This window comes from Heptranchias perlo, chromosome 14 (assembly GCF_035084215.1).
Source record: "Heptranchias perlo isolate sHepPer1 chromosome 14, sHepPer1.hap1, whole genome shotgun sequence".
NCBI lineage: Eukaryota > Metazoa > Chordata > Chondrichthyes > Hexanchiformes > Hexanchidae > Heptranchias > Heptranchias perlo.
Genome location: NC_090338.1, coordinates 61,360,528 through 61,648,885, shown reverse-complemented (window position 1 = coordinate 61,648,885; position 288,358 = coordinate 61,360,528). Strand labels below are relative to the sequence as shown.

The 288,358-nt window shown below is 46.6% G+C and overlaps 1 protein-coding gene, 2 long non-coding RNA genes, 1 other non-coding gene and 1 pseudogene across 4 annotated transcripts; 3 read left to right on the top strand and 2 right to left on the bottom strand.

Moving 5' to 3' along the window:
- LOC137332224 (protein FAM200A-like) overlaps positions 1 to 3,444 on the bottom strand; it is a 10,367-nt pseudogene extending 6,923 nt beyond the window's left edge.
- Positions 3,445 to 127,341: 123,897 nt separating this feature from the next.
- LOC137332650 (small nucleolar RNA SNORA74) lies at positions 127,342 to 127,540 on the top strand. Its single transcript, XR_010965705.1, has one exon. It is a non-coding gene; the product is annotated as a small nucleolar RNA SNORA74 (small nucleolar RNA).
- A 119-nt stretch (positions 127,541 to 127,659) lies between these two features.
- On the top strand, positions 127,660 to 132,720 carry LOC137332577 (uncharacterized). The gene is made up of 4 exons (XR_010965699.1): positions 127,660 to 127,769; positions 128,628 to 128,689; positions 131,275 to 131,383; positions 132,097 to 132,720. It is a non-coding gene; the product is annotated as an uncharacterized lncRNA (long non-coding RNA).
- Positions 132,721 to 141,744: 9,024 nt separating this feature from the next.
- Positions 141,745 to 283,796, top strand: LOC137332573 (fibroblast growth factor receptor-like 1). Its single transcript, XM_067996502.1, has 7 exons — positions 141,745 to 142,184; positions 145,900 to 146,002; positions 209,355 to 209,627; positions 278,423 to 278,512; positions 279,297 to 279,566; positions 280,830 to 281,183; positions 282,072 to 283,796. The coding sequence occupies exons 2-7, from the start codon at positions 145,918 to 145,920 to the stop codon at positions 282,458 to 282,460; spliced, it is 1,461 nt and encodes a 486-aa protein (XP_067852603.1). The 5' UTR covers positions 141,745 to 142,184; positions 145,900 to 145,917; the 3' UTR covers positions 282,461 to 283,796.
- On the bottom strand, positions 201,496 to 206,909 carry LOC137332174 (uncharacterized). The gene is made up of 3 exons (XR_010965608.1): positions 206,838 to 206,909; positions 205,808 to 205,917; positions 201,496 to 201,756 (listed from the first exon to the last, which is right to left on the bottom strand). It is a non-coding gene; the product is annotated as an uncharacterized lncRNA (long non-coding RNA).
- Positions 283,797 to 288,358: the final 4,562 nt, after the last annotated feature.

Genomic DNA, 288,358 nt, shown 5'->3' with positions numbered 1-288,358 from the left:
GTATTATCTCTCTACACCTTTTGTTCTTTCTCCGTCAATCTCTACCCTCGAACTGCAATATTATTAGTCCCCTTGTACACTCTCTCCTTCACAAAGCATCAGAATATCACTCCAGTAAGCAGTCAGAGCAATTTTAGCATTGTTACAATGCTAGCATGGCTATAAACTCCTATTAAAATAATATATAGAGATTGTTACAATCTGAAACAAGATGAATCCTTCATATTTGTCAGTATTAAACTTCCTTTACCATCTGTCTGCCCAATTGCATAACTGACCTACGTTCTCTGGGGTAGAAATTGGTATGTGTTGTGCCTGTTTTTTGGGCACAAAGCAATCCAAATTATCAGTGGGGCAGCCTGTGCCCAATTTGCTTTTTTCCCCTCTCTTTGTTGTCTCCCCGTAGAGCCAATTTCTGCTATAATCAAGGGGTTGCTCACTTTCATCTTCTGCCCTTCCCAAGTTTTCTCTCCTCATTTATCAACTGGATACTCATCACATCATAGGGTTGGCCCTGTCCTCACCTTTTATCCACAAAGCACACTTTCCTGCAGACGTCAATAGATAGTGATTCAGGGGAGAAAGCTTTGCTGATTTTCTTTTCCCTCTCCATTGTCCACAGGTACTTAAGCCAATCATTGTGCCCTATCACTAACACTAACGAGTGCAAGCTTGAGTTCAATACTGCGACCTTCATAGTCTCTGAGCTCAGTACCTGCATTTAAAAAACTGAGCCATTGGGAGCTCTGTGCATTTCAAGCCTTCTTCTCTCCTCACCACTTTGTCTTTCCTTAATGCACTGTTTCTTAAAGAGAAGGGAATACTTGAGTGCATTCCAGGGCCCCAAAATTCCTGGGTCCCATCTCTGCCAACTGAAATGCAGCAGAGCGGGACAGCAATATGCTGACAGGGAAGTGCACAGATCCCATCACTGAAAATTCTTGCCGGACTTTGCCACTTCTCTCCTGTATTGTGTGTGTGTGAGAGAGAGAGAAACAAGATGGACTGACTAAAATTAGAGAATGAGAAACTGTGACTAGACAGAAAGAGGGAATAGGGAATCAGGATAGGGATTTGGAAGACAGAAAGAAAGAGAAAGGAGAAAAAGAGAAGAGGAAAGACAGATTGGAGAGAGACAGGCAGTGGGGACCAGAGAGAAGAAAACTGAAGGAAAGAGAAGGGATTGAAATGGAGAGGGATATGTTATATTCTGAACTGGTCAGTGCCGGTTCTGGTATTCTAGTCATTATTTGGTTCTGGATTTGAAGCAGCTTTTCACCCTGAAGAATTCAATTCACAGCACACAGGATGAGAGCCAGTGGTAGGTCTCAAAAACATCTTAAAATTAACGTTAATATTTATATGCTGTCTGGAGTGCTGCCTGAGACCACATTCATCAGTTTGGATCTAATGTTTGAAACACTGTCAGAGATAGCCTGTGTTGGCTATTCGTTAATGAGTGATTCTGGTTAACAATAAACCCACCTGAGTCAGTTATTGAACACAACAGAACAGTTACGTTTTTAATTGTTAGTCTTCTACTGACAATGAATTAACACGTTGGAATGACAATCGTGATCATTATTTGACAACTCAAGATGTCTAGGCTGATTGCAATTGTGCCTTATGATAAGATGAGCCAAGCATATTGTCTGCAGAGGTTGCACCGTACTTTGCAGTTACCGGAGACCTGCATACATTGAGCTGTGTGCCATCCACACTGCTGGTCTCACAATGTCAGGCAGCTGAAGGGATTGGAGCAGATTACATGAATGAGAAAGAATTCATCATCACAAAGTAGGAGTGTAGCAACAATGGTTATTTGAACAAAGTCTAACCTATGTGTTATTCATTTGCTTGCTTCACACACTCTCTCTCTCTCTCTCTCTCTGCTGCCCTTTCACTCTTTCTCTTTCTCTCAAATTGATCTTCCTAGTTCTGTCTGATCAGTTCCTTTTGGACAGATCTTTCTATTTTTTATTTTCTCTCTTACCTATTTGGCATTTCTTGTTGTCTCCACCCTGCCATGAAGAATCCTTTCTCATTCACCTTACTCAGTCAGTTCCTTCACCTGCCTCGCAAGGTGAGACTGACGCTATAGGAACATAGGAACAGGAGTAGACCATTTAACCCCATGAGCCTGTTCCACCATTCAATGAGATCATGGCTGATCTGTGACCTAACACCATATACTCACCTGAGCCCCATATACGTTAATACCTTTGATTAACAAAAAAATTTCTCTGAATCTTGCTGAAGATATTTTACTTGTTCCAAGAGGGCTAGCAGAGAATTTAATTGACATGTGGCGTAAGTGCTGAGAAAATAATATGAAAAAATTAACTGTAAGAACAAAACTCAAGTAGTTTATCAATATTATCTCAAATCTGCAATGCATTACCTTCCTGAACACATTTGAATTCCAGGTACTGTATATAACTTATAGAGCTGGTGTTTGTGGAAATAATATTATTGCATTTTTAGCAAATTCCTCTCCCTCCCCCCAGCTGGTGGTCTGTGTCCTGGCAGATAACGATTCCCTTGTGAATAAACTATAGAGTTTGGGGACCCCAGTTTGATAATCAGTGCCACAGTTCTAATGTTGTTCTCTATAATACGGTTCTGTTAAACTGCTGAAAGCGTTCACATATTTTGTTATTTTCCCTGTGGAGCCTTTCCGTATTATACAGATTCACAGAGTCTGAGTAGGCAGAGACTCTTTTCTCCTGATTTCTGTTTTTGCAACAAGTGGCCAAGTTGCTGATTCTCAGCCAACTTCATCCTAAACAAGCCCCTGAGGAAAGATCTGCACCCGAGGTGGATTTCAATTAAATACTCTAAGCCTATTGATAAAAAGCTATGGCTATATATATATATATATATATATATGTGTATATATATGTTAGATGTTCGATGTTCTAAAGTTGTTAGGAGATCATATATTTTTTTCCAGTAAGTGTCATCATATTCTTGGTATATGATAGTCCTCATAACAAACTAATCATCTCTCCCATAAAACTTTACCAAACACTAATTCATAAATTGGCCACCTTGAAGATTTTGGGGAGCACATTGAATTTTTGGGGGAGAAACAAGGGCTCTTTCTCGATCTGATCTGTAACTCGGGTCTCTCCCTTTTCCTTACCTGTCTATACACAGGACGGTAATGATGCCCACTGTAGTGAACTGGTTGGTGACATCCAAGACCGTTACCATCTTGCACATGAACAGTCCGAAGACCCAGTGTCTGTCCCTGACCAGCTGATGGATAGTGAAGGGCATTCCCAATAGAAACAGCAAGTCGGCGATGGCCAGACTGAGCACGTAGATGTCTGACACCCCTTTGGTTTTGCACGCCAGTAGTGTGTAGATGACCAGGCTGTTTGCACCGACCCCTGTGGTGCATAGGATCCCATACACCGTGGGCAAGATGTGCATCGCCATGGTGTCGACGAAATCTCCCTAGCAGCAATAGCCACATGCATCGTGATCACCCCCCACCGCCCACCCCCACCTGCCCACTCTAAATCCCCTCCTGGGACTTACCTGAGAGCCGCAGCCAGCGAGGTAGGTGGTGCTAAATTCTTTCTCATTGGACGAGCTGCCTGTGGTCCTCTTGGTTCAGGCGCGTGCCCAAAAACAGGCCCAGGCTAATTTCTACCCTTCTGTCTCTATTGCTCTCCCCATTTTGGTGTCATTTGTAGGCCTTACAAACTTACAATTGGCTTCAGCATCTAATTTGTGTATGTCGATTAAAACAACAGGAGTCCAATAAAGATCAAGGTCATGCTAGTTTCAGCTGTCACACTGGCAATGTACTGTGCTATCTTTTATGCATTTAAATTGAAAACACAGCTTCATACGTAGCCCATCCAGCAATGCCGTCATCCAAACTGCAATTGCAAATTGTTATGGGGTGTTTTGTTTAGTGTTCCCTCAACAACAACAATTTGCATTTAATTAGGGCCTTTAACATAGCAAAATGTTCCAAGGTCTTTCACAGGAGCGTTATCCAACAAAACTTGACATCGAGCCACTTAAGGAAATATTAGGACAGGTGAGGTCAAAGCGGTAGGTTTTAAGGAGTGTCTTAAAGAAGGAGAGAGAGGTAGAGAGGCAGAGAGGTTTAGAGTTGGAATTCCAGAGCTTATGGCCTAGGCCAGCTGAAGGCACGGCCGCCAATGGAGGAACAATTAAAATCGGGAATGCGCAAGAGGCAAGAATTGGAACAGCGCAGAGATTTCGGAGGGTTGCAGGGCTGGAGGAGATTACAGAGATAGGGAGGGGTGAGACCATGGAGGGAATTGAAAACAACGGTGAGAATTTTACAATCGTGACATTGCTGGATCAGGAACCAATGTAGGTCAGCAAGCACAGAATGATGGGAGAACAGGACTTGGTGTGAGTTAGTATACAGGCAGCAGAGTTTGGATGATAGTCATGATAGCTCATGGCTGAAAGTCATGTAGTGCTTTGCTTTGGGATGAACATGTGACAAGCTCTTTGAAGTTGTGCAAAGGATGCCTCACTGTACCATTTCTTTAGCACTTAGCCAATCTATCCCCACTGATAGTGGAACGAAAGCAGATAAAGGAGCACACCACTTCTCAAAGATTAAGATGCTTTGCTCAATCATGTGACAGGTTCTGATGCAGTTAAAGCTAGTACGTGAATTTCACCTTTTTGTTCTTTCTGCACTGTGTGATTCAAACTACCTCTGCTACAAATGTTTGTATTATGTCGGGAATTCCTTATTTCCTGTGATTCTTGGAACTGGACGAATAGTCAATCAAAGAAAGTCACCCTCACTCACGGTAGTTTCGTTAATCAAAAGTAATTATTTAATAATGTTTTCATTCATATGAGCTTTCATGAAGCAAAATCAAACCATACATATACTTTTCCTCTATAAAATCTCATTATACACTTAATAATTCACAACATCTTTATGTAATGACTTAACAATTCATACACACATCAGGCAATATATACAACCTTAAACCAAGGATTTTGTTCATCGGGCCCAAAGGTTGATCAGCTCTTCAGAACTCAAGGTCCTCTTCTTCTTACGTGATGTTCAACTGCAGTGTGCATTCCTTGTGACTGTTGTGTGGTGAAGAGACTGTTCTCTCAAAGTCTTCTTTTTATATTGTTTTTACCAATAGGATGTAGGTTTAGGGAGTGCCATTCTTTTTGTCTAATCGCTCCCTGTTGCTATGCCTCAATCATTAACATACCCCAATGATTGACAGTTTAGGCTTTGATCATGTGACTGGAGACCCTTTGATGTAGAAAAGACCATGTGCTCAATCCATGGAACAAAAAAGCCCCCTTTACTGTCTCTGTTTATGGCCTTTCATGTAAAGATAGCCCTTTACATTTCTGTGCACAGACATTCTTAATGGGCGTGATGTCCCCAATTTTGATTGCTTCAGTGACTTCAAATCCATTCCTTATACCATTTGACCGTATGCTGGATGCAATACTATTTGATGTTTTACAAATCCCAGTTCTTTGAACAGATTACCAGATAGGAATGAGAGGCCCATGCCCTTTTCACACCTCTCATTGCTTTCCTGATCCAAAGCCTTTGATATATGTCCTTGTTGCCTTTTCTTACATTACACCCTGCTGTGTTGAAAAGCTTGTGTTTCCAAAAGCCTATGTGTTTTAAAAGCCTATCAACCCTTTAAGCTTGATATTATCCTTCCAGCTTATGTATTTAATAATCTAGAAAACTATCCACAGTACAATGTTTTCCATCCCAAAACTCATACTTCTCCAATGCCATCAGCATCACTGAGGAAAAAACAGGATTTGCGAGAACACAGTTTACCTCATTACTGTATTTGCAGGTTTTCAAATGTTTTTGTTCAAAGGGGACACAGTTAACCCTTTCCTTCAAATGTCTTTTGTTAAAAGGGTTTGAAACTACACTTCCTACATCTCAAACATGCTCAGCTCTTAAATGGTCCTTTTGTGGCTTTCTTCAAGCAATGCATTTCCTCTCTCTGTTGGACCTCACAACTTCTCCTCAGACTTACTGTTAGGCTTCACTCAGTCCCACTCACTCACATCTTAATCTTCTTCCTTCCACTCCCAGACTTTTTTAATCCTCCCAGGCTTGTAGCCACAAACCATGTCCTTCTTAGAGCAACAATCTCAACTCATTAATCTGAGGGAGGTCAATAACCACAGGTAAAACATCCAAGAGGAGAAAACTCTGAAATGTCTCCCTGACCCCATAAATAATCAAGCAAAAATCTCCAGGATATCAATCCATAAACACAATTTATATCATCAAACCCTGGCCACTTGCATCCCACAAATGACATTCCCACAATCCTAACAGAGGTAAAATCACAGTTCTGCAGTGCAACATTTAATCATTTGTTCAATCAACACACTCTGGGAATATAATTTACATATTTAATACTCGGTGAGAACAATTCTGACCTTTAGTCTTAGTTGCAGCTTCGATACTCCTGTAATCAAAATTTAATTTAAGTAACTTTTACATCCGCATTCCCCCACCTTTCAGTATTCTAAAGACTGGAATCATCCTTATCACTGTCCTTTGAACCCTCCCCAATGCATCAATATCCTTTTGAAAGTGGGGTAATTAAAATAACTCAGTTTAAATTTTATACAGATGGTATTTATATAATGCCTTATCACATCTCTCAGAAGTATCTTTATTTAAGGAATTATTTTGAAGTGCAGTGACTGTTATATAGACAAAAACAGACAATGTTCTGCTATTGCTTTTTCAAGATTGCACAAACAGTAATAAGATGAATGACCAGTTAATCTTTTTCTGTTGGTGTTGATTGAAGAATATGGGCTAAGCTACTGGTAGAATTACCTGCTCTTCTTTGAATGGTGCCATGTGAGCTTTATTGTCCAACTGAATTACTGGGACATACGGACACGGCCTTGATTTAATTTTTTATCCAAAGGATGGAACCTCCAGCAATGCATCAGTCCCTTAGTACTACACTGGAGTGTCAGTCTAGATTACATGCTCAACTCCTGGAGTGGGGTCCTAACCCACAGCCTTCTGACTCAGAGGCAAGTGTGGTGCCAACTGAGACAAGTTGACATCAATGAGTTACATTACATAAAATTACATAGAATGCACAGCACAGAAACAGGCCATATGGCCCAACAGGTTTATGCTCCACCAACATATCCTTCTATTACTTTCTTCCTCTGTGTTTATCTAGCTTTCCCTTGAGGCTATTCGCCTCAACTACTCCTTGTGGTAGCCAGTTCCACATTCTAACAAGTCTCTGGGTAAAGAAGTTACTCCTGAATTATTAATATTGCATTTATTAGTGGCTATTTTTGATATACTCGTGGGACAGTGTTCCCAGTGAATGAGTGCTCGTTTCGAGGTTTTACGTGGCTCGTCCATGTTGCAATATCCAGCCTCACCACAGCCAAGTTGGGCCAGCTACTAGTGAATCACAGGTACTTTAGGTAGGGAGGAGGGGTTGATCTGTGATCGGGAAAACAAAGTTACCGCCAGGTTCACTTGGCATGGAATCCACCATAATGGAGAAACGCGACTGAGCTAGTGTCGTTTGGTTAGTGGCCTTGCTTGCCGATTACCCACGATCATCATCTGATGGTTACGCTTTATTACTAATTATCACACACCAGATAACGTAATATAACATAACAACAACGGATTTAACATGTAACATATTTACAGAGAGTCCGATTAGCGGCTCTTTAGTTGACCCATCAACTATGTCATTTCAACGTCCATATTAGCGTCTCTTGTTTCAGGGACCCTCCGCGGGGTTGCTTCTATTCTGGTTTCCATACCCACTGAACTGGGGATTGAATGGTGTATCGGCTCTCCTCTCGGAACGCCTTCCTCGAGGCTCTGTGGAGCTCTCTTAGACATCCCCGACTGAGAACTACTTTCGCGGTCCCCGGGTCTTCAGAATTGACTGACAGTCCGTTCCAGTCCAGTCTTCCATGATTTGGTTTACGGCTGAGCACTTGTAGATCTTGACTGGTTGCCATCCTCCATCTCGATCTACTTGATGGAGGCTTGTGATGCTAGTACTGCAGGAGTCAGTCTAGCGGGGCAGCTTTTGTATTTTACAAAATTGGTTAGCTGCCACCATTCGGCGGGGAGGTTTGTTGCCCGGTGCCAATCCCATCCGGCCGTAAGCGAACACACATATTTTTGTTTTAGAAGGTTCCCCTCCTGAGGGAGTGTGATCTCCGTCAGATCACCCTTTGTGCATTCTTTGAGCAGTCACAACAGCCACGTGCCGTAAGGAGGCTGGCGGGAACACGACTCACTGTGACCGAGAACACACAAGACAATCACAGTTACAGTAAGACGAAGACTTCAATAAATGCCTGCTAGTTTGGTCACGATTTAACAGCAGAGCTGTACGACTACAGCTACCATACTACTGTAACCGCACTTACTAAAACAAACACCAGTTGAGGCCAAGTCATTACCCCCAACTTTTGGTTCCAAACCAGACATCTGCCTGGGCTCTTGCCTGGACAGGTCAAGAGAGAAATCGCTTACCTCCGCGGATCTATGCAGATCACCCTTTAAGCAAGTTCTTTGAGCAGCCCATTCAGCCAACGATGTTATGTTGTTTCCAACAGGACCACGTGGAGACACGGCTCTCTGTGACCGAGAACTTACAAGACTGTCACAGCTACAGCAACCAGAGGGCAAAACTCCGAGACCACCTACTAAGGCCTCAGAGAGTCATAGTTTCATATATTTAAGGCTCCTAGTTCTGGCCTCCCCCGCAACTGGAAACATTGGGGTCTAAATTGGGCCATGTAGAGCCCGTTGTGTAGGTGCTACGCGGACTCCTAAGGACCCAAAATGGTGCCCAGAATGCGCACGCACACTTCTAGCATGACGTGCACTGGATGCCATCTTGGTAAAGGTGTTCACGCATGCGCAGATAACGAACACCGACACCATGTAAAGTAGGGAGAATTTGCGGTAGATCAATGTGCAACGCTGATTTAAAGGGACTAATGTGATTTTGGAACTTAATGCTCCAGCCAACGCACTGTCTTAACCTCACACAGCTGAACAGGTCTTAAACAGCATGGAGGACCCCCAACCACCAGCGCTATTTAAAGGAATCATGCAGGTTCATTGCTGGATTATTGCTTCTGGCTGCTGATGCATTTGTACTTGTTTTTGGAGGTCTCCTATACTTGAATGCTGGGACTAGAGGACATAGCCTAAAAATTAGAGCCAGGACTTGGAAGAGTGAAGTCAGGAAACGCAGAGGGTGGGTAGATGTTTGGAACGCTCTTCCGTAAACGGCAGTTGATACTTGCTCAAATGTTAATTTTAAATGTGAGATTGTTAGATTTTTGTTCACCAGAAGTATTAAGGGATATGGGGCTAAGGTGGGTATATGGAGTTAGTTCACAGATCAACCATGATCTCATTGAATGGCGGAACAGGCTTGAGGGGCTAAATGGCTTATATCTGTTCCTATCTTCCTATGTTTCTATGAGAAAGTTTCAACACTCTACAGGGAATGGGCTAGCCAGCTGACAGGCAACAGAAAGGGCACTGGCTGTGTGGCAGGGGTGGGACAGGAATGCTGTCATCCTGAGAGAGGACAGCGGGTTCATGTTCCAGGGAGCCACTGCCACTTGCTGCCTCCTATTATGATCCACGTTCTCCTGCAAGAAAGCAGGACATGTGTCCGTGAGTGTCCTACAAGATGTTTGGGTGATGTGGCTGTCATGGTTAAATAGCTGCCAGTACTGAAAGACTATACCACTACGTATCAAACCTGTATCATGTGTATTTTATTAATCAAGCATAGATGACCGTTGGCATATATTGATCCAATGTACCCATGTATCTTTGATTTGTAGCCTTTATTGTTTTATATTACATTGTTTAGTATTAATCAGACAGCATATAGTAGTTAACTTACTCAAATGTGTTTTCAAGTTTGTTTTGTAAGTTTTACAAAGCCACTGAGTGTACATATGTTGGAAATATGCTATTATTAATGCTGCCAATGGTTGTTAATCCTTCTTAATAATAACTTTCACAATGATTCAGGCCCGAGTGTGACTGAACATGCAAGCTTTATTATAGACACAAGAACGATGTTCTAATGCGGTTATACCAAACAACAAGTATTTATATACAGTTATAGCAAATAAACAAGGATGGTACAAACCTGTCCCTAGGAAGTTTCAAGCTGATCAGGCCTGGTATCGTAGGGTGTGTGTGGACCTCAGTCGTCCCAGGAAACTGCTTTTAACTATAGTGGGACAGTGCCTCAGTTTATATATCATTCTGAAGCGTATTTGTTTCTGGTAGCTTAATGACATTAGTCTCATGATGTCGCCTGTCCAGGACATCTCTCCCCACCAGGGTGCCCATTGTTCCAGGCACCTTTCTGATATCCAATCAATGGTGTTAAACTGTTGTCAATTCTATCTAGCTTATGTGGGACATATCCTTATCTTTCTGTGTATTTGGATTGTTCGGATGCAGACATTTAAGATGTCTCATCCTGTATGCGCTAATGTGTTAATTAACTGAACAAAGCTCCTGCAATTAACATAACAGGATTAGTCTGTGTCCAGTTCCTGAGTCTTTGATTATGCCTTGGGACATTTTGTTATATTTCTGACAATTTGGTCTTCAATGTGTCTGTTCACAGTTTTATTGATGTGGAGACAGTTTTATTGTCTTTGTAATATTCTCAATTACTTTGCCTGATGTCAGGCATACTATTTTCTATAGGACGCTGGTTCTCTTTATATTCTCACAGACGCAAGGTCTGCCCACAGCCTCACTTTGCAGGATGGGATACATGTCTATGACTTGGTCTAGAAATCATATTTCTTACATCTCCCTCCTTTTGACCGAGTGCAACCACAATGGGTCACATATCACCTTACCTCCCCCTTTAACGTCTATTTGGTCTTAACTAAGATCACCTTGGGTTTACATTGTATCAATATTATGTTCACATAAACACACATAGACATATATATATACATATTGCTTCGGCGGGCCCCGTTTGTCAATAATACGCACAAAATAATTACTAGCCACAATACACAGCATTGAAAAATAATTAATAGTTGTACCACCATTCTTGTCCACAGATGGACAGAGAAATTCGTGTCTTCAGCTTTTTATACATTGAAAATACTACACAAAACATTATAACAACAATTATAATCAGAACAAACTAAGCAAGGATTAAAACCTGAGAGAATTCAGGCCCAAGCATGTTGTCCTACCTTATATACTATTTTCCACCATTTAGGTTCCTCTAGCTGTCATATTTTGCTTTCTATGGCCGCATTTTGTTGTTGTAGGTCAATTAGGTGACGCACTGAGGTGACTGTCCGGTCGAGTACAGTTTTAAGATTCAGTGACAGTGGTGGAATCGGATGTCTGAATTGTATAATCGTCTTCTGAGTTTCTCCTCTTAAACCGATTTCCATCTGAATTTCCATCGCATTATGAATGTTCGCTGGGATCAGGACTGAGCTCACAACTCTCGTGGGTAACTCAGGGGTAAAGCAAAACAATGGAGTTAGTACAGGGCACTCCTGTTTCCCATGGCCGTAAGCCAAGTCTGATGTGGTCACGCAGTAGCGACCTTTTCCCATGTATCCATAGTTTGCCTGTCCTGATGCCCATCTTCTAATACTAACAGTACAGTTAGGGGAGTGCTCATCAAGGGTGAAACCACAAGCCAGGGCACTATTCTGGGTGACATATCCATGTGCCCTTGATCTGAGTACAGCAAGATAAATCTGGTACCACCCAGCTTTCACCATCCTTTGTCAATTCCTTTTGGATAGCTGACAAATTCTTTATGTATGTCACCTTCAAGGACACCTATGGACTCCACCTTGAAGACCTCTGAAGGCTTCTGATCGGGTGAAAGGTGTGGAATGGCCATAGTCACTGCGAAAACATGTCCGTCTTTTCTGTCTTCACAAGAGGGTTTCACTGGGTATACAGATCCCAGGCGCCTGATGTTACAATGATTTCCTCCATTCTCCCCAGCCCATTTATTTATCTGTTTGTCCGTTATAAAAGAAGGGCTGCGATTTTCCTCAATGTTTTCCAATCCTTTCTGCACCTGAGACAGCATAAACCCGCCACACATGCTGAACGTGATTCCTTTGGAGATCTGAATCTTAGATGCCTCCACGTCACTGATCATTGTACTAACTTTTTCCTGCGTCCGTTGAAAGTTGTCGACCATCTCCTTCAGAGACATTAAAACTTATTGCTGTTCATACACTGAACCTGTCACTACCCTATTCTCTCCTTTCATAACGCCTTTTAATTGCTTTCGCATGGCTTCATCGCGTTCCCACATGATCTCTATGTCTATCCTGTTCCAAGTGGCCGTTCCTGTTATAACCCCAATACCCAACCATTCAGCCACTTCCCATTTTCCTTTCTGTCTACTGGAGGGTGTGGGGTTATCCCTTGCGACTTTGTCTATGTCCGACCTGAAGTTCTCTCCATAAACTGTCTAAGTTCTCGGACGACATCTGTTGTTAGAATCGCTCATAAGTTTCATTACACAAACCTGGTAACAGAGCAACTTTTGAAAAATTAAACAGAACAGGGAAGATGTCAAATCTCACATCATTGTATAGGGTCTGATATGTATTGAAAACCAACAAGCCATTGCTGGGACCTTTGTCTGCAACCGGGCACCCGGTGGAGGCCGAATGGGCGATTGCTTCTGACAACTTTACATTCTCGATTAATTTAAAGCAAATGGACCAGGATGACAGCATTCTGGTTTCTTCTCTGAGCAGGCACCAATAGCAATCGGCATATCGCTTCCAGACCTGAGGGAAATTCAGAGTGCTTGTCGTAGCCCATGTCCCATTAGGGAACACAAAGGTGTCCTTAGTGTCCCCCATATAGGACATTCCAAAAGGCACCAGGTCCCTGTCCTTACTGGTGTTCGCACTCATCCAATACCACTTGATAGTAGCTGGTTCTTCTCCCTCGCCGATACACGTACATGTCAATCGGAGCCCTATTCCTGCGGGTACGTGTGCCAAAAAGTCCTGTGTTAACCATGGCCTGGTCTCATCGGTGGTATAATTCATAACAACACAAAGCCCAACACGACAGGTCACCAAAACGTTCATGATCCAACCTTGGTAATGTGTGATATACCTGCAAGGTGTAATATATGCTCTTGGTGAATATCTGATAACATTAATTATTTATTTACACGACAAGCGTATAAGATATTACTTGCCTTGACCAAATTAATAAAACGGTGTTTTGTACCCATGTAAAGCACAAAAGTTTTCCTAAAATTAAATTTGAAATGAACATCTTTTATACACTCGTAGCAAGAATCCTTTTAAAATCCTGTCATGAAAGACAAGACCACAAAGGGTTAAACTGCATTCAGCTCTGTGGGAAGAAAAGGGGGCGGAGCCGACACCAAAAAGAGGGTGGAGCCGACACCGAAAACAACTTCACACAAATATGTTTTAAAAATAGACTTTTAAACGAAAGAAATGCTGCAGCTTTTTAAACATTTGTAGCAAGCTTGATGTTAATCTTGACTGGAACCCCATCCACCACCATAAACATTCACTCCCTTCACCACCAGTGCACCGTGGCTGCAGTGTGTACCATCCACAGGATGCACTGCAGCAACTCGCCAAGGCTTCTTCGACAGCACCTCCCAAACCCGCAACCTCTACCACCTAGAAGGACAAGAGCAGCAGGCACATGGGAACAACACCACCTACACGTTCCCCTCCAAGTCACACACCATCCCGACTTGAAAATATATCGCCGTTCCTTCATCGTCGCTGGGTCAAAATCCTGGAAATCCCTACCTAACAGCACTGAGGAGAACCTTCACCAGACGGACTGCAGCGGTTCAAGAAGGCGGCTCACCACCACCTTCTCAAGGGCAATTAGCGATGGGCAATAAATGCCGGCTTTGCCAGCAATGCCCACATCCCATGAACGAATAAAAAAAGCCATCAGCAAATTTAGTATTTACTGAATCGGGGATTAATCGACACCCTTCTAACCTTCCTCCTTAGTCTCCGTTGAGGGTTCATCACATTACAGACGTATTCGCCTGAGGCAAGCCATTGTGGCTTCGTGCTAGGTCAAGCTCAAAGCTCCATGTTTGTTACGTTCATAGGATCGTTCATAGATAGCCACCAGTCATCCGCACTCTCTTTTGTTGTAAGGCTCATGCTGGCCACACTATCCCTAAGTTCGGGTCTGTTGTACCGTTTTAGCTGATTTGAATGAACCCAGCGATCGTGGGATCGGCGGGTAGGTCCTTGGCAGTGTATTTTGTATATCTGTGGACTTAATTTATCAATAATGGGATACGGGCCATCAAATTTTGCTTTCCATTTTCCCTCACACCTGTTAAGGCGGACCATCACATGGTTGCCTATCTCATACCCTTCTGAGGTGGTCTGAGTCTGGCCCAGTGGGCCTACTCAGGTGTGTCCCATATTCCGGGCTGCTGATAGTTGAACTTGTTGTAAGTGCTGTTGTAACTACTGCATCCGGGTGTCCATTTTTACACCATCCATCTGAGGTCCTGATAAATGACCTGCCATCCACACTTCAGGGAAGCACATTTTTCTACCGGTCATTATTTCGAACGGGCTTTACCCCATGCTTTTAGAGGGGGTGCCACGAATGACCATTAGAAGAAGGGATAGTAAGCTATCCCATTGTTTTCCTGAATTAGAGAGGGACTTGGCTAATCTATTCTTTATCATTCGATTCATTCGTTCTTCTATTCCTGCCACTTGAGGTTATATGGAATGTGGAATGGCTGCTGGATTCCTAACAATCGGAGTGTGTCTTGTATAATTTCCCCAGTGAAATGAGTTCCTCTATTTGATTCAATTGTGCCTGGCAACCATCACCGGATGAATACGTGTTCAATCAAGACCCTCGCTGTATGATAGACGGTGTTTCTTATCACTGGGAAGGCCTCTACCCATTTCGAGAAACAGTCTACCACTACTAGGGCATATTCCTTTCTTCACACAGTGTGAGGGAAGGGCCCAATGTAGTCGATCTGCAGCCATTTCCATGGCCCTGATGTGGCTTTAACATGTCGCGGTAGAATTTAAATTTTTGGACCGGGGTCATATTGGGCACAAGTGATACATTGGTTTACCACTTCCCCAAGAACATCAGCCTTTGCGGGCCACCACATATTCTAGAGTAGCCTCTGAATCAAAGTATCTCCCTTCTAATGTCTGCTGGACGTATGAGTTCACAGGACAATTTCCGTGCATAATGGGGTAGGAACTATCGTTCATTCTTGGTAACATACCAAGCTACCCGGGCTCACTGTGAGTCCCTCACCATTTTTAGGGGCTTTAGGAGGCCACGATGCCATGCCCATAATGGGCTCTTTAATCTGTTTGATCCAGGAATCCTGGTCCTGTAATTCTATTAATTTCAGAGGGTTTGGTGTAGGGTCAATGGGGGTCATTGGGGCATAATCAGGGAGGTTTGGACACCAACTTTCATCACTCTGCTGAAAAGTGCGGGCGAGTTTGTCTGCTACTCCATTTTCATCTGCCCAGGGGGTGTTTTTAGAGTGTGCCTTTACCTTTACTTTAGCAATTGGAAGCGCACGCCCCTTGGCCATGTACGTGGTTTTCTCGGGCGGACTGAAAACACACCTCTTACTATAAGTGCTGGAACGATAGGGATTATAAGGACAGATCAGACACACGTTTTCGGGCTCAACCGTGTTGTGTTTAATAAGATTAAAAATAACACTAGTAAACAGTACAAACCGTACAACCCTGGCTTGTCCAATAAGCCCTACCGTGCTAAATTACCACGGCCTAATAAGGGAAACCCCTCCCTTGAAATAAACACAGGACCCCCCCCAGCACTAAAACCCTTTGGTTGGGACTTACAATCACCCCCTCACACAGCTAAGTGGTCTTGTGGATGTGTCGGCGCAGGCAATATGCTCACCCCGATTGCCCGTTGTCTTTCTTGCAGTTTCTTCCTGCACGTCTCTCTCCTGGTTCCGTACCGCCGACACAGTATCCCAGTTCCAGTTTGAGTCGAGGTCCGTTGATGAGGGATGAAGAGCAGCGCTCAGCTTCTGGCGGTGTTCCACTGAATCACGCAGAGCCCCACTCAGGAGACTCGCTGTAAATTGAACGCTGTGGAGCAGAGAGAAGAACAGAGCAGGAAGAAGAGCTCGGACCAGAGCCAAGCCGATACGATACTGTTCGATGTATTGACTCAGGCGATCTGTCTGGCCCCCACTGTGGCCTGGAGTGACTCATAACCTTTGAAATCTTTGTGATAAATGCTATTTCGTCATCGCACTCCCAGGCCTTGCACCTGGAGAGACAATGGGTGCTGATTACTGGGTGTCTGTCGTTTCCTGAGTTGATGGGTTTCGATCTCAAACCGATCTTGCTTAACTGGCTTCTCTCCTGGAAGACAATGGCCCGGCCATCTCCTGCCATCCACCAGATCGGTTGGGACTGAGTGTCTCTGAGTTCCCTCTCGGGGTATTGTTCCCAGTAATCATGTTAATGGTGATAACATCAATCGGCCTGGGTTCCCTTCCACCCAGTCTGTCAGTGTGAAATGTTCCTTTTCATATGAATACACCTTAGTCAGGTTAGTCTGGCTCGAAACTCCTGCCAGTCAATCCTATTCCCAAGCCACTCCCACAGGCTTGCCAAACAGTACTGTTCTTTCTTGGGGGTACTGGATTTAAAATATAATTCATAAAAATGGCCGGAACCCTGGTTCTACAGCCATCGCCAAGATATCTTGCAATAGGTTAGTCGTGGGGAGTGGTTTACCGTCAGCTGGGGTAAAACCTCGCTTTTCCCAAATGGGCAAATAATCCGTTAGCGATAGGCATGTGAATTGGCTGTCGGAGAAAATTGTTAGGGATCTCTGGCCTAAGTTCATCTGGAGAACATATCCCACGGCTGCCAGTTCTGCCTGTTGGGCCGAGCGGCCTCCCGTAAGGATTACTGCTTTTTCTATCCCGAGTTCTGGGACTTAAACGCTGAAGCCAGCTACCGGGCCTGTAGGAGTTAAGACGCTGGAGCCGTCTACAAACACCTGCACGGAGTCAGGCAGTGGGTGAGCACCAAAGGGGCCCTCCCCAGGCTCCGGGATGTTAATCGTACGTTCATGGGGGGTATTCCCAGGATTAACAATCCTTGTGCCAAATACAAGGGGGTGGAAATGTGTCAGGCCTCCAAGTTGCGTTCTTGGAGACCCAACATCCACCGTGCGATGCAATTATTAGATATGGTCCCATCTCCCAATTTGCCGGATAGTAATAACTCGGTGGGGGTATGGGCTGTGAATAGCATCACTTTGTCAAGCCCTGTGATACAGGCAAATTTATTGATGGCCCAATACACCGCCAGCAAGTGACGCTCGCAAGCGTTGTAAGTTTGTTCCACCAGGGTCAGCCCATGTGAAGCATATGAGCATATGCCACCAGCACCTGGCGACCATGCCTCTCCTGTAACAGAACTGCCAAGATTGCCGTGTCATTGGTGGCCACCTCCATGGAGTAGTCCCTCCCGGCTTCTGGTGTTTCAAGCTCAGCTGCCTGGGCTATAGATTGCTTCACAGCTACCACCGCTTGATCTTGTTGGGGTCCCCACTCCCATTTTTTTAGTAGCGCGTATAATGGGGCAGTTTGGGCTGTGAAATCTTCAACAGGCTTCCTGTGGTATCCCACCATCCCTAGAAATGACCTTAGGGAGGGAATATCGTCTGGGGTAGGGATACCTTTTATTGTGGCCATTTTTTTCCTCTGTGATCTGTCGGCATTCCTGGCTTGTTTTTACCTCCGTGAAGGTCGACCTGGGTTCGAGCAACCTGCGCCTTACGTGGGTTTTATTTTAATCCACTCTAAGTTATTATTTCTAACAGCTCTTGCAGCAGTTCCACAGGGTCCTGTAAGGTTTCGGTATGGAGTAGAAGTTCATCTACATACTGGACTAGGGCGTGTGGTCGCGAGAAGTTTGTCAATTGATGTCGTAAAATTTGATGTAAGATCGATGAGGAGTTCTGAAATCCCTGGGTAAACAGGTCCACGTATATTGCTTCTCGCTTAAGGTAAAAGCAAACTTATACTGGCACTCTTGGGTCAGGGGAATGGACCAAAATCCATTTGAAACATCCAGCACTGAGAAGACGGCGGATTCCGCCGAGGTCTTTATGAGGGTTTCGGGCGATGAGGCAACAGTTGGGGCTATGGCCGAGGGGTATTTATTAACCTCCCTGTAATCTGTGGTCAAACACCATGAACTGTCAGGTTTCCTGACTGGCCAGATTGGGGAATTACAAGGACTGGCCGTTTTGCATAGTACGCCCTTCTCAACTAGGGAGCGCACTATGGTCCTCACTGGCCCTTCCGCCTCCCTTGGGAAGCGGTATTGCCTAGCTGGCCGCGGGGGAGTCAGGTCCTGATATCTGGACCTCGCGATCCACCCTACCACACTCATTCTTATGTGTAGCCCAGCAACCCACATTCCTCAATATGGTCTCATTTCGTAAAAGGCACCTCAGGTCATACATTTGTTTTGTCCCCACAGACCAGATCTCCCGCTCATTTTGATAACTATTCCCCCTTGTTTTGCGCCTTTTTCTAATAGCCACAGACAGCGATTAACCATATCCACCATAATGGCATGGCTACCTAACCAGTCCACTCCCAAAATACCATCCTCTGACTCTCCCTTCTTCTAGTGTGCATTATATTATGACGCGTCCTCATATTTCCTAGGGTTAGGCCTGTTTCCACTATTTCCCCTTTCTCTCCGCTGCCTCCAAACCCTCCTAATTCTATAAATCCCTTAAAACCAAACCGTTGTAGTATGTCTCTCCACAGACACATGTGAGATGCCCCAATGTCAACTAGTAATACTCTGGGACGGCCTCCTGCCCATGCGTCTACATGGGGTCTACCGTGAGGGTCCATATGTAATCGATTGATGGATCCCTCTACTGGGGAGAACGAGGATTGTCAACTTGTATGCTGACCGTGATCATCCGTATTGAACGGCTGGGTGCCATCTATCCGGCCCCCTTTTCTAGAATTACCCAAATACTTTTCCAGTTGTTCCACCTTTTTCCTCAAGCGTTCTATCTCTGATTCCCCTTCCTTATTATTTCCGTTTGGGCAAGTTGCGCACACCACCTTCTTCGGACATTACCGAGAGAAATGACCTGCCTGACCACAACACCAACACTCTGGTCCTGACCGGTCTCTGGTTGGGGCCGATGGGGCAGGACAGTACTGGGATCTTCCCTCATTCCTCCAGGTCAGAGCCGTTGGGCCTCTCTGGGGTTGTATCGCGTGCATCTTGGCCGCCCTTGCCTTATAGTGTTCCTATTTGCGGTTCATCCGTCCCACTACCCATGGCTCATCATGGACTGCTACCACGGGATCATCAATGTCATTAATGGAATCGTAGAATCATAGAAAGGTTACAGCACGGAAGGAGGCCATTCGGCCCATCGAGTCTGTGCCAGCCCTATGCAAGAACAGTCCAGCTCGTCCCACTCCCCCGCACTATCACCGTAGCCCTGCAAATGTTTTCCCTTCAAGTACTCATCCAGTTCCCTTTTGAAGACCATGATTGAATCTGCCTCCACCACCCCTTCGGGCAGTGCATTCCAGATCCTAACTACTTACTGTGTGAAAAAGGTTTTCTCATGTCACCTTTGGTTCTTTTGCCAATCACCTTGAATCTATGTCCTCTGGTTCTTGACCCTTCTGCCAATGGGAACAGTTTCTCTCTATCTACTCTGTCTAGACCCTTCATGATTTTAAATACCTCTATCAAATCTCCTCTCAATCTTTTTTGTTCCAAGGAGAACAACCCCAGCTTCTCCATTCTATCCACGTAACTAAAGTCCCTCATCCCTGGAATCATTCTAGTAAATCTTTTCTGCACGCTCTCTAAGGCCTTCACATCTTTCCTAAAGTGCGGTGCCCAGAACTGGACACAGTACTCCAGTTGTGGTCAAACCAGTGTTTTATAAAGGTCCAACGTGACTTCCTTGCTTTTGTACTCTCTGCCTCTATTTATAAAGCTCAGGATTCCGTATGCTTTCTTAACTGCTTTCTCAACCTGCCCTGCCACCTTCAATGATTTGTGCACATATCGCTCTGTTCCTGTGCCCCTTTTAGAATTGTGCCCTCTGGTTTATATTGCCTGTCCTCGTTCTTCCTATCAAAATATATCACTTTGCATTTTTCTGTGTTAAATTTCATCTGCCACGTGTCCGTCCATGCCACCAGCCTGTTTATATCCTCTTGAAGTCTATCACTATCCTCCTCACTGTTCACTACACTTCCAAATTTTGTGTCATCTGCAAATTTGGAAATTGTGCCCTGTACACTCAAGTCCAAGTCATTAATATATATCAAGAAAAGCAGGGTTCCCAGTACCGACCCCTGGGGAACACCACTGTACACCTCCCTCCAGTCCGAAAAACAATCATTCACCGCTACTCTCTGCTTCCTGTTGCTTAGCCAATTTTGTATCCGTGCTGCTATTGCCCCCTTTATTCCATGTGCTTCAATCTTGATGACAAGCCTATTATGCGGCAATTTATCAACCGCCTTTTGAAAGTCCATATACACCACATCAACCGCATTGCCCTCATCTACCCTCCGTTACCTCATCAAAAAACTCTATCAAGTTAGTTAAACACGACTTGCCTTTGGCTTTCCCTAATCAATCCACACAAGTCCAAGTGACTGCTAATTCTGTCCCGGATTATCATTTCTAAAAGTTTCCCCACCACTGAGGTTAAACTGACTGGCCTGTAGTTGCTGGGTTTATCCTCACACCTTTTCTTGAACAAGGGTGTAACATTTGCAATTCTCCAGTCCTCTGGCACCACCCCTGTATCTAACAGTCCCATATTTATCATTTAATGCCGCTAGGAGGTACAGAACCCACTGCCTTGTGCCGGGGAGGTCCAAACCATTCCGGTCTTCTGCCAGGAAGGCACCTTTATAATGGTTCCATAACCTGTCTGCAAAACCCTGTGGGCTTTCGTTATTTTCCTGCCTACATTCTAGTAACCCTTTCAAGGCTGTCCGGTTTGAATCTGTTCCGTGCCCCTTGGCTTTCCATACCATCCCTCTAGCTTCCTCCCAGGTACCTTTCGCACTTATAAAGTCTTCTGGTGGTGCCTTTTATACCTCGGGGTGACATACATGAAGTAATAACTTTACCCTTTCCTTGTGATCACATTCGTGTAGATCGGAGGCTTGCTCGATCATGGCCAGGCTGGTACCAGGATCCTCTCAAACCTTTATTACCGGGATGTCATGCACCATCTCTTTTAACTGCTGGCTATCTTTTGGGATGATCGTTTCCCCTATGGGCAGCCCTGTCCCACTCAGCTTAAGTGCCTTTATCGGCATCATACGAGCCTTGGGACCTTGACCAGTTTTTCCCTCGTTCGGTGGCTCCCTCTCTCTTTCTTTCCCCTGCCTGTTCTCATACTCATAGGCTGCCTTAGTCAAATCCTGATCGTGTATCTCCTCCCAGGGGGACCCACTCCCACTATTATCAGTACTAATTTGTCTTTTGGTTACTGCAAACATTATACCCTTATGGTGTTTCAATTGATCTTTTAATTCACTAATCTCTTTTTGACATTGCTCGTGAATGCCCTATTTGTCAGCCTTACGCTGATCTTCTTGATTCTGACTAAGCAGAGCCGAATTCCTCCACTTTTACATCAGGTTTCTCTGCTAGCTCCATTTTTTCCTCTAGGACTGCCTGTTATTCTCCCATTTTCCATGCCTTATAGCGACTATCTGTCTGCGACCAGGATACTGACGCCATCAGAGCTTCGCAACACAATGTTTTGTCAGCTAGTAATTTCTGATTATTTTTCACTTCTGCCTCATGTTTACTTGATTCTGACTTTAACTTCCTTATCTGTAGAGTTTACCACAGTAAGAGTACTGCTTTCCAACTACCTCCGTACCAGGACCTCAAAGACTTCTATACTATCAATATCTTTTACCACGGTTCTACATAACCCGAATTTACCATCCACATAGTTCTGAAGTGTCAACACCAAACCATTTTGCATCTTTGCCATGGTGTCTGTAAAGATATATATATATATATCTATACCTCTTCCGAGGAATCGGTCACCGCTTTTCGGTTCCAAACGTACCCTTCTCCAGAGGAATCGGCTACAACTGTACACTCCTCCAGAGGAATCGGCTACAACCGTACACTCCTCCAGAGGAATCGGCTACAACCGTACCCTCCTCCAGAGGAATCGGCTACAACCGTACCCTCCTCCAGAGGAATCGGCTACCACCGTACCCTCCTCCAGAGGAATCGGCTACAACCGTACACTCCTCCAGAGGAATCGGCTACCACCGTACCCTCCTCCAGAGGAATCGGCTACAACCGTACACTCCTCCAGAGGAATCGGCTACCACCGTACCCTCCTCCAGAGGAATCGGCTACAACCGTACACTCCTCCAGAGGAATCGGCTACAACCGTACCCTCCTCCAGAGGAATCGGCTACAACCGTACACTCCTCCAGAGGAATCGGCTACAACCGTACCCTCCTCCAGAGGAATCGGCTACAACCGTACCCTCCTCCAGACGAATCGGCTACCACCGTACCCTCCTCCAGAGGAATCGGCTACAACCGTACCCTCCTCCAGAGGAATCGGCTACCACCGTACCCTCCTCCAGAGGAATCGGCTACCACCGTACACTTCTCCAGAGGAATCGGCTACCACCGTACACTTCTCCAGAGGAATCGGCTACCACCGTACCCTCCTCCAGAGGAATCGGCTACCACCGTACCCTCCTCCAGAGGAATCGGCTACAACCGTACCCTCCTCCAGAGGAATCGGCTACAACCGTACCCTCCTCCAGAGGAATCGGCTACCACCGTCCCCTCCTCCAGAGGAATCGGCTACAACCGTACACTCCTCCAGAGGAATCGGCTACAACCGTACCCTCCTCCAGAGGAATCGGCTACCACCGTACCCTCCTCCAGAGGAATCGGCTACAACCGTACCCTCCTCCAGAGGAATCGGCTACCACCGTACCCTCCTCCAGAGGAATCGGCTACCACCGTACCCTCCTCCAGAGGAATCGGCTACCACCGTACCCTCCTCCAGAGGAATCGGCTACCACCGTACCCTCCTCCAGAGGAATCGGCTACCACCGTACCCTCCTCCAGAGGAATCGGCTACCACCGTACCCTCCTCCAGAGGAATCGGCTACAACCGTCCCCTCCTCCAGAGGAATCGGCTACCACCGTACCCTCCTCCAGAGGAATCAGCTACAACCGTACCCTCCTCCAGAGGAATCAGCTACAACCGTACCCTCCTCTCAGACGTCTAATTTACCACGGAATCGTCTTATAACAAATCTCACATATTACAATCACTTAAAACTCGAGACCACCCAGGGACACCAGAAATGTTGGAAATATGCTATTTATTAATGCTACCAAGAGTTGTTAATCCTTCTTAATAATAACTTTCACAATGATTCGGGCCTGAGTGTGACCGAACTAATACAGTTATATCAAATAAACAAGGATGGTACAACCTGTCCCTAGGCAGTTTCAAGCTGATCAGGCCTGGTATGGTAGGGTGTGTGTGGACCTCCGCCGTTCCAGGAAACTGCTTTTAACTATAGTGGGACAGTGCCTCAGTTTATATATCATTCTGAAGCTTCTGGTAGCTTAATGACATTAGTCTCATGATGTCGCCTGTCCAAGACATCTCTCCCCACCAGGGTGCCCATTGTTCCAGACACCTTTCTGATATCCAATCAATGGTGTTAACTGTTGTCAATTCTATCTAGCTTATGGGGCCATGATGTGGAGATGCCGGTGTTGGACTGGGGTTGACAAATGTAAGGAATCTTACAACACCAGGTTATAGTCCAACTGTTTTATTTGAAAATCACAAGCTTTCGGAGGCTTTCTCCTTTGTCAGGTGAGCGAGTGTGGGATTCCATGGAAGGTTACCGCATTTATAGTCAGAGAATAATACCTGGTGATTACAGATAATCTTTCCAACTGCCCGTTGTCAAGGCAATCAAAGTGTTCAGACAGAGTGATGTTACCTACAGGACCACCGAATACACAAACGGCCATAACAAAAGACAGACAGAGAGAGAGAGAGAGAAACATCCAAAAGGAAGAGAAAGACAGAGAATGTCCAGTTGTGTTAAAAACAGATAACTTTTTTTCGCTGGTGGGGTTATGTGTAGCGTGACATGAACCCAAGATCCCGATTGAGGCCGTCCTCATGGGTGCGGAACTTGGCTATCAATTTCTGTTCGACGATTTTGCGTTGTCGTGTGTCTCGAAGGCTGCCTTGGAGAACGCTTACCCGAAGATCGGTGGCTGAATGTCCTTGATTGCTGAAGTGTTCCCCGACTGGGAGGGAACCCTCCTGTCTGGTGATTGTTGCGCGGTGTCCGTTCATCCGTTGTCGCAGTGTCTGCATGTTCTCGCCAATGTACCATGCTCTGGGGCATCCTTTCCTGCAACGTATGAGGTAGACAACGTTGGCCGAGTCACAGGAGTATGAACCATGTACCTGGTGGGTGGTGTCCTCTCGTGTGATGGTGGTATCTGTGTCGATGATCTGGCATGTCTTGCAGAGGTTACCGTGGCAGGGTTGTGTGGTGTCGTGGACGCTGTTCTCCTGAAAGCTGGGTAATTTGCTGCGAACGATGGTCTGTTTGAGGTTGGGTGGCTGTTTGAAGGCGAGTAGTGGAGGCGTGGGGATGGCCTTAGCGAGGTGTTTGTCGTCATCGATGACATGTTGAAGGCTGCGAAGAACATGGCGTAGTTTCTCCGCACCGGGGAAGTACTGGACGACGAAGGGTACTCTGTTGGTTGCGTCCCGTGTTAGTCTTCTGAGGAGGTCTATGCGATTTTTCGCTGTAGCCCGTCGGAACTGTCGATCGACAAGTCGAGCGTCATATCCCATTCTTACGAGGGCGTCTTTCAGCGTCTGTAGGTGTCCATCGCGTTCCTCCTCGTCTGAGCAGATCCTGTGTATTCGCAGGGCCTGTCCATAGGGGATGGCCTCTTTGACGTGGTTAGGGTAGAGCTGGAAAAGTGGAGCACCGTGAGGTTGTCCGTGGGCTTGTGGTAGAGTGAGGTGCTGAGGTGCCCGTCTTTGATGGAGATTCGTGTGTCCAAGAAAGAAACCGATTCTGAGGAGTAGTCCATGGTGAGCTTGATGGTGGGATGGAACTTGTTGATGTTATCGTGTAGTCTCTTCAGTGATCCTTCGCCATGGGTCCATAGGAAGAAAATGTCGTCGATGTATCTGGTGTATAGCGTTGGTTAGAGGTCCTGTGCAGTGAAGAAGTCGTGCTCGAACTTGTGCATGAAAATGATGGCTTATTGGGGTGCGAATTTGGTCCGTGTGTTTGGGTAAAGAACTGGTTGTCGAAGGTGAAGACATTGTGATCCAGGATGAAGCGGATGAGTTGTAGGATGGCGTCTGGAGATTGGCTGTTGTTGGTGTTGAGTACTGATGCTGTCGCAGCGATGCCGTCATCGTGGGGGATACTGGTGTAGAGTGCCGAGACATCCATCGTGGTGAGAAATGTTCCTGGTTCAACTGGTCCGTGGGTGCTGAGTTTTTGTAGGAAGTCTGTGGTGTCGCGACAGAAGCTGGGGGTTCTGTTTTATTTGAAAATCACAAGCTTTCGGAGGCTTTCTCCTTCGTCAGGTGTTGTAAGATTCCTTACATTTGTCAACCCCAGTCCATCACCAGCATCTCCACATCATAATTAACTGAACAAAGCTCCTGAAATTAACATAACAGGATTAGTCTGTGTCCAGATCCTGAGTCTTTGATAATGCCTTGGGATGTTTTGTTATCTGTTTCTGACAATTTGGTCTTCAATGTGTCTGTTCACAGTTTTATTGTCTTTGCAATATTCTGAATCACTCTGCCTGATGTTAGGCATACTATTTTCTGTAGGATGCTGGTTCCCTTTGTATTCTCACAGTATTCACCTGAGGAAGGAGGAAGCCTCCGAAAGCTTGTGAATTTTAAAATAAAATTGTTGGACTCTAACTTGGTGTTGTAAAATTGTCTACTATTCTCACAGACGCAAGGTCTGCCCACAGTCTCACTTTGCAGGATGGGATACATGTCTATGACTTGATCTAGAAATCGGATTTCTTACAACATATGAGAAACAAAGCATTTTGATTCTAATATAATTAACAGAATTGTGAAATTGCTAATGTAACAGTAGCTGTAGCCGCACTAACAAGATGTAGTTCTAGCCATAAGAGGAGATAGCTGTTCAAATCGCCAAAGGTCAACCCGAACATAACAGTGGGGCCTTAGAATTGGTAGCTTGAGAACAGACGTAGAATGTGAGCTAACAGGCCAAAAGTTGCTGACTCCAGCCTTGAGAAAAGCATAACGAAATAGGCTGGAGAGGCAGCCCCTTTCTGGAGTTGTAAGCTAAGGATTGGTCAACTAAGGGGAATGGCATCTTGAGGGCCACTCAATCATCTTCTGCCTAAGAAAGGTAGAGATAAGGAATAGGCTAACTCTTCTTCCTTTGTTTGGAAGATACACAACATCTTACTGGTCACCTTGCCCTTTGGAAAGGCCTCGATAGGGTGATGACCTGTGTCAATACCAGCCCTGTACCCACCCTCGTAAGTGGCATAAAAGAGAGACCCATTGTGAAAGTTAGGTTGTAGAGAACCAGGACAGGAGCAAGGGCTGACCCTGAAGAGGAACCAGGCAACAGCGGCCAAACAAGGAGAGGATCTGGATCTGAACAGACGAAACTTTAGGCAGGGTAGGGCCGACGGACGGAAGAGACCCCAGCCAGGCTGGAAGCTTCCTTCACAACTCCTGCAAAGTGGGCATGAACTCTACCCAGCACAGAACGGGTGATATAGTTCTCATTCTGTACTAATAACCACTGCTTAGGCACCTATAGATGCTGACCATTGTGTAAAGCTTAATAAAACACCATTGCACCATATTGGAGTCACGCTGATCATTGGGAAAGGGCAAGTACCCCACACAGTGTGTGTGACCTGTGAATTGTGGGTGTGCGGCTTGCAACAGTGGTAAAGTGTGAGGGTGAGAGGAAGCATCTGATTGGACGAGTTGAGTACAGATTGAAAGAGTTTGTTGTTGTGTGGGTGATGGAGGGTGTGGTATGTGGAGCAGTGGATGCGGCTAGTGGTGTAGTTGGTAGGAGATGCCACTTAACAGTTGACCTCACTCACCTTGACCAAAGCATTGAACTTCTTCCTGCACTGCATCCACGTTTGTGGTGCTATGTGCTTGGCGTGGACTTTGTCCCCTACTGCCTCCCACTGCCTCAGGACCATATGTCTGGAGGGCCTCTTGCTGCCGTCCCCCCCCCCCCCCCACCACCCCTCCCCACGGATATATGATGCCCCTCCTTCTGTCTACTTCTTGCACCAAGGCCTCTAGTGCATCAGCAGAGAACCTTGGTGCATGCACTCCCGCAGGCCTGGTACAAACTCAGATCGGCAGACTGGTGGAGTCTGGCATGCAGATTGGAGGATGTGAGATTTAGTAGTGTGCAACCTTTATTCAATGTTTTAAAATAATACAACAGTTTGTAAACATAGGGGCGGGACCTGCATCTGTGTTTTACATGTGCGATGTCTGATCTCCGTTCAGACCCCGTGCAGACCCTTATCTTATATTTCGCAAATATCAGAGTCCCGCAAACTTTGAGCAGCCCAGTTGTTGCTCATTCAAAATTCCACAGGTCCTCTCATCACCATGTTGCACTATATTGCAGCACAGATTCACTTCCCATTGGCTTCCACCACTTCCTGCAGCCACAATACACCTTCCCTCTAAGAGGTACAGGCTGCCTTTAAGTGGTGCTCGCCACTCGCGATATCAGGGCCCTCTGCTGGTAAGCAGTCACTCAACAACACAGGTAGTGCTGGCTGGACACAGCAATCAGGTAAATCACCAGGCAGCACGAATGTTACGTACTGCCTGCATCTCAACAACCAGGTGTTGGTTAACTGTGCACCGCAACCCCCATGTTATCCATATAACCCCCATATTCTCAACGTCTACCCTATCAAACCCTTTTATAATCCTAATGACCTCTATCAGGCCACCCCTCCGTCTTCTCTTTTCTAGAGAAAAAAGCCCCAGCCTGTTCACCCTTTCCTGATAGCTTTAACCTCGCAGTTCTGGTATCATCCTAGTAAATCTTTTTTGCACCATCTCCAGTGCCTCTATATCCATTTTTATAATATAGAGACCAGAACTCCAAGTGTGGTCTAACCACGGTTCTATACAAGTTTAACAAGTTTCTGTGCTTTTCAATTCTATCCCTGTACAAATGAACCCCAGTGCTTGGTTTGCTTTTTATATGGCCTTATTAACCTGCATTGCTACTTTTAGTGATTTGTGTGTCTGTACCCCCAGATTCCTCTGCTTCTGCACCCCATTTAGACTCTTATTTTCCAAGGAATATGTGGCCTCCTTATCCTTGCTATTAAAATGTAATACCTCATGTTTATCTATATTGAAATTCATTTGCCAATTTCACACCCATTCTGCAAGTTTATTAATGTCTTCCTGTATTTTGTTGCAGTCCTCCTCAGTATTAACTATACCCCCAGTTTGGTGTTGTCTGCAAGTTTTGAAATTGTACTTCCCATTTCTGAGTGCAAATCATTTATGTAAATGGTGAACAACAGTGGTCCCAGCACCGATCCTTGCGGAACACCACTTCCCACCTTTTGCCAGTCTGAATAACTACCTTTAACCCCTACTCACTGTTTTCTGTTATAAAGAGGATTAAAATAATCTCTCGTAACATAATCATGGACTGTTGATTACTTTTCCCATTAACACTGTTAGACTAACTGGACTATAATTCCTCAATTACAGAACGTTATTACCAGAGCCTCACCTTTATCTTCACTCATATGTTGAGGATTAAGATGTATCCCATTTTATCCAGTAGATACTTAAGTACTTTGGGTTTTTTTCTAAGACATGCTTCACTGTGTTATACACGGCTTATACATTCCTGAGCTAGTTTGGTTGAGTAAGGAATTTGAAGAATTCATTGAAGAATATCAGCCATTTCCTGATCCTCTGTGATATTTTTGACTAACTTATCCTTAAAGGGCCTACCTTTAGTACTCCATCTTCTTCATAAATAACTAAAAAAAATTTGATCTGTCGTGCTGGTATTGATAATTTACCTCTAAAGCTTTCTAAGTCTTCTTTTCATAACCCTTAACTGGCTTTTGTTGAACTCCCTCACTTTAAGTTATTTTTGACTACCTTATTTATTCACTGTGGCCTTGGGCTTACTACTTTTTTGTTGTTGATTCCTCCCTGAGACTCTCTCTCATTTGACCCTTGGCCATACTCCCTCTGTCTCCCTGGCCCGTGGTCATGCAGCCACTGTGTACATGTATGACATACAAGCACATATTCAACAGTCAGACAAATTACACATGAACACACACATACACAGCACAGACATAGGCATACATATTGCTAAAGTCCTCAGTGTTGACAATTGATTGGTTTGAAGTGGATACAACAGGGTAACAGCAGCTCTTGTGTGTTTTCCAATCTCCAGGTGCATTCCCATGACAGAGTCTGAAATAAACCCCGCAATCGTGTTAACCTGTAAACCTGTGACTAGCTTTTATTATCACCGTTGTTATTTGTAGAGTAGAGTGAATCCTTCCAATTGAACAGCTGGCACTGGCACTGATGTAATGAGTCAAATGACCTCCTTATGTGCTGTAAGGGACATTGCGATCTTGCAAAACTATTACGGAGAGAAGAGAAAAAGAAAATGCTTCATCAACAAGTTCAAAAGGGGTATTATCACATCAGTGAACATTTTTCAAGCAAACTCCACCGTAAGCACAGCCAGGAGCACGCTTCATTGCAAACTACCACTTCACACTGGCATGATGTGGTAAGGGACTTTTGTTAGGCAGTTTTCTGCCAAAATTTAAGCTTAATTTTTTTTTCCAAGTTTATTCTTTTTTATCCCTTCTTCTCCTTGAGGTGTGAATCACGATGAGGATCCCAGCAGTTCTCCAGTACTTACTAAGGTTTGCCACCCACCCTGTTTTGGTCCAGAGTAGGCTGTTCAGCAATATTTGATACCATTAATATGAAGTTATTAAGGACCAGTGCTTTCAACACATTTTATCATCAACAAAGCATTTTGTGAGCTTCAATTGGCTAGTCAGTGACGTCATTGCTTCACCAATCCCATCATTATGCTGCTGCTTTAAAAAAAATTCCAGCAAAACATTTTGCAAATGACAGTGACTAATTTATTCATTCTGGTATTACATGGCATATTTATTGAAAGTATAAACATGCTTATTTACATTTTTGTGAATAATTGTCGGAGCCAATCCATACAATGCAAAAATGGAATATGAACCAAGCTGGCAGATTGTGTCAAAGTTAATAGCAAAAGTCTTTACAAATACAATGAAAAAAGGAGACTGGGAACAGAAGAGGTAGGTCCATTAAAGTAAATTAAGGCACGTCAGTAGTAGAGATAAGGACATGCCAAGAATCTTTTGCTTTCATCTTCACAGTGGAAAAGGAAAATCTGATACCAGAGGTTCACAAAAGACTAGGGACTCGTGAAGGGAAGGATACATTGGTATTAACAGAAAAAATAATGGTTAATGGGATTGAAGCCTGACAAATTTTCAAGCACAGCTGGTTCTTAGGAAATTAAGCGAATCATAGAATGTTACAGCACCGAAGGAGGCCATTAAACCCATCGAGTCTGTGCCTGCTGTTTGAAAGAGCTATCCAATTAGTCTCACATTCCGGCTTTTTCCCCATAGCCCTTCAAATTTCTCCTTTTCAAGTATATATCCAGTTGCCTTTTGAAAGTTACTAATGAATCTGCTTCCAATGCATTTCAGATCATAATTCCTCCTCATTTCCCCCTGGAATTTTTGCCAATTGTCTTAAATCTGTGTCCTCTGGCCATCCTGCCAGTGGAAACAGTTTCTCCCTATCTACTCTATCAAAACCCCTCATAATTTTGAACACCTCTATTAAATCTCCCCTTAACCTTCTCTGCTCTAAGGAGAACAATCCCAGCTTCTCCAATCTCTCCCATAACTGAAGTCCCTCATCCATGGTAATATTCTGGTAAATCTCCACTGCGCCCTCTCCAAGGCCTTGACATCCTTCCTAAAGTGTGGTGCCCAGAATTGGACACAATACTCCAGCTGAGACTTAACCAATGATTTATAAAGGTATAAAGGTTCACCATAACTTCCATGCTTTTGGACTGTATGCCTCTATTTATAAAGTCAAGGATTCCGTATGCTTTTTTAACAATCTTCTGAACTTGTCCTGCCACCTTGAAAGATTTTTGAATGTGAACCCCCCCCTCCCCCACCCCAAGTCTCTTTGTTCCTGCACCCCTTTTAATATTGTACCATTTAATTTATATTGCTTCTCCTCATTTTTTCTTCCAGGAAATCAATGAAGAAATCAGGAATGCATTAGTTATAATCATCTAAGCTCAGTGGATTCAGAGATTGTACCAGAGCATTGAAAAGTAGCAAATGTTACACCATTATTTTAAAAAATAGGAAGGGGGAAATCAGGATAAAGTAAGTGTGCACTTGAAAAAGTGTTAGCTGATTGGGGAGAGTGCATGGATTTATAAATGATAGGTCATATTTAAGTAATCTGAATTGTTTGATAAAGGAGGATCAATGGATGTCATTGCGACAGATTCAACATCGGTCTTGTTTCAAATTACCCGTATCACATTATCGGTCCCACAATCTACCTTTACACATGAAGAATGGGAACTTGGAGGAGGGACTGCAGGGCACATGCCACTTGTAGAACTATCCTCCTGTAACAGTCAGCATGTTCAGTTGAAGATGGAAGAAAGCGTCATCACACTGGAAAAAGAACAAGTGAATGAAGACAGTTGCTTTTGTATTTCGGATTGGTTTCACTGCATTCTGCACACTTGATGCAATTTATGCAAAATGTCACTGAAGAAACAGCGATTAGGTGAGAATAGTTCTGCAGCTAGAGGGCACTGTTGCCAGAGTTCAAGGGACTCTGCATGAGGTACTCGAGCGGTGTGTATCATTCAGGTGCTGTGCCTGATTGACAAGTGTAACAATGCGTGGGTTGGAAGTGGTCGTACCAAGTTGTCAATCAGAAGTGTAGAATTTAGAAAAAAGTATGAGAATTTGTGAAGATGCGAGTAAAAATTAATATTTCAGCTACCACCTCCAGAATAAATTGATTGCAGTAAATACTCAGAAGGAGGATCCAAATGAATAAGAAGTCTGAGTTGAGTGAGAAAGATCAAGTAAATCAGGAACATTGTTTGGGAGAAAATAGGATAAGATTGGAGAGGGAGAAAGGCAATTTGTACTGGGGAGATTGACTAACACATGCCAACATTCCAGATTCAGTCACACCATAGACATTTGTAAACAATTTTACAACACCAAGTTATAGTCCAGCAATTTTATTTTAAATTCACAAGCTATCGGAGACTTCCTCCTTCCTCAGGTAAATGTTCAGGAGCTCCTGAACATTTACCTGAGGAAGGAGGAAGTCTCCGAAAGCTTGTGAATTTAAAATAAAATTGCTGGACTATAACTTGGTGTTGTAAAATTGTTTACAATTGTCAACCCCAGTCCATCACCGGCATCTCCACATCATGACCATAGACATTGTATTGGAAGGTTGGGATAGGTCCTCTCATAACTTAAAACAAATGCTGTAAGGACTTGAATGGAATAGCAAAATGAAGTCAATTTCTAGGTATATTGACAATTGAAAAAATAGTGATGGAAATCAATGTTATGCGAGGATTATGCTGAGTAATCCAACGGTGTCTTCTTAGGAGATCATCTGGCTTTCAGGTGGGATGGGGAGTGTATATATTGTGATGCACAGGCTGGATGGGCCAGAGGGTCTTTTCCTGTCCGTCATTGCTTCTTGACCATTGGCGGCCTTGCCTTCAGCTGTCTGGGCCCTAAGTTCTGGAATTCCCTCCCTAAACCTCTCCACCTCTCTCTCCTCCTTTAAGACGCTCCTTTAAACCTACCTCTTTGACCAAGCTTTTGGTCACCTGTCCTAATATCTCCTTATGTGGCTCGGTGTCAAATTTTGTTTGATAATCGCTCCTGTGAAGCGCCTTGGGATGTTTTACCACATTAAAGGCGCTATATAAATACCTGTTGTTGTTGTTGGTTGCTGTATGTTCATATGTTTGTACATCAGTCATCCAGTTTCAATTTCACAGAGAGTCCTTCGGTAACAAGAAGCTGAATCTGCAGCCAGCAGGACCTGATCTCTGAGGTCACTGGTTGCTGTGTGGGAAACTGTGAGTCCAAGAAAAACAGTTGATTTATCAGGTGCTGCAGTGCAAACTGATTTGTAACAGGAATGAGCTGGAGGTAGGCGTCTATCTGTAGCCTGGGGCCTGGGGTCGATGTCCTGGTCGGGTTGCCAACTTTGATTGGGTTTATTCCAGTAGTTTCATCAGATAGCTTCCTGCCTCCAACTGCCCTGCTCCTCGCTCCCACCAGCGGGAGACACTTCTGGAGGGGTTGGCAGGTGTAACTTGCCAGACACATCCATCCTTGCAGAACACCACCTTCCCACGGCCAATTGGAAAGCGAACAAACTCTTCGTTACCCAATTGGATGATTCTTGACGGTCAGTCGAACAAACTTTTATTTCCCATCGCTGATATTTTTTTACGCCCCTGTGATTTTTCTCCCGAGTTGCCCGCAGCAGTGTCCAGGAGATTAATCTAGTACCCTTGACACATACTCAGAATAGTGACAACGAATCAACTGCTGATTACTTTCATTATTATTTGGAGTAGATATTTCTTACTATTGCCTACCATTCGAAAAATTGCATCCCAAAAACATTATGCAAAGAAAATCTCATCTTCTGGAGGGGTTGAAAGGCATGACTTGCCAACTGGATGATTGCCTGGCATTTGGAAAAATTCAGCAGGTGCCTAATATGTAATGCAAAACCATTGAATCTCATATCAATTTGAGTGCAGAGAAATACGAGTTTTGTAAAGGTGCAGTTGAGTTCATGGGATGTATTATTGACAGTAAATAGAATCAGAATGGAGCTGTTAAGAGCACAAGCTATCAGTGATATGAAACAATCAAGCTGTGTATGTGAATAACATATATATATATATATATATATATTTTCCTCTATGCAGCAACAGCTTGCTTTTATATAAACAACAACAAATTGAATTTATAAAGTGCCTTTAACACAGAATAACATCCACGGCATTTTAGAGGGGCAAGGTATAAAGGAATGGATGCCAAGCCATGTTGGGAGCTTTAGCAAAGGCAACCAAAAGCTTGGTTGAAAAGATGGATTTTAAGAAGGCTTTTAAGGTGAAGATAGGAGTGGAGAGGTTTAGGGAGGGAGTTCCAGAGAATAGGGTCAAGGTGGCCGAAGGCTTTGGTACTAATGGTGGATAAAGGAAGGGGTGAATGCACAATGGTTCTTCCTGCCCCTTCAATTAGGTGCGTGTATGAATTTCCAGAAAGCTCTTCTCATGTCGACTATTAAATGTGGGCAGCTTCCCAAGTCATCACCGTGAAGACCAGTTTCCGAGAAGCTCAGCCATTATCTGTGACTTCCTGGAGATGTTTGGCAGCCTGATACAGTCAGGAGAGATACATATTTGATTTTCTATGTTCACTAGTGGCATTTCAAAAGAATTAAAAAGTATATCTTGGGGAACCTTATCCTCATTCAGCAACCCTTCAGATAGAGAAAGAGGCAAGAGGCTCTGTAGTAGGTTAGCAGCGAAGCCCCCATGTGAACATACAGTCGGGGGCCCTGTTTCAAGTCCAGTTGTACTTTGAGTTTTAGTGCAGGAGAAGTAACTGTTACTTTCTATATTTTGATGGATAGTCAAGCTCTGTACATTACTGTAAATCTGCTGTCTGCTTTTGCTCTGTTTAGTTATCTATTTACCATTAATAAATCTGTTTGAGTATTTATAGTCTGAGCTATGATAGTGTGTTTATTTTACCACTTTTCAAAGTTAAGGAATTAACATGTAAGCATATAATATACACAGTAAGCTGAAGGAAGCAACAAAGAGTTTATGTTCAGCCCCTGGAACATGACATTACCCAATATTGTGCATTTAAAGTCACACTCCAGCTTGCAGGGAGTAAGGTCTCACTTAGAGGAGTGGTCTTTGACACTAAGCAGAGGAAAACATTGAGGTCAAAGTCCAGAAACCTAACCGAGGGAGGGGGGAACAATGTTAGATCCTTGGGGGAAATGAGAAGTGACTGTGCAAGGGTGGGACGAGAAGCCAGTTCTGGAGATGTGCTTGCTGTGTTGGAGCAGATAGTGGGTCATTGCAAGGACAGTCCTACAGAGCTTGGCAAGAAAGGAGAAGTGATGAAGAAGGTCAGTCATGTTGAATGTCACAGAGAAGTCAAGGTGGAATAACACACCATGGGCACAGTCACACAGGATGTAATTTGTGACTTTGGGTTTAGGTGACCTAAATGCTTTGATCAAGGTAGAATTGGATTGAAGGGAATCAAACAGGAAGTTTGAGAGAGCTAGGCATTTGAGAGATGACTACACATTAAAGAACCTCAGAGAGGAAAGGGAGGCAAAATGGAAGAGAAAAACTACAGAGTATTGGGGGGGGGGGTGGGTAAGGTGAGAGGAGAGTGGTTAAGAGTAGTGGGAAGTGAAGGCAAAGGCAGCTGCATGGACCTTCTCAGTTTTAAAGATGAAGAAATCTATGAGCTCTTCTCACTTGGTCTTGAAGGTGAGGGCGGAAGGACAGGGGATGAAGTTTGAGGAGCCAGCTCATCGTAGAATTGCTAGCGGATCTTTCCGGTACTGTTGTTAATCCTTCAACAATAATTTCTGCTTGACTCTGGCTCGAATAGTTATTGAATAGATAGAGTCAATCTTTAATAGAGTGAATAATACAACTGTCTTCAGATTACATTAAATGACAAGCAATTAATACAACCTAGTTTGCCCGTGGTCTAAGATTAATCAGATCTGAACTCCATGGCAGCCTAGGGCGGTGGACTTCCGACTGTCCTCTCACAAACTCTAATTTTTGGGAGGGAGCATGCCCTATATTTATGCTATTCAGCTGCGTTGTTCTGCACATAAACATCTCTGGTCTTATCTCATGGTCATAAGTCCTTCCACTGTGCTGATGCCATGTTACCAACTCAAGATAAGCTGTTTTACATAATGTAGCTTTTTTAAAATTCATTCACGGGATGTGGGCGTCGCTGGCAAGGCCGGCATTTATTGCCCATCCCTAATTGCCCTCGAGAAGGTGGTGGTGAGCCGCCTTCTTGAACCGCTGCAGTCCGTGTGGTGACGGTTCTCCCACAGTGCTGTTAGGAAGGGAGTTCCAGGATTTTGACCCAGCGACGATGAAGGAACGGCGATATATTTCCAAGTCAGGATGGTGTGTGACTTGGAGGGGAACGTGCAGGTGGTGTTGTTCCCATGCGCCTGCTGCTCTTGTCCTTCTAGGTGGTAGAGGTCGCGGGTTTGGGAGGTGCTGTCGAAGAAGCCTTGGCAAGTTGCTGCAGTGCATCCTGTGGATGGTACACACTGCAGCCACAGTGCGCCGGTGGTGAAGGGAGTGAATGTTTAGGGTGGTGGATGGGGTGCCAATCAAGCGGGCTGCTTTATCTTGGATGGTGTCGAGCTTCTTGAGTGTTGTTGGAGCTGCACTCATCCAGGCAAGTGGAGAGTATTCCATCACACTCCTGACTTGTGCCTTGTAGATGGTGGAAAGGCTTTGGGGAGTCAGGAGGTGAGTCACTCGCCGCAGAATACCCAGTCTCTGACCTGCTCTTGTAGCCACAGTATTTATATGCCTGGTCCAGTTAAGTTTCTGGTCAATGGTGACCCCCAGGATGTTGATGGTGGGGGATTCAGCGATGGTAATGCCGTTGAATGTCAAGGGGAGGTGGTTAGACTCTCTCTTGTTGGAGATGGTCATTGCCTGGCATTTATCTGGCGCGAATGTTACTTGCCACTTATGAGCCCAAGCCTGGATGTTGTCCAGGTCTTGCTGCATGCGGGCTCGGACTGCTTCATTATCTGAGGGGTTGCAAATGGAACTGAACACTGTGCAGTCATCAGCGAACATCCCCATTTCTGACCTTATGATGGAGGGAAGGTCATTGATGAAGCAGCTGAAGATGGTTGGGCCTAGGACACTGCCCTGAGGAACTCCTGCAGCAATGCCCTGGGGCTGAGATGATTGGCCTCCAACAACCACTACCATCTTCCTTTGTGCTAGGTATGACTCCAGCCACTGGAGAGTTTTCCCCCTGATTCCCATTGACCTCAATTTTACTAGGGCTCCTTGGTGCCACACTCGGTCAAATGCTGCCTTGATGTCAAGGGCAGTCACTCTCACCTCACCTCTGGAATTCAGCTCTTTTGTCCATGTTTGGACCAAGGCTGTAATGAGGTCTGGAGCTGAGTGGTCCTGGCGGAACCCAAACTGAGCATCGGTGAGCAGGTTATTGGTGAGTAAGTGCCGCTTGATAGCACTGTCGACGACACCTTCCATCACTTTGCTGATGATTGAGAGTGGACTGATGGGGCGGTAATTGGCCGGATTGGATTTGTCCTGCTTTTTGTGGACATCAAGCTGATGACATCAAATCTCATCTGTGTTCACAAACTGTTTGTTCCTATGAGGAATGTGTGGCCTTTCTTATCTGAGTACAGCCCCCCTATTTGGCCTTGCATGGCCCCACCAATGTTGGTTTCTTAGCAACCACATCTGTAGTTTTGGTATAAACCACCTTCTGACTTTATAGCATCTAGAAATGGGCCATCTCTTGACCTTTGGGTGTTTATAGTTCTGAGGTTTCAGCATTCTCTGTCTTTTACAAACTGCCTTTGTTCACATACACCGAGATACAACTTCAACCCCCTCCAACATCTGCCCTCTTGCTAAGTTGCTTGGCAGCTTTATGCGAGCTATGCGAGATGGGATATTTGACCATGCTCGGTTTTAAACTATATCCTTACATTCCCTCCTCTTGAACCGAAGTGAAACCACTCTGGTTCAATTTTCACTTTATCCCTCAACTTTCTTCTTGGTCTGACCTAAGGTTATCTTGAGCTTACATTTTATCAACATTAGGTTACAAATGCGCACATGGACATATACATATTGCTTCTAAGTTTCATTTGGTTAATAGACAAAAAAAATCATAATATACTGCACAGAAAACTATGGTGTAAAATATCATCAAGAAATCATGGACTTAAAAGATTCTCCAGCTCTCCTTTTATTAATATCCATCTTGTGGATATTTTTGCTAAGTATTATTTCTCCCTAACCCAATTTCATTGTTAACTCAAAATGAACCTAACCCTGAATTTATGGAAATCCAAATCACTATGTCCCTTTAGTTTAATTTCAATCCCTCTGATAGGTAGCAGTGTTTCCTGATTGTTTCATTAATCAGCCAGTTTCTCTATGGAGCATGTGTCAGTGCCTTGCTTAAAAGTTTCCTCACTCTCCTGAGCCACATTAACCATTTCATGTTGTGCTGTTGTCAAGAAACTCAGCATCAAAAGGCATTTGATAAAGTACCACATGGTAGGCTTGTCATCGAGATTGCGGCACATGGAATAAAGGGGGCAGTAGCAACATGGATACAGAATTGGCTAAGTGACAGGAAGCAGAGAGTAGTGGCGAATGGTTGTTTTTCGCACTGGAGGGGTGTGTGCAGTGGTGTTCCCCAGGGGTCGGTGCTGGGACTACTGCTTGTCTTGATACATATTAATGACTTGGACTTGGGTGTACAGGGCACAATTTCCAAATTTGCAGATGACACAAAACTTGGAAGGATAGCGAACAGTGAGGAGGATAGTGATAGACGTCAAGAGGATATAGACAGGCTGATGCATGGGCAGACACGTGGCAGATGAAATTTAATGTAGAAAAATGCGAAGTGATACATTTCGGTAGGAAGAACGAGTAGAGGGAATATAAACTAGAGGGCACAACTCTAAAAGGGTTACAGGAACAGAGCGATCTGGGGGTATATGTGCACAAATCGTTGAAGGTGACAGGGCAGGTTGAGAAAGCGGTTAAAAAAGCAGATGGGATCCTGGGCTTTATAAATGGAAGTCATGATGTGGAGATGCCGGTGATGGACTGGGGTTGACAATTGTAAACAATTTTACAACACCAAGTTATAGTCCAGCAATTTTATTTTAAATTCACAAGCTTTCGGAGGCTTCCTCCTTCCTCAGGTGAACGATGTGAAAATGAAATCCTCGAGATGAAATCGCATTTATAATTCACAGAACAATGCTTGGTGAGTACAGACAGTTTTTTCAACTGCCCGTTGCCAAGGCAATCAGTGTGCAGACAGACAGGTGTTACCTGCCAGGTCTCACAGAATATACAACCTCTTGCAGAGGTTGCCACGGTAACCTCTGCAAGACATGCCAGATCATCGACACAGATACCACCATCACACGAGAGGACACCACCCACCAGGTGCATGGTTCATACTCCTGTGACTCGGCCAATGTTGTCTACCTCATACGTTGCAGGAAAGGATGCCCCAGAGCATGGTACATTGACGAGACCATGCAGACGCTGCGACAACGGATGAACGGACACCGCGCAACAATCGCCAAACAGGAGGGTTCCCTCCCAGTCGGGGAACACTTCAGCAGTCATGGACATTCATCCACCGACCTTCGGGTAAGCGTACTCCAAGGCGGCCTTCGAGACACACGACAACGCAAAATCGTCGAGCAGAAATTGATAGCCAAGTTCCGCACCCATGAGGACGGCCTCAACCGGGATCTTGGGTTCATGTCACGCTACACGTTACCCCACCAGCGAACAAATGTTATCTGTTTTTAATATAGCGGGTCAGTTGCTGTCTTTTCTATGTTTCTACCTCTCTATCTCTGTTTTTTTTTGTTTGTTGTTTTTTTTTGGTGATTTGTATATTCTGTGAGACCTGGCAGGTAACACCTGTCTGTCTGCACACTGATTGCCTTGGCAACGGGCAGTTGAAAAAACTGTCTGTACTCACCAAGCATTGTTCTGTGAATTATAAATGCGATTTCATCTCGAGGATTTCATTTTCACATCGTTCACCTGACGAAGGAGGAAGCCTCCGAAAGCTTGTGAATTTAAAATAAAATTGCTGGACTATAACTTGGTGTTGTAAAATTGTTTACAATTTATAAATGGAGGCATAGAGTACAAAAGTAAGGAAGTCATGGTGAACCTTTATAAAACACTGTTTCGACCACAACTGGAATATTGTGTCCAGTTCTGGGCACCGCACTTTAGGAAAGATGTGAAGGCCTTAGAGAGGGTGCAGAAACAATTTACTAGAATGATTCCAGGGATGAGGGACTTTAGTTGCATGGATAGACTGGAGAAGCTGGGATTGTTCTCCTTGGAACAGAAACAGTTGCGAGTAGATTTGATAGAGGTATTCAAAATCATGAAGAGTCGAGAAAGAGTAGATGGAGAGAAACTATTCCCATTGGTGGAAGGGTCAAGAACCAGAGGACATAGATTTTCAAGGTGATTGGAAAAAGAACCAAAGGTGACATGAGGAAACACTTTTTTACACAACAAGTGGTTAGGATCTGGAATGCACTGCCCGAAGGGGCAGTAGAGGCAGATTCAATCATGGCCTTCAAAAGGGAATCGGATAAGTACTTGAAAGGAAAATATTTGCAGGGCCACGGGGATAGGGCAGGGGAATGGAACTAGCTGGATTGCTCTTGTATAGAGCCGGCGTGGACTCGATGGGCCGAATGACCTCCTTCCGTGCTGTAACCTTTCTATGATTCTATGATTCTATGATCCGTTCTTCGGTGCATCTTCATCACGCATTTCAACATACTAGTTGCCTCACACGTAACATATCACAGGTAATATTCTTGAATATTAACTTTCTGCTGGCCAGTTTCTTTTTCCTCATTGGCGAATGTGTTTTTTTTTATTCATTCATGGGATGTGGGCGTCGCTGGCGAGGCCAGCAATTATTGCCCATCCCTAATTGCCCTGGAGAAGGTGGTGGTGAGCCGCCTTCTTGAACTGCTGCAGTCCCTGTGGTGAAGGTTCTCCCACAGTGCTGTTAGGAAGGGAGTTCCAGGATTTTGACCCAGCGACGATGAAGGAACGGCGATATATTTCCAAGTCGGGATGGTGTGTGACTTGGAGGGGAACGTGCAGGTGGTGTTGTTCCCATGTGCCTGCTGCCCTTGTCCTTCTAGGTGGTAGAGGTCGCGGGTTTGGCGAGTTGCTGCAGTGCATCCTGTGGATGGTACACACTGCAGCCACTGTGCGCCGGTGGTGAAGGGAGTAAATGTTTAGGGTGGTGGATGGGGTGCCAATCAAGCGGGCTGCTTTGTCCTGGATGGTGTCGAGCTTCTTGAGTGTTGTTGGAGCTGCACTCATCCAGGCAAGTGGAGAGTATTCCATCACACTCCTGACTTGTGCCTTGTAGATGGTGGAAAGGCTTTGGGGAGTCAGGAGGTGAGTCACTCGCCCCAGAATACCCAGTCTCTGACCTGCTCTTGTAGCCACAGTATTTATATGGCTCGTCCAGTTAAGGTTTTGGTCAATGGTGACCCCCAGGATGTTGATGGTGGGGGATTCGGTGATGGTAATGCCGTTGAATGTCAAGGAGAGGTGATTAGACTCTCTTGTTGTAGATGGTCATTGCCTGGCACTTGTCTGGCACGAATGTTACTTCCAACTTATGAGCCCAAGCCTGGATGTTGTCCAGGTCTTGCTGCATGCGGGCTCGGACTGCTTCATTATTTGAGGGGTTGCGAATGGAACTGAACGCTGTGCAATCATCAGCGAACGTCCCCATTTCTGACCTTATGATGGAGGGAAGGTCATTGATGAAGCAGCTGAAGATGGTTGGGCCTAGGACACTGCCCTGAGGAACTCCTGCAGCAATGTCCTGGGGCTGAGATGATTGGCCTCCAACAACCACTACCATCTTCCTTTGTGCTAGGTATGAATCCAACCACTGGAGAGTTTTCCCCCTGATTCCCATGTGTTTTCCATGGCACACTTCATATGTCCAGTAAGGTTCAATCCTGTAAGAGCAACTGCACTGTTTGAAGAGTGGTTCCAATACCTCAGCAGGCCATAGACTTTTGTAACCATGTTCTTCATCCTGGTCTCCATTTCCAATTGATGGCAACATACATTTGTATCTTTCATGTCCACTGTCGCCATTCTTGGGCTTTCAGGTTATTGTTACAAAATGTCGGGGGGTGTCTGGAGGTCTTTGCCTATCTCCCCCTGCATGATCCCAATGTCTCGGGTAGTGGCCAGGCTATCAAATGCAGTTTTCTTATTGTTCAGTATAGGCAAGGACAGAAATATCTCCAAGAGATTCTCAACCACACTTTCCTGACTTTCACTAGATTTTATATTTATACCTAATTGATATCTTTTGGTAAATCATGGCCAGGTGACTTATTTCCCATAATCACCCAGGGTGATGGCTTTCGAGAAATTCCCAATTGGTGATGTAATTTCTCTGTTTCTATCTTATATTCTCAATCACTTGCTCTCATCCAATTTACGCATCCCCTTATATTACCATTAATGAGCCCAGAGGAACTTTACTGTCCAATACAATGTTTACAGTCTCGTCCAATATCCCAATATTTTTTTTGTTTATTTTTCTTAAATTCTTCTTGGACCGCTTTTCATTATCACAGTTCTAGAGAGCAATATTGTTGGATTGACAGGACTTGTCAATGTACAATTTTATTTCCCCCACAAAATACTTCTTTCCTTGATATATAGCATTGGACAGGAACCATTTAGACTGGACTCACCATGCTGTGACATTTCAGATCTGCCAATGTCTGCAGATAAGGTCTTAATTTCTTCACACCACTGGATCGTTTCCTGCACCAACATTTTTGCAGTCCTGAAAACCCATGGTCCCCCGTTTAAAAAAACCCAGCACATTAGCAACACAAGATAAGCTGTTTTACGTAACATAGCTGATGACCTCAACCCTCATCTCTGTTTACAAGCTGTTTGTTCCTTTGACGAATGCATGGCCTTTTATTATCTGAGTACAGCCCCCCATTCGACCTCGCATGGCCCCACCAATGTCGGTTTCTTAACAACCACATGTCTTGCTTTGGTGTAAACCTCCTTCTGACGTTGTAGCATCCAGAAATGGGCCATCTCTTGACCTTTGGGTGTTTATAGTTCTGAGGTATCAGCATTCTCTGTTTTTTGTAAACTGTCTTTGTTCACATACACCGAGGCACGACTTTGCCCCCATCCCCCCCTCTAAAATATCAGCCCTCTTGCTCAGATGCTTGGGAGCTTTATGCGAGCTATGCGAGAATGGATATTTGACTATGCTTGGTTTTAAATCATACTCTTACATAATAAAGGAGCTTTGGGTTGTCTTTGCCCTAATGGATATCCTAGAGTTGGAGGAGGATTTGGCTAAGAGTGAGGGTGTTTGAGCTTAATGCAGTTGATCCAGATTGGCAATGAATGCCTAGGCCAATCTTGCACCAGGTGCATTTGAACAGTCAAATATGGAATAGGGAAAAGAAGAATTTATAAATTTAGAAAAGGCTGGTGTACATGTTATATGTTCTATCCAAAGCACTAACCCGTCTATTTACTTTACAGGTGCTGATTCATCTTCTGTATATTTCCAGCATTTCAGCTTCAGATTTCCAGTTTCTCCTCCTACTTATTTATTCCTGGTGTGTATTTTGTTGGATATAACCGGCTCATCATGTTGATAATTTTCATCAATGAACAAACTTTGAGGGGATATGATTTGATCAGGTTTGACTAGAGCTGACAGTCTTAATGAGCATTTTAATAACCTTCAGCATAAATCCTTTTAAACCCATTTAATGCTATTACTTCCTCACTAATCTGGTAAGCAACTGTCTCTGTAGTGGATATAGCCTGGAAATGTTAAACATCTTTTTATGATTTTATTTAAAGGTGTCCTCATTGTTGAAATAACTTTATTTATTTTCCAGTTATCTTTCATCTCCTTCTCTGGTTTCCCAACAACATTCATCGCCTGCAACTTGCTCCAGGCCTCTGCCAACACTACTGTAAAACCAGCCACTCAGTACTTCAGTGCAGACACTTTTGACAGCAGAAGATAAGCAGTGTGCGAGTCATAACTTCAACCCCCATCTCTTGTCAGTCCATGACCCCGCACTGGGATTGGGGGTAGTATATTAGCATGGATTGAGGATTGGTTAACGGACAGAAAACAGAGAGTCGGAATAAACGGGTAATTTTCAGGTTGGCAGACTGTAACTAGTGGGGTACCGCAAGGATCAGTGCTTGGGCCTCAGCTGCTTACAATATATATCAATGACTTGGATGAAAGGACTGAGTGAAATGTATCCAAGTTTGCTGATAATACAAAGCCAGGTGGGAAAGTAAGCTATGAGGAGGGCTCAAAGAGGCTGCAAAGAAATATAGATAGGTTAAGTGAATGGGCGAGAAGGTGGCAGATGGAGTATAATGTGGGGAAATGTGAAATTATCCAAAGGTAGGAAGAATAGAAAAGCAGAATATTTTTTAAAAGGTGAGAGACTAAGTAATGTTGGTATTCAGAGGGCTTTAGGTGTCCATGTACATGAATCACAGAAAGTTAACATGCAGGTACAGCAAGCAATAGGAAGGCAAATGATATGTTCGCCTTTATTGCAAGGGGGTTGGAGTATAAGAATTACTGCAATTATATAGGGTTCTGTGAGACCATACCTGGAGTACTGTGTACAGTTTTGGTCTCTTTACCTAAGGAAGGATATTCATGCCTTAGAGGGGGTGCAACAAAGGTTTACTAGATTGATTCCTGGGATGAGAGGGTTGTCCTATGAGGAGAGATTGAGTAAAATGGGCCTATATTCTCTGGAGTTTAGAAGAATGAGAGGTGATCTCATTGAAACGTATAAAATTCTTAGAGGGCTTGACAGGGTAGATGCTGAGGGGCTGTTTCCCCTGGCTGGAGAGTCTAGAACTAGGGGTCACAGTCTTAAGATAAGGGTTCGGCTATTTAGGACCAAGATGAGGAAAAATTTCTTCACTCAGAGGGTTGCGAATCTTTGGAATTCTCTACCGCAGAGGGCAGTGGATGCTGAGTTGTTGAGTATACTCAAGATTGAGATCGATGGATATTTATACACTACGGGAATCAAGGGATATGGGGATCGGGTGGGAAAGTGGAGTTGAGGTCGAAGACCAGCCATGATCTTATTGAATGATGGAGCAGGCTCGACGGGCCGTATGGCCTACTCCTGCTCCTATTTCTTATGTTCTTATGCACTGATGCTCCAACATGCTGTCCATCATTGGAAGGGTATTTGACACTGTTGACTATTTTACAGTGGTCATCCCAATTAGATTTATTCTTGGAAATGTCATTCATAACTGTTTTATGTTCCTCTTTGGTGACCCTTAAGGGCTGAGATATTAGCCAAACAGTGTGGGTTTCTTTTCTCTTTTGTTCCTTTTACCTGGCACTAAAAATGATGCCACAGTTATCAACTAGCTCCTTGGGGTTAGTTAATTTGATCAATGTGTGTCAGTTGACTTGGATTTGATTGGACAGGCAAATTTACTGTTGGCATACTCACTGGCAGTATCAGAAGTGTAAGTGTAAGTTGCATAACATGTCGGCCTAGAAATTCGTTGGCGCTGCTCTCGTTTCACAGATACCAAATTGGCTAAGTGTCCAATATGGTGGGAGGCACCAAGCTCACTGATTCTGCGCTGGAAATGTGCCCCTGGCCATATTAGATCAGGCTGCTTCATAGGCGTCCAGGCTACACGCCGGAAGTATGTTCACCAATGACTTGCCACGTGATCAACTCGCTCAGCAACTCATGGTGCTAACAGACAGGAAGAAGCCTTCCGCAGCGCTATTTAAAGGGCTCATCTGCTACATACAGCTTAGTTGCTGGTTTGTCCTTTTAGGCTGTTGGTGAACTTCAAGGCAATTTTTGGCCTGTTTTCTGACTTATAAAACTTCATTCTGACTTCTGAGAAGAAGCTTTGGCTGGTGCTGTGTTGTTTTTGGATGCTTTACTGCAGTTATGGATGGTCTGGTAGGGCGGCCTTTAGGGCTGGAGAAGAAGCAATAAAGAGACAGGAGATAGTAGGAGCACCTGGGAGAAGAGGGAGGAGATGTGCATTGCACAAGAGGCCATACCCACAGCGGATCTTCAAGGAGCACTTCTCCTACCTGAACTTCTCTGAGAGACAGCCTGTGGCTGTCAAGATCACCATAACCCTTAACCGTTGTGCAACCGGCTCCTTCCAGGCTGCAGCAGGTGACATCAGTGACATCTCCCAGTTTGCAGTCCACCATTGTATCAGGGAGGTCACCATGGACAGAGCACAGCAGGATGAGAGAGCACTAGGCTTTGCCACATTTCAGGCATCCCCAGGGTGCAAGATGCCATCGACTGCACCCACAGTGCCTTGTCTGCTCCCCATCACCAGCCTGGCATCTTTCTGAATAGAAAGGGTTTCCCTCAATGTCCAGTTTGCTTGTGACCACAGGCAGCGCATCATGCAGGTTTGGAGATAGAGTGAAGTGTGGTGCAGTGATTGTAGGAGAGTGATGGGAAGTGGGGAAGGGGAGTGTTGTGAGTAGTTAGGCTGGAGGTGGTGGAGGAGTGAACAGGGAATAAGAGAGCAGTATTTATTAATTGGATAGCTCTTTCAAAGAGCCGGCACATGCATGATGGACTGAGTGGCCTCCTTCTGTGCTGTAAGATTCTTCGACTCTAAGATTCTATGGTCTGCAGGCAACTCTTGATGGCTGGTCCAGAATAGCGATGGCGGCTGCAGATAATACGTGGTGTAGGGATTCATAACCTTGCCACAAATTTTACTGCAATGGTATCGGTGGTCTGTGGTGAATTATTTCTGAGACCGGTCTTTCAAAACTGTATGCTCTGTTACACATGCACGTTCGCACTCCTTTAACCATTCTGTTTTCTACCAGTTATGATTATTTTATCTTTATTGTAATGTTGGGATCTCGAATGTTTATTCTGTATTGCGATAATTTTGCTCGTTATTTTTCTTATGGCGCCCACAACATGCACATCAGTCACACAGGCCACTTGCACCCTGAATCCACAGCCTGCTAATTAACCATATCACACTACAAGTACTCTGTACCACGGAGCATCATTCTGCCATGGAAAGACTACACCAAATAAAACCAATGGGGTAGAAATTCGGTAGGGCACGGGCCGCTCATTATACGCACGCTCGATATTCACATTCCATTGACTTCAAATCTCGGCTGGGACGACCCGTGCCATATCGCCCAAAGACCAATTTCTACCCCAATGTGTCATCTCAGTTTTTTTTTGCTTTAAAATTCAAATGAATAAAATCAGCCAACGTGCAACACAAACAAAATACATAAGAGGAAATATAAACTTCCGGTGAGTCAGTTATGCATAATGTGCCTTGCCACCAGCGGTGTGGTTTAATGTTCAGCTGTTCACCATCCTGTCGTGCATCTTTTGAATCCATGCTGAACATCGCAAACTCACCATTTAGGATGCAGTAAGTGGGTGCTGAATGCGGAAGAAATGCAGGACTGCAGGCAGAGGAACTTAGTCACTGCAGACCCGAGGTATCCGTCTACGGGTCAAGCTCTGAACTTGATGGCCGTCATCATGATATTGATATCTGTGTTGATATATTATCGTTGACAGGAGAAAATCTGAAGGCAATGCAGTGGATAGAAGAATGGAGCATGAGTCAGAGAGAAAGAATGAAAACAGAATCAGGGATAGTAAGCATGGATGAGGAGAAATTGACAGGTAACAATATCATTACTATATTAATTCTACAATTCCATTTAAATCATTAACGATTCATTCTAACATAAACAACACTTATCCAATTAAAATATTTAATGAGAGATCTCACTCTGATTGAATTATGAATTAAAACCATTTGCATTATCTAAGTCTGGAATAATCACCTGAGACTATCCGTGGCTTCTCTGTAGCAGCAGGATGGATTAGGACCAGTAAAAGAGCCTGTTTCTAAAAGTAGGGAATGCAGTTTTCTACGGTCTGAGTGTATGGGGCAAGATCATATCTTTCCTTTTCAAAAAGAATAAAGAATGTGTGCACTGAAACAAATCCAACCTCATCCAAAATGTTGATGATTTTGGAGCCAGTTAATGTTGTGCGTAGCACCCAAGACACAAGGGTTGAGGCCTGAGGCCTATTCAATGTTTAATGCGCACATGGTGTGGGCTGCAAGGCTTATTAGGCCCCATTTTTTTCATTTAAGTGTGGCCAAAGCAATGACAACCCAGATTATTGCTCATCATTGGCTCTGGCCTCAATAGACCGATATGCTGCTGGGTACCACCCTCCGTGGTGGCATTTTCCTTCCCCTTTCAAAAGGGAAAAGCACCTTCCAATGCACCAGCAACCCGTTCTGAGCTTCTATCAGCAGAAACACAATCTGTCATCTCAGGACTCTTCTATCACATCATGAACAATGCTTTGGGAGCACCATAAAAAACATCCTATTAAGCTGGCCTCACCTTATCAGGTGAGATCAGCTTCTTGGTTCCCAGGCCCAGCCAGCGCCTGACTGATTCACCTGGCACCTACACTGGAACATTATTGGGTCCATAGAGGGAGAAATTGGGCCGTTAAGCGCCCGTTTTGTAGGCGATACACAGAAATGGCATCCAAGATGTGCGCGCACTCTTCCAACAGGAAGTCCGCAGGATGCTATCTAGGTAAAGGAGCTTGTGCGCACACACCTAACGACCGCCAGCAGCATGTAAATTAGGGAGATTATGACGCGAATCAATGTGCAACGCTGATTTGAAGCAACCGGTGAAATTTTGGAACTCCACACTTCAGCCTACGTCCTGTCTTAACTTCACACAGCTGAAAACAACATTAAATGGCATGAACGACACCCCACCAGCACTATTTAAAGACATCATGAAGTACTTACAAGTTAGTTGCTGGATTATTTATTCTGGCTGCTGGTGCAATTGTATTTTAGGACGTTTCCTATACTTGGCCAAAGTTACAATAGTCTATAGAGAGTGGTCTGGTTGGTCTTGCAGTTCTTTTAGTGGCATTTAAAATATCGTGCTGCAAAAAGTTGCTTCCAGACATGGGTGGCCTGGTAGGGCCTCCTCTGGGAATTTTTTTTTTATTCGTTTATTCGTTCATGGGATGTGGGTGTCGCTGGCGAGGCCGGCATTTATTGCCCATCCCTAATTGCCCTTGAGAAGGTGGTGGTGAGCTGCCTTCTTGAACTGCTGCAGTCCGTGTGGTGACGGTTCTCCCACAGTGCTGTTAGGAAGGGAGCGCCAGGATTTTGACCCAGCGACGATGAAGGAACGGCGATATATTTCCAAGTCGGGATGGTGTGTGACTTGGAGGGGAACGTGCAGGTGGTGTTGTTCCCATGTGCCTGCTGTTCTTGTCCTTCTAGGTGGTAGAGGTCGCGGGTTTGGGAGATGCTGTCGAAGAAGCCTTGGAGAGTTGCTGCAGTGCATCCTGTGGATGGTACACACTGCAGCCACTGTGCACCAGTGGTGAAGGGAGTGAATGTTTAGGGTGGTGGATGGGGTGCTAATCTAGCGGGCTGCTTTGTCCTGGATGGTGTCAAGCTTCTTGAGTGTTGTTGGAGCTGCACTCATCTAGGCAAGTGGAGAGTATTCCATCACCCTCCTGACTTGTGCCTTGTAGATGGTGGAAAGGCTTTGGGGAGTCAGGAGGTGAGTCACTCGCTGCAGAATACCCAGCCTCTGACCTGCTCTTGTAGCCACAGTATTTATGTGGCTGGTCCATTTCATTTCTGGTCAATGGTGACCTCCAGAATATTGATGGTGGGGGATTTGGCAATGGTAATGCCGTTGAATGTCAAGGTGGGGGTGGTTAGACTCTCTCTTGTTGGAGATGGTCATTGCCTGGTACTTGTCTGGCATGAATGTTACTTCCAACTTATGAGCCCAAGCCTGGATGTTGTCCAGGTCTTGCTGCATGCGGGCTCGGGCCTGCTTCATTATTTGAGGGGTTGCAAATGGAACTGAACACTGTGCAATCATTAACGAACATCCCCATTTCTGACCTTATGATGGAGGGAAGGTCATTGATGAAGCAGCTGAAGATGGTTGGGCCTAGGACACTGCCCTGAGGAACTCCTGCAGCAATACCCTGGGGCTTAGATGATTGGCCTCCAACAACCACTACCATCTTCCTTTGTGCTAGGCATGACTCCAGCCATTGGAGAGTTTTCCCCCTGATTCCCATTGACTTCAATTTTACTAGGGCTCCTTGGTGCCACACTCGGTCAAATGCTGCCTTGATGTCAAGGGCAGTCACTCTCACCTCACCTCTGGAATTCAGCTCTTTTGACCATGTTTGGACCAAGGCTGTAATGAGGTCTGGAGCTGAATGGTCCTGGCGGAACCCAAACTGAGCATCGATGAGCAGGTTATTGGTGAGTAAGTGCCACTTGATAGCACTGTCGATGACACCTTCCATCATTTTTGAAGAGAGCAATAGCATATGCAAATATACATATATGGAAATATAAAGCACAAAAGAGTGACAAATACTATTGAGAAGATTTTTTTTTAAATCTATTCATTCTCGGGATGTGGGCATCGTTGGCAAGGCCGGCATTTATTGCCCATCCTCAGTTGCCCTTGAGAAGGTGGTGGTGAGCCGCCTTCTTGAACTGCTACAGTCCGTGTGGTGAAGATACTCCCTCAGTGCTGTTAGGAAGGGAGTTCCAGGATTTTGACCCAGCATAAATGAAGGAATGGTGATATATGACCAAGTCAGGATGGTGTGACCTGGAGGGGAACTTAAAGGTGATGGTATTCCCACGCGCCTACTGCCTTTGACCTTCTAGGTGGTGGAGATCGCAGGTTTTGGGAGGTGCTGCCAAAGAAGCCTTTGCGAGTTGCTGCATTGCATCCTGTAGGTAGTACTGACTGCAGCCATGGTATGCTAATACTGGAGGGATTGGATGTTTAAACTGGTGGATGGGGTGCTAATAAGGCTAATACTTTGTCCTGGATGGTGTTGAGCTTCTTGCGTGCTATTGCTGCTGCACCCATCCAGGCAAGTGGAGAGTATTCCATCACACTCCTGACTTGTGCCTTTTAGGTGGTGCAGAGGCTTTGAGGAGTCAGGAGGTGAGCCACTTGCTGCAGAGTACCCAGGTTCTGACCTGCTCTAGTAGCCACGGCATTTATGTAGCTGGTTTCTGGTCAATGGTGACGCCCAGGATATTGAAGGGGGGGATTCGGTGATGGTAATACCATTGAATGTCATGGGAGTTGGTTAAACTCTCTCTTGTTGGAGATGGTCATTGCCTGGCACTTTTGTGGCGCAAATGTTACTTGTCACTTAACCACCCAAGCCTAGATGTTGTCCAGATCTTGCTGCATGCGGGCATGGACTGTGGAATTGCAAATGGAGCTGAATACTGTGCAATCATCAAAAAACAGCCTCACTTCTGACCTTCTGGTGGAGGGAAGATCATTAGAATCATAGAATCATAGAAGTTTACAACATGGAAACAGGCCCTTCGGCCCAACATGTCCATGTCGCCCAGTTTATACCACTAAGCTAGTCCCAATTGCCTGCACTTGGCCCATATCCCTCTATACCCATCTTACCATGTAACTGTCCAAATGCTTTTTAAAAGACAAAATTGTACCCGCCTCTACTACTGCCTCTGGCAGCTCGTTCCAGACACTCACCACCCTTTGAGTGAAAAAATTGCCCCTCTGGACCCTTTTGTATCTCTCCCCTCTCACCTTAAATCTATGCCCTCTCGTTATAGACTCCCCTACCTTTGGGAAAATATTTTGACTATCTACCTTTTCTATGCCCCTCATTATTTTATTTTTTATCATTGATGAAGAGCTGAAGATAGTTGGGGCTAGGATGCTGCCCTGAGGAACTTCTGCAGCAAGGACTGAGGTGATTGACCACCAACAACTGCAACCATCTTCCTTCGTGCCAGGTATGATTCCAGCCACTGGAGATTGTTCCTCCTGATCCCCATTGACTCCTTAGTGCCACACTTGGTTGAATGCTGCCTTGATTTCAAAGACAGTCACTCTTACCTCAGCTTTGCAATTCAGGTCTTGTGTCCATGTTTGGACCAAGGCGATAATGAGGTCTGGAGCCCAGTGGTGCTGGCGGAACCTAAACTAAGCATCGGTGAGCAGGTTATTGGTGAGTAAGTGCCGCTTGATGGGACTATTGTTGACTTCTTCCATCACTTTGCTGATGATTGGAAGTAGGCTGATAGGGCAGTAATTGTCAGGTTGGATTTGTTCCGCTTTTTGTTGGGTAGGTGCCAGTGTTGTAGCTACAATGGAATAGTTTAGCTACGGCATGTGGCTAGCTCTGGAGCACAGGTCTTCAGTACCACAGCCAAGATGTTGTTGGGGCCCATAGCCTTTGCTGTGTCCAGTGCATTCAGCCCCTTATTGATGTCACATGGATTGAATCAAATTGTCTGAAAACTGGCCTCTGTGATAGTGGAGATCTCGGGAGGAGGCCGAGATGGATCATCCACTCAGCACTTCTAGCTGAAGATGATTGCAAACGCTTCGGCCATGTCTTTTTCACTCGCGTGCTGGGCTCTGCCATCATTGAGGATGGGGATGTTCACGGAGCCTCCTCCTCCCGTTGTTTAATTGTCCGTCATCATTCACAACTGGATGTGGCATGGTTGCAGAGTTTTGATCTGATCCATTCATTGTGGAATCGCTTAGATCTATCTATAGCATGCTGCTTCCGCTGTTTAACATACATGTAGTCCCATGTTGTAGCTTCATCGTGTTGGCACCTCATTTTCAGGTATTCCCGGCATGCTGTTCTACACTCCTCACTGAACCAGGGTTGGTATACAATTCTGCTGCTGCTGATGCCCACAGCACCTCATAGATATCCAGTTTTGAGCTGCTAGATCTGTTTTTAATCTATTCCACTTAGCACGGTGATAGTGCCAAACGACATGATGGAGGGTGTCCTGAGTGTGAAGAAAAGACTTGGTCTCCACGTGGACCGACCAGTGATCATTTCTACCAGTGTTGTCATGGACAGACGCTTCTGTGACAGGTAGATTTGTGATGACGAGGTCAAGTAGGCTATTCCCTCGTGTTGGTTCTGTCACTTCCTGCCGCAAACCCAGTCTGACAGCTATGTCCGTCAGGACTTGGCTGGCTTGGTCAGTGGTAGGACTATTGAGCCACTCTTGGTGATGGACATTGACGTCCCCTACCCAGGGTATGTTTTGTGCCCTGTAGTGGTGTTAAACAAGGAGGAGTGCTGATTCATCAACTGAGAGAGGGTGGTAGGAGGTTTCCTTGCCCCTGTTTGACCATGAGACTTCATGAAGTCTGGAGTCAACATTGAGGACTTCCAGAGCCACTGCAACCCAACCGTATATCACTGTACTGCCACCTCTGGTGGGTCTGTCCTGACGGTGGGACAGGACATACCCAGGGATGGTGATGGAGGAGTCTGGGACATTGGCTGAAAGGTATGATTCTGTGAGTATGGCTATGTCAGGCTGTTGCTTGACTAGTCTGTGGGACAGCTCTCCTAACTTTGGCCCAGTCCCCAGATGTTAGTGAGCTGCAATTTGCAGAGTGGACTGGGCTGGGTCGCAGCTGAGCGATTCGTCCAGTTTTATTCTTGTTTTCCATTCTCGCAATTTGATACAACTGAGGTATTTGCTTGACCACTTTGGAGGGCAGTTAAGAGTCAACCACATTGGTATGGGACTGGAGTCACATCTAGGCCAAACTGAACAAGAACGGCAAGTTTCCTTCCCTAAAGGACACTAGTGAACCAGTTGGATTTTTATGACAAACCGACAGCTTCATCATCATTTGCACTAGCTTTTTATTTCTGGATCTTTTAAACTGAATTCAAATTCTCAAATTGCCATCGTGGAATGTGAACTCATGTTCCCTAGATTATTAGTCCAGGCCTCTGGATTACTAATCCAATTACATAACCACTACACTACCCTACCCCTTTAACCAAGAAATACGATGAGCTAAGTCCATCGTGGATTAATTACCTTTTAAGAAAAATCTTTGGAAAATAACAGTTATTGGCAAATTCTGTCTGTCTCCTCTCCTTTTGGTCTCAATCAATTGGACTTGAATTATGAAGTACATAACACAAACTTCACGAAATGGAGTTCTCTGTCTCCAATTGCCAGATAACTGCACCTCCGCCAAATTACGGTTCTTATCCTCATAATTCCTTTTGAAGTCAGGTTTCCAAACAAACTTGACCAGATTAAAATTCACAGGTACAAAAGGATCCATTTGTCATTTTAGTTATATCTTTATGCAATTGCTAGCTCAATAGAAAATGCAGAAACAAATTTGTGTCTGCAAAAAGCAAAACATCTCCTCAGAAGCAAACATTTCTTTATGCAAATTATAGGTTAACATACAAATATTCACATATATGCACTATGTACACCAATAATTTGTTCGGCTCACAGAAAAATGAGAACTGCTGTTTACATCGCATGAATGCAATTTAGCAATTTAAAACAGGAAATCAATCTTACCATAGGCTCAAAGGGCACTTGAACAATCAGCCCCACCTGGGCTTTACTTTGAACTGCCTCAAGCACAGTCACAAATTTGCAAATCCTTACCAGTAAAGGTAGAACAAATGAATGCTCTTGCATTTTATATAGTACCTTTCACAACCCCAAGATGTCCCAAAGCACTTCGCAGCCAATTGAGTAGTTTTTTTTGAAGTGCAGTCACTTGTTATATAGGCAAATGTGGCAACCAATATGCACACAGCAATGAGATAAATGAACAAATAATCTGTTTAGTGGTGTTCGTTGAAGGATAAATACAGTGCTCATGAGATTGGGGGTAATATATTAGCATGGATTGAGGATCGGTTAACCGTCAGAAAACAGAGAGTCGGAATAAACGGATCATTTTCGGCTTGGCAGGCTGTAACTAGTGGGGTGCCGCAAGGTTCAGTGCCTGGGCCTCAGCTGCTTACAATCTATATCAATGACTTAGATGAGGGGACTGAGTTTAATGTATCCAAGTTTGCTGATGATACAAAGCTAGGTGGGAAAGTAAGTTGTGAGGAGGATGCAAAGAGGCTGCAAAGGGATATAGACAGGTTAAGTGAGCGGGCGAGAAGGTGGCAGATGGAGTATAGTGTGGGGAAATGTGAAATTATCCACTTTGGTAGGAAGAATAGAAAAGCAGAATATTTTTTAAAATGTGAGGGATTAGGAAATGTTGGTATTCAGAGGGATTTGGGTGTCCTTGTACATGAATCACAAAAAGTGCAGGTACAGCAAGCAATTAGGAAGGCAAATGGTATGTTATCTTTTATTGCAAGGGGGTTGGAGTATAAGAGTAAGGAAGTCTTGCTGCACTTATATAGGGCTCTGGTGAGACCACACCTGGAGTACTTTGTACAGTTTTGGACTCCTTACCTAAGGAAAGATATACTTGCCTTAAAGGGGGTGCAACAAAGGGTCACTAGATTGATTCCTGGGATGAGAGGGTTGTCCTATGAGGAGAGATTGAGTAGAATAGGCCTATATTCTCTGGAGTTTAGAAGAATGAGAGGTGATCTCATTGAAACATATAAAATTCTTAGAGGGCTTGACAGATCAGATGCTGAGAAGCTGTTTTCCCTGGCTGGAGAGTCTCGAACTTGGGATCATAGTCTCAAGATAGGGGTCAGCCATTTAGGACCAAGATGAGGAAAAATATCTTCACTCAGAGGGTTGTGAATCTTTGGAATTCTCTACCCCAGAGGGCTGTGGATGCTCAGTCATTGAGTATATTCAAGACTGTGATCGATAGATTTTTGGATACTAAGGGAATCAAAGGATATGGAGATCGGGTGGGAAAGTGGAGTTGAGGTAAAAGATTGGCCATGATCTTATTGAATGGTGGAGCAGGCTTGAGGGGCCGTATGGCCTACTCCTATTCCTATTTCTTATGTTATGGCCAGGACACCGCATGGGATCTTTTGTGTCCACCTAAGAGGGCAGAAGAGGACTCAGTTTAATGCCTCATCTGAAAGACAGTACCTCCAAGACATCCTCAGTCCTATAATGAATTTTCAACCTAGATTATGTGCTCAGGCCTCTAAAGTGAGACTTGAACCCATGACTTCAGGCTCAGAGGCAAGAGTGATATTATTTCGCCAAGGCTGACAGTAATAAATGGTTGCACTAATAGATTTCAATTTGCAATCATGCCCGACAGTTGCGTTCCAGTAGTTGATTAACCTTGTTGATAGTGGCTGGATAATTATATGCGATGTTGAATAATTATACTCAGTGAACTCCCATCCACTGTATAGACATACAGTGGCATTCTATATTAGCTTACATTTTTATCGATGTTATACTCCATCTGCCAGTCTTCAGTAGATCAACAATCTTTTGTGTGTTATCAAACTTCCCCATACTAATCATCCATCTTCATATTTTGGTGACATCAGGTTGGCTGGTGAACCACCAGCAGGGCCCTGGAGTATGAAGGAACTCCCTGGTTTAGGTATGAGATTACTGAATCTGCCACAGAGGGTTGACTTAGTTGACATCAGCAAATGTTATAATATATAAATATTCACTGCTTCCCCTCAGACAGACTCCCACCATTAATCATCAGTTTTGACATTGGACTTGGATGGCTGGAACACCAAAGTGGCTGGTCTTACACAAGCTTACCTGCATCAACCCTTCCATTACACTAAAGACTAACATCTGTCAAATAGTCAATAAGGAAATTGAGACTTGGCATGGCAGCAACTGGTAGGTGTTATCTGGAGGCTGGGTATAATGACACGCACCAAATCCATGATCCCACACACTCAGTACTGGCAGGAACAATGGATTGGAGAATCAGAAATATGCGGGTGGACTTTAACTATCGGACAGCTGGCCAGTCACCCAATCCCTCAGGTGGGAAGCCTGGTCCATTTTGAGGGCCGGATCTTATTAACATGCTGCCAGTGAGATGCACGTGCGAATGGGTGTCCCACTGCAGCTCGCCAGCTCATGGCCAGCTCAATATCAGCCCAGAGGCCGACCCCTCTGGCAGGCAGGTAGGACTACGGGGAGGGTTGGCGGGGTGCAATCTCGAAGGGTGGGTTTCCTGGGCAGCAGCAGCCCACAAAGCACGTCTGCTCTTCCTGGCTCCATAAAATTAATTTCAGCACTTACCTTATCAGGCCTCTTCTGAAGCACAGCCAGGCTTTACTGAGTGGAGAATCCACAGTAGGCCGCTAGAATTGCATCAGGGTCCTATGTACATCGTAGGACTCTGATTTACTTAGACCAATGAGGCCTGGTTGAAGTGGAGGCCTCAGCTGCCCAGCGGAAAGCCTCGGGAAAAATGGCGATGTAGCGGGAGCGGGACGGTAAATCCACCACCTCCATTTTAACTCTGCCACCACCCCATTTCTGCCGGAAGGAAAATCTCCATATAGTGTTGTAGCCCAATCTCTGACCTGTGCTCCTTGCAAGCACGGATTCCCCAGTCGGAGTAGAGATCATGGAATCACCTCCCCTGGCTACTCCTGATGATGCCTGAGCTACTTTTTAGATTAATACTGAAGATGCTGTCAAGTCTCAGGAGCATTTTTCCCATACAGGTGTTTGGTGAAATTTGATTTATTAAATTAAATTAGCCTGATAACTTTATTTTCATTTTTTAAAATCAACTTTCAAGAAATGAATCAAAATGTTGACATGGCAACCGACATGTGATGAGATTTTTGTTATTCTCCATTTCTATTTCGAGTGACTTTAACTTTTCCAACCCGTACCCTTTATTTACTGGGCAGCTCTGTTTCCAGCCTGAGTATCCCAATCATGCTCTTATTGTGTTTCTTTTATTGCATTAAATTAAACTTTAAATTAAATCATCTGTACAATGTAAAGCAGCTCTGGAATCTTGAGTCACACAGAAAAGGAACATAAAAGAAGGCAGAACAAACGACATCCACAGCTGCAATTGCCTTAAGCTAGTGTACGGGTTAACATATTTTAGTCGGACATTAAGCAACCATCCACTATTATTACCTTTCCATTAGAACACTGGGTCCATCTTCAAAGTACACTGTTGAAAAAAAAATGATCCTTTTTATATTTAGGTTTACAAAGACCATTAATAACCCCCAGCCCTGAAAAAAAGGCCTTTATACTCTTGAGAAAATTATGGAAATTGTGATAGTGCAAGATTCACAAGCAATCTTTTCAAAGTTTTCTGGTCGTTTTTTTTATGTACTCTTCTAAATGGCACATGTCAGTGCTGAAGAATGTGCTGAAGAATAAAAAACCTCTCCAGACTCTGCCCCGACCTCCCTCTACTGCAGCATGACATTTCCGTTTTGCGGCGAGGCATTTCCATTTGCCACTTCAGCCATCCTTGTGGCCCTTCTGATTGCAATTGCCAATTCGTGCCGAAATGAGACAATTTTATGCTATGGGCAAATGAACACTCCATTGAGAACCTTTACTGCCAGCAGTGAGTTGAGACTCTTATCTGCTTGAACTGGTCTGGATTTGAACCTGGATGAAAGTGCAGTGCCCCAACCCATTGCCCTACCTAGTCCCCCCAAGGAACTTTTGCTGTTGTATTGCCTCACAGAAAAGAGATCAATTACACACTTTAAGGTTATGCTGCATTAAGGAATGTATGCTATGTTACAAACCGCATGGTATCTGCAGGTGTATCTAATGAGGATCTTACATAGTCATAGAATCATACAGCACAGAAGGAGGCCATTCAGCCCATCGTACCTGTGCTGGCTCTTTGAAAGAACTATCCGATTAGTCCCACTCCTCTACTCTTTCCCCATAGCCCTGTAATTTTTTTTTCCTTTTCAAATATATATCCAATTCCCTTTTAAGAGTTATTATTGAAACTGCTTCCACCACCCTTTCAGGCAGTGCATTCCAGATTATAACAACATGGATACATAGTTCTATACATTTAAGTAATATAATATATTGGTAGAGTCAGGGCCCAATCTTGGCAGGCAGTCTGCAATGGGCAGATGGTGTGCATCAGGCTCATTGGGTGGTGGCTTTGGCCAGTACGTGTGCCCTACAGGGGACACGAGGACTGGTCATTGGTTTCACTTGACCTCCCCTGTGGTTGAGGAAGATCAGGGAATGTCTGCAGAGAAGTGCGGGGGGGGGCGGTTGGGGGACTGGACACACCTAGAGCCATCCTATCTCCAAGCACTGCCCACAAATTACCATCTCAGATTGGTAAATGTTCCCACAGGTGCTGTTGCCCCGTTTCCTGTGGGGTTTATTGGCATGTGGCGCAATTGGGGGATTCAGCTTCTCGCTATTTGGAGTGGTAGCTGTGCAAGCCTTGAATGACATCATCCAGCCCTGTAGAACAACTTGCCTGCCTCGGTAATTGCCTTCTTGTGCTAGACTTTGAAGTCAGTTGCAGTAAGTGCTTTTGGGAGGTTGCTACTATGCATAGAGAAGAGTGGGCTGATGGACTCAGTGGAACTTTGAGCTTAAGACAGAACTACGTCTCTTCAAACTTTTGATGTGAACCTTTTCAAATATATATCCAATTCCCTTTTAAAAGTTATTATTGAAACTGCTTCCAACGCCCTTTCAGGCAGTGCATTCCAGATTATAACAACATGGATACATAGTTCTATACATTTAAGTAAATATATTGGTAGAGTTATAGGGTATTTCCAAGGTTCTGCTGATATTCTCTGAGGATTTACAAAGAGAAGTGTGTGCAGAGCGGCTGTGAGCCCAGTGTCACTTTCATGCCCAGTCAGAGATTGCAGAGGCTTTGTTCCGGGCAATGATTCCCTGGAGTGATTACAGTTCATAAGTCTTAGCCTGGCTTCCCCCTTCGATCTTGGAACCATCACATGTCTATTGTTGGCCCCATTCCTACCCAGAGAAACCTAGAGATGTGTTTATTGAGGCCTCAAAAGTGTTACACACATAGAAGTATATGGGGAGCAAAATTGTGTAGGCACTACGCGGACTCCCAAGCCCTGAAAATGGCGGCCAAGATGCGCGTGCACACTTCCAGCAGGATGCCATCTTGGTAAAGGTGTTTGCACATGCACATCTAACGAACGGCGGCAGCATGTAAAGTAGGGAGATTATGATGTAGATCAGTGTACAACGCTGATTTGAAGCAGCTGGTGCCATTTTCAAACTCCCCATTCCAGCCAATGCACTGTCTTAACCTCCCACAACTGAACAGGAGTTAAAGGGCATAAAGGACCCCCCACCTGCACTATTTAAAGGGATCATGCAGAAATTACAGGTTAGTTGCTGGATTAGTTATTCTGGCTGCTGGTACAATTGTGGGTGTTTATGGAAGTTTCCTATACTTGGAGAAAGTTGCAATATTATATAGAGAGTGGTCTGGGTGGTCTTTCAGTACTGTTAGTGGCATTTAAAATATTGTGCTGAACAAGGTTGCTTTCAGACATGGGTGGCCTGCTGGGGCTTCCGCTGGGAATTGAACATGACTGGGAGGCCATGTAGAGCAGGACAAGCTGCTAGAAGAGGGCGGAGGAGGAGGGGGAGCAGGGCACTCAGCAGGAGGCCATATCGCAGGGACCAATTCTCCTACTTTTTTTTTATTCGTTCATGGGATGTGGGCGTCGCTGGCGAGGCCAGCATTTATTGCCCATCCCTAATTACCCTTGAGAAGGTGGTGGTGAGCCGCCTTCTTGAACCGCTGCAGTCCGTGTGGTGACAGTTCTCCCACAGTGCTGTTAGGTAGGGAGTTCCAGGATTTTGACCCAGCGACGATGAAGGAACGGCGATATATACTTCAACTTTAATAATGACCAATGCATCCAGTGGCTGCCATTCACGGGAGAGGTCGTGACTGAGATTTGTCAACTGCTGCATCCACAACTGGAGCCTCAGAGCAGGGCAAGGACAGCATTGCTTGTGGCTGTCATGGTAACCGTGGCGCTTAATTTTTACGGCTCTGGCTCCTTTCAGGCTGTTGCTGGCGGTATAAGTAACATCTCGCAGTTTGCAGTGCCCTGCAGTATAAGGGAGGTCACTGAGACTCTGTATGCACTGAGAAACAAATTCATCTCATTCCCTCTTGACCGAGATAAGCAGCAAGGGTTTGCTCGCATTGCAGGCTTCCCCATGGTGCCATATTTTCGGGGGTTAACCAATTTACCCCTCATAGAATTTACCACTTAGAAATAGGCCATTCGGCCCAACTGGACTATGCGGCCATTTATGCTCCACACGACTCTTCCCACCCTACTTCATCTCACACTATCGGCATATCCTTCTATTTCTCCCTTATTTTGTGGCATTACAGCTTGAATTAAAAAGTGCAACAATTCTTTGTTTAGAAGCACCAACTATAACATCATTTGATTTAACTGATTCCACGGCCCCGATTTTAACTGCCCCCAACTGGCGGAAACCAGCCCCAACCCCCACCCGTTTGTGGCCCTGATCTCTCAGCCCACTCTCCCCTCCCAATTGCAGCTCCGACCTCTCAGACCACCTCCCTCCCACCCCGATCGCCGCCCCAACCCTCTCAGCCTATGCGCCCCCCCCCCCCCGATCGTGGCCCCAACCTCTCACCCTACCACCGTCTCCCCACCTCCCGTTCACGGCCCCGACCTCTGTTCTGGAAGGATGTGGGTGGGTAGCATCTCAAAGAGGTAGAAGAGGTGGGGGAGCACATTCATCTTGCAAAAGAACCAAAGGGGAGATGAAGAGAAATTTTTTTTACACAGCGAGTTGTAATGATCTGGAATGCACTGTCTGAAAGGGTGGTGGAAGCTGATTCAATAATAACTTTCAAAAGGGAATTGGATAAATACTTGAAGGGGAACAAATTGCAGGGCTATGGGGAATGAACAGGGGAGTGGGACTAATTGGATAGCTCTTTCAAAGAGCCGGCACAGGCACGATGGGCCGAATAGCCTCCTTCTGTGCTGTAAGATTCTATGATTCTATGATCTTTGCAGGGATAACTTTTCCCAGGCAAGTTGTTCAACTTGTCCAGGTCTGAGCTGGAGGAGGGGAGTGTTTGCTGTAGAGATTTGAGCACGAAATGGGCTCATAAAAAATGGGCAGCCCATTTTTACACCGCGCCCGGTTTTCTTTTCCATCGGCCGCGGTGGAGGCCTATTTCACCCCCTCTATCTTCATCCATGCAAAGGAGTAATCTTTTCATATGTGTTTTGGGATGTTCGAAGTAATGGCCATGCCTGTGGCCCAAAAGCCAGCCACATTGTTGCACTGACCATGAAATTGCCCGTTGCCAGGGCACTGAGGCCAACTGTAGTGGTCCTACTTCTGCCCAGCTGAAATCAACTAACTCAGCACAGACCAGCTATTGAACTGGGGACTTCCCTGGTCCAAATGGCTCAACTACCCACAGGATAATCTCACAGAGCCAGAGCCTATCGGTGACATTTTAAAATCAATATGAATGAGCCTTGCTCCAAAATAGTGCGGCTTAAAAGGTCTGCTATACACTTAGGTGCCAAGGTGTCTAAATATCTGCCTGTTAGAGGCCCTCTATGATATTAGGTAAAAGGAGAAACTGTTGACAAGTAGCACGGGTTTTCAGCCACACCTGAAATGATGGAAAGCTCAAGGTTGTTACTAATTTTGACCTTTGCGGTGGACTAGACAAGATGATGTCACAATAATGGATGCAGGATCCTGTGGTTGAGAGTGAACTGAAAGAGAATGAGTGTTTTGGTCCTTGTTTTGTACGGTTCCAGTCCCACATACAATTTGCTTTTATTTGTAACATTACCCACTTTGGGTTTGTTTATTTTTCTGCTTGTCAAGGTGATGGTTGTCAACAAAGGTTGAATGGAACCAGTTTTCCACTCAATGTTAGCATTAAAGATCCCCAAGTCAGATATGGCACAGGGTAGATGCTTGATCAAGCCCCCTCTCCACTGATCCATCAGGCACAGCACAGGTTAGATGCAGAGTAATGCTCCCCACTTAAGTGTCATGTACAAAGCAATCCCATGTTAGCTGCAGCACTGGCTAGACATAGAGTAAGGTTTCCTCTCCACTGTCTCAACAACGTGACTTAACTCCGGTCTCTGAGACACCTCCCATACCCTTGCATCAATTTAACATTTCGATTTCCCACACCAGCCATTCCTGTGATCCATCTGAAGGTGAGACACTTACCAAGATTCCCCAGTGTATAATTACTCCATGAACATGTTTTCCCCAAGGTAATTAAAAATGCTAATTAAAAATATGCCTAATGATGTGTGTATCACTTTCCTACAACCCTTGACAAGATTCTGACAATGTGTTGCAATTACTTTTCTAGACAGAGGTGAGTTCATTATTGTTACAAAGCCTGGCTTTCTTGTAGCTTAACTCTGAAACGGATGTTTATTACAAGCTGGGAGATAGCTATAGTCACTCTGTGGAATTCAGAGGAGGTATAATACAACAAATGTTGCAACTTGTGTGTTTGAGAAGAGATTGATGTGTGACTGAACAGCAAGAAATATGTTCAAATAACATTACCAAAGAGACCAAAATCTTGAAAGCTTCATGCCTTTAAATTCTTCATCTTCAAGGATTCAAAAATGGCATGTAAGAAGTCATTTTGTCAATCCAGAACCAATTTTATAGATCACTGAGGTCAGATATAATCCTCCCAGCAGAAATCTTTATGTAATAACTAGCTATAAAACATTTGACAGCCTGATTTTTGATTAATCACAGACAGGAAGGACAAGCTGAATATAATCTTTTTAAGCTTTTTAAAGTTTGTTTTTTCTATCCATGAATATTTACAAAACCTCTCTGATATTAATTTCCCATATGTGTTATAAAGGAGAATGGAGAAACAAAGTGAGAAATTAGCTCATCATATTCTAGGGAGAAAAAATATAACCAGCTCATTATACACCTGTGGATTCATTAAAGAGTTAATGTCTGAGAAACTGAGTGACTTACAGATGAAAAGAAAAGGAAAATGCAAATGTAGTCCCCACCATTTACACCATCCCCGCTTATCCCGGACAGTGCCTATATCGGGCAAATGTAGTCCCCACCATTTACACCATCCCCGCTTATCCCGGACAGTGCCTATATCGGGCAAATGTAGTCCCCACCATTTACACCATCCCCGCTTATCCCGGACAGTGCCTATATCGGGCAAATGTAGTCCCCACCATTTACACCATCCCCGCTTATCCCAGACAGTGCCTATATTGGGTAAATGTAGTCCCCACCATTTACACCATTCCCGCTTATCCCGGACAGTGCCTATATCGGGCAAATGTAGTCCCCACCATTTACACCATCCCCGCTTATCCCGGACAGTGCCTATATCGGGCAAATGTAGTCCCCACCATTTACACCATTCCCGCTTATCCCGGACAGTGCCTATATCGGGCAAATGGCACTAACCACTTGCCATCGGCATAGGCGTCAATTACAAAGGCAACTCTTAAAATGTACAAAGAGCCTCGACTATTTCGGGCAGTTCAATCAGCTGGTGGCACCTCATTAAAGTGCGACTATTTTAGTGATGTGTCTGTCATTAAAATCCTTTTATGATTTCTGCAACTTGGATCAAGCAGCCCCACCGCCTTCAGTCGCCACCGCCCCCTTACCCACCCAAACCCTCTAGAAGCCCTGCAACTGAGACAAACCTTTCCTGCTGGCTCCTCGTCATTGCAGATGGTGAGTCGCAGGTGACGGGGGGATAATGCACGACTCCTTGCTGTCCCCCGCCATGTTGCCCACCAGCTCCAGGATCTCGGCCGTCAGTTACTCACGGACTCTGACCCTTCACCCCTTTGCACGGGCATTACCTTTGGAAGGAAGCGAGTACTCCTTTGCACCACAGCGTGGATGGGTATCTGTTCATAATGTGATGTGTATATACATTAAGTTAAAGGAGCTAGCAACGGATTCACCAAAACTAGAGTTATTCTGACAACTGGGAGGGAAAAAGTACTCTTTTTAAATTTCTTGGTTACACCGGCCACCATGCATTGCGGCAAATCACATTGACACCATTTCTACAATAAAATAGTTATAAGTTACCTTGTTAAAGTCAAGCTAGGTGACGCAGTGATGTGGGGAAATGTAGCATATTTGTTGTTTTGTATTATTATGCAAAGGCAAGTTGTACTGATTGAATTAAGTGGGTCCAGTCATAACTATTGCTCTTTATGTTCACTTGCTGTGAAATAAAGCAGCTTAACGATTCCTTTCTGGCCTTGTCTTGCCAAATGTTTTCTTGGTCAGTCTTTGAAAAGATTACATGTAAGGTGTACATGTGAAAGATATGACTGTTCAGATCACAAGAGGGTCCTTTTGTTAAACCCCTGGGTTATACTGGCTCAGATTTTGCTATAGCAGGGCATCCAACGGTGTCTGCCATTAGTTAGACTTATCCTTGCACATTTAGGTTTTAACATTTTTTTGCGTGGCAAGTTGCTGAAAGTGCGAGCTGATAACTTCGCAGCGAGAGAAACATGGGGCCCGATGTTAGCAGGGCTGCGGGTTCTCGGCGGGGGGGCTATCGGGCGTGTGGGTAACGCGCCCGGTGAAATTAGTCAGCTGCCCGCGCGATTGTAGCATCCAATCCACTAATTGGATTCACTTACCTGCTCCTCCGGGTTCCCCGCTGCTGATCTGCGCGTCGGGCGGGCTGCGCATGCGCAGTAAGATCTGTCAGCTGGAGGAGCTCTATTTAAAGGGGCAGTCCTCCACTGACAGATGCTGCAACAAATAGCAAAATTTACAGCATGGAGCAGCCCAGGGGGAAGGCTGCTCCCAGGTTAATGATGCCTCACTCCAGATATCAATACATGGGGTGAGGAGGAGGTGGAAGACAGAGATCTTCCTCCCGGCATGCGGGAGGAAGCGGCCTGCCTCTGCCACCAGGAAGGCCTGGCTCGAGGTGGCAGAGGAGGTCACCAGCGCAACCAACATATCGCGCACCGGCATACAGTGCAGGAGGCGCTCCAATGACCTCAGTAGGTCAGCCAAAGTGAGTACACGTAGTCTTTCCCCTACACTCCGTCTGCCACATCACCGCCCCCACCCCACATCTCCTTCAGCAATGCCAACACTACTCTGTCACATCAACCCTCATACCCATTCAAACCTCATCCTCATCTTACCTGCACCTACTCACCTCGCCAGTACTCATCCCGCCACTACCACTCAACCCAATCCTCATACAATCTCATGGCTCTATCTCATACTCACCCTCTCATGCATCTCTTTCACAGTCAGCCTCACTCAACCTGCCACTACCTGTGCTGCAGCCACAGGGCATGCATCACATATGTGCAGTGGGCAGCGTAAGGCAAACGTGTTGTGAGCATGAAGGGGATGCACAAGGGTGTTTGAGGGTTTGTCATGGGTGTTACTTATAATGAATTTCTGACCAACTCACATTACATTTTATATTGTCACCACTACTGCCATGTCTTTGCAAATCTTGTCTGGTTTGTGCAATAATGCCCTTTCCTGAGGATCACAATGAAGACCCACAACTGATGCCACCCATTGTGTCACTGCAGAGTGGGTGTAGGTGTATTTGCAGGGCTCTTTTGCGCAGACGACTGAGAGACATCGGCGATGTCCCCGGTTGCACCCTGGAAGGATGCGGAGGAGAAGTTGTTGAGGGCAGTGGTGGCTTTGACAGCGACAGGTAAGAAGATGGTGCTCGGGCCAGCCAGGAGCAGCTCGGCATGAAAGAGGCTGCAGATGTCCATGCAGACATGTTGAGTGACTCTGAGCATCCGTGTGCACTGCTGCTCAGAGGTCCAGGAGGCTGAGCCTCGGTCTGTGGACCCTGTGGCGAGGGTAGTGCCCTCTGCGACGTATCTCTCTCTGCGGTAGCCCTCCCTCCTGCTGTGCAGGTGGATGTGTCACAGCACTCTGTTGTGGAGCTCCACATGTCAGAGGTGGATGGCGTGAATGGCGAGGCTGGTGATGCTGTTCGCCCTCCGAGGAGGTCATGACTGCAGCTACGGCGGCCCCCATCCGCAAGATGTACATCTGAGGGGGTCCGCAAGGTAGGTACATGTCTCCGGACCCCGGGGTAAATGTGCAGGTTGGTGACTTTGACTGTCAGGAGGAGGGTGGTGGAGGCCAAACTTTGTCCCAAGTGACAGAGTGGCCTCCTGCAATGGGTGAGGGTCTCCCCCACCCCCCCCACCTGTCAAATGGACCTTTGCAGCTGCCACAGGCTGACAGCTGCAACACGTCCATTTGAACTGGGAGTGTTTTCCCCAGTGTGGGAAACAGTCCCAGTTTGCTCTAAAATCCCACCCCTCCTCACATAATCCCTTAATCAGGTCAGTTAATGAATATGTTAATGAATATGAATATGCTAAATAAATATGTTCAAGTGGCATCCCGTTGGCTTTAATTGCCTGCGGGATTCCCACCAGCGGGGGCTGTGCGCGCACGCCGGTGCATCAGCGGGGAACCCGGAAGTGCACGGGTTCGGGGCGGGCTCCGGTCCCACTCCGGGATTCTCCAATTTTCAGAGCCCCCCCGCCAGGAACACACCCAATAGCGGGTGCTAAAATGCCGCCCATGGTACCTAGGACCTGAGTGAACAGGGAAAGCAAATGTGTATCTCCTTAATCAATCAGATTGAAGTGTTGTGAATTTAACAGCGCAAGGACTTGGAAGGAAGTGTAAATTAGAGTGGGTGACTTAAATGTCAAATCAGGTACTGAAAGAGAAATAGAGAGAGGGAAAGAAAGATTGGATTTCGAGAGAGAGAAAAAAAAGAGACAGAAAGGAAAAGTTTAAAAAATTTAGATTAAAAACTTTGCATTTTTAAAATCTCCAACAATTAAAACCTGAAGGAATGAGACTCCACACATGTAATAGTTAATTTTCAGTGCCAGGGAGGTTGATTGGCAGTAATTAACACTTATCATGTAGTTAAAAGGGTATTAGACTGGAATGGACAAGACTTAACTTTCTGTGGCGAGTTTAATTCATATCTACTGCACAAGTACAGGAACTTCACGCCGTTCAATGCATTTCAATGGTGAGCCAGACAACAAGATGCAGTTTTTGTGAAGCTAACAGTGGAACGGCGCAACTCAGCAACTTCTGGATATTTGAGTTCAACCGCACATCTGCCCCTCGCCTGAAGTTGCTGTACCATTTGCACATAAGGTAGATAAATCTCGGGGACCTGATGAAATGTATCCCAGGACGTTATGGGAGGTTAGGGAGGAAATTGCAGGTCCCCTAGCAGCAATATTTGAATCATCGACAGCTACAGGTGAGGTGCCTGAAGATTGGAGGGTAGCAAATGTTGTGCCTTTGTTTAAGAAGGGCGGCAGGGAAAAGCCTGGGAACTACAGACCGGTGAGCCTGACATCTGTAGTGGGTAAGTTGTTAGAGGGTATTCTGAGGGACAGGATCTACGGGCATTTGGAGAGGCAGGGACTGATTAGGAACAGTCAGCATGGTTTTGTGAGAGGAAAATCATGTCTCACAAATTTGATTGAGTTTTTTGAAGGGGTAACCAAGAAGATAGATGAGGGCTGTGCAGTAGACGTGGTCTACATGGACTTTAGCAAAGCCTTTGACAAGGTACCGCATGGTAGGTTGTTACATAAGGTTAGATCTCACGGGATCCAAGGTGAGGTAGCCAATTGGATACAAAATTGGCTTGACAGCAGAAGACAGAGGGTGGTTGTAGAGGGTTTTTTTTCAAACTGGAGGCCTGTGACCAGTGGTGTGCCTCAGGGATCGGTGCTGGGTCCGCTGTTATTTGTTATTTATATTAATGATTTGGATGAGAATTTAGGAGGCATGGTTAGTAAGTTTGCAGATGACACCAAGATTGGTGGCATTGTGGACAGTGAAGAAGGTTATCTAGGATTGCAACGGGATCTTGATCAAATGGGCCAGTGGGCCAATGAATGGCAGATGGAGTTTAATTTAGATAAATGTGAGGTGATGCATTTTGGTAGATCGAATCGGACCAGGACCTACTCCGTTAATGGTAGGGCATTGGGGAGAGTTATAGAACAAAGAGATCTAGGAGTACAGGTTCATAGCTCCTTGAAAGTGGAATCACAGTTGGATAGGGTGGTGAAGAAGGCATTCGGCATGCTTGGTTTCATTGGTCAGAACATTGAATACAGGAGTTGGGATGTCTTGTTGAAGTTGTACAAGACATTAGTAAGGCCACACTTGGAATACTGTGTACAGTTCTGGTCACCCTATTATAGAAAGGATATTATTAAACTAGAAAGAGTGCAGAAAAGATTAACTAGGATGCTACCGGGACTTAATGGTTTGACTTATAGGGAGAGGTTGGATAGGCTGAGACTTTTTACCCTGGAGAGTAAGAGGTTTAGGGGTGATCTTATAGAAGTCTATAAAATAATGAGGGGCATAGATAAGGTCGATAGTCAAAATCTTTTCCCAAAGGTAGGGGAGTCTATAACGAGGGGGCATAGATTTAAGGTGAGAGGGGAGAGATACATAAGGGTCCAGAGGGGCAATTTTTTCACTCAAAGGGTGGTGAGTGTCTGGAACGAGCTACCAGACGCAGTAGTAGAGGCGGGTACAATTTTGTCTTTTAAAAAGCATTTGGACAGTTACATGGGTAAGATGGGTATAGAGGGGTATGGGCCAAGTGCAGGCAATTGGGACTAGCTTAGTGGTATAAACTGGGCGACATGGACATGTTGGGCCGAAGGGCCTGTTTCCATGTTGTAAACTTCTATGATTCTATAAATAACGGCGAGCACCATTAACCTCACTGTTGTTTTGACAGCAAAATTTGGCCCAACAGCATTTTTAAAAATTCGTTCATGGGATGTGGGCGTTGCTGGCGAGGCCAACATTTATTGCCCATCCCTAATTGCCCTCGAGAAGGTGGTGGCGAGCCGCCTTCTTGAACCGCTGCAGTCCGTGTAGTGAAGGTTCTCCCACAGTGCTGTTAGGAAGGGAATTCCAGGATTATGACCGAGCGATGAGAAAGGAACGGCGATATATTTCCAAGTCGGGATGGTGTGTGACTTGGAGGGGAACGTGCGGGTGGTGTTGTTCCCTTGTGCCTGCTGCCCTTGTCCTTCTAGGTGGTAGAGGTCGCGGGTTTGGGAGGTGCTGTTGAAGAAGCCTTGGCGAGTTGCTGCAGTGCATCCTGTGGATGGTACACCCTGCAGCCACGGTGCGCCGGTAGTGAAGGGAGTGAATGTTTAGGGTGGTGGATGGGGTGTCAATCAAGCGGGCTGCTTTGTCCTGGATGGTGTCGAGCTTCTTGAGTGTTGTTGGAGCTGCACTCATCCAGGCAAGTGGAGAGTATTCCATCACACTCCTGACTTGTGCCTTGTAGATGGTGGAAAAGCTTTGTGGAGTCAAGAGTTGAGTCACTCGCCGCAGAATACCCAGCCTCTGACCTGCTCTTGTAGCCACAGTATTTATATGGCTGGTCCTTTTAATTTCTGGTCAATGGTGACCCCCAGGATGTTGATGGTGGGGGATTCAGTGATGGTAATGCCGTTGAATGTCATGAGGAGGTGGTTAGACTCTCCCTTGTTGGAGATGGTCATTGCCTGGCACTTATCTGGCACAAATGTTACTTGTCACTTATCAGCCCAAGCCTGGATGTTGTCCAGGTCTTGCTGCATGTGGGCTCGGACTTGTCGAAACTTAACACTATACTAATGCACTAACACCAAAAAAAAACAGTATTACAAGAGGAAAATGTTACTTTTATTGACTTGGTTTACAAGGGAAGCGCACCTCCAAGCAAAGGTTGAAGGTACAGCTTCTTCGAGTCAGTGAAACAGCTCATGTTTATACAGTTCAACAAGAACGCCCATCTGCTACAGAATATGGGCGTATACATACATTCTTTATTGGCTCAGGTAGTTGGTCAATCAAGTAGTGAGCCTGCCCCCTCTGAACGTCCATAGCTCTTTTTTATCATGGCACGTAGGCCTCGTAGGCCTGAGCATTCTCATCCTCCCAACATTCTTGTCCTGGTTATCAGTAGGGCTGAAGTCAGTCTCAAGGTCACATGGCCTTTCAAGAAACTATATTCTCATTATATTTTTGTTGTCAGTAATACCCTTATCTGCTAGGGGGGCCAGACGGTACTAAGCACCTGCTCAGCTAACTTAATTATCGTAAACAATTTTACAACACCAAGTTATAGTCCAACGATTTTTATTTGAAATCTACAAGCTTTCGGAGGCTTCCTCCTTCCTCAGGTAAACATTTACCTGAGGAAGGAGGAAGCTTGTAGATTTCAAATAAAAATCGTTGGACTATAACTTGGTGTTGTAAAATTGTTTACAATTGTCAACCCCAGTCCATCACCGGCATCTCCACAACTTAATTATCAACATACCAAGGCTTAAACGTAATTACACAATTGTGCCTTTCTGTGTGTGCTGTAGCTACCCCATTATGTGAGCCAACAAAGAGTCAATATGGTCAAATATCCCTTCATGAATTGCTACATTAATATGGTCAAGTAACTGTTCATGCATTTCTACATTAATATGGTCAAGTATCTCTTTATGCATTTCTACAGACTGCTTCATTATCTGAGGGGTTGCGAATGGAACTGAACACCGTGCAATCATCAGCGAATGGGGCAGTACAGACACACTCCTGAACAAAAGATGCTCAGATCGTTTACAGGAGTAACTAGCACTGCTGAACCCAAGAGAATATCTAAGGCAAGACCCAAAATTGTAACAGTCCTCATCCTGTGAAGTGAGAAAAAAATCAGCCAGGGTTCTTGTTCCAGATTGTTTTTCTAACTTCTATTGCAAAGTATACATGTCTAGGTATCAGTTGAAGACAAGAATAGTCTCATGCCATAATCAAATAGCTTACCAATCACTTTCTTCCACTGCCAAATAGCTTACTATTCATTATCTAGGCTCACACATGAAGAATTCCCACTTGGGTGAAGGACTGAATGGCTGCTGGCAATTATAAAACCATGCTCCAGCATTATTCAGCGCCTTCAGGAGAGAAAGGAGAAATGTTGCAGAGGGCTAGGAGAGAAAGAAGAAAGGACCACGCTGCAGGTGAATGTTGGTCATTAGATCATGGTGAGATTAACTTCATCTGACTAACACATTAAAACATCATCATCAATGATGTATGCACAAGAGTGTTATTGCAGTGTGCAGAGTACTGTTTGTTTCCCATTGCCGCTGGAAATGTGTTCATTATTGCAGGTAGTTCCGAACATTGAATCCCGGCCTCAGAACAGTTACAACGACACAACATGGGGGTCTTTAAGCAGCAAATAAGACATGATTAGACTTTAAGCTCTGGAGGACACATTCCAATAGGACCCACTACAAAAAGCCAAGTTATAGGAATTCTATTTTGAAATAACAGACTTATTCAGAAAAAAGAAGCAAATGGTATTAAAGGCTCAGTGGTAACTTGGATACACAATTGGCTAAGGAATAGGAGCCATGATGTGGAGATGCCGGTGATGGACTGGGGTGGACAAATGTAAGGAATCTTACAACACCAGGTTATAGTCCAACAATTTTATTTTAAAATCACAAGCTTTCGGAGATTATCTCCTTCGCCAGGTGACTACTCACAGCTTGTGATTTTAAAATAAAATTGTTGGACTATAACCTGGTGTTGTAAGATTCCTTACATAAGGAATAGGAGGCAGAGAATATTGGTGAATGGATGTTTTTCTGACTGGAGAGAAGTATGCAGTGAGGTCCCCCAGGGGTTGATATTAGGACCATTGCTTTTCTTGTCATATATAAATGATCTGGACTTGGGTATAGGGAATACAATTTTGAAGTTTGCGGATGATACAAAACTTGGCAACGTAGTAAATAGTGAGGAGGATAGTAGCAGACTTCAGGAGGACACAGACAGACTGGTGAAATGGCAGACACATGGCAGATGCAATTTAATGCGGATAAGTGTGAAGTGATGCACTTTGGGAGGAACAACATGGAGAGGCAGTATAATCTAAATGGTACTATTTTGAGGGGGGTGCAAGAGCAGAGGGACATGGGGGTACATATTCACAAATCTTTGAAGGTGGCAGGACAAGTTGATAAGGTGGTTAAGAAAGCATATGGGATACTTGGTTTTGTAAATAGCGACATTAAATACAAAAACAAGGAAGTCATGCTAAGCCTTTACAAATCACTGGGTAGGCCTCAGCTGGAATATTGTGTACAATTCTGGGTACTGCACTTTAGGAAGGATGTCAAAGCCTTGGAGCGGACACAGAGGAGATTTACCAGGCTGATACCGGGGATGAGGGACTTCAATTATGTGGAGAGATTGGAGAAGCTGGGATTGTTCGCCTTAGAGCAGAGAAGGTTAAGGGGAGACCTAATAGAGGTTTTCAAAATTATGAGGGGATGTGATAGATCAAGTAGGGAGAAACTGTTTCCTCTGGCAAGTGGGTTGGTGACCAGAGGTCATAGATTTAAAATAATTGGCAAAAGGACCAGAGGGGAAATGAGGAGAATTTTTTTCGCACAGTGGGTTGTTAAGATCTGGAACACACTACCTCAAAGGGTGATGGAATCAGATTCCATTGGAACTTTCAAAAGGCAATTGGACATGTACCTGAGGACTAATTTGCAGGGTAATGGAGAAAAACTGGGGTGTGGGATTGAAGTGGACAGCTCTTTCAAAGAGTCAGCACAGGCACAACAGGCTGAATGGCCTCCTTCTGTGCTGTAAAATTCTATGATGTGATTTAGAGGACATTAAGTAAGGCCTCACTCAGCTCTGTAATAATCCACCTGACCCAATCAGTTCTGCAAATGATATAAAGACACTGGGATTCTGGGCTGCCATTATTTCTGGTTATCTAATTGGTTAGCTTTCCATCACTTTGTCATTTTGAGAATTTGGGTGGAGTGGGCCAAGAAAACAAAAGCTGCCTCGGGGCCTTCCTGGATAATGATGATTCCCTTGAAATGTTCTCACAAATTATCAACAGAGTACCCTTTGTCGTCCAGTACTTCCCCGGAGCGGAGAAACTACGCCATGTTCTCCGCAGCCTTCAACATGTCATCAATGACGACGAACACCTCTCTATGGCCATCCCCACACCTCCACTACTCACCTTTAAACAGCCACCCAACCTCAAACAGACCATCGTTCGCAGCAAATTACCTAGCTTTCAAGAGAACAGCGTCCACGACACCACACAACCCTGCCACGGTAACCTCTGCAAGACATGCCAGATCATCGACACAGATACCACCATCACACGAGAGGACACCACCCACCAGGTGCATGGTTCATACTCCTGTGACTCGGCCAACGTTGTCTACCTCATACGTTGCAGGAAAGGATGCCCCAGAGCATGGTACATTGGCGAGACCATGCAGACGCTGCGACAACGGATGAACGGACACCGCGCAACAATCACCAAACAGGAGGGTTCCCTCCCAGTCGGGGAACACTTCAGCAGTCAAGGACATTCAGCCACCGACCTTCGGGTAAGCGTACTCCAAGGCGGCCTTCGAGACACACGACAACGCAAAATCGTCGAGCAGAAATTGATAGCCAAGTTCCGCACCCATGAGGACGGCCTCAACCGGGATCTTGGGTTCATGTCACGCTACACGTTACCCCACCAGCGAACAAATGTTATCTGTTTTTAATATAACGGGTCAGTTGCTGTCTTTTCTATGTTTCTACCTCTCTATCTCTGGTTTTTTTGGGTTTTTTTTGGTGATTTGTATATTCGGAGACCTTGCAGGTAACACCTGTCTGTCTGCACACTGATTGCCTTGGCAACAGGCAGTTGAAAAAACTGTCTGTCATCACCAAGCATTGTTCTGTGAATTATAAATGCGATTTCATTTCGAGGATTTCATTTCCAACAAACGTTCACCTGAGGAAGGAGGAAGCCTCCGAAAGCTTGTGAATTTAAAATAAAATTGCTGGACTATAACTTGGTGTTGTAAAATTGTTTACAATTATACATATGGGTATACATTCACACATATTATTAGCTAGATGTATATTCATTCCTTTATATACACACACACATATATAATACACATATACATTCACATATCTTATGAAGCCATTGTACAATTAAAAGCACATTCAGTTTCAAGTACATTCGCATTCAAATCATGGGAGAACTTTCACCACACGGACTGCAGCGGTTCAAGAAGGCGGCTCACCACCACCTTCTCAAGGGCAATTAGGGATGGGCAATACATTCTGGCCTTGCCAGTGACGCCCACATCCCATGAATGAATTAAAAAAATGTATATATTTACACATACGGTCACATTTATGCATACGGTCGCACATATTTTATGAGTGTGTACATTTCCATTCATAGTTTATGAAGCATCCTGAGTGCACAGTGCCTGTTGGGGGAACGTACCACCACATGAGGTTGCTTGCACTGAGAGCAATGTAGGTCAAGGGACCGATTCAGTCCTTGATTATGGAGTTAATTCGGGTTGGGAATGGTGGGGAGGAGTCTTGAATACTCGTGGATATGTTGGTTGGGGTTGGTGCCGCTCATGGCCCGTGGGAGGATTGCGGTGCTGAGGGGGTAGTTTGTGTTGAGTGGATCTCCAAGAACGAGGTCCTTGCTCGGCCCCCTCCTGATTGCCCCCTTACATTCCTCCCAATCACCTACCTCTCCACTAATTGCCCCCATCCCTCCCTACCGATTGCCTCCCCCCTCCTCCCCAGGACCCACCTGAGCACCACTGCCGAGGAGGCAGCCATTCTAAATTCGTCCTCGTGGAATTGGTGATCTGCCTGATTGGTGTCCGAAGCTCGCCAGCAATATGCTAATGAGGCCCGAGGCCCAATTTCAGCTGAGCCTCGGTCCACCGGTTTCTGCCGCCTGCTCCCAGCGCACTGCCTATTTGAAAACCATAAATGGGTTGAAACGAATTTCCATCCCAGTGTCTCTAGTAATTGTGGCTTTTGCTGATGATCAAAAGGATAATGAAACAGTGATACTTCATGCTAGAAAGCCCTTCCCCCACACTAGTATAAGTGTCTCATTAGATGCATGTTGGAAATCCAATGTCCAACCACTTGAACTACAAAGCCAGGCTATCTTCTGGATGCATTTGTCATACTTGTGTTATTGTCTAGGATATCAAGTGCAGCCAGGTTCATTTAATTTGTATTGAAGTTGAGCGCTATGAATGCAATGTGACTGATTCAGTGACACAGAGGGCTGAATCAGGCAGCCACGTATTTAGAAATCACTATCCACAAAATTCAATACAAGCAAAGTGGAAGGAAGAATTAATTTTAAAACAAAATGATATCATGTATTATTTAAGCACGAAGTCATGGGCGGCCAGGGAATCAGCAGTTTGTTTTAGTAACACGCTGGGCCACCAAATGGTGTGTTCCCGATTCAAACATCAGATACATTCTCCCCTGCCTTCCCCCCTCCCCCGACCGCCCCCGCTCCCAGACAACTCCCAAAATACACAAAATAAGCAACAAATCTCAAAAGGCCTGTCACAGAGTTTGGGCCAAACGTAGCCTGAGCAAGTATCCCCAGAGAGAGGAGAGAAATTTGATGAGCAAGTTCCCCATTAACACCTAAAGCTGCTGGAACCAAGTTTCTTTGTCAAGCAATTTGGTACATCCTGTAACAAACCCTGTGAATCTCTACACTTGCTATATGACACAGTATGGCTTTGCTAAGAAAAGTACAGATTTGACTTGGGGTCTGGACCATCAGCATTAATGCTGTCATCTTAAAGATCGGCTTTATGATATTATACAAAAAGGATGCCTGAATTTGCCATATTAAAAAAATGTAACAATTGCATAAGATACTCCAAATTCTTAGCAATGGTGGATCATTCTTTTCTTTACCATCGTTATTGGGCTGGAAGGAATGAATTAGTAAGGTTTGAAAGATGTGTTTGAATCCTTCAAGCCTACAATTTTAGTGTTCAAAAAAAACCAGAGCACAGACTGTTGATTGTGTTAATCATGGATAATATGGTGTCACAATGAATACCTCTTTGCTACAGCATTGATTATCAATACAACATATCAGTAATGCTGCTGGTCATAGAAGGCAAATGAAAAGTACTGATGTCGAGATTGCTATTCTACATATATTGGTCCCTTGAATCCCCAACCTCCAATTAAAATAATTGATATACCTAGAACTTGTGAAAGGAAGTAATTTTGGGAATCAAGAGAATTGTTGAATTCCTGAAACCAATAGGAGTCATTTCGAAAGCAAACCAAAGCTCGACTGAACCTTATATCCGTGACAGCTGAAACCTTTCAGTAAGTCAGCACTGTTAATCTTGGCCTTTGGTTTATCAGGATACTGGCAACCTTTATATTGGTGAATTTGTGGATTATTTAAGTACATTTCTCTAGCACCTTTTAAGAATATCAAAGCTTCAGGATCTAGATGCACATTAAACCCTTGATTTCCTCACATGATGAGCTCCTGACCTTTAGATGTGTATCAATGGGAAATACTGAAGGAAAGTACTGTCCCCAGGACAGGAAAGGTGGAGGGGGTTGGGGGATTGCTGGAATCAGACAATGTCACTCTGGGCCACATTTGCTTATCTCTTACTGTTTTGTTGTTTTCATCTTATTTTTATTTTGTACTCAAGTTCGGGGAATGGAACACGTTCCTTTTTGCACATCCAGTGCCAGCATCATTTTTTTTTTATTCGTTCATGGCATGTGGGCATCGCTGGTGAGGCCAACATTTATTGCCCATTCCTAATTGCCCTTGAGAAGGTGGTGGTGAGCCGCCTTCTTGAACTGCTGCAGTCCGTGTGGTGACAGTTCTCCCACTGTGCAGTTAGGAAGGGAGTTCCAGGATTTTGATCCAGCGACAACGAACGAACGGCGATATATTTCCAAGTCGGGATGGTGTGTGACTTGGAGGGGAACGTGCAGGTGGTGTTGTTCCCATGTACCTGCTGCTCTTGTCCTTCTAGGTGGTAGAGGTCGCAGGTTTGGGAGATGCTGTCGAAGAAGCCTTGGCGAGTTGCAGTGCATCCTGCAGATGGTACACACTGCAGCCACTGTGCGCCAGTGGTGAAGGGAGTGAATGTTTAGGGTGGTGGATGGGGTGCCAATCTAGCGGGCTCCTTTGTCCTGGATGGTGTCAAGCTTCTTGAGTGTTGTTGGAGCTGCACTCATCCAGGCAAGTGGAGAGTATTCCATCACACTCCTGACTGTGCCTTGTAGATGGTGGAAAGGCTTTGGGGAGTCAGGAGTTGAGTCACTCGCCGCAGAATACCCAGCCTCTAATCTGCTCTTGTAGCCACAGTATTTATATGGCTGGTTCAGTTAAGTTTCTTGTCAATGGTAACCCCCAGGATGTTGATGGTGGGGGATTCGGCAATGGTAATGCCGTTGAATGTCAAGGGGAGGTGATTAGACTCTCTCTTGTTGGAGATGGTCATTGCCTGGCACTTGTCTGGCACAAGTGTTACTTGCCACTTATGAGCCCAAGCCTGGATGTTGTCCAGGTCTTGCTGCATGCGGGCACGGACTGCTTCATTATCTGAGGGGTTGCGAATGGAACTGAACACTGTGCAATCATCAGCGAACATCCCCTTTCTGACCTTATGATGGAGGGAAGGACATTGATGAAGCAGCTGAAGATGGTTGGGCCTAGGACACTGCCCTGAGGAACTCCTGCAGCAATGTCCTGGGGCTGAGATGATTGGCCTCCAACAACCACTACCATCTTCCTTTGTGCTAGGTATGACTCCAGCCAGTGGAGAGTTTTTCCCCTGACTCCCATTGACTTCAATTTTACTCGGGCTCCTTGGTGCCACACTCGGTTAAATGTTGCCTTGATGTCAAGGACTGTCACTCTCACCTCACCTCTGGAATTCAGCTCTTTTGTCCATGTTTGGACCAAGGCTGTAATGAGGTCTGGAGCCGAGTGGTCCTGGCGGAACCCAAGCTGAGCATCGGTGAGCAGGTTATTGGTGAGTAAGTGCCGCTTGATAGCACTGTTGACAACACCTTCCATCACTTTGCTGATGATTGAGAGTAGACTGATGGGGGGGTAATTGGCCGGATTGGATTTGTCCTGCTTTTTGTGGACAGGACATACCTGGGTAATTTTCCACATTGTCGGGTAGATGCCAGTGTTGTAGCTGTACTGGAACAGTTTGGCTCGAGGCGCTGCTAGTTCTGGAGCACGAGTCTTCAGCACTACAGCTGGGATGTTGTCAGGGCCCATAGCCTTTGCTGTATCCAGTGCACTCAGCCGTTTCTTGATATCATTTGGAGTGAATCGAATTGGCTGAAAACTGGCTTCTGTGATGGTGGGGATATCGGGAGGAGGCCGAGATTAATCATCCACTCGGCACTTCTGACTGAAGATGGTTGGAAACGCTTCAGCCTTGTCTTTTGCACTCATGTGCTGGACTCCGCCATTGTTGAGGATGGGGATGTTCATGGAGCCTCCTCCTCCCGTTAGTTGTTTAATTGTCCACCACCATTCACGACTGGATGTGGCAGGACTGCAGAGCTTTGATCTGATCCGTTGGTTGTGGAATCGCTTCGCTCTGTCTATAGCATGTTGCTTCCACTGTTTAGCATGCATGTAGTCCTGAGTTGTAGCTTCACCAGGTTGGCACCTCATTTTTAGGTTCGCCTGGTGCTGCTCCTGGCATGCTCTTCTACACTCCTCATTGAACCAGGGTTGATCCCCTGGCTCGTTGGTAATGGTAGAATGAGGACTATGCCGGGCCATGAGGTTACAGATTGTGCTGGAATACAATTCTGCTGCCTTTGATGGCCCACAGCACCTCATGGATGCCCAGTTTTGAGCTGCTAGATCTGTTCTGAATCTATCCCATTTAGCACAGTGATAGTGCCACACAACATGTTGGAAGGTGTCCTCAGTGCGAAGAAGGGACTTCGTCTCCACGAGGACTGTGCGGTGGTCATTCCTACCAATACTGTCATGGACAGATGCATCTGCAACAGGTAGATTGGTGAGGACAATGTCAAGTAGGTTTTTCCTTCATAGACTCTCAGATCAGGTATAGCATGGCTAACTGTAGAGTAAAGCTCCCTCTACTCAACCCCAATCTCAGAAGAGCACCCTTTACAATTTTAGTATTTCTCATACCAGCCTCTCTGAGTGAGATTGCTGATTCGTGTTGAATTTGTATGGAGGGACTATGCTCATGAGAATCTGAACTGAAACTGCCCAAGCTCATTTTACATTGATAGTCTCAGTTGGATTTGAACTCTGCTCCCAGAGATGAAAGGTCCGTGTCTAACCAGTTGCCTCATCAAGTCCCCTGTGTACCTCCTACTGCTTCCATATTTATGTGAAGCTCATGTCTATGGACAATCTATTCATAAAGTAGTAATTCTTAATTGTGAAGTTACCTTTAATTGAAGGTTATAATCGTGCTCGTTGTATTCCTAGCCGAGATCAGCTGAGGCTCCACGTTGATCCTACTAATCCTTTTATTGATTGTTGCCTCTTGTTTCTCAGCGGCAAATCATTTTGACATTTGTTGATGATGTACGTTGATATATTTAGTCATTACCATGCCCAGATCATTTTACCTGCTTCACTTTAATGATGTGCTCTTCAATATCTAGGTTGACATGTTGATATGTATGTATCCCACGTAACAGTAATGAAGTCATTAATATTCTCATTTTCAGTGTTCACGCTATGACCGTGTTAATTCATTGCTGTAATGTCTAAATTCTTGACTGAAGAAATCTTGAGTGATGTCCATGAATAACTTTAATTAACTATAATTTTGTTTCCTTAATTTTCTCCCCTTACCTCTACTGCCCTGAAAGATTGTGATCCATGGCAGTTCAAACGGTTGCTTTCACCTCGATAGCGAGCGTCAGAAGAAAGAACTTGCATTTATATAGTGCCTTTCATGACCTCAGGATGTCCCAAAGCATTTTACAGCCAATGAAGTATTTTTGAAGTATAATCATTTTCGTAATTCAGGAAACATGGCAGCCGATTTGCATACAGCAAGGTCCCACAAACAGCAATGAGGTAATGACCAGATAATCTGTTCTAGTGATGTTGGTAGTTAGCAATTTAACGAAGGGCATCCCAAATGAGCCCAATCTTGTCCTCATTCCATCCACTTTCCAGCAGAGATCCGTGACTAGTTATCAGAAATAGGAAGCTTAACTGTTGTGTATTTGTTGTTGTTCTGCATTTGTCAGCTAAGCCATTTGAAGCGGAGTTCTCCCCCGTGTCCTGGCCAATGTTTATCCCTCTACCAACATCACTAAAACAGATTATCTGGTCATTATCTCATTGCTGCTTATGGGACCTTGCTGTGCGCAAATTGGCTGCTACGTTTCCTACATTACAACACTGATTACACTTCAAAAGTACTTCATTGGCTGTAAAGTGCTTTGGATCTGAGGTTGTGAAAGGCACTATATAAATGCAAGTCTTTCTTTTTTTCTTTTTAAAGAGCTGACTACATATGGCTTAGCCTTCTATGCACCCATACTTCTCTTGGCTCAAGACTGAAGGGAATAATCCCTTCCTTCAGTGCATGTGGCCTAAGATGTCACCAGCAATGATATTCTACTTGGCTATGTCATGCAGCTCTTACTTTAGGATCCTGCTCGTAAATAGTCATAGATGAGCAGAACTTTATTTGACAGAAATGAAGCATTTTGGTCTAAGTTTTAGCTTGATATTGACTCCTTTAATTCTGTCACAGTAAGAAACTAAAAACCAGCTACACTCCCAGCGAGCATGTCCCAGCTTAACTCAATACATTGTTATCGTTATTTGTTCTCTTTGTCGCCTGATAGTTTGCTTGAAGGAGGAGCTAAATCACTTGGTTCAAATAAAAACGTATTATGACTTGTTCAGATATGTGTGTCTGACCAGTAGCTTTTTGAATATAATAGTTATTTACATTAATGACGCTTCTGTTACTGTTTGGAGGGATTTATTTCTAAGGCGGATAAATGGAGTTAGGATACAGATCAGCCATGATTTCATTGAATGGCGGAACAAGCTCGAGGGGCTGAATGGCCGATTCCTGTTCTGATGTTCCTGTGCTTTACAAGTCAAGGTGTGATCTGGAGTCTTCAAAGCGAGGTTGTCCAACTGTAACCTCTCAAGAGAGAGTAAGCCAAACCATTTGTGCAGTTGGTGAAGAAAGGATTAAAGAAGTATTTATAGTCATGTTTTGTACTATATGAGGAACTAGCATAGAGTAACAACTACTGTACATGTCATGTTTGTGCTTTAATTCCCTTGTTCATTGACTTGCTGGGATACAGTTCCATGGGTGCCAGCTGACCTCCAGTAACTCACTAAGTGGTCATTGTTCCAAATGATAAGTGTTAGCTGGCTATTTAACCATGGGGAACAACATGGGGAATTCCAGGAATTCTTAACAGCATGAAATATATTTTCAGAATCTTTCCCTCAATCCATTTTATTGTAGATATTTGAAAAGTTTGCATGACACCAATCATTGACCAACTTTTACCAGCATAGAAAATGTTGGACCATTCAGTTATATAATGTGATATGAGACTCTTGTCCAGGTTTAACAGCTTGGATTTCAAAGTCACAATGGATTAAATATTAACAACAACTACCTGTTGCAATCCATCATGTTGGTTCTGAAGATTACCAGATTTTTTTTACAAGTTTCCCCTTGCAGTAACAGCACATGTCATGTGCTACTACATTGCCCTGCTGCATTTTTTGTCCTGTAGATTCCCGTTCAAAGGGAACTGACTGAGAGCCTACCCAGGTTAGGACCTCGAACACAGCACAACAGACACTGCACCTTGAAAGTAATTCATTATATGAAATGCCTTAAGACAGTTTAACATGATAAAACACAACATAAATGCAGTTATTATTGTACGGTGATTGCTCCACTCCTCTAATTTTTCCCTCTGGCTTTCTTCCATTCTCTGTCTCCGAAAGCTGCTGACTCAGGCGACAGTAGAATTGTGTGGTCAACGGTGACAACCCTCCTGTACCTCATCCTACTTGCCATTCATCATATGTAAGCCTAGACCAGTGTTGTCCAATAGAAATTGTTGACTAGCCACAGACATGGCGACAGCGACGGCAATGTCGTTTTAGCTACATGCATTAATTTTAGTTGAAAACACCTTACACACAACACAAATAAATGTACTTTATGTGTGTAGTTACTTAACAAATATCCACAGTTCAGTGCGAAACTTTGCAGTTTTTCTCTTTCACCAAAGTTTGGAATTCTGACATGAATTTATCAGACACAGCAAATCTTAGTGTAGCTTCTAGGTTTTAGTTCAGCAGTTGCAAACGGACTTTGACTTTATCAGAGTGATTGCTGAGAATGTTGATTCGCCATAACGAGACCCACCAGACACGCCCCTGCTCTCCATACAGAACACGGTTAGATCCTGCTTATCCTTTGCCATGACGTAACCTCGCGCCAGACAAGTGCCAGGCAATGACCATCTCCAACAAGAGAGAGACTAACCATCTCCCCTTGACATTCAACGGCATTACCATCGCCGAATCCCCCACCATCAACATCCTGGGAGTCACCATTGACCAGAAACTTAACTGGACCAGCCACATAAATACTGTGGCTACAAGAGCAGGTAAGAGGCTGGGTATTCTGCGGTGAGTGACTCACCTCCTAACTCCCCAAAGCCTTTCCACCATCTACAAGGCACAAGTCAGGAGTGTGATGGAATACTCTCCACTTGCCTGGATGAGTGCAGCTCCAACAACACTCAAGAAGCTCAACACCATCCAGGACAAAGCAGCCCATTTGATTGGTACCCCATCCACCACTCTAAACATTCACTCCCTTCACCGCCAGCGCACCGTGGCTGCAGTGTGTACCATCTGCAGGATGCACTGCAGCAACTCGCCAAGGCTTCTTCAACAGCACTTCCCAAACGCACGACCTCTACCACCTAGAAGGACAAGGGCAGCAGGCACAGGGGAACAACAGCACCTGCACGTTCCCCTCCAAGTCACACACCATCCTGACTTGGAAATATATCGCCGTTCCTTCATCGTCGCTGGGTCAAAATCCTGGAACTCCCTTCCTAACAGCACTGTGGGAGAACCGTCACCACACGGACTGCAGCAGTTCAAGAAGGAGGCTCACCACCACCTTCTCAAGGGCAATTAGGGATGGTCAATAAATGCTGGCCTTGCCAGCGAAGCCCACGTCCCATGAACAAATAAAAAAAACCTGTTGGAGCTGCTTGGTATTGGCTGCGCTTGCTTTCTTCTGCTCGCCTGGGTGGTTATTCCAATTGGTCAAGCTGGCCACAGTCACCTCTCCCCTCTCCATACAATGTTGCTGGTGTTTCTATGGTACTGAAGTTGAGTGCTTTCATCCTTGTTACTGAAGGGGGTGGTGGTGTGTGTCAGCTTCACCTCTGACTTCTGAGCGGTCCGAATCGCTCCCACTCCCTTAGTTCTAGACCTTGGACTTATTTGGGGGTTGTGACAAAAGTGCAGCAGACAACTGGTTTTGGTGCAAGAAACTTTGATCTTTATTCAAGAGAGAAAATACAACACAACAATCTTAACACTCTAATAAAATGGGGAACACTTCAGTACACACGAGGGAAATTACAGCAGAAAGATACCTCACACCTCCCAATCCCACTTTACTAGCTAAATTGGGCTCTAAAGGACCAGGGATAATGCTCACCAAACGAATCCTTGACAGTTGAGCTGGTTCGTGATTTCGGGGTTCGCTGTATGTGTTGGTTGGTGTCTGCCGTACCCCGGACCCGGTAAAGGGCTTCAACTGCGTAGCTGGTCAGTCTTCGCGAGTCCGCTGATACGGTAGGGTGCGTCTTGGATCTATCGGGTGAGTACCCACTTTTCTTCGTAAAGGGATAGGATTTAGAGTCTTTTGAGTAGAAAACTTACCCAGGGGTAAGTCAGGAATAGGTTGTAGAGTGGAAACTTTGCGGATCTTCGGTTTTCTCCAGAGTTGGTTTTCTTTGGTCGCGGTGGCCCAATATTACCCGGTTGGTTGGTGGTAATATTTGGTTGGTTGTTTCGTAAGGCCCTTGTTGCCGCGAGGTGTCTGATGGTCACTGGGGCTGTGGTTTCTTCTTGTGTGTCGGCCTGCTTCTAGAGCCAATTTTATGTGGCATCTTGTTGAATGCCATTTGAAAATCCAAATATACTACATCCACTGGTTCCCCTTTACCTACCCTGCTAGTTATATCCTCAGAAAACTCTAATAGATTTGTCAAATACAATTTCCCTTTCATAAAACCATGTTGACTCTGCCTAATCATATTATGATTTTCTAAGTGCCCCGTTACCACATCCTTAATAATAGATTCTGCAATTTCCCGACTACTGATGTCTGGCCTCTAGTTCCCTGTTTTCTCTCTTCCTCCTTTCTTAAATAGCGAGGTTACATTTGCTACCTTCCAATCCACTGGAACTATTCTAGAATCTAGGGAACTTTGGAAGATTAACCAGTAAGCAGTATCCAAGAAAGCAAAGCATACACAACGATCAAAAAAACACTTGCATACTCTGCTCTTTGTCTTACCATTTTACCAACAAATACACAAAAAGGTTAAAGTACCCATGCTTACGGCATGCAAGTGTGAGTATTGAGATCACATGCCCAGCGTCGGTGTCTATTACTCATTTGTTGTCTAATAATGAAAAATGCAATTAGTCACATCTGAATTCACAATTAACCACATGTGCCTAATGGCTAATGTATTGGACAACACTGGCCTAGTCAGTTGGTCTTGGTGGGTTTCCAACCGTGTATCCCAATCTGTCTTTATTTGGCATCTATTCTGGTGCATATCCAGGTTGGTACGGAGGTCACTGGATAAAGACTAAGAGTTGGAAATTCGGGCTGTTTTTTTTTTACCTCTAGCCCAGGCACACTGAGATTGCAAGCCCCTCCATCGCCAACACAGCTGAGATCAGCCAACTCAGCCCTGACCAGGAATCAGTGAGTCTGAGTCTGTATGGCTGGGTGCCACATCAACTGGCAGTGAGCCACTAGTATGACAGGGGGTGTAACGTGATTATCATGTAACGTGTTAGTGAGAGAGGGCAGGAACATAGCTTGATTCATGAACATTTTGCACCCCCTTTACATCACTTTCAGTTACACATTATATTTGAGAAGTTTTAAGTGGGCCTTAGAAGGAAGTAATAATTCCACATAGATGTGGTGAAAGCTTCAGCTTTGCCTGACTTGTCCTTCCCTTGTATATTTTTAACACAAAAATCTCTTGTTTCATTTTTCTGTCAACTCAAGATCTTTATGGTCCAATTCCATCTTCATCTTGCCCCCATTAATCTCACTTAGAGACTTTACAGGGGTAACTGTTGTGGGAAGTGGAAATCTCACAGCAGTGCAATAGACGGTATTCTTCCGAGGTTGGGCTTAAGGCACATCGGTGATGCAACATAAAGAGAGCTTTGCTCTGCCTCTAACTGTTGCTGTACCCGACGTGACAGTGCTTGATGGATCAGCATAGAGGAAGCTTTACTGTGCATCTAGACTGAGATATCTGACCTGAAGGTGCATTCTGTGCCCAAAGTGGAAAAGTAATCCATTACCAATCATTGACATCACACTTGTTGATGGGCAAAAAAAACAAACACTTAAAAACAGTGTTTGTAGCTCTCCTGATGGCATTGAGGTAAAGTTACTGTGACTGACCACAGAGGCCTGGAAAGTTCCAGGTTTGATCCCCAGTCTGGACTGAATTAGCTGATCTCACCCGGTACTGCAGTAGGAGTGCTACAAATCTTGGCCACAGCACTGCAGAGGGAAAATAGGCTTCAGACTGCTATCCAGTGACCTCTGCTGGAGATGGATGTTGGGTATTAACAGGATCAAGCTCAGCTTTCATGGTTGAATAGCCTGCCGCCACTCACTGTTGGACTTATATGTAAATAATGGCCACTTGGGCAAGGTAATGGATGGCTGACCAGCCCCCATATCCTAGCAGGAGAGCAATGCATTCAGGAGAAGAGCAAAATTGGTGTTTACCGCTGTTCAAGTGAGAAATGGTTAACTTGTCTATTTTTAATTATGGAGTCTCTTGATTGTAGGGGGGTTTAGGGCCCCTTCTGACATGAAGTCCTGGAAATGCACTTTATGTGACACTGTTTACATCAACAGAAAGAGGAGGATGGCTGCAATTTGCCTCAAGAAATTGTGAGCCATCCAGTGGTTAATTTATAATCAAATGAATACAAGATTTCAATGAAGAAAATGGATTGGTAAAGCAGCTAAATTAAATCAGTTATTTACTGAATCTTAAAATACATCAAAAAGCCCTTTTCTATTTTTTTTATTATTTGTTCATGGGATGTGGGCATCGCTGGCAAGGTCAGCATTTATTGCCCATCCCTAATTGCCCTTGAGAAGGTGGTGGTGAGCCGCCTTCTTGAACCGCTGCAGTCCGTGTGGTGAAGGTTCTCCCACTGTGCTGTTAGGAAGGGAGTTCCAGGATTTTGACCCAGCGACGATGAAGGAACGGCGATATATTTCCATGTCGGGATGGTGTGTGACTTGGAGGGGAACATGCAGGTGGTGTTGTTCCCATGTGCCTGCTGCTCTTGTCCTTCTAGGTGGTAGAGGTCGCGGGTTTGGGAAGTGCTGTTGAAGAAGCCTTGGCGAGTTGCTGCAGTGCATCCTGTAGATGGTACACACTGCAGCCACGGTGCGCCAGTGGTGAAGGGAGTGAATGTTTAGGGTGGTGGATGGGGTATCAATCAAGCAGGCTGCTTTGTCCTGGATGGTGTTGAGCTTCTTGAGTGTTGTTGGAGCTGCACTCATCCAGACAAGTGGAGAGTATTCCATCACACTCCCGACTTGTGCCTTGTAGATGGTGGAAAGGTTTTGGGAAGTCAGGAGGTGAGTCACTCGCCGCAGAATACCAAGCCTTTGACCTGTTCTGGTAGCCACGGTATTTATGTGGTTGGTCCAGTTAAGTTTCTGGTCAATGGTGACCCCCAGGATGTTGATGGTGGGGGATTTGGTGATGGTAATGCCGTTGAATGTCAAGGGGAGGTTGTCCAGGTCTTGCTGCATGCAGGCAAAGGCTGCTTCATTATCTGGGAGGTTTCGAATGGAACTAAACACTGTGCAGTCATCAACGAAAATCCAAATTTCTGACCTTATGATGGAGGGAAGGTCATTGATGAAGCAGCTGAAGATGGTTGGGCCAAGGACACTGCCCTGAGGAACTCCTGCGTCAATGTCTATTCGTGATTGATTCACTAAAACTTACCAACCCTCTAATTGATGTACAACTGTAAACAGTAAAAAGCTGAGAACACCACAGGTTTTCATTATAGTAGTATCATAATAGGTAGAGCACAGAAGCACACCATTCAGCCCATCGTGCCTGTGCCAGCTCTTTGAAAGAGCTATCCAATTAGTCCCACTCCCCTTTCCCCATAGCCCTATAAATTTTTTCTCTTCAAATATTTATCCAATTCCCTTTTGAAAGTTACTATTGAATCTGCTTCCATGACCCTTTCAGACAGTGCATTCCAGATCATAACAACTCGATGTGTAAAAAAATGTTTCCTCATGTCGCCTCTGGTTCTTTTGCCGGTCACCTTAAATCTGTGTTCTCTGGTTACCGACCCTTCTGCCACTGGAAACAATGTTTCCTTATTTACTCTATCAAAACCATTAATGATGTTGAACATCTCTATCAAATCTCCTCTTAACCTTCTCTGCTCTAAGGAGAACAACCCCAGCTTCTCCAGTCTCTCCACATAATTGAAGTCCCTCATCCCTGGTACCATTCTAGTAAATCTCTTCAGCACCCTTTATATCTTGATATCCTTCCTAAAATGTGGTGCCCAGAATTGAACACAATATTCCACTAACCAATGATTTATAAAGGTTTAGCATAACTTTCTTGCTTTTGTACTCTATGCCTCTATTAATAAAGCCCAGGATCCCATATGCATTTTTAACAGCCTTCTCAACTTGTCCTGCCACCTTCAAAGATTTGTGTATACACCCCAAGGTCTCTCTTTTCCTGTACCCCCTTTAAAATTGTATCATTTAGTTTATATTGCCTCTCCTCATTCTTCCTACCAAAATGTATTACAACCCTGTGTTAAATTTCATCTGCCATGTCTCTGCCCATTTCACCTGTCTGTCTATGTCCTCCTGAAGTCCATTATGATCCTCTACATTGTTTACTATATTTCATGTAATCGGCAAACTTTTAAATTATGCCCTCTATACCCAAGTCAGGGCCATTAATATATATCAAAAAGAGCAGTGGTCCTAATACTGACCCCTGGGGAACTTCCCTCCAATCTGAAAAACAACCGTTCACACTACTCTCTGCTTTCTGTCCCTTAGCCAATTCTGTATCCACGCTGCCACTGTCCCTTTAATTCCATGGGCTTTAATTTTGCTAACAAGTCTATTATGTGATACTTTATCAAATGCCATTTGAAAATCCATATTCATACTATCAACTGCACGACCCTCATCAATCATCTCCATTACTTCACCAAAGAACTCAATCGAGTTAGTCAACACGATTTTGCTTTAACAAATCTGTGCTGACTTTCATTTATTAGCCCGTACTTTTTCAAGTGCCAATTAATTTTGTCCTGGATTATTGTCTCCAAAAGTTTCCTCACCACCGACATTAGGTTGACTGGCCTATAATTACCGGGTTTATCCATTTCCCCTTTTTTGAACAGGGGTGTAACATTTACAATCCTCCAGTCCTCTGGCATTGCGGCCATATCTAAGAAGAATTGGAAGATTGTGACCGGAGTCTCCGCAATTCCCACCCTTACTTCCCTCAGTAACCTAGGATGCATCCCATCTGGACCGGGTGACTTTTCTACTTTGAGTACTGCCAACCTTTTAAGTACCTCCTCTTTATCTATTTTTATCCTCTCCAATATCGTTACTACTTCCTCCTTTACTGCTACATTGGCAGCACCCTCCAGTGAAGACCAATGCGAAGTATTCATTTACTACCTCAGCCATACCCCCTGCCTCCACAAGAAGATCACCTTTTTTATCCTTAATTGGCCCCACCCTTCCTTTGACTACCCTTTTACTATTTATATGTTTATAAAAGACTTTTAGGTTCCCTTTTATGTTAGCCGCTAATCTCTTCTCATTTACTCTCTTTGCCCCTCTTATTTCCTCTTTATATCTCCTCTGTACTTTCTGTATTTAGCTTGGTTGTCTTCTATATTATGAATCTTACATTTATCATAAGCCTCCTTTTTCTGTTTTATTTTAATCTCAATGCCTTTAGTCATCCGGGGAGCTCTAGCTTTGGATCCCTTCCTTTCCCCCTCATGGGAATATGTCTACTCTGTACACAAACTATCTCCTCCTTGAAGGCCTCCCATTGTTTAATTACTATTTTGCCTAACAATTTCTGATTCCAATCCCCCGGACAAGATCTCTTTTTAACTCACTGAAATTAGCCCTCCTCCAGTTAATTATTTTTATGCTTGATTGTTCCTTGTCTTTTTCCATAACTCCTCTCAACCTGATGATAAGGTAGAAGATTTTGGTATGGTTCTTAATGAATACTTTGCGTCTGTCTTCACAAAAGAGGGGGATGATGCAGACATTGTAATTAAGGAGGAGGAGTGTGAAATATTAGATAGGATAAACTTAGTGAGAGAGGAAGTATTAAGGGGATTAGCATCTTTGAAAGTGGATAAATCACCAGGGCCGGATGAAATGTATCCCAGGCTGTTAAAAGAAGCAAGGGAGGAAATAGTGGAAGCTCTGACCATCATTTTCCAATCCTCACTGGATACAGGCGTGGTGCCGGAGGATTGGAGGACCTGTAATTATTCGGTCTATCCCTCTCTCCCTTTTTATTTAAAAAAGGAGAGGGATAGACCGAGTAATTACAGGCCAGTCAGTCTAACTTCAGTGGTGGGCAAATTATTGGAATCAATTCTAAGGGACATCACTTAAAAAGGCACGGAGTAATCAAGGACAGTCAGCATGGATTTGTTAAGGGAAGGTCGTGTCTGACTAACTTGATTGAATTTTTTGAGGAGGTAACAAGGAGGGTCGATGAGGGTAGTGCATTTGATGTTGTCTACGTGGATTTTAGTAAGGCTTTTGACAAGGTCCCGCATGGCAGACTGGTCGAAAAAGTCCAAGCCCATGGGATCCAAGGGAGAGTGGCAAGTTGGATCCAATATTGGCTCAGTAGCATGAAGCAAAGGATAATGGTCGACGGGTGTTTTTGTGACTGGAAGGCTGTTTCCAGTGGGGTTCTGCAGGGCTCAGTACTAGGTCCCTTGCTTTTTGTGATATATATTAATGATTTGGACTTAAATGTAGGGGGCGTGATTAAGAAGTTTGCAAATGATACAAAAATTGGCCGTGTGTTTGATAGTGAGGCGGAAAGCTGTAGACTTCAGGAAGATATCAATGGACTGGTCAGGTGGGCAGAAAAGTGGCAAATGGATTTCAATCCAGAGAAGTGTGAGGTAATGCATTTGGGGAGGGCAAACAAGGCAAGGGTGAACACAATAAATGGGAGGATACTGAAAGGTGTAGAGGAAGTGAGGGACCTTGGAGTGCATGTCCACAGATCCCTGAAGGTAGCAGGACAGGTAGATAAGGTGGTTAAGAAGGGATATAGAATACTTTCCTTTATTAGCCGAGGCATAGAATATAACAGCAGGGAGGTTATGCTGGAACTGTATAAAACACTGGTTAGGCCACAGCTTGAGTACTGTGTATAGTTCTGGTCACCACATTACAGGAAGGATGTAATTGCACTAGAGAGGGTACAGAGGAGATTTACGACGATGTTGCCAGGACTGGAGAATTTTAGCTATGAGGAAAGATTGGATAGGCTGGGGTTGTTCTCTTTGGAACAGAGGAAGCTGAGGGGTGATTTAATTGAGGTGTACAAAATTATGAGGGGCCTAGGTAGAGTGGATAGAAAGGATCTATTTCCCTTGGCAGAGAGGTCAATAACCAGGGGGCATAGATTTAAAGTGATTGGTAGAAGGATTAGAGGGGAACTGCGGAAAACTTTTTTCACCCAGAGGGTGGTAGGAATCTGGAACTCACTGCCTGAAAGGGTGGTAGAGGCAGAAACCCTCAACTCATTTAAAAAGTATCCGGATGTGCACCTGAAGTGCCGTAACCTACAAGGCTACGGACCAAGTACTGGAAAGTGGGATTAGGCTGGGTGGCTCATTTTCCGCCGGCGCGGACACGATGAGCCAAATGGCCTCCTTCTGTGCCGTAAATTTTCTATGATTCTATGATTCTATATTATGATCAATGTTCCCCAAATGCTCCCCACTGAAACATGCTCCATTTGCCCCACTTCATTTCCCAGAACTAGATCCAGCACTGCTTCCTTCATCACTGGGCTGGAAACACACTAATCAAGAAAGTTCTCTTGTATACATTTCAGGGAATTCCTCCCCCTCTTTGCCCTTTATACTATTTATATTGGGATAATTGAAGTCCCCCATTATTATTATTCTATAGTTCTTGCATCTTTCTGTAATTTACCTGCAAATCTTCTATCTCCTTCCTACTATTTGGTGGCCTATAGTATACACCCAGTAGTGTAATAGCTCCTCAATTATTCCTTAATTCTAACCAAATAAATTGTGTCTTTGACCCCTCAACTACATCATTGCTTTCCAATGCTATAATAGTTTCTTTGATCAATACTGCCACCATCCCCCCCCCTCCTTTCTTTCCTTCCCTATCTTTCCTGAATACCTTGTAGCCAGGAATATTAAGTACCCAATGCTCCCCTTCTTTGAGCCCGGTCTCTGTTATTGTCACTATATCATAGTCCCACGTGGCGACTTGTGCCTGCAGCTCACCAACATTATTTACTACTCTAAGTGCACTTACACACATACACTCCAAACTCATCTTAGACTGCCTCGCATTTACTCCCTGTCTGATCCTTCCTATTTTGAACTATTCTTTACTCTAGTACTTTTTGTCTCTCCCAGTCCTCTGAGCACCTAGTTTCTCCTCTCTAATGTTTCATCCTGGTGCTCATCCCCCTGTCAAATTAGTTTAAACCCTTCCCCACAGCACTACTTAACCTTCTGACCAGGACATTGGTCCCAGCTCTGTTGATGTGCAACCCGTCCATCTTGAACAGATCCCTCCTGTCCCACAACTGATCCCAATGCCGCAGGAATCTGAAGCCCTCTCTCTTGCACCATTTCTCCATCCACGCATTAACCTTCCTTATCCTACTATTCCTATACTCATTAGTACGTGGCACTGGGAGTAATCCAAAGATTACGATCTTTGAGGTCCTGCTTTTCTGCACTCTTTCAGAGATGTCCTTTGCCCTGGCACCAGGGAGGCAACACACCAAGCGGGACTCACATCGGCAGTTGCAGTAATGCCTGTCTGTCCCCCCCTGACTATTGAATCCCCTATAAGCACTTCAATCCTACACTTTGCTGTGCCCCCCTGTGCAGTCGTTTGCCCCACACAGTCGTTCGGTCCGGACTGCGCTCCTTCGAGGTGTCGTCGCCCTCACCGGTATGCAATACTGAAAGTCGGTTAGTGAACGACACACTCCCGGAGAATTCCTGCACTGCCTGCCTCTGTTTACCCTGTTGGATGGTCACCCACTTACTGACCTGAGCTCTCTGTGGCTGTGGGGTGACCACCTCCTGGAACGTATGACGCAGGAAATTCTCAGCCTCCTGTATACCGTGCAGTGATTCCAGCCGCTTCTCCAGCTCAGAAACACTGAGCTGGAGCTTGAGCAACTCGAGGCACTTCCTGAAGTGTCAATGAGTTCCCACATGGTGCTAGAATTGCAGGCAACGGGTTTCAGCTGTGCTCCATTCTATATTAGGCCTCTTACGTTATTTCTATATTTTATCTTAATACCCCTTTAACTCCTATTTATTATTTCTTTATTTATTTACCCTTTTTTAAGATAGCTATTTCTCAATCAATGATAACTAACTACAATTAATATTATAAAGTGTATACTAAATTTAGCTGTTTAGCTAACGGTAAAACACTAAAACTCTTACCACTAAAAAAACACTAACCAATAAACTAAATAATTATCTGTAACTTACCCTGCCGCTCCTCCTTGTGTTGTGACGTCACTTTTTGATTTATTTTTTTGACTGTTTCAGACTCAACGCACCGCTCTCCGTTCTCCACTGCTCCTTTATACTGGGCTACTGGGGGGATTCCTGCACTTTCTCTGGGCTGCTCTCTCTCTCTCTCTCTCTCTCCGCTGCTCCTTTATACTGGGCTACTGGGGGGATTCCTGCACTTTCTCTGGGCTCTCTCTCTCTCTCTCTCTCTCCGCTGCTCCTTTATACTGGGCTACTGGGGGGATTCCTGCACTTTCTCTGGGCTGCTCTCTCTCTCTCTCTCTCCGCTGCTCCTTTATACCGAGCCGCTGGGGGGGATTCCCTCACTTTCTCTGGGCTCTCTCTCTCTCTCTCTCCGCTGCTCCTTTATACTGGGCTACTGGGGGGGATTCCTGCACTTTCTCTGGGCTGCTCTCGCTCTCTCTCTCTCTCTCTCTGCTGCTCCTTTATACCGAGCCGCTGGGGGGGATTCCCTCACTTTCTCTGGGCTGCTCTCTCTTCCTCTCCGCTGCTCCTTTATACCAAGCCGCTGGGGGGGATTCCCTCACTTTCTCTGGGCTGCTCTCTCTTCCTCTCCGCTGCTCCTTTATACCAAGCCGCTGGGGGGGATTCCCTCACTTTCTCTGGGCTGCTCTCTCTTTCTCTCCGCTGCTCCTCTATACCAAGCCGCTGGGGGGGATTCCCACGCTTTCTCTGGGCTCTCTCTCTCTCTCTCTCCGCTGCTCCTTTATACCGAGCTGCTGGGGGGGATTCCCTCACTTTCTCTGGGCTGCTCTCTCTCTTTCTCTCTGCTGCTCCTTTGTACCGAGCCGCTGGGGGGGATTCCTGCACTTTCTCTGGGCTGCTCTCTCTCTCTCTCTTTCTCTCCGCTGCTCCTTCATACCAAGCCGCTGGGGGGGATTCCTACGCTTTCTCTGGGCTGCTCTCTCTCTCTCTCTCTCTCCGCTGCTCCTTTATACCGAGCCGCTGGGGGGGGTTTCCCTCACTTTCTCTGGGCTGCTCTCTCTCTCTCTCTCTCTCTCTCCGCTGCTCCTTTATACTGGGCTACTGGGGGGGATTCCCGCGCTTTCTCTGGGCTGCTCTCTCTCTCTCTCTCTCTCTCCGCTGCTCCTTTATACTGGGCTACTGGGGGGGATTCCCGCGCTTTCTCTGGGCTGCTCTCTCTCTCTCTCTGCTGCTCCTTTATACTGGGCTACTGGGGGGGATTCCCGCGCTTTCTCTGGGCTGCTCTCTCTCTCTCTCTCTCTCCGCTGCTCCTTTATACCGAGCCGCTGGGGGGATTCCTGCACTTTCTCTGGGCTGCTCTCGCTCTCTCTCTTTCTCTCCGCTGCTCCTTTATACCAAGCCGCTGGGGGGATTCCCTCACTTTCTCTGGGCTGCTCTCTCTCTCTCTCTCTCTCCGCTGCTCCTTTATACTGGGCTACTGGGGGGATTCCTGCGCTTTCTCTGGGCAGGTGAAAGTATAGGAGGTGAAAAGGCCCACGGGAAGATTTACCAGCTCACAAAACAGCTGTTGGATGTCAACTTTCTTTCCTGTCATTGAATATCCAGACAAGAGCCTTGCAAGACTCTCCTGCAGTAGAATTCTCAGCTGAACCAGTTCACACCCAGTAGCAATACAAAAGTAGTTTCTGCTCATCCGGCAATCAAAATGTACGGCATAATCATTGCAGTCTCTTGGAGAAAGAAACTTAGGGAAACGTTGTGAGATGATCACCTTGCAACACTGCAAGTTACATCAATTTTACAATTTCCAACTTTTCACATTTTCCCTGAAGGTTGTTCAAGAAATTGAGCGAACGTGATAGGAGACCATAAAATGCAGTCACTCTATAGTTACATAACACCTTCCTCACAGATTAAATCAAGGTAAAATAATAGATACCCATGAGTGAATTACAGGTTAGAATCAAATCAATGATTTGAGTGGTTTATATATAGAATAATGGATGGCTCCAAGTGTATTACAGAGTGGAATATAATTGTGAGGTTTATTCAATAGAGATCTCTGACTAGCCACATGTGTGGCCATAGCAACACCGTTTTAACCACATGCATTAATTTTAGAAGGAAAGGGCCTTACACTCAATACAGGTACATGTACTTCACGTATATACTTGACAAACATCTACCACCATTCAATGTGAAACTCTGCAGTTTTTCTCTTTCACCAATGTTGGGAATTCTGGCATGAACTGATCAGGCACATCACATCTTAGTGCAGCTGTTAGGTTTTAGTCCAGCAGTTGCGAATGGACTCTCACTTCATCAGAGTGATTGCTGAGAATGTTGATTCTCACAACAAGACGCGCCAGACCCACCCCTTCTCTCCATCCAGAGTGTATAGTGTTACCAACTCTCCCGGATTGCCCGAGAGCCTCCTGGATTGCCCGGGAGTCTCCCAGAATTGAAGATTGATCTCCCGGACACTGCTACTAGCAACCCGGGAGAAAACTGCCAAGTACATAAGCTCACCATGGCTTCCACCTCCACACAATCAATATCAACTTTCCACTGGCTGCTTTCCCCAACCTGTGCTCTTCCTCATATTATGGTCATATCCTTTGCTCTTCCTCGTATTATGATCATATCCTTTGCTCTTCCTCGTATTATGATCATATCCTTTGCTCTTTCTTGTATTATGATCATATCCTTTGCTCTTCCTCATATTATGGTCATATCCTTTGCTCTTCCTCGTATTATGATCATATCCTTTGCTCTTTCTTGTATTATGATTGTAAACAATTTTACAACACCAAGTTATAGTCCAGCAATTTTATTTTAAATTCACAAGCTTTTTGAAGAAAAAGCTTGTGAATTTAAAATAAAATTGCTGGACTATAACTTGGTGTTGTAAAATTGTTTACAATTGTCAACCCCAGTCCATCACCGGCATCTCCACATCATTGTATTATGATCATATCCTTTGCTCTTCTTCATATTATGGACATTTTTAAAAAATTCGTTCATGGGATGTGGGCGTCGCTGGCGAGGCCGGCATTTATTGCCCATCCCTAATTGCCCTTGAGAAGGTGGTGGTGAGCCGCCTTCTAGAACCGCTGCAGTCCGTGTGGTGACGGTTCTCCCACAGTGCTGTTAGGAAGGGAGCGCCAGGATTTTGACCCAGCGACGATGAAGGAACGGCGATATATTTCCAAGTCGGGATGGTGTGTGACTTGGAGGGGAACGTGCAGGTGGTGTTGTTCCCATGTGTCTGCTGCTCTTGTCCTTCCAGGTGGTAGAGGCCGAGGGTTTGGGAGGTGCTGTCGAAGAAGCCTTGGCGAGTTGCTGCAGTGCATCCTGTGGATGGTACACACTGCAGCCACAGTGCACCGGTGGTGAAGGGAGTGAATGTTTAGGGTGGTGGATGGGGTGCCAATCAAGCGGGCTGCTTTATCTTGGATGGTGTCAAGCTTCTAGAGTGTTGCTGGAGCTGCACTCATCCAAGCAAGTGGAGAGTATTCCATCACACTCCTGACTTGTGCCTTGTAGATTGTGGAAAGGCTTTGGGGAGTCAGGAGGTGAGTCACTCACACGCAGAATACCCAGCCTCTGACCTGCTCTCGTAGCCACAGTATTTATATGGCTGGTCCAGTTAAGTTTCTGGTCAATGGTGACCCCCAGGATGTTGATGGTGGGGGATTCGGCGATGGTAATGACGTTGAATGTCAAGGGGAGGTGGTTAGACTCTCTCTTGTTGGAGATGGTCATTGCCTGGCACTTATCTGGCACGAATGTTACTTGCCACTTATGAGCCCAAGCCTGGATGTTGTCCAGGTCTTGCTGCATGCGGGCTCGGACTGCTTCATTATCTGAGGGGTTGCGAATGGAACTGAACACTGTGCAATCATCAGCGAAAATCCCCATTTCTGACCTTATGATGGAGGGAAGGTCATTGATGAAGCAGCTGAAGATGGTTGGGCCAAGGACACTGCCCTGAGGAACTCCTGCAGCAATGCCCTGGGGCTGAGATGATTAGCCTCCAACAACCACTACCATCTTCCTTTGTGCTAGGTATGACTCCAGCCACTGGAGAATTTTCCCCCTGATTCCCATTGACTTCAATTTGACTAGGGCTCCTTGGTGCCACACTCGGTCAAATGCTGCCTTGATGTCAAGGGCAGTCATTCTCACCTCACCTCTGGAATTCAGCTCTTTTGTCCATGTTTGGACCAAGGCTGTAATGAGGTCTGGAGCCGAGTGGTCCTGGCGGAACCCAAACTGAGCATCGGTGAGCAGGTTATTGGTGAGTAAGTGCCGCTTGATAGCACTGTCGACGACACCTTCCATCACTTTGCTGATGATTGAGAGTAGACTGATAGGGCGGTAATTGGCCGGATTGGATTTGTCCTGCTTTTTGTGGACAGGACATACCTGGGCAATTTTCCACATTGTCGGGTAGATGCCAGTGTTGTAGCTGTACTGGAACAGCTTGGCTAGAGGCGCAGCTAGTTCTGGAGCACAAGTCTTCAGCACTACAGCTGGGATGTTGTTGGGGCCCATAGCCTTTGCTGTATCCAGTGCACTCAGCCGTTTCTTGATATCACGTGGAGTGAATCGAATTGGCTGAAGACTGGCTTTTGTGATGGTGGGGATTTCGGGAGGAGGCCGAGATGGATCATCCACTCGGCACTTCTGGCTGAAGATAGAATCATAGAATCATAGAAGTTTACAACATGGAAACAGGCCCTTTGGCCCAACATGTCCATGTCGCCCAGTTTATACCACTAAGCTAGTCCCAATTGCCTGCACTTGGCCCATATCCCTCTATACCCATGTAACTGTCCAAATGCTTTTTAATAGTTGCAAACGCTTCAGCCTTGTCTTTTGCATTCATGTGCTGGACTCCGCCATCGTTGAGGATGGGGATGTGGATGTTTACAGAGCCTCCTCCTCCCGTTAGTTGTTTAATTGTCCACCACCATTCATGACTGGATGTGGCAGGACTGCAGAGCTTTGATCTGATCCGTTGGTTGTGGAATTGCTTAGCTCTGGTGTTTAGCATGTAGTCCTGAGTTGTAGCTTCACCAGGTTGGCACCTCATTTTTAGGTACACCTGGTGCTGCTCCTGGCATGCTCTTCTACACTCCTCATTGAACCAGGGTTGATCCCCTGGCTTGTTGGTAATGGTAGAGTGAGGAATATGCCAGGCCATGAGGTTACAGATTGTGCTGGAATACAATTCTGCTGCTGCTGATGGCCCACAGCGCCTCATGGATGCCCAGTTTTGAGCTGCTAGATCTGTTCTGAATCTATGCCATTTAGCACAGTGGTAGTGCCACACAACACGTTGGATGGTGTCCTCAGTGCAAAGACACGACTTTGTCTCCACGAGGACTGTGCGGTGGTCACTCCTACCAATACTGTCGTGGACTAGATGCATTTGCGACAGGTAGATTGGTGAGGATGAGGTCAAGTAAGTTTTTCGCTTATGTTGGTTCATTCACCACCTGTCGCAGGCCCAGTCTGGCAGCTATGTCCTTCAGGACTCGGCCAGCTGTGGTGCTACCAAGCCACTCTTGGTGATGGACATTGAGGTCCCCCACCCAGAGTACATTCTGTGCCCTTGCTACTCTCAGTGCTTCTCAACATGGAGGAGGACTGATTCATCAGCTGAGGGAGGGCGGTAGATGGTAATCAGCAGGAGGTTTCCTTGCCCATGTTTGACCTGATGCCATGAGATTTCATGGGGTCCAGAGTCAATGTTGAGGACTCCCAGGGCCACTCCCTCCTGATAGTATATCACTATACTGCCACCTCTGGTGGGTCTGTCCTGCCAGTGGGACAGGACATACCCAGGGATGGTGATGGAAGAGTCTGGGACATTGGCTGAAAGGTATGATTCTGTGAGTATGGCTATGTCAGGCTGTTGCTTGACTAGTCTGTGGGACAGCTCTCCCAATTTTGGCACAAGTCCCCAGATGTTGGTGAGGAGGACTTTGCAGGGTCGACTGGGCTTGGTTTGCTGTTGTCATGCCCAGTGCCTCGTGGTCTGTCCGGTTTTATTCTTATTATGACTTTTTGTAGTGAGATTTTACAACTAAGTGGCTTGCTAGTCCATTTCAGAATCAACCACATTGCTGTGGGTCTGGAGTCACATTTAGGCCAGACCGGGTAAGGACAGCAGGTTTCCTTTCCTGAAGGACATTAGTAAACCAGATGGGTTTTTACGACAATCTGATAGTTTCATGGCGACCATTAGTGATACTAGTATTTTAATTCCAGATTTTATTTGATTAATTGAATTTAAATTCACCAGCTGCCATGGCGGGATTTGAACTCACGACGCTGGATTTTTAGCCTAGCGCTTCTGGATTACTAGTCCAGTAACATAACCATTATACTACCATACCCCTCCTTTGCTCTTCCTTGTATTATGATCATATCCTTTGCTCATCCTTATATTATGGACATATCCTTTGCTCTTCCTCATATTGTGGTCATATCCTTTGCTCTTCCTCATATTATGGACATATCCTTTGCTCTTCCTCGTACTATGATCATACCCTTTGCTCTTCCTCATATTATGGACATATCCTTTGCTCTTCCTCATATTATGATCATATCCTTTGCTCTTCATCGTATTATGGACATATCCTTTGCTCTTCCTCATATTATGATCATATCCTTTGCTCTTCATCGTATTATGGACATATCCTTTGCTCTTCCTCATATTGTGGTCATATCCTTTGCTCTTCCTCGTATTATGATCATATCCTTTGCTCTTCATCGTATTATGGACATATCCTTTGCTCTTCCTCATATTGTGGTCATATCCTTTGCTCTTCCTCATATTATGATCATACCCTTTGCTCTTCCTCATATTATGGACATATCCTTTGCTCTTCCTCATATTATGATCATATCCTTTGCTCTTCCTCATATTATGGACATATCCTTTGCTCTTCCTCATATTATGATCATATCCTTTGCTCTTCCTCGTACTATGATCATATCCTTTGCTCATCCTCATATAATGGACATATCCTTTGCTCTTCCTCATATTATGATCATACCCTTTGCTCTTCCTCATATTATGGACATATCCTTTGCTCTTCCTCATATTATGATCATATCCTTTGCTCTTCCTCATATTATGGACATATCCTTTGCTCTTCCTCATATTATGATCATATCCTTTGCTCTTCCTCGTACTATGATCATATCCTTTGCTCATCCTCATATAATGGACATATCCTTTGCTCTTCCTCATATTATGATCATATCCTTTGCTCTTCATCGTATTATGGACATATCCTTTGCTCTTCCTCATATTGTGGTCATATCCTTTGCTCTTCCTCGTATTATGATCATATCCTTTGCTCTTCCTCATATTATGGACATATCCTTTGCTCTTCCTCGTATTATGATCATATCCTTTGCTCTTCCTCATATTATGGACATATCCTTTGCTCTTCCTCGTATTATGATCATACCCTTTTCTCTTCCTCATATAATGGACATATCCTTTGCTCATCCTCATATTATGGTCATACCCTTTGCTCTTACTTGTATTATGGTCATACCCTTTGCTCTGCTGAGGGTAATGTTGAGCCTCCACTTGCTTCACACTCAGCTACTCAGTCATCAAGAAAGGTTCAAGCACCAATTACAGCATCTGTGTATTCAAGGTCCTTTCCCAGACCCTGGCCTGCCCAAACTAGGATCTCCAGGCCCTGTGGGGTCCTCAAGGTGTCCCCAGTTGATCTCATGGTTATCCATCTCATCAGATTTCTGCATTTGTTGACTTACTGGCACATTATTCAACTTGCTGTGCATACATACAAATAAAAATCGGTTTCTGCAATGATAGAACTGTTTTCCTTTGGAAAGCAGTCTTTCAGAAGTTAGGACAGTGGCCTTCCTGAAATGTGTCAATATTTGCAGGGGGTTCCTGGGAACATGTCAGTTTTTGCAAGGAGACCCCCACATAGAAAAGTCTGAAAACCGGATGAATGACCAGATAGTCCTGACATACTTCGCATTGTATCATTCTGACAATGTCTCTTTGATCATCACTCAGGCCTTTGTCCCTTCATACTTTTCCCTTTCAGCACTCTGGGAATCTTTCTACATACTCCATAGTAGCTCCAAAAATTCCCAGAACCCTTCTCTCCACATTGGGTTGTGCACTGGGTCTAATTATAGAGACCAACAGATCATTCCTCTACCTCTAACACTTGTCAATGTGAAGAACTGGTCAGTATACCTGTAGTTTCTTAGGTTCTGCAGCCTTCCCATCCAGGTGTCCCTGCATCCTATTCAGAAGTGCTCGAGTGAGCAGCTTCCCTATCATACTGAATAGACTATTGCTGCTGGAGTTCTTGCACTGCTTCTTGTCCCCCTTCTTGTGTAAAAGAACCATCACTGCCGCTTTCCAAACTGGAGGTACTTTCTGTCGTTTCCAGATTGATTCAATGGCAAGGCAAAGCTCGTTCACTGCATCAAGGTCCCATTTTGAAATACTTCAGCAGCAATTCAACATGCAACCTTCCAATCTTCCTCTCTTCATCTGCCTTAGTACCTGTTCTACTTCCACCAGTGTCATTTCTCTCCATCTTTAACGGGGGAGTAATCCACCCCAACGGTTTGCCACCCAAGTGGTGAGGACAAAAATTACCTCTGAGGTTTGGTCTCAAAGCAACCCTACCATATATTTAGATACTTTCATGCTAGAGGATGAAGAAGATTAAGGAAGGCTGGCACCAGAGTCAAGACTGCCCACACCTTCAACCAATTGTATCTGCAGGCCATGACACACCTACCTGGCAATGACCAAGGAAACTGCCTCTGCAGGCTTTGAGTCAGCTAGGAGGCAGTGGCAGAGGTGTGCCACCTGTTGCAAGGAGACCTGCAACCAACCTCCACTATAGGCTTGGCACTACCAAAAACAGTCAACGTCACCTCCTCCATCAACTTTTCTGCCTTCACCTCTTTTGACATTAGCATGGGGATCATCTGCAGTGTCAGCCAAATTGTTGTCTACAGATATATCACACAAGTGGCCAATTTAATTCTCCTTTTCCACTGAATAGCAGCAGCATGGTGACATGGCTGACCATTTTCACCAAACTGCTGCATTAAGCAAAGTGCTGAGAATCACTGATGGCAGCTATGTAACCATGCTGCAGCCCACCCTGTGTGTCAGTAACTGAACTAGGGAGTATTGGAAGGGATTGCTGTGTGAGGCCCTGTCAAAGATTTCAGAACTCAGAAACGAGAACTCTGTGTTCCTCCAATTCTGGCCTCTTGTGCATCCCCAATTTCCTTCACCCTTCCATTGGCGGCCATGCCTTCAGCTATCTAGGCCCTAAGTTCTGGAATTCCCTCCCTAAACCTCTCTGCATCTCCACCTCTCTCTCCTACTTTAAGATGCTCCTTAAAACGTACCTCTTTGACCAAGCTTTTGGTCACCTGTCCTAATATCTCCTTATGTGGCTCAGTATCAATTTTTATCTGATAACGCTCCTGTGAAGCGCCTTGGGATATTTTACTACGTTAAAGGCACAATATAAATGCTAGTTGTTGTTCAGTGTCATAGAAGTTTCAGATATAAGTTGCATCCTGTATCTGTGCCATTCTACTGCGTAGTCACGTATGATGAGCATCCAAAGGGCTGCTACACTGTATGAAAGTTTTGCGGGTGTGATTAGTACAAGAGTAACAGGTTCTGTGAACACACTTTCTGCCGTGCATACTTGGCATGGATACGTGCTGTAAGAATCTGCTACGTACCATATCTTGGCATCTTTCCTCAGGTCTGTCACCTTTTTCCATATTTACATTGAGTATTGCTGAGAGCAATGACCCCGTCAGCTATCTCCTGTCAGGCATTTCAGACGGCTCTTCTCTGAGGAGCATGCACTTGACTCTCTGCTTTACTTCACTGCTTGCATCATCAGTTCAAAGGCATCATCCACAAATACCTTCCGTTGGTGGGGAATGATTTAAGCATCGTCCCTTCAATCCACGTGAAATGCGAGTTTAATTCAGAGGATTTATTGACTTGAATGTCAAAATGTTTGTTTTATTTGATCAATGAATTTTATTTGCATCTCGTGAAGGAAAGCCTTGACTAGTACTTTTGACACTTATCACTGCATTCGGATTTACAAGTGGACCTTAAAAGATTATGTTTTTCAGTGCAAAATGCAGACAAGTTATTATAATGCAAACTGCTCTACTTCACTGTGTTAGCAACCTTGTGATTGTCACTCTCTCATGTAACTAGAATCATTATCCTTGTTTGTGCTTTATTGTACATTACGGTCTTCCTGCTGAAATTTCATTTTTTATTTTAATTCTTTAATATTCAATGCAGTTTGGAAATAAAACAAACATTCCACCACTTCTCTGCTGCTGGCCTTTAAATCACTGCAGCAGGATTCAGAAGTCCATCCTCTGTGCACATGAGCTCTCAAAGGCAGGCATGAGCTCACCACATACATACAATTGGGGCTGACCCCAAAAGTTGGTGGGAACAGCCACGCACAAGTAGTCATACTAGTGTCCTGCTATGCATCGATCCCTCCTCAGAAGCACACACTGCTTCTGAATTTTTACCCTTAGACCTCCTTCCTTGCCTAGGTCAGTGACTGGAGCAGATCAGTCACCTCCAATGCCACAATGGAAATAGATGGATGATTTAGCATCCCCAAATCTTGGTCTTACACATACGATGCAGTAATACCTTAAGTACGAAGGTTGCCCCGTGGATGGTTTTTCAGCCAGAAATTGCTGCCAGCTTGGGCAACACCAGAATTGCCGCTAGATGACAACAATACGTATTTTCAGTATTCCTGAAACCACTTGCAATAAAGATGCTATTGTTGAATCCTTCCAATAGCCAATGTACAATCCATACTGTATGGATCCTGCAACCACAAAAGGAATAATGTCATATATTACTGTTTCTGAATTAATTTTTCAGGGTCATTTGGACTTTTTTTTTATTCGTTCATGGGATGTGGGTGTCGCTGGCAAGACCAGCATTTTGTTGCCCATCCCTAATTGCCCTTGAGAAGGTGGTGGTGAGCCGTCTTCTTGAACCGCTGCAGTCCGTGTGGTGAAGGTTCTCCCACAGTGCTGTAAGGTAGGGAGTTTCAGGATTTTGACCCAGCGACGACGATTGCAAGATTGTGCTCACTGAAGGCAGGAATTTCACTGCCACTAAGTTGTTTATGTGATAACAAGCAGGTGTCAATGAATAGGTCCAACTTGTGTGTTCAAAGGTGTTCCCGATTTGATGAACATTGAATGAAATTGTGGGTCTCAGGGCTTCTCTAATTGGTGTTTCACAGCTTTGTATTACATCTCTGAGCACTGTGACAAGCTTGAGTGTGTGAAGGAAATAACACAGGTAACCACAGTAATCATCAGTCAGCAGATGACTGATAGTGCAAGAACAAGCAATATAAAGTCACCATTTGTCTCTGGTTGCAAATGTCACATCAGGGAGCGGTGGCAATGAGGCTCATTTAGATGAATTCACACACCAGTTTACTTATACGTTCCTTACAGATGTGTCAAGATGTGCCTGTCAGGCATTGCCCTCTAAAAGGGCAATTTTGCCACCATGTCCTATTGTTGTGACAGGGACTGATTGATATAATTCAAATAAATGAAGAGGAAGTAAGCATCTTTCAAAAAGTTGAGTTTGGACCTAAGTCACCTGCCAAGGAATGACCTCGACCTTGTCAATAAAGTAACTGCACCAAAATGTACAGAACTGTAAGATCCTCAGTGTATGTAACTGCAAGTACCATATAATCAGTAATGTACCACGTCATCTGTATTGAATTGGACTGGGTGATGCAGTGGGTTAGTAAGCCTGGTACTGGTACTGTGCTATACAGTCAAAACTCAAAGAATTGCCTTTTTTTCCTCCAATTTTTTTCTCTTATCCTTCCCCTCATAAAAGTGGGAATTCTAGCAGTAGCAGCCTACAGTAAGTCATTAGGTTGTCATTCTTCATGTGTAAGGCTAGATAGTAAGAGCTAGTGGGTTCTTAACTATTAACCAGCTGAGCCATTGCCTGGTATTTGTGCATGTGCATTTTACAGTAGGAGTTACTGAATATTGATCAGGAAATGAAATCGTGGCTGATTTGATTTCCCTTCCCTACCTCGGAGACATTGAGGCCAATTGTAGTTTCCCCCCTCCCCCTCCATAATTGAAGTGAGTTAACTCAGCACAGATCAGGGTTAGACATGAGACATCCCTAACTATGGCGCTCACTGAGATACCACTGAATCGACAGGGCCCACATGGAGTCGAGCACTCCATGTTATGCCCGATTTTTACAATCAAGGAGTTGGCCTCTGCGTACCTCACAGTCGATGAATTGGTCACCCAAAGCCATCATGACATGACTGTTGCCCAAGAGGGGTCAACAGGAGAGTGAATTCACTGCTTTCCCTCTTGAAATTGTAGAATCCAGTCCAAAGCCTCCTTATGCAACCGAGTTTCTGGCCTTCCCTGCCCTCCTATTCCCATAGCTGATAACAAAGTTAAGCGATTACTCTCTTTTGCTGCATTAATTGTCTAATTATGTGAATATATACTTACTCACAAGTAGTAATTATCTTTTGATTTGAAGGAATTTCCATGACTGAGCTGCCCTCCCTTAAATTACATTCCAATTCATTTTAGAGTGCTGAGTGAAAGCTTGTTGAATGCTTAATGGTGTGTGTAAAAAAAATCATTCAATTATATTTACAATTATTTATGTCTAGCAGGATTATTCTCTGGCTCTGGTAATGCCAAGCTATGAATGACATTCTTAATGAGGAGTTTGAGAAAATTCTGGTGTGTATTATGCAATGTGTTGCATTGTAGCTGAAAGTGCCGACCCATTAGCAGCAGGTTTGGTCAGCTAGGGATTCAGTGCAGATGTTTCGTACCTGATTCCATTAAATTTCCCATTTAGTTCTGTGGTTAAGCAAATGTATATGATTTTAGCTGTTTATCCTATTAACACTTCAAAAACCTCTCACGGGAGTTTTAGTACACTGTATCAGATGAGCATAACCACTCAGTATTGCTGAAAGCCATAGTAGGCAAACTGATCGTTCTGCCCAATATTTCTGTCAGCTTTCTCAGTGATGTCCTCCAAAAGCAGGCTCTAAAATCTGGTTAGGGAGTGGCAACAGTGCAGTCACTTCCTTTAGCCTCCAACCCTGCTGTGACAATCCCTAGCAATCTTCGATTCTCCCCTTATCCACAGACCTCCTCCTCTGGCCTCTCACTATACTCCACCCTCCCCCTGCCCCTGCCCCTGCCCCTGCCCCTGCCCCTCCTCCTTTGAAAGAAAGACTTGCATTTATATAGCGCCTTTCACCACCTCAGGACATCCCAAAGCACTTTACAGCCAATTAAGTACATATGGACTGTGGTCACTGTTGTAATGTAGGAAACGAGGCAGCCAATTTCCCACAAACAGCAATGTGATAATGACCAGATCATCTGATTTTAGGTGTTGGTTAACCCTGCTCTATCTTCCTCAAATAAACACACGGAGCCCGATATTACCATGGCGGCGGGTTTGCGGAGGGGGGGGCGATTGGGGACGTGGGTAACGCGCCCGGTGAAATCAGTCTGCCCCGCGCGCAATCGCAGGCTGATTGGATCCACTTACCTGTTGTTCCGGGTTCCCCACTGCTGATCTGCGCGGCGGGCGGGCTGTGCATACGCAGTAAGGTCTGTCAGCTGGAGGAGCTCTATTTAAAGGGGCAGTCCTCCACTGACAGATGCTGCAAGAAATAGGAAAAATTACAGCATGGAGCAGCCCAGGGGGAAGGCTGCTCCCAGTTTAATGATGCCTCACTCCAGCTCTTATTGGATGGGGTGAGGAGGAGGGGGAGGACAGAGATCCTCCCCCCAGCGGGCGGGAGGAAGAGACCTGCCTCCGCCACCAAGAAGGCCTGGCTCGAGGTGGCAGAGGAGGTCACCTGCACCACCAACATATCGCCCACCTGCATACAGTGCAGGAGGCGCTGCAATGACCTAAGTAGGTCAGCCAAAGTGAGTACACTTACTCATTCCCCTACACTCCGTCTGCCACATCACCGCCCCCACCTCACATCTCCTTCTGCACTGCCAACACTACTCTGTCACATCACCCCTCACACCCACTCAAAGCTCATCCTCATCTTACCTGCACTTACTCACCTCGCCAGTACTCATCCCACCACTACCACTCAACCCAATCCTCATACAATCTCATGACTCTATCTCATACTCACCCTCTCGTGCATCTCTTTCACGGTCAGCCTCACTCAACCTGCCACTACCTGTGCTGCAGCCACAGGGCATGCATCACATATGTGCAGTAGGCAGCGTAAGGCAAACGTGGCGTGAGCATGAAGGGGATGCACAAGGGTGTTTGAGGGTTTGTCATGGTTTTTACTGTTATTTAATTTCTGATCAACTCACATTACATATTATATTGGCACCACTACTGCCACGTCTTTGTGAATCTTGTCTGGTTTGTGCAATAATGCCCTTTCCTGAGGATCACAATGAAGACCCACAACTGATGCCACCCATTGTGTCACTGCATTGTGGGTGTAGGTGTATTTGCAGGGCTCTTTTGTGCAGACGACTGAGACACATCGGCGATGTCCCCGGTGGCACCCTGGAAGGATGCGGAGGAGAAGTTGTTGAGGGCAGTGGTGACTTTGACAGCGACAGGTAAGACGATGGTGCTCAGGCCAGCCGGGAGCAGCTCGGCATGAAGGAGGCTGCAGATGTCCACGACTACATGTCGAGTGACTCTGAGCCTCCGTGTGCACTGCTGCTCAGAGAGGTCCAGGAAGCTGAGCCTCAGTCTGTGGACCCTGTGGCGAGGGTAGTGCCCTCTGCGATGCATCTCTCTCTGTGGTAGCCCTCCCTCCTGCTGTACAGGTGGATGTGTCACAGCACTGTGTTGTGGAGCTCCACGTGTCAGAGGTGGACGACGTGGCCGGCGAGGCTGGTGATTCTGTTCGCCCTCTGAGGAGGTCATGACTGCAGCTACGGCGGCCCCCATCCAGAAGATGTACATCTGAGGGGGTCCGCAAGGTGGGTAAATGTGTCTGGACACCGGGGTAAGTGTGCAAGTTGGTGAATTTTATTGTTAGGAGGAGGGTGGTGGAGGCCAAACTTTGTCCAAAGTGACAGAGTGGCCTCCTGCAATGAGTGAGGGTCTCCCCCACCCCACATGTCAAATGGACCTTTGCAGATGCCACAGGCTGATAGCTGCAACACGTCCATTTGAACTGGGAGTGTTTCCCCCAGTGCGGGAAACAGTCCCAGTTGTTTGTAAAATCCCACCCCTCCTAAAATATCTTGTTAATCAAGTCTGCAAACGACCTAAAATACCAAAATAAATACCTGAAGTGGCACCCCGCCGGCTTTAATTGCTGGCGGGAGTCCCACATGCAGGGCTGCGCACGCATGTCAGCGCATCAGCGGGAAACCCGGAAGTGGGCGGGTTGGAGCCGGGCTCCCGACCCGCCCCGGGAATCCCCGATTTTCGTAGCCCCCCCCGCCAGGAACGCACCCGATCGCGGGTGCTAAAATAGAGCCCATGAAAACAATGGACAGCAAAAGACTAATTGGTCCATGAAAGTCTGTCCTATACAGTCATGGTGTAACTTATGTGCACCATGACCCACATTCCACCCCCCCTCCCAGCCAGTCACACAATCTCCTGGGAGAGGCAGATACCCAGAGAAAGAAAAACATAGACCAATTTAAGGGAGGGAAAAAATCTGGGAAAATCCTCCTTGACCTCCAAAGACAATCAAACAAGTTTCAAGAGACCACAGTGACTGGGAGACACGAGCGCACCTACCTTTTATACACTGTGATGTCAACAACAGTCAGGAGCTCTTCCGGCAATTTTTTGAACATTTACAGTGAATCCGCACCCATTGCATGAGCCGGCAACTTGTTCCATAGGTCGATGTCTCTCTGTGAAAAGAAATTCCCCCTGACATCTAACCTAGCTCTATGCTTACGTGACTTATGTACCTTACTGCAGTCACTATTGTTATGTAGGGAAATGCGACAGCCAATTTTCTCAGTGTATAAACAGCATGGTGCCTTGTGAGAGTATAAAAGCAATTATGCTAAATAGAAGCCATATCGTAGACCATTACTCCCCACAGGGTTTAGAGATTTGTTTGAATTACCTCTCTGCATAACACCTGGAATCGTCCCATTTTATGCAATTTGGGATGACCTCACTCACTTCACCGTTATCATTGCCTCGTCATTAGTATTCGTCTCTTTATCCTCTTCTTCTGACGGGGTTTACTCCTGCTGAGGGATTGTTTGGGGCCAGCTGTGCACATCCCATACCTTACCATACTTCATACATGACCCTGAGCAGTGAGCTTTGACCAACTGTGTAACAGTAACGGACCATCACATAAGAACATAAGAAATAGGAGCATGAGTAGGCCATATGGCCCCTCGAGCCTGCTCCGCCATTCAATCAGATTATGGCTGGTCTTCTACCTCAACTCCACTTTCCCGCCCTATCCCCCTATCCCTTGATTCCCTTAGAGTCCAAAACTCTATCAATCTCAGTCTTGAATATACTCAACGAATGAGCATCCACAACCCTCTGAGTGAAGAAATTTTTCCTCATCTCGGTCCGAAATGGCCGACCCCTTATCCTGAGACTATGACCCCTGGTTCTAGACTCTCCAGCCAGGGGAAACAGCCTCTCAGCATCTATCCTGTCAAGCCCTCTAAGAATTGTGTATGTTTCAATGAGATCACCTCTCATTCTTCTAAACTCCAGCCAAGCTTAATCCACACCTGGCATCTATACATGCATTTTCCTGCAGAGCTGACTGGATAGCAATCAGGAGTGGGAACTCCGTTTGTTTTAGGTGTCAGCCTTGACTCAGTGGTAGCACTCCTGCCTCTAAGTCAGAAGGTTGAGGGTTTAAGTCCTGCTCCAGAGACTTGAGCACATAATCTGGGCTGACACTCCCAGTGATGTACCAGGGGAGTGCTGCACTGTCGGTGGTGCCGTCTTTCAGATAAGATGTTAATCCGAGGCTCTGTCTGCCCTTTTAGGTGGAAGTAAAAGATCCCACAGCACTATTCGAAGAGGGGAAACCAAAGGTTCTCCTGGTGTCTTGGCCAATATTTATCCCTGAACCAACACCTAAAACAGATGACCAGGTCATATATTTCATTGCCGTTTGTGGGAGCTTGCTGAGTGCAAATTGGCTGCCACATTTCCCTATATTTTAACAGTGACTACACTTCAGAAGTATTTCATTGTCTGTAAAGCACTTTGGGACGTCCTGAGGTCATAAAAGGCACTATATAAACTTCTTTTTCCCCCTCTCTTTCGGAGATTGTAGTAATGAAATCAGCTAACTAGGCACGAGTCAGTGATAGAAGGTAGAGCGTTCTGGTCTTATATGATCAATAAAACCCCAGGTGAGCCATCAGGCAGCATGAAGATTTTTATTGCTAGGTATCTATTTCTGTAGTTTTCTTTCTCCTTGCTGCAAATACATTGTGCTATCTATACCATACATCGCTGTGCCTCTTTTGAATTGATCTGTGTTGCTCGCCTTTGAAAAAACCCTCCAGTAAAAAGTTGTACTCTCAGGTTGTTGACACCAAAGAATGTTTAGAATTCAGTCTCTGGCCCACGGATCACTGGCCAGTAGGTGGCGATGTGATGAGCAGCTGGTGTTTCAATGACTCCACCTGCTGGCGATAAGAGCTAATGGGAGACAGAAAAGAAACGAGGAGAGAGGGGAAGGGAGAGAGATGGAGAACCTGGGAATGTTACAGGACCGGGAAAGGCCATCATGATCCGTTAGATAGATCTATTTCAGAAAATAACATTTTGTGAAACAATATATGGTTAATTTGAGACACGACACGTGGTAAGTGTAGCAGGCTTGGGAGGAACAGGTGATTTGAACCTATGGATCCCAAAGCTCTCCAGCACTGGGGTTTTTCCTCACCTCATGTCCGGGTCTGTGGTAGACTAATTGATAGAGATTGATTGCTCTGATTAGTCAACAACCCTATTATCACTGTATCATGGGACTGCCAGGATGGCAGAAGGTGAACAAGATGAACTTTTGTAAACAATTTTACAACACCAAGTTATAGTCCAGCAATTTTATTTTAAATTCACAAGCTTTCGGAGACTTCCTCCTTCCTCATTTACCTGAGGAAGGAGGAAGCCTCCGAAAGCTTGTGAATTTAAAATAAAATTGCTGGACTATAACTTGGTGTTGTAAAATTGTTTACAATTGTCAACCCCAGTCCATCACCGGCATCTCCACATCAAGATGAACTTTGGTCTTTATTCATCTAGCAATTCCTGTGTTCCACTTGGGAAAAAATGATGGATGAGGGAGGGAATGTGAGTGAGATCTATTGCCATATTTATACTGCGCTGGAGGATACACTTTCACTGCCCGTTTACAAAATTGTGAAGTTGGGAAAAGAAGGAGTCCACACATGCACAGAGCGATGGTTATTCGCCTCCGTCGCCAGTTTGATTTTTAATCGTTAAAAATATCTGGTAAGGTAGTTAGTTCTTTTCAACTATTAAAATATGCATGGAAAGGAGGCCACCAGAGTTTGTTTGACTAGCGAGACTTTGGACTAGCTAATGCCCCTCCTACCCAATGTGACGCTACCTCTTCCTGGTAATTTATTTTTCTCCCCTCCACTCATGAAGGCACTGACTCCCTGGGTACAACGCCATGGCCACCAGACACCCTCTAGTACCTTGTCCACATGAACGTTATTCATGTGAGATCCTTAATAGGGAGTGGTGGCAAGATACTTGTGTGTCGAGAGCAGCACAGTAAAGCCTGATTCTGAGCTTACCTGGCGTGCACAGACACACACTTCAAGAAAAAAGAACTTGCATTTATTTAGTGCCTTTCATGACCTCAGGTCTTCCTAAAGCGCTTTACAATCACTGAAGTGTAGTCACTGTTATACTGTAGGAAACGCAGCAGCCAATTTGCACAGAACAAGGTCTCACAAACAACAAATGTGATAAGGACCAGATAATCTGTTTTTAGTGATTTTAGTTGAGGGATAAATATTGGCCAGGACACTGGGGAGAATTCCCCAGCCCTTCTTCGAAATAGTGCCGTGGGGTCTTTTACAGCCACCTGGGAGGGCTGATGGGGCTTCGGTTTAATGTGGCATCCAAAGAAAGGCACCTCCGACAGAGCAGCACTCCCTCAGTACTGCACTGGAGTGTCAGCCTAGATTTTGTGCTCAAGTCTCTAAAGTGGGACTGGAATCTACAACTTGAAGCAGATTCAATAGTAACTTTCAAAAGAGAATTGGATATATACTTAAAAATGAAAAATTTGCAGGGCTATGGGGAAAGAGCAGGGGAGTGGGACTAATTGGGAGCTCTTTCAGAGAGCTGGCACAGGCATGATGGGCCGAATAGCCTCCGTCTGTGCTGTATGATTCTATTCTATGAACCTTCTGACTCAGAGGCAAGAGTGCTACCACTGAGCTACTGCTAACACCTAAAATGTTGAAAATTCACCAGAAAAGCACCTGAATAGGAACTCGAACTCTGGAACCTCCGATTATCACTCAGAATGAGCTATTCGGGCTCCACAGGATGGAGCAGGAACTGTGGCAGATTCTCCCCTCTCCAACCCCTATTCAGGCTAAGCTAGAAAACTAGCAAAGACTGAAGAACAGCTTCTTTGGAGAAGATAAAACATCATTATATGAAAGTGTGAAGGAGCAATCCAAATGTTGAAGCCACATCATTGGCGGTGCATTTCCGGGATGGGGGGAGCATGGACCACATACAAATTTAAAAATATTACATTAAAAATGATGTATTCTGGTTTATTTTAAGGACTTTTATACTTCACAATTCCTAGATTTTTAATCTTGAGAAACGGAAAAGCAAAATTACATTTGGACTTTCAACAGAACAACCAGACAATCACTTACCCAGAAGGTACCTCAATAGTCATTCTTCCACATCCAACTCCCCCTGTGGACCCAGTTCACAGAGACAATGGCCCCGATATTAGCGGGCAGGCGGGATGGCAGTGGTGGGGTGATTGGGCGCGTGGGTAACCCGCCCAATAAAATCTGTCCGTTCCCCACGTGATCGCAGGTAAATTGGAGCCACTTACCTTGGCTTCCAGGTTGGCGTTGGAAACCTGCGCAGGGGGCGGACTGCGCACCCGCATCACGGGCTGTCAGCTGGAGGAGCTATATTTAAAGGGGCAGTCCTGCAAAGGCTGCTCCTGGAGCAAAAACCCAAACAGCACAATGGAGCAGCCCCGGGGAAAGGCTGCTCCTAGATTCAGTGATGCCTCACTCCAGGTGCTACTGGTGGGGTGAGGAGGAGGAGGGATGTGTTCTACCCAGTGAATGGGAGGAAGTGGCCTGCCTCTGCCACCAAGAAGGCCTGGCTTGAGGTGGCGGAGGAGGTCACCAGCAGCAGCAACATCTCCCGCACCTGGATCCAGTGCAGGAAGCACTTCAATGACCTAACTAGGTCAGCAAAAGTGAGTAAACTTACTCATTCTCCTACATTCCATCTTCCACATCACCTCCCCCACCCCCCAACTCATTCTGCACTGTCAACACTACTCTATCACATCACTCCTCACTCCCACTCAAAGCTCATCCTCAACTCTCCTGCACTTCCTCACCACTTCCTCACCTCCCCAGTACTCACCCCACCACTACCACTCAACCCAATCCTCATACAATCTCATGGCTCTGTCTCATACTCACCCTCTGATGCATCTCTTTCACGGTCATCCGCACCCAAATCAATGCATTCAGCGGTTGGCCACGTCACCATCACTCACTCACACGTCTCTACTTTCTCCCCTTATAGGAGAAGAGAGCCCAGAATGCACGGGAGAGGGCGCGGACCGCAGGGGGGCTGCAACAGATAGTCGTGCTCACAGACGCGTAGCAGGAGGTGCTGGAGCTGAACCGCACCCTCGAGTGCTTGTCCATCGGGGACGCCGAGACTGGCACCCGACAAACGTCTGGTGACAGAACTTTAACAGTCAGCACACACAATATCAATTGATGTTAACATGCCTTGCCATCTTCAGCACCTCAACATCTGTGATCATGCTTAATATTGCCTTCTAATCTCTTACAGGGCCTTCAGCGACCACTGTGATGGCAGAGGGGGATTCCTCAGACGACCTGCCGGACTCTGACTGTGCACCGTCACATCTGAGCGAGCCATCCACCGGCGCAGATATGCACACCTCGGTGGGCCCCCGTCCTCAGTTAGTTGGGGTCGCACATGTTGAGTTACCACACACATGTGAGCACGAGCAGACACTGGTGACAGGGGCAGCTGTGGAGAGTCTGCGTCGGTGGGAGCACTCATCTCCAGGCTCTGCTCAGCTGGACACAGATGCTGAACCCTGGGGGCCATCCCTTAAAAGGAGATTGATCGAGGGACAGCAGCACATTTGCGAGGTGCTGGAACAGTTGCCACGTGCACTCTCCACAATCGCGCAGAGGATGGAGGGGTCCAACTCCTGCATGAGTGGAATGGTGGCACAGGTAAGGAAGGGCATCTCTGAGATACTGTCACAGGGACGTGAGAGCATCTCTGAGATATTATCACAGGGACGTGAGAGCATCTCTGAGATACTGTCACAGGGACGTGACGGCATCGCTGAGATAGTGTCGCGGGTAAGTGCGGGAATGTCTGCGATGCAGAGAAGGCTAGCCTCCATGGAGCTTCAAGCACGGCTCACAAATGAGTCCATTCAGGCCCCGACAATGGCCGTTCGGACTCAGGGTGAACAACATTCTTCCGCCTTAAACAGGCAGGCAGATACTCTAGAACTGGACTTACACATGTCCTCCAAACTGTCGTCCAGCAGGGTGGTAGGAATGGCGTGGGCCTGGCCCAGGGGAGGGATAATAGTGAAAGGGGACATAGAAGTGGGGACGCCACTCAAAGCGCCCCCACGTCTCACCCGTTGCCCCCCTCTCAACCAGTACCCACAATGCTGCCTCCTCTCCAGGTGGTCGAGTCTGCCCCTGCACAGGTGCAGGTGGAGCAGTCTTTGGAGGGGCCCTCACGGGCACCGAAACCCAGAGGGTGTAGGCCCAAAGCATCTAATCGGTCAGGGCATGAACAAGAGCACCCTGCCACTACCTCTGCTGCAGCCACAGGGGATGCACCACATAGAAGTAGTCGGAAGCGAAAGACAAAGGTTTTGTGATCACAGAGGGGATGCACAAGGGTGTTTCTTATGTTTTTTATTTATATTTGCTTTTCGTTGAACGCACATTAAATATTCTGTTGTGCCATGCACGACTATAATGCGTCCCACTCTGTCTGGTGCGTATTGAAGCACTCCCCCAGAACGATCAAGGCACCTGAAGCGCATCTTGAGCAGCCCTATAGCCTGCTCAATTGTAGACCTGGTAGTGATGTGGCTGTCGTTGTAGCGATGCTGTTGCTCGGTGATGGGGTTCCTCGGAGGTGTCATGAGCCACGTGTGCAGAGGTAATCCCTTGTCCCCAAGCAGCCAGCCCTTAAGGGTGTTCGGTGCGTGGAAGAGGGGCGGGATGTTGGACTCCCGGAGGATGAAGGAATCGTGGCAGCTGCCAGGGTATCTGGCGCACACGTGAAGGAATCTCTTGCGGTGGTCACAAATGAGCTGAGTGTTGATGGAGTGATAGCCCATCCTGTTGATGAACAGTCCTGGCTTGTGTGGAGGTGCTCGTATTGCTATATGGGTGAAATCAATTACACCCTGCACCTGTGGGAAGCCAGCCAGAGTGTGGAATCCCACTGCCCTCTCCGTCTGGCTGAGGTCGTCCATGGAAAAGTTGACGTAGTGCAAGGCCCTGCAAAACAAGCCTGCCTTATGCACTTGTGTGCAGACGACTGAGAGACCCCGGCGATGTCCCCAGCGGCACCCTGGAATGATCCGGAGGCGAAGAAGTTGAGGGCAGTGGTGACTTTGACAGCGACAGGTAAGGAGATGCTGCTCGTCCCAGCCGGGAGCAGCTCGGCATGAAGGAGGCTACAGATGTCTGCGACTACCTGGCGACTGACTCTGAGCCTCCATATGCACTGCTCCTCAGAGAGGTCCAGGAAGCTGAGCCTCAATCTGTAGACCCTGTTGCGAGGCTAGTGCCTCCTGCAACGTCATTCTCTCTGTTGTTGCCTTCCGTGATCTTGTGCAGGTGCCTGTGGCGCAGCACTGTGTTGTGGAGCTCCACGTGGCGGAGGTGGACGGCGTGCCTGGCGAGGCTGGTGATGTTGCTCATCCTCGGATGAAATGGTGAATGCAGACATGACGCCCCCCATCCTGACGGTGTGAGTTTGAGGGGGTCTGCAAAATAGGTAAAAATGTTTGCACTGCAGAGTTTAGGGTATAAAATTAAGAATTTTGAGTGGAAAGACAAAGGTGTTGCAGCCAAAACTTTGTCTGAAGTGACAGAGTGCCCTGCTGCAATAAATGAGGTTTTCTCCCCACCTGTCAAATACTCATTTGCATCTCCCACTGGCTGCTGGCTGAAACACATCTGCTCCAATGGGAAGTGTTTCCCACAGCACAGGAAACACGCTGAGGATCCTTCAAAATTGCACCCCTGCCAAAATGTCTACTCAATCAGGTATCTCAAGTACCTTAACTATCTGACAAACTATGGAAATGATCATCCCGCCGGCTTTAATTGCCGGTGGGACCCCCGCATGCGGGAGCTGCGCGCGCACCCGGACGTGTCACTGGGGAACCCGGAAGTCAGCGCGTTGGAGCCGGGCTCTGAACCCAATCCGGATTTCTACGATTTCAGCAGCCCCCCGCCCCCAATGCACCCTCTCCACCATCCGAAAATCGGCCCCAATGTACCCCATCCAACTCCCCACCTTTTCACACAGTCACCCTGGCCACCCTCCCCCCCAATTCATACTGGCACTCTTCTCCTTGCCCCTTAATTCAACATGGTTCTCTTCTTCCATTTCTATCCTGTTCAAGCTTGTGCTCTTCCTCTGCCCCTTCCCATTCAAGTTAGCACTCTCCTTTCCCCTCCCCTATTCAAGCTGGTACTCTTTCCTAAATCCCGAGCTCAGGTTGGCACTCTTCCCCCACCCACCACCCCCCCCCCACCATTTCAAGCTGTCATATTTCCCTCCCCTCTCAGTGAATGCTGGCATAATCCTTCCTATCCCCGCCCCCCAAAGCACTGCCCCCAACTTCTCGTCCTTCATTTCCATCCATTTCTCTCTTCCTTTCCTTCATTGCTATCCATTTCTCACTCCCCCTTTTCTCTCACTGCCAGTGCTACATGAATGCTGCCGTTAATAATCAGGAACGGGCCCCCCCTCCGGTCAGCGCCTGCTCCACATGATTGCAGCTGTTGGTGGAAGAGACCCCTGGCTCTGCGTGCCATAGGTGGAAATTCTTGTGGGAACAAAATTTTTCCCAATATTGGCAAAAATCTTGTGGAGCAGCCCTGAGGGAAAGGGAGCTGGACCACACTCCAATCAATTTGTGGCAGGATTAGAGCAGCACTGAGGAGAGAGGGCTTGGTCCAGTTCATTAATGGCAGTGAGGGGAGAGGGCTTGGTCCAGTTCATTAATGGCAGTGAGGGGACAGGGCTTGGTCCAGTTCATTAATGGCAGTGAGGGGAGAGGGCTTGGTCCAGTTCATTAATGGCAGTGAGGGGAGAGGGCTTGGTCCAGTTCATTAATGGCAGTGAGGGGAGAGGGCTTGGTCCAGTCCATTAATGGCAGTGAGGGGAGAGGGCTTGGTCCAGTCCATTAATGGCAGTGAGGAGAGAGGGCTTGGTCCAGTTCATTAATGGCAGTGAGGGGAGAGGGCTTGGTCCAGTTCATTAATGGCAGTGAGGGGAGAGGGCTTGGTCCAGTCCATTAATGGCAGTGAGGGGAGAGGGCTTGGTCCAGTTCATTAATGGCAGTGAGGGGAGAGGGCTTGGTCCAGTTCATTAATGGCAGTGAGGGGAGAGGGCTTGGTCCAGTTCATTAATGGCAGTGAGGGGAGAGGGCTTGGTCCAGTCCATTAATGGCAGTGAGGAGAGAGGGCTTGGTCCAGTTCATTAATGGCAGTGAGGGGAGAGGGCTTGGTCCAGTTCATTAATGGCAGTGAGGGGAGAGGGCTTGGTCCAGTTCATTAATGGCAGTGAGGGGAGAGGGCTTGGTCCAGTCCATTAATGGCAGTGAGGAGAGAGGGCTTGGTCCAGTCCATTAATGGCAGTGAGGAGAGAGGGCTTGGTCCAGTTCATTAATGGCAGTGAGGGGAGAGGGCTTGGTCCAGTTCATTAATGGCAGTGAGGGGAGAGGGCTTGGTCCAGTTCATTAATGGCAGTGAGGGGAGAGGGCTTGGTCCAGTTCATTAATGGCAGTGAGGGGAGAGGGCTTGGTCCAGTTCATTAATGCCAGTGAGGGGAGAGGACTTGGTCCAGTTCATTAATGGCACCGAGGGGAGAGGGCTTGGTCCAGTTCATTAATGGCAGTGAGGGGAGAGGGCTTGGTCCAGTTCATTAATGGCAGTGAGGGGAGAGGGCTTGGTCCAGTTCATTAATGGCAGTGAGGGGAGAGGGCTTGGTCCAGTTCATTAATGGCAGTGAGGGGAGAGGGCTTGGTCCAGTTCATTAATGGCAGTGAGGGGAGAGGGCTTGGTCCAGTTCATTAATGGCAGTGAGGGGAGAGGGCTTGGTCCAGTCCATTAATGGCAGTGAGGGGAGAGGGCTTGGTCCAGTTCATTAATGGCAGTGAGGGGAGAGGGCTTGGTCCAGTTCATTAATGGCAGTGAGGGGAGAGGGCTTGGTCCAGTTCATTAATGGCAGTGAGGGGAGAGGGCTTGGTCCAGTTCATTAATGGCAGTGAGGGGAGAGGGCTTGGTCCAGTTCATTAATGGCAGTGAGGGGAGAGGGCTTGGTCCAGTTCATTAATGGCAGTGAGGGGAGAGGGCTTGGTCCAGTTCATTAATGGCAGTGAGGGGAGAGGGCTTGGTCCAGTCCATTAATGGCAGTGAGGGGAGAGGGCTTGGTCCAGTCCATTAATGGCAGTGAGGGGAGAGGGCTTGGTCCAGTTCATTAATGGCAGTGAGGGGAGAGGGCTTGGTCCAGTTCATTAATGGCAGTGAGGGGAGAGGGCTTGGTCCAGTTCATTAATGGCAGTGAGGGGAGAGGGCTTGGTCCAGTTCATTAATGGCAGTGAGGGGAGAGGGCTTGGTCCAGTTCATTAATGGCAGTGAGGGGAGAGGGCTTGGTCCAGTTCATTAATGGCAGTGAGGGGAGAGGGCTTGGTCCAGTCCATTAATGGCAGTGAGGGGAGAGGGCTTGGTCCAGTCCATTAATGGCAGTGAGGGGAGAGGGCTTGGTCCAGTTCATTAATGGCAGTGAGGGGAGAGGGCTTGGTCCAGTCCATTAATGGCAGTGAGGGGAGAGGGCTTGGTCCAGTCCATTAATGGCAGTGAGGGGAGAGGGCTTGGTCCAGTCCATTAATGGCAGTGAGGGGAGAGGGCTTGGTCCAGTTCATTAATGGCAGTGAGGGGAGAGGACTTGGTCCAGTTCATTAATGGCAGTGAGGAGAGAGGGCTTGGTCCAGTCCATTAATGGCAGTGAGGGGAGAGGGCTTGGTCCAGTTCATTAATGGCAGTGAGGGGAGAGGGCTTGGTCCAGTTCATTAATGGCAGTGAGGGGAGAGGGCTTGGTCCAGTTCATTAATGGCAGTGAGGGGAGAGGGCTTGGTCCAGTTCATTAATGGCAGTGAGGGGAGAGGGCTTGGTCCAGTTCATTAATGGCAGTGAGGGGAGAGGGCTTGGTCCAGTTCATTAATGGCAGTGAGGGGAGAGGGCTTGGTCCAGTTCATTAATGGCAGTGAGGGGAGAGGGCTTGGTCCAGTTCATTAATGGCAGTGAGGGGAGAGGGCTTGGTCCAGTTCATTAATGGCAGTGAGGGGAGAGGGCTTGGTCCAGTTCATTAATGGCAGTGAGGGGAGAGGACTTGGTCCAGTTCATTAATGGCAGTGAGGGGAGAGGGCTTGGTCCAGTTCATTAATGGCAGTGAGGGGAGAGGGCTTGGTCCAGTCCATTAATGGCAGTGAGGGGAGAGGGCTTGGTCCAGTCCATTAATGGCAGTGAGGGGAGAGGACTTGGTCCAGTTCATTAATGGCACCGAGGAGAGAGGGCTTGGTCCAGTTCATTAATGGCAGTGAGGGGAGAGGGCTTGGTCCAGTCCATTAATGGCAGTGAGGGGAGAGGGCTTGGTCCAGTTCATTAATGGCAGTGAGGGGAGAGGGCTTGGTCCAGTCCATTAATGGCAGTGAGGGGAGAGGGCTTGGTCCAGTTCATGAATGGCAGTGAGGGGAGAGGGCTTGGTCCAGTTCATTAATGGCACCGAGGGGAGAGGGCTTGGTCCAGTTCATTAATGGCAGTGAGGAGAGAGGGCTTGGTCCAGTCCATTAATGGCACCGAGGGGAGAGGGCTTGGTCCAGTTCATTAATGGCAGTGAGGAGAGAGGGCTTGGTCCAGTTCATTAATGGCAGTGAGGAGAGAGGGCTTGGTCCAGTCCATTAATGGCAGTGAGGGGAGAGGGCTTGTTCCAGTTCATTAATGGCAGTGAGGAGAGAGGGCTTGGTCCAGTTCATTAATGGCAGTGAGGGGAGAGGGCTTGGTCCAGTTCATTAATGGCACCGAGGGGAGAGGGCTTGGTCCAGTTCATTAATGGCAGTGAGGAGAGAGGGCTTGGTCCAGTTCATTAATGGCACCGAGGGGAGAGGGCTTGGTCCAGTTCATTAATGGCAGTGAGGGGAGAGGGCTTGGTCCAGTTCATTAATGGCAGTGAGGGGAGAGGGCTTGGTCCAGTTCATTAATGGCACCGAGGGGAGAGGGCTTGGTCCAGTTCATTAATGGCAGTGAGGGGAGAGGGCTTGGTCCAGTTCATTAATGGCAGTGAGGGGAGAGGGCTTGTTCCAGTTCATTAATGGCAGTGAGGAGAGAGGGCTTGGTCCAGTTCATTAATGGCAGTGAGGGGAGAGGGCTTGGTCCAGTTCATTAATGGCACCGAGGGGAGAGGGCTTGGTCCAGTTCATTAATGGCAGTGAGGAGAGAGGGCTTGGTCCAGTTCATTAATGGCAGTGAGGGGAGAGGGCTTGGTCCAGTTCATTAATGGCACCGAGGGGAGAGGGCTTGGTCCAGTTCATTAATGGCAGTGAGGAGAGAGGGCTTGGTCCAGTTCATTAATGGCAGTGAGGGGAGAGGGCTTGGTCCAGTCCATTAATGGCAGTGAGGGGAGAGGGCTTGGTCCAGTCCATTAATGGCAGTGAGGGGAGAGGACTTGGTCCAGTCCATTAATGGCAGTGAGGGGAGAGGGCTTGGTCCAGTCCATTAATGGCAGTGAGGGGAGAGGGCTTGGTCCAGTCCATTAATGGCAGTGAGGGGAGAGGACTTGGTCCAGTCCATTAATGGCAGTGAGGGGAGAGGGCTTGGTCCAGTTCATTAATGGCAGTGAGGAGAGAGGGCTTGGTCCAGTTCATTAATGGCAGTGAGGGGAGAGGGCTTGGTCCAGTTCATTAATGGCACCGAGGGGAGAGGGCTTGTTCCAGTTCATTAATGGCAGTGAGGAGAGAGGGCTTGGTCCAGTTCATTAATGGCAGTGAGGGGAGAGGGCTTGGTCCAGTTCATTAATGGCAGTGAGGGGAGAGGGCTTGGTCCAGTCCATTAATGGCAGTGAGGGGAGAGGGCTTGGTCCAGTCCATTAATGGCAGTGAGGGGAGAGGACTTGGTCCAGTCCATTAATGGCAGTGAGGGGAGAGGGCTTGGTCCAGTTCATTAATGGCAGTGAGGAGAGAGGGCTTGGTCCAGTTCATTAATGGCAGTGAGGGGAGAGGGCTTGGTCCAGTCCATTAATGGCAGTGAGGGGAGAGGGCTTGGTCCAGTTCATTAATGGCAGTGAGGGGAGAGGGCTTGGTCCAGTCCATTAATGGCAGTGAGGGGAGAGGGCTTGGTCCAGTCCATTAATGGCAGTGAGGGGAGAGGGCTTGGTCCAGTCCATTAATGGCAGTGAGGGGAGCGGGCTTGATCCAGTTCATTAATGGCACCGAGGTGAGAGGGCTTGGTCCAGTCCATTAATGGCACCGTGGGGAGAGGGCTTGGTCCAGTTCATTATAGCACCGAGGGGAGAGGGCTTGGTCCAGTCCATTAATGGCACCGAGGGGAGAGGGCTTGGTCCAGTCCATTATAGCACCGAGGGGAGAGGGCTTGGTCCAGTTCATTAATGGCACCGAGGGGAGAGGGCTTGGTCCAGTTCATTATAGCATCGAGGGGAGAGGGCTTGGTCCAGTCCATTAATGGCACCGAGGGGAGAGGGCTTGGTCCAGTCCACTAATGGCACCGAGGGGGAGAGGGCTTGGTCCAGTCCATTATAGCACCGAGGGGAGAGGGCTTGGTCCAGTCCATTAATGGCACTGCGGGGAGAGGGCTTGGTCCAGTCCATTATTGCACCGAGGGGAGAGGGCTTGGTCCAGTCCATTAACAGCACCTAGGGGGAGAGGGCTTGGTCCAATCCATTAACGGCACCGAGGGGGGGAGGGCTTGGTCCAGTCCATTAAAGGCACCGAGGGGGAGAGGGCTTGGTCCAGTCCACTAATGGCACCGAGGGGAAGAGGGCTTGGTCCAGCCCACTAATGGCACCGAGGGGAGAGGGCTTGGTCAAGCCCACTAATGGCACCGAGGGGAGAGGGCTTGGTCCAGCCCACTAATGGCACCGAGGAGAGAGGGCTTGGTCCAGTCCATTATGGCACCGAGGGGGAGAGGGCTTGGTCCAGTCCTTTACAGCACGGAGGGGAGAGGGCTTGGTCCAGTCCATTAATGGCACCGAGGAGAGAGGGCTTGGTCCAGTCCATTATGGCACCGAGGGGGAGAGGGCTTGGTCCAGTCCTTTGCAGCACGGAGGGGAGAGGGCTTGGTCCAGTCCATTAATGGCACCGAGGGGAGAGGGCTTGGTCCAGTCCATTAATGGCACCGAGGGGAGAGGGCTTGGTCCAGTCCATTAATGGCACCGAGGGAAGAGGGCTTGGTCCAGTCCATTAATGGCACCGAGGGGAGAGGGCTTGGTCCAGTCCATTATAGCACCGAGGGGAGAGGGCTTGGTCCAGTCCATTATGGCACCGAGGGGAGAGGACTTGGTCCAGTCCATTATAGCACCGAGGGGAGAGGACTTGGTCCAGTCCATTATAGCACCGAGGAGAGAGGGCTTGGTCCAGTCCATTAACGGCACCGAGGGGAGAGGCCTTGGTCCAGTCCATTAATGGCACCGAGGGGAGAGGGCTTGGTCCAGCCCACTAATGGCACCGAGGGGAGAGGGCTTGGTCCAGCCCACTAATGGCACCGAGGGGAGAGGGCTTGGTCCAGTCCATTATAGCACCGAGGGGAGAGGGCTTGGTCCAGTCCATTATAGCACCGAGGGGAGAGGGCTTGGTCCAGTCCATTATAGCACCGAGGGGAGAGGACTTGGTCCAGTCCATTATAGCACCGAGGAGAGAGGGCTTGGTCCAGTCCATTAACGGCACCGAGGGGAGAGGCCTTGGTCCAGTCCATTAATGGCACCGAGGGGAGAGGGCTTGGTCCAGCCCACTAATGGCACCGAGGGGAGAGGGCTTGGTCCAGCCCACTAATGGCACCGAGGGGAGAGGATCATCAGTAATTGGAAAGCATAGTGAGCTGCAATCTGTATGATAGACACAGCTCTCTGATTGTAATAATGTTTTTGTCATTAAGCATCATCTTAGTTATGCAGCAGATCAAAGATGAAAGCTTAACACCTTGGATTTACTCAGTATTGACAGCTCTGGACATAAAAAAGGGAGTTGGAGATACGGGAATTGGAAGGCTGGGACAATTCCTTTACGACCCTCCTTAAAACTTACCTCTTTGACAAATCTTTTAGTCACCTGTCCTAATAGCTCCCTCTTCGGCTCAGTGTCAATTTTTGTCCTTTTACTCTCCTTTGAAGCATCTTGGGATGTTTCCTCATGTTAAAGTCAGTATATAAATTGAAATTGTTGTTGTTGGGAGAGAAGCCATGGGGAAGAGGCAGTGACATAGAAATTGGGGTTTGAAACATGACCAGAGGCACAGGAAGGCGGGGATCAGACATACCAACATATGAAATTGACGGGCAGGAAAACACCAGCTGGACCATCAAGCCTGCCCCACACCACAATGGCAGAATCATTGTGGCTAAACACTTCTTCCCTCCCCCGACCTCTCCCTCCCTCTCACACCCACTCCAGCAGCCATGTAATCTCCTGGGAGAGGCAAAAGAAACAGAAAAAACCCAGGGCCAATAAGGGAAAAAATACTTTGTAAAATTCCTCTCTTACTTAGAGACACACTTGTCCTATCACATTAAACCTCGTGCGGGAAGATTGACAGAACAATTTCAGACTAAAATTGACTGTAGTTTAATCGGTTTCATTTTAGCATTTCATTTAGCTTACATCCTGGCGTTTGCCTGTTGCCTTGAGTAAAGATGGCGATGTTTCGCTCAAATCGTCACAAGCATGCGCTTAGATGCGTTGGTTCAAATGTCGCGATAAAACTGAAGTCCATTTAAGCGGAGGGCTGAGAGTTTGGGCTCCATTTTCTGGTGGGGACTTTAAGGTGAGATTGGGGGGTGGGTTGTAATCCGGTGTAATCCTGTAGCAGAGAGGCCCGACCGGCTGCACGGTTAATGAGGGGTGGTAGTGCAGAGTATGAGGAGTCGAAGTGTACCTGTATGGAGGGAGGGAAAGAGAGTTTTAATTTTCCATTGATGTGTTTATTATTGGGGTGAGTGAGTGACTGGGCCTCGTGTTGGTGGGGGAGGGGCGCGACCATACAAATGGCCTTTTTATTCTTAATACAACATTAACATTGCGGGGAAAAGGCTCTATTGATTATTATTTTTTAAGGCCGCTGTTGTGGTTGATCCCGATTTTACATCGAATGTACAGCACAGAAACCGGACATTCAGCCCAACAGGTTCATTCTGGTGTTTATTCTCCACGCGATTTGCGTGTTAGATTTAATCCTATTCCATGTGTAACCGTCTCATTGCCGGGATCAGTGTTTTTAAAGTACAGCAAACGTTATTTAATGTTAAATGTGGGTGGGGGGGGGGTCCTAGCAATGTTATTAGTTAAATTGTATCCTATAGTTGGGTTGTGTAGGCACGATCATTGTTGGCAGCTCCTAATTCTTTAGGACATTTTTTTTCCTAACTGAAATGTGAAAATCTGACAGCCTAACTTCCTGGTGGCTTTTCTGTGTGGAGAAAAGATTGCTACTGCTGGTTCTGATACAGGGACTGCATCTAAAATGATAACCAGTCTTTTCTCTTTACAGATACTGATAGACCTGTGTATTTTCAGCATTGTCTGTTTGTAGTTAGGGTTTCTGATATTTGCTAAACTTTTTCACCAGGAAAGTGTTTAAACCTTTTTATTTTGAAGTGAGATTGGTTAAAATTAGCTCTAGGTTTGATTGGAAAATTTCTGTTTGTATAGTTATGGCTTACAACAACTTGCATTTATGTAACACTTTTTAATAATGTAAAAAATGTCCCAAGGTGCTTCAGACAAGATTTTGACACTGAGCTATGTGGTGATAATAGGACAGGTGACCAAAAGCTTGGTCAAAGGGGTAGGTTTTAAGAAGTGTCTTAAAAGAGGAGTGGGAATTAGAGCTTGGGGGGGCGTAGGCAGCTGAAGGCATAGTGGCGTAATGCAAATCAGGGATGTGAGGAGGTTAGAGATCGGGAGGAATTGGAACGCACATGAGCATTTTAAAAGTGAGGCATTGCCAGACTGGGAGCCACTGTAGGTCAGTGAGCACAAGGATGATGGGTGAATGGGATTTAGTGAGTTAGGATAGGATGTAGGCAGCAGAGTTTTACAATGTTTGCCCCAGTGGTAAGTCAGCTGTCCAGTACTGTGCTGTGCCGGTGTTAGACTGCTGGGAGATGAAATGGGCTGCCCGCTTACCCTGGCTATTAACTGTTGCTGTACTAGTGATTGCTAATACCAGGCTTGGGCAGTTCGTGCAGCCTTGAGAGTGGACCACTTTTCACCAATATAGGTGGTCCTAGTTTGGGTGCATACATGTGTTTTAATCCTCTTGTCACAATTAATGCTAGAGCTGTGAGAATTATCATTACACACATTGGAATTAACAGTCTGAGGGAGGTTGCTCCTATAAGTGGGAATGATATTCTATATATTAAGTGCTCGTGCTACATTTCCTTTGCAGCTGGGCCCACAATTCAAGCTTCAGGAGAGTTTTGTGCAGCATTAACTTCTTAGCAAGAAGCATGAAACCCCATGATCAGACCAGGTGAGTTGTACTGATTTGGTAGCTTCACTGCCATGTGTTCATGTTTGAATCTGTGTTCGTTATGCCTATTTATGACTGTTGGGCAGAGTATGTCAGCAAATTGCAGTATCATAATCCAAGCCTACATGTTAACTTTTAAAATGCTGTTGGGTAGTTGTATTTTGGCCACCCAGCCCCTTGGCATATGGCTCATCTTCCTTGAGGGTATTGGAAGAGGCTTGTAATCTGGTTGCACTCCAGCTATAAATGTCAGGCTTCATTTTCTGATTTTTGTCTGATCTTAAATCCACATATTCAACTTGTCTGTCTTGTGTACATTTTGATTAGGTGAGTGTATTGGCTGAAGTTTTGCATCTGTTTCCTGATTGGCATCTCATACTTTTTTGGCTGCCCAATGCATTTTCCTGGTTCTATTTTAGGAACTGTTGCCATCTTAGTTCTAAGAGCCCAGTGCTATTAAATCATTGAATTCCACTTCTCGGTCCTGCAGTCCTATTTTTTTTTAATCCTGCACTTTGAACAATGCCATGGGAGGTCTGCTGGTGTGTACACGTGCCTTTTTTAAAGAGAAGAAACTCATGTTTTGTATATCCAGTGACTAGGTGCTGGTTTCCTTTCACTGTAGCACAGGGGCTACGCTTGGTTTGTTGTTGACTGAGTGGGTCACACCAACCAACAAGGACAATCATCAGTCTTCACATCACCATTGCAAGTTGGGCAGAAATCTGAGATGGAACATTGCATTGGAAATCTGTTCTCTATTCTGCAATCATGCACTTAATTTTCAGACCATACAGTGTATTTTTGTTTGGCTTGTAAAGTGGACCTTTGCAGTAAATTGCTTTTTCTAATCTGTAGGGTGGAATTGCTTGACTGGAAAGGCCGTGCTGATGCAATTTCTCCGGAAGATGGGGGCTAAGGTAATTTGCTGTAATAAAACAGTTCAGCACCTGAAACGGTGATATCCTGTTCAGCATAAATAGTTGGCTACTATTGTTAATCGAGTTACATTAAAACTACAGCACAGCAACAGGCCATTTGGCCCAACAGGTCCGTGCTGTTGTTTATGCTCCACACGAACCTCCTCCCACCCTTCGTCTAACCCTGTCAACCTATCCTGTTCCTTTCTCCTTCATGTGTTTATCTAGCTTCCCCTTAAATGCTTCTAAGCTATTTCCCTCAATTACTCCTTGTAGTGCATTCTACATTCTTACCACTCTTTGGGTAAAGAAGTTTCTCCTGAATTCCCTATTGGATTTATTAGTGACTATTTTATATTTATGGCCTCTAGTTTTAGACTCCCCACAAGTGGAAACATCTTCTCTGCATCTAGCCTATCAGGTCACCCCTCAGCCTTTTTCTAGAGAAGAGCCCCAACCTGTTGAGCTTTTCCTGATAAGGATGTCCTCTCAGTTCTAGTATCCTTGTAAATCTTTTCTGTACCTTTTCCAATGCCTTTTTTTATAATATGGAGACCAGTACTCAAGTGTGCTCTAACCGAGGTTCTACATTGTGCTGAATTATTATCTACAATATATTTTTTTTAAATTGCACCTGTGATCACTTCCTGTTTTTGTTAGCTCTGTTTTTCCCATTTGTAAATTTCTGTTGATTTTGTGCATGTAAACTCATCAATGCACCATCTGGCCACTGAGTTTCCACAATGCTCTCTGCTTTCTGGAAAACTGCCACTATATCTTCCCTTTTTGTATATATTCAGTTTAAAAAAAAAAATACCTGTGCTAATTTTCAGCATTAGTGGTTTTTTAATATTAAACTTGGAAACTATAGCAATGAACTCATTGAGTGCATTGAGATCTTTTAGTTAGTTGGAAACCAGGAGGGGCTGAAAGCAGTTTGAGGCCCAATCTGTTGGGCTATCCCCCCCCCCCCCCCCCCCCAACTGACTTACTGTGCAATGCTGCAAGAGATCTGCTAGTATGATATACAAAAAATCATTTGAGTACAGCAACAGAAATAACATGCTAGTTTACAAAATGGGTCTAACTGAATTTGTTGTGATGGATGTACCAGCTCATCTTTCCTATGTAACTTACAGCATGCTTGTCCAATTATCTGTAGCAGGAGGAGCAAACACCAAGTATGTACAATCATAGCGTAGGCCTGCCCTAGCTGTGATCATCTTAAACTTGGGAGATTATACAACAGGACTTTGGCACGGGCTAAAGTGGCTTTCCCCCTTCCCCCACAATTGCCTGACTAAAAGACCTGTAACATGCCCTTAATTCCGCTTCTGTGCTTTGGGTGTAGGTTTTTTTAAAAAAATCTGCACTATATTAAAATGTTTGACACTATTGAACCCTTTCATTATCTTAAAGACCTCTATCAGGTCATTCCTCAGTCTTTTCTAGAGAAAAGAGACCCAGCCAGTTCAGCCTTCCCTGATAAGTATAACTTCTCAGTTCTAGTATCACCCTTGTTGATCTCTTTTGCACCTTCTCCAGTGCCTCTATATATCCTTGATATGGAGACCAGAACTGTTCACAGTACTTCAAACATGGTCTATACTAGTTTAACATAACTTCTCTGCTTTTCAATTCTATCCCTCTAAGAATGAACCCTGGTGCTTGGTTTTCTTTTTTATGGCCTTATTAACCTATGTTGTTACTTTTGTGATTTTTTTTTTGTCTATCTGTACCCCCCCCCCACCCCCTAGATCCCTTTGCTCCTCTACCCCATTTAGACTCTCTTTCCAAGCAGTATGTGGCTTCCTTATTCTTCCTACCAAAATGTACCACCTCATACTTATCTATATTGAAATTCATTGGCCAATTACACACCCATTCTGCAATTTTATTGATGTATTCCTGTATTTTTGTCTCAGTCCTCAGTATTAACTATTTTGAAATTACTTCCAATTCCTGAGTCCAAATTGTTAATGTAAATGGTGAATCAGAGCTGGGACCACTTGTTCTTGTGGAACATCACTTCTCACCTTATGAGTAACTACCTTTTTTAACTCCTACTGTTTTCTGGGAGGGGGTGACCTGTCACAACTAATTCTGCAGTGCAGGCAGCAAAAAATATCTTCACGGTGCATTTGTTGACACTAAAGCATTTTGAGTCATGACATCCATGTGCTGGCTCGAACACTTGACACGTGTCTGGTTTTAGCAGTGTACAGGTAGAGTCTAGGCATGGATCCACTCTACCTTTTCATTTCTGTAGTTCCGATTAAAGTATTGTGACTTTCCTATCTGGCCACTACGCTTATTTGGCTGGGGAAGGTTCATATAGGCCGGTGTACAGGAAACAGCAGCACTGACTATGTAAGGTTAAGCCAACCCATAGTATTGTCACCTCCTACCTAAAGTGAAATAAAGTTAGCTGTCAGACTTGCATATTAACTCTGGTATGTCTGGTTTTTAAATGTACAGTTTTAGTTATGCCAGTGAAATGTCATTTTGTAGCTGCTTTAACAATATTAGTTGTCACCTAGGAGCCATGTGCAGGATAACATTTTCAAGTGTGAATTGTTTTTCAGGGACCATTGTGCCAATAGGATTGCATCAGTAATCAGTGGATTGTCATCTGTTATAAACCAGCTGATGTTATTTGAGTCTGGATTCTCCAGCTGTCTGTTTATTTGGCAGGTGAGCTTTTTGGTGCCTTCTGTTTAATGGGAATGATGTAGCTAAAAGAAGTGCTAAGTTCCTCTTTTCACTGAGTTAATGGAATGGCCAGATATGATATCGAAGCTGGAATACTTGTGCATTTGGGGGCGAGTGGGGAAAAATGAGCTGAATGTGTTTTCTTCCCCTCTGGCTTTCCAGTGCTAATTTGAAATTTAGTGGCCTTTAATTCTGACAAGCTGATTTTTGGTATGAAATCTGTGGGATGCTTCAGTGACATGTTTGGGGCCTATTGCAATTCAGTTTTCAGTCAGCTGCATCAAAACTGCCTAATAGCAGTAAGATAGAATTCACTATTCTATGTCAAATTGGGTACAGAAAGGGAAAGAAAGACTGGACCGAGAAAGAGAAAAACTGCTTAAGCCCATCTGCTTAATCATTGCAGTGATATAATAATTGGCCTGTTTTTGAATGAATGCCTGTGCATTGGAAATATATCACCGTTCCTTAATCGTCGCTGGGTCAAAATCCCGGAACTCCCTTCCTAACAGCACTGGGAGAACCTTCACCACACGGACTGCAGCGGTTCAAGAAGGCGGCTCACCACCACCTTCTCAAGGGCAATTAGGGATGGGCAATAAATGCTGGCCTCGCCAGCAACGCCCACATCCCATGAACAAATTTTTAAAAATTAGTGTTTACAGCAAGAATTCTGATTTTCTCCTTTTTCACAGTGCGTTGGGTGCTTGGAGATGGCAGCATACATACAGGATGTTCAGGAGATGGTGATTCAACAATGCTGTACAGAGCTTTCCAAGAGCGCTCTGCTAAATGAAGAACTCTGCTGTTCACTCGTTCATCTCCAGTTGTAGAGTATACAATGATTAATGTGATATGATAGAGTCGTTACAGTGCAGGAGGCCACCATTCGGCCTATCGAGCCTGTGCCAGCTCTTCAACAGTAATCCAGTTAGTTCCATTCCCCCCCACTCCTTCCCTGTAGCCCTGCAAATTTTTTCTCAGTGTTTATCCAATTCTTTTTTTGAAAGCCATAATTGAATCTGCATCTACCACCCTTCAGGCAGCGCATTCCAGATCATAATTACTCGCTGCGTTTTTTTTAAATGTTTTTCCTCACGTTGCCTTTATCATCTTAAATCTGTGTCCTCTGGTTTTCGACCTTTCCACCATTGGGAACAGTTCCTCTTTATTTAATTATCTAAATCCATCATGATTTTAAACACTTCTATAAATTTCCTCAACCTAGTGATGGATCTCTAGTTGTTCAGTCACTTGAGCAGATGAGGCCTGCAAAGTTGTCTGTATATTACACAAATAAATATTGTTGGATAATGTGCTGTACAGTTTCATTCTTTGTATGGTGAACTAATGTAGACATTTAGCCTAGAATGGTTAAAATTTAGGATATCCCATATTTAAATATAGTTTCTCTAGTGATGCCTTGCACTTAAGATATGTTAAGTTGAAAACATTCTCCAACTTGACAGTGATTGCAAAAACATGGTCTGCAAGAGAAGGATTGAGGCGAGAAACAGTCCTAAAATGATTTGAGCCACGCTGTATGAAATGTGGTTAGAGTCAAAGAACTAATTATGCCTTTTTGAGCACTTCAGTGCCAACTTTTTCAGGGTAATTAGTAATCAAATATGCTGAAATTGCAGTAATATTATCTATAACCAGGTTGGTGCATCCTTTACAGTATTAATGCCGACTGGTGTCTAGTTTGGGTAGTGCTGTACTTTCAATCAAATGTTGAATGCTGGCAATATGGAGCGTTTCCTCGTGGTAGATTTTCAGTGACACTGGCAGCAAATAAATGGTTGCCATCAGCCAACATTTTCTTGGCACAGCCCAACATTGTTTTCTTTTGTGGTTTGGCCTTTTCCACGGCCAGTTAAACTAGTTTGGTGCAGTGTACCTACCAGGCAAACTTCCAATGAGTGAGGAGTGAAAATTGCACTCCTGTGCAAGAATGGGCAACTTCCATTTGAACTTCACAAACATTGCAATGATTTGAGGGGAATGTAACCCAAGTCAGAGTCCACTGTCTTGGGTCAAGTATAAGGTAACAAGTTGCATGTTGGTAGCTATGTTTAGCTGTAGTTTCTTTTAATGGCATATGCTCATTGAGGTAATAGGCATGCTGCATACAATGTCTTTTGATACCCTGTTCAACTTTGTTGCCTTACATGAATGACAAGTGTGAAAGACCATCTTGCTGCATAACAATACTGTACTGGAATCCTCTTTGGCCACAAGCATTGTTCCTACATGCTGTTGTGACATTTATCATATGCGATATTTTGCTTTGGGTGGGTTAACTCACCTATACAGTCCAGCAGTGTAATTTTAAATGGCCCCACTATCAACAACTTATGTAGGCAGACTGTTGGTCATGAATGCAGTTTTGCACTTCGTGTTACCAGCTCTGATCCTGTGACTTTAAAATGGGTTAATCTGTGATTAAGCAGTGTTATCGGCTCTGTGCTGTAACATTGCCATTCTGCTCGATCTTCACATTCTAAATCCAAGGACTAGGTGGAATTTGTTTTTTTTCTGAGTTAATCTGTTAACAATTGTTCCATATCCTCCAGTACACCTACATTCACACCTTCATCCCCTAAAATTAAAGTCTTTTGTCAATGGCTACCTTTTTATTTATTTTATGCTCTTCACTCCACTTTTTAGATACTTAATTCGGTAGTCATCTCTTATCTGGAGCTTTTACCTTGAAGGAATATAGTTACTTTGTACTTTATCCTTCAAGATTTTCTACTTGAATTATTTGCTAACTTTTCTGCCCAGTGACTTTATAAGAACATAAGAAATGGGAGCCTGCTCTGCCATTCAATCAGATCATGGTTGATATCCCTTGCTTCCCCATAGTGCAAAATCTATCCATCTCAGCCTTGACTATACTCAATGATCCAGCATCCACAGCCCTCAGGGGTAGAGAATTCCAAAGATTCACAACCCTCTGCATGAAGAAATTCCTCCTCATCTCAGTCTTAAATGGCCGACCCCTTATGCTGAGACTATGCTCCCTAGTTCTAGACACTAGCCAGGGGAAACAATCTCTCAGTATCTACCCTGTCACGCCCCTGCATAAATATTATGTTTCAATGAGATCACCTGTCATTCTTCTAAACTCCAGCGTGAAAAGGTCCATTCTACTCAACCTTATCTTTCTGGGCTTTGCGTTTATTTTCCTTTAAATCAAATTTGCATTGCTGGCTACTTAGCCCTACACTTTTAAAAGTCCTAGATATGAGTCTTCAAAATGTAGATATCTTCATTGACCATCTACTCATTTATTGCATTTAATAGTTCACCAGATTTGTGAAGTGTAAGCTGTTTCTTGCCAAACCATTTGGCTACCCCTCAACCTTTATGTTCATTGCATTGTGAAAAATGCTCTTTACTTTCTGACAGTCAGACTACGGCTAACATTCCTTCATTCATGTTTTTTTTGACTAGTGCTCAGGTGAGCCTATTTTCATTGCATCTCTTGTATGTATTAAATATCACTTAGTTCCATGAGGATTCTAGAGTGCATTTCAACTTGTCCGCCGGCTGTACTAAAGAACAAACTGGTGTTTATGCAGTGCCTTTCATGACCTCGGTGTTCAAGAACATTTCACAGCCAGTTAATTACTTTTGAAGTGTAGTCAGTTGAACTGTACAGAAGCGTGCCAGTCAACTTGCACACAGCCATGAGAAATTGGGCAGTGTGATGATGGATGAATAAAATGTTGGCTAGGACATTAGGAAACTCCTGTGCCCTTTTATCAAAGTGAGGTTAGGGGGTGCAATTGTGACTTCTGTGGAGCTGGAGGAGCTCCTCTGTATGACAGTGAGGATAGCTAACTCATATACTTGGACAACATTCACATACTCATTTCCACCAGATGTCGGGCGATAGTGGTTCGAGCTGTTTTGTTTCCCTCCCTAGGCTGGAGAGATTGCAGCAAGCACCACAGCCCTGACTGACTCAGCACAGGCCACAGATTGTATAATTTGTAAAAATAGTGCAACTCCAGTGGAATGCAGCAGGAAATTCATCAGGAGCCACTCCACCAGCTCCCTGCCACTTCTGGGATTTTCAACCAGTTGTGATGGGGGACATATTCTACATCTGTGCAAATATGGGCAGGAGTATTGTAATGGCACGTGAATACTTAATTTATACCCTAGCTCTACTGGAAACCAGTGTTTCTGTGGCAGCGATTGGGGGTTTTAAAAATTAAATGATGGCTGTAAGCTGTACAGTCAATTCTAAGTCCTGCCTCAGCCATTCTCTTGGGCAGGCTTTGCAGCAGAAACTGGGGAGCCTGCCTAAAATAGAAAGACTTGCATTTATATAGTGCCTTTCACGATATCAGGATTTCCAAAAGTGCTTTACAGCAAGGTCCCACAAAGAGCAATGAGATAATGACCAGATCCTCTGTTTCAATGATGTTGAGAGATATAAATATTGGCCAGAACTCCCCTGCTCTTCTTTGAAATAGTGCCATGGGATCGTGAATTCTGCTCCTTCCTCAATCCATGTATGGTCTACTCTTATCATCCAAACTTGACTATTCCAATGCTCTCCTGGCCAGCCTCCCATTCTCTATATTCCATAAACTTCAGGTCATCCAAAACTCTGCTGCTCTTAGCCCATGCGGCTCGGGGGTTCCCCCAACACCTCAAATTTAAAACTCATCCTCGTGTTTCGATCCCTTCATGGCATTGCCCCTCTATCTGCAACCTCCTCCAGCCCTACAACCCTTTGAGAACTCTGGGTTTCTCAGACTCTGGCAGCTTGTGCCAATCCCCCCAGCCTCAACCCACCATTGACGGCTGTGCCTTCGGCCATCTTGGCATCATGCTCTGGAATTTCCCCCCCCCCCCACTATACATCTCTGCCTCTCCACCTTCTCCTTTAAAACCTTCCCCAAAACCCACCTCTTTGACCAAGCTTTTGGTCACCCCTCCTAATATCTCCCATATGTAAACGCAAGCTCTTGTTGTAATAGTCTCTGATCCCTAAAGCTAATCAAGCAAAACTCAAAAATATTCTTCCAACCCCACATCTCCATTAATTAACTCTTGCCAGCTGATCTCCACAGGCAACTTCCCCCCCGCCCCCCCCCCCACCCCATAGCCCCGACAGCGTAGAATACATGATCATTTCAGTCTTTACCTATCTCCATAACCACAAGCCTCATTCACAACCAGATATTTTATCATCTTTTTGTAGGAGTTGATCAACTTAATCTCAACTGGTGAGAACCTGGCCCACATTCGACTACACGGTGGGGACAAAAAGCCCCTTGATGTTTTTTTAATATGTAAAGCTGTGTTCCCTAGTACAGTGCTCACATCTCACATCTGCATCATCATCAACTCTTGGCATTTAAAGTAATGGATTACGCTTCCTTCAATCTGTACTCCAGGGAAAACAGGTTTAGTTGTCCAGGTTCTCTGCATAATTTAGAATCCTAAAACCTGGATTAACCTTGTGGCTCTTCTCTGAACCCTCTGCCAATCTGTCAATGCCCTTTTAGAGGTGGGGTGCTCAAAATTGCACAAGATATTCCAAATGTGGCCTTGTCATTGATCTATACAAGGTGGGCCTAAACAAATAAAGTAGATGTTGGTGCAATAATCCAATATATATTTTATTCTTAAAATATCAGGGAAATCATCCTGGTGCTGTCCAGTGAAACACCTTGAATAGGTCATATGGGGCTGTCTGTTATACAGAAAATGGACACAATCTGTGTGGAACATCGGATGCATCGGTATGGCTGCTATACCCATATGGGTTCAAGATAAATACCAGATCCTCCATCATCCAAAGAACCTTACTGCTCTTCAAGAACCATCTCCAATTCTTCTAATTCCAACACCACCATTCCCTCTGTCCAATCCCGCTGTTCCCTCTCTCCAATCCCCCATTCCCACTCTCCAATATCACCATTCCCTCTCTCCAATCCCCCATTCCCACTCTCCAATATCACCATTCCCTCTCTCCAATCCCCCATTCCCACTCTCCAATATCACCATTCCCACTCTCCAATCCCCCATTCTCACTTCCAATATCACCATTCCCTCTCTCCAATCCCCCATTCCCACTCTCCAATATCACCATTCCCACTTCCAATATCACCATTCCCTCTCTCCAATATCACCATTCCCTCTCTCCAATCCCCCATTCCCACTTCCAATATCACCATTCCCACTCTCCAATCCCCCATTCTCACTTCCAATATCACCATTCCCTCTCTCCAATCCCCCATTCCCACTCTCCAATATCACCATTCCCACTCTCCAATATCACCATTCTCACTTCCAATATCACCATTCCCTCTCTCCAATCCCCCAATCTCACTCTCTAATATCACCATTCCCTCTCTCCAATCCCCCATTCCTTCTCTCCAACTGCACGATTCCCACTCTCCAACATCCACTGGAACAGAAAGGGGTTCTGCACATTTCAAATCATAAGATAATTTATGACCCTGAAAATCCACAGGGAGTTGCTTCCCAGTGTAAGTGCCAGGATGTGCCCACCTGCAGCCATTGCTGCGGTTGAGCCTGCAAAGTTTGTGGACTCGGGCGGGAAGAGAAGAAGCAGGCCTTTGATACCTGGTTGGGGGGGGGGGGAGGGGGGAATCTTGGGCACTTCCAGAAGAAAAGGCTGCATACAGTGGCTGGCTAGGGGATGCTGCACCACCCTAAGAAACTATATAAGTTGCCCGTCATGGTCCCCTGTGTAAGGGAGGCACTTTTAAATATTAAAAGGATTTGATCTTCAGGGTCGTGACCTTAACCCCGACCTGGACCTCCAAATTGGCCCCGTTATCACCAGGGGTTGGGAAATATGCCTGGTGAGAACACGCATACCTCCGTTGATGCTACACCAGACTTACAGCAGGTGTCTGCCAGAACGGCCATACTTTTTTAACCTATTTAGGAATGTGGCTGGTCTGTGGGTTTGAGTAGAGCCCACATTCTTTATGTGTGGTTAGACGATTTTAATCGCTCCAACAATGGTGGCTGCACCATCAGCTCTGGAATTCCCTCCCTAAATCTTTCCGCCTCTCTACCTCTCTCTCCTCCTTTAAGACACTCCTTAAAACCTACCTCGTACCTGTCCTAATATCTCCTATGTGGCTTGGTGTCAAATCTTGTTTGATAATGCTCATATGAAGCCCCTGAGGTACATCTCAAGGAGTGTGTTCCCCAGTTCTTTTGAGCCCATTGCGATAGAGTCTGGTGACTCCGTACTGGTAGATGGTATCTCATATACAGGTTATATTATGGCAGTGGTCCAGGTTAGATATTACTAAGAGAGTTAAAAGAATGTTGCACCTTGTATTTTGTATATCTGAAGAGGTGTAAGTTACACGTTCTGTAATTTAGTGAAACCTAATGTATTGACTTTCTGCTACTGTCTACTTTTTACTTTTAATAAACCTGATTCATAGTTTATAACTTGAGTCACACAGTCTGATAGAGTGTTTATTCTTCCACTATCTGAAGACTAGGAGAACACAAGAGTGCTTGTGTCAATTCACACTCTAACTACAGTAACATGGTAAACAATTTTACAACACCAAGTTATAGTCCAGCAATTTTATTTTAAATTCACAAGCTTTCGGAGATTTTCTCCTTCCTCAGGCAAATGTTTGCCTGAGGAAGGAGAAAATCTCCGAAAGCTTGTGAATTTAAAATAAAATTGCTGGACTATAACTTGGTGTTGTAAAATTGTTTACAATTGTCAACCCCAGTCCATCACCGGCATCTCCACATCATACAGTAACATGGGTTTATGTTTGACCCCTGGGTGGTGATACATTACCAGATATTGGATATATAAAGTCACACTGTAGTCTGCAGGAAGCAACGGCTAACTTACAGGAGTGGTCTTTTGCGCTAAGCATGAAAGAAATATCTCCACCACCACCACACCCACTCTACAATAAAAACAACAATTTGCATTTATATAGCACCTTTAACGTAGAAAAATATCCCGAGGCGCTTCACAGAGGTGTAATCAGACAGAAATGGACACAGACAAAAGAGGAGATATTAGGAAGGGTGACCAAAAGCTTGGTCAAAGAGGTGGGTTTTAAGTAGCACCTTAAAGGAGAAGAGGGAGATGGAGAGGCGGAAGGGGATTCCAGAGCGTGGAGTCTAGGCGACTGAAGGCACAACCGCCAATGGTGGAATGAAGGGAGGGAAGTCTGCACAAGAGGGCAGAGTCAGAACAACAGAGTGTCTGGGGAAGCTCTTCTACTTGCTAATGCCTTCTCTTCCATCTCAAACAACACCATTCCCACCTTATTTTTTAAAAATCATTTTTTCCCCTTAATTTCCCTTTTCTTCCCATCTCTCCTGGAGGCACTGACCCTTGCTGGTCTACAGTTCCACAGGTGTCAGTAGGCTTCTTGTGCCTCAACCAAGTAGGTATTTTTCACTCGTGAACCTAAACAGTGGGCTATTCGATCCTGAACAGCATCACAGCTGAGCCCAAACCAGTCCTCACCCAACATTCACTGCATAATAATGAGTGGGAATCCTAGCTAATTTTCCCCTCCCTAGCCCAGAGTTGCTGAGATCAGTTGTAACACCCTCTTCTACTCCAGCTGAGATCAGCTAACTCAGCATAGACCACGGAGCTGATTCCCACTTTTTAATACCATCATTTCCATCATCAACGCTGCCTTTCCCACTATCCACTACCATTTCTCATCATTCAACATTGGCATTCCCATTTACCATCTCAACCATTGTGTCTCCCTCTGACTCAGCGCTGAACATTCATTTAGGAACACAAGAACATAGAAACAGGAGTAGGCCATTTAGCCCCTCGAGCCTGTTCCACCATTCAATGAGAACATGGCTGATCTGTGATCCAACTCCAGATACCCGCCTTAGCCCCATATCCCTTAATACCTTTGGTTAACAAAAATCCATCAATCTCAGATTTAAAATTAACTATTGATCTAGCATCAACTGCCATTTGTGGAAGAGAATTCCAAACTTCTACCACCCTTTGCGTGTAGAAGTGTTTCCAAACTTCACTCCTGAAGTTTTTTAAAAATTATATCAATATTATCAATGGATTAATGCCTGTTTAATTAACTAGCAAAATAATACAGATGTATCAGTAACATTTAAAATGTATACAGTTCAATTCACTTCCACATCCCGGAGGTGCAGCTACACGTTCAGTACCAAAGGAAGATGCTGGCTGTACCATTGAGTCCTTGCATTGGTACTCCAGTGCCCATTATATTTCAGTTCCTCCCAGCACCAAACATTATGAGGAGGGTCAGGAAATGACATTTGTTCAGCGGCAGAAATTGTTGGGTTCCATTGGCTGAAATTAGTCTTTCATTTTCCCTTCTATTTTGTCCCCTTTTCTTCTTTCCTCTCTGAAGGTCCTAATTCATGGTGGGGTATAATAGTTCTGTGAACCCCATCAGCTTCCTCAGTTCCGCCCAAGTGGTAATTCCTAGCCAGCGAGTATTAGCGAGCCATACACCACAGTCGAACCCAGTCCCAGTACCTAACAATCAGCCAGGTGCACTTTCCAGCAGCAGGAACCCAACTGATGTTTCCCCTCTTGTCCAAGGGGCATTGATTCCAATTGTAGTAACCCTGCACATACCAGGGACAGAACCTGAGACCTTCTTGACCAATATAGTTCAATATCACACCATACAATGTGTCTATTTGAGGATAATTATAAGGGAATCAAGAGCATAATACGCATCACCGTACAGCTTTCTAACTCCAGAGATTTCAGTAGAATAGAGAATACCTTCGGACAATCCCTCTGAAAAAGGAATTTTTAAAAGATTAATCTGATCAGTAAGAAGCTCCCAAGATCAATTCCCAGTCTGCTGAGGTAATTAATCACAGCCACTGGATTTAGCCTCAGCATCCCTGAGCTAGGGAGGTGAGTGAAGGGAATTATCCAGATCTCTCGTTCCTGACTTCTACTCACAAGTGCCTTATGGAAAGTGCCCCTATGTAAACATTGGGTGAAAACAGGGTTGGCCTCAGCTGTGATGCTATCTATGGCCGAATGGCCAGTTGACAGTCACTGCCATAAAAAATGAATGGCCTGATTGACAAAGTACCACAAGGATGCTAGTGTCAATGGAATCCAGCAAAGGTCAGAATCTTTAAAAAAAAATGGACATTGAAAGCTCGTTTCATTTCTAATTCCCTGCCCAGTGTGTTCTTCATCTTATGTTCAGTGCATTGACAAAGGCTCGAAGCTTCCAGCAGAGGGCGCCGTCCAGCGGAGCTCTGATTGGTGAAAAGTTTCGAGCCGCTATGAAAGTTCTGTGAAAGTTTGAGCGGAGGGGGTTGAGGCTCGTTTAACAGTGTGTCCAGCACCACCAACCTGACAGGGGGGGAAATCGGACCGGCTCGCAATCTCAGGGACAGAACCCTATGTATATAGAGAAAAGAAAATCAGTCATGGCTGGTACCAATGAATCCTTTAAAATTGGGACACTTTATGGGACCTTCTCAGGGATGTGAACGCCTAGGGATCTTACAGTGACATTTAAATCGTTCTCCTGGGTTTTTTCCACCAACAGATTCTGGAAATTAAAAATCCCATTTATAAAATATACATTTACTGAAACTTGCAAGCTCGAGTTTTTTTCATTGGTTTTAGTATTGGAGCCTTGTTTGTAATCTTCGGACCAGCGTAGTAGCGATGGTTTGTTTTACTGCAAGAGTGAAAGCTTTATGGAAAACCGTTTGAACTGGTGGATGCAGACACTGTGGGGTAAGTTGTTTTTTTTAGGTAATTGGTGTGTCAACTTTTTTTAAGGGAAAGGAGTGCGTGTGAGAGAGAGAAACAGATGGATGGACAGACACAGTGAGAGTAGATAGAACTGGAGAGTGAGAGAAACAGACAAAAATCAAGGGGAGAGAGTGTGAGAAAGAGAATAAAGGAGGGTGAGACAGAAGATGAGAGAGAAATACAAATAGAGAAAAGGTACAACAGGCAAACATAGAGACAGAAACAGAGAGGGAACCAGAGAGAGAGAGAAAGAGGCAGAAAGGAGTGTAGGATGAACACAGAAACCAAGCGGGCGAGAGAAACAGATTAACAGAAATGAGTGAGAGACAGAAAGAGTGAGAAATAGGAATGAACGAAGAACGGAGGGAGAAAAAGAAATAAAGTGACAGAATGAACTACAGAGCAAGGGGAATGTCAAGAGTTAAGGTGATGTTTTCCAAGCTCTTTGGTACCTCTGAATAATGTAAATTTACTTCAGCTGGGTACAATCCAGTATAAAGGAGGTCCCTTACTCCATGCCCTGGGAATGGAAAGATTTAAATTCGCCAACAAAAAGTTATATACTTGCAAAGTGATTTTAAAAAAACACCCTCACTGCTTGTTCCTGATTTCGTTAATATCAGCAGTTACAGTTAGCTGTAATTTTCATTTCTGCACTTTAGCTTCTGCTGTTTAATGTGTCTGTAAATTAAAACCACCCAGACTTTATTTTCTTTCTATTTAGTTAGGCACCAATATTAATGTTTAGAAAAATATCTTGGAAATCCATGAAGTACAGTTTCTATAAAGCTGCCTTTCAGTGTGAATCCAAGAGTTTGCCAGTGAGGAATATGCTATAGAGAGAATGTCACTATAAATCACTGTTATATGAGAATGCTACAATGGTATATGAGAGAGTGTTATAGTGAGGGGTATGTGGTATACGCAAGTGTGTTACAGTGAGGGGTATGGGGTATGTGCGAGTGTGTTACAGTGAGGGGTATGGGGTATGTGCAAGTGTGTTACAGTGAGGGGTATGGGGTATGTGCGAGTGTGTTACAGTGAGGGGTATGGGGTATGTGCAAGTGTGTTACAGTGAGGGGTATGGGGTATGTGCAAGTGTGTTACAGTGAGGGGTATGGGGTATGTGCGAGTGTGTTACAGTGAGGGGTATGGGGTATGTGCAAGTGTGTTACAGTGAGGAGTATGGGGTATGTGCGAGTGTGTTACAGTGCAGGGTATGTGCAAGTGTGTTACAGTGAGGGGTATGGGGTATGTGCAAGTGTGTTACAGTGCAGGGTATGTGCAAGTGTGTTACAGTGAGGGGTATGGGGTATGTGCAAGTGTGTTACAGTGAGGGGTATGGGGTATGTGCGAGTGTGTTACAGTGCAGGTTATGTGCAAGTGTGTTACAGTGAGGGGTATGGGGTATGTGCAAGTGTGTTACAGTGAGGGGTATGGGGTATGTGCAAGTGTGTTACAGTGAGGGGTATGGGGTATGTGCGAGTGTGTTACAGTGCAGGGTATGTGCAAGTGTGTTACAGTGAGGGGTATGGGGTATGTGCAAGTGTGTTACAGTGAGGGGTATGGGGTATGTGCGAGTGTGTTACAGTGAGGGGTATGGGGGTATGTGCGAGTGTGTTACAGTGAGGGGTATGGGGTATGTGCGAGTGTGTTACAGTGAGGGGTATGGGGTATGTGCGAGTGTGTTACAGTGAGGGGTATGGGGTATGTGCGAGTGTGTTACAGTGAGGGGTATGGGGTATGTGCGAGAGTGTTATTGTGAGGGGTATGGGGTATGTGCGAGTGTGTTATTGTGAGGGATGTACGGTACAGTGTTACAGTAAGGGATATGTGTATAGTATATCAGGGTTACAGTGAAGTTGTAAGGTATATTAGATATCAGAGTGTTACAAAGAGTTGTGCGTTATATCAGAGTGTTACAGGAACATGTGCAGTAGATGCAAGACTGTTAACAGTGAAGCTGTGAAGTATCTGAGTGTCACAGTGCGAGGCATGGTTATGGCATAACAGTTACATATTACACAGCAGTATTATAAATACAGCTACAGTTAGTGATATGGTTGTATTAAAGAGTGATACAGAGAGGGACATGGGGCATATCAGAAGGTTACTGTGAGGGATGTAAAGTATATCAGAGTGGTATAATGTTTTATTTCATAACAGTCTCCGTATATTACCTAAAGTATCACTAACACTGCTGTGATTTATGATAATTAATAACACTTTGAATATTGCATATTAACACTTGTGTACATATTATTAACACACACGGCATTTTTTTAATACTGCTGTAATATACAATTGCACTACTATAAATTCTATAATATATAACACCACTACATATTGTAAATACCACTATTATATATAGTGACACTGCTCTATGTATTATATACAATAATACTGTTCTGCCTATTGCATTTAGATGACAGTGTTGTGTCTGTCATTTAATAAAACACTGTTCTGTGTAATATATATAGTAGCATTGCTTTTTGTATTGTATATAATACTGCTTTGTGTGTTATATACAGTGACATTGCTCTCTATTATAGTCACAATGCTGTATATTATATATAATGACACTGCTCTTTGTATTATTTATAATACTGCTCTGTGTGTTATAGTAAGACTGCTGTGTGTAAAGAAAGAAAGAACTTTTCACTAGCGCTTTTCACAACCTCAGGATATCCCAAGGCGCTTTACAGCCAATTAAGTACTTTTGAAGTGTAGTTACTGGTGTAATGTAGGAAACGCAGCAGCCAATTTGCACACAGCAAGCTCCCACAAACAACAATAAGATAAATGACCACATAATCTGTTTTAGTGATGTTGGTTGAGGGATAAATATTGCCCAGGGCACCAGGAGAACTCTCTGCTCCTCGTCAAATAGTGCGACGGAATATTTTATGTTCAGCTGAAAGAGCAAATGGGGCCTCGGTTTAACATCTCACCTGAAAAACTGCACCTCCAACAGTGCAGCACTCCCTCAGTACTGAAGTGTCAGCCTAGATTATGTGCTCAAGTCTCTGGAAAGGGACTTGAACTCACAACCTTCCGACTCAGAAGTGAGAGTATTACCACTGACTCAAGGCTAATACCTTATGTGTATTATATATAGTGACACTTCTGTCTATTATATATAATAGAACTGCTCTGTGCTTTGCTTACAGTAATGCAGTTCTGTTTATTATAATAACATGATTATATTGTGTATAGTAATGCTATTCTAAGTATTATATATAATAACACTGTTCTGTGTAAAGAATGAAAGAAAGAATTTGCATTTATATACTGTCTTTCACTACCTCAGGGCATCCCAAAGCACTGCCCAGCTGATGAAGTACTGCTCTTTATTATATATAGTGACACTGCTCTGCATTAAATACAATAACACTGCTCTGAGTATTATATATGATATCACTGCTCTACGTATTATACATAGTCACACACCTCAGTGTTCTATATAACACTGCGCTGTGTATTATATGTAGTAATGCTGCTCTATTATATGCTGTAACGCTGCTCTGCGCATCGCGTGCCGTAACGCTGTATAAATCATGGATGTTTGCTTGTCTGAGCTGCAGCCCTCTGATTGAAGCCCAGAGTGTCTGCTGGAACCATTCATGGAAACCGGTGTAAGAGAAAGGCAAGAGCATTTGACTGACCAATTCTTTTTCATTCGCTTCACTTTTTCTAGCCTTGAGCAATCAGGTTGATGCAGAGAGGCAGCACACTGAGGATGGATCTCCTGTGTCTCCTAGCCTTCACGATGATATTTGGGTTGTGCAGTACTGCGAGGGGTAAGTAGCAATAGTACTAGTGCTGCCATCTTATTGTTAATCATTGAGGAGCCTAGGTGGAGGTTTGAGGCCCATCTGCTGGACACCAGCGTGGTTCCAAAGGGTAGAAGAAGAGACAAGGTAAATCAGGAATTAGTGATTTGGAGATGCCAAGCTTTAGATTTGAAATCCTGCAGATTGTAGGAAGAAGGAAAGATTGAAAAGGGGTCAGGAGGTTTAGGGCAGCTTTAGGGGTCAGGAGGTTTAGGGGTCAGGAGGTTTAGGGCAGCTTTAGGGGTCAGGAGTTCCAGGGGCAGGTTTAGGGGTCAGGAGGTTTAGGGGTCAGGAGGTTTAGGGGTCAGGAGGTTTAGGGGTCAGGAGGTTTAGGGGTCAGGAGTTTTGGGGTCAGGAGGTTTAGGGGTCAGGAGGTTTAGGGGTCAGGAGGTTTAGGGGTCAGGAGGTTTAGGGGTCAGGAGTTTAGGGGTCAGGAGGTTTAGGGGTCAGGAGGTTTAGGGGTCAGGAGGTTTAGGGGTCAGGAGGTTCAGAGACAGGTTTTCCTTTCTAGCACTTGTTTATAATGTATTACCAAGGTGGAGCACTTGGAGGAAAATTGGGCAGGTGGGATCGCACACCCGTGACAGAGCCTACCTCATCGTCCACCCACTAATTTAAGTGGTCAGAAAATCAGGTGGGCTCTGTGACGAATATTCCTGTCCAGTCTTCCTCTCTCTGTTCTGCCCAGGACGAAAGAGGGAAATAAAATCTGACCCCCCCACCACCACCACCCACCCCACCTTTTGCCACAATTTTAAAATCCTGGGAATAAATGAGTTGGTGAAGGAGATGGTGAGATGAGTCTTGATTTCAACATCGCAGGAGGCAGAGAAGAGCAAAAGTGTGTCGGATGGTGTTTTTGGAACCTATGGGAGATAAGTGAGGGAAGTTCAGAGGAGTGCTGAACACTGTAGCAAAAGAAAAAGACTTGCATTTATATAACGCCTTTCATGACCTCAGGACGTCCCAAAGCACTTTACAGACAATTAAGTACCTTTGAAATGTAGTCACTGATGTAATGTAGGAAACGTGCACAGCAAGCTCCCACAAATAGCAATTAAATAAATGACCAGATAAGCTGTTTTAGTGATGTTGGTTGAGGGATGAATGTTGGTCGGGACATCGGGGAGAACTCCCCTGCTCTTCTTCGAATAGTGCCATGGGATCATTTACGTACACGAGAGAGAGAGAGAGAGAGAGAGAGAGCGCGCGCGCAGACGGGGCCACGGTTTATCGTTTTATCCGAATGACGGCACCTCCCGACAGTGCAGCTCTCCCTCAGTACTGCACTGGAGTGTCAGCCTAGATTTGTGCTGATATGCTGACTCCTTTGGGTACGTAGAGGAGGAGGTAGAGAGCTACCTCTGGAGACATTCATTGTAAATTCTTCATCTTCACTAACAAGCAAGAGAATTCGCACTATGTGTACATCTTCTTGAGCTAAGAAAATTAACTGCTGCAGTCGCACGGTCAGGTCCATGAGGCATTTATTATATACAACAAACCCTTTGGTTCAGAAGAACAAATGACTTTTTAAAGCAGGCAGCTGACTAATGAAGGCTCAGAGCCTCTGCTTCCCTTGTGTATATCATGTTTTTGAAAAAATAGCCAAAATCCCCTCCCCTTTAATTTTAAAGTCAAATCTCTTAAAGGGATGGTGTCACCATGATGACACGCGCTGCAAGGCCTTTATTTCTATATTTTTTTCCTTGTGAGTCTCTGTTTTCTCCTCTGTCCCTCTGCGCCACCAACTACTCTTGGCTAACAAGGCTGGTGGGTGGCCTGCTCCTAGGTTTCTGTCAATGCTGCCCTGTGTATCCCATTGCTCCCCTGGTACTGACTCTGCTTCTGATTTTTTAAATATTCTCAGGATATGGGCATCGCTGGCAAGGCCGGCAATTATTGACTATCCCTAGCTGTCCTTGAGAAGGTGGTGGTGAGCTGCCGCATTGAACCGCTGCAGTCCGTGTGGTGACGGTTCTCCCACAGTGCTGTTAGGTAGGGAGTTCCAGGATTTTGACCCAGCGACAATGAAGGAACGGCGATATATTTCCAAGTCAGGATGGTGTGTGACTTGGAGGGGAACGTGCAGGTTGTGCTGTTTCCATGCACCTGCTGCTCTTGTCCTTCTAGACAGTAGAGGCCGCGGGTTTGAGAGGTGTTGTTGAAGAAGCCTTGGCGAGTTGCCGCAGTGCATCCTGTAGATAGTACACACTGCAGCCACAGTGCGCCGGTGGTGGCGGGAGTGGATGTTTAGGCCAATGGATGGGGTGCCAATCAAGCAGACTACTTCTGATTTTCCCTCTGGTTGTATGGGAGAAGGACTCTGGCTGAGATCAGCAGCTGAGATCAAGAGCTCAGAGAGGTGAGAAAACAAGTGCGCAAGCCTTGTGGTTCACACTTTGTTATTTTTTTCAGCAAATTCTGGACCATAGATCCATAAGTGGGTTTACAATCTGCCACACTCTAATCTCATTCCTGTCATTTCCCATAATGATGGTAGATCTGGTTTTAATGACCATGATTAGGGTTAGCACACATTCCCCGGAGAAAGAAAAGTGACCGTTAACAGGACCACAGTGACTTCAGACCCAGGGGTACCATCCTGTTCAGATCTACACAATGCTGGGGGAGGATAGGGTGTCTCGATACGGGCCATCAATACTGTGAAAGAATAAATAAACAAACTGCACATTCCAACCTAACTCCCTCCTACAGTTAACTCTCATTATTCATGGAATAGATTTGAAGTATAGGTGCCCATTCTTGGTGAAAGCTGTATGAAACTGCTCTATAAACTCTCAGCACAAACAGTGCATTTCTGAATTGTGTTTACAGGATGCTGGGATCAGAAAAGTCATAATTATAACAAGGTAGAAGAGCTTCAGGTCACAGTGATGTCTTGGCAGCACTTTCTCATTTTTTCTCATTCGTTGCTGTTGTCCTTTTTCTCTTGTCCCTTGTTCACTTACACACTTGCGCTCTCCCCTCCCCCACTCTCTTTCCCCATATTGCTGTCTCTCGCACTCTCACTCTTGCACTCTCTAGTATTCTCCCACTCTCTCTCCCCGTTGCTGTCTCTCGCACTATCTCACTCTTGCACTCTCTAGTATTCTCCCACTCTCTCTCCCCGTTGCTGTCTCTCGCTCTGTCTCACTCTTGCACTCTCTTGTTCTCTCCCACTCTCTCTCCCCGTTTCTATCTATCACACTGTCTCACTCTTGCACTCTCTTGTTCTCTCCCACTCTCTCTCCCCGTTGCTGTCTCTCGCACTGTCTCACTCTTACACTCTCTTGTTCTCTCCCACTCTCTCTCCCCGTTGCTGTCTCTCGCACTGTCTCACTCTTACACTCTCTTGTTCTCTCCCACTCTCTCTCCCCGTTGCTGTCTCTCACACTATCTCACTCTTACACTCTCTTGTTCTCTCCCACTCTCTCTCCCCGTTGCTGTCTCTCGTTCTGTCTCACTCTTAAACTCTCATGTTCTCTCCCACTCTCTCTCCCCGTTTCTATCTCTCACACTGTCTCACTCTTAAACTCTCTTGTTCTCTCCCACTCTCTCTCCCCGTTGCTATCTCTCACACTGTCTCACTCTTAAACTCTCTTGTTCTCTCCCACTCTCTCTCCCCGTTGCTATTTCACACTGTCTCACTCTTAAACTCTCTTGTTCTCTCCCACTCTCTCTCCCCGTTGCTGTCTCTCACACTGTCTCACTCTTGCACTCTCTTGTTCTCTTTTTTTATGTGTTCATAGGATGTGGGCGTCGCTGGTGTGGCCAGCATTTATTGCCCATCCCTAATTGCCCTTGAGAAGATGGTGGTGAGCTGTCTTCTTTAACTGCTGCAGTCCATGTGGTGAAGGTTCTCCCACAGTGCTGTTAGGAAGGGAGTTCCAGGATTTTGATCCAGCGACGATGAAGGAACGGCGATATATTTCCAAGTCGGGATGGTGTGTGACTTGGAGGGGAACGTGCAGGGGGTGGTGTTCCCATGTGCGTGCTGCTCTTGTCCTTCTAGGTGGTAGAGGTCGCGGGTTTGGAAGGTGCTGTCGAAGAAGCCTTGGCGAGTTGCTGCAGTGCATCCTGTGGATGGTACACACTGCAGTCACAGTGCGCCGGTGATGAAGGGAGTGAATGTTTAGGGTGGTGGATGGGGTGCCAATCAAGCGGGCTGCTTTGTCCTGGATGGTGTCGAGCTTCTTGAGTATTGTCGGAGCTGCACTCATCCAGGCAAGTGGAGACTATTCCATCACACTCCTGACTTGTGCCTTGTAGATGGTGGAAAGGCTTTGGGGAGCCAGGAGGTGAGTCACTCGCCGCAGAATACCCAGCCTCTGACCTGCTCTCGTAGCCACAGTATTTATATGGCTGGTCCAGTTAAGTTTCTGGTCATTGGTGACCCCCAGGATGTTGATGGTGGGGGATTCGGCGATGGTAATGCCTTTGAATGTCAAGGGGAGGTGGTTAGACTCTCTCTTGTTGGAGATGGTCATTGCCTGGCACATGTCTGGCACGAATGTTACTTGCCACTTATCAGCCCAAGCCTGGATGTTGTCCAGGTCTCAGACTGCTTCATTATCTGAGGGGTTGTGAATGGAACTGAACACTGTGCAATCATCAGCGAACATCCCCATTTCTGACCTTATGATGGAGGGAAGGTCATTGATGAAGCAGCTGGAGATGGTTGGGCCTAGGACACTGCTCTGAGGAACTCCTGCAGCAATGTCCTGGAGCTGAGATGATTGGCCTCCAACAACCACTACCATCTTCCTTTGTGCTAGGTATGACTCCAGCCACTGGAGAGTTTTCCCCCTGATTCCCATTGACTTCAACTTTACTGGGGCTCCTTGGTGCCACACTTGGTCAAATGCTGCCTTGATGTCAAGGGCAGTCATTCTCACCTCACCTCTGGAATTCAGCTCTTTTGTCCATGTTTGGACCAAGGTTGTAATGAGGTCTGGAGCCAAGTGGTCCTGGCGGAACTCAAACTGAGCATCGGTGAGCAGGTTATTGGTGAGTAAGTGCCGCTTGATAGCACTGTCGACAACACCTTCCATCACTTTGCTGGCCTCCAACAACCACTACCATCTTCCTTTGTGCTAGATTGACTGATATATTGGACTGAATGCATTGTTTGAAAAGGTAGAACTGAGTTCTCCCTTTCCAGCATTTTATAGTGGGAATACTCCAATGTGATGGCAGTTTCTTTGAGATCCAATAAAATGAACCCGTGAAAATGGGTAATGACTATACTAAAAAATCACCAGTGGCCTGCTGGGTAATGGTAAACCAAACAGTCCGGAAGGTTCTTGGCCTGTGCTGAGTTAGTCCTCGGACTCTACAGCCAGACTCAGTACTGGACAGGGGCAACATTTCTGCCGGGGTTGCAGTTGTGAGTGCGAATGACGGTCATAACAGGATCAGGCCCAAGTGTGACGCCCTTCATGTGTAAATAGTCTTCCTCTTTGGCAGTCCCTCAGGGTCGAGGATGACTTGCTTCCACTCCGGGAAGGTGGGTTCTGCGGTAGCTGAATATTCCAATCCCGGAGCTGAGACTCTGCCACAGGTGGGGCAGGTAGTGTTTAATAAGGCGGGTGGGTGAGACGCTCTGGATTCTGCGCGCTCTTTCCACTGCTTACGCTTGGCCTCCACGTGCTCCACTCGGTGACACTCGAGGTGTTTGGCACCGTTGCAGATGCTTCTTCTCCAGTTTGGCCGTTCTCAGGCAAGCGATTCCCACGTGTCGGTGGGCATGTTGCATTTTTTTCGGAAGGCTTTGAGAGCGTCCTTATAGTGTTTCCTCTGCCCTCCTAGTGATCGCCTGCCGTTGCGGAGCTCGGAGCAGAGCACTTGTTTAGGGAATCTTGTTTCGGGCATGCGGACAATGTGGCCCGCCCATCGCAGCTGGTTGAGCGTGACCGGTGCCTCGATACTGGGGATGTTAGCCTGGGAGAGAACGCTCACGTTGGTACGCCTATCCTGCCAGTGGATTTGCAGGATTTTGCGGAGGCAACGTTGGTGGTATCTCCAGGGATTTGAGGTGTCTGCTGTACATTGTCCATGTTTCTGATGCATACAGGAGGGCGGGGACCACAGCTGCTCTGTAGACCATGAGCTTAGTGCTGGATTTGAGGTCTCGGTCTTCGAACACTCTGTTCCTCAGGCGTCCAAAGGCTACACTGGCGCATTGGAGTCGATGTTGAATTTCATCGTCGATGTCTGCTCGCGCCGAGAGGAGGCTCCCGAGGTATGGGAAATGATCCACACTGTCCAGTGGCTCACCGTGGATCTCGATGGTCGGGGGACAGTGTTGTGTGGCAGGAGCGGGCTGGTAGAGGACCTTTGTTTTCCGGATGTTTAGCCTGAGGCCCATTCTCTCATCCGCCTCGGTGAATGCGTCGACGATGGTTTGTAGCTCGGCCTCCGAGTGTGCGCACACACAGGCGTCGTCTTCGTACTGCAGCTCGATGACAGAAGTTGGGGTGGTCTTGGTTCTGCCCTGGAGGTGTCGAAGGTTGAACAGTTTCCCGCTTGTCCTGTAGGTTAGCTCCACTCCGGCGGGGAGCTTCATGGCGATGGGGTGGAGTGTTGCAGCGAGGAGAAGAGCGTTGGTGCGATGACTCAGCCCTGCTTAACCCCAGCTTGCACTCGTATTGGGTCTGTGGTGGATCCATTGGTGAGGATCACGGCTTGCATTTCATCGTAGAGCAGGCGGAGAATGGTGATGAATTTCTGCGGGCAGACGAATTTGAGGAGGATGCTCCACAATCCCTCACGGCTGACAGAGTCGAAGGCCTTTGCGAGATCGAAGAAGGCCGTGTACAGAGGTTGATGCTGCTCCCTGCACTTTTCCTGAACTTGTCGCACGCTAAAGATCATGCCCATTGTGCCTCTCGATGGACGGAAGCCGCATTGAGACTCAGGGAGGAGCTCTTCGGCCACATTGTTCACGTCTAGTGAACAATGACCATTTGAACAAGCTACTGTTGGCCCCCATGGAGCTTTCCTCCAGTGAGAGTCAGTGCGGTCAGGAGCCAACCGGGCGGGAATAAGGGGAAATGATCGGAGTCAGGAGCAAGAACAAAAATAAAGAGGAGAAAAGGTAACCTTGGATGAGGGGAATGGAGAAAAAAAATGATTTTCAAAAGCGACGTTCTTTTAATTGAATCAGTGAGCTTTTTCTTTTGATTTATCTGAAGGGGACTGCACCTCCCTAAAGAGTGAAACAACTGGCATGCTCTTCACTCTTCAGATCAAAGGGGCCTGGTTTTGTTGAGCATCCAAGGTAAGCTGACACCATAGTTAGCCATGAAGGGGAAAGTGTGTCAGACAGCAACAACTGTGACCGTTTATTGAGGTCTCCTGCAGAATTAGTACTTTGATATCATTACTGATTGGGAAACACTGCTTCTCAATAAGAAATACCCTTCTACCATAAGTCAGGATAGTGACCTAGAGTGAATTGCACTGTTTGATGTTAGCACATGGAATTATATGGGATTTCTTTGCCTGCTATTTTAACAAGGCATTAATCTGTTTATTTCTAGATGAAATAGCAGATGAAGGAATTTCATGTGATGTCCTTACATGTTGTTACGTGACAGGAAGCAAAGACTTAGAGTAAATGGGTCTTGCTCGGATTGGAAACGGGTTGGAAGTGGTGTACCCCAGGGGTCAGTGCTGGGTCTATTATTGTTCTCAGTGTATAGATAGATGATTTGGACATGGGTAAAGGGAACACAATCTTGAAATTTAGCTGACAACACAAAAGTAGGGTGGGGTTTGGCAAACAGTGAAGAGGATTGAAAAAGACTTCAGGAGGACGTAGTATAAAAATGTAACAGGATTTAGTCTGTGTGGCAAAGCATTAACAGTAGGAATACTTCACCCAGAAGCGCAATGAATATACGTCAGCCAAAAATGTTCCAGTGTTAATTGGCAATTTGTATCTTGGTGATGTTTAGCAAACACTTCCATGTTGTGAGACAGTTTAATTAATGTCAGTTGTACAACGTGATAATTAGTGGAAAACAAACAGGCAGTAAGAACAAAGAGCAGTGATTGGAGAGTCTCCGTCTATGTTTAAAGAAACACTCACCTCTTTTTACTAGAACGCCTGCATCCACTTGCAGTAAGAAAAGGGCATTTGATTCCCATCATCATGATCGCTGGGAATTTCCACGGAACTCTCCCAATCTCCCTCTGTAACTTCAGCAGAAGATCTTGAGCATACCTGGGAGAAACAGGCATTAACACTGTTTAGGGATCATTTTAACTTTGGGCGATGGTGTAAAACCGGTGATTTCGGATGCCCCACCTGTTATACACCCTGCCCGATTTTCCTTTCCACCGAATTCAAAGGAAAGTAAAATCTGGCAGGGGGTATAACGGGCGGGGGATCCGACATCGCCCGTTTTATACCAGCGCCCAAAATTGCAATGACCCCCCTTCTACCGGGTTTCTGTTGATCTTCCTCCGACATTACAGTGGGAAATCGGGAGAACCCCCCAGGTATTCTACCCCATATTTGATTAACTGAGGCTGAGATACACATAGTGCAAACTCACCCACTGTGTATATTCACACACACATATACACACTACTATAGACTAGGAAATCTCCGCTATCAAATAAATGTTGCTGTACTGGTGCAATTAACTTGACTGCTGCCTCCCAGCATTGAGGCCCTGGTGCCCTCAACAAGTCAGGAGTGGCCTCCTATTAACTGACAAAGTCAGCTCATTTTGTGAGCAGAGGCAGCAGGTGCACGCGGTGCTCTCAGTACATGCTCTACACGTGGTGCTCACACAGTACACGCGGTGCTCACGCACGTGCACTGTATACGTGGTGCCCACACATACACAGTACAACTACAATGAGTCTGTTAAAATATTACGAATTTAATGGCAGCTGCATGAATTAGACAGAAGTATATCTCCCAGTGGTGTCAAACTCATTATGGTGCCATTGCACCTCAAGAATTGGAGTCAGGGAGACTTTGCATAAGGATGCTCATTCATGTTGATGCCAGAAGGTTATAGTTTTGTCACAGCATGGTCTGACTCCCTGCTGTCTATGTGTGCAAACAGCATCTTTATCTAAGATCACATCGAAGTGTTCAAGTATAGTCAATGAAGCATCATACACAATCAAAATCGATCATTACCCAGACTGGATTTTGCTTGTGAGCGAGCTCAGTGTTATATTACCACCTCGGCATAGTCAATGAGATAAATAGAAGCAGCAGGACAGCAGTGTTACGTATTCATGTCCGACTGCACACGGTCACTAAGGCATTTTTCCTGGTAATGGTTTAATGAGCAGCCCTGGTGCATGGCTGTGTTCACACCTGGTGGAAGCAATGGGGATTTCTGTCTGACTTCACAAGTAAAACTGGCAGACCGGCGGCCAATTTGAACGTGCATCTTCCCTGTACGTGGGGCTTGTGTTGGTGATTGCGGGGCTTCCAGTTCAAAAGGTCAGAGCCACTTCTGCTGGTCAGGTTTAGGAGTTCTTGTAAAATGGCGGAAACCCCGTGTTGATCAGGAAATCCTGAGCCAGATGGATGGAAAGTGGGAGCTGAGCCAAGCCCTCACTGGGACAGCCAGCCCCTGTTCTCTCAATAACCCGGCTGCCATTTTAACATCAGGAGTGAGATGTCAGCTGAGCCTTGCAGACGTTCAACTGCAACAGAAGATTTCCAACAAGCGTAAACACTTTGAGGTTATTACCGCCATTACCTGGTTGCACTTTAACAAATCGTAGGAGTGAGTGCCCCAGTTCAAGCAGAAAGTGAGAATGGGCTGAGAGGAGATGGTCCTGGCCCATAGGAAACAATTCAGAAGCAATGTTGTCATGTCACAATGTTGTCGTCACTCCTCTACTCTCCAAACCTGCTCCTCTCCCTCTCCCCTCAGATTGCCACTAACTCTATTCCCCTCACACCTTTTTGCCTTCTATTTTTATTCCCCCTGTTTTTCTTTCCCTATTCTCCTTCTCCATCTAATCTTCTGCTCCTCTGGTCATTTTTCAACTTTATTAAAATTTAGCTTCTTTCTGGAATTTTTTCTAAAGTTATCTTGTGCCCCTCCCCTCCCCTCCCCCCACCCAACCAACTCCAATCTTCTCTGGTAACCTTTTCTCTTCTTTTATCTGAAGCTAAATGCACTGCATAGAGTAAGGAAAGAAGGAACTTGCATTTATTTAGCACTTTTTACATCCTCAGGATGTTTCACAACCAATGAATAACTTTTAAAATGCAGTCACTGTTGTTATATAAGTAAGCATGGCAGCCAAATTGTGCACAATTATGCTCAGTTACGGTGTTTCCGCCACACTAATGATGAAGTTAAGGCAGCGGAGCGGGAGCAACTCCGAGGAATTTCCGGGCCGAAGTTTTTCTAACTTTTCCTCATAACTTAGTTCTCTAACATTAAAGTGAAATTTTGTTTGATATCGTTCCTGTGAAGCAGTTTGGAATGTTTTACTACGGTAAAGGTGCTATATTAATGTATGTTGTTGTTGTAAATATTAGTTTCATGGTCCTTCTCATTCTAGGGACATAAGAACATAAGAAATAGGAGTATGCGGCCCCTCGAGCCTGCTCCGCCATTCAATCAGATCATGGCTGATCTTCAACCTCAACTCCACTTTCCTGCCTGATCCCCATACCCCTTGATTCCCTTAGAGTCCAAAAATGTATCCATCTCAGCCTTGAATATACTCAACGACTGAGCATCCACAGCCCTCTGGGGTAGAGAATTCCAAAGATTCACAACCCTCTGAGTGAAGAAATTCCTCCTCATTTCAGACTTAAATGGCTGACCCCTTATCCTGAGACTATGCCCTCTAGTTCTAGACTCTCCAGCCAGGGGAAACAACCTATCAGCATCTACCCTGTCAAGCCCTCTCAGAATCTTATATGTTTCAATGAGATCACCTCTCATTCTTCTAAACTCCAGAGAGTATAGGCCCATTCACTCAATCTCTCCTCAAAGGACAACCCTCTCATCCCAGGAGTCAATCTAGTGAACATTAGTTGCACTGTCTCTAAGGCAAGTATAACCTTCCTTAGATAAGGAGACCAAAACTGTACACACTACTCCAGGTGAGGTCTCACCAAAGCCCTGTACAATTGCAGTAAGACTTCCTTATTCTTGTACTCCAACCCCCTTGCAATAAAGACCAACATGCCATTTGCCTTCCTAATTGCCTGCTGCACCTGCATGTTAACTTTCTGTGTTTCTTGTACGAGGGATGTTTCCTTTGTGCCTCAGTGACAAGAACTGAATACTATATTCAAGGTGCTGCCTCACCAGATCCCTTCAGACTGTCATACTGTACTGTTTGGGCAACATAGCTCACAATTCTGTTTACTTTGTTAGTTGCTACTCTGTAATGACTGGACAGTGTTGAGTCCACCATCACTCCCAGGTCATTTTCAGGCTCTCCCCTAGCCAGTTTGACGTATTCCTTTAGTATATCCCCATCTTTTCTTTGCATTTATCTGTATTGAATTTTATCTGCCATTGTGTCTGACCGTTTGCAAAAGACATCTATATACTTCTGTAACTCACTGGCAGCTTCATCAGATTCCATTGTCCTCCCTAGTTTAGCATCATCTGACCAACTTACATTACGTTTCTCAATCCAGATCATTTATGTAGCTCAGAAACAGCAGAAGACCCAGCACCAATCCCTGGGGCTCTCTGTTCTGTATATTTCCCAGCCCAATATCACTCCTCTAAATAGTACGCACTGCCTCTTTTTTAACTAATTCCTTATCCAGCTCCAAGTTTTACCTGGAACGTGTAGAGCCTTGCATGTGGACCGTTGTCAATGGTTATGTGGAAGTCCAGGTGCAGTTTATCATAGGGTTTTCCAACTTCCACTTGGGATATTACTTCCTTTTTTAAAAAAAAGTCGAGGAGATTGGTGAGGCAGGATCTGATCCTTCTAAAACTATGCTGAATGCCAGTTATAGGTTATTTTCAAAAGGATACACTTCAAGGTTGTTCTAAATGATCAATTCCCATTTGTTTTGTTAGTTACTGATCTAAGACTAATGGGTTTGTAGTTATCTGGGTTGGTTTTATTGCCATTCTTGAAAGTAGATACCACAATGGCTTGTTTCCAATTCAATGTGACCTCCACCATGTTCATTGACTCCTTCATTGTGACTGTCAGCACTTTGTAGATTTTGTTCCTAGTCTCACTTATCACCCTCGGCTGTACATCAACTACACCTGAGAATTTCTTGGCCATCAATGATATCAAAGTCATTGAACTTGGTTGTAGACCCTCCTATGGTGGGTGGCACAGTACTAGTGTCTTCTTTAGTGAATACTTCCAGGAAATAATCACTTACAATGTCAGCTATTTTTAGTCTAGCTCAGTTTTAAGCCTGTATGCAGGGATCTCAATTCTTTAATAACCCTCTTGTTATACTAGAAGAATTTCTTACTGTTGCTTTTGGCTCCTCATTTCTAGTTCTCTCTTTGACCATCTGACCACCTATTTTACCTTGTTTTGGAGGGTCCTGTATTCTTCTTAGCACTTTCCCTCATCTTTCTCCATACAGCCTTTGCAGAGTTTGTTCTTCTTACTTATTTATCTCTTATTAATCAGTTTAGGGTCATGTTCATTTAATCTGCACTTCCTAATCCTTGGTGTATATTTCTCCTGCATGCTCGGCAGTACGTCTTTAAGGGTATTCCATTTGTCCTCAACTGAAGTTTTCCTGAATGTTCTCCCTGTTCATCTTTTTATGCTCTTCTTCTATTGCCTTAAAGCTGGCCCTTTCAAAGTTGTAGTGATTTGGGACACTGATTCATCCCAGATCATGTCAAATGTAATCATGTTATGGTCACTGTTGCCCTTAGGTGCCACTGCTTCTATTCCCAGTATGCAATCTGGGTTACTTACCATGGTAAGGTCAAGGTGCAAGTTATATAACACACACGGTCAGACAGTACTCATGCATTACATTCACTAGCTCAGATTCTAGACTATTTAGGCATTCCCAGTGTACATTAGGTTAGTTAACAGCCAATAGCAACTCGGAGAGTCCTGGTGTCAAAAACAGTAAGCACTTCCATCGTGTTTATATCTGGATTGTCCCCATTACCTGTACAACATTGGTGACCTTTGTTCTGGGTATAAAATCATTCGCACAATGCAACACCATAGCTGCTTTTATATTGGCCTTGCATTAACTTGGATTCTGGGAGACCAGCTCCCGATGTTTACATTAAATCTAGCTCCCTTATCCTGGCGGCAGACTCGTAAACGATGTGAAACTACAAGTCTGCCGTGAGGATAAGTGTAAAGGCTGGGAGCAGGCCCAAGAACGTCTGGCTCCCGGAATCCAAACGAGGCCAATATAAAAGGTGCTTATGAATCTGAGTAGCTCAGACAACTGGGTCTTCACACCTGGGCCTCTCCCTAAAGAACACACTGTGGAAAATTTCAATAATACTGGGAAGTCGGGGGTTAGGGGAGAGATTCTACAAAGATTTATTTGTTCAAAAGTTTTATTGAAAGTTAGGGATAACATTTCAGTGCGCTGTAAAGATCTCACTCTGAGGGGCCCGCGTGACACAATGGTTTAGCACATGTGCCCTTTCTCCTCTGTGACAAGGGTTTGAATTTCAACCTGCAATAAGGGATGAAATTATCTCTCTGGTGTATTTACATTTAGTGTTTCTATAGTTTGGGTCATGGTTGACCAATGCCCTTGTGCTGACTCCCCATCTTTACTTCACTAAAATTAAATGTGGGTCAAATGTAACCCCCCATTTAAAAAAGGAGGGAGAGAGAAATTAATGGGACTGAAAGCCGATAAATCCCCAGGACCTGATACCCTGCATCCCAGAGTACTAAAAGAGGTAGCCATGGAAATAGTGGATGCATTAGTTGTCACCTTCCAAAATTCTATAGATTATGGAACAGTTCCTGCAGATTGGAGGGTGGCAAATGTAACCCCACTATTTAAAAAAGGAGGGAGAGAGAAAACAGGGAACTACAAACCGGTTAGTCTAACATCAGTAGTAGGGAAAATGCCAGAGTCTATTATAAAGGATGTGATAACAGAACACTTAGAAAATATCAACGGGATTAGACAAAGTCAACATGGATTTATGACAGGGAAATCATGTTTGACAAACCTACTGGAGTTTTTTGAGGATGTAACTGGTAGAATAGATAAGGGAGAACCAGTGGATGCAGTTTATTTGGATTTTCAGAAGGCCTTTGATAAAGTCCCACTTAAGAGGTTAGTGTGCAAAATTAAAGCACATGGGATTGGGGGTAATATACTGGCATGGATTGAAAATTGGTTAACAGACAGGAAACAGAATAGGAATAAACGGGTCTTTTTCGGGGTGGCAGGGAGTGACCAGTGGGGTATCGCAGGGATCAGTGCTTGGGCCCCAGCTAATCACAATATATATCAATGATTTGGATGAGGGAACCAAATGTAATATTTCCAAGTTTGCTGACGACTCAAAACTAGGTGGCATCGTGAGTTGTGAGGAGGATGCAAAGAGGCTTCAAGGCGATTTAGACAAGTTGAGTGAGTGGGCAAATACATGGCAGATGCAGTATAATGTGGATAAATGTGAAGTTATCCACTTCGGAAGGAAAACAGAAAGGCAGAGTATTATTTAAATGGTGATAGATTGGGGAATGTTGATGTACAAAGGGACCTGGGTGTCCTTGTACACCAGTCACTGAAAGCAAACATGCAGGTGCAGCAAGCAGTTAGGAAGGCAAATGGTATGTTGGCCTTCATTGCAAGAGGATTTGAGTACAGGAGCAAGGATGTCTTACTGCAGTTATACAGGGCCTTGGTGAGACCACACCTGGAGTATTGTATGCAGTTTTGATCTCCTTACCTAAGAAAGGATATACTTGCCATAGAGGGAGTGCAGCGAAGACTCACCAGACTGATTCCTGGGATGGCAGGACTGTCATATGAGGAGAGATTGGGTCGACTCGGCCTGTATTCACTCGAGTTTAGAAGAATGAGAGGGGATCTCATTGAAACATATAAAATTCTGACAGGGCTAGACAGACTGGATGCAGGGAGGATGTTTCCCCAGGCTGGGGGGTCCAGAACAAGGGGTCACAGTCTCAGGATATGGGGTAGGACAATTAGGACTGAGATGAGGAGAAATTTCTTCACTCAGAGGGTGGTGAACCTGTGGAATTCTCTACCACAGAAGGCTGTGGAGGCCAAGTCATGGAATATATTTAAGAAGGAGCTAGATAGATTTCTAGACACAAAAGGCATCAAGGGGTATGGGGAGAGAGCGGGAATGTGATATTGAGATAGAGGATCAGCCATGATCATATTGAATGGCGGAGCAGGCTCGAAGGGCCGAATGGCCCACTCCTGCTCCTATTTTCTATGTTTCTATGTTTGATTCTCCTGTCGGGATAAGGGAGCTGGTTTTAGTAATGGCAATGCAGGGAGCCAGCACACAGAAGTTGCTCTCCCACAGTCCAAACTACCGAAGTGCCAAACGTAAAGTACCTTCTGCTAACTTTAAGGAGTCCTTGTGAAATGGGTTTGGGTGGTCACAACCCAGAACTGAGCTCAAAGTGCAGAACTGCTCATAATTCAGAGAGAATGACTGTTATTGTGAGAAATGAAAATGTCATATTGTAAAGAAAGAAAGACTTGCCTTTCACAACCTCAGAGCGTCTCAAAGTGCTTTACAGCCACTGCAATACTTTCAAAGTGTAGTCACTGTGGTAATGTAGTAGGAGATTGGGGATTAAGGGCGTGGGGACAGAATAGAAGAGAGCTTTACTCTGCACCTAACTTGTGCTATATCTGACTTGGGAATTCTTGTCGAGATAGTTGGAGATTTACTGTACTTCTGACCTGTTGTGTATCAGACCTGAGAGCACTTGAGGCTTCAATCGGCCAAAGTGGCCAAAACATGAGGAAGTGTTCCATCCCCAGCATTGACTTTGTACCCCCTCACGCACAAATGCTGGATCACCAAAAAAAAACAGATGTAAATCATCGTCCTCTGCTCCTGGTTGGTGCTGATGTTTTCTATCGGTATCGAAACTCGCTCCACAGACTCTGCTTCTCCCAATCAGAAACATGGGAATGATGGTAAGGAAGCAGCTTGCCATCCGAGCAAAGTGCCCTTTACCAGTGGTGCCCACTATAGATGCCATCCACATTGGCCAGCTGTTGCTGCTGATGTTTTGGTTCCACCCCATAATGTAAATTAGATGAATTTCCTGTGGCCAAACTTGCAACAGTTCGCTGTAACATCAAAGCAACAGGCTATCGAGACACCACATCCCATTTCATTGGGGCCCTGAGTAAAAGTGTTGTCCTGAGGAACAGGGCTAACAGTCTTTGCCATTAGTACTGGAAGAATTCTTCTTCCCCTCATGTCAGACAAATGGGACCTCGGATTAATGCCTGCGGCAGTCTTCTGGCCCCTTTAATACTGCCAGGTGTGATCTGTATTGGATGTGAGCTCATAGGAGCAACCTGGTGAGGCGGCCCATTGTCAAGGCACCATGGGGGCTGTGGACGTGGGCTCACCCACATGTGTGTCCCACCTCGGGCTGCTGAGGGAACCTCCAACTGGCAGAAGTGAGGGCTGTTCACCACAGTGCAAGAGCTGCCGAGTCGTACACAGGCTGCTCTTGTACAGCATCGTAGGGTCAGTTACAAATCAGCACTGAGTAACCAGGAAATGACCTGTGACACAAGGGGCGGGGAGTTGAAAGAACTATAAATCTCTGCCAAAACTAGGGAGAGGGAAGTCCCTAGAACAGGGGGGGGCGGGGGAGAAAAACCCCAACCCGTGTCCCCAAACTTTTCCTTTACTTCTGTGAGAGTCCTGTAAACTTTCCATGGAAATCATTCTATGATATTGAGCCATCCCCACCATGAAGGTCCCAGGTTTGATCCTGAGCTGGCTAATCTCAGCCTGTCACTCTGAGTGCACTATAGTTGGCCTCATTGTCCCAGAGGCCGGTAGTAGCCAGCTCACCACAAACAGAGTCAAACCTCAGGCCTTCCCGGCCTGTGTAGTTCACCAGCACAAAGTAATTTTCACATAAAACCGATCCGGTGACTTGTAGGACGGGGTGGGCCAGTAATGGAAGCAAAATCAGCCAGGGTTCCAGTTCCTCTGCTATCGAGCGACTGGGATGTTTGGAGATGATAGGACCAGGCTTGATTACGATACATCCCCACGGTTAAATGGCTGGCAAATCTCACCGTCCAGGCTAAGACGTGATGATTGGTTGCTCGAGCGAGATGTAGCACACTGCAGGTGCCCTTGGCACCGTGACCTAGCACAGGTCAGCACTGTCCCGAGAGGAAGAGATTAGAAAAAATATCATTCCTTTAAAACTGCAACGGAGCATTTAATGACAGTCTGGAAATTCTTGGATTCTCTGCTCCATCTATCGGTTAACGACCCAATAGCCAGACCGGGGAGTCAATGAAGCTTCATTCTCGCTGGCACGACTTTTGGGAGCTTGGATAATTTTTACACAAAGCCAACACAGACCATCCTGAGTGACACTGTCCCTTTAGGAAAGGGTGCGTGATTTCTCACTGAAATTCCGAGCCTGCCGGAGACAGGTGTCCCAGATCCGGGGACAGCTGTGGCCGTTGACAGACTTGCTGATAATATTGTGCTCCACATTCCAAAGCAACACTCTCTCTGAAAACGAGTCACTCGGTAGCTGCAAGGCCCTGCAGGAGTCTGAATCGACAGCATGTCAGCTTGTGATGTTTTTAACGCCAGATTAAATAAGTTGTTTTATTTAACGGTGGGGGGTGGGGAGGTATTGCTTTTACGGGCAGCTTCTCCTTATCTCAAAGGAACTGCAGTGGTGGTCAAGAATCCTAGGTGAAAGGGCAATTGAGCAAAGCGCACAGTGCAGGATGCCACCAAGTTTGGAAAGAGGAAAAGCGAAGATGAGGTAAATCGGGGAGTGGTGATTAGGTATAAAAACAGAAAATGCTGCAAAACGCTCAGGTCAGGCACCATCTGTGGAGGGAGAAGCAGAGATAATGTTTCAGGTCAATGACCTTTCATCAGAACTGGAGATTTAACAGTTTTTAAGTAAGTACAGCGCCAGGGAAAAGAGGGGGGTGGGGATGGTGGGGGGGGGGGGGAGGAGGGATGGTGTGGGGGGGGGTGCAGGAAAAGAACCAAAGGTAGAGGTCTGTGATAGGGTGGAGGGCAGGAGTGATTAAATGACAAGAATGATTTGGTGGTGCCCAGTATGGGTTTTTAAAATCCGTACACTGTAGAAGGAAGAAAGACTAAGAGGGGTAAATTTTTGAGGTCCTGCAAAGCAATGAGTTAGAGTAGGATTCTTGGTTTAAACACAAAGGGATGCAGGGAAGAGGATGATTGTGTAAGATGGCCTATTTTAAGCATAGAAGGAACAAGAGAGGAAGTCTGGCAATGCACGTCCATTCCACTACTCTTCCCACCAGCCTAATTGATTATCCGTGAATATATTTTTAAAAAGTTAGTTTCCCTGATGACCTAATGGATAAAGGTGCCATCTGGTGTGGCATGGAGTCATATAGACCAAGGAAGTCCCAGTTTCTATCCCCAGTCTGTGCTAAGTTAGCTGATCTCAGCTGAGGTAGCAGTAGGGGTGCGACAATTGTCCTGGGTGATCCTTGGTTAAGAGAGGAAAAATCAGCAGGATTCCTGGTGCTGATCGCAACCCAGCCACCGCAACTTGAAGTTTGTGTGTGTGGATATCAGATAAGAACAAGATTGGGCCATCACCCACAACTCGATCGCAGCAGCTTGGTCAACCACAGAGAATGGCAAGGCATTGCCACCCACGTAGACTGTTCACAAGCTTATTTTTCTTGCAAGCCAAGAAGATGATCAACCTAGGAGTTTCAAAGTCTTGTGACCCTGTTTCTGATTGGAAATAGCCTGAGGTCATTGTCGTCAATCAGAGTGTTTCGCGCTTTTCATGGTTGATTTCACCATCAGAGTTATTTAAGGTTTTTTTGTGGAACATGTGCTATTGGTATTAATACTGTAAACGCAATGGCATTGGACATGTCATAATATCAACCTGTAGTATACCAGGAGCTCTGATCCAAGCCTATACTTTACTTGGTCTCATGCACTGATCTGAGAGTAGAGGCAGGGTGTTGCCTTACTACCCAATGCATCCTTCAAACTCGGAGTGAGAAGGTTAGTATAGAATCTGCAAGAGGTCTTCCCACCATGGCCTGTGCTATGATCAATCACAGCCTGTCATCGCTGCACGACCACAATACATCACCCTGACAGGCCTAGAAGCCTGGGCCTACTCATTTATCTTCCTCCTCGTTAGTGATGGGATCTCAGAGCAGAAAGGACTTTGAAAGACAGATAGACGCCTGACCAGGGAATCATTGAATTCAAGTGGGACTGACCAGGAATTTTTAAAAAAACTTTTAGCAGGCTGGAGCACAATTTCTAAAAGATGGAAGTGGGGCTAAATTTGTCCGGACATCCAACCATGCAACATGTTACTGAAGTCTGTGATTTTCTTTTTTTTGGGGACCAATTTTGCTCCCCTTTCCTCCCCTTTCCTCCTCGCACTCCTGAAGGTGAGGACTCTTGCTGTGGTTCCATGGGTCCCAGCAGCCCTCAGGCACCTCACCACAGTTGCCATTCTTCATGCATGACCCTGAACAATATGTCCAGATGGGTACACTTTCCAGCAAGGGTCACTTGAGTGGGAACGCTAGCTGATTTTACATTTCCCCCCTCCTAGCCCAGGGGGACTGAGGCCAATTGTGACCAGCTCACTCACCACAGATCAGAGGTCTATGGCTTAGTACCACACAATGCTGGATTAAGGCTGTTTTTTCCAGAATTTGTAGGCGATGAATTTCCAGGGAGGTTCCCGATCTGCCATCATAACTTCGGTGGAAGAGCTGTGAAAAGCTGGAGAAAAATGGCGTACGCCATTATTCCGGGGTTTACACAGCCCTTCTGCCAAAGTTACGGCAGACAAACGGGAGTACCCTCGTGGAGGTTCATCCCCATAGTGTCGATGTCCATCCAATCTTCTCTACTTACTCCTCCTCCTCCTCCTGAAGGTGGTGATTCCCATTTGGAGTATGGATTCATAGGGACCAGCAGCCTTCCAGTACCTCACTAAGGTCACCATTCTTCAGTGTCATAAGGCTATTCGACTGTGGTGTGCATCACAGTTGAGCTCAACCCCGCTTTCCTTCAATGCCCACCACCCATGCAGTTCTGTCAAGGGTACTGGATTGAGATCAGGAGCAGAGCCCTGGTTCACATTTTCCTACCCTGGTTTGGAAACAATTGTAGTGCCTCGACCACTATCCCGGTTGAGATCAGCTAACTCAACACTGATCAAGGATGCAACCTGACCTCTGTGGCTCAGTACCACACCAACTGTGCAGTTACCCACTGAGGCATCAGTGGGACGAGGATTCATAGCATTCGTCGTTTGTCTTTGTTTCTCACGTTATCTGAGAAATTCAGACATGTCCTGGAATCGAGGCTTCTAAATTCTTGGGTGCAGAAGGGGCACATTCTATAACCACCCTGGATTGTTTGGTGCCAACTACTGAATGATATCAGAGAGCGGTTCTGTCAGGGGTCGTTATCTGACAGTGTTGGGGTGTCCTTTTAGGGTGGTCCAATTTGCATACGACGTGCAGTTTGGAGACACTGGACAAGTTGTCCTCTGAGCAGGCCTTGGGGATCATTCAGTCCTGTTGTATTAATCCTGATACGCTACAATCAGCAAATCACCATTGCTGGAAGTATTGCTAATTAAGGTTCCAATCCGAAAATTCAGATCAGTTGTGAGGGGGAGTGGTTTAAGATCTGCAGCACATTCCCTCCCCTTCCATCCCTTGACTGTCAACAACCTTATTCTAACACTGCACTGTGGATAATCGCAGAATTCCCTCCAACAGATCCCTTCCCCAGACATCCAGGGGGCTTTCTCGCTGACACCTCTGCCTCTCCTCCCTGGGACAGGATTTTAAAAGGGAAAATTAAATCCAGCGGGCCGATAATTAAAGGGGAAAATATACCTCATTGAGGTACTTACAGTATTTTATATTTTGTGTATTGGACACTTAAAATGATTTTAACGTTAAAGCAATGGGAAGGGCTGGATCAGTGAAAAATACACTAAATAAATTAAATAAAATTACATTTTCCATTGTAAAAAAAAATTAATAAACATACCTTAAAAATGATGTCGCCTGGACCCCTCCCCCCCCAAACCCGGTATCTGATGTCTTTCCCCGCCACCCCCCCCGCCGATCCCGATGTCCGTGCCCCTGGTCTTCTAACCTCTTCTGAATCTACACTGCCAGGGATCTCCTGGTGTCTCCTCACTTCTCTACACTGCCAGGGATCTCCTGGTGTCTCCTCACCTCTCTACACTGCCGGGAATCTCCTGGTGTCGCCTCACCTCTCTACACTGCCAGGGATCTCCTGGCATCTCCTCACCTCTCTACACTGCCAGGGATCTCCTGGTGTCTCCTCACCTCTCTGCACTGCCAGGGATCTCCTGGTGTCGCCTCACCTCTCTACACTGCTGGGGATCTCCTGGTGTCTCCTCACCTCTCTACACTGCCAGGGATCTCCTGGTGTCTCCTCACCTCTCTACACTGCCAGGGATCTCCTGGTGTCGCCTCACCTCTCTACACTGCCAGGGATCTCCTGGTGTCTCCTCACCTCTCTACACTGCCAGGGATCTCCTGGTGTCTCCTCACCTCTCTACACTGCCAGGGATCTCCTGGTGTCTCCTCACCTCTCTACACTGCCAGGGATCTCCTGGCATCTCCTCGCCTCTCTACACTGCCAGGGATCTCCTGGTGTCGCCTCACCTCTCTACACTGCCGGGGATCTCCTGGTGTCTCCTCACCTCTCTACACTGCCGGGGATCTCCTGGTGTCTCCTCACCTCTCTACACTGCCGGGGATCTCCTGGTGTCTCCTCACCTCTCTACACTGCCAGGGATCTCCTGGTGTCTCCTCGCCTCTCTACACTGCCGGGGATCTCCTGGTGTCGCCTCACCTCTCTACACTGCCAGGGATCTCCTGGTGTCTCCTCACCTCTCTACACTGCCGGGGATCTCCTGGTGTCTCCTCACCTCTCTACACCGCCGGGGATCTCCTGGTGCCTCCTCACCTCTCTACACTGCCGGGGATCTCCTGGTGTCTCCTCACCTCTCTACACTGCCGGGGATCTCCTGGTGTCTCCTCACCTCTCTACACTGCCAGGGATCTCCTGGCATCTCCTCACCTCTCTACACTGCCGGGGATCTCCTGGCATCTCCTCACCTCTCTACACTGCCAGGGATCTCCTGGCATCTCCTCACCTCTCTACACTGCCAGGGATCTCCTGGCATCTCCTCACCTCTCTACACTGCCGGGGATCTCCTGGTGTCTCCTCACCTCTCTACACTGCCGGGGATCTCCTGGTGTTTCCTCACCTCTCTACACTGCCGGGGATCTCCTGGCATCTCCTCACCTCTCTACACTGCCAGGGATCTCCTGGTGTCTCCTCACCTCTCTACACTGCCAGGAATCTCCTGGCATCTCCTCGCCTCTCTACACTGCCAGGGATCTCCTGGTGTCTCCTCACCTCTCTACACTGCCAGGGATCTCCTGGCATCTCCTCACCTCTCTACACTGCCGGGGATCTCCTGGTGTCTCCTAACCTCTCTACACCGCCGGGGATCTCCTGGTGTCTCCTCACCTCTCTACACTGCCGGGGATCTCCTGGTGTCTCCTAACCTCTCTACACCGCCGGGGATCTCCTGGTGTCTCCTCACCTCTCTACACTGCCAGGAATCTCCTGGCATCTCCTCGCCTCTCTACACTGCCGGGGATCTCCTGGTGTCTCCTAACCTCTCTACACCGCCGGGGATCTCCTGGTGTCTCCTCGCCTCTCTACACTGCCGGGGATCTCCTGGTGTCTCCTCACCTCTCTACACTGCCGGGAATCTCCTGGTGTCTCCTCACCTCTCTACACTGCCAGGTATCTCCTGGTGTCTCCTCACCTCTCTACACTGCCAGGGATCTCCTGGTGTCTCCTCACCTCTCTACACTGCCAGGGATCTCCTGGTGTCTCCTTGCCTCTCTACACTGCCGGGGATCTCCTGGTGTCTCCTCACCTCTCTACACTGCCAGGGATCTCCTGCTGTCTCCTCGCCTCTCTACAGTACCAGGGATCTCCTGGTGCCTCCTCACCTCTCTACAGTACCAGGGATCTCCTGGTGTCTCCTCACCTCTCTACACTGCCAGGGATCTCCTGGTGTCTCCTCACCTCTCTACACTGCCGGGGATCTCCTGGTGTCCCCTCACCTCTCTACACTGCCAGGGATCTCCTGGTGTCTCCTCACCTCTCTACACCGCCAGGGATCCCCTGGTGTCTCCTCACCTCTCTACACCGCCGGGGATCTCCTGGTGTCTCCTCACCTCTCTACACCGCCGGGGATCTCCTGGTGTCTCCTCACCTCTCTACACCGCCGGGGATCTCCTGGTGTCTCCTCACCTCTCTACACCGCCGGGGATCTCCTGGTGTCTCCTCACCTCTCTACACCGCCGGGGATCTCCTGGTGTCTCCTCACCTCTCTACACCGCCGGGGATCTCCTGGTGCCTCCTCGCCTCTCTACACTGCCGGGGATCTCCTGGTGCCTCCTCGCCTCTCTACACTGCCAGGGATCTCCTGGTGTCTCCTCAACTCTCTACAGTACCAGGGATCTCCTGGTGTCTCCTCACCTCTCTACAGTACCAGGGATCTCCTGGTGTCTCCTCACCTCTCTACACCGCCGGGGATCTCCTGGTGTCTCCTCACCTCTCTACACCGCCGGGGATCTCCTGGTGTCTCCTCACCTCTCTACACCGCCGGGGATCTCCTGGTGTCTCCTCACCTCTCTACACCGCCGGGGATCTCCTGGTGTCTCCTCACCTCTCTACACTGCCGGGGATCTCCTGGTGTCTCCTCATTTTCTCAGAGACTGATGTATCCTTTTAGTAAAGCAATGGGCTGAATAATACATTAGGAACACTGCTAAAGTTTCCACATTCCTTATCAGGTCCTTGGATTTAGAAAAAAGTTGTTGGTTTAGATGCAGGAATTGGAACTGGTTAAAACTCCAGAGTGGCAGGAACCCTGTTCCACAGCAGGTAAATCCCACAGTTCTGTTTTGTTAACATTATAATTCTCATTTAGCGTCTTCCGATATCAGAGAGCATGAGTTAAGAAAATAGCAGGCCGTGTATGGGTCACCTGCTTCAGAGGCCTGGTCTTGCAGAGAATACCTACTGCTACAAAGACTCTATTGACTCAGTTCAGCTGCCACATATGATTAAGTAGCCACTGGGTCCCACATGAATAGAGTGAGGTTCGAGTCGAATGGCTGTCAGCAACAACGTTATTGTTGCACCAACGACCTCTTTAAAATCTACGTTCAATGTCAATGACTGAGCTGGGAGGTTGTACTTTTACCAGATCCCACACTGTATTGTGGAGCTATTGCCTTGTGACTGACTGACCGTATGACAGTGCAGCACTGTCTATGTGACTCGTTAACACCACCCCCACCCCGTCACCGTGTGAGTCGTTAACACTCCCCCCACCCCCGTCACTGAATGACTCGTTAACACTCCCCCCACCCCGTCACAGTGTGACTCGTTAACACTCCCCCCACCCCCGTCACAGTGTGACTCGTTAACACTCCCCCCACCCCGTCACAGTGTGACTCGTTAACACTCCCCCCACCCCGTCACAGTGTGACTCGTTAACACCACCCCCCCACCCGTCACCGTGTGACTCGTTAACACTCCCCCCACCCCCGTCACAGTGTGACTCGTTAACACTCCCCCCACCCCCGTCACTGAATGACTCGTTAACACTCCCCCCACCCCCGTCACCGTGTGACTCGTTAACACTCCCCCCACCCCCGTCACAATGTGACTCGTTAACACTCCCCCCACCCCCGTCACAGAGTGACTCGTTAACACTCCCCCCATCCCCGTCACAGTGTGACTCGTTAACACTCCCCCCACCCCCGTCACAGTGTGACTCGTTAACACTCCCCCCACCCCGTCACAGTGTGACTCGTTAACACTCCCCCCACCCCCGTCACAGTGTGACTCGTTAACACTCCCCCCACCCCCGTCACAGTGTGACTCGTTAACACTCCCCCCACCCCGTCACAGTGTGACTCGTTAACACTCCCCCCACCCCGTCACAGTGTGACTCGTTAACACTCCCCCCACCCCCGTCACAGTGTGACTCGTTAACACTCCCCCCACCCCCGTCACAGTGTGACTCGTTAACACTCCCCCCACCCCCGTCACAGAGTGACTCGTTAACACTCCCCCCACCCCCGTCACAGTGTGACTCGTTAACACTCCCCCCATCCCCGTCACAAAGTGACTCGTTAACACTCCCCCCACCCCCGTCACAGTGTGACTCGTTAACACTCCCCCCACCCCCGTCACAGTGTGACTCGTTAACACTCCCCCCACCCCCGTCACAGAGTGACTCGTTAACACTCCCCCCACCCCCGTCACAGTGTGACTCGTTAACACTCCCCCCACCCCCGTCACAGTGTGACTCGTTAACACTCCCCCCACCCCCGTCACAGAGTGACTCGTTAACACTCCCCCCACCCCGTCACAGTGTGACTCGTTAACACTCCCCCCACCCCCGTCACAGTGTGACTCGTTAACACTCCCCCCACCCCCGTCACAGTGTGACTCGTTAACACTCCCCCCACCCCCGTCACAGTGTGACTCGTTAACACTCCCCCCACCCCCGTCACAGAGTGACTCGTTAACACTCCCCCCACCCCCGTCACAGTGTGACTCGTTAACACTCCCCCCACCCCCGTCACAGAGTGACTCGTTAACACTCCCCCCACCCCCGTCACAGTGTGACTCGTTAACACTCCCCCCACCCCGTCACAGTGTGACTCGTTAACACTCCCCCCACCCCCGTCACAGTGTGACTCATTAACACTCCCCCCACCCCCGTCACAGTGTGACTCGTTAACACTCCCCCCATCCCCGTCACAAAGTGACTCGTTAACACTCCCCCCACCCCCGTCACAGTGTGACTCATTAACACTCCCCCCATCCCCGTCACAAAGTGACTCGTTAACACTCCCCCCACCCCCGTCACAGTGTGACTCGTTAACACTCCCCCCACCCCCGTCACAGTGTGACTCGTTAACACTCCCCCCACCCCGTCACAGTGTGACTCGTTAACACTCCCCCCACCCCCGTCACAGTGTGACTCGTTAACACTCCCCCCACCCCCGTCACAGTGTGACTCGTTAACACTCCCCCCACCCCCGTCACAGTGTGACTCGTTAACACTCCCCCCACCCCCGTCACAGTGTGACTCGTTAACACTCCCCCCACCCCCGTCACAGTGTGACTCGTTAACACTCCCCCCACCCCGTCACAGTGTGACTCGTTAACACTCCCCCCACCCCCGTCACAGTGTGACTCGTTAACACTCCCCCCACCCCGTCACAGAGTGACTCGTTAACACTCCCCCCATCCCCGTCACAGTGTGACTCATTAACACTCCCCCCACCCCCGTCACAGAGTGACTCGTTAACACTCCCCCCACCCCGTCACAGAGTGACTCGTTAACACTCCCCCCACCCCCGTCACAGTGTGACTCGTTAACACTCCCCCCATCCCCGTCACAGTGTGACTCATTAACACTCCCCCCACCCCCGTCACTGAATGACTCGTTAACACTCCCCCCACCCCCGTCACAGTGTGACTCGTTAACACTCCCCCCACCCCCGTCACAGTGTGACTCGTTAACACTCCCCCCATCCCCGTCACAGTGTGACTCATTAACACTCCCCCCACCCCCGTCACAGTGTGACTCATTAACACTCCCCCCATCCCCGTCACAAAGTGACTCGTTAACACTCCCCCCACCCCCGTCACTGAATGACTCGTTAACACTCCCCCCACCCCCGTCACAAAGTGACTCATTAACACTCCCCCCATCCCCGTCACAAAGTGACTCGTTAACACTCCCCCCACCCCCGTCACAGTGTGACTCGTTAACACTCCCCCCACCCCCGTCACTGAATGACTCGTTAACACTCCCCCCACCCCCGTCACAGAGTGACTCGTTAACACTCCCCCCACCCCCGTCACAGTGTGACTCGTTAACACTCCCCCCACCCCCGTCACTGAATGACTCGTTAACACTCCCCCCACCCCCGTCACAGTGTGACTCGTTAACACTCCCCCCACCCCCGTCACAGTGTGACTCGTTAACACTCCCCCCACCCCGTCACAGTGTGACTCGTTAACACTCCCCCCACCCCCGTCACAGTGTGACTCGTTAACACCACCCCCCCACCCGTCACCGTGTGACTCGTTAACACTCCCCCCACCCCCGTCACAGTGTGACTCGTTAACACTCCCCCCACCCCGTCACAGTGTGACTCGTTAACACTCCCCCCACCCCCGTCACAGTGTGACTCGTTAACACTCCCCCCACCCCGTCACTGAATGACTCGTTAACACTCCCCCCACCCCCGTCACAGTGTGACTCGTTAACACTCCCCCCACCCCCGTCACAGTGTGACTCGTTAACACTCCCCCCACCCCCGTCACAGTGTGACTCGTTAACACTCCCCCCACCCCGTCACTGAATGACTCGTTAACACTCCCCCCACCCCCGTCACTGAATGACTCGTTAACACTCCCCCCACCCCGTCACAGTGTGACTCGTTAACACTCCCCCCACCCCCGTCACAGTGTGACTCGTTAACACTCCCCCCACCCCGTCACTGAATGACTCGTTAACACTCCCCCCACCCCGTCACAGTGTGACTCGTTAACACTCCCCCCACCCCCGTCACAGTGTGACTCGTTAACACTCCCCCCACCCCCGTCACAGAGTGACTCGTTAACACTCCCCCCACCCCCGTCACAGTGTGACTCGTTAACACTCCCCCCACCCCCGTCACTGAGTGACTCGTTAACACTCCCCCCACCCCCGTCACAGTGTGACTCGTTAACACTCCCCCCACCCCCGTCACTGAGTGACTCGTTAACACTCCCCCCACCCCCGTCACAGTGTGACTCGTTAACACTCCCCCCACCCCGTCACAGTGTGACTCGTTAACACTCCCCCCACCCCCGTCACAGTGTGACTCGTTAACACTCCCCCCACCCCCGTCACTGAATGACTCGTTAACACTCCCCCCACCCCCGTCACAGTGTGACTCGTTAACACTCCCCCCACCCCCGTCACAGTGTGACTCGTTAACACTCCCCCCACCCCCGTCACAGTGTGACTCGTTAACACTCCCCCCACCCCCGTCACAGTGTGACTCGTTAACACTCCCCCCACCCCCGTCACAGTGTGACTCGTTAACACTCCCCCCACCCCCGTCACAGAGTGACTCGTTAACACTCCCTCCACCCCCGTCACAGTGTGACTCGTTAACACTCCCTCCACCTCCGTCACAGTGTGACTCATTAACACTCCCCCCACCCCCGTCACAGAGTGACTCGTTAACACTCCCTCCACCCCCGTCACAGTGTGACTCGTTAACACTCCCCCCACCCCGTCACAGTGTGACTCGTTAACACCCCCCGACCCCCGTCCCATTGTGACCCATTAACGCCGCCCCTCCTCCCCCTTCCCCGTCACAGTGTGACTACTCTATAATAGTACAGCCCTGTCACTGTGTTTCTGACTGACCCTGTAATAGTACAGCCCTGTCACTGTGTGACTGACTGACCCTGTAATAGTGCAGCCCTGTCACTGTGTTTCTGACTGACCCTGTAATAGTACAGCCCTGTCACTGTGTGACTGACTGACCCTGTAATAGTGCAGCCCTGTCACTGTGTGACTGACTGACCCTGTAATAGTGCAGCCCTGTCACTGTGTGACTGACTGACCCTGTAATAGTGCAGCCCTGTCACTGTGTGACTGACTGACCCTGTAATAGTGCAGCCCTGACACTGTGAGACTGACTGACCCTGTAATAGTGCAGCCCTGTCACTGTGTGACTGACTGACCCTGTAATAGTGCAGCCCTGACACTGTGAGACTGACTGACCCTGTAATAGTGCAGCCCTGACACTGTGAGACTGACTGACCCTGTAATAGTGCAGCCCTGACACTGTGAGACTGACTGACCCTGTAATAGTGTAGCCCTGACACTGTGAGACTGACTGACCCTGTAATAATGCAGCCCTGTCACTGTGTGACTGACTGACCCTGTAATAGTGCAGCCTTGACACTGTGAGACTGACTGACCCTGTAATAGTGCAGCCTTGTCATTGTGTGACTGACTGACCCTGTAATAGTGCAGCCTTGACACTGTGAGACTGACTGACCCTGTAATAGTGCAGCCCTGACACTGTGTGAGTGACTGACCCTGTAATAGTGCAGCCCTGACACTGTGTGAGTGACTGACCCTGTAATAGTGCAGCCCTGACACTGTGTGAGTGACTGACCCTGTAATAGTGCAGCCCTGACACTGTGTGACTGACTGACCCTGTAATAGTGCAGCCCTGACACTGTGTGACTGACTGACCCTGTAATAGTGCAGCCCTGACACTGTGTGACTGACTGACCCTGTAATAGTGTAGCCCTGTCACTGTGTGAGTGACTGACCCTGTAATAGTGTAGCCCTGTCACTGTGTGACTGACTGACCCTGTAGATAAGTCATCCGGTCCAGATGGGATGCCTTCTAGGTTGCTGAGGGAAGTAAGGGTGGAAATTGCTTAGCAGCTGGCCATAATCTTCCAATCCTCCTTGGATACGGGGGTGATGCCAGAGGACAGGAGAATTACAATTTTACACCCTTGTTCAAAAGAGGGTGCAAAGATAAACCCGGCAACTACAGGTCAGTCCGTTTAACCTCGGTGGTGGGGAAGCTTTTAGAAACAATAATCGGGACAAAATTAATAGTCACTTGGACAAGTGTGGGTTAATAAAGGAAACCCAGCACAGATTTGTTAAAGGCAAATCATGTTTAAGTAACTTGATTGAGTTTTTTGATGAAGTAACAGAGAGGGTTGATGAGGGCAATGCGGTTGATGTGATGTATATGGACTTCCAAAAGGCATTTGATAAAGTGCCACATAATAGGCTTGTCAGCAAAATTGAAGCCCATGGAATTAAAGGGACAGTGGCAGCATGGATACGAATTTGGCTAAGTGACAGGGAACAGAGAGTAGTGGTGAACGGTTGTTTTTTGGACTGGAGGAAGGTGTACAGTGGTGTTCCCCGGGGGTCGTTATTAGGACCGTTGTTTTTTTTGATGTATATTTGATGACATGGACTTGGGTGTACAGCGTACAATTACAAAATTTGCAGATGACATAAAACTTGGGAGTGTAGTAAACAGTGAGGAGGATAGTGATAGACTTCAAGAGGATATAGACAGGCTGGTGGAATGAGCGGACACATGGCAGATGAAATTTAATGCAGAGAAGTGCAAAGTGATACATTTTGGCAGGAAGAATGAGGAGAGGCAATATAAACTAAAGGGTACTATTCTAAAGGGGGTGCAGGAACAGAGAGACCTGGGGGTAAATGTGTACAGATCTTTGAAGGTGGCAGGACAGGTTGAGAAAGCGGTTAAAAGAACATACGGAATCCTGGGCTTTATAAATAGAGGCATAGAGTACAAAAGCAAGGAATTTATGATGAACCTTTATAAAACACTGGTTTGGCCACAGCTGGAGTATTGTGTCCTATTGTATTCTGGGCACTGCACTTTAGGAAGGATGTGAAGGCCTTGGAAAGGATGCAGAAAAGATTCACTAGAATGGTTCCAGGGATGAGGGACTTCAGTTATGTGGATAGACTGGAGAAGCTGGGGTTGTTCTCCTTACAGCAGAGAAGGTTAAGAGGAGATTTGATAAAAGTGTTGAAAATCATGAAGGATTTACATAAAGTAAATAAAGAGAAGCAGTTCCCATTGGTGGAAAGGTCAAGAACCAGAGAACACAGATTTAAGATGATTGGCAAAAGAACCAAAGGTGATGTGAGGAAAAACTTTTTTACGCAGCGAGTGGTTAGGATCTGGAATGCACTGCCTGAAAGGATGGTGGAAGCAGATTCAATCGTGGCTTTCAAAAAGGAATTGGATAAATACTTGAAGGGAAAAAATTTGCAGGCCACAGGGAAAGAGTGGGGGAATGGGACTAACTGGATTACTCTTACAAAGAGCCGGCACAGGCTCGATGGGCCGAATGGCCTCCTTCTGTGCTGTAACCATTCTATGATTCTATAATTGTGCAGCGCTGTCACTGTGTAACTGACTGACCCTGTAATAATGCAGTCCTGTCACTGTGTGAGTGATTGACATTGTAATAAGAACATAAGAAACAGGAGCAGGAGTAGGCCATTCGGCCCCTCGAGCCTGCTCCGCCATTCAATAAGATCATGGCTGATCTTCGACCTCAACTCTATTTTCCAGCCCAATGCCCATATTCCTTGATTCCCCTAGAGTCCAAAAATCGATCAACCTCAGTGTTGAATACACTCAATGACTGAGCTCCACAGCCCTCTGGAGTTGAGAATTCCAAAGATTCACAACCCTCTGAGTGAAGAAATTCCTTCTCATCTCAGTCCTAAATATCCGACCCCTTATCCTGAGACTATGTCCCCTAGTTCTAGACTCTCCAGCCAAGGGAAACATCCTCTCAGCATTTACCCTGTCAAGCCCTCTTAAAATCTTATAAGTTTCAATGAAATCCTCTCTCATTTTTCTAAACTCCAGAGAAAAAAGGCGCATTCTACTCAATCTCTCTTCATAAGACAACCCTCTCATCCCAGGAATCAATCTAGTGAACCTTTGTTGCACCACCTCTAAGACAAGTATATCCCCTCTTAGGTAAGGAGACCAAAACTGTACACAATATTCCAGGTGTGGTCTCACCAATGCCCTGTACAATTCCAGCAAGACTTCCCTATTCTTGTACTCCAACCCCTTTGCAATAAAGGCCAACATACCACTTGCCTTCCTAATTGTTTGCTGTACCTGCATTTTAACTTTTTGTGTTTCATGTAGAAGAATATGCAAATCCCTCTGAACATCAACATTTAATAGTTTCTCACCATTTTAAAAAATATTCTGTTTTTTTATTTTTCCGACCAAAGTGAATTTCCCCACATTATACTCTATCTGCCACCTTCTTGCCCACTCACTTAACCTGTTGATATCCCTTTGCAGACTCTCTGTGACCTCCTCACAGCTTACTTTCCCACTTAGCTTTGTATCATCAGCAAACTTGGATACATTACACTCAGTCCCTTCATCTAAGTCATTAATATAGATTGTAAATATATTAGCAGAATGTATAAATGCAGAGATTAGACAAGAATGTAGCAAAGGCAGTGCGGTTTTAATGAGGGATTTTAACTTTCATATTAATTGGGATAAGCAGACAAACTCATGTCAAAAAGGTAGTGAATTTCTTGTGTGTGTTCAGGATAGCTTTCTGCAAAGGGAGTTTGAAAGGGAGAAACCTGTAACAGCTATTAAATTTAGGTAAGGCCGACTTCAACGGGGTGAGACAGAGACAGTAAACCGGACAAATCTATTAATGGGTAAAATGGCAGAAAATCAGTGGGAGGTGTTCAAAAAAGAATTTAACCTGTTTATACCCCTAAGGGGCAAGAGCTCTACTTGCCAAAAAAAGTTATGGCTGACAAAAGAGGTAAGGGGCAACATAAAACTAAAAGAAAAAGCATACAAAAATGCAAAAAAATAGCAAAAAAAAAGAACAGCAAAGGGTGACAGAACAGATAGTAAGAGCTACAAAAAGGGAGTATGAAAAGAAACTTGCAAGGGATATCAAAATCAACACAAAAATGTTTTACAATTATTTAGGAAAAAAAGGGTGGTCAAGAGCAATGTGGGCCCCTTAAAAACTGATAATGGTGATATTGAAAATAAGGAAACGGTGGACATGTTGAATATTTACTTTGTACCTGTATTTATGGTAGAGGAAGAGGATAGCATGCCGGACACCCCAAGGAAACTAATTTTGAATCAGATGGGGACTCTCCATAATTAACATAAGCAAATTAACAGTAATGAAGAAAATAATGGCACTAAAGAGACAAATCCCCAGGACCAGGTGGTTTCCATCCCAGGGTTTTAAAGGAAGTAGGTGAGCACATTGCAGAAGCCCTAATTATAATCTTCCAAAGTTCTCTCAATTCAGGAACCGTTCCTTTAGATTGGAAAATTTCACATCATTCCGTTATTTAAGAGAGATGAGAGAGGGAAACCAGATTATAGACCAGTTAGCCTAATATCTGTTGTCGGAAAATTGCTAGAGTCTATAATTAAGGATAGAGTGACTGAACACTGTGGAAAAATTACAGCTGATCAGAGAGAGCCAGCATGAATTTATAAAGGGTAGGTCATGCCTGATGAACCTGACTGAATTTTTTGAAGAGGTGACTAAAGTAGTGGACAGGGGAATGTCAATGGATGTTGTTTATATGGACTTCCAGAAGGCAGTCAATAAAGTCCCTCATAAGAGACTGTTAGCTAAAGTTGAAGCTCGTAGAATTGAGGGCAAATTATTGATCTGGTTGGGAAATTGGCTTAGCGAAAGGCGACAGAGAGTAGGGATAATGGGCAGGTTCTCAAATTGGCAGGATGTGACTAGTGGTGTCCCACAGGGATCTGTTTTGGGGCCTCAACTAGACGCTGTATTTATTAACGACTTAGATGACGGGATAGAGAGCCACATATCCAAGTTTGCTGATGACACAAAGATAAGCAGCATTGTAAGCAATGTAGATGGAAGCATAAAATTACAGAGAGATTTTAATAGATTAAGTGAATGGGTGAAACTGTGGCAAATGGATTTCAATGTAGGCAAGTGTGAGGTCATCCACTTTAGACTTAAAAAGGATAGATCAGAGTACTTTCTAAATGGTGAAAAGCTCAAAACAGTGGAGGTCCAACGAGACTTAGGGGTCCATGTTCATAGATCATTAAAATGTCATGGACAGGTATAGAAAATAATCAAAAAGGCTAATGGAATGCTGGCCTTTATATCTAGAGGACTAGAATACAAGGGGTAGAAGTTATGCTACAGCTATACAAAGCCCTGGTTAGACCATACCTGGAGTGTTGTGTTCAATTCTGGGCACTGCACCTTAGGAAGGATATATTGGCCTTGGAGGGAGTGCAGCGTAGATTTACTAGAATGATACCCGGACTTCAAGGGTTAAATTACGAGAGGAGATTACACAAACTAGGATTGTATTCTGTGGAATTTAGAAGATTAAGGGTTGATTTGATCGAAATTTTCAAGATATTAAGGGGAACTGATAGGGTAGAAAGAGAGAAACTATTTCTGTTGGTTGGGAAGTCTAGGACTAGGGGACACAGTCTAAAAATTAGAGCCAGGACTTTCAGGAGTGAAGTTAGATAACATTTCTACACACAAAGGATGGTAGAAGTTTGGAACTCTCTTCTGCAAACGGCAGTTGATGCTAGCTCAATTGTTAATTTTAAATCTGAGATTGATAGATTTTTGTTAACCAACGGTATTAAGGCAGGTATATGGAGTGAGGTCACAGGTCAGTCATGATCTAATTGAATAGCGGAACAGGCTCAAAGGGCTAAATGGTCTACTCCTGTTCCTATGTTCCTATGTAACGAAGAGTCTGTTCGCTTCCCAATTGGCCGTGGGAAAGCGGTACACCATGAGGATGGACGTGTCAGGCGACCAATGGTGGGAAGGTGGGGGCGGGTGATCGTATGATGAAACCTCCAGGTTTACGTCCATCTAGAGCTGGCAACCCTAGCTAGCCTGGACCAGCTAATCAGTAAAATCTGCACATGTGCAAGGCCAGCGGGTGTTCCGATGAATGTTCGCCATCCCTAGCAGGCGTGTAGTCTGCCTTGCAGGCCTGGGTCTGTGCTGCTGTGAAGCCAACTGCTGATAAGGTGCACAAGTTAAGTGTCACTCTTATTTTTTTAACCCATTCTACAGGAAAACTCTTCTCTGCATGGCTGAGATCAGGAACCCTGCAGGATTCGGGGTGCCCAGCTGTGGACTCATGTTCAAGTGCTGCCCTCAGATCTCCCTTTGCTCGTGTCTCGCTAGTTAACCCACTACATTCCATGCACATGTTGATTTTATACAACACACGCACACACCATATACACACACACACACACACACACACCTTGTTTCTGTTGAAAGCCAATAGTGTAAGCAGGACAGCTCCATGAAACCTTGACTCTGATCCAAATGCAGAATCTGAATTAAGGCACCGGGAAGGTGGGGGGCGGGGGGAGGGACGATTTAATCTCTGCACAGGTTTGTAATTTTCTAGAAATGGCGATTATAGCCAGACTCCAGTGAGGAGAAGCGTACGGCAATAATTTGGCTCAATTTCAGAATTTTGCTGTCTTATCTCGATTCTCCCTTTGCTTGTGCCGCACTAGTTAACAGAAACCGTGCTGTAGTAACCATTCAGCTCTTTTTTTTTGTTCAGTGCAAGACAGCCTTAACCAGAGCGCCCTGAGCTTGGCTGAACTCTTGTTTGTACAGCTGTTGAATTGATGGTGCTTGTTGCATGCCTGTCGTGAATAAGGCGGAGAGAATGCCTGTCAGCTGGATTCACTTCTCAAAGGTTCTGTTTGCAGAACTTGACGGTGGCCTGTTGTGAGGAAGGAGGGTGAGGGTCTCTGAATGTGCCGGAGATTGCATGTGTGCACGGTGACAGACGTTATACAGGGTGCTGAATACCTCTCATACTTGAAAGGAGCGCTTGGCTCTTTTTGAAGAAGCACCTGTGGATTGTTTGGATGGTCTTGATCTCAACCTGGAATCAGTCGATACTTCAGAGGAAAACCTCTGGGCCACAACAGTATCCAGGACTGGAGTAAATCTTCACTGCACAGAACTGGAAGCATCCTTAGTCAGTGTACAAATTGGTCCAGCACTGGGAGATCATTACTCGCTGTTACAGTACAGATCAGGGCCAAGACTGGGAGATCATTACTCGCTGTTACAGTATAGATCAGGGCCAAGACTGGGAGATCTTTTCTCACTGTTAAGGTACGGATCAGGGCCAGGACTGGGAGATCTTTACTCACTGTTACAGTACAGATCAGGGTCAAGACTGGGAGATCTTTACTCACTGTTACAATACGCATCAGGGCCAAGACTGGGAGATCTTTACTCACTGTTATGATACAGATCAGGGCCATGACTGGGAGATCTTTACTCACTGTTACAGTATAGATCAGGGCCAAGACTGGGAGATCTTTTCTCACTGTTAAGGTACGGATCAGGGCCAGGACTGGGAGATCTTTACTCACTGTTACAGTACAGATCAGGGTCAAGACTGGGAGATCTTTACTCACTGTTACAGTACGGATCAGGGCCAAGACTGGGAGATCTTTACTCACTGTTATGATACAGATCAGGGCCATGACTGGGAGATCTTTACTCACTGTTACAGTACAGATCAGGGTCAAGACTGGGAGATCTTTACTCACTGTTACAGTACGGATCAGGGCCAAGACTGTGAGGGGCTCTACCTGAATCTGTGAACTGGTGAATCCCAGTCATAGTGGATAGACACAGGTCATGCTGTATGGGTGTTGGAGCAACTGGGTTGTGTCAAGTGTATAGCAGCCTTGTAAATCGTGTAGATCTGTACAATCACTTACAGCTGTAGTATGATTTATGTCCGCACATGGACCCTGCTTAGTGTTGTCTTTGTTTACTGATAGGCTAATTGGTCAAATTCAATCTCAATAAATATATATATTGTCTCTGATATTCCAGTTGGTAACTGACCAGGAAAGTTTTGGGTTCCATCCCTGTTCCACACCGTGTTAGCCAATATCAGCCGCGGTGGCAGTAAGGGTGCCACAATTGGCCGCTGTCCTCCAGGTACCGACCACTGTCCAGTAACCCCTGTTGGAAGTCCCGTGTGCATGGGCGTGGACCGCGTGCATGGGCGTGGACCGCGTGCATGGGCGTGGACCGCGTGCATGGGCGTGGACCGCGTGCATGGGCGTGGACCGCGTGCATGGGCGTGGATGTGAGTCGAGAACAGGTCAGGCTTGATGGTGATGCTCTCCACCATTGAATATATTTTGCTAATATTCACCGTTATTCCCAATGAATGATCGGTAAGGAGCTGGAGAGTGCCCGTGGAATAGTACTGCAGTTAGAGCCAGCTTGGGCAGGAGAGAAGGAGAAACAAAAGTACCCCCGACAAAGGGGCAAATGCCTTTATAAAAAAGTATGGGCAAACCTCTGGGGATCTTTTCCACTGGTTGCCCATTGTACCCTTGCCCCCATTTTACACACGTATCCACTTTCTGGCTATTGGTGACCGGAGGAAAACGAACCCGTGTTCCACTCATTTGCATTTGCATAAAATAACCCAGGGCTGTAAATCACCTCAAATTCACCAGCACCAATGGATGGTAAAATCCCATTGAAACAAGCACAGCTTCTTTTGGCAAGCCTCCCCCTCGCCCCACCCCCCACCCCCCAGAAACCAGGAAATTGTAGACTTGTTAGTCTAACACCTGTTGTGGGGAAGTTATAATTAGGGACAGGGTGACTGAGCACTTAAGAGAAATTTGAGCTGATTAGAGAGAGCCAACATGGATTTGTAAGGGGTAGGTCATGTGTAACAAATCTAATTGAACTTTTTGAGGAGGTACTTAAGTAGTAGAAAGGGGAATGCCTATAGATGTAGTTTATATAAGACTTCCAGAAGGCATTTGATAATGTTCCACATAAAAGACTGTTAGCTAAAATTAAGGGTCATGGAATTGAAGGCAAGGTATCGACCTGGCTAGGAGATTGGTTAGGCGATAGAAGACAGAGAGTAGGGATAATGGGTATGTACTCCAATTAGAAGGAAGTGACTAGTGGTGTCCCACAAGGATCTGTGCTGGAGCTTCAACTATTCACTATATTTATTAATGACTCAGATAAGACAATAGAGAGCCATATTTTCAAGTTTGCCAATGACACAAAGATTGGTGACATAGTAAATAGTATAGTTGGGAGTATAAAATTCCGAAGAAACATTGATAGATTAAGTGAGTGGGCAAAACTGTGACAGATGGATTTCAAGACAGGTAAGTGTGAGGTCATCCATTTCGCACTAAAGGATAGATCCGAGTATTTTTTAAATGGTGAAAAGTTAGGAACAGTGGAGGTCCAAAGAGATTTAGGGGTCCGTGTACACAGATCACTAAAATGTAATGGTCAGGTACAAAAAATAATCAAAAAGGCTAATGGAATGAGCCTTTACAACGAGAGGGCTAGAATATAAAGGGGAGGAAGTTTTGCTTCAGCTACACAAAGCCCTGGTTACACCACATCTGGAGTACTGTGTACAGTTCTGGGCACCGTACCTTTGGAAGGAGTGCAGTGCAGATTCACCAGAATGTTACCAGGGCACCAAGGGTTAAATTATGAGGAGAGATTACCTAAACAACGCTTGTATTCCCTGGGATATAAAAGGTTACGGGGTGAATAGATGGAGGTATTTAGGATTTTGAAAGGAATTGATAGGGTAGATAGAGAGAAACTTCTTCCGCTGGGGAAATATAGGACAAGGGGACATAACCTTAATATCAGAGCTAGGCCATTGAGGAGAGAAGTTAGGAAACATTTCTTCACACAAAGGGTGGTAAAAGTGTGGAACTCTCTCCCAGTAGCACTAGATGCTCGCTCAATTAATAATTTCAAATCTGAGATCGATAGATTTTTGCCAACCAAGGGTATTAATGGATATGGAGCCAAGGAATTAGGATACAGATCAGCCATGATCTCATTGAATGGCGGAACAGGCTTGAGAGGCTGAATGGCCTACACTTGTTCCTATGGTCTCACGACTTCCCCCCCCCACCCCCGTTGCTCCCCGCCCCTCTCCCCCACCCCGTTGCTCGCCGCCCCTCTCCCCCCCACCATTGCTCGCCACCCCTCTCCCCCCCCCCCGTTGCTCGCCGCCCCTCTCCCCCCTCCGTTGCTTGCCGCCCCTCTCCCCCCCCATTGCTCGCCGCCCCTCTCCCCCCCCCCGTTGCTCCCCATCCCTCCCCCCCCCGTTGCTCGCCGCCCCTCTTCCCCCCCCCCGCGTTGCTCGCTGCCCCTCTTCCCCCCCCCCGTTGCTCGCCGCCCCTCTCCCCCCGTTGCTTGCTGCCCCCCTCCACATAGTATAGTCGGAAAACGTTTGCTGATAATATCAGGGTAAATTCAGTGCTCCCAGCAGATCGCCATGCTCGGAGAATCAGTGTTGTAACCCTACATTTGACCCATGGTGCCTTTGAGCATGACTCTCAGCTCGGAGAGCCGAATTTAACCTGATGCCTCTGTGTATTTGTGGCGTGTTTTATATGTTGAAACATTAACTTTATTCATGCTGATCATTGACTGGAGAGCCCAAATGTGCATGTCTAACATATATGCCTTTACACGAACCTACTAAACATCATGCTTGATAGTGATGTGAGCTCGGGATCTTCTCAACAAGCTACTCACAGTTCCCTTTATTGTAGGAGGCTTGCTGAATAAATCAAAGAACCTTGGCAACACCAGCTCAAGTGGGGAACAGGCCATTCTAAATTCCCTTTGTGCTCCTAATGCTGCACTGACTTCTCGGTCTGCTTTTAACTCACCTTAAAGTCTCATAATAACAATAACAGTAATAAAAACAGAAAATGCTGGAGAAGCTCAGCAAGTGAGGCAGCATCTGTGGAGAAAGAAACCGAGTTAACGTTTCAGATCGAAGACCTTTCGTCAGAACTGGAAGATGTGAGCTAGGGTATTCCAGTATTCCAGTTCTGATGAAAGATCATCGACCTGAAAGGTTAACTCTGTTTCTTTCTCCACAGATGCTGCCTGACTTGCTGAGCTTCTCCAGCATTTTCTGTTTTTATTTCAGAGTTCCAGCATCCGCAGTTTTTTGCTTTTGATAATAATAGTTACTGGCATAAATGGAGTGTGATTTGCAAGGAAGTATTTAGGAAAGAAAGGGGAGGAGACAGACCTAGGCCGCAGCTTTGATAGACGTTAGTTGTTAAAGAGAAAACCATTTGGTACTGCAAGCCTCAATGGCAATGACATGGTCACACATAGTTCAGGACACTGAGTGGGAGAACTGTGTTTTTGATTGAATGACTGATCTTAAAATGTCTAAGGAGGGCAGGGGTCTCCATTCTTGTACGTTTTTGATAAATTGCTGCTCGCAATCCATCATCAACTAACCAGGTTTCAATTATGCGTAACAAGTAGCAGTATTGAAAATCAAGTAATGGGGATTATGGCGAGGCCTGGTTTCAATTTGGCTCTGTGTAAGGTGAGGCTGGGTCGTCCCTAATGGCGGCAACTTTGCAAAAGGGATTTTTACCCTCTCTCCAGCCAATTCCCAGCACAGCTCAGAACTGTATAGAGACTGAAGATGAGAGAAACATTGAGGGCTAGGTTTCTGAGTAATATGCAAGTGTGACTGGGTTACACAAGAAATAGCTTCAAGCCTATGAAATCTTCATCCAAAAACTTGGTGTACAGAGGAGGCACAATGTGTTCACACTGGATGATATGTACAGCGGAGACACAGTGAGTTCACTGGCTGGTGTGTACAGAGGAGACACAGTGGGTTCACTGGCTGGTGTGTACAGGGGAGACACTGAGGGCTCACTGGCTGGTGTGTACAGGGGAGACACTGAGGGCTCACTGGCTGGTATGTACAGAGGAGACACAGTGAGTTCACTGGCTGGTGTGTACAGAGGAGACACAGTGGGTTCACTGGCTGGTGTGTACAGGGGAGACACTGAGGGCTCACTGGCTGGTGTGTACAGAGGAAACACAGTGGGTACACTGGCTGGTATGTACAGAGGAGACACAGTGGGTTCACTGGCTGGTGTGTACAAAGGAGTCACATTGGTTCACTGGCTGGTGTGTACAGTGGAGACACAGTGGGTTCACTGGCTGGTGTGTACAGTGGAGACACAGTGGGTTCACTGGCTGGTGTGTACAGAGGAGACACAGTGGGTTCACTGGCTGGTGTGTACAGTGGAGACACAGTGGGTTCACTGGCTGGCGTGTACAGAGGAGTCACATTGGTTCACTGGCTGGTGTGTACAGAGGAGTCACATTGGTTCACTGGCTGGTGTGTACAGAAGAGACACAGTGGGTTCACTGGCTGGTGTGTACAGTGGAGACACAGTGGGCTCATTGGCTGGTGTGTACAGAGGAGACACAGTAGGTTCACTGGCTAGTGTGTACAGAGGAGACACAATGAGTTCACTGGCTGGTATGTATAGAGGAGACACAGTGGGGTCACTGGCTGGTGTGTACAGGGGAGTCACAGTGGGTTCACCGGCTGGTGTGTACAGTGGAGACACAGTGGGTTCACTGGCTGGTATGTACAGAGGAGGCACAATGGGTTCTCTGGCTGGTGTGTACAGAAGAGACACAGTGGGTTCACTGGCTGGTGAGTACAGAGGAGAGACAGTGGGTTCACTGGCTGGTGTGTACAGAGGAAACACAGTGGGTTCACTGGCTGGTATGTACAGAGGAGACACAGTGGGTTCACTGGCTGGTGTGTACAGAGGAGACACAGTGGGCTCACTGGTTGGTGTGTACAAAGGAGTCACATTGGTTCACTGGCTGGTGTGTACAGGGGAGTCACAGTGGGTTCACTGGCTGGTATGTACAGAGGAGACACAGTGGGCTCACCGGCTGGTGTGTACAAAGGAGTCACATTGGTTCACCGGCTGGTGTGTACAGTGGAGACACAGTGGGTTTACTGGCTGGTATGTACAGAGGAGGCACAATGGGTTCTCTGGCTGGTGTGTACAGAGGAGACACAGTGGGTTCACTAGCTGGTGTGTACAGAAGAGACACAGTGGGTACACTGGCTGGTGTGTACAGTGGAGACACAGAGGGCTCACTGGCTGGAGTGTACAGAGGAAACACAATGGGTTCACTGGCTGGTATGTACAGAGGAGACACAGTGGGTTCACTGGCTGGTGTGTACAGGGGAGACACAGTGAGCTCATTGGCTGGCGTGTACAGAGGAGACACAGTGGGTTCACTGGCTGGCGTGTACAGAGGAGACACAGTGGGTTCACTGGCTGGCATGTGCAGAGGAGACACAGTGAGTTCACTGGCTGGCGTGTACAGAGGAGACACAGTGGGTTCACTGGCTGGCGTGTACAGAGGAGACACAGTGGGTTCACTGGCTGGCCTGTACAGAGGAGACACAGTGGGTTCACTTGCTGGTGTGTACAGAGGAGACACAGTGGGTTCACTGGCTGGTGTGTACAGAGGAGACACAGTGGATTCACTGGCTGGTGTGTACAGAGGAGACACAGTGGGTTCACTGGCTGGTGTGTGTCACCTCTCTTTCCTGAGATCACGATAATGAATCTTCGCTGTACCCTTTTCATGTCCTTCCTATAATGCGGTGCCTGGAACTGCATACGATGCTCCAAATGTGGCCTAACCAACACCTTGTATATATTCAACATCTTCTCTACCTTTAGACTCAACGGCCCCATATATAAACCCAGAATCCCACTTATGCACTGCCTCATTGGTCAGATGAAGAACAGCCACTAGGGCAAAGAAAGCAGGAGGCTGGGCTCGGCCCGGGGACTGTATCACAGTAAGAGTCACCACCTCCGGGGGAGGGTGGCTGCTGGGAAAGAGTTGGAGTTCATAGTATCATAGTAAGTACAGCACAGGAGGAGGCCATTCAGCCCATCATGTCTGTGCTGGCTCTTTGACAGAGCGATCCAATTAGTCCCGTTCCCCTGCTCTTTCCCCATAGCCTGTAAATTTTTTCCCTTCAGGTATTTATCCAATTCCCTTTTGAAAGTTACCATTGAATCTGCTTCCACCACCCTTTCAGGCAGTGCATTCCAGATCATTTGAACTTTGTGTGATAGTGTAAAATGGGTGACAGCGAATCGGCAGCCTGTCGAACATCTCTCTCCATTTGTATTTCCATTGCCCCTTTACATTATCGCACAAAGTCAGAATTACTCCCATTGGGACCAAAATTCCGCCCTGGGCCAGGGCATATCTCCAGCGTAATTGATGAGGGGGGCTGGAAAATGGGGTGGAACATGTTCCACTGGCATCCCGCCCCTTGGGAAGGGAGGCCAGGAAATTCCAGTGAAGGCCTTGAGGGGGCATAACTTCTACCCACCCCCCGCACACCCCCCCCCGCAAATCTCCTAAGGGGGCATATCTGAGGGAGTTCCTGAGCTTTCCTTGGAAACTCTGCCCACTGTGCCACCTGATAGGCCCAACAGAACCCACTCCTACTGAGAGCAGGCATATGTTTTGTTATGGGCCTAATATAGGCCTTAAAGTGTACCAGGAGAAGGTAATGTGGTTGATTCTTAATTGCCCTCTGAAATGGCCAAGCAAGCCACTCAGTTGTACAATCTCGCTATAAAAAGTCATAATAAGAATAAAACCGGACGGACCACCCGGCATCGCACCACTAGGCACCAGACACGACAACGGCAAACCAAGCCCAGTCGACCCTGCAAGGTCCTCCTCACTAACATCTGGGGACTTGTATCAAAATTGGGAGAGCTGTCCCACAGACGAGTCAAGCAACAGCCTGACACAGCCATACTCACAGAATCATACCTTTCAGCCAACGTCCCAGACTCTTCCATCACCATCCCTGGGTATGTCCTGTCCCACCGGCAGGACAGACCGACCAGAGGTGGCGGTACAGTGATATGCAGTCAGGAGGGAGTGGTCCTGGGAGTCCTCAACATTGACTCTGGACCCCATGAAATCTCATGGCATCAGGTCAAACATGGGCAAGGAAACCTCCTGCTGATTACCACCTACCTCACTCCCTCAGCTGATGAATCAGTCCTCCTCCATGTTGAACACCACTTGGAGGAAGCACTGAGGGTAACAAGGGCACAGAATGTACTCTGGGTGGGGACTTCAACGTCCATCACCAAGAGTGGCTCGGTAGCACAACTACTGACCGAGCTGGCCGAGTCCTGAAGGACATAGCTGCTAGACTGGGCCTGCGGCAGGTGTTGAATGAACTGACATGAGGGATAAACCTACTTGGCCTCGTCCTCACCAATCTATCTGTCGCAAATGCATCTGTCCATGACAGTATTGATAGGAGTGATCACTGCACAGTCCTCGTGGAGATGAAGTCCCGTCTTCACACTGAGGACACCATCCAACGTGTTGTGTGGCACTACCACCGTGCTAAATGGGATAGATTCAGAACAGATCTAGCAGCTCAAAACTGGGCATCCATGAGGCGCTGTGGGCCATCAGCAGCAGCAGAATTGTATTCCAGCACAATCTATAAACTCATGGCCCAGCATATTCCTCACTCTACCATTACCAACAAGCCAGGGGATCAAGCCTGGTTCAATGAGGAGTGAAGAAGAGCATGCCAGGAGCAGCACCAGGTGTACCTAAAAATGAGGTGCCAACCTAGTGAAGCTAAAACTCAGGACTACATGCATACTAAACATCGGAAGCAACATGCTATAGACAGAGCTACGCGATTCCATAACCAACGGATCAGATCAAAGCTCTGCAGTCCTGCCACATCCAGTCGTGAATGGTGGTGGACAATTAAACAACTAACGGGAGGAGGAGGCTCTGCAAACATCCCCAACCTCAATGATGGCGGAGTCCAGCACGTGAGTGCAAAGGACAAGGCTGAAGCGTTTGCAATCATCTTCAGCCAGAAGTGCCGAGTGGATGATCCATCTCAGCCTCCTCCCGATATCCCCACCATCACAGAAGCCAGTCTTCAGCCAATTCGATTCACTCCACGTGATATCAAGAAAGGGCTGAGTGCACTGGATACAGCAAAGGCTATGGGCCCCGACAACATCCCAGCTGTAGTGCTGAAGACTTGTGCTCCAGAACTAGCTGCGCCTCTAGCCAAGCTGTTCCAGTACAGCTACAACACTGGCATCTACCCGACAATGTGGAAAATTGCCCAGGTATGTCCTGTCCACAAAAAGCAGGACAAATCCAATCCGGCCAATTACCGCCCCATCAGTCTACTCTCAATCATCAGCAAAGTGATGGAAGGTGTCGTCGACAGTGCTGTCAAGCGGCACTTACTCACCAATAACCTGCTCACTGATGCTCAGTTTGGGTTCCGCCAGGACCACTTGGCTCCAGACCTCATTACAGCCTTGGTCCAAACATGGACAAAAGAGCTGAATTCCAGAGGTGAGGTGAGAGTGACTGCCCTTGACATCAAGGCAGCATTTGACCGAGTGTGGCACCAAGGAGCCCTAGTAAAATTGAAGTCAATGGGAATCAGGGGGAAAACTCTCCAGTGGCTGGAGTCATACCTAGCACAAAGGAAGATGGTAGTGGTTTTTGGAGGCCAATCATCTCAGCCCCTGGGCATTGCTGCAGGAGTTCCTCAGGGCAGTGTCCTAGGCCCAACCATCTTCAGCTGCTTCATCAATGACCTTCCCTCCATCATAAGGTCAGAAATGGGGATGTTCGCTGATGATTGCACAGTGTTCAGTTCCAGTCACAACCCCTCAGATAATGAAGCAGTCCATGCCCGCATGCAGCAAGACCTGGACAACATCCAGACTTGGGCTGATAAGTGGCAAGTAACATTCGTGCCAGACAAGTGCCAGGCAATGACAATCTCCAACAAGAGAGAGTCTAACCACCTCCCCTTGACATTCAACGGCAATACCATTGCCGAATCCCCCACCATCAACATCCTGGGGTCACCATTGACCAGAAACTTAACTGGACCAGCCATATAAATACTGTGGCTACGAGAGCAGGTCAGAGGCTGGGTATTCTGTGGCGAGTGACTCACCTCCTGACTCCCCAAAGCCTTTCCACCATCTACAAGGCACAAGTCAGGAGTGTGATGGAATACTCTCCACTTGCCTGGATGAGTGCAGCTCCAACAACACTCAAGAAGCTCGATACCATCCAGGACAAAGCAGCCCGCTTGATTGGTACCCCATCCACCACCCTAAACATTCACTCTCTTCACCACCGGCGCACAGTGGCTGCAGTGTGTACCATCCACAGGATGCAATGCAGCAACTCGCCAAGGCTTCTTCGACAGCACCTCTCAAACCCGCGACCTCTACCACCGAGAAGGATAAGGGCAGCAGGCACATGGGAACAACACCACCTGCACGTTCCCCTGCAAGTCACACACCATCCCGACTTGGAAATATATTGCCGTTCCTTCATCGTCGCTGGGTCAAAATCCTGGAACTCCCTACCTAACAGCACTATGGGAGAACCTTCACCACACGGACTGCAGTGGTTCAATAAGGCGGCTCACCACCACCTTCTCAAGGGCAATTAGGGATGGGCAATAAATGCTGGCCTTGCCAGCGGCGCCCACATCCCATGAACGAATAAAAAAAAAATCAATCCTGGAGGGGATTGATTACCATACATCAACAAGTTTTTGGCTCTTTTGAGAGCTGAAGAATTCTGCTGCTGTATTTCTGCAAGACCCCAGCCAGGCCTCTTCCACTGCCTTGGAATGGCATGGCACCTTTCCAGTACTCTGGGCCTCCATTGGGGCAGGCGCCACTGATACACCCTTGAAGACACCAGCCGTCCGCCCCAACTGTGATAATAAGCCAACTACAAAATATGGGTATAGGATCTGCATCTTTGGGGATGGATGGTCTTAGGCTTTTTAAATTTGAGCTGATGGGCTGTTGACACTGGAGGGGAAAAAAACCCTGGCTTGTCCAGTCAAGTTTACAGCTTTGATCATAGAATCATACAGCACAGATGGAGGCCATTCGGCCCATTGTGCCATGACACTTTGTCATGTTATTAAAGATTTCCTAAGAATTACAAAGATAATTCCTTTGAAAGTGCCCAGTAACATAACCACTATGCAAGTAGCATAGTGGTTATGTTACTGGGCGAGTAATCCAGAGGCCTGGACTGAAATCCAGAGTCATGAGTTCAAATCCCGCCACGGCAGCTGGCGAATTTAAATTCAATTAATTAATTAAATTCAATTAATTAAATAAAAATCTGGAATTAAAATACTAGTATCAGTAATGATGGCCATGAAACTACCGGATTGTCGTAAAAACCCATCTGGTTCACGAATGTCCTTTAGGGAAGGAAGCCTGCCGCCCTTACCCGGTCTGGCCAATATGTGACTCCAGACCCACAGCAATGTGGTTGATTCTCAATTGCCCTCTGAAATGGCCTAGCAAGCCACTCAGTTGTAAAATCTTGCTACGAAAAGTCATAACAAGAATAAAACCGGACGGACCACCCGGCATCGGACCACGAGGCACCGGACACGACAACGGCAAAACACCAAGCCCAGTCGACCCTGCAAGGTCCTCCTTACTAACATCTGGGGACTTGTACCAAAATTGGGAGAGCTGTCCCACAGACTAGTCAAGCAACAGCCTGACACAGCCATACTCACAGAATCATATCTTTCAGCCAACGTCCCAGACTCTTCCATCACCATCCCTGGGTATGTCCTGTCCCACCGGCAGGACAGACCCACCAGAGGTGGCGGTACAGTGATATACAGTCAGGAGGGAGTGGCCCTGGGAGTCCTCAACATTGACTCTGGACCCCATGAAATCTCATGGCATCAGGTCAAACTTGGGCAAGGAAACCTCCTGCTGATTAACACCTACCGTCCTCCCTCAGCTGATGAATCAGTCCTCCTCCATGTTGAACACCACTTGGAGGAAGCACTGAGGGTAGCAAGGGCACAAAATGTACTCTGGGTGGGGGACTTCAATGTCCATCACCAAGAGTGGCTCGGTAGCACCACTACTGACCGAGCTGGCCGAGTCCTGAAGGACATAGCTGCTAGACTGGGCCTGCGGCAGGTGGTGAGCGAACCAACACGAGGGAAAAACTTACTTGACCTCGTCCTCACCAATCTACCTGTCGCAAATGCATCTGTCCATGACAGTATTGGTAGGAGTGACCACCGCACAGTCCTCGTGCAGATGAAATCCCGTCTTCGCACTGAGGACACCATCCAACGTGTTGTGTGGCACTACCACCGTGCTAAATGGGATAGATTCAGCACAGATCTAGCAGCTCAAAACTGGGCATCCATGAGGCGCTGTGGGCCATCAGCAGCAGCAGAATTGTATTCCAGCACAATCTGTAACCTCATGGCCCGGCATATTCCTCACTCTACCATTACCAACAAGCCAGGGGATCAACCCTGGTTCAATGAGGAGTGTAGAAGAGCATGCCAGGAGCAGCACCAGGCGTACCTAAAAATGAGGTGCCAACCTGGTGAAGCTACAACTCAGGACTACAGGCATGCTAAACAGCGGAAGCAACATGCTATAGACAGAGCTAAGCGATTCCACAACCAACGGATCAGATCAAAGCTCTGCAGTCCTGCCACATCCAGTCGTGAATGGTGGTGGACAATTAAACAACTAACGGGAGGAGGAGGCTCTGCAAACATCCCCATTCTCAATGATGGCGGAGTCCAGCACGTGAGTGCAAAAGACAAGGCTGAAGCGTTTGCAACCATCTTCAGCCAGAAGTGCCGAGTGGATAATCCATCTCAGCCTCCTCCCGATATCCCCACCATCACGGAAGCCAGTCTTCGGCCAATTCGATTCACTCCACGTGATATCAAGAAATGGCTGAGTGCACTGGATACAGCAAAGGCTATGGGCCCCGACAACATCCCAGCTGTAGTGCTGAAGACTTGTGCTCCAGAACTAGCTGCGCCTCTAGCCAAGCTGTTCCAGTACAGCTACAACACTAGCATCCACCCGACAATGTGGAAAATTGCCCAGGTATGTCCTGTCCACAAAAAGCAGGACAAATCCAATCCGGCCAATTACCGCCCCATCAGTCCACTCTCAATCATCAGTAAAGTGATGGAAGGTGTCGTCGACAGTGCTATCAAGCGGCACTTACTCACCAATAACCTGCTCACCGATGCTCAGTTTGGTTTCCGCCAGGACCACTCGGCTCCAGACCTCATTACAGCCTTGGTCCAAACATGGACAAAAGAGCTGAATTCCAGAGGTGAGGTGAGAGTGACTGCCCTTGACATCAAGGCAGCATTTGACCGAGTGTGGCACCAAGGAGCCCTAGTAAAATTGAAGTCAATGGGAATCAGGGGGAAAACTCTCCAGTGGCTGGAGTCATACCTGGCACAAAGGAAGATGGTAGTGGTTGTTGGAGGCCAGTCATCTCAGCCCCAGGGCATTGCTGCAGGAGTTCCTCAGGGCAGTGTCCTAGGCCCAACCATCTTCAGCTGCTTCATCAATGACCTTCCCTCCATCATAAGGTCAGAAATGGGGATGTTCGCTGATGACTGCACAGTGTTCAGTTCCATTCGCAACCCCTCAGATAATGAAGCAGTCCGAGCCTGCATGCAGCAAGACCTGGAAAACATCCAGGCTTGGGCTCATAAGTGGCAAGTAACATTCGCGCCAGATAAGTGCCAGGCAATGACCATCTCCAACAAGAGAGAGTCTAACCACCTCCCCTTGACATTCAACGGCATTACCATCGCCGAATCCCCCACCATCAACATCCTGGGGTCACCATTGACCAGAAACTTAACTGGACCAGCCATATAAATACTGTGGCTACGAGAGCAGGTCAGAGGCTGGGTATTCTGCGGCGAGTGACTCATCTCCTGACTCCCCAAAGCCTTTCCACTATCTACAAGGCACAAGTCAGGAGTGTGATGGAATACTCTCCACTTGCCTGGATGAGTGCAGCTCCAACAACACTCAAGAAGCTCGACACCATCCAAGATAAAGCAGTCCGCTTGATTGGCACCCCATCCACCACCCTAAACATTCACTCCCTTCACAAGATGCACTGCAGCAACTCGCCAAGGCTTCTTCGACAGCACCTCCCAAACCCGCGACCTCTACCACCTAGAAGGACAAGGGCAGCAGGCGCATGGGAACAACACCACCTGCACTTTCCCCTCCAAGTCACACACCATCCCGACTTGGAAATATATCGCCGTTCCTTCATTGTCGCTGGGTCAAAATCCTGGAACTCCCTTCCTAACAGCATTGTGGGAGAACCGTCACCACACGGACTGCAGCGGTTCAAGAAGGCGGCTCACCACCACCTTCTCGAGGGCAATTAGGGATGGGCAATAAATGCCGGCCTTGCCAGCGACGCCCACATCCCGTGAACGAATAAAAAAAAATTAAAAAAATGTGTATGTTTGTATTTAAACTAGTCACCTGTCCTTTTTTAACGCAGCTCTGTAGTTTGATCATTGATAGAATGGACTGATCGTTCTGATGTTTTCCACTGACAGCAGTCCCATGTGTCTGACGTGTACAAGCCATGTGACATTACATCTCAGAGGAACACTTTGGCGATGGTGTCCTTTGCTCAGATGGAGTCGACTGACTCTTTCATCTTTCTGTATTACCGGTTGGTACAAGGTGTCCAAGTCCCTGGGCCAACCCAGTACCCCACAACAAACACACTTTCTTTTTCCAGCATTGCCGATAGATCTAGCCTAGGCCTCAGTCAAGCCCAGCCAGCTGGCCCTGCTCCAAGTCCCCTTCTGGAACCTCTTATCTGTCAGTGCTTCAGGCCTGTGGAGAATGTTCAGTTCAAAGTTTCATGAGGGAACTTCAAAGTGTTGCGGAGGTCAGGCAAGCGATGAAGAAATAACACTGGCTTCACTCTCGGATTTATAAAATCTGTTAAAAGATTGTGGGTTGGGTAACATAACATTTCACACATAATGGGTTCCTTTATTTATTTCATCTGTACCTTGCACTTTTTAAAAATTATTTTCTCACAGTGATACGTCTTTGTGTTTACATTTTAAACCCAATTTGGTTTCTGTGTCGTCCCCTCACACAGTGCTGCTGCTTTGATCCAATACCTTTAGCTGGGAGGACCACTGCTGGCTCTCCACCACTCTGCCCCATTAACTCAAGGGTATAGCACAAATTGGTACACATTTCGAAAGATCAATTCCTTTTTTTTCATTCCAGTGAGACTGGGTTAGCACATTGATTGAACTTTCACCTCAGGTACCCGGGTTTGAATTCAGGTGGGCCCCCAATTTTCGTCTCCGCTACAGCCCATGAGCATGTTTATGGGGTGCCGTTTATCGGGAACATTTGCAGCGATCTCTTCTGTCTGATCTGTGCCAAGCTTGCGCTCCTGAAAAAAAAACGGGGCCAGGAAGTTTCCGCCTGAAACGACTGTGTTCCAGCCTGCATTACCCCGAGGGGTCCCCACACCCGATATAACAAGGGTCCAGGGTTGCTAGGTGCTGAGCTATTGATGGCAGTTTGGTTAAAGGGCCTAGTGAGAAGCTGTATTCAACATTTTTAAGCCAAATTCTGCAATTTTTTAATTAAAATTGGGTTTTCACTTAGGTTTTCACAGGCCTTTGTGCCAGTTATTAGGAGGCCTTTTTTCTGCCACCGCCACCATTAATGCCACCAGTGGGTTTCCCAATGGGAATTCCCCTTCCTAAACTTTTGGAGGAAGACCAAAGGAGGAACTCCAGGCAGATCAAACTACACCACGGGTGTTCAGCAACCACCAGCTGATACCAATATCTATAGGCACAGGTGCACATAGCTGGCTTTCACAGAGGATTAGTGTATGTGGAGACTCCAATCTCCTAGGTGGGTGGTGACTGCGTACACAATGACACTGACATGTGAAGGCTGGATGGGTCTTCGGAAACACCCGAATCACAGTAAGCCAGTGCTGCTGTGCAAAAGAAGGCAAGCCAGGGTGATTCAAGAGCCAGCGTACCCAGCCTGGCCACACCTCCAAAGATGCTACCAACCATGCAGGTACTGATGGCACTTGTCTGCCTAAAAATGGATAAATCCCCAGGCCTAAAAATGGATAAATCCCCAGGCCCGGACGAAATGTGTCCCAGGCTACTGTGTGAGGCAAAGGAGGAGATTGCGGGGGCTCTGACACATATATTCAGAACCTCTCTGGCCACAGGGGATGTGCCAGAGGACTGGAGAACCGCTAATGTAGTACCATTATTCAAGAAGGGGAGTAGGGAAAAACCGGGGAACTACAGGCCAGTGAGCCTAACATCAGTGGTAGGAAAATTATTGGAAAAAATTCTGAAGGACAAAATTAGTCTCCACTTGGAGAAGCAAGGATTAATCAGGGATAGTCAACATGGCTTTGTCAAGGGAAGATCATGTCTGACTAATTTGATTGAATTTTTTGAGGGGGTGACTAGGCGTGTGGATGAGGGTAACGCAGTGGATGTGGTATACATGGATTTCAGTAAGGCCTTCGATAAAGTCCCCCACAGGAGACTGGTCAAGAAGGTACGAGCCCATGGAATCCAGGGTGCCTTGGCACTTTGGATACAAAACTGGCTAAGTGGCAGAAGGCAGAGGGTGATGGTCGAAGGTTGTTTTTGTGACTGGAAGCCTGTGGCCAGTGGGGTACCACAGGGATCGGTGCTGGGTCCCTTGCTGTTTGTGGTCTACATTAACGACTTGGATATGAATGTAAAAGGTATGATCAGTAAGTTCGCTGATGATACAAAGATTGGTAGGGTGGTAAATAGCGAGGAGGATAGCCTCAGTCTGCAGGACGATATAGATGGGTTGGTCAGATGGGCGGAACAGTGGCAAATGGAATTTAACCCGGAAAAGTGCGAGGTGATGCACTTTGGAGGGACTAATAAGGCAAGGGAATACACAATGAATGGGAGGACCCTAGGCAAGACAGAGGGTCAGAGGGATCTTGGTGTGCAAGTTCACAGATCCCTGAAGGCGGCGGAACAGGTAGATAAGGTGGTAAAGAAGGCATATGGGATACTTGCCTTTATTAGCCGAGGCATAGAATATAAGAGCAAGGAGGTTATGATGGAGCTGTATAAAACACTGGTTAGGCCACAGCTGGAGTACTGTGTGCAGTTCTGGTCGCCACACTACAGGAAGGATGTGATCGCTTTGGAGAGGGTGCAGAGGAGATTCACCAGGATGTTACCAGGGCTGGAGCGCTTCAGCTATGAAGAGAGACTGGGAAGATTGGGTTTGTTTTCCTTGGAGCAGAGGAGGCTGAGGGGGGACATGATTGAGGTGTACAAAATTATGAGGGGCACAGATAGGATGGATACTAAGGAGCTTTTTCCCTTCGTTGAGGGTTCTCTAACAAGGGGACATAGATTCAAGGTAAAAGGCGGGAGGTTTAGAGGGGATTTGAGAAAGAACTTTTTCACCCAGAGGGTGGTTGGAGTCTAGAACTCACTGCCTGAGAGGGTTGTGGAGGCAGGAACCCTCACAACATTCAAGAAGCATTTGGATGAGCACTTGAAATGCCATAGCATACAAGGCTACGGACCAAATGCTGGAATATGGGATTAGAGTAGACAGGGCTGATGGCCGGCGCGGACACGATGGGCCGAAGGGCCTCTATCCGTGCTGTATAACTCTATGACTCTATGACTCTATAACCGTGTAGAGCTAACTTCACAGGATCCTGGTCAGCAGAGAGGCAGCTGCAGAGCCGTGCCAACTGCTGCAAGGGCACCTGCGGCTCTCCACCTCCTTGCTACCATGCTGACCTATGGGGCTGATACCATGAAGTGACAAGCGGGGCCACTTTCCTCTCAACCACCTCCAGCAGCACCGCCTCCAGTAGCCATCAAACAAGGTGTCAGGTGTCGGGCTGCTCCATCGTTTGCTGGTAGAATCGTGCCTGTACTTGGACTTCCTTTCCCTCGATTTTTGCGAATCACTTCTTAGCCCTCGATTTTAAAATGATCATCCTCATGTTCCAATCCATACATGGCCTCGCCCCTCCCTATCTCTGTAACCTGTTCCAGCCCTACAACCTTCTGAGAACTCTGTTCTCCTCCAACTCTGACCTCTTGTCCATCCTGCACTTCCTTCACCCCACCATTGGCAGCCGTCCCTTCAGCCATCCAAGCCCTAAGTTCTGGAATTCCCTCCCTAAACCTCTCCACCTCTCCTCCTTTTCCTTAAAACCTACTTCACCTGTCTTAATGTGATCGGTGTCTTTTTTTTGTCTGGTAACGCTCCTGTGAAGCGCTTTGGGATGTTTCACTACGTTAAAGATGTTATATAAATATAAGTTGTTGTTGAATTTCCTCAGAGTTTCTCCCGCTCCGCTACGGTTACTTTGGGGAAAGTTTGGTGGGAATTGGTGGGAAAAACCTTGAGGAAATTTCCCCCCTATGTGTCTAATTCCTTGGATTCCTTGAAACCATGCCTCACTTATACCATGATGTGGAGATGCCGGTGATGGACTGGGGTTAACAATTGTAAACAATTTTACAACACCAAGTTACAGTCCAACAATTTTATTTGAAATTCACAAGCTTTCGGAGGCTTCCTCCTTCCTCAGGTGAATGTGGAAATGAAATCCTCGAACCCTTCGCATTTATAAATCACAGAACAATACCTGGTGATTACAGATAGTCTTTCCAACTGCCCGTTGCCAAGGCAATCACAGTGTGCAGACAGAGAGGTGTTACCTACAAGGCCACCGAATATACAAACAACCAAAAAAAAACAGAGAGAGAGAGAGGCAGAAACATAGAAACATCTGGAAGGAAAAGAAAGACAGCAAATGACCCGTTATATTAAAAACAGATAACATTTGTTCGATGGTGGGGTTACGTGTAGCGTGACATGAACCCAAGATCCCGGTTGAGGCTGTCCTCATAGGTGCGGAACTTGGCTATCAATTTCTGCTCGACGATTTTGCGTTGTCATGTGTCTCGAAGGCCGCCTTGGAGTATGCTTACCCGAAGGTCGGTGGCTGAATGTCCTTGACTGCTGAAGTGTTCCCCGACTGGGAGGGAACCCTCCTGTCTGGCGATTGTTGCGCGGTATCTGTTCATCCGTTGTCGCAGCGTCCGCATGGTCTCACCAATGTACCATGCTCTGGGGCATCCTTTCCTGCAACGTATGAGGTAGACAACGTTGGCCGAGTCACAGGAGTATGAACCATGCACCTGGTGGGTGGTGTCCTCTCGTGTGATGGTGGTATCTGTGTCGATGATCTGGCATGTCTTGCAGAGGTTACCGTGGCAGGGTTGTGTGGTGTCGTGGACGCTGTTCTCCTGAAAGCTGGGTAATTTGCTGCGAACGATGGTCTGTTTGAGGTTGGGTGGCTGTTTAAAGGCAAGTAGTGGAGGTGTGGGGATGGCCATAGCGAGGTGTTCATCATCATCGATGACATGTTGAAGGCTGCGGAGAACATGGCGTAGTTTCTCCGCTCCGGGGAAGTACTGGATGACAAAGGGTACTCTGTTGGTTGCGTCCCGTGTTAGTCTTCTGAGGAGGTCGATGCGATTTTTCACTGTGGCCCGTCGGAACTGTCGATCGATGAGTCGAGCGTCATATCCCATTCTTACTAGGGCGTCTTTCAGCGTCTGTAGGTGTCCATCGCGTTCCTCCTCGTCTGAGCAGACCCTGTGTATTCGCAGGGCCTGTCCATGGGGGATGGCCTCTTTGACGTGGTTAGGGTGGAAGCTGGAAAAGTGGAGCATCGTGAGGTTGTCCGTGGGCTTGCGGTAGAGTGAGATGCTGAGGTGCCCGTCTTTGATGGAGATTCGTGTGTCCAACAAAGAAACTGATTCTGAGGAGTAGTCTTATACCAGTACATGAAAGTCTCTTTGCTACCTGTAAGGGTCTGATGAGGGTCATAGAGGCCATAAAAAAGGCAAATGGGATTCTAGGTTTTATACATAGGGGCATTGAATGTAAAATCAAGTAAGTAATGCTGAATTTGTACAATATACTGGTTAGGCCACAGTTGGCGTATTAATTGCAGTTCTGGGCAACTCATTACAGAAAGATATTAACACCATAAAGGGTACAACAAAGATTCCCTAGCATTACACCAAGAATGAAAGATTACAGTTATTCAGAAAAATTCAACAACAACAACATTTATACAGCATTTCTAACAGAAAAATGTCCCAAGGCGCTTATCATTCTCAATCTTAGTGACAAAGAAGTCCATGAATTTCTCATACTTGTTGGAGGTGATGGGGATGGGGGGAGGGGTGGGGGAGAGGGGTTTATGGAGACGGTCGATAGTGGTGAAAAGAAGCCGGGGGCTATCACTGGTCTCCATGGTGGTCCTGGAGTACTGTGCAGTTTTGGCCGAGATAGTGAGGCCCAATAGCACTTGGTGTGACCCAGCCAGATGATGATCAATGGCTAAACCAGTTGTGTGCCAGACACGTTCATGTCTGCACCCCTTGGACTTGAGATGGGGGCTATACCAGGGGGAATAACTGGGATGGGAGAGAGCTACGGTTTTGCTGGGGATAAGCGCATCAAAAGTAGAGAAAAGAGAGTGCTTGAGCAGATCGATGGCTGCAGAAGTCTCTTGGTGAATGGAGGGCCAAAGTCTAGACAGCTGGCAGCCTAAAAATGCAGTTGTAAGTGATTTGGGGAAGAGTTTTTTTTCCCAGAGGCAGGTGCAGAAGAAAGTGGGGTTGGAAGAGATAGGGGGATGTGGGTGGTGAGGGATACAAGGAAATGTTCAGAGATGTGGCAGAACATATAGCCAGGCAGAGAGACTTCAGTAAGGGGCAAGGCATTGCCACATTTTGGAGGGAAATGCGGAGAGGGGTGATGATTGTTGATCCAAGTGGGTAATGTTGGGTGGAGTGAATGGGATGGGAAGGGGGATGGTGAGGTATGCTTCCATTGGGCACGCTTGGCGAGAAGATCAGCGAGAGGGGAAAATGAGAGTTGGGGTTGCTGGTCTAAAAGAAGCAGCAACAGGTGCCTCAGTGGGTCCTTCAGAGAATGGCAAGAGAGGCATAAAGGATAGCTGTGGGCTTATTCAAGGGAGATTCAAGCCTGGGATGGCAGCAAGAGAGTAGGAAGGCAAAGGAGTAATGATGGGTTGGGGCAGGGGTTAGGAGGGCAAAGTGCCAGAGGGGAGAAATGAAGGGTGGCCTGACTGGATGACAGGATGGAGAGGAGACAGGAGAGAACAGCCCGAAAGGGGCCAAGAGACAAAAAGAAAAGGGAGATAGAAGTAATGGGTCCAGAGCAGCAGCCAAAATGTGCATGTGAATAGGTTGCATGGGCATAGCAGAGATTAGGAGAGCTATATCCTAGTTGAAAACAGAAGAGGGGGACAAGACGATTTGAAAAGTCCAAAATTAATGTCCGAGGTCCTGTCGTGGGATGAATTGGACGTAAACAGACTGGAGTGAGCTTGGAGCATTGATGAGCCAGTGTCCAGGTTCAGAGATAGTTGTTAAGGCCCCGTCTGCTCTCAAGGTGTACATAAAAGATCCCATGGCACTATTCAAAGACGAGCAGGGGAGTTGTCCCAGTGTTCCGGCCAACAGGCCAGATGCCAGACTCTGAGGGCCTGACCCATTGGCCTTTTCCAAATGGTTGAGAGTGAAGTGAGAAGCTGTGAATCAGTGGGAGGGAAGCAGAGGGAGGGAGCGAGCGGAGTACAGCAAATGGAACTCTGAATACCTGTGGGATCAGATTTACTAACTATAGTCCATTCTGATTAAAGCTATTGTCTTTTTAAAAAAACAAATATTTTTGCAACAGTTACCTTCCTTCATATCCTGCCTAAATTTATCATTTTCAAAGAAACCCACAGGGTTCCTGTCTATCACTGGGCCTGGGATTCTCCCAATCTAGCAATACTCTTGGTATTCCTCACTCTGGGTCACAGTTGTAATGTTTAGCTGCTAAAATGGATCTGTGTTTAACCTCTTCCCCCCCCCCCCCCCCTCCCTTTCAGGCCACAGTTTAGGTACTCCTGCGAGGAAGTAGTCTGTAGGGAGTCTTCCAGGGTTTTATGTTGGACATATTGAACTGAGGCTCACATTACTGACCACTCCCTATGAGTGTGCTTTCAGATGCCCAACACCTAGGTAAACAATAGCAGAGACCCAGGGATCGCACACAGAACCCTTGTCACTGTTCTCTGGCTTTCTGGAACATATCACATGTCATCACATGATTCTCCTGTCTTCTGAATATGTACTCTATCCGACTGAAATTCGGGCTATATTTATTTAGCATGGAACAGGTGAACGAACAGTATATAGTGCAAACATTATGTGTTATTGTAATTATAGATTTTATCATTCTGCTCAGTATATTTAAAATAACAAGGATGCATCTCCTGAGCAATCGCTCAATGTAACATTGATCATGAAGAACGGCTTGTTCACGTCTTATGTGGCAAAACACTATCATTGAGTTGGAATATCCCAGTCTCTCTGCTGGTCTCTGCCTGACTGTTGCAGGTTTCTGGCCACACAGCTGTCCATAAAAGGGCTGTCTCTCTCTCTGCTGTCCTTATGCGTTTGATTTTCTCCCTATGCTGTCTCTCTATATGCTGTTTCCATGGCTCCTCGTTGTCTACGGTCACGTACCTGCTCTCCTTTTCTCTCTCCTGTCTTTCTTAGAATGTCCGTCTCTTTCTCTTTTGCATCTATCTCAGCTTCTCTTGCCTATTTCCATGGTTTTATCTTGTAGATGTTCATGTCTCTGCTCTTTTTCTCCCTCAGCTGTCGGTTTGCGTTTCTCTCTCTGTCGTCCTTCCCTGGGTCTGTCTGTCTGTCTCTATCGGGGGAATTCGAACTCCCAGGTGGGAAGCCACAGCTGCAGCAGGAGGCTCGGTCCATTTTAATGGTCGGGCCTCATTAACATTCCACCGGGCATCCAGAGGCAGCTGGCAGGCTTTAGGCCTGCGAAGTTCGGGCGGCCCAGAGACCGGCAGCCAGGTAATCGTGGAGGGAGGGAGGGGGGATGTTGGGAAACCTTCATGGATCAGAAGGGAGGGAAAGCTGGGTGGCAGCAACCCAAACTTGCTTTGTGGGGCCCACTCCTGCTCGTTAGGACAGCACGAAGATAGTTTGAAACTCTCCCGACAGGGCCTCCACCGGGTGTCTGTCGGGTTTAACTGAGCGGAGTGCCCAGGGCCCAGGCGGTTAAAATCGCATTGGGGTCTGAATGACATCAGAGGACCCCAACTTAACGTATTCCTGAGGTTCCCGCCTGAGTCAGGCGGACGTCTGAACCGCCCAAGCAAACAGCGGCATTAAAATGGCCGAGGGTGGGGAAAGGAGCGGTTAGTCCACACCTTGGAAGTTAACTCCATTCCACCCGGCTTCCGACAGTTAAAAATTCCCTTTATGTGTCTGACTCTTTTTTTTTCTCTGCTCTCTGTCTCTTTCTCTGCCTGTCTTCTCTCATCTCTCTCAACCCCTTTCCTGGTTTTCATTCTCTCTCTTTCCATGCCCCCTTTTCTTTGACACCACTGTATACTTCCCTCCAATCTGAAAAACAACCGTTCATCACCACTCTCTGCCTTCTGTCCCTTAGCCAATTTTGTGCCCACACTGCCACTGTGCCTTTAATCCCATGGGCTTTAATGTTGCTAACAAGTCTATTATGTGGTACTTTATCAAATGCCTTTTAAATGTCTATATGCACAACATCAACCGCACTACCCTCATCAACCCTCTCCAATACTTCATCAAAGACTTAAAGGAGGCCAGAGAGAGTTGGAAAGGTGGAGAGGCAGAGAGGTTTAGGGAAGGAATTCCAGAGCTCAGAGCCTAGGCACGACCGCCATTGGCGGAGCGATGGAAGTCAAGTTGCACAAGAGGCCAGAATTGGAGGAGCGCAGAGATCTCGGAGGGTTGTAGGGCTGGAGGAGGTTTAAGGCAGTATTTTGTCCTCACCTCCTGTGTGAGACTTTGGGATCCGAGGAACGTGAGACGGGGAGAATGAAGCTGGCGTCTTGGGTGTGCATGTAGGCAGCGGGCTCCCAATATTCAGCCTGCAAGAGGATCTGAAAACATGAAGAATTAAGAGAAATATTATCGTTGGATCAAGATGATGGATGCAAGTGTTATGCCTGGCTTGGGAATTCTAAATCATATGAGGAAAGTGGAAATGATTTGATATATCGGAATTCCATTCTGGGATTATGCAGGAATTGCACTTGGATCAGATCTGTGTTTATCAGGCACGGACTGAAGAAATAAATAATCTTGAACAAGGAGCTGGCGGAAGAAAGAATTCTAAATAAAATCTTTGTTCTTATTATTAGTTATTTTACTTTTTTTTTCTTCCTGTATATTTTTTTTCTCTCTCTTCCATTTGCAAAACAGCCCAATTCATGTTAGGAAGAAGAAAGAAACCCAAAAAGGTCATTGCTCTCTCTCTGGCTCAGTTGGTAGATGCATTTCCCACTGTGGTATTGAGTGGTCGAGTCCAGAAGTCGCTAGGTTGGGGCTCTGGTCACTTGTTATGTGTCTGCTGTCTGGAACTCCATCTCTAAATTCCTTCACCTTGTCACCTCCCTTCCTGTTTCCAAATGCTACTAAAAAACCCTTCTCTTTGACTGATTGTGCTTTCAGTTCCATCCCCCCAGCTCCTTTCCCGTTCTCCCCTCCCGTTCGCTGTTTGCTGTTTTTCTCCACTCTGTACAGAGAGTCCATTCTGCAAACGGAGTGTGCTGTAGGAATGTAAATTGTCACTCTGGTCTGTGCTGAGTTTGCTGATCTCAGTTGAATCGACAGTACAGTTGGCCTCAGCACCCCCCCCCCCTCCCGGGTGGGAAGGGGGGAGGGACAAAAAAATAATTGTGGGGGGAGGTCCCCAGTTCCCAGTCCCCAGTCCCGACTGCCATCTGGCGATCTCTGTTGGTAAGTGAACATGCGCTGATCTATGGCGAGGGACACGATCGCCCTCTGTTGTAATGCTCACCCTGGTTAAATAACGCACTGTCTAATCTCACACATGAAGAATGGCTGTTTGGATGAGGTACCATAGGACCATTGGCACCTGTGAAACCAAAGAACAGGAAGAGTCGGCACCAATTGGGGAAAGGAGGGAAAATGGGAAGTGATATTTAAAGAAAAGAGATCAACCATAGGGATTTGGGTCCATTGTCACAAAGTCCTGGTAATGATTTTGAACATAATTCCTCATCTCCCCCACCCCAACCACAGAAATGATCAATCATTAACAAACTATCTTCATAAATGATTCATTCACATCTTAAGTGAAAATAAGAGGTTGCTGTTTGGAATAAGCTGGTAACGCAACAGGAAATGATTTGAATAGATGTGATGGTGCAGCAGCTTCCAAGGTACACACTTGCCAGGTCTCTGGCATAGGAATATTCCAACATAAATGTAGCAAAGAACCTCCAGGGAGGGAAAGTCAGAACTGGGAGCGCAAAGAATGAAGCGCGAGGGAGGAAGAGTGCGGGTATCGCCACTTCCAAGAAACACAGACTTGAAGCTGAAATCCATTTCAGTAAAACATCACATGATGTTTTCACTTTCCGTTAACCTTTGCCCTGCTGAATAAATAAGGAGTGTGCATGGATGGTTGGCACAGCAAATGCTGTGAGAAGCACTTTATGAACCAGGATAATGTATCACTGTTGTGCACAAAAATGTCATTTTTTTTAATATGAAAATAAAAAGGAATTGGGTGGGTGGTCATATTCAAGTGTGAATGCTGACCTTTCACCTCCAGTAGCTGCGTTTAAATCCAAAGCAGACGGAGTGGGTTGTCTCTGACTGAAACTAGGTGACGCGGTATGTTAGAACTGCAAACATCACCAATCCCAGCAGGGATCCACGCATGCTCAGAGAATCGGGCCTACAGTGTTGTGATCCTCTCACTGACCTGTGGTCCCTTCCAGCACCGCTCCCCACTGGGAGCACAGTTTCGAGAAGGTAAACAGTGAAAGATTGTTACCACTGCTGGGCAAATCGATAAACCCATCGCACACCCTTGGTTTGAGATATGAAGCTCTCTGGTTGTTTTGATGTAGTTGATTAGGGCACCAGGAAAGTGCTGCTAAGTAGAAACCCAAAATCTACAGGCACTGCTAGCCCCGTCTTCTCTCCTACAATCACAGAAATTGTAACCCACATATACAATGTAAACGTGCAAATACATGCACAGAGCCACACACACACATGCACACATTCACACACATTACCACACATAAACTCATGCACGTACAAAGTCTTCAGTCTCTCCTATTTTGGCACTTGCTAGGACTGTATGGAGCTGTGTCCTTTCACATCTAGGAGCCAGGCTCAAATTCAGTTTAGATGGTGTGAAAGAAGTCATCTTTCACACGAATTCAGAGCGGTTGGTCTGTGTGTTAGGACAGTGTGGATGGTGATGGTTCATGTCACCTTTTGATTGTTGTTGTCTGATGTGGAGCTCAGGCACATGGACAAACAAGAGCAATCCAGTTGTTCTTTAGCAGTGTCACACGTTAAATTCATATTGCACATGGTATATTGCAGTAGTGGGTGAGCTTTAGTTGTGGACGACCCTGGAGACTGATTCCAGGGAATGGTAATGGTTTCACTGTGCTTGCCCACTGTCAGTGCCTGGTGGGTTCTAGTTCTGGCACCAGAGCTAGGACATTTTACTACGTTAAAGGTGCTATATAAATGCAAGTTGTTATTGTTATGGAGTGGAGTGTGCTGTAGATACTCAGTGTATGATCTCTGTGCAAAGAGTGAGGAGTCTTGTTGACATGCTGACCTGCCATGGGTGATGGGTCATGAATGGGGTCCAGATTTCAAAGAACCTCTGGTTCAGGCTGGCCAAGGACATGGTTTTCTCAAACTGGCCTATTTCCTATTGTGTCTGAATCCGCATTAAGTCATCAGTGGGTCTCCTGCCTGCACCTCAGTAAAGTGGACCGATCGTCTGCAGTTTGACCTGTTTTAGTCAACCTGTAGCGGTGAGTTGCCCCAGTGTGTCACCAAACGGAAATGGAAAATATTATGGCAAGTGCCCTAGGGCACCACTAATATAATAAATAAACAATAATAACCATGCTTAATACACACAAATAACAATTAAATTCTAATGTTGTTGTGAATATCAATAAGACGCGCTATACCCTGCGGTGCCCACCGGTTGCAGAAGGCCTCGAGCATACCAGTGAACACCACATGCTCCCTATCTAGGGCCACCCAGGCAGGGACAATGCCGCAGAAGAGAGGCAGCCAGAGTGATTTCCCCCCCCCCCACCCCCCAAACCATCATGGGTCCCGCCCATCCTGGATCTGTAAATTGCTATTTTGACAAGGCCCAGGGATCGTCTGCAGTTAGGAGGAAACTGGAGAGCTGGGCTATTTGAAATTAATGAGCGGATGTCATTTTTGTGACCTTCCCTTTCATTTGACACCGGCTTCCGTTTTGTATCTTTAGTGATACTGACTTTTTAACGTCTGTGTCCAGGTCCTCCAAGGATTACTAAGAAAGTGATGAGCCGGCAGCCAGTGAAGCTCGGCCGCACAATCAGATTGGCCTGTCCGGTGGAGGGCGACCCCCCGCCCCTGACCATGTGGATCAAAGATGGACGCACCATCCACAGCGGCTGGACGAGGTTCCGAGTCCTTCAACACGGTCTCAAAATCAAGGAGGTGGAAGTGGAGGATGCAGGAGTCTACGTCTGCAGAGCAACAAACGGGTTTGGCAGCATCCATCTCAACTATACTCTCATCATCATCAGTAAGTGCGCAGATGAACTTTGACCCCCTCTTTGTTGGAATAGTTGGCTTTTTTTTCCAGTTGTATAAAAATTCGCACACTTTGTCAGGTCCCGATGCAACACCTTACATGATATCTTACTAGTTCCATGATACTTGCAAATGCCTGTACTGAGGGGGCTTGCAAAAAGGAGGAACATGCATCTATACAGAGTCTTTCTCATCCTCGGGACGTCCCATAGTGCTTCACAACCGATCAATTAATTTTGAAGTGTAGTCACTGTTGTACTTGTTGGTGACCTTTAACTCTTAGGAGGCTGATAGGACATTTCAACTTACAAAATGAACACCTTTTCTCTTTTTATAAGCTCCACATAACAAGGACGTTTTGCCGATGAACATTACAAGGTACCCTGGAAGCAGTTCTCCAGTCCATCCATTACAGCTGGGGGAAGGTTTTGTGCCACAGGGAGACAATGGGAGGTAAAAATAAAGGCAAAGATAAAAATGAATGACAAAGATAAGGTAAGATTATTGCCTCAGTGGGATGGCAGGTTAGCATGCACTCCAGCAGATGCTCTAGGGCAGAAGTTACCAGGTTCCCCTCCCAGCATGGAGCCTCGCTAGACTCAAGCACATGGCATAGAATCAGGACTACACTTTTTGTAGCCCTCTCTGACTCTAGTTTTGTCCTTATATTCATACTCTTAAGATATTTTTCTTCTGCCAGTTTTCCCCTTCCCTCTCCCAAAGGTCTTGACTTTTCCTGGGTGTGCCAGTTCCATGGGTGCCTGCCACCCTCCAGTACCGCACCCAGGTGCCCATGTGTGACCCTCCGCAGTTAGCAGCGGCACGTTATTTGACCGTGGAGACACAGCATGGCCAAGCCCAATCCTGTTCACACCCAGCACTCTCACACATGCGTACGCTCCCCGGGGGAGGGAGCGGGGTTTACTGGATAGCAATCAGGAGCAGGACCCAGGCAGAACTTATTGTCTCCCTATAATCAGCTCTGAGGTTGAACATTGGACTTACCTGACTATAGACTTATAGAATGTTATAGCACAGAAACGGGCCATTTGACCATTAAGTTTATGCTGGTGTTTTTCGCATGAACCACCCAGTCGAACCCTATCCTCCTGCACTCTCCAATACGCTTTAATATTTCCCTGCATTTTGTAGTCCACCCTGAACATGGGCATTGCATCTTTTCATCGAAAGAGAAAGGCACTAGTGCTCAATTTTATTGAACATTATTATTTAGTTACCATTTTTGGGAATTATTTTTCTTTACCTGCATAACTTTTTCTCAGCAGGAGCAGATGGTCTATTAACTGGGAGGGAAAAAGTTGGAATTAATTCTCCCTTTTAAGAAAAAAATGTTTGTCTGTGGCAAATAGGGGATTCGAACCCTTCTCATCAACCATTCCAGTCAGGGCTGGAGACAGCACAGTTAGAATTGGTCACACTGTCGCCAAATGATCCTTCCCTTCCACCCTCCAGCTTCACACAATTTATGGGGCATTTCAAGGGAGCCGGGGGCTAGCCCCCATGAAAAAAAATTAAATTTTATAGTAAAAATGGTGCATTCTGATTAATTCTAAACATCTTTATTCTTCATAATTGATAGGAACAACGGAACCGGAGGAGGCCATTAGGCCCCTTGAACCTTCTCTGTCATTCAATTAGATCATGGTTGATCTAAGAAAGGATATTATTAAACTAGAAAGAGAGCAGAAAAAATTTACTAGGATGCTACCGGGACTTGATGGTTTGACTTATAGGGAGAGGTTGGATAGACTGAGACTTTTTTCCCTGGAGAGTAGGAGGTTTAGGGGTGATCTTATAGAAGTCTATAAAATAATGAGGGACATAGATAGTCAAAATCTTTTCCCAAAGGTAGGGGAGTCTATAACGAGGGGGCATAGATTTAAGGTGAGAGGGGAGAGATACAAAAGGGTCCAGAGGGGCAATTTTTTCACTCAAAGGGTGGTGAGTGCCTGGAACGAGCTGCCAGAGGCAGTAGTAGAGGCGGGTACAATTTTGTCTTTTAAAAAGCATTTGGACAGTTACATGGGTAAGATGGGTATAGAGGGATATGGGCCAAGTGCAGGCAATTGGGACTAGCTTAGTGGTATAAACTGGGCGACATGGACATGTTGGGCCGAAGGGCCTGTTTCCATGTTGTAAACTTCTATGATTCTATGATCTGTACCTCAACTCCATTTTCCCACCTTTGCTCCATATCCCTTGATACCCTTATCTAACAAAAATCTATCGATCTCAATCTTGAAAGTTCCAATTGTCCCCCAGCATCCACAGCTTTTTGGGGGAGAGTGTTCCAGATTTCCATTATCATTTGTCTGATTTCCCTCCTAAATGGCCCAGCTCTAATTTTAAGATCATGTCCCCTCATTCTTGATTCCACCATCAGAGGAATTAGTTTCTCTGTATCTACCCTATCGAATCCCTTTATCATTTTAAACATAGATTTTTAACATTTTAAAAATGTTTTAAAAACTAAGTGACACTTGGAATTTCAACAGACTAACCCGACCACCACTTCCCAAAAATTCCCTCTGCACCAGTCAGCCCGCCAATTCTCACCCGTTTAAATGAATCGCTCAATGACAAGTACAGAAGTGGAGAATCACAGCCCTCCTGTTTGGTGTTGCTGAGGTAATGTTATCCATTATAAAACCAAATCTTGACTTGGCACCAAACTTTTTGCCTTCAAAAATAGTATAATTGGTGCTGAACTATTTAATAAGTCATTGTTAGAGTACCAATCTGTTTTGACTTTGCAGATGTACTGTGCTATAGGTACTTTATGCAAAGTATTTTCTTTTGTGGACCCAGTTAGAGACCCAGTTATAATCACCATCAACCTGCTCGATAGATGAGTGACACAGACACAGGGATTGAAAAGGATCCACAGCTACAACACAGGGCAGAGACCCGCGGATCAACATAGAGAGAGTGAACCACAGATGCACATAAAGAAGTTAGGGAGAGAAAACACAGATGCTGAGAGAGAAAGGAGCGTTACAGATAGCAATGGGTGGAGAGAGGGGGAAAAGAGCAGGAAAAAAAGACATGGTAAATGAGGATTTGGAAAAAAGAAAAAGAGAAAACGAAAGATACATGGAGAGGCAGAAGGAGAAATCCATAGAACGAGAGGGAAAGAGAAAACAAATGGAGAGAGAAAGAGAGTAACTACAGATAGAGCAAGAGGAAAAGAAAACTGCAGACATCAAGACTGAGAAAATAGCACACGGATAGAGAGAAAGGAAAGTACAGATGCACAAAGGAGAGGAGAAAGAGGATAAAAATCACAGACATACAGAGAGTGTGTATATTTTTGGTCAAGGATTCATATGTCGCTCTGTCAAGCTGTGAGCAAAGGCACCATTGCAAAATATAGAAGCAAGTTAATTTTGCTCCAGAGTATCAGGCCGCCCTGCCTGGTCTGCACTGATCTTTTTTCACACGCAGATGGTTCTCCCAAAAAATGTCAGCCGTCCTCGTCAATCTCCGATGGTTGGATGTATGTTTTTGATGAGTATGATTGAAGTAAATGACTGAAATCATGTTAGGTGTGTAAATATGGTGCCCACACCACTCAAAGGGTTAATGGGGCTGGACTAACTGAAGAAGGTGTATATTTTTTCCCTGACTTTGGTGGGTGATTTATTCAGAGATAACCATCTGGTAAACACAGTATTTTTTAAAAATTGGAAAATGTGGCAATGTTTTAAGCAGATTTTGAAGTAACAAGACGTCTTGTATGTTGGGATTTATCTTCTCCTGTTGGGAACAGTTCTGCCGTGGTTCGTTCTGCTTTGACTGACAGCCAAGGGAAGGAAATAGGCCCACTCGGTCCTCAACCTTTTCATTTTTAAAATTGTCCCCAGAGCCAGAGTTAGGGGGAAATGGGCTGAAAGTGGAGCAAGTATTTTTTTAAAAGGAATGCTCGGGAGGTGGAAGGATCACAGAAAGTGTTGCTCAGGAGGCTTTTCCTCGGTAACCATCAGCTCTTCGGGTACAACTGCATTTAAAGTTCATTTTGTTGAGTTTTCTTACCTCCCACGATCTTTGATCTTCAGGCTTTTAAAATCATCTTCCCACTCATTCCAACCTTGGTGCGTATCCTGCAGTGTGGGCCTTGGCCCTTCAACCTGGGATTTGCAATAAAATGAACTCCAGTGCAATTTAGTTTATATAATTTTGCGTGTGTGTATATATATATATATATATCCCTTAACTCTGAATCAGAGAGATATGTTTGAAGGTCAGGAGAAGAGAGAAAAGGCCTGCAGTTTGGATTTGGACAAAGATCCAAATTGCTGATGTGGGTTTTACAAGATCCTATAAATCATGATTTTAAAGTCACTGATTTCCTACTCCATATCAAGGCTCTTGTGGCTAGAATCTCTCTGCACTCATTTTTGGAGTGCTACACGTGCTTGAAAATGGTACCTCGTGTTGCTAAATCTCCAACTTCCCTTATCAAATGGCAAATATACAGGTGCTGTCAGCCAGGAGCACAGTGCGTTGCTGTGATCAAATGTTATCTTAGCTGGCATCATGGCAAGGTCCTGGTCAGGGGTCTGCACGTTCAGCATTTCCAATGCCATCTTGCCTAAGATTTTGAGTGTCGTAGAGCTCTAACAGTGAAAGCGAAAACACTACAAGGCAGCAATCGTGTTGAAGAGAATTCTGTCAACTGGCTTTATCCTTTGGCTCCATTTCTCCCCCCTCCTTTCTTGTAGATGCAAGAGTCTTGCGGAGTTATGGGCACTAGCAACTCTCTGGTACCTCCCTCGGGTGGTCATACTAGATTAGTTTTCACAGGCTATTCAACCATGAACACTATCACAACCCCCAATCCCCCCACCACCACCCTAGGGACACCGAGACCAGTTGTAATACCCTGGCTGAAGTTGCTAACTCAGACCAAGGATGAATCTGAACCTTGTGGTCTGTATGGTTCGGTTCTTCAAGACGCAACTGAGCCATCAGGGGAGTTACCGGTTTAACTAGTTTAACAAGTAGATTTCAGGTACGATTTAGTTCAGTCCTAGAAAGCTGGTATTAACAAGTTCCTTGAACTCAGTGAAGTGCTCAGTCCAACGGTGGAAACAACAAAATATATCTTTTAAATGATTCCTGCCATTCCCCAGTGCTTCAGGCTGTGGATTATAAACAGAAAGTTTGGCATTAACTCTGGTTTGGAAGGAAATATTTGAAGGTCAGGGAAAAAAAAGGACTGGAGTTTAGATTTAGACAAAGGGCTGCCACTTATGCATCACTGATCAGAACGGAATGGATAATTCTGCCTGGGAATCCAATATTACAAAGAAACAAACTGGACAGCGGGAGGGAGGGTTGGAATAGGCTGGCTTTGCAGTGTCGGGCAGTGTACAAACTAAGCTACACCCAGCAGGCACAGATTATGATGCTGATGTCAGCCCCACACACCATGAGGAGTCTGTCCTTGTAAGTCACTTGTGCCCTAGAGGGAGTGCTTGTGACTTGTGGGTCCTTTTAGGCCTGGTGCAACACGTGACTCCTGTCTTCTGGAGCGCGTCAGCTGATGGAAAAGACCACAGCTTCAAATAGGGCCCTCTGGCGATACACAGAGAGTTTGTCGCCACAGTCCTGGTGATTGCCGGCTTGGCCAAGTTCGAGTAGGGAACTCTTGTTTATACCAGAGTGGGGGTGAGCTGTTGGCACAGGTGAAACTGACTGGTTGGCAGTAGTGTAATGATTTCAATCAAAAGTAATGTTTTGGTGTGTGAGGAGACATCTTCAAAGTGGTTGGACAGCATCCCCTAATTATAATTTTTTTAATTTTTCCTCTTTTCTCCTTTTTTTTGGGCCTTGTGCTACTGGGAACATAGGAACAGGAGTAGGCCATTCAGCCCCTCGCACCTGTTCCGCCATTCAATTAGTTCATGGCTGTTCTTTATCTTAACTCCATCTACCCGCCTTAGTTCCATAACCCTTAATTCCCTTGCCCATCAAAAATCTATCAATGACATTTTCAATTGACCCCCCCAGCCTCAATAGCTTTTTGGGGAAGAAAGTTCCAGATTTCCACTACCCTTTGTGTGAAGAAGTGCTTCCTGACATCACCCCGAATGGCCTAGCTCTAGTTTTAAGATTATGCCCCCGTGTTCTGGACTGGCCCACCAGAGGAAACAGGGTAGACAGAGAGAAACTATCAGCTCCTTTAATCATCTTAAAGACCTCAATCAGATGACCCCTTAATCTTCTATACTCAATGCAATACAAGCCTAGTGTATGCAACCTGTCCTCATAACCCTTTTAGTCCCGACATCATTCTGGTGAAGCTGTGCTGCACTCCCTCCAAGGCCAATATATCCTTCCTGAGGTGTGGTGTCCAGAACTGAATGCAGTACTCCAGATGGGCTATAAGCAGAGTTTTATACAACTGTAACATAAATTCCACCTCTTTGTATTCCATGACAAAGGAAGCAGGCAGACGATCTGCCCATTATCCCCTGTCACCGTGGCATCCAAACTCCTGATTCCCCTTCCTACGTTGCAGAGATATAACAGCAACTGGTAGATTCCAGTCATGTGATGAGGGTCATTTCAGAAGAAATTTAAAAATAGTCATATTTTATTCACAATTTCTTAACATGTAGACAGATTTCTAATAATTAACTGTGTGTTATATAAAGTGTACAGTATAATACAACCATAGTACAATGTTCAAAAGTATAGAGTACATGCTTACATAGAACGTACAGTGACATGCTGCATAGTATTTATCACATGTATGGGGTCATTCCATGATCCTATGTTCCCAACAAAGCGAGCACAGGTCGGAGATAGGGCTGCAGTATTGCAACCGATTCTCGCATCCAACTCTGTGAGCATGGCTCGAACTGGGAGCACAGAATTACCCTCACAATGCACAATAGTACTCACGTAATACATGTAGTGCATTGTATATAGTGTATACTATATGTAGTGTACAGTAGTATGCATTACATATTAGCACATGGTGCACTGTATATTAGCACAGGCTATATATTACATTTAGTATTGTATATTAGCACATTGTGTACTGTATTATACAGTGCACTTATATAGTGTACTGATCACATACTGCACTATATTATCACAATGTACTGTATTATACATAGTACACTGTATATTATCAGTGTACAGTATATTGTCACATATAGTGTGCTATATATAATCACATATACTGTACTGCATAATATTATAAATAGTGTGCAGCATATTATCATGTACTGGTTAAATTTTATGATTTAGCTCTTTCAACAGACTGTGTTATACATAGTTGCAATAATATAGTGCAGACTATATTATATACAGTGTACAGTAATCTATATAATGTACAGCAATCAAAGCATCACAGCAATTTCAGTCTATCATGCCTGTACTTGTTCTTATTCCAGTGCCAGTGCTGCTGCCTGTTCCTATTCTGGTACCTGTAATGCTGCTCGTTTCTATTCCGATGCCTGTGCCTGTTCCGGTGCCTATAATACTGCCTGTTCTTATTCTGGTGCCTGAGCTGCTGCCAGTGACTGAGCTGCTACCTGTGCCTGTTCTGGTGCCCGTACTGCTAACTGTGCCTGTTCTGGTGCCTGCACTGCAGCCTGTGCCTGTGCCTGTTCCTATTCCTGTGCTGCTGCCTGTGCCTGTTCCTATTCCTGTAATGCTGCCTTTTTTTTTATTCGTTCACGGGATGTGGGCGTCGCTGGCAACGCCAGCATTTATTGCCCATCCCTAATTGCCCTCGAGAAGGTGGTGGTGAGCCGCCTTCTTGAACCGCTGCAGTCCGTGTGGTGACGGTTCTCCCACTGTGCTGTTAGGAAGGGAGTTCCAGGATTTTGACCCAGCAACGATGAAGGAACGGCGATATATTTCCAAGTCAGGATGGTGTGTGACTTGGAGGGGAACGTGCAGGTGGTGTTGTTCCCATGTGCCTGCTGCTCTTGTCCTTCTAGGTGGTAGAGGCCGCGGGTTTGGGAGGTGCTGTCGAAGAAGCCTTGGCGAGTTGCTGCAGTGCATCCTGTGGATGATACACACTGCAGCCACAGTGCGCCGGTGGTGAAGGGAGTGAATGTTTAGGGTGGTGGATGGGTTGCCAATCAAGCGGGCTGCTTTATCTTGGATGGTGTCAAGCTTCTAGAGTGTTGCTGGAGCTGCACTCATCCAAGCAAGTGGAGAGTATTCTGTCACACTCCTGACTTGTGCCTTGTAGATGGTGGAAAGGCTTTGGGGAGTCAGGAGGTGAGTCACTCGCCACAGAATACCCAGCCTCTGACCTGCTCTCGTAGCCACAGTATTTATATGGCTGGTCCAGTTAAGTTTCTGGTCAATGGTGACCCCCAGGATGTTGATGGTGGGGGATTCGGCGATGGTAATGCCGTTGAATATCAAGGGGAGGTGGTTAGACTCTCTCTTGTTGGAGATGGTCATTGCCTGGCACTTATCTGGCGCGAATGTTACTTGCCACTTATGAGCCCAAGCCTGGATGTTGTCCAGGTCTTGCTGCATGAGGGCTCGGACTGCTTCATTATCTGAGGGGTTGCGAATGGAACTGAACACTGTGCAATCATCAGCGAAAATCCCCATTTCTGACCTTATGATGGAGGGAAGGTCATTGATGAAGCAGCTGAAGATGGTTGGGCCAAGGACACTGCCCTGAGGAACTCCTGCAGCAATGCCCAGGGGCTGAGATGATTGGCCTCCAACAACCACTACCATCTTCCTTTGTGCTAGGTATGACTCCAGCCACTGGAGAGTTTTCCCCCTGATTCCCATTGACTTCAATTTTACTGGGGCTCCTTGGTGCCACAATCTGTCAAATGCTGCCTTGATGTCAAGGGCAGTCACTCTCACCTCACCTCTGGAATTCAGCTCTTTTGTCCATGTTTGGACCAAGGCTGTAATGAGGTCTGGAGCCAAGTGGTCCTGGCGGAACCCAAACTGAGCATCGGAGAGCAGGTTATTGGTGAGTAAGTGCCGCTTGATAGCACTGTCGACGACACCTTCCATCACTTTGCTGATGATTGAGAGTAGACTGACGGGGCGGTAATTGGCCGGATTGGATTTGTCCTGCTTTTTGTGGACAGGACATACCTGAGCAATTTTCCACATTGTCGGGTAGATGCCAGTGTTGTAGCTGTACTGGAACAGCTTGGCTGGAGGCGCAGCTAGTTCTGGAGCACACGTCTTGAGCACTACAGCTGGGATGTTGTCGGGGCCCATAGCCTTTGCTGTATCCAGTGCACTCAGCCATTTCTTGATATCACGTGGAGTGAATCGAATTGGCCGAAGACTGGCTTCCGTGATGGTGGGGATATCGGGAGGAGGCCGAGATGGATCATCCACTCGGCACTTCTGGCTGAAGATGATTGCAAACGCTTCAGCCTTGTCTTTTGCACTCACGTGCTGTACTCCGCCATCATTGAGGATGGGGATGTTTGCAGAGCCTCCTCCTCCCGTTAGTTGTTTAATTGTCCACCACCATTCACGACTGGATGTGGCAGGACTGCAGAGCTTTGATCTGATCCGTTGGTTGTGGAATCACTTAGCTCTGTCGATAGCATGTTGCTTCCACTGTTTAGCATGCATGTAGTCCTGAGTTGTAGCTTCACCAGGTTGGCACCTCATTTTTAGGTACACCTGGTGCTGCTCCTGGCATGCTCTTCTACACTCCTCATTGAACCAGGGTTGATCGCCTGGCTTGTTGGTAATGGTAGAGTGAGGAATATGCCGGGCCATGAGGTTACAGATTGTGCTGGAATACAATTCTGCTGCTGCTGATGGCCCACAGCGCCTCGTGGATGCCCAGTTTTGAGCTGCTAGATCTGTTCTGAATCTATCCCATTTAGCACGGTGGTAGTGCCACACAACACGTTGGATGGTGTCCTCAGTGCGAAGACGGGATTTCATCTCCACGAGGACTGTGCGGTGGTCACTCCTACCAATACTGTCATGGACAGATGCATTTGCGACAGGTAGATTGGTGAGGACGAGGTCAAGTAAGTTTTTCCCTCGTGTTGGTTCGCTCACCACCTGCCGCAGGCCCAGTCTGGCAGCTATGTCCTTCAGGACTCGGCCAGCTCGGTCAGTAGTGGTGCTACCGAGCCAGTCTTGGTGATGGACATTGAAGTCCCCCACCCAGAGTACATTTTGTGCCCTTGCTACCCTCAGTGCTTCCTCCAAGTGGTGCTCAACATGGAGGAGGACTGATTCATCAGCTGAGGGAGGACGATAGGTGTTAATCAGCAGGAGGTTTCCTTGCCCATGTTTGACCTGATGCCATGAGATTTCATGGGGTCCAGAGTCAATGTTGAGGACTCCCAGGGCCACTCCCTCCTGACTGTATATCACTGTACTGCCACCTCTGGTGGGTCTGTCCTGCTGGTGGGACAGGACATACCCAGGGATGGTGATGGAAGAGTCTGGGACGTTGGCTGAAAGATATGATTCTGTGAGTATGACTATGTCAGGCTGTTGCTTGACTAGTCTGTGGGACAGCTCTCCCAATTTTGGCACAAGTCCCCAGATGTTAGTGAGGAGGACCTTGCAGGGTCGACTGGGCTTGGTGTTTTGCCGTTGTCGTGTCCGGTGCCTCGTGGTCCGATGCCGGGTGGTCCGTCCGGTTTTATTCTTATTATGACTTTTCGTAGTGAGATTGTACAACTGAGTGGCTTGCTAGGCCATTTCAGAGGACAATTAAGAATCAAGCACATTGCTGTGGGTCTGGAGTCACATCTCGGCCAGACCGGGTAAGGACGGCAGGTTTCCTTCCCTTAAGGACATAGTGAACCAGATGGGTTTTTACGACAATCCGGTAGTTTCATGGCCATCATTACTGATACTGGTATTTTAATTCCAGATTTTTATTTAATTAATTGAATTTAATTAATTAATTTAATTTAAATTTGCCAGTTGCCGTGGCGGGATTTGAACTCATGACTCTGGATTTTAGTCCAGGCCTCTGGATTACTAGTCCAGTAAAATAACCACTATGCTACCGTACCCTTTTCCTATTCCTGTGCTGCTGCCTGTTCCTATTCCTGTGCTGGTGCCTGTTCCTATTCCTGTGCTGCTGCCTGTTCCTATTCCTGTGCTGCTGCCTGTGCCTGTTCCTATTCCTGTGCTGCTGCCTGTTCCTATTCCTGTGCTGCTGCCTGTGCCTGTTCCTATTCCTGTGCTGCTGCCTGTGCCTGTTCCTGTGCTGCTGCCTGTGCCTGTGCCTGTTCCTGTTCCTGTGCTGCTGCCTGAGCCCGTTCCTGTTCCTGTGCTGCTGCCTGTGCCTGTTCCTGTTCCTGTGCTGCTGCCTGTGCCCGTTCCTGTTCCTGTGCTGCTGCCTGTGCCTGTTCCTGTTCCTGTGCTGCTGCCTGTGCCTGTTCCTATTCCTGTGCTGCTGCCTGTACCTGTTCCTGTTCCTGTGCTGCTGCCTGTGCCCGTTCCTGTTCCTGTGCTGCTGCCTGTGCCTGTTCCTGTTCCTGTGCTGCTGCCTGTGCCCGTTCCTGTTCCTGTGCTGCTGCCTGTGCCTGTTCCTGTTCCTGTGCTGCTGCCTGTGCCCGTTCCTGTTCCTGTGCTGCTGCCTGTGCCTGTTCCTGTTCCTGTGCTGCTGCCTGTGCCTGTTCCTATTCCTGTGCTGCTGCCTGTACCTGTTCCTGTTCCTGTGCTGCTGCCTTTGCCTGTTCCTGTTCCTGTGCTGCTGCCTGTGCCTGTTCCTATTCCTGTGCTGCTGCCTGTTCCTATTCCTGTGCTGCTGCCTGTGCCTGTTCCTATTCCTGTGCTGCTGCCTGTACTTGTTCCTATTCCTGTGCTGTTGCCTGTGCCTGTTCCTATTCCTGTACTGCTGCCTGTACCTGTTCCTATGCCAGTGCCTTTGCAAGCTCCACATCCAAGCCTCTCATTACTTGTCCCTTTTAATGATTTTCTCTTCAAGTATTTGTCTGATTCCTTTTTTAATTGATTTGGCTCCGGTAGCAGCTTGAGGGAATATATTCCATATTCTATTTTCCTTGAAAAAAATGTGTTTTAAACTCCCCCAATCTCAATTCTCACCTGGCCCTCGTGAAGCAGCGGGAAGCTGCACATGGGTGCACATGGCCAAATCTCACAATTTTTCCACAGTGTGTACTCCAGCTCCAAGTTCCATGTAAAGGTAGCTGGGAGACTCACTAAACCTGTCTCTCAAGAGAGGAGTGAGGCAAAGTTCTCCAATATCATCCGCCCTATTAAATGTCTTCATCAAGGATGTGTTAGGACGGTATGATAAGGGATGACCTCAGTGTCTTTTCTGGACATCTCTAAAAGAATTGCAGTACTTCTTTTCGCAGATGATGTAGTTTGTTGGCAGACTCACCAAGGGATCTAATACACTCTACCTGACATCTTGAGCAATGGGCAAACCAGTGGGAAGTCATATTCGGTGTGACCAAAAAAGCAGCCTTATTGGCTCAAGAGAGGGTCTCAAAGGTATTGACTGGAAAATATGGAAAGCATCTGTTCCAGTTATTGATTAACATCAGTACCTGGAATCCTGATGGTGCCAACTTCAGCCAGGACATAATCCTTCAGAACAATGCTGAGAAAGGGTGAATTGTACTTTGGGACTTTGCTGTCATTGAAATACCAATGTAGGTTAAGCTTGTGGCGTATAAGATACATATCCAAACCATTCTCCTCTCTGGTTGAGTTCTCCATTGGTACAACCAGCAAAGCTGATCTGAAGATCTACCCTTTAATACTATGCACCTTAATCTTTGCGGGAATCTGACAAGTTACGGTTACACAGCGGTACCATATACCAGGTAGATGGCCCAAGATTGCATGCCATAGATTGTTGCCAGTCAACCAGTTCCTCATTTATTATTCACCCATCCCAAGCCTTCTCACAACCTTGCATTTCTTTCATTGCATCTTCATGCATACCAGCAAGTATTCCAGCAAGACATACATTCAAGCTGCAATTTACAATTAAAAGCCTTGACACACGCGCAACTTCCAAGGGCTTCACAAATGAAGTTATTGTAACCCAATCCTAGGCGCACGATGCCTGGTTACTTATTGACGCCCACAATAGTTGGGCACACACCTGTCACTGTGTATGGTCTCTTTCAACTTCCAATATTTCATGACTACCCCTCTGCTTGCAAGATGGCGCATAATGCAAGGGAACATACTCAACCTCAACCCTCACTCACCCAATCTGTCGGTACACCCAGCAAAATAAATCTCAAAAGAAATCCTTTAATACTATGCACTTTCATCTTTGCAGCATGTCATCCATCTCTTGATGAAATGCTTTAACATATATGCACAGCATCTTATTTATAGGCTGCAGTACTATAATGCAACCCCACTATTCAACTCTGGCTGATCGGTTTCTCCAGATGACATTTCCTTAATGCCAGCACAGGAACCATTGTACTGCACTAAAGATATCTACTCACAACAGGTAAGGACCCAAAAATCATAGAATCATACAGCACAGGAGGAGGCCATTCAGGCCATTGTGCCATTTTTGAAAGAGCTATCTAATTAGTCCCATTCCCCACCCTTTCCCCATAGCCCTGCAATTTTTTTCCTTTTCAAGTATTATCCAATTCCCTTTTGAATGTTACTATTGAATCTGTTTCCACCACCCTTTCAGGCAGTGCATTCCAGATCAGAACAATGCTTTGAATTTTTTTGTCAATTATCTTAAATCTGGGTCCTCTGATTACCGAACCTCCTGCCAATGGAAACTGTTTCTCTCTCGATCCACTCTATGAAAACCCCTCGTAATTTTGAACACTTTTCTTAAATCTCCCCTTAACCTTCTCCACTCTAAGGAGAACAATCCCAGCTTCTCTATTCTCTCCAATGTCATACATCCCCACCCCCTTTTGCGTAACTGGCCTTGTATCGGATGGATGGAGCCAAACAGGAACTCCCTGTGTAGGCTGCGACCCACCATATCCAGGTCCTGGCCTATTTCTGGGCCATTCCACCTGAGTTAGCGTGGGAGTCGACCGGAATGGCCAAGTAAATTCAGCCCCTTTAATTTTGAACTGAATCCTGTGTAATTGATTGCTTTTCCAAAATGATTATGATAACTCCCTTTTCTCCCTAATTTTATTTTATCCCCCCCACCCCTGCACCTCCTCTGCATTCACCAGCGGGTGCCTTATCCAAATCCACATCCCTGTTCAGGCCCAGACAGTGAGTATCAGCGTGCTATTCCACCATGTAGGGGCATCAGCCCTCAACCATCCTCCGTACATGCAATTTGAAGCAGAAGTCACCAGATAGCAATCGGGAATTGGAACTCTGGTTCATTTTTCCACTGGGGAGGGAGGGAGGGCGGGACACTGATGCCAATTGTGTTAGCCACGGCTCACTGGTAGCACTCTCACCTCTGCGTCAAAAGGTCGTGGGTTCAAGTCCCTCGCCAGAGACTTGAGCGCAAATTCTAGACTGACACTCCAGTTCAGTACTGAGGGTGTGCTGCACTGTCTGAGGTGCCGTCTTTCAGATGAGACATTAAACCTAAAAGATCCCATGGCACTATTCGAAGAGAGGAGGCGAGTTCTGGCCAACAGTTATCATTCAAACAACATCTAAAACAGATGATCTGGTCATTTATTTCATTATCTCATTGCTGTTTGTGGGATCTTGCTGTGCGCAAATTGGCTGCCACGTTTCCTAAATTAACAGTAACTACACTTCAAAAGTACGTCATTGGCTGTAAAGTGCTTTGGGGCATCGTGAGATTGTGAAAGGTGCTATATAAATGCATGTCTTTCTTTCTTTTAACTGTTGCCTTGATATAAATCAAGAGATTGTTTAAGAAAACTGATGTTTGAGAAGATGTTTGTTTTATTTACCTGGCCTCATGAGCATCACTGGACAGGCAGAATCCCAGTGTGACGTGTGCGCTTCCCATGAGCTGTGCAATGGCAGATATTAGAGGAGAAGGGCAGGGTTTTCGCTTCAGTATGAAGCTCCGCAATCTAATTCTGTAAAAGTCCACGGAAGGTTACAGCTGCTGCAGGTTTAGCCGGATATTTCTTTATTTTAATTCAAGGCACGGTCGTCCTCAAGGTCTTGTGTCAGACACAGCCGTTCGGGATGAATGATTATTTTATCAGCAGCTTTAGGCCTGGACTCTGCTGGATGCCAGTCTCGGGTTACTAACACGTGGCAGGTGTCTTTTTTTTTGCAATTTGTCGGGGCCTAATAGAGGTCAAGGCCTGAAGGGTCACGGTTGTTCTGTCTGAAGGAATGCTTGCCTCCAAACCTCAAGGTTAACTGGCCTCCCAGGGCTGGCAATCAACAGGAAAGGCTTCTCACTCCTCAGCGATGAAAGGCCTCGGGCCTGTGATTCATTATTGGCCTTCTGCTTTGGAGACTATTGAGGCTGCATGTTTTTTTTTCATCCACTGAATTAGAAGACAAGTAAATAATAAAACTGATAGATTTTTTTTTTGTTCCAAGATTTGGTGCATAGACTGTGGTTTGTATCATATTGAGATTAACTGCAGGCAAAAAACATCCTCTCCCCAAATCATTCGCTTTTGAATGCGCTGTCATCCTGTTGAAAGGATGGGGAGATGCGATGACTTCCCTGGATAAGAGGTGGTACTGAGCTTGACCATGTTTATAAACCATCTATTGTGTAACAAAGCATCCAAAGGCACTTTACGTGAGGGCAGGGGGGTGGGGTAGGAGAGGTGACCAATGAATAAAGAAAGACTTGCATTTATATAGCGCCTTTCACGACCTCAGGATGTCCCCCAAGTGCTTTACAACCAATGAAGTGCCAATGAAAAAGAGGTAAGTTTTGAGGAGGTTTTGAAAGAGGATTAAGGAGAGGATTCCAGAGTACAAGGGTGCGGTAGCTGAAGACTATGCTTTCAATGATGGATTAGAGAGAAAAGGAGACAGACACTAGTGCTAGCTGGGACATTGGGTTGGAGAAGATTGAAGAGGTGTAGTGGAGATAGGCATTGAAGGAATTTGAAATACGAGGATTAGGATTTTTAGGTTGATGCACTGGGTGAGAGATATAGGAGTAAAGATCCCATGGGGTTTCTCCAATCTCCCGCCGTAACTTTGGTGAAAGATCGATGAAAACCCTGGAAAGGAGCTTAAATGTTTCTCTGGGCTTTCCGCCAATCTTCCACCAAAGTTATGGCTGGAGATTAGCAGAACCTTGTGGAAATTACTGGCAACTGGGTGATGCCCGGGACGGGTAACTAAAACCGATATTGTGATGTAGCAGGAGCAACATTATTAGAGATATAGGCCTGGATACTCTCCTTCCCGTCACAGGAGAGTTGGGGTGGGACTTCTGCCCATCATCCCAATGCCATGGCCGCGCCCCATTTCCCTGGGTCGGGGATCGTTGTAGGAACATAGATACATAAAAAAATTTACGGCACTGTAGGAGGCTATTCGGCCCATCGTGTCTGTGTCGGTCGAAAAAGAGCTATCCTGCCTAATCCCACATTCCAGTACTTGGTCCGTAGCCAGGTAAGTTATGGCACTTCAAGTGCATATCCAAGTACTTATTAAATGAGTTGAGGGTTTCTGCCTCTACCACTCTTTCAGGCAGTGAGTTCCAGACCCCCACCACCGTCTGGGTGAAAAGGTTTTTCCTCAGCTCTCCTCTAATCCTTCTACCAATTACTTTAATTCTATGCCCCCTGATTATTGACCTCTCTGCTAAGGGAAATAGGTCCTCCCTACCCACTCTATCTAGGCCCCTCATAATTTTATACACCTCAATTAAATCTCCCCTCAGCTTCCTCTGTTTCAAAGAAAATAACGCCAGCCTATCCAGTCTTTCCTCATAGCTAAAATTCTCCAGCCCTGGCAACATCCTCATAAATCTCCTCTGTACTCTTTCTAGTGCAATCACATCTTTCCTGTAATGTGGTGACCAGAACTGTACACAGTACTCTAGCTGTGGCCTAACTAGCATTTTATACAGTTCTAGCAGCACCTCTCTGCTCTTCTAGTCTACTCCTCGGCTAATGAAGGAAATGTGTACGCAGGTCAGGATTCCGCCAGACAGCGGCAGACCATGGCTACAATCAAAGGAAATTCCGGCAAGGACAACTGCTGCAGCACCCGACGAATAGGGACCCTAGACATCAGAACGAACCAAGAGCTCAGCAAATGTTAATAAATGCAGCCTAATGGGTTGGAGCGGTACCCACCGCAAGGCCATCTTCCCCAGGGGCCATCCACCGCTGCCACAGAGATTACTGCCACACCTCTTCTGGCAGGCCCTGGGTGAGGGCGGGGTGGGGGGGGCGATGGAAACTGCAGCGGATGTTGAGAAAGTCCTGTCTCCCACTGTAGTTTACTTGCAGCAGGCAGGGAAGGGCTGGGCGGTGGCTGTCCTGATAGAGCTGGGGGAAAGGAAAATCCAAGCCAGGGTGGGAAGGCGGGTGTAGGTCTCATCACTCCATTTTCTTGTCATTTCAGTTGCAATGCCATCTCATTTGGGGCAGAATAGTAGAGGAAAATCCAGGCCATAGGCTCAGTGACTCCTCCCAACCAGAACCCTGTGTTACTGACTGTATCTCCACTGATGTTAATCCAGCTCCCTCACACTGTCAGACTCAGTGACTCCTCCCAGTCAGCACCCTGTGTTACTGACTGTATCTCCACTGATGTTAATCCAGCTCCCTCACACTGTCAGACTCAGTAACTCCTCCCAGCCAGCACCCTGTGTTACTGACTGTATCTCCACTGATGTTAATCCAGCTCCCTCACACTGTCAGACTCAGTAACTCCTCCCAGTCAGCACCCTGTGTTACTGACTGTATCTCCACTGATGTTAATCCAGCTCCCTCACACTATCAGATTCAGTGCTCCCTCCCAGCCAGCACCCTGTGTTACTGACTGTATCACTACTGATGTTAATCCAGCTCCCTCACACTGTCAGACTCAGTAACTCCTCCCAGCCAGCACCCTGTGTTACTGAATGTATCTCTACTGATGTTAATCCAGCTCCCTCACACTGTCAGATTCAGTGACTGCTCCTGGCCAATCCCACCAATGATGTCATCAGCACTTTTTGTTTGAACAGCCTGTTCTTAAAACCCTGGCCTTCGATGGATCTTTCATTAAAACTCTGCAACTAAAAGTTTCAAATCGAGCTGGCCCGGAAGACTTCATATTTCATTCCTCCCTGTCCGTGAAGCCTAGAACTGTATTTTGGTTCTATAGTAGCAGCTCGTCTACTATCTCAAAGATTCTGGCTAATGCACCTTAATCAGCCTGAAAACTCCCAAGCCATTGTCACCTCTATAAGTCCACAATTAAAAAGACTTGCGTTTATATAATGCCCCTCATGACCTTAGGATATCACAAAGTGCTTCACAACCAATGAAGTACTTTTGAAGTGGTCACACAAATTGAGATAAATATCCAGATAATCTGTTTTTTAGTGGTGTTGGTTGAGGGATAAATATTGGCCAAGACACCGGGAGAACTCCCCTGCTCTTCGAATAGTGTGCATATTACATCCACCTGGGAGTTTAATATATAATATATCAGTTTAGTATATCACCCGGAAGATGGCACCTCTTGACAGTGCTGCACGCCCTCAGTATTGCAATGAAGTGTTACTAAATTAGTGCGGCTAAATTCAACTTTATTGAAAGGAAGGGTCATCTCCTGTCCTCCTGCTCCTCCAGTAGCCCCTCCTTCTGGTCCTTTGCCAAGGTTGTTTCTGGTAACTCCTGTGAATCCCCCTTTATACCCTTTTCCCTCCTGCTGCTCCAGTTACTGTTTCTTAGACAGATAAAGCTGACCCTTTTTTTAGCCACACTTATTTCCTCCAATTCTAAACTCCTTCCGTGGCTTCATTCTGTTTGACCGTTAAGTCAAAGGACAGCAAGTTTGTAGTTAGCTCAAGTACTTTAAAATTAAGGATCCCGATGGTGCAATTGAATTCAATTAATTTTAATTTTTAAACTGGATTCACCAACATTTTGCACACTTTTTTGGGCTAAGTTACAGGGTGCACTGTACAGGCATACATTGAGGATCTTGGATAGTGCTGTCCATTTTCGCAGCATGAGTTGATAGGGCCAGCATCATTTATTGGCGCTGGAGGCATAAATCAAACAGGGCAGATAGTCAGGGAATCACTGGGCACATGGGGTCATTGGTCATTGGGTGTGTTCATGGAGTTGGATGTGGTGCATTTCCCTGCCCCTAGGGCAGTCAGTCAGGCACGTGTAAGAATGCTGAAAGGATGACTGTGGCAATGTTCAAGGATGCTCGACAGGCTGCTGGTCAAATTTGTTGGTGCTACAGCGTTCTAGAGTCCAGTTTTGCATTTCAGATTTCCATGACCTAGACAAGTTTTCCTCACTCTTCTGGGACAGCCACAGAGCTCCAGGTATTTCCCCACGGCGAACAGAGAAAAATCAGAGGAGTAAGTTTCCCTTGGTGTCACTGTCATTTATCCCTGAACGACCAGTTAAGGAGTGGCCATTGGGAGAGACCTGGGAAAAGGACAGCTGGTGTGATATATCTAGTGGGGAATTTTGCATGGTGGGGGGAGAAAAAATACAAAATAGCTTTCACCTCCCTCATCCACCAGCACCCCCCGCCCCCCCCCCCCCCCCCCAAAAAAAAGTTGACCTGGAGCCGTTGCCAATGTTTGGGCACCTTACTTTAGTAATGATGACATGGCCATCGAAAGGGCACAGAAGAGACTTACTAAGATCAGAGGCTTTAGTTATGAGAGAGTAGAGAAATTTGGTCCCTTTGTACGAGAACATAGAAGGTTAAGAGGAGAACTGATAAAGATGTTAAAACTATGAGGGGGTTTTGATGAGGTAAGTAGGGACAAATTATTTCCATTGTGTGATGAGATGGTAGCTGGAGGACTTAGGAACATAGGAACAGGAGTAGGCCAATCAGCCCCTCGTGCCTGCTCCGCCATTTGATAAGATCATGGCTGATCTGTGATCTAACTCCATATACCTGCCTTTGGCCCATATCCCTTAATACCTTTGGTTGCCAAAAAGCTATCTATCTCCAGATTTAAATTTAGCAATTGAGCTCACATCAATTGCCGTTTGCGGAAGAGAGTTCCAAACTTCTACCACCCTTTGTGTGTAGAAATGTTTTCTAATCTCGCTCCTGAAAGGTCTGGCTCTAATTTATAGACTGTGCCCCCTACTCCTAGAATCCCCAACCAGTGGAAATAGTTCCCCTATCTGTTCCCCTTAATATCTTATAAACTTCGATCAGATCACCCCTTAACCTTCGAAACTCCAGAGAATACAACCCCAATTTGTGTAATCTCTCCTCGTAACTTAACTCTTGAAGTCCGGGTATCATTCTAGTAAACCTACGCTGTACTCCCTCCAAGGCCAATATGTCCTTCCGAAGGTGCGGTGCCCAGAACTGCTCACAGTACTCCAGGTGCAGTCTAACCAGGGTTTTGTATAGCTGCAGCATAACTTCTGCCCCCTCATACTCTAGTCCTCTAGATATAAAGGCCAGCATTCCATTAGTCTTATTGATTATTTTCTGCACCTGTTCATGACACTTCAATGATCTATGTACCTGAACCCCTAAGTCCCTTTGGACATCCACTGTTTTTAACTTTTTACCATTTAGAAAGTACCCTGATCTATCCTTTTTTGATCCAAAGTGGATGACCTCACATTTGTCTACATTGAATTCCATTTGCCACAGTTATGCCCATTCACCTAATCTATCAATATCGCTTTGTAATTTTATGTTTTCATCCACACTGCTTACAATGCCACCAATCTTTGTGTCTTCAGCAAACTTAGATATGAGACTTTCTATGCCTTCATCTAAGTCGTTAATAAATATTGTGAATAATTGAGGCACCAAGACAGATCCCTGTAGGACTCCACTAGTCACATCCTGCCAATGTGAGTACCTACCCATTATCCCTATTCTCTGTCGCCTTTCGCTCAGCCAACTTCCTAACCAAGTCCGTACTTTTCCCTCGATTCCATGGACTTCTATCTTAGCTAACAGTCTCTTATGTGGGACCTTATCAAAAGCCTTCTGGAAGTCCATATAAATAACATCCATTGACATTCCCCTGTCCACTACTTTAGTCACCTCTTCAAAAAATTCAATCAGGTTGTCAGGCACGACCTACCTTTCACAAATCCATGCTGGCTCTCGCTGATTAATTGAAAATTCTCGAGGTGTTCAGTCACCCTATCCTTAATTATAGACTCCAGCAATTTCCCCACAACGGATGTTAGGCTAACTGGTCTATAATTTCCCTCTCTCTCCTTTCTTAAAAAGCGGAGTGACATGTGCAATTTTCTAATCTAGAGGGACAGTTCCTGAATCTAGAGAACTTTGAAAGATTATAGTTAGGGGCATCTGCAATGTGCTCACCTACTTCCTTTAAAACCCTGGGATGGAAACCATCTGGTCCTGGGGATTTGTCACTCTTTAATGCTATTATTTTCTTCATTCTGTTGCTTTACTTATGTTAATTTTATTGAGTCCTTGTCCCCAATTCAATATTAGTTTTCTTGGGATTTCCGGCACGCTGTCCTCTTTTTCTACTGTAAATACTGATGCAAAGTAATTGTTCAACATGTCCGCCATTTCCCCATTGTCAATGACAATATCCCCATTTTCAGTTTTTAAGGGGCCAACACTGCTCCTGACCACCCTCTTTTTCTTAATATAACTATAGAAGTTCTTTGTATTGGTTTTGATATCCCTTGCAAGTTTCTTTTCATACTCTCTTTTTGTAGCTCTTACTATCTGTTTTGTGACCCTTTGTTAATCTTTGTATCTTTCCCATTCGCCAGGATCTGTGCCATTTTTTGCCTTTTTGTATGCCCTTTCCTTATGTCTTATACTGTCCCTTACCTCTTTAGTTGTCCATGGCTGTTTTTTTTTGGCAAGTAGAGTTCTTGCCCCTCAGGAGTATAAACCGATTCTGTATCATGTTAAATGTTTCTTTAAGCATTTCCCACTGATCATCAGTCGTTTTACCCATTAACAGATTTACCCAGTTTACTGTGGACAGTCTCTCTCTCATCCCATTGAAGTCGGCCTTACCCAAGTCTAGAATCTTAGCAGCTGATTCACTTTTTTCCCTTTCAAATTTAAGGTCTAAACCAAAGCAACGAAGGGAGGGATTGGAGATTTTTTTTAATGCAGAGGGTTGTTAGGAAATGGAATATCCTACCAGAAATCGTGGTGGAAGCAGAATCCATGGTTGCTTTTAGAAGAAAAGTCATAAAATATTTGAAAGATAAACATTTAAAAGGGTTTAGGGAAAGAGCAGAGGATTGGAACTAAGTGAATGGACTATTCAGAGCTGGTACAGGCATGATGGGTTAAATGGCTCTATCACGGCTGTATAATTCTAGTATTGGGTGTGGGGGGGAGGGAGGCTGCAAACCTATTTTAGAAAACAAAAATGTATATATTGAGCACCTCATCACCCTTGCCCATGCACCAGTACAGCAGTGGTACATTTGACCCTGCCAGGAAGTCATGTGATGTCACAGAGACCCATCTCTTGAACATAAGGCCTTGCAGAAACCAACAAAAGGTGTTCTGTCCGTTAGACCCTGGCCCCAGCTTTGCACACAGCCATTTCTGTTTAGGAATGAAGAAAGATTTCCTCTGCTTGTGTGTCTTGGCGGACTGTGCGCTGTTTGTGCTATGTACGGTTTCTGGAATTCAGAAACACTTTCCCTCAGTTTTCTTTACTGAGGTATCTGTGAGGGGAAAAATGAACAAGAAGGGGCTCTAGTATTCCCTGCTGTGCTGACGAGAGCTCGCCGGGTAGGCTGGAGCCTGCAAGGGCCAGCCAGTCTGTAACACAGTAATTTCCTGTTTTACACACTGAAGAAATACTAGAGAGGAAAACACTTGCAGGCTAGCCAAATGTAAGTGGTACAGTTTCAATCGCAGTGAGGACGGGGAAGATATCTGGTGCATGCAGGAGGTGTACATATGTTTTCATGCTTTCAATCTGAATGCTGTGCATTAAGAGTCGATGCCACCCAGATGTTTCACGGAGTCTTCAAAGCTCCTTTAGCCTTTTGAGTTCTCTCCTCTCTTTCTCCCAAAGTTGCTGCCTCTTTCTAGGTTCTGCAAGTGCCGGTAGCTCTTCAGTACCTCAGACAAGTGCCGTTGTTGATGCGTGAACCGATACAATGAGTGTCCTGCAGCCTGCACAGCCATGGGAGGCATCCTCTCCTCACCTGATCTCCACACATGTACTTTCCATCAGGAGTCACTGGATAGCTAGGGGCGCTGAGGCCAATTGCAGCGCCTCCACAACCGAGATCAGCTAACTCTGCATAAACTGGGGACCGTCCTTGTCTGTATGGCTCCGTTCACACTGGGCAATGGGTTAACCAATTCCAATTTCAGTGGTTTCTACCAATCAATTACCATAAGCAATACAGCTGTGGGTTTATATAGCAACAACTCCAGTGGGTCACAGATTTGTACTCAAGTTGTGCAAGGTATTTGAATGCAGCCATGATAGAGGAAGATTAATTGAACATGAGGGTAAATTTACCAATTCCATGCTCGCCAGCATGGGATTGGAGCACAGGGCGGAGAATTAGCACTGTGGTGTTGTAGCCCTATCTCCAACCTCATACTTCCTTCCAGCACAGTTCACTGCTTGGAGCTCAGGATTGGTGAGTTTACCCTACAAAGCTGTGGCATTCTAGTCCCAAGGGTTTAGGAGCTAGGTAGGGTTGCCATCTCTGGTTGGGTGTATTCCTGGAGGTTTCATCACAAGACCGCAAGCCTCCAACCACCCTGCCCTGTCAAACAGTCTTTTTGCCCCATCTTTATTTTTGTAACTAATAAAGGAAAGTGATCAAGAAAATTAGAACACACAATTGTTTTTAATATCACTATGATTGTTCTCCTGGGTTTTTGCTTGTAGCAGTGCCCTGGAGATTAATCTTTAATTCCTAGAGACTCCAGGATTCTCCTGGAGTCTCTAGGAATTAAGGGAGAGGTTATCTTTTGGAATGGTTGGCAAGAGGGAAGGATAAATTAGATGTAGTCTTTTTATGTGCCGTTCATATGAGGGCAATAATTTGTGTTGTTTTCAGGACAACTGAAGAGCTGTTGGTGGAATCTGAGTGGGACAAATATTATACTCAACTGCCCAGGAATGTGAAGAAATCCTCCACTGTTTGGTGAAGGAAAATGAATGTGTAAAAGAAAAAACTATGTTCCCCGTGAAGGTTAAAGTCAGAAAAGAATCTCGCAGTGGACGAGTAGGCATTTTGTGTTCTTCACGGATAATTTTTTAAGGGATAGTCAACCAGAAGCAAACAATGATCCAAACTGGCACAATGCAAGTAGTCACCAACTAAACCGAATGGCCCATCTCCAATCAATTTGGGATTACAATTCAATTCAGAAATTGTTTGCTCCACCTTTGCAGACCATTAACCAACACATGCCTTATTCCAACATAAAAAGTGGCATATCGTGGAACAGAGCACCCTTTCTCAGTCCCCACAGCGGGCGAGGGTCCCCTGTTCTCAGTCCCCACAGCGGGCGAGGGTCCCCTGTTCTCAGTCCCCACAGCGGGCGAGGGTCCCCTGTTCTCAGTCCCCACGGTGGGCGAGGGTCCCCTGTTCTCAGTCCCCACGGCGGGCGAGGGTCCCCTGTTCTCAGTCCCCACAGTGGGCGAGGGTCCCCTGTTCTCAGTCCCCACAGTGGGCGAGGGTCCCCTGTTCTCAATCCCCACAGTGGGCGAGGGTCTCCTGTTCTCAGTCCCCACAGTGGGCGAGGGTCCCCTGTTCTCAGTCCCCATGGCAGGCGAGGGTCCCCTGTTCTCAGTCCCCACAGTGGGCGAGGGTCCCCTGTTCTCAGTCCCCACAGTGGGCGAGGGTCCCCTGTTCTCAGTCCCCACAGCGGGTGAGGGTCTCCTGTTCTCAGTCCCCACAGCAGGCGAGGGTCCCCTGTTCTCAGTCCCCACAGCGGGCGAGGGTCCCCTGTTCTCAGTCCCCACAGCGGGTGAGGGTCTCCTGTTCTCAGTCCCCACAGTGGGCGAGGGTCCCCTGTTCTCAGTCCCCACAGCGGGCGAGGGTCTCCTGTTCTCAGTCCCCACAGTGGGCGAGGGTCTCCTGTTCTCAGTCCCCACAGCGGGCGAGGGTCCCCTGTTCTCAGTCCCCACAGTGGGCGAGGGTCTCCTGTTCTCAGTCCCCACAGCGGGCGAGGGTCCCCTGTTCTCAGTCACCACCAAGAACATAAAAACATAAGAAATAGGAGCAGGAGTAGGCTGTACGGCCCCTTGTGCCTGCTCCGCCATTCAATCAGATCATGGCTGATCTTCAACCTCAACTCCACTTTCCCGCCAGATCCCCTTATCCCTTGATTCCATTGGAGTCCAAAAATCTATCTATCTCCATCTTGAATATACTCAATGACTCAGCATTTACAGCCGTCTGGGGTAGAGAATTCCAAAGAGTCATAACCCTCTGAGTGAAGAAATTCCTCCTCGTCTTAGTCTTGAATGGCTGACCCCTTAACCTGCGACTAAGCCCTTTAGTTCTAGATTCTCCAGCCAGGGGAAACAACCTCTCAGCATCTACCGTGTCAAGCCCCTCAGAATCTTATATGTTTCAATGAGATCACTTCTCATTCTTCTAAACTCCAGAGTGTATAGGCCCATTCTATTCAACCTCTCCTCATGGGACAACCCTCTCATCCCAGGAATTAATCTAGTGAACCATAGTGGGAGAGGGTCCACAATTCTCAGTTACCATAGTGGGAGAGGGTCGCCTGTTCTCAGTTACCATAGTGGGAGAGGGTCCGCTATTCTCAGTTACCTTAGTGGGAGAGGGTCCGCTATTCTCAGTTACCATAGTGGGAGAGGGTCGCCTGTTCTCAGTTACCTTAGTGGGAGAGGGTCCGCTATTCTCAGTTACCTTAGTGGGAGAGGGTCCGCTATTCTCAGTTACCTTAGTGGGAGAGGGTCCGCTATTCTCAGTTATCATAGTGGGAGAGGGTCGCCTGTTCTCAGTTACCTTAGTGGGAGAGGGTCCGCTATTCTCAGTTACCTTAGTGGGAGAGGGTCCGCTATTCTCAGTTATCATAGTGGGAGAGGGTCGCCTGTTCTCAGTTACCTTAGTGGGAGAGGGTCCGCTATTCTCAGTTACCATAGTGGGAGAGGGTCCGCTATTCTCAGTTACCATAGTGGGAGAGGGTCCGCTATTCTCAGTTACCTTAGTGGGAGAGGGTCCGCTATTCTCAGTTATCATAGTGGGAGAGGGTCGCCTGTTCTCAGTTACCTTAGTGGGAGAGGGTCCGCTATTCTCAGTTACCTTAGTGGGAGAGGGTCCGCTATTCTCAGTTACCTTAGTGGGAGAGGGTCCGCTATTCTCAGTTACCTTAGTGGAAGAGAGTCCGCTATTCTCAGTTATCATAGAGGGAGAAGGTCGCCTGTTCTCAGTCAAAAAGAAATCTTCTTGTGGAGGCAGAGGGCATGACCGAGATACTGAATGAGTACTTCCCATCTGTCTTCACAAAGCAAGAGGGTGAAGTTAATGTTGCAGTAGGGGAGGAGAGAGTAGAGATAATGGATAGGATAAAAATAGATAGAAAGGAGGTACTAAATAGGTTGGGATCACTCAATCCCCCACCATCAACATCCTGGGGGCCACCATTGACCAGAAACTTAACTGGACCGGCCACATAAATACAGTGGCTACAAGAGCAGGTCAGAGGCTGGGTATTCTGCGGCAAGTGACTCACCTCCTGACTCCCCAAAGCCTTTCCACCATCTCCAAGGCACAGGTCAGGAGTGTGATGGAATACTCTCCACTTGCCTGGATGAGTGCAGCTCCAACAACACTCAAGAAGCTCGACACCATCCAGGACAAAGCAGCCCGCTTGATTGGCACCCCATCCACCACCCTAAACATTCACTCCCTTCACCACCGGCGCACCGTGGCTGCAGTGTGTACCATCCACAGGATGCACTGCAGCAACTCGCCAAGGCTTCTTCGACAGCACCTCCCAAACCTGCGATCTCTACCACCTAGAAGGACAAGGGCAGCAGGCACATGGGAACAACACCACCTGCACGTTCCCCTCCAAGTCACACACCATCCCGACTTGGAAATATATCGCTGTTCCTTCATCGTCGCTGGGTCAAAATCCTGGAACTCCCTTCCTAACAACACTGTGGGAGAACCTTCACCACACAGACTGCAGTGGTTCAAGAAGACAGCTCACCACCATCTTCTCAAGGGCAATTAGGGATGGGCAATAAATGCTGGCGTTGCCAGCAACACCCACATCCCATGAACGAATAAAAAAAATGTTAACAAGTCACCCGTTCCAATGGGATGCATCCCAGGTTGCTGAGGGAAGCAAGGGTGGAGATAGCAGAAGCTCTGACCACAATCTTTCAATCCTGCTTGAATATGGGAGTGGTACCAGAGAACTGGAGGATTGCGTGTGATACACACTGTTCAAAAAACGGGAGAGGGATAAACTTGGTAACTACAGGCCAATCAGTTTAAGGTCAGTGGTGGAAAATCGACTGGAGACCACTGTCAAGGACAAAATTAATTCTCACTTGGAGAAGCATGGATTAATAAGGGACAGCCAGCATGCAATTGTTAAAGGCAAATGGTGTCTAACTAACCTGATTGAGTTCTTTGATGAAGTATCAGAGAGGGTTGATGAAGGTAGTGCAGTAGAAGCTGTATATAATGACTTTCAAAAGGCATTTGATGAAGTACGTCCTAACAGATTTATTCAGAAAATAGAAGCAATGCGATTAAAGGGACAGTGGTAACTTGGTACGTAATTGGCTAAGGGATAGGAGGCAGAGAGTAGTGGTGAACGGATGTTTTTCTGACTGGAGAGAAGTATGCAGTGGGGCCCCCCAGGGGTTGATATTAGGACCATTGCTTTTCTTGTCATATATAAATGACCTGGACTTGGGTATAGGGAGCACAATTCCGAAGTTTGCGGATGATACAAAACTTGGCAACATAGTAAATAGTGAGGAGGATAGTAGCAGACTTCAGGAAGACACAGACAGACTGGTGAAATGGGCAGACACATGGCTGATGCAATTTAATGCGGATAAGTGTGAAGTGATGCACTTTGGGAGGAACAACATGGAGAGGCAGTATAATCTAAATGGTACTATTTTGAGGGGGGTGCAAGAGCAGAGGGACCTGGGGGTACATATTCACAAATCTTTGAAGGTGGCAGGGCAAGTTGATGAGGAGGTTAAGAAAGCGTATGGGATACTTGGCTTTGTAAATAGGGGCATTGACTATAAAAACAAGGAAGTCATGCTAAACCTTTATAATTCACTGGTTAGGCCTCAACTGGAGTATTGTGTACAATTCTGGGCACCACACTTTAGGAAGGATGTCAAAGCCTTGGAGAGGGAACAGGGAAGGTTTACCAGGATGATACCAGGGATCAGGGTCTTCAGTTATGTGGAGAGATTGGAGAAGCTGGGATTGTTCTCCTTAGAGCAGAGAAGGTTAAGGGGAGATTTAATAGAGGTTTTCAAAATTATGAGGGGATGTGATAGATCAAGTAGGGAGAAATTGTTTCCTCTGGCAAGTGAGTCGGTAACCAGAGTTCATAGATTTAAAATAATTGGCAAAAGAACTAGGAAATGCGAATTTTTTTCACACAGAGGTTGTTAAGTGTTGGAAGGCATTATCAGAAAGGGTGGTGGAAATAGATTCCATAGGAACTTACAATAGGCAATTTGACATGTATTGAAAAGGACTAATTTGCAGGATTATGGGGAAAAAGCTGGGGTGTGGTACTAAATTGGACATGCTGGCCTAGGCATGATGGGCCGAATGGCCGCCTTCTGTGCTGTGAGATTCTGTGATTCTATGTTCTCAGCTACAATCACAGGAGAGGGTCACCTTTTCTCAGCTACTGTCACAGGAGAGAGTCCCCTTTTCTCAGCTACTGTCACAGGAGAGGGTCCCCTTTTCTCAGCTACTGTCACAGGAGAGGGTCCCCTTTTCTCAGCTATTGTCACAGGAGAGGGTCCCCTTTTCTCAGCTACTGTCACAGGAGAGAGTCCCCTTTTCTCAGCTACTGTCACAGGAGAGAGTCCCCTTTTCTCAGCTACTGTCACAGGAGAGGGTCCCCTTTTCTCAGCTATTGTCACAGGAGAGAGTCCCCTTTTCTCAGCTATTGTCACAGGAGAGGGTCCCCTTTTCTCAGCTACTGTCACAGGAGAGAGTCCCCTTTTCTCAGCTACTGTCACAGGAGAGGGTCCCCTTTTCTCAGCTATTGTCACAGGAGAGGGTCCCCTTTTCTCAGCTTCTGTCACAGGAGAGGGTCCCCTTTTCTCAGCTTCTGTCACAGGAGAGGGTCCCCTTTTCTCAGCTATTGTCACAGGAGAGGGTCCCCTTTTCTCAGCTATTGCCACAGGAGAGGGTCCCCTTTTCTCAGCTACCATACAAGGTGAGGATGTCATTCACTGACCATCATTAGTGGTGTTCTGGGTTTGATTTGCAAGCAATATGATTTAAATAAGATCATTGGCTCAGGCTTCCTTTGGGCCTATTCACCTTTTCTAATAAAAAAGGGTTTAGGAAAAAAGCTCATGTAAAGCAGAGACTGCGGATGTATTCTGAGGGAACAGATTACTCATTGGTTGTCTCTCCCTTCACCCTTATTTCCTCAAATTGCCCTCTCCAGCAGGTGCTGGCTATTGGGTGTAGTTGAGTTCCAATCACTCCAGTTGCCCTAGTGGACAGTCTTCACGTGGGCAGTGAGTGTCAGCATGGCATCACCTCAACTGCGCCCGTCTTCGCCCCAACACCCACACACGGGCACCTCCAGCAGGGGTGGCTGGATGGTGACTTGGAGCCGGCTAATTTTCCCCTACCCGGGGCTGTCAAGACCAATTCTATCTTGACTGCAGCCCCATCTGAGGTCAGCTGGACAACCTTTCTCACTTGTGTGTAACAGCTGCTCACTGCCGATATGAGCTGACCCAAAAGGGGAGCCTTGAACGACACTGCTCCTTAATGGCCAGTCACTGGTAGAATCTTTAAAAATAGACAGAACAAAGAAAGTGATATTAATGATAATTCTTCAAGGTCTATGTTTATAACAGGATAGACTGAACAGGCCAGTGCTCTTTTCCCTAGAAAAGAGAAGGATGAGGGGTGACCTGATAGAGGTCTTTAAAATAATGAAGGGGTTCATTACGGTAGACGTAGAAAAGATGTTTCCACTTGTGGGGGAGTCCAAAACTAGGGGTCATGAATATAAGATAGTCACTAATAAATCAAATAAGCAATTTAGGGAGACTTCTTTACCCAGAGAGTGGTTAGAATGTGGAACTCGCGACCACAAGGAGTAGTTGAGGTGAATAGCATAGACGCATTTAAGGGGAAGTACATGAGGGTGAAAAGAATAGAAGGATATGTTGACAGAGTTAGATGAATAGGATGGGAGGAGACTCGTGTGGAGCATAAACACTGGCATAGACCAGTTGGGCCAAATGGCCTATTGCTGTTCTGTAAAATTCTATGTAATTCTATGTAATCAGGGCCTATGTCAAAAATCCAATAGTCTGAGAACTTTCACTATTGAATACCTTTTGTTTAAACAATGAGTTCTGATGATATTACCAAGGGTACATGGTTTGCAGCAGCTATTTGAGGCCCAGAGAGCTACAATACTATTAGACGTACAGTTATAAACCTGGGAAATGGCTTAATGTGTGTTAATTTAGCTCCCTCACCCCTCTAGGATCAGGTCATTTTTAGAAAGCGCTCAGATGGTAAAAGTCCTTTTTTTAATATAGAGGTTCTCTGACAATTCTGAAAAATATCTTCTGCTAAAATAAAGATTTAAAAACTTCTCCTAAAGCGTGAAATCCAGGCAATTCTGCTTGTCCCCGTGCCAATTCTGCCGTGTTGGAGAGAAGCCAGTTTAAGAAGCTGGGGCTGACTATGACTAATCCCCTGCTGCCTGATATCATTTCCATGGCAGCAAACTGTGCTAGTTTATGTTACTTTACCTGATCCTGTGTAGGCCTTTACTAGGAAGCCTACCAATGAGGCTCAGGTATTTCGATTCCTTTGCAACCCCACCCCCCCGCCCCCCCCCACCCCGCCACACATCCCCACCAAATTGCCCTTCTCCTCTCCTGAAGCCGCTGTTTCATGCTAGGGTGCGACTCCATAGGTGGCACCCTCCGGTACCTCACCCGGGTGGCCAACCTTCATGCGTGAGGTCGGATCTTGAACAATAACGGGCTATTCGACTGCAGGGTGCATCGCAGACAGGTCCCTTTCCCAGACGGAGTCACTGAATAGCAACCTGGAGTGGGGAGCTCTGACTGTTTGTTCCCCTTTGTAGCCCAGGGGCATGGAGGCCGCTCATACATTGCAACCGCCTCCCTGACTCTGCTCAGTTAGCTTACCACTGAGCAGCCTTCGATCTGGGACCCAATGGTCCGTTTAGCTCAGTTGTACGCTGCCTTCCCTACTGAGCCATCAGGGAGCTCTTGATTTTTTTAAAGTCTACGCTCTCCTAATGATATTCATCTCTCCACTGTTCCTCTGTTTCCAGGCCCTTCACGCTCTGTAGTAATCCCTGACATCTGTTTCTCCGGCTTGCTTCCTTTGAATGACTTGACACACCCCCAGAATCTTGCAGAATGAATGAACTGATTTTCTGTTGCTTGTTAATCACACCACAAACCCAATCCAATGGAAGCTTTAGGAAAATAAACATGTTAGTGCATGAAGGGATCAACATGCACACACACAAAGAGGCAGAGTTTTGCTAAGTTATCTACTTATGCCATAAATGGATTCAGATCACTGTGTAAATACAGTGGGTCCTTTGTACAGCTGTCTTTGGGAGATTTATGGATAGTTTGTCATATGCTTTACTTAGGGGCAGTCCATAAATGTCATCATTTTCAGTGGAGTGTAAAGAGTAGACAGGGAAAGGACTAGGTTAAAGCTCCATGGGCATTCCCACTCGCTCCTTGGAGGGGATGCAGCGCAGGTTCACCAGAATGATACCGGGGCTAAAAGGGTTAAATTATGAGTACTGGTTGCATAGACTAGGCATATATTCCCTTGAATATGGAAGATTAAGGGGTGATCTAATTCATGTAAATAAGATGATTAAAGGAGTTGATAGGATAGATAGAAAGAAATTGTTTCCTCTGGTGGGAGAGTCCAGAACAAAGAGGCATATCCTTAAATTTTTAGAGTTAGGCCGTTCAGGGGTGATGTCAGGAAGCACTTCTTCACACAAAGGGTAGTGGAAATCTGGAAAACTCTCCCACAAATAGCTGTTGAGGTTGGGTCAATTGAAAATTACAAAACTCAGATTGATAGATTTTTGTTAGGTAAGGGTATTAAGGGTTACGGTACCAAGGTAGGTAGATGGAATTAAGGTACAGATCAGCCATGATCTCACTGAATGTCAGAACAGGCTCGAGGGGCTGAATGGCCTACTCCTGTTCCTATATTCCAAAACCACCCTCCAACTGCACCCCCCGCCCCCCACAATTTTTCCCGGCCTGTCAATGTAGGCACTGACTTGCATTGGGGTACCACAGTTCCACAGTCACCACCTAGCCATACTGTGCTTCACTCATGACCTAATCCATGAGTGAGTCAGCAGGCTGTTCAACAGTGGATGGCATCACAGCTGAACCCGATCCTGTTCTCAGTCAACATCCAACAAAAGCACATTTTCTCTGATAGTAGTCACCAGGGAAGGATTCCAGGCAGATACCCTCCCCCCACCTCCGTAGCCAGAGGCAATGATGCCAATTGTAGCCCTTCCTTCCAGCCCCTGGTGGCGCACTAGGGAGACCGGCTAACTCGGCACAGGCTGGGAACGGAATCTGGGACTGTATGACTTCAATTCCACACTAGTCAGTACAGTTACCAACTGAGCCACTGGGGGATGTTCTTTGGCCTTTTACATATATGTGGTGAGGTTTCATTTTTTTTTAAACTGTAAACTATTGGCAGCCGAGTGCTAACAAAGAAGTACTCTTTGTGCTGTTATGAAAAGGAAGTTAGCAAGTAAGAATGTGAAAAGTCCCACTTGGATTTCGTGTTCCTCACTGGTGTTATGGGGCCTGTAGTGAAAGCTAGTAGACAGGTAGAAAAAGCAATCAAAAAGACTAATGGAATGTTGGCCTTTATCTCAAGGGGCCTGGATTACAAAGGGGAGGAAGTTATGCTCCAGTTGTATAGAGCCTTGGTCAGTCCCAATCTGGAGGACTGCGTTCAATTCTGGGCACCTCACCTCAGGAAGGATATACTGGCCTTGGAGAGGGTGCAGTTACTAGAATGATACCGGGGCTTAGAGGGTTAAATTATGAGGACAGGTTGCATAAACTTGGCTTGTATTCTCTTGAGTATCGAACACTGAAGGGTGAAATGATGGAGGTGTTTAAAATATTAAAAGGATTCGATAAGATGGATACAGAGAAATTATTTTCTCTGGTGGGGGAATGAAGAACGTGGGGAATGATCTTAAAATTAGAGCTAGGCCATTCAGGAGGGAAATCAAGAAGCACTTTTCCACACAAAGGGTAGTAGGAATTTGGAATTCTCTTCCCCCAAAAGGTTGAGGATGCCGGGGGGTCAATTGAAGCTTTCAAGGCTGAGATTGGTAGATTTTTGTTAGGTCAGGGTATCAAGGGATATGGAGCTAAGGCGGGTAAATGAAGTTGAGGTACAGATCAGCCATGATCTGATTGAATGGCGGAGCAGGCCCGAGGGGCTGAATGGCCTACTCTGATCCTAATGTTCCTATGTCCCTAGTCTGTGTCAGTAAGGCAGTGTATACACAGTTGGAGGTGTGTTAGAGGGGCCCAAGCCTGATTTTTTTTTACTGACTTATTTTTTCCTCCCTCCCTCCCTCCCTCTGTGAACAAGCACATCGCCAAAATTCACTGACTATTTCCCATCACTCCCCACCCCCTCCACCCCTACACCATGACCCTTGCACAATCAAATCATCACAGCTGGTACCGAGATACATTCAATTGCTTACTGGCGCATCGCTTTATTGCACTGACAGGCAACATCATCCCAGGGGTGAATTATCCTGAACCATTTTTGCAAAAGAACACACAATCATTTTTTTAAGAAAAAGTCTCCCCCACAGTTCAACGGATGAGTCACTAAATAGTCGATAATGAGAAAATGTAACAATTGACTGAAAAATAAAATATTACTTAGCGACGGTAACCCTGACATGGTGTACGATTTTGGGTTTCCATGGTAACTAGGACAAATTCGTTACAAGTTGGGTCTAATGAAGTTGTGTTGATTACTGTCATGTTCCCTGATTCATACAAGGACCGTCACAATACGGGACAATAAGGACCTCATCAACCTAAAGCCTCTCAAGTGGAGCTGATCCTCCTCCGCACCCACAAAGAAGCCTGTGCCGAGCCTATTTTCTTATCTGAATGGTGCCTTAGGCCCTGGATTGTCTCAAGTGGGATTAAAGCAGAGATGAAGAGGCGGTTTTACTTTTACAAAGGAGAGATGAGAGGAGGCAGCAATCTCTACTCATTTGATGGGGTGGTGGGAGGAGGAGTGGTCTTGCGTCATTTTGAAGGGGTCCGTTTTTTTAGACACCATTACTAGGCCTTTGGATGCTCGGCGCAAGTTGATTAAACAAATGCGATGGTGGAGTGGGGGGGGAGACCCCATGCAGCCAGGTTAGAAGCGGCTGCTCAGATTTCAGACAGTATTGCGAGTTCTTTACCTTGGAAGTACCCCGTCTTTGTTTAGAGTCCTCGTTGATGTGAGCTGTTCACAACAGGCAGTGTGGGGTTCTCTCACGGCTTTATCTGAGTCCGTGTTCAGGATTATGAAAAGCAGCAAAGATGGAGAGATTGTCCAAAAATGGGAATGAATCCCAACTCAAACTGTAAGGTTTTCCTGAAGCTCAAGAGGGAGATCAGTTTTGGGCATTCAAATCTCTACTACTTCATCATAGATTCAAGTGAGGTTAGCACAGATACCAGAGCATGTTACATGGAGGGCAACAGGAAGCCGAGAGTGCGCCGTACAAGGTATAACACTGACCCATAGAGTGTGCTATACAGAGAGTGTAGAGAACGGGGTGTGTGTTGTAAAAGGTATAACACAGACCCCAGGGTGTGCTATACAGAGAGTGTAGAGAGCGGGGTGTGTGTTGTACAAGGTATAACACTGACCCATAGAGTGTGCTATACAGAGAGTGTAGAGAACGGGGTGTGTATTGTACAGGGTATAACACAGACCCCAGGGTGTGCTATACAGAGAGTGTAGGGAGCAGGGTGTGTATTGTACAGGGTATAACATCGACCCCAGAGTGTGTTATATGGAGGGTGTAGAGAGCGGGGTGTGTGTTGTACAGGGTATAACATCGACCCCAGGGTGTGTTATATGGAGGGTGTAGAGAGCGGGGTGTGTGTTGTACAGGGTATAACATCGACCCCAGAGTGTGTTATACGGAGGGTGTAGAGAGCAGGGTGTGTGTTGTACAGGGTATAACATCGACCCCAGAGTGTGTTATATGGAGGGTGTAGAGAGCAGGGTGTGTATTGTACAGGGTATAACATCGACCCCAGAGTGTGTTATATGGAGGGTGTAGAGAGCGGGGTGTGTGTTGTACAGGGTATAACATCGACCCCAGGGTGTGTTATATGGAGGGTGTAGAGAGCAGGGTGTGTGTTGTACAGGGTATAACATCGACCCCAGGGTGTGTTATATGGAGGGTGTAGAGAGCAGGGTGTGTGTTGTACAGGGTATAACATCGACCCCAGGGTGTGTTATATGGAGGGTGTAGGGAGCAGGGTGTGTGTTGTACAGGCTATTACATCGACCCCAGAGTGTGTTATATGGAGGGTGTAGAGAGCAGGGTGTGTATTGTACAGGGTATAACACAGACCCCAGAGTGTGTTATATGGAGGGTGCAGAGAGCAGGGTGTGTGTTGTACAGGGTATAACACAGACCCCAGAGTGTGTTATATGGAGGGTGCAGAGAGCAGGGTGTGTGTTGTACAGGGTATAACACAGACCCCAGAGTGTGTTATATGGAGGGTGTAGAGAGCGGGGTGTGTGTTGTACAGGGTATAACATCGACCCCAGGGTGTGTTATATGGAGGGTGTAGAGAGCGGGGTGTGTGTTGTACAGGGTATAACATCGACCCCAGGGTGTGTTATATGGAGGGTGCAGAGAGCAGGGTGTGTGTTGTACAGGGTATAACACAGACCCCAGAGTGTGTTATATGGAGGGTGTAGAGAGCGGGGTGTGTGTTGTACAGGGTATAACATCGACCCCAGGGTGTGTTATATGGAGGGTGTAGAGAGCGGGGTGTGTGTTGTACAGGGTATAACATCGACCCCAGGGTGTGTTATATGGAGGGTGTAGAGAGCGGGGTGTGTGTTGTACAGGGTATAACATCGAACCCAGAGTGTGTTATATGGAGGGTGTAGAGAGCGGGGTGTGTGTTGTACAGGGTATAACATCGACCCCAGAGTGTGTTATACGGAGGGTGTAGAGAGCAGGGTGTGTGTTGTACAGGGTATAACATCGACCCCAGAGTGTGTTATATGGAGGGTGTAGAGAGCGGGGTGTGTGTTGTACAGGGTATAACATCGACCCCAGAGTGTGTTATACGGAGGGTGTAGAGAGCAGGGTGTGTGTTGTACAGGGTATAACATCGACCCCAGAGTGTGTTATATGGAGGGTGTAGAGAGCGGGGTGTGTGTTGTACAGGGTATAACATCGACCCCAGAGTGTGTTATATGGAGGGTGTAGAGAGCGGGGTGTGTGTTGTACAGGGTATAACATCGACCCCAGAGTGTGTTATATGGAGGGTGTAGAGAGCGGGGTGTGTGTTGTACAGGGTATAACATCGACCCCAGGGTGTGTTATATGGAGGGTGTAGAGAGCGGGGTGTGTGTTGTACAGGGTATAACACAGACCCAAATACCATTGTTAGGAGGTTTTGAGCACATGACAAAGCAATAACAGCTTGAAGAACTTCAGATGACATAAACTGCAAACATAAACAATTTTAACCCCCAAGAGCAGGGGGCTTGAGGAGGGGTGGGAAGGTAAAAATATAAAACCCACCTCCAACCCAGCGACTTGCAGCGACCAATCCGCTCTCGAGGTAGATAGGACAGTAAAATCTTTCAAGGAGGCAGGGGGCCTCCATTTTAACAGGGTTTTTATTTTTAACTCCTGGGGGCCTGGATTCCCGGGCTTTCTGCTTCACACCACCTAAGAAGAGGGAAGAAGGCCAAAAACAACAACTCAGTGCCTTTATTGCACTGCTTGTGGGCCCGGAGGAGCAGGGGTGCTTCCCCCAGGGCAACAAGGTCACCTGCTGCGATCCGACACACGCGATCGGCCGACACCCCCCGCCTCCCCCAACCCGTCCACGGTCTCCGACCACGCCCCCTCCCCACGGTCTCCGACCACGCCCCCTCCCCACGGTCTCCGACCACGCCCCCTCCCCACGGTCTCCGACCCCACCAACCCACCACGGTCTCCGACCACCCCCCCTCCCCATGGTCTCCGACCCCCCCCCACCAATCCGCCCACGGTCTCCGACCCCACCAATCCGCCCACGGTCTCCGAGCCCCCCAACCCGCCCACGGTCTCTGACCACCCCCCCTCCCCATGGTCTCCGACCCCACCAACCCGTCCACGGTCTCCGACCACCCCCCCTCCCCACGGTCTCCGACCACCACTCCCTCCCCACGATCTCCGCCTCCCCCAACCCGCCCACAGTCTCCGACCACCCACCCCTCCCCACGGTCTCGGACCAACCCCCCCCTCCCCATGGTCTCCAACCCCACCAACCCGCCCACGGTCTCCGACCACCCCCCCCTCCCCACGGTCTCCGACCACCCCCCCTCCCCACGGTCTCTGACCCCCCCAACCTGCCCACGGTGTCCGACCCCACCCCCCCTCCCCACGGTCTCCGCTCCCCCAACCCGCCCACGGTCTCCAACCCCCCCCAACCCGCCCATGGTCTCCGACCCCCCCCCCCACCAACCTGCCCATGGTCTCCGACCCCACCAACCCACCCACGGTCTCCAACCCCCCCCCCAACCCGCCCACGGTCTCCGAGCCCCCCAACCCGCCCACGGTCTCTGACCACCCCCCCTCCCCATGGTCTCCGACCCCACCAATCCGCCCACGGTCTCCGACCCCCCCCCAACCCACCCACGGTCTCCGACCCCACCAATCCGCCCACGGTCTCCGACCCCACCAATCCGCCCACGGTCTCCGACCCCCCCCAACCTGCCCACGGTCTCTGACCACCCCCCCCTCCCCATGGTCTCCGACCCCCCTCCTCCACCAACTCCGACCCTCTGCAAGGATCACTGACCGCCCCCCCTACCCCGGCCCCAAGCCCCCGATGTCACTTACCTGCCGGTATCTGTTCCCTGCCTGCTTTCCCGTCAGACAGACAGCCAGCCTGTCAATCTGGCTGTCGCACGGGTAACCTACAGAAAAAATTTGAAAAACGACCTTACGTCAAAATTGTAAGGACGGCCGGGAAACCCATACTTCCGGGATTCACCCCCACCCCGATCTCTTCACGGACCCAAGTAAATATCAGGGCCCTGATGCTGGTTTAAACACATTTCGTAGAAAGAAACACAGAAGGCATCAGACATGTGCAACGTCACTCAAACTGAAGCGATATCCAGTTTTAATTGGCTGTCTTGACACCAGGAACCATTCTGCCTAATGTACGTTCCACCAGTGTAAATCTCAGGTACTAATTTAATGTTGCAGATTGTAGCAGCGATCATTAAACTAAACATAATTACACATCCTGGTTCTGTGCTGATTGCCAAGCTGACTTGTGGAAGTGCATCCAATGTGGCGTGTATAGATGGCCTTGTTACGGGTGGATTATGTTATACAAGGCTGCAGTGTGCCTGTGATAGAGAGCTTTGTGCATCACCCTGTATTTTATTTTTAACCTTTTATCAACCTGCAAAGCACATGCTTGTTCAGAAACAAGGTGGTTGGTGGCGGGGAGGGAGAGGGAAAGGGGACAAAGCAATTTGGTGCTACCGGCATAGAACTATTCACCAAGTTAATGTTCCAGTTTCACCCTTGGTACTTTTAATTATCAGTTTGCGCTGTATTCTTGGCACTACAACCACTCCATCTTATACAGGGCACACACATTGCACTGTCACTGGTGCCCTACTTGTGTCCTGGGAGCTGTTGCCAAATGCAGAGCAAAATTGAGGCTTATCTCTAACAGGCAACCACCAGGCCCACCTCGCTACCAATGGGACACTACAAAAAATGAGAAGATTGGTGCTCAGAGATCGAAGGGTTCGGCTTGAAACCACTTTCCTGGCTACCTTGACCATAACACAAAAATGTCATCATAGTTGCTCCTGGAGTGCAGTCTGGCCATTTCTTTGTGTGCATTGGTGGCAGTGGTGGTGACTGGGGAGGGGGGTTGGATTTCATGAAGTAAAAATGTCTCTTGAGTAATTCCCTAAGTATTGAATTTCTGCACGAAGCTCGCTGAACATCTAGGGAGCTTTTACGACAACACTTAACGGTCTGTGAATGTCAAACGATGCAGAATCCCAGAGTTATCTCAAGCTTTTATTTTTGTTGTTTCTTTTTGGAGCAAAAAAAATAGAAAGCCCAAAATAGCTGAGAGTCAATGGACGAAAGCAAGAGAGTGAGCAATCAAACTGATGGAGGGGTGCGTGCAGTTTCGGAATCCGAGGCTCGTGGGACTGTGCTGATTTTAACACCAATTAAGAAGAGCCTCGGAATGTGTTCAGGCTCTTGTTAGTATAAGATCAAATTTATCAAAGGGCACGGCTAAAGGGCTGGGTCACAGCAGAGGGGCAGTGGGAGTACTAATGAGACGAGAGAGAGAGAGAGAGAGAGAAAGGGATGAAGTGAAACAGCAGGAGGCAAAATGGGCGGCCCAAAGTTCAAAGGCTGCACTATTCGGGCCTTCTTCGCAGGGAGGATTAGGGTAATTTGTTCACGTTTAGAAGGAGGAGTGGTTGTGGGTCATGGTTGAAGAGAAAGGGGATTGAAATGGGAGAGGCTGAGCTGGGGCGTGAGGAAGGAATGCTCTTGATGTGTAAGAGCAGACGTGTGGTTGTCTTTCAAACTAGCAACAACAAAGGCAGCAATTTGTCCGTGGAATTTACTCTCTGCTGTACTTGTACTGAAGCATTAAATAGACAGAGATCTGAGAGGAATAAGAATAGCCAGTAACTCTCTGCCATGTGTCTCTTATTAATCCAAAGAGTAGAACTTTGTTTCTCGGGACGAGTCCTCTCTGTTTTGTCAGGCTCTTGCTCTTGAAGATTTTTTTCTTTCCTTTTCCCTCTTGCTTCACATTGCTGCTCTGTGATTTGTGGAGAGGAGCGTGTATTCCTGGTCTTGCTCTCCTGGAGATCACCCGTCTCCCTTGTTCTCTGCTCCTTCGCTCCCCGTTCCTTGGTCTTCCCTCCCCTGCCATGCAGGGAGTGCTCCTTATGCCATGTAACAGCTTCATGCGGTTTTTGAGCCCGTCCCACTTTTAGCTTCCAGATATCCAATCAAACGGATGGATTTGTGGATATGCAGTTCAAAATGATCCAACTAGATGACCAAATTTTCACACGCCCATCTCCAGGTTAAGTTTTTATGCAGTAGGGATGAAATTGGACAACAGTTCACCGCTGCTCAGCATTAGCTTAGGGCACATGAACTATGAACCCTCAGGACTCATCTGCAACCAATGTGTTCATAGGAAAATGCACAGAGGAAAACCTGCCAACTTGATATCACGGTCAGAGCTAAAGGTAGAAGAAAGACTTCCTTACGATCACCATGTTAAGAGTCTCCAAACCAAGCTACTGAAAAGTCTACACCTATTGTTTCTATTTGCCTGATAAGGAGTACACACTCTCTCCCTGTAGGGATATACCCCACTTACCTCAGTCCAGTAAGCTTGGGTGTTGATTAGCAAAGCCCTAAGCTTAGGGACTCTCGAGTGTGTGCAAGGGCACTGCTGAAGTTCAACCAGCTTCTTGCTGCTTGTCCTGCTGAGCCACCCAATAGTTGAAGTCAAGTGGAAAGCATCCCAGTGGCAAGTCTACCCTTCCAGGTTCTCTTCATAAGCCAGGCTGGTTGGTCAATCTCCAACAGTGCCCTGAGGTCCTACAGGCCAGCCTGGTTCAGGTATTGGTTCAGATTCTGGTTAGATTCCCATCTTCCATCACCAGCTTTGACTTTGTTTGGAGAGTTGCTGGGACTGTGGGAGATTGGGGGGGGGTGTTGTTATTGTAGTTATTAGTGTCCAAGGGAGGGGTTGAGTGATTATAAGAACAACTTAGAACAGTTAAGACGGATGAGAAACACGGTGGTGATTGCAGCGCAGACTGCTCCTCAACAGACAATGAACCCTTAGGACTCAATCAAATAATTCCACTCACCAGCGATTTGTGTTTTAGAGTTGTCTGCTTTCGCTCCGCACCCTCCCTGCAAACCCCCAACCCAAGCCCAAAACCAGATAAGAAGATGGATAGGGACAGACCGGGAGGTAAGACCTTGGTTTGAGTTGTGACGTTTGCTTTAAGAATGATGAAAACTCATTAAAAACCTCAATTACAGAGAAGGTCAAGGAAGGAGAGTTACTCCATCTACAAGGCAGATTCACCCCGACACTGGCATCTCCACCAAGGCTATAAACATCATGGACCTCTTTGTGAATGATGTTTTCAAGTGCATCGCGGGTGAGGCTTCTCACCTGGCCCACTACAACAAGCACTCGACCATCAGCTCCCGGGAGATCCCGACTGCCGTACGTCTGCTGCTGCCACGGGGGAGCCGTGTCGGAAAGGACAAAGGCTACGACCAAGTACACCAGCTCCAAGTAAAACTCCACAGTGTACTGAAAAAACACAAATGCCTCCGCATTATAAGACACAGAAGTCAGTGAAAAGATAGCGTCCTATTGCCCACAACCAGACTCCCAGATTCTCTGAATGCCTACTGTCGGTAGGGAGTCAGAAAATTGGCCCCTTGGTGACTGATTTACATTTTTGAAATTTCCAGGCAGCCTCTTCAAAGGCAAACCAAAGGTGGATGGGTGGCAGCTCCAATTGTGCCTCACTGTTACCGTGTCGATGCCCTGTGGATTTCTCTTTTTCCACCCCACCGCCAACCCCCCCCCACGCAGGTTTCGAACAGCTGCCAGCCGCACTTTGTCCCAAGTTGGCTGTTCTTTACACGTGAGCCCTGTCAGTGGGGCAGAGATGGGGAAAGTCTCTGTTGAACCGCCATCGCTCAACATCGCACAGGTACTTTCCAACACAGAAAGAAGAAAAGATAAAGAAGGAGGGGAAGACTTGCATTTATATAGCGCCTTTTACGACCTCAGGATGTCCCAAAGCACTTTACAGCCAATGAAGTACTTTTTGAAGCGTAGTCACTATTGTAATGTAGGAATTTGCGCACAGCAAGGTCCCACAGACTGTGACCAATTGTAGCACTTCCAGCACTGCTTGGGCTGAGCTCAACTTAAGCCACGGATTAAACCTGGGACATTCCTGGTCCGAAACACTCAGCAGCAGCACACTGCAGTTGCCAACGGAGCCAGGAGGATCCTGCGCACCTGCATTACAATGATGGACAGAGGAGCACAAGCACATTATGCTCACTAGCAGTCATTTCTAGTCTCATATCTGATGAACCTACAGTAGACATGCACCAATTTAGGCTGGTGACACTGCTCCCCGGTAATTGTCGCCTTATTAAATCTGAGAATATGATTAAAATTAAGTTGGAACAACTAGGGGAGCTGGAGGGAGAAATGGAGTCCTTCAAACCTCCATTACTTAACACATGAAAAGGTAGATTGTCCGTTCAAATTGTTCCCATCTGTCTTCGGTTAATACTCCCATTTTCCTCTCATTACATGAAGTACAGGAATTGACGAGCTACAGAAAGTGCCAGTTATTTGTTTAACCTTTGAGCAAAATGTTCATTTTGTTCAAGAGAAAACATAGCAATTAAGAAAGGAGCCTCTTGGCATTTCTGAATGAGACTTTTTTCCAAAATAAAATCATGTCTTTTTTTATAAAAAAATGTAACAGGCAAATAAACTCTTCTCTGTTCTCACACACTGGTCTTTGTAAAGGTGTTCAGCCCAAAATCACCAATACTGCAACACTCGAGGGCTGTGTTCAAAGTTCAAAGGGAAGAGCACCCAGTTATCTAAGCATAGGCTCGGACGTGAAACTGGGACCACCCGATTTACCCAACAGTGGAAACAGCACAGGAAGCTTTGCACGGTGTGAAACTTGTGACTGGGGTTGCCAACCCTCCAGGATTGCCGTGGAATCTGCAGGAATTAACCATTAATCTCCTGGACATTGCTGCGAGCAACCTGGGAGAAAAAACATTTTTTTTTAAAAATGGTGTTTTTTTTCTCATTTTCATTGAACATGTTTTGTTTATTAATTATAAAGATAATGGAGATGGGGGAAAAAGGGTGTTTGACAGGGCAGGGCAGTTGGAGGTGGGAGCTCATATGATGAAACCTCCAGGAATACGTCCAACCAGAGTTGGCAACATTATTTAGAATCATAGAATGATGCAGCACAGAAGGAGGCCATTCGGCCCATCGTGCCTGTGCCGGTTCTTTGAAAGAGCATTCCAATTAGTCCCACCCCTCTGCTCTTTCTCCATAGCCCTGAAAATGTTTCCCCTTCAAGTATTTATTCAATATTTGTGACATTATTTGGTCACATGTACAATAAACGTAACACAGAAATGAGGAGCAAACCTGTCCTCTTCTCCATTTTGAGCAGGCGTGGAGACTTGTCTCACGAAGGTTATTGTCTTCAGGGCTCCAATGTGAAGTCTGTACCACCACAGGGATATGCAAATATCCACCCAGCTGTGGCATGGCCTCATGTAGAAACACAGGAGAGGATTGCTGAATGCCGGGAGTACTTAAAGTGGCCGCTCGTTCAGCTCAGATCATCTCCAATGACTCAGTGAGCGCATACGGTAACATCATGCCAATGGCACAAAAGGCATCTGCTTTTCAACATTCCCCTCCCCCCGACCCCCAAATTGGGCAGGATACCAGGAACTTGAGGCAATAAGGCCTACAGCCCCAATGTGGATTTTCCGACCTCACTCCCACTCCGCTGCCCCTACTGCCAGCTGCATGTAAATGACAGCGGGGAGACGGGGCACAGCTTGCCACCCATTCCCCTGTCTTCTGCCGCTGATCCTGCCTCGCTCAGGGACCGTCAGGAGAGGAGTGGCAGTAATCACTAACACAAAGCCAGAAGGCCCCCCCAATAACTGAAGGGGACCCCATAGTGGTCACTTTTCCTTCCCACTAGGCCATGTTACCCGTACCTTTGTTAAGTATTGCCTCAATCCAAATACAGGGCTATGTAAATATCCCTCTGATCTCCAGGGCCCTGTGCTGCCTTTAACCTGGCCTCTGCTGCTTTGAGTGCTGCAACAGTGGTCTCACTGCTGGAATGTCCTTCAGTGGCAGTGATGGCTTCCTGCTGACTGGCAGGGATCCCACTGGGAACCTGCACTGCAAACATAATGACGCCAACCGAGGAAATTGGATTTGGATCATTGCAAGGCTGGGACAGTGAGGTGGGACAAGGAAAATCCAAGCCTTATAACCATGGTTGGGATTTGTAGCAGTAATAGTGTTATAACCGAGAATATTAAGAGATAGGATGGGGGGGAAGTGATCATTTTTAACTTCGCAATCTGGGCAGTAACTTGCCACAGCAAATCGCCCACCCATGGTAGAGCCCATTTTCAACCCTTTGAGATCAGTGGGATGAAAATCGGGCAGGTCTCACAGCAAGCAGGCGATCCTCTCCGACAGTTAGTCCCCAGGCAGCCTAATTGAAAATGTCTTCCAATGTCTTCTGACATTTGAAGAACACTTGCCAAGGCCCCAATTGCTTCTGCTTTTGGATTTTGCAGTAAGTTGAGGGTGACGGAACGCAAGAGATAAATACATTTATTGCGCAACTGCAGGAGCCAATTTTCTTTCTCTTCACTTCCCTGAGCTCCCCTAATAATTGCTATTCTATCTGTCAGCTTCGATCTTCTAAATTGAGGGTATAAAACGGGTGATATCACATTGGTCGGCCATCAGTGGAATGGAAAATTGGGCGGGCTGTACAATGGGTGGGCTGTATAATGGGACCCGATCCGATATCCCATGAGAGTCACTGCATTATAGAGAAACACTCACCATTATAGAGATGCAATCACTATTATAGAAATACTATAGTGACACAATCATGGCATAATAGAGATACATTCACTATTATAAAGATACGATCACTGCATTATAGAGATACGATCACTATAATAGAGGTGCAATCACTGCATTGTAGAGGTGCAATCATTGCATTGTAGAGGTACAATCACTGCATTGTAGAGGTATAATCACTGCATTGTAGAGATACAATCACTGCATTGTAGAGGTACAATCATTGCATTGTAGAGGTACAATCATTGCATTGTAGAGGTACAATCACTGCATTGTAGAGGTACAATCACTGCATTGTAGAGGTACAATCACTGCATTGTAGAGGTACAATCACTGCATTGTAGAGGTACAATCATTGCATTGTAGAGGTATAATCACTGCATTGTAGAGGTACAATCATTGCATTGTAGAGGTATAATCACTGCATTGTAGAGATACAATCACTGCATTGTAGAGGTACAATCATTGCATTGTAGAGGTACAATCACTGCATTGTAGAGGTACAATCATTGCATTGTAGAGGTACAATCATTGCATTGTAGAGGTACAATCATTGCATTGTAGAGGTACAATCATTGCATTGTAGAGGTACAATCATTGCATTGTAGAGGTACAATCACTGCATTGTAGAGGTACAATCATTGCATTGTAGAGGTACAATCATTGCATTGTAGAGGTACAATCACTGCATTGTAGAGGTACAATCACTGCATTGTTGCGGTACAACCACTGCATTGTTGCGGTACAATCACTGCATTGTAGAGGTACAATCATTGCATTGTGGAGGTGCAATCACTATAACAGAGATACCATCACTGTATTGTAGAGAGTCAATCACTATTGTAGCGATAGAACCACTACATTACAGACATTACCACTGTCTTAGGTTGAACCAAACTGTTCACAATCTCCATGTCCTATTTGACACCGCGGTAGTTGAGCCTCCAACCCCATATCCTCTCCGTCACTAACACCGCCTACCCTTGCAGCTCCGTAGCATTTCCTGTCTCCATCCCTAACTCAGTTTATTTGCTGCTGAAACCTTCATCCATGCCTTTGTCACCTCCAGACCGGACTATTCCAATGCTCTCCTGACCGGCTTCCCATCCTCCACCCTCCATAAACTTCAGCTCCCCCAGAACTCTGTTGCCCGTATCTTATCCCTCACCAAGTCCCACTCACCCATCACTCGTGTGCTCGCTGTCTTACATTGGCTCCCGGTCCCCCCCAACCCCTACCCTACCTTCTTGGTCTGGGAACTGTGCATGATCGGATCATCAGCAGAATATGGATATGTTGAAGCTTTGAAAGTTGCAGATGCAATTCAACACAGAAAGGGTTAATGGGAAATCTCACTTATTTCAGGCACTGGATTTAAGGTAGGCATCCTTAAAATGCAGGAGTTTGACATCTGTCTGCTGTTAATTGGAGATCTTTCATTATTTTGATCTAAAATATCACCCTCTTACTCCCACCCCCTCACTTGATGTTCCGAGCACTTGTGTCATGCAGCACCTGTTGGCTATAAATACCACGCAGGCCCCTTTTCATCTTCTGGAGGCTTCGGTGCCAGCCCATATGACGTGAACCTGCGTGTCTGTCAGTTGGCACCAGTTTCCCCCCATCACTCCTCAGAGCCCCCCGCTCTGGGAATCACAGTGCCTCACACCAGCTCCGAGAGAACTGCTATTGTTCGGATCCCGGAAAGCTCGCTCCTGTTTTTCTTTGCTCCGTTTTCCTTGAATAGTCAAAAAAAAGGAGATCTGTGTGAGAAGGTGAGGGTGGGTGTGTATGTTGCATAGAATTACATAGAATTTACAGAACAGAAACAGGCCGTTCGGCCCAACTGGTCTATGCGGTGTTTATACTCCACATGAGCCTCCTCCCACTCAACTTCATCTAACCCTATCAGCATTTCAACAACAACTCACATTTATATAACGCCTTTAATGTAGTAAAAACACTTCACAGGAGCTTTATGAAACAAATTTTGACAGCGAGCCACATACAGAGATATCGGGACAGGTGACCAAAATCTTGGTCAAAGAGGTAGGCTTTAAGGAGAGCCCTGAGGAGATGAGAGAGGCGGAGAGGTTTGGTGAAGGAATTCCAGAGCTTAGGACCTAGACAGCTGAAGACACAACCAAAAATGGTGGGGCAAAGGAAGTGGGGGATGCGCAAGAGGCTATAAACACCGGCATAGTCCAATTGGGCCGAATGGCCAGTTTCTGTTCTGAAAATTCTATGTAACATACACACCAACCCTCACCTCCTCACACAGGTCTCCTTTTTTGACTATTCAAGGAACTAACAAAAACAGGAGCGAGCTTTCCAGGAACCAAACAATGTGCAAGATCCTTCTATTCCTTTCTCCCTTGTATGTTTATCTAGCTTCCCCTTAAATGGGTCGATGCTATTCGCCTCAACTACTGCTTGTGGTAGCAAGTTCCACATTCTAACCACTCTCTGGGTAAAGAAATTTCTCCTGAATTCCCTATTGGATTTATTAGTGACCATCTTATATTTATGAGCCCTAGTTTTAGACTCCCCCACAAGTAGAAATATCTCTATGTCTACCCTATCAAACCCCTTCATAATTTTAAGGACCTCTTTAAGGTCACTTCTCTTTTCTGGAGAAAAGAGCCCCAGCCTGTTCAGCCTTTCCTGATAGTTATAACCTGTCAGTTCTGGTATCATCCTTGTAAATCTTTTTTGCACCTTCTCCAGTGCTTTTTTTTCTTTTTTGTAATATATAGGCCACAACTGTGCAATGTACTCCAAGTGTGGTCTAATCAAGGTTCTATATAAGTTTAACATCACTTCACTGCTTTTCAATTCTATCCCTCTAGAAATTAACCCCAGTGCTTTGTTTGCATTTTCATGGCCTTATTAACCTGCGTTGCCACTTTTAATGATTTGTGAATCTGCACCCCAGATGTGGGTGATGGCTTTTAGTTCTTGCTACAGATGATTTGACGACCATTTCCAGTCCAGATATTTCACTATTGTGAAGCTTCATCAATGCCTGTGTCATGCATGTGATGAGAAAAATTTGGTATTGGAGGGGGTAGAGAGAGGAGAAGGAGACTGAAGACTGAAAAGGTCACGATAGAGGAGAAAGAAGAATGGGTGAGGTCCTAGCAGGAGGGGAGGCTTGGGAGGATAAATGGGGAAGAGGCCTGGAAGGGTCACAGAGAGGAAGGCCTAGCAGACAGGGGGTTATTTACAGTTATACTACACATAGGGTCTTAGAGGCAGGGGGTTATTTACATTTATACTCCACATAGGGTCTTAGAGGCAGGGGGTTATTTACATTTATACTCCACATAGGGTCTTAGAGGCAGGGGGTTATTTACATTTATACCACACACAGAGTGTGAGACGCAGTTATACTGCACATAGGTATGATTTACACTATTACACTGTTTATAAACAAATGAAAATAGGTTCACCAAATAGATTCACACGATGATAATGTACTTTTATTTAGTGACCCTTTAATACTGCATAAGCCTGTGAATGGGGTCTGATAATTCATTGCTCCTGTATCCCTGAAACCTTTCCTGTGCTCCATGGACTTTTCAATACTAGTTGTTTTTCTCTTCTATTTTTCTTGTGATTTCTGTACTCTTCCTTTTCTTGTCCCCTTCCTCCCTCCTATTTCTTGTTTCTCTCACGTCTCCCCTCTTACACTCTTTTTTAATTTTTGTTTCCTGAGTCCATCCCCTTTCCAGCCCGCAGCAAAAACCATGGAGGTTCTCAGAGGAAATCGACAATCTCTCATATTGTCCATCAGCTCCCATTTGTATACCCCAGCGATCACTGGAAATCGGGGGTGGGGGCTGGGAGCAGGGATCATCGGGAGTTCCTTGTGCAGATATGTTTTACATTTGGGAATCCTATGGACAAATGAGAATCACAATAGAGAGTGGAGTTTTGAGTCACATGAGATCATTGACTGCCACTAGTGCTTGAAATTGTTTTGCTTATTTTGTTATTGTACCTCAAGCATACGACATAAATAGAAATGCTGTCAAGGCGCGGGATAATTCTCTTGCGACATTAGGAAGCCTGCGGCCTACTCCCTGCTCTGGTTAGTGAGTTATGTCTTCCAGCTGTCACTGTGTGAATTATTTCCCACATCCTACACTACTTTCCGGTAAGCAGTTCCCCACTCAGGAGGGCATTGAGTTTTCCATGATAAATTCCAAGCCTTACAAATGTTTCGACAGGGAATTGATGTTGGATGTTTGTGGACTTCTCGGACGTCTTGGGTCGTTTTGGCGCTGCAGCTTGCCGGTGGTCTCGGGAAGGACAGGTGCAGTGGAGGGGAGAGGAGAGATTTGGTTAGGGGATTATGTTGAAGGGCACAGCTCCCTGCTGTTACATTTGGGATACAATAACAACTTGCATCTATATAGCACCTTTAACATAGTAAAACATCCTAAGGTGCTTCACAGGGACGTTATCAAAAATATTTGACATCCAGCCATATAAGGGGATATTAGGACGGGTGGCCAATAACTTGGTCAAAGAGGTAGGTTTTGAGCAGCAGAGAGAGGTAGAGGAGTGGGGAGGTTTAGGGAGGGAATTTCAGAGTTTAGGGCCTAGGCAACTGAAGGCACAGCCGCCAATGGTGGAGCGATGAAAATCGGGGATGCTCCAGAGGCCAGAATTGGAGGAGCGCAGAGATCTCGGAGGGTTGTAGGGCTGGAGGAGGTTACAGAGATAGGGAGAGGTGATGTCATGGATGGATTTGAAAACAAGGATGAAAATTTTAAAATCGAGGCGTTGCTGGACCGGGTGCCAATGTAGGTCAGCGAGCACAGATGATGGGTGAACGGGATTTGGTGCGAGTTAGGAAACCGGCAGCAGAGTTTTGGATGAGCTCAAATTTACGAAGGGTGCAAGCTTGGGAGGCCGACCAGGAGAGCATTGAGATAGTCGAGTCTGAAGGTAACAAAGGCAAAGATGAGGGTTTCAGCAGCAGACGAGCTAAGGCAGGGGCGGAGACTGGTGATGTTACGGAGGTGGAAGTAGGCGGTCTTGGTGATGGAGAGGATATGGGGTTGGAAGCTCGTCTCAGGGTCAAATAGGATGTCAAGGTTGCAAACAGACTGGTTCAGCCTGAGACAGTGGCCAGGGAGAGGGATGGGGTCGGTGGCTAGGGAACAGAGTTTGTGGCTGGGACTGAAGACAATGGCTTTGGTCGTCCCAATATTTAATTGGAGGAAATTTCTGCTCATCCAATACTGGATGTCAGACAAGCAGTGTGACAAATCAGATGCAGTGGAGGTGTCAAGAGAGGGGTGGTGAGGTAGAGCTGGGTATCGTCAGCATACATGTGGAACCTGATGTGTTTTCAGATGTTGTCACCGAGGGGTAGCATGTAGATGAGAAATAGGAGACGGACCAAAGATTGATCCATGGGGTCTCCAGAGACAACGGTGTTGGGGCAAGAAGAGTGATTCTCTGGCTACGACTGAATAGATATGAATGGAACCAGGTGAGCGCAGTCCCACCCAGCTGGACAATGGAGAAGAGTTGGAGGAGGATGGTGTGGTCAACCGTATGAATGGCTGCAGACAGGTCGAGAAGGATGAGGAGGGATAGTTTACCACAGCCACACAGAATGTCATTTGTGACTTTGATAAGGGCCATTTCAGGGGCGGAAACCTGATTGGAAGGGTTCAAACATGAAATTGCGGGAAAGATTGGCAATGATTTGGGAGGCGACAACATGTACTCGGACTTTGGAGAGGAAAGGGAGGTTGAAGATGGGGCAGTAGTTTGCAAGGACAGAGCGGTCAACAGTGGGCTTTTTGAGGAGGGGGGTGATGATGGCAGATTTGAAGGGGAGGGGGAAAATACCTAAGGAGATGGAACCGTTAACAATATCAGCTAACATGGGGGCCAAGAAGGGAAGTTGGGTGGTCAGCAGTTTGGTAGGAATATGGTCGAGGGAGCAGGAGGTGGGTCTCATGGATAAGATGAGCTCGGGGAAATAGGAGAGAAACTAGAGAAAGATGCAAGTTCAGGGCTAGGGCCGGGGGGAGCCTTGGGGTAAGTTTGGCTTGTGGGCCAGGGAAAGGGAGGGAAGTGGCAGAGGCAGCTGAATGGATGGTCTCAATCTTAGTGTCAAAGAAGTCCATGAGCTCCTCTCACTTGTTGGAGGGCAGGGGGCCTCAATTTAACGATTCATCCAAAAGACATCCATAAGAACATAAGAAATAGGAGCAGGAGTAGGCCATTTGGCCACTCGAGCCTGCTCCGTCATTCAACAAGATCATGGCTGATCCAATTTTTGCAGGAACTGTTCCAGAATCTATAGAATTTTGGAAGATAGCACCTCCGACAATGCAGCACTCCCTCAGTACTGCACTGGAGTGTCAGCCTAGATTAAGTGCTCGTCTCTAAAGTGGGGCATGAGCCCACGACCTTCAGACGCAAGAGGTGAGAGTGCTACCCACTGAGCCAAGGCAAGAGAACAACAGTTAGTGAAGAGAACTGCGAAGGAAAACTAGTCGTGAGATGCACTGGTGGGCCCAGCTGAAATCTCTCTAAATCTGTGCAGTTAGAGCAGCGGCAGCACTGTGCCAAAGGGAAAGGGGAAGAAAAGGAGTGAGCACAGCTGCATCCATTTTAAAGTAGGTTCGCGTGTACCGCACAATACCTGTGCACCACAAGTATAAGCCATCGGCACACTGCACAGGTGCCAATCAAACAGTGAACGAGCACAGATATAAAACACAACCCAGCCTTGGGTGCAAACACAGAAACTTGGCAACATTGGGAGGCTGGACAGATGCCAATTGAGATGGCGTCAGAAGCATTTTGAAACCTATGAAAGATGTTGGGATGTTTATTCTGGAGACACCACAGGTGTTAATTTGCAGGGGAAAAAATATTAGCAAACATAGCCCTTTCCTCCTCCCACATCTAGTGAAATTCCTGAACTGCTTTTAGAACAGAATAAACATACTGAGGTTGAAAAAGTCCACAGCAAAGGCTGGCGTTTATACAGCTCCTTATCCATTTCTCTCTCACGGTGCTTCAAATAAAGTAGATTACTTTGAAATCCAATGGCTGCAGTTATGTAGGTAAACACAAGCAGCAATGCGATGAATGGCCAGTGAATCTCCTTTTGGTTGAGGGAGGAATGTTGGCCTGCACACCAGGAGAACTCCCTATTCTTCAAATAGTCGCTTGGGATCTTTAACATCGAATTGAACGGAAAGACAGGGCCTCAGTTTGAAGTCTCATCTGAAAGACAGCCCCTCAGACAATGAAGCACTCCCTCAGTACTGCACTGGAGTGTCAGCCTGGATTATATGCTCAGGTTTCTGGAGTGGGACTTGAACCCACGACCTTGTGAGGCAGAGGGCTATCAACCAAGCTGAACTGACGCAAGTTTGACCTGGAATCAAATCACAGGCGTAAAGAGCATTCAGGTATTTTCTAGATTGCCTCTGCCAGAAGTTGTTTAATTGAAATGTGCATTTGGTGAGTTTGTGGCTGTTTTAGCTGCTGATCGATGAGCAGTTCACTCTCCCTGTGCTCACAACACATCGACATTTAGTTGCAGTACTTGTTGAAAGCCTTTAAACAGTCACTCATCTCGGTCAACTCTAATGGAAAGGGGCGGAGAGATGGTGGTTCAGTGAATTAAGTATGTGGATGGTGTACAGCCCAAAGAGGGCGGGATGTACAATGTCTAATTACCATCAGCTGTCAGGACGGTCAAATAAAATGTTAAGATAAATAATTCAATCAAAGAATTTCTTTTTTTTATTTCCTGAGCTGCCCCCATAGCTGCTGCCGGCTTCCTATTTAACTCACAAATAAAAGCTTGTCAGGTTCTTGGAATGTTTTCCTGGAATCCCTGGTCATCACTTGCATTACTTCAAATCAGCTCACCTTTCCAGCTTGTCTTTCACTAACATCTATTCTTGCCCGTTTTGCAAATGCTTCAAGGCTTCACTCACTGAGCAAGACTTGCACGTGGACATCTTAAATCACGTGCCGTAAACTTGCACAGTGACATGTAATCAGCCATCCTGCACAAACAGGTTACGATAAAAACCATTGCTGTTGCATTGGCCTTCAGGTATATTTATGTGGCTAGATTGATTAAAGCGTGGGCTTAAAAAGCTTTCAAGCCTTGTCCACATTGGCCTGTTATTCCACTTTCGCACTGGTATTTAACCTAACTGGCACCTTTGTATGCTGTGTAAAGAAATAACTCGCATTTATATATAGCGCCTTTCAAAGTCCTCAGGACATCCCAAAGTGCTTCTTAGCCAATGGGTTATTATTTATGAAGTGCTGTTGCTTATGTAGACAAAAGCAGTGGACAATTTGTATTCAGCAAGGTTCCCAAACAGCTAATGAGATGAATGACCAATCTGTTTCTGGTGGTACTGGTTGAGGGTGGAATGTTGGCCAAGACACTAGGAGAACCGCTCGTCCTTCTTCATATAGTGTCACGGAATCTTTTACATCCACCTTAAAAAGCAGATGGGGCTTCGATTTAACGTCCCTTCTGAAAGATGGCACCATCGACAATGCAGCACTCCCTTAGTGCTGTACTATGGTGCCAGTCTAGGTTATGTGCTCAAGTATGTAGTGGGGTGCTACCTTCTGACTCAGGAATGAGTGTTACAAACTGAATCAGGCTGACAATTACCAACCTTAAATATGCCAACCTTAAATTTCCCAATACCAACGTATATGTTATAAATGGAAAGGATACTGTTCCACGTGCTGTAAAACCAGGAAGCAAAGTACCATCTGTGTGTAGTATCTTGTATTGTAAATAAGGAAGCTGGCTCCTCCAATAGCTCACTGGGCTAAGTGCTGCCCTACACAGTCAAATAGTCTGATAGCACTCACTATCTAGTCTCAAACCTGAAGAATGGCCATTGGATGAGGTGTCGGAGGGAAATGTAACTCGGTTCCCTAAGAGGGGGAGGCAGTACTAGGGGAGAAAGTTGTGGGGGGGAGGGTCAAAACGGGACTCATTCACGTTGGGGAGAAGTTTACATATTCTTTCAAAGTGAAGAAAAATTCGTTGTAATTTTGGAAATTCACAGTTGGTTTTGTTTCCTCATCTGGGGAGGGGTGGGGAGGGGTGGGGTGGGGGAAAGTGGAGGGAATCTGCCCTCCTTCCCTGAGAATAAACTTCCTTTTGTTCTTCAAAACTGGCTTCCATCTGTCCGAGACTCTGGTGAGACCCAAGCCTTTCACAGGCCGCGATCGAAACCCAGCACCTCGGCATTACCAGCGTGATACCCTATATTTAGTCTCGGCGCATTAACTTGATCCTTAGCTCCAATTGCTCCACGTTAGCTTGGGTGCGATGCCTGGGAGCGATCACTGTGCCAGCGGCAGGCCCTTTCATCTGGCCCGGAGCTCAACTCTTACCAGCGATTAAGCCCCCTAGCTCTGAAGCGGCTGAATTTGTTCCCGAGTCAGTAGAAAATGTGGGGTGTGTAATTGCGGATTAAGCTGCTTTTTCCGAGCAGGCCTTCAAAGGCCCCGATCGAGCCTGTGAAGGCCTTTCAGCAGGTGTAGAGTTTCTGAGTAACTGGTTGATTTCTAGGGAACAGAGCTGGTGTCAGCTCCTTATTATTACCAATTTTTTTTTTAAGACAGTTAAGCTTTTGTACCACAAAATATAAGTGGGATTTAAAAAAACAAAACGCACTACAATACATTATAAAACAAAATCTCCAGCTTCACTGGATAATTACTCCACCGTGTTCTGTACACACTGATACCAACTGGCACTGTGTGTAAATCAGAAGTCTGATGTTGTAATATACATAATATGACATTGAATTTACAGAGCAGAAACAGGTCATTCAGCCCAACTGGTCTGTGCCGGTGTTTATGCTCCATATGAGCCTCCTCCCACCCCACTTCATCTAACCCTGTCAGCATAACATCTATTCCTTTCTCCCTCATGTATTTATCTAGCTTCCCCTTAAATGCATCTATGCTATTTGCCTCAACTACTCCTTGTGGTAGCGAGTTCCACATTCTCAACACTCTTTGGGGAAAGAAGTTTCTCCTAAATTCCCTACTGGATTTATTAGTGACCATCTTATATTTATGGCCCCTAGTTTTGGACACCCCTACAAGTGGAAACATTTTCTCTACGTCTACACTATCGAACCCCTTCATAATTTTAAAGACCTCTATCAGATTGCCCCTCAGCCTTCTCTTTTCTAGAGAAAAGAGTCCCAGCTTTGCTTCCAATGGCACAGGCCTCCCTCCAATATCTCGCTCAACCGGCCCTTCATTCTGCGCCGGCCTGGACACTCGGCCTAAAGTGGCTTCGCTTTGCGCCAATGCTAACGCTGTAGTGGGAATCTGGAGTCAGCTCCTGACCTGACTCTGGAGCGAAGTAGAGTGAGACTTCCTAGAAGGGGTCCTGACTCTAGGTCTATCCCACAAATTCTTAGTGCCGATACCAAGTGAAACCGATTTGCACGACTCTACCGTCATGGAGTAAACGCAGCCCAAGTACTGACCAGCTGTACAACTGTGGAGGGCAGCACAACTGAGCCTGGTCCTGACACCACATGGAATCTTTCCAGCAGGGGTCACTGGATAGCAATCAGAAGTGCAAACCTTGGCTGAATTTCCCCCCTCCCTAGCCCAGGGATGGGAACTCCTGGTACCAACCTGGCAGAAATTAGCACAGAACCGGGTTGAATCTGGGACTCTCCTGGTCTATATAGCTTGGAGCCTCATCACATTGTTTTACCCCCGAGCCCTAAGGGGGCCCAGAATTATTATACCCTCAAGTGAAGGGCAAACTTTTCTCCCTGGTGGGAGGCAGTGAGTTGCATAGAAGGTAATAAAGATAGAAAAACTTGCATTTATATAACACCTTTTATGACCTCAGAATGGCCCAAAGCACTTCACAGCCAATGAAATACTTTTGGAGTGTAGTCACTGTTGTAATTTAGGAAACGCAGCAGCCAATTTGTGCACAGCAAGGTCCCACAAACAGCAATAAGATAATGACCGGTTTAAAAACGATCTGTTTTAGTGATGTTTGTGGAGGGATAAATATTAGTCAGGACACCAGGGAGAACTCACACGCTTTTCTTTGAAATAGTGCCATAGCATCTTTTACATCCACCTGAGAGGGCAGATGGGGCCTCAGTTTAACATTTCATCTGAAAGACAGTACCTCCAACAGTGCAGCACTCCCTCAGTACTGCATTGAAGTGACAGCCTAGATAATATGCTCAAGTCTCCTGTAGTGGAACTTGAACCCACAACCTGCTGAGTCAGAGGCAAGAATGCTGCCCATGGAGCAAAGGCTGACACTACAATTGACAGGGAACAGAGAGTTAATCAAAGGGTAACAGAGAGCGACCAGAGAGTTAAACAAAGGGTAATGGACAGGGAACAGAGAGTTAAACAAAGGGTAATGGACAGGGAACAGAGAGTTACACAGAGGGTAATCATAGAATGGTTACAGCACAGAAGAAGCCCATTCAGTCTGTTGAACCCTCGCCGACTCTCTGCAAGAGCAATCCAGCTAGCCCTGTCCCCGTAACCCTGCAAATGTTTTCCCTTCAAGTACTCATCCAATTCCCTTTTGAAAGCCATGATTGAATCTGGCTCCACCATCCCCTCAGGCAGTGCATTCCAGGTCATAACCACTCGCTGCGTAAAAAAGTTTTCCTCATGTTGCCTTTGGTTCTTTTGCCAATCATCTTAAATCTGTGTCCTCTGGTTCTTGACCCTTCCACCAATGGGAACAGTTTCTCTCTATCTACTCTGTCCAGACCCTTCATGATTTTGAACACCTCTATCAAATCTCCTCTCAACCTCCTCTGCTCTAAGGAGAACAACCCCAGCTTCTCCAGTCTATCCACATAACTGAAGTCCCTCATCCCTGGAACCATTCTAGTAAATCTCTTCTGCACCCTCTCCAAGGCCTTCACATCCTTCCTAAAGTGCAGTGCCCAGAACTAGACACAATACTCCAGTTATGGCTGAACCAGTGTTTTATAAAGGTTCATCATACCTTCCTTGCTTTTGTACTCTATGCCTCTATTTATAAAGCCCAGGATACCGTATGCTTTTTTAACCGCTTTCTCAACCTGCCCTGCCACCTTCAACGATTTGTGCACATATACCCCCAGCAAACATACAAGTGCAGCAAGCAGTTAGGAAGGCAAATGGTATGTTGGCCTTCATTGCAAGAGGAATTGAGTAAAGGAGCAAGGATGTCTTACTGCAGTTATACAGGGCCTTGGTGAGACCACACCTGAAGTTTTGTGTGCAGTTTTGGTCTCCTTACCTAAGAAAGGATATACTTGCCATAGAGGGAGTGCAGCAAAGGTTCACCAGACTGATTCCTGGGATGGCAGGACTGTTGTATGAGGAGAGATTGGGTCGACTCGGCCTGTATTCACTCGAGTTTAGAAGAATGAGAGGGGATCTCATTGAAACATATAAAATTCTGACAGGGCTAGACAGACTGGATGCAGGGAGGATGTTTCCCCTGGCTGTGGGTTCCAGAACACAGTCTCAGGATAAGGGGTAGGACATTTAGGACTGAGATGAGGAGAAATGTCTTCACTCAGAGGATGGTGAACCTGTGGAATTCTCTACCACAGAAGGCTGTGGAGGCCAAGTCACTGAATATATTTAAGAAGGAGCTAGATAGATTTCTAGACACAAAAGGCATCAAGGGGTATGGGGAGAGAGCGGGAATATGGTATTGAGATAAAGGATCAGCCATGATCATATTGAATGGCAGAGCAGGCTCGAAGGGCCGAATGGCCTACTCCTGCTCCTATTTTCTATGTCTATGTTTTTATGTCTCTCTGTTCCTGCACCCCCTTTAGAATTGTAATATTTAGTTTATATTGCCCCTCCTCGTTCTTCAAACCAAAATTTACCACTTCGCACTTCTCTGCGTTAAATTTCATCTGCCACGTGTCCGCCCATTCCACCAGCCTGACTATGTCCTTTTGAAGTCTATCACTATCCTCCTCACTGTTCACTACACTGCCAAGTCTTGCATCATCTGCAAACTTTGAAATTGTGCCCTGTAGACCCAAGTCCAAATCATTAATATATATCAAGAAAATAGACAGAGGCAGAGATTTACGCCCAGGGTAATAGACAGGGAAAACAGAGAGTCATACAGAGGGTAATTGATAGGGAACAGAATGCTACACAGGAGGTAATAGACAGGGAACAGGGAGTTACACAGAGGGTATTAGACAGGGAACAGGAAGTTACACAGGATAGTAGGGGAGAGGGAGTTACACAGGGTAATAGACAGGGAATATGATGTTACACTGAGAGTATTAGACAGGGAACAGGGAGTTATACAGACGGTAATAGACAGGGAACAGAGAGTTACACAGAGGGTATTAGACAGGGAACAGAGAGTTATACAGAGGGTATTAGACAGGGAACAGGGAGTTACATAGGGTAATAGGCAGGGAACTGAGAGTTACATGGGTATTTGACAGAGAACAGAGTTACACAGAGGGTAATAGACAGGGAACAGAGAGGTACACAGAATAATGGACAGGGAACAGAGAGTTACACGGGATAATAGACAGGAAACAGAGAGTTACACAGAGGGTAATAGACAGGGAACAGAGAGTTATACAGAGGGTATTAGACAGGGAACAGGGAGTTACACAGGGTAGTAGAGGAGAGGGAGTTACACAGGGTAATAGACAGGGAACAGGGAGTTACACTGAGAGTATTAGACAGGGAACAGGGAGTTATACAGAGGGTAATAGACAGGGAACGGAGAGTTACGCAGGGGGTAATAGACAGGGAATGGAGAGTTCCATAGGGGGTAATGGACAGGGAACAGAGAGTTACACTGGGTAATAGACAGGGAATGGAGAGTTCCATAGGGGGTAATGGACAAGGAACAGAGAGTTACACTGGGTAATAGACAGGGAACAGAGTTACACAGAGGGTATTAGGGAAGAGAGAGTTACACAGGGTAATAGATAGGGAACAGGAAGTTATACACAGGGTAATAGACAGGGAACAGGAAGTTATAAACAGGGTAATAGACAGGGAACAGAGAGTTACACAGAGGGTATTAGACAGGGAACAGAGAGTTATACAGAGGGTATTAGACAGGGAACAGGGAGTTACACAGGGTAGTAGAGGAGAGGGAGTTACACAGCGTCATAGACAGGGAACAGGGAATTACATTGAGAGTATTAGACAGGGAACAGGGAGTTACACAGGGTAGTAGAGGAGAGGGAGTTACACAGCATCATAGACAGGGAACAGGGAATTACATTGAGAGTATTAGACAGGGAACAGGGAATTACATTGAGAGTATTAGACAGGGAACAGGGAGTTACACAGGGTAGTAGAGGAGAGGGAGTTACACAGCATCATAGACAGGGAACAGGGAATTACATTGAGAGTATTAGACAGGGAACAGGGAGTTACACAGGGTAGTAGAGGAGAGGGAGTTACACAGCGTCATAGACAGGGAACAGGGAATTATACTGAGAGTATTAGACAGGGAACAGGGAGTTATACAGAGGGTATTGGACAGGGAACAGGGAGTTACACAGAGGGTATTAGACAGGGAACAGAGAGTTATACAGGGTAGTAGAGGAGAGGGAGTTACACAGGGTAATAGACAGGGAACAGGGAATTACACAGGGTAGTAGAGGAGAGGGAGTTACACAGGGTAATAGACAGGGAACAGGGAATTATACTGAGAGTATTAGACAGGGAACAGGGAGTTATACAGAGGGTATTGGACAGGGAACAGGGAGTTACACAGAGGGTAATAGACAGGGAACAGAGAGTTACACAGGGTAGTAGAGGAGAGGGAGTTACACAGGGTAATAGACAGGGAACAGGGAATTACACTGACAGTATTAGACAGGGAACAGGGAGTTATACAGAGGGTATTAGATAGGGAACAGGGAGTTACACAGGCTAATGGACAGGGAACAGAGTTACACAGAGGCTAATAGACAGGGAACAGGATGTTACACAGGGTAATAGACGGGAACAGGGAGTTACACAGGGTAATAGACAGGGGACACAGAGTTACAGATGAGTTTTCGGGGAACAGGGAGATACACAGAGGGTAATAGACAGGGGCAGAGAATTACACAGAGGATAATTGGCGAGCTACTTAGAGTATAAGTGGTACTGAGACGGTGGTAGGTTACACTGCTAATAGAGGCTGGTGAGACAGGGCATTCATTCAGGCAGTATTACTGACAGTTTGTGACTTTAGCCATTCATATGAACTTTTATGATGTTGAAGGACCGGGTGTTGCTAATGGAGTAATCCAATAGTTGGGAGTTAAATTCCTGAGGTGCACAGGATCTAAAGAATGGGACCCCGTAGATTCCTGGGACGCTATATATTCATGTGCAGCCTACACTGGGATTGACAAATTATAAATAATAACATGCCGGGAGGCTGGGAAGCTGCAAGCCAACCAAAGGAGCTGAGAAGTGTAAAGCACGTACTTCTTGCAGCAATGGAGCCTGGGTTCAAAACCAGTGGAATGACAGGGGATGAGAGAGAGAGAGAGATAGATAGCAAGTCTTGGGTGTTTTCATGATCACCGTACTGCACAGAAAAGTCCAATTCAAAGCTGGAACTCAGATTGGAGTTTGAAGCAGTTTGGGTTTAATTACGCTCCCCCTGGCTTCCTGTGCAGGGTTAAGTCAACATAGTTCCATGCTAAGTTTACAAGAGTGACCTTTCTCCATGGAAAAAAAGCAGGAGGTGTTACAAAGAAGTACTGTCCTATCACACACACACACACACACACACACACACAACCCCGAGGAAATTAAACATTTGGAACTTTAAATAACTCTTTCTTTCCACTTTTAATACCTCTGTGTTTTTCAGCTGTTCACCTTAAAGACTCAGAGAGTTCAATATACCAAAAGGATATAGAAGCACAGGAGAGGTGCAAAAAAGATTCACAAGGATGACACCAGAACTGAAAGGGTACAACTATCAGGAAAGGCTGAACAGACTGGGGCTCTTTTTTCTAGAAAAGAGAAGACTGAGAGGTGACCTGCTAGACATCCTTAGAATTATGAAGGGGCTTGATAGGGTAGACGTGGAGAAGATGTTTCCACTTGCGGGGGAGTCCAAAACTAGGGGCCATAAATATAAGATAGTCACCAATAAATCCAATAGGGAATTCAGGAGAAACTTCTTTACCCAGAGAGTGGTTAGAATGTGGAACTCACTACCATATGGACTGGTTGATGCAAATAGATTTGAAGAGAATCGAGATAAGTACATGAGAGAGAAAGGAATAGATGGGTGTGCTGATAGGGTTAGATTAAGAGGGGTGGGAGGAGCCTTGTGTGGGCCATAAACATCAGCCTACACCTGCTGGGCCGAATGGCTTGTTTCTGTGCTGTACATTCTATGTGATTCTATGTAATTCTGCAGAACAGGGTAAAAAGCTTTAGTGTAGTCCCGATGTTTTAACAATCGTGCAATGTTTGATGAAGTGGGGCATTTGGACCAAATCCAAGTGAGTGACATGCCATCCGAACATCAAGAAAGCGTTCCAACTAATGGGGGAGAACAAGAGGATTGGGGGTGCAGTGGGTTTGCTATACTATGGCCTGTCTCAGCAGTCCAGGACCCACATGAAACGAGTTTGAGCAGTTCTATCCAGTCATATGAGCCTACAGTACCATTCAGCACAATTTAGCATTAAATCTCCTTCAGATTGGGGAAGGTTGGAATGCCTCTAGATGCCTAGGCACACACTCTGGAATTCGCTCTCTTAAACCCCTACGCCTCTTCCATCTCTCTCCTACTCCCTTAAGATCCTCCTTCAAACCCACTTCTGTCAACCCTCTGAATATCTCCTTTTTAGGCTTGGCATCCTTCTTTTTTATTACACCTCTGTGAAGAGCTTTCTACATTGTATAAATGCAAGTTTTTGTTGATGTTGAATTGGAAATATTCACACTGATGCAGTTGGGCTCTGGTTGCTGTTCCGAGGTTGTGATTGAAGCTTTTTATTGGGGCAGAGTTGGCGGGAGTTTTATTCCGTTGTAACTAACCTGGAAGTGTGCGAGACAAGTATTCAATGTCCCAATACTGACGTGCTTCTCTTCGATGAGGAAAAGTTCACTTAAACAAAAGATGCATAGCGTCCACCCTCAAACGGGTTGGAACCAGGAACAAAGGTCATGCACCTGGTAACTCCTTGCATCATTTCCAATTGGCCAGGTGTCAGCCGTGGCTCAGTGGAAGCACTCTTGCCTTTGGGTCAGAAGGTTGTGGGTTCAGGTCCCGGGTTCAGGTCCCACGCCCAGAGACTTGACCACATAATCCAGGTTGACACTCCAGGGCACTACTGAGGGAGTGCTGCACTGTCGGAGAAACTGCCTTTTGGATGAGACATTGAACCGAGGCCCCGTCTGCTCTCTTAGGTGGATGTAAAAAATCCCATGGCACAATTTCGAAGAAAAGCAGGAAAGTTCTCCCCGGTGTCCTGGCCAATATTTATCCCTCAACCAACATCACTAAAAACAGATTATCTGTCATTATCACATTGCTGTTTGTGAGACCTTGCTGTGTGCAAATTGGCTGCTGCGTTTCCTACATTTACAACAGTGACTACACTTCAAAAGTAAACAGCTTTGGGACGTCCTGAGGTCATGAAAGGCGCTAGATAAATGCAAATCCTTCTTTCTTGTGACTCAGAGGTCAGCTCAGTAAAGGTCGTCTGCTGTTTGAAAGAACCTGTGTACCAGTCAGTCACCCCTTCAGGTGATTGAAGTCAGTCTGGCGCGCTTATAATGGCTGTAATTTTGTTGGCTGGTTTAGTTCTTGCTGTGCTTTCACCGTGTTGGTGCTGGAAACAGACAAGTGTATCTGGCAGGTCGAAGTGTGGAAAAACGCTCTGTGAGGAACAATCTGCCCCATTCAGCATTGGCGCAGCATGAATTAGGCCAGGAAAAATAGTCAGCAACCTCTCTCTCTGAACAGTGTGAGCATTTAAGAAGCAAATGTCTGGCATCTCATCACGGGGTGTTGCAAGCTTGTATTGCTCTTTTGCTTTTATTTCTTTCTACCCAGGTTGGCAGACTGGTCCGTACTTTTAGGCTTTCTCACTCCGACCAAGTTCAGGGTCATTTTCCATAAAGAATCGGCTGAGGTTCCTTTAGATTCTTTTAGGCTGCTACATAGGGCACCCTTGCTTCTGCGGGTGAGGTTGCTAACTTCTGGTTGCTAAGGACACGGGGCGCCTGGACCCTTTCCGTTGTGCTGGTTGCTAAGGTCATGGGGAGTCTGGACCCTCTCCACTATGCTGGTTGCTAAGGACATGGGAGTCTGGACCCTCTCCGTTGTGCTGGTTGCTAAGGACACGGGGATTCTGGACCCTCTCTGTTGTGCTGGTTGCTAAGGGTGCCTGTAGGTAGGAGCCTCTTCGTCCTGTTGGTTACTTTGCTGCCCCGATTTTTAACTTAACCCACCCGGCAGGAACTGGGGGATTCAGGTCAGACGCCTGTTTTACACTCAGTGGAGAGTAAAAGTGGGCAGGGTGTGAAACAGGTGTCTGACCCAAACCTGCCCCATTCCTGCCTGGCAATTTAAATAAAAATCAGGGCTTAATGGTCTATGGAGGCAGTAACACTGTCAATTCTGGTTGCTAAGGATCTCTGGAGGCAGGAGACTATTAGTTCTGGCTGCAGAAGATGTGGGTCCCATGTTAGCTCGCATTGTTAACAGTTCCCTTGCCTCAGACACTGTACCTCTCCCCTTCACAATCAGTGTCATCACCCCGCCCTGCTCAAAATACCCACGACTTACACTGGCTTCCTATCCCCTAATGGAGCAATTTAAAATCTTAGTTCTCATTTATAAGCCTTCCATGGCCTCACCTCAACTTAAGTCTGCAGCCTACTCGATCCTTGCATCCCTTCACATGCCCCTCCATTTCTTTCTCTCTGGCATCCTATCACCACCACCCCCCCACTCCCCGCTCCCACCATCCCCAGCTCCACCTTTGGTTGCAGATCTTTCATCAATCTTGGGCCTACTCAATCTTGGCCCTGTTCTCTGGGCCAAGGTTAGTGAAGGCTCTGTACCCTCCTAAAACCCTTCCCCTTCTCTTCTCCCCTCACCTTTAAATACCTCTTGAAAACCCATCTCTCCAACCAAGTCTTGGCTCACCTCTCCTAACTCACCCACAAAGACTCAGTGTCCATTCCTTTCTTCCTCCGTGAAGCATCTTGGGACATTTCTCTACATTGAAGGCTCTATATAAATGCACCTTGATGGTGTTGCCTGGCCAAGCCAACTCCGCTGCCAAAACAGCAGGAGTTGCGCCTACTTAAAGGCCGCTGCCAGTATGCACAGAGACCACTAGGCCTGACTCTCACCTCTGATTATCCCTCCGTCCTGCAAAGAGACACCACAACCTCCGTTTGGCCCCACCACACTCAGATCAGTTCCTGAGCAGAGCAGGGGTTGTTGAACTTAAGCTCATCCTACGCCCCTGGTTCCTGAGTATTAGCATCCTAATGCACAGTGCCACCAGTTCAAACCCCTCTGTCTCTCTAATGTAGTCTAAAAAGGGAGATTCTGACACTGGGGGAGGAGAGGCTTCTGATGGCTCCAGTAGTATGCATGAATGCACTTGGTCAGATTCCCATGAAGCCACGGTATTTGTTAAAAGCAACCTAATCCTAGGAGAATTCTAGGATGGTGTGTACCCATCAGGCAGTCAGCGCCTGCCTTGTCTATTCCTATCAAATACCAGCACTTAGGAGCTGTTGTTTGTTCTGTGTCAAATGGAGCAAGGCCATTATCCCTTTAGGGGCTGCTGGGCTGCTTCAGTACAGGAGGAAGTAAAGATATTTGAAAGCATCCATTAATTACATTTTATAACAGTGGACCCACATTATATATGGAATGAATTGTTTGCGGCGGAGTCAATGATATTATGACCATTCTGTTGCATAATAACGTATACTATACAGTTACTATATAGTACATGTTATTGTACAATATATATGTATATATGTGAACCTAGATAGTGAGTGCCAGCGATTTGACTGAGAGGGCATTATAGCTGAACCTAATCCCCTCTTCACCTAATTTCACACACAAACATTTGTGGTATCAACGAGCATTAAAGATTAAACACTTTTAAAACATGTTGTAAAAGTTCACTGCAGCCAATATGCTAACTACCATGATGCAGACTTGTCACGGAGACTAATGGGGCAGCCAACCAGTAGAGTGAGACATAGTCTGCGCTGATACAAGCAAGGTTGTAACTCATGCTCCAAGCAATCAGCCAGTGGAACACATTGGCTGAGCCATGGGAGCAGGCTGTCCATTTGGCAGCAAAGATGCGAACCCAAACAGAATCAAGGATAGGATCGACTTATCCTGGAAATGTTCAACTAATACTTCACAGCCCCAGAGAGGGGGGGAGGACCCCTCGCAGGAGTAAGTCTCCCGAGAGGACCCCTCGCAGGAGTAAATCTCCCGGGAGGAGCCCTCGCAGGAGTAAGTCTCCCGGGAGGAGCCCTCGCAGGAGTAAGTCTCCAGGGAGGACCCCTCGCAGGAGTAAGTCTCCAGGGAGGACCCCTCGCAGGAGTAAGTCTCCCGAGAGGACCCCTCGCAGGAGTAAGTCTCCCGGGAGGAGCCCTCGCAGGAGTAAGTCTCCCGGGAGGAGCCCTCGCAGGAGTAAGTCTCCAGGGAGGACCCCTCGCAGGAGTAAGTCTCCAGGGAGGACCCCTCGCAGGAGTAAGTCTCCAGGGAGGACCCCTCGCAGGAGTAAGTCTCCAGGGAGGACCCCTCGCAGGAGTAAGTCTCCCGGGAGGAGCCCTCGCAGGAGTAAGTCTCCCGGGAGGACCCCTCGCAGGAGTAAATCTCCAGGGAGGACCCCTCGCAGGAGTAAGTCTCCCGAGAGGACCCCTCGCAGGAGTAAGTCTCCAGGGAGGACCCCTCGCAGGAGTAAATCTCCCGAGAGGACCCCTCGCAGGAGTAAGTCTCCAGGGAGGAGCCCTCGCAGGAGTAAGTCTCCAGGGAGGACCCCTCGCAGGAGTAAGTCTCCAGGGAGGACCCCTCGCAGGAGTAAGTCTCCAGGGAGGACCCCTCGCAGGAGTAAGTCTCCAGGGAGGACCCCTCGCAGGAGTAAGTCTCCCGAGAGGACCCCTCGCAGGAGTAAATCTCCAGGGAGGACCCCTCGCAGGAGTAAGTCTCCAGGGAGGACCCCTCGCAGGAGTAAATCTCCAGGGAGGACCCCTCGCAGGAGTAAGTCTCCAGGGAGGAGCCCTCGCAGGAGTAAGTCTCCCGAGAGGACCCCTCGCAGGAGTAAGTCTCCAGAGAGGACCTCTCGCAGGAGTAAGTCTCCAGGGAGGACCCCTCGCAGGAGTAAGTCTCCAGGGAGGACCCCTCGCAGGAGTAAGTCTCCAGGGAGGACCCCTCGCAGGAGTAAGTCTCCAGGGAGGACCCCTCGCAGGAGTAAGTCTCCAGGGAGGACCCCTCGCAGGAGTAAATCTCCCGAGAGGACCCCTCGCAGGAGTAAGTCTCCAGGGAGGAGCCCTCGCAGGAGTAAGTCTCCAGGGAGGACCCCTCGCAGGAGTAAATCTCCCGAGAGGACCCCTCGCAGGAGTAAGTCTCCAGGGAGGACCCCTCGCAGGAGTAAGTCTCCCGAGAGGACCCCTCGCAGGAGTAAGTCTCCAGGGAGGACCCCTCGCAGGAGTAAATCTCCCGAGAGGACCCCTCGCAGGAGTAAGTCTCCAGGGAGGACCCCTCGCAGGAGTAAGTCTCCCGAGAGGACCCCTCGCAGGAGTAAGTCTCCAGGGAGGACCCCTCGCAGGAGTAAGTCTCCAGGGAGGACCCCTCGCAGGAGTAAATCTCCAGGGAGGACCCCTCGCAGGAGTAAGTCTCCAGGGAGGACCCCTCGCAGGAGTAAGTCTCCAGGGAGGACCCCTCGCAGGAGTAAGTCTCCAGGGAGGACCCCTCGCAGGAGTAAGTCTCCAGGGAGGACCCCTCGCAGGAGTAAGTCTCCAGGGAGGACCCCTCGCAGGAGTAAGTCTCCAGGGAGGACCCCTCGCAGGAGTAAGTCTCCAGGGAGGACCCCTCGCAGGAGTAAATCTCCAGGGAGGACCCCTCGCAGGAGTAAGTCTCCAGGGAGGACCCCTCGCAGGAGTAAGTCTCCAGGGAGGACCCCTCGCAGGAGTAAGTCTCCAGGGAGGACCCCTCGCAGGAGTAAGTCTCCAGGGAGGACCCCTCGCAGGAGTAAGTCTCCAGGGAGGACCCCTCGCAGGAGTAAGTCTCCAGGGAGGACCCCTCGCAGGAGTAAGTCTCCAGGGAGGACCCCTCGCAGGAGTAAGTCTCCAGGGAGGACCCCTCGTAGGAGTAAGTCTCCCGGGAGGACCCCTCGCAGGAGTAAGTCTCCAGGGAGGACCCCTCGCAGGAGTAAGTCTCCCGGGAGGAGCCCTCGCAGGAGTAAATCTCCAGGGAGGACCCCTCGCAGGAGTAAGTCTCCCGGGAGGACCCCTCGCAGGAGTAAGTCTTATTAAGTGAGTGTTTTTGTAACTTTGTAGCATTACCTCAGAGCTGTATAAAAAATAAACAGCCCTGATTTTGAAGAGTAGTTTCTTGAGCTGCATGGGATTTTAAAGTTTACCTGTCAACTTATCGTCAGATGATATCTGTAGAATAGAGTGTGTGGGAGAGGAGTAGAAAACAGGGATAAAATCAGAGGGAAACAGCGCTAGAGTTAACAAAAAATACTACACTGTCCAAAAATAACTTTTGTTTTCTTAATCAGACCTCATATTTCAACATTGTTTTCTTGAAATGGGAAAAATCCAAGAATAATATTCACCAAATTAAAATCAGCACAAAAACTGACTCCAGTTTCAAGAACAATTAAGAATCGGACAAGGACCAGTTTTTCCAAAAAGTGAAAATAAATCTTCCTTGGACGGGTTACAAGAAATGTTGCGGCAACAAGCTTTTGCTAGCTCCTGATTAAATTGCAGTGTTTGCCAGAATACAGCTCCACAGGCGCAGGAGTCGCATGCTTTGGATTTGCGATGTTTATAATTTGATTTGTGGTACGGTAGAGGAAGTTGTATCGCATTATATTGGGCCTGGATTTCTCATTGTCAATGGCCTACCTGGAATTAGGCCAAACCAAATACGTCATGGCAACCGGGATAGTCAGTTCTCTGCTGGGCTCCATTACTACCTGTAATGTTTGGAGGGTGAGCATTGGATAAAACAATGGATAAAAAGACTGGGGCATGCCAGGTTGGGTTGGTGATAGCTGCTTGAATTACACATGGTCTTTCAGCTTCAATCACGGAGTAAAACAACACAAAAGGATTTTTTCTGGAGGTGGAAAGGCACAGTTCATTCAATTAAAGTGTATGTTCTTGTTGTTTGTTTACAGATGACAGCAGCACAGTAAGCAGTGGCCAGCCCCTTCCTGAAGGGCCCCAATCTGAATTTTCAAATGAGGAGCCCACGGGAAAGCAGCTGGGTAGGTAGCCACCAAAAACTTGGCAACACCTTTTATATCTTTTTAAATATTTAAAAATAATACAGGATGTGACGGGACTTGGTTTCTAACATGGCCCCATGTTGAAAGTTTGCCAGCTTAAAGTGTCCGACGCTGCAGTGGATTTAGGACAGTCTTAATGGAGTCCCACATAGTACCTGTTGGGCCCAAGTCCAGAGTAGAAAATTGTTCCCAATTCAGCACAAAATTGTCTCTCTCATACAGGCAGGGAAGAAAGTGGCCTGGTGTTGGAAAGTGAAATGTCACAAAGATTCAATAGGTGCACCTTCTGAAGTTAAGTTTAAGGCGCATTGTTAGGACAGTGGGGTGGGAGCTTAATTTTGTGTGTACTCCATGGTATATCTGACCTAGGAGTATTTCACACAGCAGAGGGAGATTTACTCTGCATGTATCCCAAGCTTTCCTGACCTGAGAGTGCCCAATGAGGCAGTGTAGAGGGAGCTTTACCAGCTCTGATGGCTTTCCCACACTCACTGGGATGACCTGCTGAGTATTTCCAGCTTTTTGTTTTGTTTTTATTTTCAGATTTGCAGTATCTGCAGCATTTTAGGTTTTTTTTGTTGTTCCGACTTGACAAGGTGGCTTGCTGCTGCTCATGGTGCCAAACCCCGGCATTGGGGGGGGGGGGGGGGGGGGAGGGGGGGGGGGAAGGTTCCCCAGCTCCCGCTTTGAATCTGTGTAAAAGAATGACCTTGACAAGTGTCACCGTGTTGTCGCCTCATTTCTCTGCTTTCCCCACGCGCAGTTAAACCAAGGTTTACGCAGCCCAGCAAGATGCGCCAGCGAGTGATAGCACGGCCGGTCGGCAGCTCGGTCCGATTGAAGTGCACGGCCAACGGGAACCCTCGCCCCGACATCGTGTGGTGGAAGGACGATCAGCGGCTCTCAGACAACAAGAGGAACAGGTGGACGCTTAGCCTGAGGAATCTGAAGCCCGAGAGCAGCGGGAAGTACACGTGTCACGTCTTCAACACAGCGGGCGAGATCAATGCCACCTATAAACTCGACGTTGTCGGTAAAGAACTTGCATTTCTACAGCGTCTTTAACGACCTCAGGACATCCCAAAGCGCTTTACAGCCAATGAAGTATTTTTGAAGTGTAATCACTGTTGTAATGTAGGAAACGCAGCAGCCAATTTGCGCACAGCAAGGTCCCACAAACAGCAATGTGATAATGACCAGATAATCTGTTTTAGTGATGTTGGTTGAGGGATAAATATTGGCCAGGACACCAGGGAGAACTTCCCTGCTCTTCTTTGAAATAATGCCATGGGATCTTTTACGTACATCTGAGAGGGCAGACAGGGTCTCTGTTTGGTGTCTCATCTGAAAGATGGCACCTCCGAGTGGTCAGGAGTGTCAGCCTGGATTTTATGCTCCAGTCTCTGGAGTGGGGCTTGAACCCACAACCAGTCTGACTCAGAGGCGAGAGTTCTACCAACTGAGCCACAGATTGAGAGATTTAGGAGCTAGCTCAAAGAGATGGGTTTTGGGAAGGTTTTTGCAAGTGGCAAAGAGTGCAGAGACACAGAGGTTTAGGGAGGGAGATCCACGGAGTAGGACGGAGGAGGCTGAAGGCTCTGCTTCCATTGGTTAGGTGAAGGGAGGGGAGTGCACAGAAGGTTGAAGACGGAGGAACTGAGTGTTTGGGAGGTGATTTTGGGCTGGAGAAGATTGCAGAGATAGGGTGGGGGGAGGCCATAGAAGAGATTTATAAACTCAGGACCTGGATTTTAAATTTTAACGTGTTGAGGGATGGGGAGCCAGTGTATTCAGAGAGGAACGGAGGAACTATGACAAGGTGGGTGACCGGGGCAGCTGTTGTGAACCTTCCAAGTGGCTGGTCGACGGAGGTCTGAGCCTCCATCTCAGCCAGAGGACTGTTCGCAGGACAAGGGGAGCTCGAAGTGCAGGGAGTGGAATCAAGAATAAAACTAAAATAATTAAAGCTGGAAATGTGTGTCGCTGATGTTATAGTCCAACCATCTAACCTGCTTGTCACAAATTCCTCCCGCTGCTATTTTAAAGTTAGTCCGTTCATTGTAATGCCCCATTAAAATAACGGAAAGAGGAATTGCACACCAGCCCATTAACATCGTCAACAATCAGACTAACATACCAAATTGATGGGGCAGGAAAAGACCAGCTGGTCCATCGAGCCTGTCCCACAATCATGATGGCTGGAGCATTATGACTAGACCCTTCCCCCACCCACCCCCTCAGCCATGTGACCTCCTGGGTGAGGCAAAAAAAGAGATTTAATCTTTTTTTCTTGCAGAGAGGACACGATCCAAACCTGTTTTAACTGGCACTCATCCGGTCAACACAACAGTAGAATACGGAGGCACGACGTCCTTTCAGTGTAAAGTGCGGAGTGACGTGAAGCCCGTCGTCCAGTGGCTAAAACGAGTGGAATACGGGACTGAGAACAAGTACAACTCCACCATCGAGGTCGGGGGGCAGAAGTTTGTGGTCCTGCCAGCAGGCGATGTCTGGTCCCGCCCAGACGGCTCGTACCTCAACAAGCTGCTGATAGCCCGGGCGACAGAAGACCACTCTGGGATGTACATCTGCCTGGGCGCCAACACGATGGGCTACAGCTTTCGGAGTGCCTTTCTCACTGTGCTTCCAGGTGGGTCAATGAACAACTGCTCTTGTCTTGAGTTGAGGAAGCATCTTGGATATGGTGTGACTCAGAAACTTCTGTAAAACGTTGAGGTAGGACAGGGAGAGAGAGCCTTGTTCAGTGTAACTCCCAGCCATCATCAATATGGCAATCATCATAATTAATGAATCCCCAAATGGCTATTTCCATCACGGAGTTGGGGATTGTTTCTGAGGGTCTTTTAAACGGCTCTCAGGACTGTAGTAGGAGTTGACGAAGTCTTCCTGAAGTAGCCTTTTTTAGATTTTTCCCATTACCAATATCGTAACGACAAATGAAAGGGGAACTGTATGGGCAGCCCTATAGCTTAGCACATTGTCCACTGTCTTCAGGGACCTGAGCCTGAATCCAGCCGGATGGGATGAAAGTCTCCCCTCTTTGCTGGCTCCAAGAACCCTATACGAAGTGAGTTTGGGCAGTCTCAAGCCAGGCACCAGCTCAGAACTTACTGGATACATCCATAGCATTAGTTGGTACTAAATTGACAATCTCAGTCAGAAAGACCATGAGAATGGCTAGTGTGAGAAATGGAAATGTAGAAAGCTGTTATGCTCCACCAGTAAAAGCACATTGTTGGGGCAGAGTAGAAGGAACTTGACCTGATCTGGAAGTGTTTAATAGAGTGGTAAACAGGGAGTTCCATGCTGCAGATAAGTCGTGTTGAACCTGGTCTGGGAGCATTGGAGAATGACCGTTCTGGATGCTTCTCGACACTGGTAGCTCACAACCTGAGGCCACAGATTCCCGCTAAACTTGCCAGACTGTAAACGCTGACTTCTGTTTCGTGAACGCTCTGGTAATTGCTCTCCTTTCTCTTCTGGTTCCATGTTATTCCTGGACTGCTGCTTGCCACAGATCCCAAAATCGAGAAGACCACCACCTCTTCGCGTGCCGCCAGCGGTTTACCATGGCCGGTGATCATCGGAATCCCAGCAGGCGCCATCTTCATCTCGGGGACCATTCTGCTTTGGTTTTGCCAGACCAGAAGGCACAGGTCAGCCCCACCCCCGGGTCCCCACCGACACCAGCGGGACTGTGTGGTCCTGGACAAAGACTGCGTGCCCATCGGGAACCCGGAGTTCGCCGCGGCAGCCCAGCCCCACCTGCTGGTTCAAGCTCCCGCCATGGTGCCCACGGTCACCCCCAAAGTGTACCCCAAAATCTACACAGACTTTCACACCCACACCCACGCTCACACAGAGGGGAAGATCCACCAGCATCAACACTTCCACTATCAGTGCTAGCTGTGAAGGCCTCGATCCTGGCACTGCACCATGCTATCCCAGGGCTCTTACAAAAGACCACGAGTGTTAAATGGCACATTGACTCCGAATCTCATTAACCCATCAGCGTATTTAAAAAAAAATGTGAACACAGCGCCCGCAGACCAGTTTGCAGAAGTCTCTTTGAGCGAGCTGGTGTCAACGCTTCAGGTGGCATCTCTCAGGCTGTCCGCCATCGGCCACACCCTTCAGGTGGCATCTCTCAGGCTGTCCGCCATCGGCCACACCCTTCAGGTGGCATCTCTCAGGCTGTCAGCCATCGGCCACACCCTTCAGGTGACATCTCTCAGGCTGTCCGCCATCGGCCACACCCTTCAGGAGTTGGCGGCAAAAAAAAAACCCTTCTTGGCTCCAAGTGGTATAAGTGAGGACTGAAGGGACCACAGTCTACCACCGCTGAAGGACTCGGCTGCTATCAGAGAGGTCGCCTGGACTGAACTATCTCCCAAGAGATCCTGAATGGTGCTTTCTTTGGTCTGGTTATCCTGTTTCTCTTTGTTACTATTCTCTTTAAACTGATGGGCAGGATTGCTACCTGTCCACTTTCGGTCTGCAGAGTCCAGTTTTTTTGTTTTTTGAGTGAGGTGTCCAGAAATGTCTCAAATGTAAACGAGGCTGCAAAAAAGTCTGACTTTCTAGATAGTCCGTTTCTCAGCTGACTTTTGTGTCCCAGGAGGTCGGGGTCTGCTTGCTGTTGAGCTTGCTGAGGTTTTCAATGAACCGCCATCGTCAGCAGAGCAAGAAAAGCAAAAATCACAATCCCACACACGCCCCACCTCCCATTCCCTGGCCCCCCCCCTATTCTGTTTTAGACTTGACAAAAGGTAGCAACCCTAATAGAGTGGGCAATACTGGGCTCAAACATTTGATCTTCGTTCTCCCCCTCTCTTTCCAGTACTTTTCTCAGCCCGGCTTTCTTGACAAACTTCAGCCTTTGTTGTTCGTTAAGAAATGAAGATTCACCATAAACAAAACCCGGCCACTGCTGAGGCCCTTTTTCTTCTAAACTGTCTGGTTCCTGAAATTTGTTGATCCAGATTCGAGAGTCAGCACCAAGCCAAAAATCTAAACTAAGGCTGGTTTGCTAAATCCCTTTAGCCTAACCCATTATTTTCAGGCAACTATCTGGACACCTCTGCACTGAGGTATGCAAGTGCGTGTCTGTATATACACAACAGTATGAGGTAAAAAGACAACACAATATGTACAAAGGATGTAATTGGATGATATTTTCTCATCAAAATATTTATGAGAATTCAAATAATTTTATTAAAAAAAAAGAGAAATCCTGCATTTATGTTGTGACATTGCTGGGTCCTGCACAGGCCAAATGTACAACACTACGCACTTCAACCTCGGGTCCTTCAGCTCAGCCAGACATCTGCAGCTATGGTCCAAAGGTGGGCTTGAAGGAAATCCTTTGTGAACCTCTTAAATCAAGGCGGCTGGAATACAAAGGGGTGGAAGTTATATTAGAGTAGTATAAAGCTCTGCTTAGACCCCATCTGGAGTACTGCGTTCAGTTTTGGGCACCGCACCTCAGGAAGGGATATAGTGGCCTTGGAGGGAGTGCAGAATGATACTGGGGCTAAAAGGGTTAAATTATGAGGACAGGTTGCAGAGACTAGGCTTGTATTGCATTGACTATAAAAGATTAAAGGGTCATCTGATTGAAGTGTTTAAGATGATTAAAGGGGTTGATAGTGTAAGTTGAGAGAAACTATTTCCTCTGTTGGGGTTAATCCAGAACAAGAGGGCATATCCTCAAAATTAAAACTAGGCCATTGAGGGGTGATGTCAGGAAGCACTTCTTCACACAAAGGATAGTGGAAATCTGGAACTCTCTCCCCCAAAAAGCTGTTGAGGCTAGGGGTCAATTGAAAATTTCAAAACTCAGACTGATAGATTTTTGTTAGGCAAGGGCATTATGGGTTACGGAACCAAGGCGGGGAGATGGAGTTATGCTACTGATCAACCATTCAATTCTGGCATAACTGAATGGCGGAACAGGCTTTGAGGGGCTGAATGGCCTACTCCTGTTCCGATGTCGTCAACAAGCCGTGGGGGAGGGGCGCACAGAGCCGTGAAGCCCGGGCCATCCTCCAGGTTCTGAGTTCCCTATCTCGTCTGTACTTTGTGAGGAGGTGGTGAATGGAGCTCGGCGTTTCTTCACAGGGAAGGAAGGAGAGTCATCCCTGGGCTGCTCTCTCACACTTCAGCGGCACTGGCTTGTGAGAGCCACCTAGTACAGGCCCATGGTGTAGCTCATCCACACTTCCAGCAGGGCTGGTGCAGGAGAAGGGAAAGAAGGGAAAATAGCTTCAACAAGTGAGTTTTAAATCACAGAAAACACCTCTCAATTTTTTTCTTCTTAAAACTATTTCTACTTTCCTCTCCTTACCACCTGTAATATCTACTCCAAGAGATCAGGCAATGCCACTGTGTAGCAGGAGGCGGGAGACAACATTCCCAGGGCGGCTCCATCCCCAGCTTTTCTCCCTAGGCTACAAATTGCTCTCCCATATACAATCTTACAGCGCAGAAGGAGGCCATTTGGCCCATTGTGCCTGTGCTGGCTGTTTGGAGGATCTTTCCAATATGTAGTGATATTTGTTAAATATATTGTAGCACATGACTCACACCATGCCAGTATGAACCTTTGCTGGCTAATAGAGTGTAGTTATGCACTCTGTGTACACAGTATTCCTCTGCTGTACATGACTCTCCACCGTTCGATCTGGTTGACTGCCTTTATTTGCATTTACAATTAAACTAGAAATAATGAAGATATCAATGACACAGCAAGAAGAAGAAAGAACGAGCTTTTCGGTACGATGCAGCCCATGGTCAAATAGCCTGCCGACCCTCACTGTTCAGGCTCACGCATCAAGAATAGCCACATGGGAAAAGTACTGGATGGCGGCTCACAACAATGAAAGTCGACGCTGCAACATTCAGAACCTTCAGGAGAGAAGGGGGAAAATTGGGGGAGGGGGGCGGGGAAGAAATCCTCCCTTCAGCAGCTGCTCAGGATGTGATATAGAAAGTCACTGTGGCCCTGAGCTGGGAATGTGGTGAGGTGATTCAGTTGAGTAAATATTCACTGAACAGCGATTCTGAGCTGGACAGGAAGGACTGCAACAAGCAGTCAGTAGAAAATGTTACCGTTCAAAATCCCTGTTTGCTTAAAGAGGCGTTTGGCTGGACTGCAGCAGGGAGTTTACAGACCCCAGAACAACCAAGAATGAGCAGCTCCAAAACCTCCACTCAAACTCAGGGTGCAGCACACGGTGTACCTCAAACCCTGTCACACTGGGACTAGAGTGCAGCACACGGTGTACCTCAAACTCTGTCACACTGGGACTAGAGTGCAGCACACGGTGTACCTCAAACTCTGTCACACTGGGACTAGAGTGCAGCACACGGTGTACCTCAAACTCTGTCACACTGGGACTAGAGTGCAGCACACGGTGTACCTCAAACTCTGTCACACTGGGACTAGAGTGCAGCACACGGTGTACCTCAAACCCTGTCACACTGGGACTAGAGTGCAGCACACGGTGTACCTCAAACCCTGTCACACTGGGACTAGAGTGCAGCACACGGTGTACCTCAAACTCTGTCACACTGGGAATAGAGTGCAGCACACGGTGTACCTCAAACTCTGTCACACTGGGACTAGAGTGCAGCACACGGTGTACCTCAAACTCTGTCACACTGGGACTAGAGTGCAGCACACGGTGTACCTCAAACTCTGTCACACTGGGAATAGAGTGCAGCACACGGTGTACCTCAAACTCTGTCACACTGGGAATAGAGTGCAGCACACGGTGTACCTCAAACTCTGTCACACTGGGAATAGAGTGCAGCACACGGTGTACCTCAAACTCTGTCACACTGGGAATAGAGTGCAGCACATGGTGTACCTCAAACTCTGTCACACTGGGACTAGAGTGCAGCACACGGTGTACCTCAAACTCTGTCACACTGGGAATAGAGTGCAGCACACGGTGTACCTCAAACTCTGTCACACTGGGACTAGAGTGCAGCACACGGTGTACCTCAAACTCTGTCACACTGGGACTAGAGTGCAGCACACGGTGTACCTCAAACCCTGTCACACTGGGAATAGAGTGCAGCACACGGTGTACCTCAAACTCTGTCACACTGGGACTAGAGTGCAGCACACGGTGTACCTCAAACTCTGTCACACTGGGAATAGAGTGCAGCACACGGTGTACCTCAAACTCTGTCACACTGGGACTAGAGTGCAGCACACGGTGTACCTCAAACTCTGTCACACTGGGACTAGAGTGCAGCACACGGTGTACCTCAAACTCTGTCACACTGGGACTAGAGTGCAGCACACGGTGTACCTCAAACTCTGTCACACTGGGAATAGAGTGCAGCACACGGTGTACCTCAAACTCTGTCACACTGGGACTAGGGTGCAGCACACGGTGTACCTCAAACTCTGTCACACTGGGAATAGAGTGCAGCACACGGTGTACCTCAAACCCTGTGACACTGGGACTAGAGTGCAGCACACGGTGTACCTCAAACTCTGTCACACTGGGAATAGAGTGCAGCACACGGTGTACCTCAAACTCTGTCACACTGGGACTAGAGTGCAGCACACGGTGTACCTCAAACTCTGTCACACTGGGACTAGAGTGCAGCACACGGTGTACCTCAAACTCTGTCACACTGGGAATAGAGTGCAGCACACGGTGTACCTCAAACTCTGTCACACTGGGAATAGAGTGCAGCACACGGTGTACCTCAAACTCTGTCACACTGGGACTAGAGTGCAGCACACGGTGTACCTCAAACTCTGTCACACTGGGACTAGAGTGCAGCACACGGTGTACCTCAAACTCTGTCACACTGGGAATAGAGTGCAGCACACGGTGTACCTCAAACTCTGTCACACTGGGACTAGGGTGCAGCACATGGTGTACCTCAAACTCTGTCACACTGGGACTAGAGTGCAGCACACGGTGTACCTCAAACTCTGTCACACTGGGAATAGAGTGCAGCACACGGTGTACCTCAAACTCTGTCACACTGGGACTAGGGTGCAGCACACGGTGTACCTCAAACCCTGTCACACTGGGAATAGAGTGCAGCACACGGTGTACCTCAAACTCTGTCACACTGGGAATAGAGTGCAGCACACGGTGTACCTCAAACTCTGTCACACTGGGACTAGGGTGCAGCACACGGTGTACCTCAAACTCTGTCACACTGGGACTAGAGTGCAGCACACGGTGTACCTCAAACTCTGTCACACTGGGACTAGAGTGCAGCACACGGTGTACCTCAAACTCTGTCACACTGGGAATAGAGTGCAGCACACGGTGTACCTCAAACTCTGTCACACTGGGAATAGAGTGCAGCACACGGTGTACCTCAAACTCTGTCACACTGGGACTAGAGTGCAGCACACGGTGTACCTCAAACTCTGTCACACTGGGACTAGAGTGCAGCACACGGTGTACCTCAAACTCTGTCACACTGGGAATAGAGTGCAGCACACGGTGTACCTCAAACTCTGTCACACTGGGACTAGGGTGCAGCACACGGTGTACCTCAAACCCTGTCACACTGGGAATAGAGTGCAGCACACGGTGTACCTCAAACTCTGTCACACTGGGAATAGAGTGCAGCACACGGTGTACCTCAAACTCTGTCACACTGGGACTAGGGTGCAGCACACGGTGTACCTCAAACTCTGTCACACTGGGACTAGAGTGCAGCACACGGTGTACCTCAAACTCTGTCACACTGGGACTAGAGTGCAGCACACGGTGTACCTCAAACTCTGTCACACTGGGACTAGAGTGCAGCACACGGTGT

Bases quoted from the DNA above. Each gene is read 5' to 3' on its own strand.
- LOC137332573 (XM_067996502.1), top strand. From the start codon at position 145,918: ATGCAGAGAGGCAGCACACTGAGGATGGATCTCCTGTGTCTCCTAGCC. The intron at 146,003-209,354 runs GTAAGTAGCAAT...GTCTGTGTCCAG, and splicing joins GTTGTGCAGTACTGCGAGGG to GTCCTCCAAGGATTACTAAG. The intron at 281,184-282,071 runs GTGGGTCAATGA...TGCTTGCCACAG, and splicing joins CTTTCTCACTGTGCTTCCAG to ATCCCAAAATCGAGAAGACC.